The following is a 216200-nucleotide window of genomic DNA, read 5'->3' on the forward strand; positions in this document are numbered from 1 at the left end:
AGAAAAGAGGCGGTGGTCTTATGGCAGCTGGAGGCTCGGTGCTGGCGGGGATTTGTCCCCGCCGTGCTCGTGAAAGAGCCAGGGGAGAAGGATGTGGTTCGCCGAATGGGTGAGGAGAGAGGACGAAGCGGCCTGCTGGGAGGCAGGAGCAGCTAACCTTACAAAGGTATGGCTGCTGGCGCCCCAGGAGCGAGCAGGGGAGCAGGCTGGGTTTGCGAAGGGACCGGGCGCAGCTGTAAGTCAAAGGAGACGCGCCAGTTGTGTGCCCAGCCTGTCCCACACTCGGCCAGCCTATCCTGCTGCACCCCAAAGATATTTAAAGAGCAACGTAGTCTGCATCGCTTGTATCTCGGCCTACGTAGCAGCTACCCAGCGTGGTGAGATCGCTACTCCTTTAAGGAGAAGAGGGGAATGTGCAGCGGGCATGTGGAGCTGGGCGTGAGCACACCAATGTCAGCGGAGCGAGGCGGTGGGAGTCGATTCCCGTAAACAAGCCGGCCAGGGTGGATGCACCAGCGTGCGTCTGGCCAAAGAACTCTTACTCTAGAAACTGTAATACCATAATGGCAAAATGGGCGAAGATCGCAGCATTAGGTATCTAAACGTGACTGAGTGGATTTCTAAAGCAGAGGTGTCTCTTTAAATTTTCAAGACAATGGAAAAAACCTGTGGAAACAATAATAATAAGTCATCTTGCAAATAATGATAGTTCTCCCCAGCTGTGCTCAGTGATTTTTGAGGTACTCTTGTGGAAAGGCAAAAAGCTATTATGTGGTGTAATTACCCTGTTTTCATTATGTCACTCAACACGAATTCGGGAAACGGATTGAATTGGGAAAATGGAGCATTTAGTCTTGGTCTGGGCAGGTAGCCTGGTGGACCCTAACTGTAAAGGGGGAGGAAGCTGCTTTATGCTTTTCCGAGGTAGTTGCTCCGCCAGCCAGCGCAAGGAGGGGTGGTGATTGCTCTTGGGATGAGGGTCAGCCTCTCAAGATAAGAGGAGTTTGTTGTGCTTGAAGGAGACGAGGGCAGACCCGGTTGTGCACAGCAGGTGATTGAGGAAGAACTCAAGGTGAGATGTACCAAGGAACTTTGATATTCATAGTTTCTGTAAGACCTAATTCTTCACTGTGTAGTAATTAAAAATCTTCACTAATGGTGTTTTATTATGACTGGCATGGTACCCGTGGTTGTGGAAACTGGCCTAAGCACTTCCATCCTGCTTTCTGTTTTCAGATACTTAAAATTTCAAAACACCTTTCAGGCTGAAATTTTTCAGGCTTAATCTTTGCCTGAAGGTTCTTCCCTCCACCTCCCCCTTCTTTTAGCTGAGTTTGAGATAAGGTGATTCAGTCAATGGTGGTGGTGGGGGTTTGTGGGTTTTCTGTTGCTGTTTTTAAGAAAAGGCAAACCCCCTGAAGAATGGGGTCATATTATCAAAAAGAAATGCAGTGCTTTAAACAGCATAAATGCAGAATTAGTGTGAGCTGGGATGTTCTGTTTGGTTTGCTCACCTTTTTTTTTTTTTGTATTCAAATGTATCTGGAGTGTTCTGGTGGATGGGGTTTTTCTTTGACGAGCTTTTAGAAATTACTTGGTATATTTTTACATTTTAGCATTCCTCCTGTGAAGGTCTGTGCTTGGCTGCACTGCATGTAGGTTAAAGTAAGCCCTTGCTCCTGCCTGGCTGAAGGGAGAATACTTGCACATGTGATGTTAGTCTTCACAGTGGATTTTTGGTTCGAGTTGTTTGTCTGAGGCTTAATCTGGGTTGTGGTTTAGGCATGTGCAGTTCCTTGCCACAGTTCTATTTTTTCGGTTTTTTCCCCTAATCGTTCTAATAGAGCTTTCTCTAAACTGGGAGGAGGTGTTTGGGTGGTTTTTTTTTTTTTTTTTTTTTTGTGGTATCTTTTTATCTGTGTGACTCACCGTGTAGGCGCCAAGGTGCACGAAGTCGTGACACTGCTAAACGCTAACCCTGGGCATCTCCTGCTGAATTCACGGAGCGTGCCTATTTCACAGCAGCCGCCAGCTCCTTACGCAGTGGGGTGGCAGCCCTGCCTTATCCTCCAAACACAGACATGGCCTAACGGGGCCAGCAAGGACAACATTTTAGGATATGGAGGCCTTGGTGCTTGGTCTGCTCAGCATCATCCTGCGTTGCTGATGAGTAAAGGATTGTGCTTTATGTGCCTTTGTCTGTGAGAAACCGAGGTGGCATCCTGCAGTGCCTGTCCTGCATTTGTGCGCTGCTGGGAAGAGTTGCCTTAAGCCAAAGTTTAGTGTATGTGGATGAAATATATCCAGGTGCTTAGGAGTGGCATAGTCCTGTAACATAAAGCAGAAAACCTCTGTGGAGGAAAATGGAGTGGGGAGGCCTCTGTGTATGAAATAATTCATGGTACTGAGATGGCAGATGCGAAGTTCCATTCTTCTTACCCAAAGCCAAATGTGTATTCAAGGATTAAAGAAGGGGGAAAGGGAAAATTTAAGCTGATTCTCCCCTCCTAACCCATTTCCCTTCTTTTCATACACAAAGTGTTCTACAGAGCAATGAGTAGATGCAGGGAACTAGGCCAAATTGGAAAGCAGGTTGGCTTTGGTTCAGCTGGGAAGAAAATGCAGCTGATATGACATGCTTTTGTACCTGAGGGTCAGATTTTTTAAACGTCTGTCTTCTCCGCTGTCTCTTGCATCTTCCTCTAGAGCATTTGCTGCCAGGAGATGAGGTGTTTTTCAGTTCTAAATTGTGTATCTGAGCTTGTGTGACAGTTAGTCACATTGTGGCCTTTATTGCTTGGGTCCTGCACATGATTGAGTGGCTTTTATGAAAGCTTCCAGATCTGTTTCTCCTAAGGGCAAATCTCAGGGGACTTTTAAAAAGATACCTAAACACTGAAACAAAATGTCTTTAAGTACATCTGACTGTGGTGAAACTAGTGACTGCTGGCTGTGTCATTTTTTTTCCCTTATACTGCTCTGTTTGTTCAGGGATCACTTGCCATTTTTTCACAACACCATAAAAAAACTGCTGCCATTTTTAATGAGGATACATCTTGTAATATCTTTTCCCCTTACCTTCTTCCAACAAGAATCAAGTTATGTAACAGTTGATTGACACTGTCTCTAGAATGAAAATTTGCTTTATCTTTTTTCACCCATTTGTGTAAAGTGAAACAATGTAGGTGGGTTTGGGGTGGGTTTTTTTTTTTTTTTTTGTTTGGTTTGGTGGTGGTGGGGGTTGTTGGTTTTGTTTTTTTCTGGAGGCATTCTGACATTATGGGGTTAAATTTCTTAATTACTTTGTAAATAGAATTCTCATTATAATTGCTAGGAATTTTGACCAAGACAGGAGTAAAAGATTTAGCCTTTGATTAGCTTTTTTAGCAGTATTTGTTGAGGATTATAGCAGTCAGTGGAATTGTTCCAGATTTATTACCACAAATGAGCAAAACTTAAGCAACTGGCCTTAAAACCAGCTTTCAGCTTTACACGTGGATTAGGAGAGATAAGTTTGGTCAAGGAACAGCCAGCTTCAGGATGCACTGATGTTATCTGGGGCAGTTCCCTGCAAAACCTCTTGTCACCTATTGCCTCTTTTATATCCTAGAGATGCCTGTGCTCCCCTGCGAGGGAAGGCATGGCAGGTCTCACCTGGTTTGGCTTTCAGAAGAAAGCATTGAAGTAAGTTATTTTTTCTTTCCAGAATGATTGAAAAGTGACACATTATATTGCCCCATGAGGTTTATGTTTTATCATCCTGTTGAGTCCACATAGATGTTTTGGAAATATAATTAATTGCTTGTTGTGAAATGTGACCAAAGTGATAAAACCATTTGTTATCCTTAAGAAGCGCATGAGGAGATTTGCAACTGCTGCAGGTATCAACAGTCCTTGCCAGTGCTTTAAATGGAAAAGGGAAGGTAAAATATTTCCTAGTGTTACTGGAAACAAAACTTGAATACCAACCTTGCAGCTACCTAATACTCTGGTCCTAACTGTGGAAGAGGAAACAAAGAGATAGCAATGTAACTTACAGGACAGGTTATTTAAAATGTCAGTTTTTAGCTAGTGGTTAAGGTGGTTGTGGCAGACTAGTGTTCAAGACTGTTTTGTTTTTTTTTTTAAGGGAAGCAGAGATCTCTTCCTGACAACCATTTTGCCCAAGAGTGTAAGATCACCTTGCAGGTCAGGTACTCACAGTCTCAGACAAATATAACTAAAGTGAAGCATTAACCCCCTACCCCCCAAAAATTTCCTTTGGGGGTCTATTCAGATCTCTTCTGAAAAACCTAAAGTCACTCCAGTGACAAAACTGAAGCAAAATGGATGAAAGTGTTGCTTTTCTTGTGACCCTGTATTGTCATCTCTGAGTCAGACAAGGCCTTTGCCATGTTTTATAATGCAGCATTTAAAGCCAGGCGATTTCCTACAAATATCAGCATTCTCTTTTTAGCAAGTATAAGGGAAGTCTTGAACCACTCTCTTCATAGCCTCTCTAATTTTGACCCTGAACAGAAGCAAGGCTTTGGCATTGATAGTTTTCTATATTCGTGCCAGACAGGTGTGTTTTTCTGTATTAAATTATTAGGGAGAAAAAAAAAAGGAAAAAAGACAAAACCAACCAACCAAAGAACCCCAGGATGATCTTGCCTCTCCAGTCCTGAAGCAACTATTTTGCAATTTTCAAGTCGTGCCATCATAGAATGGTTTGGGTTGGAAGGGACCTCAAAGATCGACTCATTCCAGGTCCCTGCCATGAGCAGGGGCGCCTTCCACTAGACCAGGTTGCTCCAAATCCCATCCATCCTGGCCTTGGACACTTCCAGGGATAGGGGAGCCACTGCTTCTCTGGGCACCCTGTGCCAGGGCCTCACCACCCTCACAGGGAACAATTTCTTCCTAGTATCTGATATGAACTTACCCTCCTTCACCCCATGTCCTATCACTGTCCAAATGCAAGTAAAGATATATTATCATGCAATTGTAGCAATGATTAAAAAATTACCAAATTGTTATAAATTAAGCTTCTAATTGATAATTTTAAGGGTTGTGCTTCCTGAACTTCCACAGTAACAGTAACAACTACTTGTGTAGGCAAACAATATGAGCAAAGTATCATTCACATTCAGTATCCTCAAAAACCCAGTAACTGTTTCCACTGCAGACCTCCTGCATTCTCTGGTCATTCTGCTTCTGTTTCAGGGCTGATAAAGAGAAAAGACTTTATCACTTCAGTTCCGCCCCACCCCCGTCCCCCCCACCCACACGGTGCCGTGTTGCCTGGCCTTTGTTGATGGCTTGCTTTCTTCCTTGCTCTCCTGCTTACAGGCTCTGAAAGTACCTCGTGTTTTTTCTCCTGCCACTGTTATGTAGCTCCTCTGCTAATGGCTGCAGATGTGCCTGCTGCTTACTTCCAGCTGGTATTGCAGCCCTCCAGGCCATCCTTTGGAACGAAGATCCCAGTCTCTGTCACAACCCCGAAAAACTGGGAGAGGCTTTTTGCAGGCTGCCAACAACTATTTCATGGACCTGCTGATGTGCTGCCCTCTTTGAGTCATGGAGTGACTCCTAATGGCCATGTCCCCCTTCCCCCATGTGCCTCAGAGAAGCGTAGGGGGAGGAGAGTACTCGGATTACCTTCGTTTCAGTGTTGTATTTGTTTTACTATTTCACCGTCTGACCCAACTTTTGTAGAGGGCTTCTGTGGGAGCTGTTCAGGTCTCTTCTGCAACTTTTGAAGCTTCACCTACAACTACAAACAGCTGCACGTGTCTGCTTAGTCACTCCAGGTTGGATGTGTTGCTGTGAGCTTCTCTTGGGGCTGTGCTGTTCAGGCTGCATTAGCAAAACTCTCCCCACCTTCAGCAGAGCTCAGACCAGGCTGTGGCGGAGTGCGGCCTCCGTGAGATCACCCTGTTGGCTTCCAGGTGGGGATTGAGCTCATAGGAGGGAGTGGCAATGTCAGGAACCCAGTAACACTCTTCTTTCCTTTTCTATTTCCTTTAGAAGCCAAGATTCCCTTTCTTTTACTTCCATTTGAGGTCAGGATTTTAGACGTCATTCCCATGCTTCTTGTTCTTCCTTTTCTTGGCTTCTTCCCATCAGTGAGAGGTGTAGAAAACCTGGAGGTGACTTGAATTCAAGTCACCTCCAGTGGCTTAAGGAATTCAAAGGAATGATGGTGAAGGGAAGGTACCTTCCTGCGGGAGACTATAGAGCCTCTGGCTCTGCCTATTCCCATTTTAAGACTGCCCTTGTCTACCCACATCATCTATTCCAACAGCTAAATAAAGCTTTAAAAGCCTTCTACAGGTACTCAAAAAGCACTGTGTACTTAAAAATATGTACTTGTGAGAATGGCTTTACTTTCAGAAAAACTCAACTCACCTTGAAGGAAATTGGTTTGGAGCACCAGAAATTTGTTGCATCTTTTGAGATGATTCAGTTGTGCTGGGGGAGCTGTGCATTGCAGTTGTGTCTGGGGACCAAAGCTTGGGACAGATGTATGTTGGTTTTTTTGTAGGTGAATTTATGAAGTCATAGTGAAGAAGGAGAGACATCTGCCTTGCATAAAACATCTGATGTAGGCAGACAGTATGGAATCAAGGGTTGGAACGTAATACAGTGTGCTGTGAAGGTATTCTGGAAGATAACACGGGGAAAGACCAATTCATCCCTGGTCCAGTTCCCCTGTAATACCACAGACATCTTTGTTACTTCTCTCTCTAGTTACTTCTCCCATTTCACCTGGAATTGTACCATGGTGGGATACCAGTGGATGGGGAAAGAGTGATAGATGCCCTGGTGATGATATATTGAGTACGCATGAAAAATAAACTTAGCTTTGTTATTTTGGTCCTGAATGTCCTTACACTGATAAACAGGAACTTCTCCTTACTCAAGGGAGGCTTATTGGTGAATGAACTGTTAATGAAATTGAGAAAACTCAAATTTTTTAGTACTGACATAAAATAGTAAATATGTGATGCTGCCTGGTCGTTTCAGTTCCGTTTGCTTCTTAGTTTATGTTACAGGCCTTTAGGCAAGCTTTTTATTTTGTAGTGTACTAATATTTTCAAAGCCTTTGGGCTACTTGAATGTAACACCCAATACTGTTACTTCTGATTCTACCTCTGTATTTTTAAATATTAAAAATGGTCAGTTGAAAACATACGGACCTTCTATTAATTAGAAGTATATTAATACTGTTTTGTATCTTTTTCTGTTTCAGAGTTGACATTGTATAAGCACAGAAAGCAGCAATGGGAGTATGCAGTTTGCTACTGAAGAGGTCTCTCAAGAGCTCATGATTTTTTTTCATCTCTCCTCTTAACATTCCTCCTGCTCCACAGACATGGCTCACCATGCGAGGCCTTCCAGATCAGCCAAAAAAGAAGAGTTAGGCAAAAGGAAAACGAACCAGAGCAAGAAGAAATCCAGCCAAGTGAGAAAGAAAACCACAAAGACTTCCACGAAAGCTGTTAGTTCTGGAAAAGGTAAGAAGCCAGTGCAAGAAAAAGATGTTAAGAAAAAACAGCAAGAAAAGAAACCAATCATGAGCTCTTCAGGTAGACTTCTCAGGAGCAGTGTAAGCAGAACCTTGTCTGGAGCGTCCTGGGTGAGTCTGGAGAAAGCTGACAATCTCCTCTTTCACAGCCAGGATTCTTTGGGCATCAATGGCTTTACAATGTCTCTCCGTAACCGATCCTTCTCCCGAAGATTGTCCCAAACTCCAATAATTACAAAACCCAGGAAAGCTGCAGCACAGAAAAAGCTAGAAGCAAAGGAACAACATGAAGAAGCCCTGGCAGTAGTAGATGAGAAAAATGATGGAACAGGTGAAATAGCTTTGAAACAAGATTTAGCTCAAAATGAGTTAGCTGCTCTGCCTGTAGAAGGCTGTCCGTGTCTTGCAGGTGAAGAGCCTGGCAGCACTTGTGCCAGTCGGATCAAGGAGGCAGAAATATCTGAAACAGATGACTCCATTCCAAACAGTCAGGTAACTGATGATGGTACAGAAGCTTTGGAGGTGAAATCCGAGCATGCAGACCTGTCCTGTGAGCAGATACCCAGTGATCTTGATACGGGTAGTTTGGCTGAAGCATTTGTTGAAGATGCTGCACCGGTGCTTCCATCTTCTCCTTTTGACTCTGTAATTGCCTCTGAATTGAACTCAAAGGTGCGTGCAGAGGCTCCCCTCAGTGTGGTACCTAACAGTACAGAACCTGACTCCAGCTCTGTTGATACCTCAGACCTCAGCTCAGCAGTACTGATAGAGTCGGTCACACTTGCCAAATTCCACATTGGAGCAGGGTTGGACATGGTGCTTCCTAGGGAAGAGCAAGACTTGGATTCTGCGTCTCTAGTTACCTCTGAGTTTAACTCACAAGAACATTTATTAGAAGAGGCAAGGTCACTTGCAGATTCCTGCTTGACGGCAGGCTGGGATTTGAAATCTGAGAATAAAGACATTGGTTCAAATTCCACTTCTGTCGCTGCCCCTGAATCAAATTTGCTTTTACATTTTGGAGGTGCAAGCTCACTTGCGGAATACCCCATGAAACTGGTTGTGGATTTCGTACCCATTCACAAAGAACTTGATTCAAATTCAGATTTGAGCTTTACAAGAAGGAATTCAGAATTTGACACAAGAAACATTTTTACAGTATGTGAACCAGTCTCCAGTACATCTTTAAACAATATTGCGGTAGAGGACATTGAACAGCTTGTTAAATGTATTGATGCAGAGGCATTGATTTTGAATTCAGGATATGTCCCCGCTTTATCTTCAGATTTAGAAAATAGCACAGTTGATAAAATCTCTCCTGAAAGCTCTGGACAATTCTCTGCAGGTTTTGTTTCGGAGTTGCCTTCAAGCATGGAAATCTCTGCTCTTGCCTCAGAAAAAGCCATAAATGCAGATTTGCCAGCTGACTCAAGACTGCAGCATAATGATTATTCATCACAGCTGGGAACCGTCGGAGTAAGCTTGAATTTGGTTCAGGACAACGTGAGCAACAGCACTGAAGCAGTTGAGGCCTCAGGGCCATCCTCTCTTAAAAATCCAGCTAGTGATTACCCTGTTCCATATTCATCTCTGCTCCCTATGCTGGAGAAGAAGAAACGAAGGCGTTGTGGAGTCTGTGAGCCCTGTCTGCGGAAAACAAATTGTGAGGAATGCAGCTGTTGCAGGAAGCGCAAAACTAGTCACCGGATATGCAAAAAGAGAAAATGTGAAGAACTGAAAAAGCCACCACCACCAATCACGCTACCTTTTGAGGTAAGACAAAGAAGTTGCAAATTAAATCACTCTTTTGAGGCTTGAGATGCATTCTAAAATTCTGCAAAGGGAAATGCTGGCCACATGACAGCTTTAGAGAGTTCAGCGTTACTGTTGGTGCTAACAGGTTGTACAGTAACTTCCTCTTGTCATCTACAGAAGTGTAGGTTAGAGTGAGCTGGAGTTAGTCCTGTTCCTGTTGTGTAAATCTGTAAAATCAAAGGTAAATGTGGCTTTACTCTGTGTCCCAGATATTGGTATGTTGGCCAAAACAATGGATTAATTGGAGTGCGTGAAGAAATGAGAAAGATTTAAGCACAAAGCGTGGGGAGGAGGGAGATTGAGGGTAGTCTTAGGAGACTGTGAATTACTAGGGAGAGTGTTGGTATTTTAAAATACTGAATGCTAAAAGCAAAGGAAGGCAGGTTGTCTGCTCTTTGGTTCAGTTAAAGTAATTTGCTTGTGATGACAGATTGGGTGGAAATCAGTTTATAAACTTCAGGGCCAAGTTGTAGCTGCATTTTCCCCTTTCGCATCTCTCTTGCCTTTCTAATTGTCTATTCTTCTGTTTCTCTCATTTCACTTCTCTTTCCTCTCTCCCTTTGTCTTTTACCACACTCCCCACACATACTTTCTTTTTCTGTGTTACTCATTTTTCTGACCCATCAGCCTTTTATAACCCAGGTCATAACTTTTGGAACAAAGAGGAGGGGAAAAGACAGTCTGTATGCCCATGTGATAACAGCACTGACCTTCTGAGAGATTTCAGTTTCACGATCAGGCTTTAATTCAGGTAAGTAGGGAGTTGAACATAGATTTCCCACATCCCAACTGAATTCCCTGACCCCTGAACTGCAGTGAGACTGCACTGCCAGGCCCTGCTGGAAGTGTTCTCTTCGTATGATCCAATAGTACCTGAACCACAGAGGGAGAGAGGCTGTCTTGGTAGTTAAATCACTGGGACGTTTGCCTTGGGATGTGGGAAACTGAGGTTCAAGTCTCTGCACCAGTGTGTACTCCGAGTAGAGCAGTTCACACTGGCGAGAATGCACCGGCAAAACCTTTCTCAAGAGCAATTTCATTAAAATGGTGTGTTCTTACAGCAGGTAGAAATTCCTGTCAGCTGCAGAGATCTCAGCACACCTCTTGTTTTCACTACTCTGTCCTTTGCTTACCAGGGTTGGCAGAGAAGTCCATTCTGGTTTTAAGGTAGGCAAGCAGAAAGAAGAGTCCTGTAGCAGTGAGGGGATATGATTTATTCCCCTTTGTGGGGGAAGTGTATTTTAAGGTATGATGTTTAGGGAAGTAAGCTTAAACAGTTTGGCTCAGAATTCATTCAAAAACCTCCTTCTGTCTCAACTGCTTCTTAATGCTCTTAAAAAATAAGTGAGGAGAGGGACAGCTGTAATGTGGCTTAAGATAGATATTAAAACAATAAAGGTGGTAGAGACTTATCCTGACTTTTTACAGCAAAAGAGTCGTGACATTGTCCTTTTGTATATTTAGTCAGTGGGATTGGAGAAAAGTTCATGGGAGAGGATTCATGGAGTTGAGGTAGGAAGTGATTTAAAAGCCATGTTTTAAAAAGGGTTTTGGCAGGGTCAGTGAAAGGAAGCATTCCAACTTTTCTGTCAACCTTTGTTTTCCAGGCTAAACATACTGCTTTTCTTGTTGCTCAGCCTGACCTTCTCCTTGCAGATTAGCTTTGCGCCTTCACCTTTGTCCTCTCTGGGCACTCCTTTTACTTTCTTTGTGAGGGATTCCTTGTTTTTATTCTTTTCTTTGGCAGCTTTTATTTTGGTGTGCTTTTATTTCATTAGACTGGTCACGTTCTGTATGATGCATTCAGAGCTGCGCCAGAGGCCTCCTTCATTTCTTGTTAAATTTTGTATGAAATTTCAAGGTGCTGCATGGAGGAAATGAAGTATTCCTGACATTTAAGAACATGTCAGGTATTTTCTTATAAATTTGTATTTGAATGAAATCTGGTGCCTTTTCAGATATTCTTAGAAAGAGGCCTGGCTTCATTTTCAATCTATAGAAACTGCGCTGAGGAAATGAGAAAGTATTTCTACGACGTTAGACCAGCTCTTTCAAGGTGTTGAGATAGAGGGGAAGGTGTTGGGGGATGGGGAACGCTATCACTCGGTTTAGCAGCAATCCTTTAGGTAAGATTGCAGGGAATTCCATTGTTTTCCCAGACTGGTAGTACTTGGACTTCTGTGACAATAGTGTGTTCCAAATAAAAAGCACCTGAGGAAAACCCAAACCGTAGGTCTCTGTCCATGGTATGGAAAGTGAACGTAAATAATTAAAGGAAACGAGGTTGGCTTCAGTGTGTTCCTTGTTCAGAAGTCATGCTTCTTTCTCTCATGTTGGTGGAATGTAAGCATTTTTTGGAGGTGATTCACTGGGAGGAGGGTGTAGTAGGGGGATAAAGCAGGAGCATAGTTTAAGTGTTGGAGTTTTGCCTTAAAGGAATGATCTCTCCCCGTTCTGACTAAAAAGTGCAAAAGTCCCAGTGAAGTCAGGGAGAGCTGTGTGCGTTCAATGGCTGTGTAGCCACTGTGGGGGTTGGCAGTCCATACCTGCTGCCTATGAAAGAGAAAGTGTTGGTTTTCTTCGAGAACTTATGTGGATTTACAGTTACAGGGAGTGAGGCCTGGCTGGTAGAAGCCATGAATGTAAACTGAAGTGCTTATTCCAACAGCCATGCCCACGTGTGCGCTCAGCCTTTGGAGAATATCAGTTGCATGTTTGGAACAGGCCTTAGTTAGGTTACTGTTATTTCCATTAATTCACACGTAATCCAGATAAAGATTTGAAAGCTATATTGGACTTGAAAAATGCCATTTAAAAACAACAGCCACATAAACCTTCACTGGTGCTGTACTGTCCTGAATGTAATGGGTTTTGCAGGGATGTGACATCATGAAAGTCTGGATAAGGCATTGTGGGCTCTAGTTCCCAGCCTCTGTGTGTAGCAGTGTTGTTGCACATAATGCCCCTCTTCTGAGGAATTCACACTGTGCCTGTTTGGTTTGAAGGTGGTAAAGAAGAATCTTAAAATATAGAACAGAAAACATTTTTTTGCTTATTTATTTTTTTTGAAAGAGGAGCCCAGTAAATGAAATGTGAGGAAGCTTTCTAAAGAAGAGGAAGCAGGCTTTATTTTGACTTGCTGTCCCTCTCAGAATGAATAATGCAGGAATACTTCACAGTGAAGAGTTTGTAAAACTGACCCACGTGGGATTATGATGCTGCCACATTTTTGTCTTGTCTTTAAGGACTGCTGTTTCCTGAAACAGTATTGCAGTTACTGAGGGATATCTCACAGCTATTTTGTTCCAAAAAGCAGGTTTAATTCCAAGAAGTGGTCTGCTTTGCTGCCGTTGCATTGCATACTGTCGGGGCTGTCTTCACGAGTTGCGGTGTGGAGCGAGGATTTTGTAGGCTTCGGAAGTAGCGTGTGGCCAGGAAAGGTGGCCGGTGGTTTCTTTCCTTTTCCCCCTGGCACAGGGATGGCGGCGGGCGCTGCAGCCGCGGCCGGCGCTGTCTGTGCCGGGCTCTGGCGGGGCGGCTCTGGCTCCCGGCGTTCTCCTGGGGGAGCCTGCCAGGCTGAGCTGCTCTGCTTTCCCTGCTCAGCTTGGAGGGCTTCATCACCCCACGGCCCCTCTTGCCCAAAAGGACCATGAAGTGTCAGTGTGGGGAGCCCTCATCTCCAAGGCTGCTTTCTGCAGGGCGTATCAAGGCAAGGTGCCTACATTTTAGGGTTCTGCCTAGGCAGGGAGCCCTCTTGGGTTGAAAGCATTTGCTGGGGCGAGCTCTAATTCCTATTAGACCTAAATGGCTAGATTTAGTGGGACTTGCAGTCAACAAACTGACCAAAAAAATGAGGTCACTGAGTGTTATTTCACTTGGGTTGCCCAAGGTGTCTCCAGACATCTTATTTAATAGCTGTAATCTGAGTAACATGAAATATTAAATAACAATAAGGGCCTGCTTGTCTGTGGGTTTTTAACACGCTGCTGAAAAACCCAGACATATTAAAAAAGGATGCTGCTATTCAAGTTGGTTGGGAACTTTCCAGTAAGCCATTCCTTGAATGGAAAATGCTGAATGAACAGGAATGTTTCACAGCTACTATCTGTCTTAATGCAACTATTTAAGTTTCTCGAGGCTTGAGAAATAAAATTTCTGTTTAAAACTTGAAAAGGGGATGAGAATTATTAGAAGATGTTGGTGGTAAGGGCTTTTTGCCTGATGCAGACCAGGGACTTGAACTTTGGTCTCCCACATCCCATCTATCTCCTCTTGAATTTTTGAAAGTTTTGCTCTGCTTTGGAACAAAATCAAGTGTTGAAATAAAAAAAAAAAAAAAAAAAAGGCAAAATGGAATTCTTGTTTTTCAGCCAGGCCCAGCTATAATCAAGAAATTTAGACTTTGTGGTATTTATTTTACCATAGACTCCAGAAATATTTAAGCCAGTTGATTTTTAGAATGAGTGCACATAAAAACACTCCTGAGTATGCTAGTTGAGAGTTTTGTAAGGGGCTGGCACACAGCTAGAGGAGTTTGGTGACGTGTGTGATGAGCAGAGCTGCATACAGCCTTCCCTACCCCACAGCTCCAGGGCAGGGAGTTGGAGTTGTGCAGTTTACTCTTATTTTGCACAGACACTCATATTCTGTGGGAGCGTTAAATAATTACAACTCACGGTGCTTTGCCATTTCTCTGTGTTCCTGTGTGTGGACTATAATGCAGCCTAAATTACGGTGAGATGCATGACTTTGTGCTCTAGTTCTTGTCAGAGGCTGTATTTAACGAGTTGCCTCTTCACTGCTCCTTATTTTCTGTGTTGGTTCTTAAAGCTTTTACGGGGAAATTATTTGAAGAGGTTTCTTTCCTTCCTTGTGTCTGAGGACCCCTACCATGAGGTTACAAGGAAATCTGAAACTACTGTCCAGTGCATGCACCAGTCTGGGGACCAAATCAGAATACGGGGTCTTAGGTTTCCTAGCAAACAAAACACTGTTCTTTCCTCCCCCCCAGTGTTTTAAAGCATCTTAAGTAGCCAAAACTACAAAGAAGAATCAGATCACTAAGTGTATGTGATTTCCACTCTCATTTTTAATGTGCCAAAGGACCCTTGCAAACTTGGGGTATTTGGGGGGGAAAATATAAATTCGTATTTTAATTTTTACCTTATCCTAAATCCTATTTATTACGTCATCCTGGTGCAACAAATAAAGATCTTAGATACAAGGTAGCATCAGACAGCAAAAAGCGGGCAACAGCTTTCTCTGATTTAATTGCTACGCTGGGGAATGAGTGGTGTGTCCACGTCTGAGCATTTCTGCCATTTAACTGTTTTGCACCAATAAGTGGAGAGTAATTACAGTGTAGCACTAGATAAGGAAACAGGCTGCAGTCTGTAGCTGATGAAAAGGTGCTCTTACTGGCGTTTATCTTTAGTGCATAAATCAGTGGCCAACGTCCTGGTTTAGGTGTCAACTGCGAATTGTTTCAGTGAATGCTTCGGTGTTATTTGTACGCTGTTATTTGTTTGTTGCCTCTCGTTAGCAATGTCTGTGTGATCCATGAGGGCTCGCTGTGACAACTGGCGGAGCCGTGACCCCTCTGTCCTCCCTCCATCCGGATGAACCTTTTCAGCGGGTGGAGTTGTGAGAAAGTGACTGCCCTTGATGTTGATATGGTGGCCAGCTCCCACGGCGGTCGGTTGGCAGTAGATGTGTTCTGCTGGGTGCCGTGGGAGTAGATGAAGACGGAGGAGCATCTCTCACGGGGCCTGCGGTGGGAGGGCAGGGGCCGTCGGCTCCCGAGTCCGGCGGGCACTGGGCTCCTGGCCCCAGGCCGAGGTTTGCGGGGGGGCTGGTGTAGCGTCCCCTCGGCTGGGGAGAGCAGGTGAAGGCAGGCGCCGCGGCCGCGGCCTCCACCGGCCGGCTGAGCGGCGATTTCCGCTCCTCGCAGGACGATCCGGCCGCGGAGCCCCGGCCGGGCGGTGCGTCCATCCCCCGAGCCGCTCCCGGAGAGGCTCGGGGCCGTGCCGCCCGCCGCACGGGCGGTGTGCGCACGCGTGCGGGCGCGCGGGGGCCGTGTCCTCGCCTGACCCCGTTCTCGTCGCGGCCCTCGCCCAGCCGAGCGAGCCCGTCCGCGGCGCCCGGGGCGGGCGGCCCGCACCGCCGGGGCCGTGCCCGGGGCGGCGCCGGCTCCGCGGGCGCGGTGGGTCCGTGCCGGCTCTTGCGGGAGCCCCTTTGTTCGGGCGGGAGGCCGCGGGGGGGCGCTGCGGGGCGCGGCGCGCTCCCGCGGGGCCGCACGCGGCGCGCGCCCGCGCGGCGGCCGCTGCGGCAGGAAGCAAAGATGGCGGGGCAGGGCCGCCGCCGCCGTGAGGGGCAGCGCGGGGCTCCCGCCATGTGAGGGGCGCCGCGGGGGCGGCGGACGGGCCGCCGGGAGCCGCCGCCGGCCCGCGGAAGGGGCCGCGTGCAAAGCGCTCGGGGTATTGCAGAAATATCGCTGTTCCGTAATAAAAAAAAAATCGGAGGTGTCTGCCTGGCTTTTTGACCACAACTTATACTCTGCAATTTGATGTTTTTTTAGGTTCTAACAGAAAACAAAAGGCCCCAGAGGAGGAAGCAAAGAGTTTTAAAGGTAACCGATGATTGCTTTGATATTTCTCCCCTCCCGTTCTGAGCAGCATTTTCTTGTCATACAGCCCAGGAAGGCAAAGGGTTAAAGGCTGGGTAGCGGCGCTTTCCAGCTATTAAGCAGATTAGCTAATTTTAAAAGCACAGAACGTGTCCTTTCTTTCCTCTTTCTCTCCAGCATGTTGTAGACATATTTGAACCTCCCCGCACAAGTCTGCAGACCAAAAGTTTGCTTTCCCTTGTATTGAACGTTCCCTTTATTTCTTCTGTTCCTGGTTTCATACTTCCAAAGGTAACAGCTAAATATTTTTAGCATACAGGTTTTATGGCATCTGTAGTTTCGTGTGAGCAGTCAACGTTAAACTGCAAGCCAAGTTAAAAAGTGGAATTTTTATGCTTACTTTACTGAAGTTTTGATTTCCTCTCTTTCTTTTAACTTTAGAATACCTCAACTGAAACTGAAAATCCTGTAAACTTACAACCACCTTCAGTTTCAGTGGTAACATGCTCCTTCCACACTTTTAAGATGGCCATCTTTCATGCTAACAAAAGATTGCCGAAATACAGACTTGCTACGCTCATGGCTAATGTTTTGAGCTGTTTGGTTTTTTGGGTTTTTTTAAGTAGCAAGTAGTGTATTGATATTGCTTCTCTCAGTTAATCTTTAGAATGTTTTAAATAGAATTCAGTCATTAATTCTGTTGTTGCCAACTAACATGTTGGAGGATGGATGGTATGGGTAAGATGAAGCTAGTGAAAACGCATCCAAAAGTGTGTTGTTAAACTTATTTTGTTGAACTATTCTCTTGTATCAGCTAAATGTATTAGGATAGTTAAGTATTGTTTCAGTACACTGAAATTTCAGAAGTTATTTGGCATACTGGATTTGATAAATGCTGACTGGTCTGTACTGTCATTTTACTTGAAAAGGTGCCGATTTCTTAACATTTACGTTGTCAGTGTTACACATTACAGAAACTTTGGTAAGACAAACCAAAGTTAAGATCAAGTAAGGAGCAAATAACCTGTCCAACCTCGAGGGTGTCTGTCTTTTCATGTGGAGTAGTTGTGCAAACCACTTACCTGTGTGCCAATACTAATTGTGGTTGTACAGTGGTGGCAAATGCTAGTGGTCTTTTTTTGCACTGAAATAAGCCATAAAAATATTGGTATTTTTCTTGTTCTGGGTATGATTTTAATTACTCATTTTAATATTGCTGCTCTTTGTTATATACTACATGGACGTAACTAAACCTTGAAGTGTTTGCTCATTCCATCTTTTATGCTGTTGACAGTAGCATGCAAAATGAGGAGCGTTTGTAAAGGAGTCAGTTTATAAGGTGTAATCGGTGCGATGCCTGTTCTGGCAAGGTGTGGAAAATGTGGATTTTTGGTCACAGAGATACCTGGTGTTGGGTGTCTGTCCGCAGTCATGGCTCATGGTTGGTCCTGAGATTTTCCTCTTGAGTTCTTTTTGCCACTGTTTGTGATCTGATGGCCCAGCAGGTTGCTATGTAATACGAGTCTGTCATTCCTCTCCTTCCCAAAAAGCCTTCTGAAGGGTTTTTTCCACCCTTGGCTCTTGAATGGAAAGGCTTGTCTGGTCGTGTGCGTGTGCGTAGTATCCATGTCAATTGTTGGACCTGAGATGATTTCTGGTTTGACTTTTCCTTCGCTGAGCTGATTCTGTGGTATTTCCTCTTTGGTTTTAGGTGCTGTTCTATGTGTTTTCTCATATTTGTACTTGTTTTGTGGTGCTGAAGTGTATTTCCTAAAAGTTTGTCCAATTGCATCCCCCAAAGAAGGCACGGTACCTCTGAAGGCATCTCATGGGGTGCTGGATTGGGGTTGGCCTTTGGTTTTGGGTGGGAGAAGGGAGGCTGTGCATCTCAAGTTACACTGCAGCTCTGTCAGCTGCAGTAAACTTTAGGAAAGCTGCATAATTTGCAGGCTTCTGTACTATGGCATTTTTTAGAAATGTGGCATTATGTTATATGGCTCTAACCTGGCTTCTGCTGTTGGTGGGACAGCTGTGTGAAGTAGTGTTGTCTTATCTGTTGAATTATGACTTCAGGGTTTGATTTTATGATTGGTGGTGGCTGAGAGCATACGGGTTTTGACATTTGACAAAATTTCAACATGATATGCCCTTTTTTCTTCGTATTTTCTTCAAGTAGTATTCTTAAGTTTCTTAGAGAAGGATTTGTAGTACTTTCTTCCAATAGTACATGGAGTTTTAGGTTTTTTTCCTAGCTCTCCTAAGTTTTGGTAGATGCACATTTATTTACTTAAAGGACTTGTGTTCTAACTGTGCTGCTGAGGATCAAGCCATTCACAAATTCTATGCAGGGGAAAATAAGCAGTGCTTTCCAGTTGCAAATGGCTTGGACAGATATAAACAAGACTAAAAATGATACACACTATTATACTCTACCTTTTGTGTGCTATTTATAGTTTTCCATACTCGTGCCTTAATGCTCCTTCTGGTTATTGGGCAACTCATTTAGGAAATTCATCTGTGCCATCAATACTGTATTAGGTTCTCTGTGTTTATTTTGAAAGAACATCTGAAATATTCATCACTTTTAGCAAGCAAGTGCTCATTAAAGAAAGAGTCTTTGTAATCTCACAGTAATGTATACGAGGGAAGGAATATACTTAGTTTTCCTTAGGGTTTATATTGTGTTCTTTTCCCAGTTAAGCAGACACTTGTTTAATTTTATTCCTCATAATGGAAGATCTATATAGAAGGGATTAATACTTAAAAAATCACTTGCCTTCATTTCAAAAGTCATATTATACACCCAGCTTCACTTAAGCATCATCCTTTTTAGCCACTTACTGGCTCAGCTTGGGCAGCGCAGTGCACCTCTTCCTGAGGATGGGGAAATGCTTGCAGTCACTTCCAAGTTCATTCCCACAGTTGCACGTGGCCTCGTGTTGTCAGGGCAATCTGCAGTGGCACCAGTAAGGAAACGTCCCCCCACAGGTCAGGAGGCAGCCGGTGATTTGGGACGGCTGTGGGCACTTGTTGCCCTGATGGAGGTGAAAGAAACCCAAAACAACAACAAAACGAAAGGAGGAAGGAAAAAAGGGAGAGGGAGACTAGGGAAGAGACCGTGCGAGTCGTCCGGGGTGACGTGCAGTGCTGAGTGAGCCTGCACAGTCTGTGTTCCCTGTTCTGTTTGTGTGTCTCTCCAGAAACGGTGATCGGGGCTCCTGCAGTGTGTGAACACTGCCTGCCCGCACTCTGTAAAACCCCCTCAGCTGAAGGCAAGCCAAAGGCCAGAGATGACTCAGTATCTACAACTTTGGGGTTGTTTATAAACATCATATTAGGAACATGAAAGTTTCATTTCCATCAAGGCTGCAAATAGCTGATTGAGCACCCTCTTAATTTTTCATCTCCACATACACAAAGCATAGTCTTGTAAAAAAAACAACTTTAAAACTTAGAGGTGGCTTGGCAGACCTGCTGTTGCCCTTTTTATGATGCAGTTTTAGTTTTGCAGCTCGAAGAAGCCAAAAACACTTTTTTGATCAAGGTCATACATGTATTAACAAGGTTTAGGAAAGCAAGTGCTAAAGTTCATGATAATGCGTGGAGTGAGCAAGGACTGAACTGATTTGGAACATTTATTCTAAATTATGGTGTATATTTTTAGTGCAGAATATCTGCCAAAATATTTAGCTGAATGAAATTAAATTTTATTACCATTCCCCCTTTCAACTGAGACATGAGCAAGTCAATGAATGGAATTGCATTGCTGTGGAATTTTACAGGGACAGAAGGAAGAATGGTACGATACAAGTTGGAAAGGATGTTGTCCAGAAAGGACTTACCATATTTGTTGTGGGTTTTTTTAAATAGACATTTATCACCTTGGAGCATATTCCTTCAGTAAATACCAATTAAAATTGCTTTGAGTACTGGTTGACATGTTCTGCATGTTTTTTACTCCCTGTCTCTTTGCTCCGTTTTTTGATAGGTAGACCTTACTTGTGGTAACAGAGCATCCTACACAAACCATTTAGCTTGTATTTTTAAAAGTAAGATAATTAACTTGGCTGTTACCTGGATTTTTTTCAACAATTTTTGAAGGAAAGGTTCTCATTTTCACCTTTTTCAAGCTGAATGTGCATCTGTCTAAATGGGATTAAATCTCTAAATTTTTTTGCTTTTTGTAGACTCATGCGTCCATTTGATGTGAGCAGGCATGATTCTGGTTGTGATTTAGCACAGGGCATTTCCCTGTGCAGCTTTCCCAGCACATCCACACAAATGCACTCATGCACATGTGAAGCACTTGCATGTTGTTTGTACAGTTCTGCCAGGACTGCTCACGTGTGTAGATGCTTTTGAATAGAGCTCTAACAAAGAAAGCCTTTGTAAGTGATCTGTAAATTATTAATCTTACTCCAGTTATTTTCTAATCATTAATTTTTCCATTTTCTGGCGGAGCAGAAGCCTGTTCCTTGTGGACTCTTTTCCTGGGATGTGCAGAGATGCTGTGCTGCCCTTGTCCCCTGTTCCTGGAGGGCTCCCGGTTTCTGTGCTGCTCCCTCTCCCATCCCTCCTCTCGTGTCCCTGTGCTTGCTCAGCAGCACACCGTGCCGCTCTTTGCCCTGCAACTCCCCTAAACTTTGAGGGAAGAAAGGCAGACTGTCCTGGAGAGGAGATAGGGAGGAGCAGTGTTTTCTGTTTTAATTGAGTGCTGTGTCCAGTTCTGGCCCCTCAGTTTAGGAAGGACGTTGAGATGCTTGAACACATCCAGAGGAGGCAACAAAGCTGGTGAAGGGCTTGGAAAACAAGCCAAGAACAACTGAGGGAGCTGGGGTTGTTTAGCCTGGAGAAAAGGAGACTCAGAGGTGACGTGATCACTCTAACTTCCTGAAAGGTGGTTGTAGACAGCTGGGGTTGGTCTCTTTCTCCAGGCAGCAACTGACAGAACAAGAGGACACAGTGTTAAGCTGCACCAGGGGAAGTATAGGCTGGATATTAGGAAGAAGTTTTTTACAGAAAGAGTGATTAAGTACTGGAATGGCCTGCCCAGGGAGGTGGTGGAGTCACCATCCCTGCATGTGTTTAAAAGAGACTGGATGTGGCACTTGATACCATGACCTAGTTGAGATGTTAGGGCATGGGTTAGACTCAATGATCTTGAAGGTCTCTTCCAACCTACACATTCTGTGATTCTGTGATTCTGTGATTCTGTGATTCTGTGATTCTGTGATTCTGTGAACTCCTTTGTTGCTGTAGCAGAGCAGTTGTGGCAGTAGTGCCACTCCTCAGGGATTGGTGGGGGCAGAGGCACATGGAGGCTGGGAAGTGTTGAGAAAGGCCAGGCTGAACCTCATGATCACAGTGGTTTTGAAGGAGTTTGCATGTTTTGAATCAGTGTTGATTTGTAGATCTTGACTCTCGTGGTATGTTTTAGTGTAGGGCCTTCCATTTTATTGTATTTAGAACTGGAGCTTCAAAAAAGGTAGAAAATGTGTTTCTGATCAAAAATGTCATAAAATATCCAGTAAAAGCAGCATAGCTTGTGGAAAGGGAGGAAAATGTACACGTGGAGATGAAGGTCAGTTGTGTAGGTATATTGATTGGTATGTTGTTTAGATGTTCTTAATGAAGCATTACAAAATAAACACAGGGTTTCTCTTCGGGGCATGTTGCTTTGTTGATATTGTTTGCATTCACTTCTGCATGATGAGCTTTATTCAATACACTTGTACTTGCTGCATGTAATGCAGGCATTGAAATAACTGAGATAGCTCTGCCAATTCCAGTAATCTGTTCTCAGCGTGCCGCTGGCCATACATTTATTGACAGTAATATCTAAAAAATGCTTTGAAAATGGGTGCTGCCTGTTTAGGATCTGATAACATATTGCTAAGCAAGTTTGTTTATTGCTTTTAGCAATTGATGTGGGAGAAAACCATTGAGAAGCCCTAAATCTACCTGAGTGGCAACAGATTTTTCACATTTGTGATTTTTTTTTTCCTGCCACATAATACCAAGATGTTTGTTTAGTGTTTCTGATTATGGGAAAGTTAATTTAGCTGATACTATGACAGCAAACTTTCCCATTGACATTAGGAGGAGCCTTGCTTTCGTAGAGACCAAGACATCTGATTAATACTAAAATAAATCCCTAATGATAAGATTTCATTGGGGAGGTAAGAAGAATTTATGCTTTCTTTTTAAATGTTAAGTGCATGAAACTTAAATGATGTAAAGGAAAAGGAAAACAGCATTTACATATAAGCAACTAACAATAATCCCTTCTCATCTATTTATGTAAATTAGTACATAGACTGCACACAAGGCTGTCCTTGATGCCCTAACTTTAATCTTAAGCCTTCTAGAATATTAGGATTTTTTGGAGCTGACTTACAATTGAGTGGTTTGTGTCTTGACTGAATTCCTTCCACAGTGTTTTGTTGGTGCTGTCTGTATTACATCATAGTTTGATCAGTGCCCTGTAGTAAAATGGGGCTCCACATTTAATTTTCCTAAAATGAGTGGTTTGCTGGACTTGTGAATAAGAGGAAAAACTGCTCTGTGTGTATAAATGCAAAGCATTCACTTTTGTGACAGATGATCACTGTCTGAGTTCTGCGGTGCACACACCGCTCTTGCAGTGCTGCTTCATAACAGCATCGCTGTTATTCCAGGATGGGGGTGAAAGCTGCAACTCCTGTAAAAGAGCAAGTGCAAGTTACAGTGCAAATTCTGCCTTGAGCTTTTCTTAAAACAGTAGGTGTGGGAGCTCTCAGACAGAAAAGGAAACATAATTTGCGATTTTTTGAGACTTTTTTTCCTCATGAGAGTAAGCAAAACATAGATGAAAAATCCTGAATAGTGCTGCCTCATAGCCAGGTGCCTTAAGAGATCAGCATGACTTTTTTTTAAATTTTTAATCTGAGTTAAGCTGCTCCTGTCACTGAGTTTTCTATTCCTAAAGAGTATTAGTTACTCCTTTTTGTCTTGTAGCCCCTCATCAGCTTTAAAACCAGGCTAGAATGGTGTTGTGTGTCCTTAGCGCTTCTGGTTTGAGTTCTGCTACCAAGGTGTAGTAACTTGTAAATAATGTAACTGGTTGTAGGGCAGGTGGTGAGGCACAGAACCTTGGTCCTGAATTAGGGAGCTGAATATCTTCCTGGTTAGATTACGGGAACTGTGGAAAGTTACGTTGTTGTCTTTGCTGCACTGAACCTGCAGAGAAATTAACTTGTCTCAGTTTGGTTCACATGTAGTAAACCCAGGAAAGATCGTTATGAACACTTGTTCTTGTGCTGGGAGGTTGTAAGACTGCATCCTTTTGTTTATCTTAAACATAATTTAAATAAAAAATAGCTGAAAGAACTTGAATTTGAAAATTCCCATGGATGACAAGTGCATCCCAACACCTAACAAGATGCTTAAAAAAATTCTTTGTTCTCTCTCTGTCTCGCTGCAAAAATGTGCACCATAGTTCAAGGCCAGACTTCTCCAGCCTTAACTTAAAGTCATTGAGTCTTGTTATACTTTTGTCTACTAGAACAAGGAGCCCTCTGTTATCAGCATTCTTTTCCACATAGACTGAGCAGGAGTTTGTGGCTTTTCAATTTTCTTTCTCTTTGGTAAATTGGAGAGAGTAGAGAGTGAACTTGAGGCTTTCACTTCAAGATGTTTCAATCCTTTGTCATTCTTGTGGTCCTTGGAGCCCTCTCCGGCATATCAATGTCTCACTTGAATCAGGGATGCCAGAACAGGATGCTTTATTCTGCTAGCAGGTGCAAAAGTGCCAAGTGCAGAATTGAAAGTAACCAGTCTTTTCCTAATTATATTGTTATTTATGCACCCAAGAATCTAACTAACCCTTTCAGCCATCAAGTTGTACCAGGAGTTTCTATAGTTACTGTGCAGTTGATAATTGGCCGTGTCAATGTCCTCCTGGAAGGCACTGCCTTCCAAGGTAGAAACCTGCCTTTTGTAAATACAGTCCCGTGCCTCTTGCTAAACACAGAATCTCTCTTTAGCTGTGATGAAATAGCTGGCCTGCCAGCCTGATCTACGAGGCATCATGTCTGGTCTTTGAATTATTTGCTGTTTTATATGAGTATTACTTTGCTGCTCTTTCAGATTGTTGCTAAGAAGGTTACACATGGCTGCGATTTGCTCCCTGAAGCCCCTGTTGTGGACACGGTGATGATTCTCCATTTGCAGGGAAGGGCCAGGCAGCCCGTCCTTAACACTGTGCCCATGGTTTCATAAAGGAGTGGATCACAGGAGACATTAGCTAGGGTGGGTAAATTCAGACACTGAATTTCTTTCATCTCCCCTTTTGAGCTAAAGCACATTAGGGGAAAGTTCTGTTAGGGAATACATATTGCTGCTGATGGTATAATTTTTCTTTTCAGGCTTAATTGAGTGCTATATTTTCCAGAGCTGCCAGGGTCTCTTTGAGTGCTTGGTTTCAATGTTGAAGACAAATGATTGAGTAATTCAAAACACCAGTAAAAAACAAACCAAACCGAACCCAAAACCCAAGAAAGCCAAAAATAACCAGGCAGGGATGCTTGTTTGTATTTCCTTCTGTGACAGAAAAAGTACTGTAATGTTTGGGGGTTTTTTCTTTCTTAACAAATCCACTTCTTGGATGCCCGTGAAGGAGAATGGGATGTCCTTCACCCTCTGTTTTTTCTCTTCCTCTTGTTTGTAGCTTTTACAAGATAGAGATAGGAGTTGATGGAAACAATAATTTGAGTTTGTGGCTGAGAGAGCCTATTTCCAAGTAGTAATGCAATAAATACATTTCTATGGGAGCCACCATTTTAAACCTTTATAGTCAGCATTAGTAGCCTGTAGGTTTTAATTTTGTTAGTAACTGTATCCTTTAGGGTCTGATACTAAAGATCTTTATAAGTGGTCTCACTGAAGCTGTTGCACAGGGTGGGTGGGAGGGCTCTGCTCTGGTAGCATTGTAGGAGAGAAAAGGAAGAGAACAAAGGTGTAAGGACTTGGAGGCCATTATGTACTAATTCCTTCTGGAAAGAGACGATAAGGAGCTTTTCTGGTGGCAAGGTTGGCTGGTGTTTGAAGACCACGGCAAAGGGGATATCAATGTAGATTAAATGGAGGTGAAACTGAGAGCTAAGCTGTAGCTTAGAGAATGTTCTTTACTGTTGTAGCTACAAAACCCAACCAGCAACTAGAGCAGACTTTTCAGCTCTAGTAAGATCCAGTGTGAAACGCTACCTGCTGTGATGCTCCAGTTGATGACTTGGGTGATTTGATACTCAGGGAAGTTAGAAGTGAGGGGGATAGTTCAGGAAAGCCTGAATGCTGTGCCCCAGCTCAGGGCAGAATTTGCAGAACTTCTTGTTCCTCTGAGTTTCTGTATAAACCAGCTTCTGTGGTAAATCTTGTCAACATAATTTTGCAAGTCCTGTCCCTCAATGTCGTCTGTGAACGCTGCTCTCTTGAGGAACAGAACACCTTGTGCATTCAGGCTGTGTGACATTAACAAAGGTCCCCAATCTGGTTTTGTGCATTAAGACCTATAAAAAATATGCCTTAGCTGAGCCGCTGTAGGAGTGTGGTACCCTGAGAGGCTCCTTCCTGTCCACAGTTCTGCAGTGTTCTGGTACCTGCTTTATGCCTGTGGTGAGGTTGATGGGGAATATGCCCCAGCTTGCAGCTTGGCCCCTACTCTGCTGTTTGTCTTCTGGGAGCTTGCTTGGACATCCTGCTCAGGCTGCAGCCTTGGGCAGCAACCTATAGCACGCTGCTGCTGTCTGCATTATTGCAGTAGTCAGACACGTCATGTGGTCTGAAATAGAAGTTTATTCTTAGTTGTATTACTGTGTCTGCCTTTAATGAAAAAAAAAAAGAAAAATCCAAGAATAAAACTCAGCTGTATTCAGGAGGTGACCCATAACTTCCACTGTATCCCACCTTGTATCTGCCTCTGTCCTAACCAGTGCATGATTTCCTACATAGCACTCAGCATAAGCAACTTTCTCTCCACACCTGGGCTCTGTCTCCCTGTTGCCCATCCTTTCCATGTCTTATCTCCTTATCCCTGTATGTTGGTCCTGTCCAGTGCAAGCCCTCAATTCTACTGAATTTCTGCTTGTCCTGGGGAGCAGACAGCAGGAAAAAATGATGGAAGAAGAGTAATTTGCTGCTGGTCAGCTGGCTGGTGCTTTCTTGTCTCTTGGTGAGGCAATGATACCTGACAGTGGAGCCATGGAACAAACACCTTGTTTGAATGTTGGATGAAGTACTTTTGGGGTCTTTTCCAAACAGTTTTTCTGAAATAACACTTATGTGTTGTTTAGGATCCCTGAGGGGCTGCCAGCTCTGTCCCAGCTCAGAGGGAGATGTGGGGCTGTCTGTGTGGCTGCAGACACTGCGGCAGGATCCAGGCTTGCCCTCGGCACTGCAGCTCGCAGGTGCTTCTCACCCACTCATCCCTTCGTGCAGATGAATGCTGTGACCCTGGAAGAGCTGTGGGTTTTGGGTCATCCCAGTTTTGGCACAAGCAGGGGGTGCAAGTGTTGTTTGATCTGTTGGGCACTGTATTCATAACGGGACCTGGGCAGAATCGCACAGGGAGGGCTGGTTACAGGGAAACCTTCCAGGGATTTGGCATTAGTTCTTGTGTTACTCATCAAGACTTGCTTGTTTTATCAGCTGGACAGGGCATCATCTGTTATTTCTTGTTTAAGAGAGTAATTGATGCTGGTGGTATCCTTTGGTACAGTGTGTGTTGTTACCACCTGTAGAGGCTTGAAATGAGAGACACGAATTGATGGCCTGCTTGCTACTCAGGTGTGGCAGTATCTTGGGGGTAGCTGAAGCATTACATTTTGATTGGGATTTGGTGACTTCTGCATTACCTCAGGGGTATCATGTGTTAAAGAAGTTAATAGTAAATCTGACTCTTCAGAAAGGCAAATGATTTGCTGTAACTGGCTGTTTGTGTGTGCTGGAAGCATCTGGTCAGAGGGAATTCTTGTGTGTGTGTGTGTATATGAGATAGTATTTGGTTGAAGTTTAAGTAATTCAGCAATGGCCACAGCAGGCTCTGTGGTTCCTGTCCTAATACTGCAGAGCCTAAGCTTGAGCATGATTTGATGGTGGCCCATGCATCCTGGCAGAGTAGAGCTCTCCTTAAGAAGAAAGAGAGGAAATGACTAGTATTGATCTGCTTTATTCTTCAGCTTTTCATTGCATTTGTGTAAAAGCCTCGGAAACTGATCAGATCCGACTTCTGTGCTTAACTCCCGTGAATGTTAACGCTGTTGTGTGGGGTTGTGATACCCTTGTCTGTAGTTTTCACTGGGTTTTTTACATGCAGATTCAGGACTTGAAGATAAATTGTTCTTAGGCTGAGGGGAAGGATCAAACGAGCTCTGCCGCTGGTAGTGTGTCTGCCTTTCTCTGTGTGGTGGGAAACAGTAACTTCCCATGTTAACAGACTATCCAGTGGCCTTTTCTGTTTGTGAGGGAAAAGGTATCTTTTAGGATCCACTGCAGTTCAACAGTAGGAGATAAGGCAGCACAGTGCTTGAAAGAGTTTGATTAAAACAATAACGTCTGATTTTATGACAATATTTTGTCTTCATGTGGAAAAATAGAATATGAGCTAACTCATGCCAGTGATATGATTCATCTGGGGTTTTTTTCCTTCCTCATTGCATGTGGGCTGCTTCTAGTAATGTTAGTGGAAAATATGAAGAATTTTTTTTTTTTTTTTAAGCAATTCCACCTTTCCTGCTGGGATCACTGGAGTTCTGTAGGTACAGAGCACTCTACCTCTGCAGTACTAGCAGATTAGGGAATATCCTGAGTATTTTTGAGCATAGCAGTGCTTTTTGATCAGATAAAGGATTTTATTGAGGAACAGTCTAGTTGGAAGGACTGTGATGACACTTTGGTACTGAGTGCTGTCAGTGGATTCTGTGTCAGATCTTATCACCTCTGCTAATTGTGTATGAAGCCTCTTCCTTCCCTATGCCTGTTATTGCTCCCAAATTAGCAGACTTAAGTTATTCATTTTTTTGTTGTACTGAACAAGCCCTGTAATGATGAATGGAATACAAAATGGGATGCTGTGTTGAAAATGTGCAGTTGATGGGGAATTAGTTTTCATCGATTGGATTTTATGTCCTCAGCCTCCTAGTTGTCTGATTAAATAGTTTTTAATAAAAAATTTACGTGGTTGGGAATCTTTTGGATCGGTAGAGATATTAGATGTACTTTTGCCTAGGAAGGAACAACGATTCTACTTCTTTCTGAAGTTAAGGTAATTGAAATTCAGCTTTTGTGTAGGTATAGAGTTGTGGCATTTTACTCTTTTATGGTGGACCCTTAAAATATTTTCTGGTACAGTTACAGAGACTTGTGTGATTTATTTACCTCTGCTAACAGTAGAATGGTAGAACCTATTCAGCTCCTGTGGGTCCCTTAAAAAGTGCTCAGTGACCCCCTGGGTGTGGGAATCACTCACTGAAAATCACCAGGATCCAGAGGAGCTCCAGCTCACTGACCATTAGTCAGGAGCTGTGTGTAGTGAAAAGACATTAAATAAGGAATCTTTTTGTGTATAATATCTGTAGGCTTGACTTAGCTGCACAGGTGCTGGACGTGTTTTTACATAACATTTCCACGAGAAGTTATGACGCCTCTCAGAACATCTAGGATGTGCCGTGGATTCCTGGGTTTGTGTTTTATCAGTTGCAAGGTGACTACTGAGCTCCAGATGGAGCTGCTTTGTTTTGCCTGGGGGTTTGTGGCAGCTCCATCTCAATGGTTATAATTAATCATAAATCTATTTTGCATTTATTTTCCTGAGTTTTGTCAGAAGTTCGTGCCCTGGGTTGGTACGAGCACCGAACCATCTCTGAGTTAACTGAATGGTTTGTGCTGGGTGGGATTTTCTGGGCACTGCTGCGAGGTACTGTGCCTACACAGGGTTAATTAGCCCCTTGAGCTGCTGATACCTGATTTGAAAAGCAGTCCTGGTTTTCTTTTAACTACAGCTTAAGGTTACAGGGGATTGAAGAACTCTCAAGTGTTGCAGTCAGGTAAAGGAACAGCACTATCTACTATGATTTAAAATTATTTTTTAAAAGGAAATTTAATATAAATAAATTTTGAATAGCATAAGAAAAAATGAATTCCTGCCTTAATTATTGTTTCTGCATACGTTTCTGCCTTAATTAGCTTTATTTTTGCTTTGCATAACTCCTTACTTCACATCCATAATACAGTCTTACGGCCCATATATATATATATATTCTTTCCAGGACACAATATTCTGACTCTATCTAGGTTTTGGCATTGCTTCAAACTCATGAACTGTATAATATCAGTGAAGATGAAGACCATATTTAACAAAATACTAAAGTTTATAATACAACAGTTTTGAATAGCTTACATGAGAGACTGAAGAGAAACCTGGAAATTTCCATCTAAATACAGAATCTGAACAACTGTTTAAAGAGTAACTTCCAAGTGAGCTGATGTAAATTGGCTTTCTATGCATTTCTGCTTAGGGTCTGTAATTATTTAAGGACTTGAAGCGAGGTTTTCAGGATTAACTAGTCTCCAACCAAGTGGTTTACTGGTTAAGCCAGTTTATTGGTCTAGCAAAATGAATGTAATTATGCCAAATTACTGCTGAACTTTGTGGTATAATCCCTTGGATTTCAGTCTTGCTTTTAACATAAGGTTTTTTTACCTTTTTTTAAGCTGCTCATGCAAATTAATTCAAAATTGAATCCTTTCATCTAGTTCTAAATACTAACACCCTTTATCTGACTGTTCATTTCATTAGTCTCCCATCACCACATTTACCCAATTTCTTCCTCTGTCCCTCAACAGTGGGGACAATAGCTATAAATTCTGTCCCTCAGCAGTGGGGAAAATAGCTATAAATATGGATAAGGTCTTCAGCCTTTGGGTTATTGTATAACTTCCTGTTTTATTTTCCAGTGTCTGTGCCTAATTAGGATATTCCTTGTATCTGTCAAAGTCGGGTTTAATTGCTGTAAATATGAAGCTTCTTATTTTTAATGTGCTTTGAACAGCTGTTACAACAAGGGTTTTTATTGTTGTTTTCTAGGCAAATTTAGAAAACAAAGCAGTAAATGGCCGCAGACCAGAACTCATGGAATGCAGTATATGTGGTCATGGTGAAAAATACAGGGTGAAGAGCAACCAAGCAGTACCCATTGGAAATGTGCAGTCTAAGGAGAAAGAGAGAATGACTGGCTTAGAGGCAGAGAATTGGGCACATAACGAGAAGCCATCCTTTGGTGTCCACGTCAACGGTGACATCCATGGAGCTGTGACGGGCACTGAACACTTGAAATACACTGACCATGGGGAAAGAGCAGCCTCTCCCAGTCAGTTCACTGAGCCAAAAAAATCCTTGGTGCACACCATCAAAAATGGCATAAAAACCCTGCATTATTCACCACCAGAAGCGGTTGCTTCACTGGAAAATGTATCTGCAGAGGAAGAGACAGATTTGACAAACACCTCCCACATGCAATGGCCGAAGGGTAGCAATCTGAATGACGTAGTAAGCACTCTGATGAGTGGCACTGGCTGTGTTCACCCAGAAAACCACGGGAATGTTTTAATGAGGAGAGAGGAAAACTGCACCTGCAGCATCTCCAAGTATTCTGATAAGGCGGTTTTGCAGACAGATTCCAGCTTGGATGTGCAAGAAAGCTTGTGTTGTCCTCTGCTGCCTGAAGAGGAGCTGCAGGCAGGGAAGGATGGCTTAAAAGTACCGAATGTGGAGACACAGCCTGAGAATTCTGCACTCCAGCCCACTTTCTTGTCCCTGATTAAAACCAGAAATTTAACTCTGGAGCAGGTTGTAGCTATTGAAGCTTTAACACAGTTGTCTGAAGCTCCTTTAGAAACAGCTTCACCAGCTAAAACTGAAAGTACTGAATGTACAGGAGAAACAACTTCCAACTTGCTCCATAGTTTCAAAAGGGATATCTCATCCTCCTTTACATCCTCTGCATTGCAAGAAATCAAAGACACTTACTTACAGAATGAGCAACAGCTCTTGGCTCAGTGCGCTCACTCGCAGAAGCAGCTCCCTAATAAGGCAGTGTTGTACAATGGCCAAAGTTCAGTGTCTGAATTGTGTGATGAACCTGCCAATCCGGCTGGTGAGATGTATAAATTACAGTTATCCTCAAGAGACGCCAAAACTTTATCTGACTCAACATCTAATGCAGCATCGTTTTCAGGATATGATCCCAACAAAAGCTGTGCTCATGAGCCAGTCATCCTCGCAGGGTATTGCGATGCTTCATGTGATGTCCAGCAAATGAGGAACAACTTGGAAGCTCCTGGCCAGTTAGAGCAAAAGCCAATGTGTAACGATTTGAAATTGGAAGGTAGTTCTTTGATTAAAGAAGGAGGAATTCACAGCCAGGATGAGGAGGATGTAGCTGCGCAGCTAACTCAACTAGCAGCGCTGATTGAATCAAATCAGACGAATCCAGAGCAGAAGAATGATATAAAGGCCTCACTGCTGAATCTAATATCACATGAGAGGCAGCCAAAATACAATCAAGATGTGTTGCAGAAAAAAGAATCTTTATTTTTTAGGCATAATTATGGTTCCTTATTGTTAAAGCAAAAGCAAGCAACAAATAAGAAAGGAAATGCTGTGCCATGGAAACCAAGACACAAAAAGAAGCCTCAAGAAGCACGCTATCAACAAAATAATCAAAACCAGCTAGAGCTGTTGTCATGCCAGCATAGTGAATTGCAGGACATTTGGATATCATCAAAACTGCACAAGCTTGGTCAAACCATGCCACAGGACTCCAGGGTAGCTCCATCCGAAAAGAAATCTCCGAGAACCAAAGTACAGAGAGTGCTCAGTCAAAATGCTTTAGCATCACAAGAAAAAACTAGATTATTTCTCCCACAAGCACAGATAAAATTCCACAGGTGTTTACCTGAGGCACCGCGGGAGAAAAAAAAAGACAGGTTGTTTGGCTGTGAAGTGGGGAATGAGCAAATGAAAACGGCGGGCTCCAGTGACCCACTAGGCACTGATCCACTGAAAAATGAAGTTGTTGCATGTAGCCAACACAGCGACCTGTCCTCCCGTAATCCTCTGGCTGCTTCACAGCTGAAAACGGCATCCTTTTTGAAAAGACCAACTGAAAACCTGCAGGTGTTTACAGAAAAATGTAATTCTCAGGTACAGCAAACAGCAACTGTCAGTCAGGCTCATCCTTTGCCACCAACTTTTAACCAGTCTAACCTGAGAGCTAACGAAACGTGTAGTGAAAACAAAGCCTATGTTCAGCAGGTCAGACAACAGGTAGATCCGAAGTCACAGGTGCTGCCTGTTCCCTGTGGTGGGGCCCAGGTACCAGGTTCTGCTGAGGCTCTCAGGAATATGGAGTGTGTGGGTGAGGTGACCGTTCTGACATCAACCAGTTTGGGTACTGACCACGCCCAGAGCACAGGCGACTCAGGGTGTTCCCCAGCAAAAAACACGCTCAGCAGTTTCCTTGAATCACCTATGAAGTTTCTTGATACCCCTACAAAAAATTTAATAGACACACCTACCAAGAAAGGACAATCTGAATTGCCAACTTGTGACTGTGTTGGTAAGTGTTTTTGCTAACTTTTGCCTGTACGTTTCAAATGGAGGTGTGCTCACGTTGCTTCCTTTTACATGAGGAAGTGTATGTGACAGCTGTTGCACAAGAATCAGTGTTTCACCATTAGAAGATGGGAGGAGATTCTCTTTCCCCTCTTTGAAAGTTTTACTTGGTGTTCTTTGAGCCTGCAGAGCACAGCAGAATTGAGTGGTTTTTGTACTACAGCTGGCAGGTTTAAATCCCTCGCTTAAATTTAAACCTGGAGGAAAGGGAGTTTTTCTGTTCGTTGTTCTGCCATTGCTGACTTGTGCTTTCTGTGCACTTACCTGCATTGTATCGAGTCATGATTTTGATGGTCTTGAACTACTTTGTGCCTGAGTGGGCTGGGCAGCAGTGTCCCAGTGTATTGTTGCCTAAATCTGTTAGACAAGCAGGAGAGCGTAGCTGGGGGTGGCCTTGTTCCTTGTCACTGTTAGTCCTGATGGACACCGTGGGATGGCCTGAGGGAGTCCATGCCCAAGGCTCCTGACACCTCTGGCCACATCAGGAGAGCTCAGGTGGAGTTGAGGTGGGGCCAGTTGCAGAGTGACTCTGTTGCAGTAGGAGAGGTCAGAGCAAGCTCTGCAGGGTTTGGCAGACACAGCTTGGCTGAGGATAAGACGCGCTGTGCCGTCACTGTCGAGGCACCCAGGTGGAAAGAGAGATCAGCCTTCACAGCAAATCGTCTGCAGGCAGATATTTCACCTTGGCTTTTGTGTTCTGAATCAACAGAGTGCTTGTTAAGAGGCCCCGGTTATGTTTTCTGTTCTGTAGGATGTGACTATCAGTTAATTGATTTTATTGCCCTCAATTCCCCTTTGTCTGAAATGAATTGCTGATGTTACCACCAACAAGGACATTGGGAATTTTACATAGTCAATACATGCCAGGTCCTCTAATGAAAAGTTTTAAAGAACGCAAAATATTGCTATTATTAGGGGTTTACTTTATAACATTAAAAAAATGCTAGCAGAATCATCAGAGGAAATAAGTGTAAAAGAAATCTCAAGGTGTCTGAAGAGAAAAGCCTGTCATACTCTTTATTCTGGATATTTCAGTGTCAAACTTTGTGTTCTAATTTGATTTGGAAGGCATTTCCGTAAACTGTTTCTAAGTTTACTTTTTAATGGGGTAAACAAATTTTGGATGTGCCAATGTAGTTTTCTTTACCTGCTTACAGAGCAAATTATAGAAAAAGATGAAGGCCCCTATTACACGCACCTCGGGACAGGACCAAGTGTTGCTGCTGTGAGAGAAATCATGGAGAACAGGTGAGGAAAATTCAGCTCTTAATGCTCATTGTATTTTTGACTGTCTAAACAGGGAAGAAGTAGAGCTCTGACAAACGAGCTGCTGTGTTTAGCTTTGTTTTGCTGAACTTTTGTCAGTACTCATTTGTAACATGTTTTCTTGTTCCGATGTGCATGAGGTGAGCAGGAGCACTTCAGGTCCAAACTCGCGTGTCTTTTCTGAGCCCTTACAACCTCAGGGCTGGAGTTCAAGTGCCCTGTGTTCTGAGATGCCCTTGAAGTCAGTAGGAAGGGCAGAGATCAGCAGCTGGCAGAATAAGGTTTTCTGGTGTCCTACCTGTGAAGAAGCTGTGGCAAACTGGAAAGGAAAAAGGTCATATCAGTGACTGATTGCACTAGGATTTATATGCAGATAACATTTCCTTAGTGGCAGAAGTTTATCAGAAGAGAGATGTAAAAACTCCTCTTGCAAGTAGGATTTTAAATTAAAAGGATTTTTTTTTCTTTCTAAATACTTTGTTTTTCTTCTCAGTAAAACTAAATTTGTTAATCTTTTATCGAAAATGTTTCTTCTTTTAAAATGGCCTACAGTAGTTTGTTTCACTCATGAACTTTTTTAATGCAGGTATGGAGCAAAAGGAAGCGCTGTTAGGATTGAAGTAGTGGTTTATACAGGCAAGGAAGGAAAAAGCTCTCAGGGGTGTCCAATTGCCAAGTGGGTAAGTTTTTGTATTAAATTAATAAAGTTGTTTTGTGTGGTTTCAAATGATGCGCAGTCCTTGACCTCACATCTAATCTGATCTTTAACGAAGATCTGATTTTCAATTGATGGAAAATCGTCATTCTGCCTGAATGACGAAGCTAAGGGAAAAAGAAATTGTTATCTTTTGTGTTTAAATTTAAGGTATAGTGCTGTATGTTATGCATTGTGGTTTGAATGAGTGTGAAAGGGAGAGGCTTAACAGAGCTAGCAGAGATGAACAAGGGTAGAAATACCCTGACAGTGTCTGAAAGTTGGAGTGTTTCTCGAAATATGTCACTGGGAATTGTGAAAGGGAGAAGAGTGGGTGGGTGGGTGGGTTGGTTGGTTGGTTGGTTGGTTGGTTGGTTGGTTGAGGGAATTGGAAAACTATCCAGGAACATTTTTAAAAACCCTTCTCAGTTGCATGACCACTTGAAGAAAAGAGAGAGAAGGAAAGCTTTCAGTCTCATATGCCAAGGTGTTTGTCACTATTTTTGAGGAACTGTACTCCATATTTGAAAATGTAAATGCTTTGATGATAGGTTTCACCAAAGTCTTGTCTCCATTGCTTCATAGGAGCCAGGAAATGAGGTAACAGACACAAGCTCCAGGAGAGAGCTTGGAAAGAATTGATTGTCCTTAATCTTTGCTGAAACCACTGAGGGAGGTAAAAAGTAGACTGGAAATCTTATAACCTGAGTTTTGGAAAATAATAAAAGAACTTGGATGTTAAAAGGAAAAAATGTATTGCTGTATTTAGGAATTTCAGACCTGATTGAAAAACCTGTGAAGGTAACTGTACAGTTGATAGGGTAGTGTTTGTAACTACATGCCAAAAGTAAGGTTATTGCAGATTGTGTGAGGGAATTTGCATGTCAAACATTTACTGCTTGTGCTTGGAACAGTCAAAATGGGGTTTTTATATTCCAATACATAAACTGTTTTTCTGAAGGGAATCACATATGTGCTTGTGCTTCAGATAATATTTAATAACAAATCCAGTATCCAAGAAAAAAAAATTAAAATAATTTCATAAACAACTGACCCAAAAAGAATGGAAAGACTTCTCAGTGTTTCAGCTAAGTAAAACACTTAGTTTTAACAGAGGACAGGAGCTAAATTTTTGCCATAGAAAAAGCTGCCAGCAGCTAGAAGGAAGAAGGCATTTAAAATTAACTCTTAACCTTGGTTTTTCTGTTGCCGGTATCAGTATACTGTGTTTTATGTAAGGCAGAAATGGCAGCGTTTCTGCTCTCTGAGCATGGCTGGAGGTGTCCCAGAGGAGCGTGCAATGTGACAGTCAGAAAGGCCTGGGCTGCCTATGGAGAGGGCTGGTTTAAGGCATGGGCACCTGCCCTCCAGGTAGATTTTCACCTTTCTGTACGTAAAATGTTCGTGAGACGCAGCTTTGATGTGCATTTAACTGAAGTTCTAGGGAGCAGTGACTTTCTTTTGTGTGAGTTCACGCCTGAAGAGGAAGAATCTTTTGGAAGAATTTCCAAGTCTGCTGTTGCTGTGTGACTGTTCAGGACAAGTGAGGGAAGGGAATCCCTGACATCTCCTGTAGAACTCTTTCATCCCGTATAAGATGCATTTTTTGGGTTGATGTTCTCAATGTGTTGCATTAATTTTTCACGGGCAGTGCTACTTTTAATCCTTTCATGGAGCATATTTGGGTTTTGGCTATAACCAAAGAAACTGGATGGTGTGATTTGTTTGAAAGCATCTGGAAAAAGTTTGCTGTGCTCTTTGATACTTGCAGCCATGAGCTCTGTAGCTGCACAGGGACTTTCACTTACTCATTTCCAGTGTCCTTTGGAACAGACTCATTTCTGCTTTGCAGATGGACATGCTCTTGCCCTTAGGGCTCCCCAGGGACTCACTGCTGAGAGCACTGGGTTGGAGCTCTGCTGAAGCAAACAAGGTAGAAGAGTGCAACTTATCTGTTGATCACATTGAACTATTTTTTCCCAATTAATTTTCCCTATTTCCACTAGGTTATTTTATCTTTTTGGTTTATGAGAGACATGTTAAAATTCAAGTAGGCTTTCTGAAATACCTGTGTCCATACATTTTTCTCTTAGTGACTGCATTTCATAATACTGATTATCTCCTAAGTTATTTTCTCTTAAGTGACTCCCAAGATGCACCTGGTGAGCTAAACACCTTCTGGGACAGACTCCTCTCTTAGGTTTCAGGTTTCCATAAACTTGCAGAATTGTTTCTCTTTCATTGTTTTTGTAACGAGCGTCTCTTCTGTATTTTTTTAATGCATTATATTTTTAGGGTGATACTTTGCCCCTCTGGATATGAACAAGAATGCTCCTATGTTTTCAGTAAATACTGCCCAGGATTGGAAGCCCCGTGCCTGTTCTATGTGTAGGTCTCAGTCTGACACCCACATGAACTGGGGAGATGAGCTTGTGATTGTTTTCACTGCACGAGGCAGCAACAACACTGCTTGACCTCTGGGGTTTTGTCTTCTCTCCATCAATTTGTGTTGTCTCATTCATTTGTCTAAACAGAAATAATAGGGTTTTGCCACAGATTGCCGATGTGTGGATATCTGTGTAGATGACAGGTCACCACCCTGGGACACTTGCCGGGGTAAATGTATTCTTCCTTCTTTTCTGTTTGGATTTCTTTTGCTTTGTCCAAGTCATCATGGTGTTTTGTAGTATGTTAAAGAAAAGAAAGCTTTGAAGTTCTGAAATGACTGGCCTGTCACTCCCGTAGCCTGTTGGTGTAATGGAAGGTTTCACGTTCCTGTGCATCCCCAGAACCAGCTAGTGCTGACTGCACTCACTGCTCCCACTGTTTGATCACAGCTTTAGCTGGTAAAAACCACGTGTTGTGGTTTGGTTTTCTCCTGCTCTGGGTGATGGTAAATTACAGTTAGCTCAATTTATGTGAAAGGGTTGATGAATTTGTGAGTGCTTCATGAGTAGCTCACTGTAGGCATGATCCTGAAGCACTGAAGCCAAAGGCATATCAGTGCTGACCTCAGAGGGAGTTGAGATTGGATCTTGTTGCTTTTGGACTAAATCCATTTCCTGTGGCTTTCTTCCCCTGGTTTCAGTGGGTGTTGACTTGGATCACCTAAGGTATCATTGCTATCTTTTGCCTTCATTTGGAGTTACAATGCAAGTTTTAAGACTCCAGCTCTGGGGAAAAAAAAAATAAAAAGAGGGAGAAGAAATGACAAAACCCTCCAGGTCAGGCCAAGGTTCTTTTTGCCAATATTGTGTCTGTGTGGCTGATCAATAGCACTAAGGTGGAAGAGCAGGGCAGTTGCCTCCCAGAAGACTCACTTGGTTTGCAGTAATTCACACCTTTGTGCTTCCCAGACTTGGAGGCAGTGTTTTTGTGTTCAGTTGCCTTTCATAAATGTCATCTTCTTTTCTCTTGCCTTCCTGTTCCCTTATGCTGGAAGTTAAAATGCTGGCAGTAATGATTTCAGCCCTGTGCTCCGTTCCCCGTGATTCCTTGCAGTTGTTTTTGCTTTTTCACTGTTGCAGAGCAGCGATTTGGCATTTCCATAGTGTTTTCAATCATTATGCCAGATTCTCATTCCTGCACGGTAATGCCCAACTCAGAGTCCATCTCTATCCAAGAACAGACCCACAGAAACGCTGAGCTGTGATTTGAGAAGTTTGAACTCTCCCTGTGCATCAGCTTTCCTGGGTGATCCCTGCCTTGCCCACACAGACACCAGGCTGATGTGATCACAGCATCAACCCATTTCTCCCAGGGGCTTTTTACAGAGCTGGCTCCTCTTGGGAGCCCTCTGGCAATAATGTATTAAAAAGACAATGCACATCACATTTAATACTGCAGTTGTTTCTTTTGTGGGTATCATCTGAACTTTGCAAAGTCCTGCTTTTTGGGGGCAGGGAATGGGGGCTTGGGGTTTGTGTTTATTTGTTTGTTTTTTACAATTTTCCTCTCACCACTTCTGTCAGGGCTTTAACTTCAGAAAAAAATTCTTGGGTGTCCACTGTGAAGCTTTTCTGACATGGGAATCTTTCCAAACTTCTGTGAACTTCTGAGCCTTATCTTCTCTGAATACTTCTTGTTGTTGTTTTTTGGTTTGGTTGGGTTTTTTTGGTGGGGTTTTTTTTTTTTTTTTTGGTTAGTTTAGATTTTTGGGGTTTTATTAACAATTGGATAATCTGTTGTCCTTTTAGATTCTGTTATCCTGGTGGTAGCCCTAATTTCTTTGAAAATACAGTGTTATGGTGCTTTTATGCCGTTTGGAAGTTGTTTCTTAGACTCTTTCACCTGTGTACTGTTTGCCTTTTATGAGTTTTTTATTTCTAGCTTGACAGATCCTTATGTTCTTTATGTTGGCTGCTTATTAATAGGCTGTATAATCAATTAAAAAATAGGGTGGAATAAAGGCAAAAAGTCCTCAGTACAGTCCTATACAAACACAAACTTGTTATTATCCACTAAAAATAATGTTTTTGGAGCAATGCTTAGCCCACGGTTATTATCAAGATTTTCTAGATCACTGAACCGGTAGGAATTTGTAACTAAATGCCAGAAACTACGATTTGTGAAGTGCTGAGTGAGCCTTACAACAATAAACTGTTCTATAGATGCAGAGAAGTTTGGGGTTTTTTTTGAATTTGCTAGTTTGGTTTGAGTTGAGAAAGTAATTGAAAGTGAGGAAATGGAGAAGTTACTCCTGGTTTGGCTCGCTCTCTCTCAGTTAGTTGTTAGTATTAGAAGAGATGTGTAATCCATTAAAGGAAAATGGCTCTGTGATGGTTATTTTCTGTTCCTTCTTGGCGGTTCAGAGGCCAGGAGTTCTGGTGCAGCCCTGCTTGGTAGGCGATGGTGAAGCCATCGTGTAATTTGGAACATGAGTGGGGAAGTCTTAATATAGATTTGAAAAAGACTTTAAAGTAAATTCTGCCAGACTGCCTGTCTCTTAGACACAGGTGTAAGTAGGATGGCAGCTCCATTCTGCTTTAAGCAGCCTACTGTACTTTGTGCTTTTATTTCATTTATTGAACTGTCTTTATGATTAAGTGATGTTCTCCATAGGAGAAGTCTTCAAGGAAATTATTTTTAGCAGATAGAGAGGGTGGTGGGTGGGGGTTTTGTTCACTTTTTCCCATAGTGTTTTATTTGAGAATCACTTTCTTGCCGTAGTGTTATACCACACCGTGATAGTGTGTGTAGCTGTGCAGACACTGTTTTCACCGTTGGCTAAATACAGAATTAGAGGGGTTTATTTTGGACAGAAACGTTTGTAACATCATCTAAACTAAAGCTGTTCTTTAAGTAAAAGTAATAAAGTAGAAATGAAGGAGAAAAGCTGTGTTAAGGTAAACAAGTTAAAGCATTATTAACGAGCAAGAATTTTGGTATTATCACTACTTTATTTAAAGCAATGTGACTTCTGAACAAACATCCCTACCAAACCCAAGTGCAGCTTTCCATGGCTGCAGTCTGGCAGAAGGAGAACCTTGAGGGAGTGAGGAGGGGAAGGGCACTGGGAGCTGAGACATGGATTTTGTTCTCATTTCTGCAGTGCTGGTGGTGTGATTGCAGAAGCATCACTTACCCTGTACATGCTGCAATCTGCTTATCTGTAACCACTGCAGCACCGACGTCAGGAGCAACTGCAAAAGAAGTGTTTGCAGATGATGGCAGATACTGCACATCAGTGATACTCCTGCAGAAATGGCTAAGGAACAGGACTGGATTGACAGCAGCTGCTCAGAGCCGACTCCTTTGATGTAGTCTGCTAGCACCGAGAAGAGAGAATTCTGCAAAGTGGGACTTATTTCCATTTTAATATCTCTTAGACATGCTGAGAATAAAAGGGTGTAACACTTTCCAGGTAGAAAATAGTTTTAATGCAATTTAGAGTGTGTCTAAGGGTCAGCTGGGAAAAAGGAGGGCAGACTCCTGCGACACGCTGGGCCGTTTGTCCTGCTGTCTGTCACAGCACCACCTGCCAGAACAGCAGCAGGTTTGCACAGCGGCTTGCACTGGTGGATTATTAAGGAATTGTAACGTAGCAGAGTCTTGTCCTGTGTTGAGGGATCTCCATACATGGACTCTGTACAGAGACAAAATCTGCAGGTTAGAAAACTTGGAGCCACAGTGTTGTAAATGAGTTTCCTATTTCAGGAAATTACAAGGAACAGTTAAGTATGTTCTCACTTTCAAATCAATTACTTATACCCTGAAAAGCAGACATAGTTTATTTTACCGAAGAAATTCAGAATGAGCTGGAGGGAATACTGCAGTGGAACCACATGGAGGTGAAAAAAACCTGAAAAGGACCTTTTTGTTGGTTCTGTGGAGTTTGGGAGTGTTTGGGAGGAGGATTTTATCCAGTAATTTACAGGAGTATATTTTATGCAGTTAAAACTTTGTGCCCCTTGCTAGCGGTGTCTGGTTTCTATCATGTTAAAGTTAACACAGCTCTTCTGGTGATGGTAATTGGAAAGTAATTTCTCATCCATGTGGTAATTCAGCATCTGGTGCCCCTGAGCTTCTGCAGGCTGACTCTTAGCTACTTTCATAAGTCGTGTACGTGCTAATCTAGATAGACTGGCTTATGTCTCGGGACATTTTTATTCACAGTGGACTTATTCCTTGTTCTAGAGCTTCTGCCAGGGGAGTAGAACTTGAGCATTTGGACTGCTGAAGCAGGTTTTATTGATAGTGTAACTTTACTGATGCTGTTCATTGCAAACCATTTAGAAATTGTGTGAAAAAAGTGGCAGACAGGAGCCAAACTGCTGACGATAAAAAGTTGTTTATAATGAAGAGGAGGGACAGGCATCATGAAAAGCAGGAAGGACTTGCAATCAGAACAAATGGCCATTAAAATAATAGCTTAAATTCATTTGATAAATATAAAGTCCCACAAAAGGCAGTGTTGTGGTTTCATATACACAGTGATGGACACTGGGCTGTTCGTGCTCAAAATGATGGTTCATTAGACATCAACTCATTCAGCTGTGATGGAAACAGCAAAAGAAACTGGTGAGAATTATTGGGGAGGAACAAAGAAATCATGGAACATAGTTCTGCCTCTGTGAGAAAGTGTGCTGCCGCTCAGGCTGGCTGGGTCTGGTCCCCCATCTCCAGAAAGCTCAGCAGAACTGGGAAAGGCAGGTGCAGACTGGCCAGCCTGGCAGGGAGGGAAGGGGAGAAGAAAGCAGGGCTCTCTCATGTCTCCAGTGGCATGGAGAGCTGAACAGCAATATCTCACCCAGTCTCATCGTGGCCAAAAACTAGAGGGCGCTGGCGGGGAGTGAGCTCTGCAGGAAGAAAAGGCAATCTTTTTTTTCTTTCACATAAGCTGCAGTTAAGCTTTCCTGGTAATGTGGTGAGTGGTGAATTGCTGCATGGATTTAAAAATGAGTGGAGAAATGCAGAAAAGGCAAATCCTTGAAAAGCTGGGAGAGAGCACATCCCCTGAGCTGCTGGTGGGTGGCTTGGAGGTGCCTGGCTTCCCTGAAAGCCATCTCCACATCCTAGTGCCTTTTTGCTGCTCATCCATAGCCAGCTGCTGTCATCCAGGCTCAGGGTCAGGATAAGGCTGGACAGGACAATCTGCTGCCCTGACCTCTTTCTTGTATTCCTGAATTTTTAGAATCCGTTTCTGTCTCCTGACTATCTGTTGATGCAAAGGTGTGAAAAATCTTAACTTCTCTTGTTTATCCCGTCACTTTTTGCTAAGTTGCTGGAGCAAATTCTGCTGCATAAGCCAACTCTTCAATAAATAGGCTGTAGTTTTTGGCTCATGCTTTCTGGCAAGAAGATTGGGTAAGCCTAGATGCTTGTGGCTGTAGAAACAGGCGTAGCTGTGGTACGTTGCCATAAGAGCTGTTGGTTGTGTTTGTGTCTGAGTTGGCCCTGGCTCACCTTGACGGCTTGCTCGTATTCTCAGGTTCTGCTGTCTGAGACTATCTGGGCTAGCTGATAAAATGAAGCACTTGAGTTGCTGCCTTTCTCTGGATGTACACATCACCAAGGACACCTGGATAGCTGTAGGAATGCAGAACGTGATAGTGGTGGGTGCACAACTACAGCACCAGAGGGATGGACAAAACTGGGGTTAAAAATGGTAAAAATAATGGAGCATCCTGCCCAAATTTGCAACCTGCCAGGATGATACTAATGGTACTGTGTGTCCATATGTGAGTGCTCCAGGGAAGCTCTGTGGCAGGGGCTGTGTCCCATGTCAGTGTTCCCTTTTGTCCCAGGCACGGTCGTGTTTGCACACAGGTGAGTGGAGTGGGTAGCCTGTCACTTCATGCCCTGTTACTGAGTGCAGAGCACGGCCAGTGGGGATCCGTTGAGCTTTGTGGAGAAGTTTGTTAGGTTTTGTTCTTTCCAGAAGTTCTGTGTTGCAGCTGAAACAGATGATTCATTGTTAATGTGGGAGTCTTGATGGATACTTAGCACTGATGACATTGAGAGCTTGCTGAAATGAGCTCAAGGGTGATCTGGCCCTGCGTACTTCCGAGAAACTGACCATGGCATCACAGAATTCTTTAGGCTGGAAGAGCCCTGTAGAATCATTGAGTCCCATCATTAAGCCAGCACTGCCAAGTTCACCATTAAACCACATCCCTAAACATGACGTTTGCGCTGTCTTTGAAATTCCTCCAGGGATGGGGACTCCCCACTGCCCTGGGCAGCCTGTGCCAAGCCTTGACAGTCCCTTCTGTGTAGAAATTCATCCTAATATCCAATCTAAACCTTCCTTGGGGCAGCTTGAGGCTGGTGCTATTGCTTGTTGCATTTAAGTGTTATGTAATGCTTCCCAAACTTGTTACAAGTCTGTTTTGTTGATTATGTTATTTTTTCACTGTGAGTCAGACAGTCAGTCATGGTTAGCTTGTGTGGAAAAGCAATTGCGGGAGAAAGGTTTTTATTTTCCCATTCTAAAAACCTAGCTTTTAAGTTCCCCCGCTTAACAAATGATTATTTTCTCATGCCTTTTAAATGCATTAGGGACCAAAATTAAACAAACTGAAGTATTAAATTATTTACTTAATCACTGTTGCTAACTACATCACAGAAATCATGAGTAATACCAAAAACCTTTGGACACAAGGTTTGCCAGCCGATTTCTGCATTGTTCCTAGCCTGAGGAAACACTCCAGAGTCAGCTGTCGTGCTCAAAACTACTTTTCTGTACCTTGAGTGTGGCATTGCTGCAGATTTATCATTATTACACGAGAGAGACACGCAGTTCATTACTTCTGTGAGCACGTCAGGGGTAGCATGTGGAGGGAATCCTCAGGTCCTCTGGGGAAGCAGCTCGGCTCCAGCTCTGGCTGCACCGCCCCTGGCTGTGGGTCTGCTCTGGGGCAGAGTGGGCTCTTCTGAGCCTGGAGCAGGTGGGAGAAGTGCCTGATCTCCGGGAACAGAGGACAGGATGCTCCTGCTGTGGAGTTGGGTGAGCACACGTGTTGGGGCTTAGGTTTGTTCCTTATTTACTCTAAAGGATTTTTCCCTATAAGTTACTAGGAGATTAAGTGCTGGGTGCTTAAAGGGTGCACGACCAAAACAAAGAGGTGGCCAAAAGTCAGAAGGGGGAGATCAGGGCAAGGCTGGGGGCAGCTTGGCTCTCTCGCTCTCAGCATCACCTCGGAGAGGGCGCGGGCAGGCTGCTGCTTGCTGCGGGAGGAGTTCGCTGTCCCAGCCGGGTCCGGTCCTGAGAAAATCTCCCACCGTCTGTTCGTGGGCCCCGGAACGCCGAGCTCGCCTCCTCCTGCCCTGCTGGGCCGGGCCTGTCCCAACACCGCCGTTCCTTGTTCCTTCGGCACGGCCTTGAGGGGTTTTGCTGCTCTGGGGCCCTGCCCCGGCCACCCGGGACATCCCTGACGTTCCAGCTGTCACCGCGAGCTTCTGATCACCCACCAGCCCGGGATGTTTCTGCCCTTCCAGCTTGGTGCTCTCGGAGTCCCAAGAGATTGGACTGCCCCAGGCTTTGTGAAACAAAGCCCCTCGAGGCTCCTGGTTCTGTTTGTTATTAATGCTGCAGTAGTTGTTGTTTGTTTGCCTTTGTTATCCATACTAGTGAAGAATTGCTATTCCTATTCCCATACCTCTGCCTGAGAGCCCCTTTAATTTTCTAAATCATAATAATTCGAAGGGAGGCCCTGCCCCTCCTTAGCAGATAACTGTCTTTCAAACCGAGACAACATGGTGTAACCTGAGCTGCAGAAATGAAATTCACACAACTCATAAATTCCTTTGCTGCCTTTGTGGCCTCAAAGCTGATGGACTCTAAAATGTTTTGGGGTCCAATAAGTGCATTGGATTTTCTGCTGCATACATAATGGAGCAAATTCCAGCTACACTGAACTCCAGGAAAATGCAGCCTTGGTTTAAAGGAAACGATAAATTTTCTTTGTGTTCACTTGTCATTTTTCCTGGACCTTGTTTCTAGTTTGTAGCTGTAAGAGAACTTAAAAAGGGCAACCTGATGTTGTACAGTACCAGACTGTGCTATTGAAGTTACAGCCTAGAAATAAATTCTTTTTTAAAATTAAAAAGAAAAGTAAAAGCATCATTTCACATGGAGCAACAAAATTAAGTTGTTCTGGCTTGAAGGAACTGTGCTGCCTTAGGACTGTGAAACTCACATTGACGTGAGTAATGTGTGTTTTATATCGGCCGTAACACATTTCTGTAAACCTCACCTAAATGTGAATGAATTAGATTCTTTTTCTTTCCTTATAAAACATACTGAACTGTTGGGGAGTCACAACTAAGACTCCTTTTCAGGAATGGTCTATCAGAGGCATTTACTCATATTCTCAGTAAGCTTAAGGCTGATTGTAAGAGTATATAATTAACTTTAGGAGGGCCATTCTTTATCTCTTGACACAAGTAAACTTTAAGCGTGCTTCTTCCTGCTCAGCCTGCACAGATGCTCTCTGCAACTGTTCATCTGTTGCAAACCTTTTCATTTACAGATGAATTGCACGTGTGCTTTGGTCCCTGGTTTTAATGAGTCCAAATGACTTAGACATTCAGAGGTGATCAGACTAGGGGGTCACATATGAGTGACAGCTGCACATCTGGCAGCAAAGCAGATTTGACATTAGTCCAGTAGGGAATCTGTCCGAATGCTCAGATATTTGGAGGTGTTGAAACAGCACGCGAACTGTTGCTGTCCTGCTTTTCTAGTCCAGTCACCTGTGGGAGCTCTGCTGATGGAGAGGGTGCTGGCTGAAGGCCAGGCTGAGCAGCTGCATGCCCGGAGCAGGTGGATTGCAGCAGAACTGGCAGAGGGGTCCACAGTGCAGGGCTTGGGCACACACAGCAGAGCCCCACGGGTCCCCAACCTGTGTATGACAGGGCTGAGGAGGATGGAGCACCTACTGCCTTAGAGAGGGCCAGGCCTGTGGTGTTTGAAGCTTCACACTGCAAAGCTGGCACCTTTGCTGGAGGCTTTGTGCAGGCTGTGCTGGCTAAAACACCTTGGATGAATAAATAAACCTGGTTTTGAAGACTGTGTTTTAATATTACCCAGCTTTAATGCATCTTTGGTGATCTTAAATGCAACTTTGTCTCAGATTGTGGTAAAAACCTAAATATGTGGGAGTAGGACTAGAATTTTTTTCCCATATTTATTCAGTGGTGTACTGTACTGTTCCATACTGGTTAGTTTGTGTGTGAGGAAGAAGGTTGCTCTGTGTATCATACAGGTTAGTAAAAGCTTCAGTACTCTGAGAACTTTAATATAGGTAGCCTAGGGATGTGTTCTGAAAAATCCCATTCCTTCCCTCACTAAGAGCACAGTCTGTTTCACCGTTTTCTTCTAATTTTTCTTTGCAAGGTGGGAACCATCTTAGATACTGATCCGTAACCCCAATAGCTGCCCTAGCACATGCCTGTGTGTGCTTTTGGAGTGTGTTTTCCCATACCTGCCTTCTGGAGTGTTTGGCACTACGTTTTCTGTCATAGTTTCAAGGTAATGTTAGTTACCTTGTTGTTGTCCTTCTAGAGGTTATTTTCCTTGTAATGCATCTTCTTTATTGTTCGTGCACAGCGCCTAAAATATTACTCCTCCTGTAAAATGTACTGCTATTTCTACCGCAGGGAAAAAAGCCACATGAAGTCATGTTCTACACCAGAGCTGAGTGTGCGATGCTGTCCCAGTCCTGCTTGCGGTGCACACTCTCGGGCAGCGTTTCTTGCTTTTCCAGGCCTCGCTCGTCACAGAGAAGAGCAGCTCCTTAGGTGGTGCCCGTGCTTAGCAAAGAATAATGCAGTGATTGTTGCAGGTGATCCGAAGAAGCAGCGATGAGGAGAAGCTGCTGTGCCTGGTCCGTCAGCGCGCGGGGCACCACTGCCAGACAGCCGTGATCGTGATCCTGATCCTGGCCTGGGAGGGCATCCCGCACCTGCTGGCAGACACGCTGTACAAGGAGCTGACACAGAGCCTGCGCAAGTACGGCTGTCCCACCAGCCGCCGCTGCGCCCTCAACGAAGAGTGAGTGCCTGCCCTCTTCTGAGAGTTCAGGAGTTCAGCTCAAACCACCGGCTGTCACCTCAGCATCACGCCTCCTTCCCGGCTTTTCCTAGAGAAAAGGCGCTGAGCGGGAGTTGCATGTGCCGTGCCGAGGCAAGGGGTGGGGATGAGCTGCTCCTGGCTCTGTGCACCACCGGCGTGCCCTGTGCGCTTACAGCAGCGCTAACGGAGCTGCCAGCAAGGGGGGTTGTGACTTGGTGAAGTAGGCCTGAGGATGAACGCTCCAAACTAGGATCTTCCTCTCTGTGCCTCTGAGAGGAGTTTAGTTTAATTGATCAGAGAATACGTTGCAACTGCAGTGCTGCCTGTGTGCTGATTTCTGTGTAGCCCACATTTAACAGGCTCTGAGAGCTGTATGGGGACCTGAACCTAATGCTTGTGTTCTTAAAAGGTCTATTCAGAAAGTCAAATCGATTTGGAGTTAATGGTTTTGCTGCACGTAACACAAGAACTGTTGGATTTGGGGTACCCTCAAACAGCAGGGCTATTTTCTTGGTTGAAGATATTGTCCAACTGGAGAAGTCAAAATGAATGCATGGGTGTATTATAGCTGTATCTGAGTGTTTATATTTCTGTCCCAAAATTGGGTGTTGGGGAAGTTGAGACTGTCTTCATGGAGAAAAGTCAGCCCTCTACACATGAGTATTTTCTTAATAGAAAATACCTGGTTAAGCCATGCATTTCACATATTCCTTTGTCGTGCTCTATATTATGAAAAAAAAATAGCAAAATAGCACTGACCTAAAAAAAAACCCCAGACCCAAGAGCTGTGTTGCCAGCTGACCTGATGTGTCTTTATTTCCTTTTGTAGTCGTACTTGTGCATGTCAAGGACTTGACCCAGAAACTTGTGGAGCATCATTCTCATTTGGCTGTTCATGGAGTATGTATTTCAATGGCTGCAAGTTTGCCAGGAGCAAAAACCCCAGGAAATTTAGGCTTCTCACTGATGACCCTAAGCAAGTAAGATTTATTTCTCTTTTTTTTTTTCTCAAAATGTCTTTTCTGATGATTTTCAGAACTAGATGTTCTCCACCCCTTCTCTCCCCCATATATATGTGTAACTTGCCACAGACTCACACCCAACAAAGTTTTTGTAACTGTAGTATTTAGAATAAATGACACTGAGGTTTCATTCAGTGAAATAATCACTATGTATTTATATACCATAAAATTATTCTTCATGCTTTTTCTGCATGTATATTTAGCTCACTGTGTAAATCTCTGAAATTTTAATTCTTTGTAAGTAAAGGCCTTTTTCTAAGTGCCAAGCCAGTAGCTCGGGGTTTCAGGCCTTTTGCCTTGGCACAGAAGTTTTGTACCTTGGGGGTTGCACTACTTTTTTACTGCTGTAGGACGAGCTGACAGCCTGGGCTCTCCTCTGTCACCAAGAAGAAACTGTTCTTTTTCTGTGGACCGTGTGTTTTTGAAATAATGAATATACTTTTTGAAGGAATGAATACTCCAAAAAGCAATGCAGTGAAATGATACCATAATTACCGCTTATGAGTGTTAGTGATGCCATGAAGGTGAGGCAGCACAGAAAACGGTGATGGATTATGTGAAGTAACAAAACTCTAAAAAAAAAAGAATCCAACCACATTAGTTACTTGACATTGAAAATATTTTCCTGAAGAAGAAATAGAGGTGGTGTAAGCTGGTAACCACTGCCTGGTGAAAAGAGACTTCTCAGGGTGGCTCCAAAGTGCCTTTTGTTCTGACTGTGGGTGCCTGTAGCCCCACTTCCCTATGGAACTCCTAGGTGAATGTACCACATCTTTCCTGGCATAGCTGATGTGTTTTGAGGCACTATTGGGCACTCAGGACCAGGTTCTCTGTTGGGGTTATGCTGCCAGTAATCTTTCTGTGTATACACAGTGTGAAACATCCCTTCTTTCTCAGGAGATGTCACTTGATTCACTGCAGCTAAATATTCCTCCCAGCTCCTCTTTGTCCTAAAAGAGTTGATGAACTCACAGACCTCATCAGGGCCCAGGGGCTGCCCTTCTGCCCTCCTCACTGAACACCAGCCCGAGGCACTGCAGTCCAGCCCCAGCTCTGCTGGTCTCAAGAGGGAATTTATTTTATAGACTTTCAGTTTACAGGAAAATGTGTTTATTGGGCATTGTTTCATTTTAGGGATCCTGTTCCTTCTCTATCCTTTGCCACTCCCTGTGTGTTTAGGCTCTCCCCCTGTATAGTGCTATGCATGGGGCATTCTGTGCATCCGTTTTCTCTGTAGGTTTCTGATGCTGAGTGAGATGAGGTTAAGGGTGCAATATACTGAAGAAAGAACGGTTCCTAGGACAGATATCCTTCTGGTAGGATGGATAATTAAGGATACATTACCTTCAATGTGGTTCAGAAAACCTTGTGGTAGCCATTGACAGCTGATAAAACTGGGTTTAGTACAAGTTAAAAATACAGTCTGGTTTTATAATGTAAAATCTCTTTGAAAAAAGTGAAGCCTCCTGGTGTTTATGTATGTTGGTGTTTACAGTGTGTGGTGATATGTGGGGTTTTTTAAACAAAATGAAGCAGGCTGCTGGTTTTTTGCCACTATACACTGTGAGAAACTGAAGCTGCAGTTGTTTCTCAAAGCCTGGTCCTTGGAGGAAAAGAAATTAGGGAGTCTGTCACTGCCATTTGCTTTCCCAGTTGGTTGGTGATTTTCCTGGCAAAACAAAAACTTTGGATAAGAATTTAGGGATTGTTTCTACAAATAAGAGCTTAAATATGACACTGCCATAGAAGCCCACCTAGCTGATTCTGTGTTTACGTGGCTTAGACTAAGGAAGGGAATATTATTTCTGAATCTAGTCATTATTTCCATTAAGTCCTGATTTTTGCCCCTCCAAATAACAGGGTAGTTAACAAATGTTCCTGTTAGAAGTTCTGCTGCAATATGAGAAAAATACCTGGGAGACCTGAGAGATGAAGTTAAATGCCGTTAGGAGTTTCTCACATGGTGTGTGAGCACGGGCTAAGGCCCCATAAGCAACACACTAACAGAGGACCTGGCCTTTCATCCCCACTCAGCCTGGGGTATGATTTTTCTCCTCTGGATGTTACTTCTGTGGTTTGGTGTGTAACGTACCTCACTCCTTGCCTGCATATGGAAAATGATGCAGAAATTGGTAGTTCCTGTGTGCTGGGTCCCTTTGACCTAGCAGGTATCCTCTATTGTTATTTGCCTGATTCCTGATTAACAGCTTTGGTGCTTTAGTCATGCAAAAGTAGACATTTCTGGTTAGTGACAAAGGGCAGCAGAACAGAAGTCACTTTAATGAAATATGAGGTACAAGCTGACCCACCGGGCCTCTTTAAACTGGCTGAGATGCTTCTAAAGCAAACCGCAGCACCGAATGTTGTCTTTCCCTGCAGGAGGAACTTCTGGAAAATAATTTGCAAACATTAGCTACTGATGTGGCTCCAGTTTATAAGAAGCTTGCTCCGGAAGCCTTCCAGAACCAGGTGGGTGTGTGACATCCAGCTCTGAACAACAGCACAATTGCAATCCAAGGAGCAGCCCCAGAGCATGTTCCTGGGTGGAGCTGCAGCCCTCGCTGCAGCCATGAATCCCAGTGCATTTGGCAGGTTTCCATACCCTGCACCTCTTCACTTCAGCTGGTGCCTTAAGTAGCACCGTATTTTTATGTGTGAAAAATGCTTTGAGATGACACTGTAAATAAAATGTTTTTACTATCCAAGACGTTTTGATTGTTGCTGACCTGATTATCTCGTTGGCATACAGCCACAAATGTTACATGTTTCATAGGAAAATACAAATCACCGAGTCTGCCTGGCTGCCTTGATTCTGTCACAAAGCTGCTGGTGGGGTTGCAAACCCACGCTTTCAGCGCCCAGTGTCTGTAGTTTGTTTTCCTTCCAGGTGGAAAACGAGCACATGGGCCCTGACTGCCGGCTGGGCTCCAAGGACGGTCGGCCCTTCTCCGGCGTCACGGCGTGCATCGATTTCTGTGCCCACGCCCACAAGGATACACACAACATGCACAACGGGAGCACTGTGGTACGTACGCGTGCTCCTCACTGGGATTACTGCCAGCTGCAAAGTGCTGCATGTGGGTTCATTTGCATCAGGGTTTTGAAGTTGCTTCCAAATTAACTGCATGTTGCCACTTATCGATGCCTGTGTTATTTGCGTATATTTGTTGCTGTCTACAGAGGACATGAGTTCATCTGATTGCAGAACACATCAAAAAGGGGATGGGAGTAATCCTTCCTACAAAATACCTCCATTCTCTAAAGACACCTGGTCCTTTGGAGAGGCCTGGCCAGAGGGCAGATAAGTTATTCCTGGGAGAGGGCTGATGTTAAAGGCAAATAATTGTCTAACCAGGTGTCTAGGTTTAGATAGACAGGTATCTGCCAGGGAAGATTGGAGTCTCCCTTGGAATGTAAGCCCCTTCCCCCCCTTCCAAAATTGTTACAAATTTACAATTAAAAGGCTGTCAGGCAAAGATCTTGGGAACAGGTATGGCAGTTCTTTAGTAGGGATATAAAAAATACAAATGTTGTAGTACAGAAGAATAAGCAAGCAAACAAACAAACCATAAATCCTAGAAAACCCCAACAGAGTCAGAAATACAACCTGAGGCCCTGTTGGTCAGGGTGTTGGAAGCAGTCCAAAGTAAGCGCTCCTGGAGTGGCAGATGTGGTTCTGTTGGAGTAGGGATGGTCCTGTAGAAAAAGGGTCCAGTAATGGTGAGGTGGCTCCGGTCTTCCTCCAGGAATCCAGTGGAAAACTGGATACCTGGTGACACTTGTGGCTCCTTTTTTTCGGGGTGGAAATGTTTTGGCTCCTCCTCCCTGGGTGGAGCATCCCACAATGGGATGATGTAATGTGCCATGTCATTGGTGAGCTTTAATGGACCACTAACAGAAGATATGCCCATGGAGGGAATGGGAGGGTGAGCAGAGATAAGAAACAATGCCCCACCTGGTTTTAACAGCTGGCTTGTTATCAGAGAAGGCAGTTACCCCTTTCCTTCTGGAGTTACAACAGATAAAGAAAAAATCTCCCTAACCGGGTTTCAATAGATGGAATAGAATAACATTTTTTTCCTTTTTTGGTTACAAAACCCAAGACACCAAGGAGCTGTACAGACCTCTGTACACAGCTGTGGAGGAAGAGCTGAAGCAAATTAATTCATTACTAACTTACCTCCCCAGGCTCATCAAATTCACTCTTTCTTGCACTGGGTGCTTTCCAGGCTTCATGTTAATGTTAGAGAGTATGGATCGTGGTGGAGCCAGCTGACTGTTACAGTCTTTAAATCTCAGTGTGAAAGGAAAACCCACAGATCGGTGTGGCTGTTGTATGAAACACCTTGATGGATTGCCAGTGAGAGAATTGGTTAGGAATTACTCAATTAAGTGATCTTCTAGAAATGAGGACCATGGTGTTGAAGAAAGACAAGCTCAAAGCAGAAAAGATAAAACTGGCAGTGTTCTTTGAGCAGTTGGAGCATCACCGTGCTCTGAACAGCAGGGGTGACTTCTTGTACAGCAGCACAGGTAACAAGGGTAACTTTTCTGTCAAAGGATGTATACCTGGAAAAAATCTATCTAAAATCTCTGCTTACTCTAGAATATTATTTTTAATGCAAATTGAATTATTGTGTGGCTGTGATTCAATAAAGTGTTGGATTTACACATATAGTTAACATTGAGCATTTGTATGTGACACCAATGAAGTGGCTGGTACAGTTGTTTAATGTTAATTTTGTGCTTGTAAGGTGAGCAAAGGTCTGTTCCTTTAAAGTATGGAAGCAACCTTGGGAATCCACCAGGAATGCCAGTCCTCAATAGACTGCTCTTTTTGCTTCTTTTTACTTTATTGGAAATATGCATTGCAAAATTGCTTCTAAAGCGTAGGTATTTGATGCCCTTAAAGATTCTAGACTTGAAAATGAGACCTCCATGTCAGACAAACTGCACAATATGCTTTTTGATGAAATTTAGTTTAGATGTTCTGAAAAGAATAGTTTAAGTGCTCCATTACCTCTTGAATTAAAAATGAAATGGCAGCTGAGTCTGCTACTCATTTTGCCATACTGGATCCCTCCAAAAATCGTAAGTTATGGCCAGAAGCACCTGGAGGGGCAATTAAACTTTTTTCAGGAATGTATTGGGGAATAGTTCTACAACTGTATTTATCTGTAAGCACCTGATGTCATTTCATCTTCCCATTATCCTTGCTGGTGTTGATACTTTATGGATTGTATGTGGTGTGTTTTTACAAGTCTAATTCTCAGAAGCATTACAGCTTGTGGAAGGTCACTGTATACCACTGTCACTTTCTGCCATGTTCTGCCAGTTGTCAGTTTTGCAGATCATGACCAAATGATTATAACTGCTGAAAACTCTGCTTCGCAATCTGGTTTTCATGGGTACCTCGCTCACAAATAAATACTGCGTACCTGCGTTCTTTTTGTTTAGATAGAATTTCTCTTTATTTTAGTATATTTGCAGCAAGGGACTATTTGTAAATAGAAGACAGCTGTAAGTGTCAACACTGAAGTTTACCTACTTGAATTGGGACTTTATGAAAGTGGAGTGGGGAGTTATCTCGTGCTCTCTCTGCAGCCTCCCCAGTGAGGAGCTGTGGCTGTGGTCACAGGACACACAGTGCTTGCCTGCTGTTCCCTGTCTGTGCACAGTTACAGTCATAGGAATTGGAAGCCTAAAGCAAAAAATGCTGGTTTGTGCAAAGTGAGTGGCAGGACGTGCAGGGCTTACTTCAGTCCAGATTTTCATGACAATCAAAATTAGGGTTCTTAATGTTGGCTTATACCCGAGTCTGGTAATACCATAGGAAAAGTAGTGGTAAGGACAGAAAAAGAAATTAGTTCACGTGATACCAGCACCTCCTGCATTCCTGTCTAGTTCCAGAAGGTGCTGTATGGCTGCCAACTTAGCTTAAAATACATGATGATTTCTTACAAATCACTTATCATAATGATGGAGGGGTTATTTACATAACTGTTGATGTATTTTGTCTGTAGAATGCACTGAGTGCAAGTACAATTTGAGGTGACAGCTCTCACAGAGATTGCTTTCTGCTAACGTGGTAATGAACAGAATGAGAACAATTTGCACTGCGCTGAAAACCTCCAGCATCCATGACTTTACTGTTTTTCACTTGTTTCTTTTTAACTTGTCATGCCTTACGTTTTAAAATCTGTACACGGTGTACTTGTCATCTTGGCCCTTGTTAGTGTTGTTAAGATTTCTTCCCTTTCTCCTTATGCAAACACAAAATCTTGTTTTAGACAATCTGAAGTTCTTCTAAGCTAAAAAGGTAAAAGTAAATACCTTGTAAGTTGATCACTGCAGATGCTGCTGGCTGTTAGTGGGACGCCTTTTTGTTTTCTCCCTTCATCATTGGTAAATCACTTTTACCGCAAGCATGACAGGAATTCTGCACGGGGCACCCAAAGTAAAGGAAAACCAGAGTCTATCCAAATTGTTTAAACCTGGCACAGACATAAGTTCAGCAAAGGACTTAAATGAGGTTAATAATAAGGAATTAGTTTACTGTACACTTAAAAGAATACATTTTAAAACATTCTTGCATTTTTCTCAGTACGTGTGTTTGATCAGCTGCACTATTTGTTCGTGACTCTGAAAGTAAATCATCCTATAAAGTTTGTGTTAGCAGTGGGAGTGTCTTGGAAGTGCCCTCTGGAGATACAGGAGCAAATAGTGCATGTTAACTTACACAAATTGGGAATTACTATTACATGGTAATTATCACTGGAGATCTGAGTTGCTGAACATTGTTCCTTGAGTCAAGCTCTGAATTTACACTGCTTTTGATAGAAAGCTAAAAGCAAAGACTTGCTGCTTGCTCTGTAGTAGAATGACAGTTCTGCAGAGATGTAAACTAGTGCGTTTGTCTGAAAGAAGCAAAAATAATTTCTGCTACAAATTGAGTTTTTTGAGTTTTAAAAACGTAAGAGTTTTAAGGTCTTGAACCTTTAAGGCGGTAAATACACCATTCATTTTTACTTAGACTCTTTTGTCATCTCTTAATATTCTCCTAAGGGCCACTGATGTATATTACAGCTGCAGTGTTAGGGTGCATGTTCCTTATGGAGATGAAGCTAAATGAGCAACACAGATAAAAGCTTTAGAGTTATTGATGGAGTCTGTGAAATGTAAGTATTTTTATTTCTTTATCGGATTAGCTGTGAAGGGTCACATCCTTTATACCTGTGGGAATCCATTTAAGGCACTGGCAGCGTTCTTTTTGGGGTTTAAAAGTGACTGGGACAAAAAGGCTGTCCCTGCTTCTGCAGCTTGTATTTGGGTGTTCCTCATCCAAGGAGGCATGGGGCCCTTGTTGCTGGGGCTGAGGAAGGAGAGACCAGCTGCAGTTTTGTGTGATCCCTGGTGCCACACAGTCTGCAGCAGACACTGGGAAGAAGGAGAGGAAGATAAATCTATGCTTTGAGGGCAGCTACAATATGTAATTTATTACTGGCAGTAGAACTAAGTAGTGACAATCACCAGCCCATCAACAAACTCCTCCTGGTTCAGATAAAACCCCCAAAGGCTCTGCTTTTGCAGTACCTTGCTGTGTTTCTGCAGGCACAGCCCATCTGGCACACCGCTGGCACAGGGCTCCTGGCCTTTGCGGTAGCTGACAATGTCTGGGCATGGTTACACCATGGTTACACCATGGTTACACATGGTTCTGCACCCCCTGCTCGCTTTGGGAGCTGCAGCACTACCAAGTGCTTGAATGGGTGCTTCAGCTTTTAACAGACAGGAGGAAAGATGAACCCCTGGGCCTGTAAAGGAAGAATTTCTGATAGGTTTTTATATTGTGCAAATGGAGAAACATGAGAGGTTCACTCTGCTAACCTGTGACCTCCCAGAGGTTCCTGTGCCATACCTGTGTCACCTGTCTGATGGCACAGCCTGCAGGGATGAAGTGAGCAAAAAGAAAATATGTTTGGGGTTCCCTTCTATGGTTTTGACCTACACACACTTGTTCGGGTTAGATGAGGCCAACAGAACAACATGGTTTGTCTTGGCTGCAAAGGAGAGGCAAAGATGTTTTATGTGGTGGTGGGCAAGGCTGCAGCAGCACCCACTCTGTCTCCAGCTGCACAGGGAGGGCCGGGCAGGAAACCTGGTTCCATCTCTCAGGTTTAGAAAGGCTGTTTGACTGCTCTGCTGAAACTTGAATGTAAAACATTTGTTATTACAATGCAGTAGAGAAGAGGCTCCATCATTTCTACATGTGAGGTTCAAGAGGACACAGGCAGATCAAAGAGACCCAGAATAACACATTGGAAACTGTGTGGCTACGGACGGATGTCTGGAGGGAATTGCACTGACTTCTTGGTACATTTTACATTTAAAAGAAGGGAATAATAAGGTTTCATAAACATGCCACTTTTACCATGACATCACTAAACCCAGACTAGGTAATGGGTTTGATCACCAAGCACATTGGAAACCTAAACAAACCATTTGGCCAACATTTCTTTGGCCTTTGAGCATCCTGGATGATTTAGCTGCCTGTTCTGGAAAAAGCAGAGTAGCAGGATATGCAGCTTCATGCTGTAAATGGCCTTTAACAGACTTGATGGTTTTCTCATGTTTGTGTTTCATTTTGCTCAGCTTGCAGCCGTGTCAGTACCAATGGAAAATATTGTTTTTCACTTCTCAGCAATAGCTTCTAAGTTCCCTAATGGAATATTTTGCCCAGATTTGAATATTGGAGTATTTTTTAAAGCAGATATTTCTCTTTTGGTGAATTACTACCTTTAGCTGTAAGTTTTTAGCTTATCTGTACAGCCTTAATTTATGTCTGGTGTTCCCATTTCTTTCTTTTCAGTTATCTGTTTGCCATAGCGCCCTCACTTCTATGTTAAAATATATTAAGGGGGCACTGACCGTGAAAGTATACATGTATCAAAATTGGTGTTGTGGTATTTAGGGTGTAGATGTACTGGTCTTCAGATTGGGGTACAGTTTTGGATATGCATCAATTTCCTAATATGTGTTTGAACTCACTGTTTAACACACAGGGTGTGCTGGAGTTGGCGGTGCTTTCACCACAGTGCTGTCAATATACTACAGCCCTCATTTTGTGTAGTTCCTCAAAACAGTTCTTCATCTTTCTTGTCCCAGAGGATGTTGGCTTTTGCATGGGAAATTTCTAATTGTAAATTGGATGAGGGTCTCAATTTGCAAAATAATAAATATTATAGATTGAATCTTCAAGGCCTCTTTCAGACTAGTGAACGGGCCAGACACAGGCTGGACCTGGTATTCTAAAAGACCACTGCCCTGTTTCTGATGAAAACAAATGGGAGCCAGGTGCCCCCATGCTGACTTGCGTACTGCTTTTGTTTATAATTTAGAAGGGGAGAATGCACTGGGCTTTCTGGGAACATCCCTTCTATATAATCGTGCTCCCTATACGTCCAACCCTCTCTCACCTTTCCTGAATAATTTGGCCTCTGCTGGCCAGTTCCAACCAGACGTCACTGAACGTGGCAAAAACTGACTCGTTTTTGGAGACTGTTTTCACCTCCTGTGAGTTGTGAAGTGTCGCTGTGAGTGAGGGGAGCTGGATCCAGGGAGGAGGCAGGCCCGGCTCCGCTGGCTGGTGCCCGGCAGGGCTGGGGCAGGATCACTGCGGGCCTGGGGCTGTGGCACTGCGGGGTGGAGCGGCCCAAGGGAGCGAGGTGCCAGTCACTGCTCACAGAACAACCTGTTGTTTTTTCTAAATCTGCCTCCTCATGCAGAGGCTGCCTGGAGGAGGTGAGTATGCACAGAGCCGCACCTCAGTGAGCGCTACAGAGCAGCTGCAAACTACCTTAGAGCCCCCTCTCCATCCCTTCCGGCTGCCTCCTGAAAAGCTCTTCCTTGTCTCTGCCTCTCAGATTTCCTCCTTTTGCTGCCCTGCAACTGCCAGACTTTGCGTAGAGCTATTGATAAAGCCCAAGCCAGCACTTTTTTGGTTCAGGATATTTTAGTTTGTGGACCTGTAATTTTATTTATCTAGAAATAATTGTGTGACGTATTTATGCAAAAGCTGTGCTATAAAATAAAAAAAAAGTTTTGTTTTCTTTCACCCCTAAATAATAGCATTCTTCTCCCCCGGAGTGTTAGGCATGGTGACAAGATTCTGGGAAATTGGATTGACTGTTTATGATAGGCGTCAGATTCAGTGTACAGAACGATGGAATGGCACACTTCCATTTAGGGAGTGTCATCTCATCCTTGGATGGTGCTCCTGTTCCTTTATGTGTGTAGTCAGTAACTCCCGTGAAACAGCCGCTTTCCTAAGCTGCGATACGGATGTGTGGCTTTCTAGGCATGTAGCAGTCCCTTGGGAATGGAAGTGACAAAACTGCAGAAGGGTGAATGTTTGTCGGTGTGCTCAGGCACATGGGGCTGTTGCCATCCCCTGGGAAGGATGCCAGGGGTCATAGTGCCAGTGTCAGCGCTGCTTTCAAGGGGAAGGGTTGGTGTCAGTAGCGGCTGCAACTCAAGGAGCGCTGGAAATGTTCAGCATTTATATTGACAATAAGAAAATAATTGCAATAAGTCGGAATATTGATTCACATGTCTAATGTGCGCTCATCAAACTGGATATAACCAGCACTCTCCTCTGGGCTCCGGGATCTCACAACACAGAGTAACAGGAAGTAGGGCAGTGGCCTGAGAGAACATTTCCTAGGTCCTGTGAGTTAATTACAGTGGGGTGTTAATTTAAAGAAAGCATTGAGAGAGGGAGTGAGAGCTGAGATTTGCAAAACATATGTAGCAGTATGAGTGACTGTGCTGGGTTGGGCTTTTTTTCATTTACCAGCCAAAACAAAAACCAAAATCCATTCCAAATCTATAGAATAAATTCCAGATCCTAGACACTTCTTGTTTAGTGCAAAAATATTTTTTCATATTTTGTAATCTTTAAAAATGAATCTGAACATCAAATATGTATTTATGTATTTTAAAAAAATAATAGGAATGCTTAGGAACTTTATGGTATATTTACAGCTGAGATTATTTACCACGGTTGGCATATATTTGTGGATACTGTAAGTTGAGACAAAATTCCACTTTCCCATCCAAGACACATGCCTTGATCTTAAAGCACCAATAGTTCTTCTGCGTCATCATAGATCAAGCAATTGTTTGTCAGATGTTTGCATTTGCAAGCCCCATAGAGCGAGCAGTGCAGCCTAGGATGACCGCCTGAGCCTTTCTGTAACTCACATTCTGTGTGTGTGGTTTGTTTGTGACTGATTCTGCTCCTGCCAGGTCTGTACCTTAACGAAGGAGGATAACCGCAGAGTGGGGGTGATTCCAAGCGATGAACAGCTCCATGTGTTGCCTCTTTACAAAATCTCGCAAACAGATGAGTTTGGCACCGAAGAGGGCCTGGAAGCCAAGATAAAAGCCGGAGCCATACAGGTGCTCACAGCGTTCCCCAGAGAAGTGAGAATGTTGGCTGAGCCTCTCAGAGCTACCAAGAAAAAGAAACCAGACACAAGGAGGACCCCGACTGAAAAGCAGCCATTAACAGATAAAAAATATTCAACACCAGTAAAACTGAAAACTGAAGCCTCAGAAAATCTTGGCAACACTTTGCATTGTTTAGGTGAGTGAGACTTATGAAATTGTGCAAGTCAGTTCTAATTCTGTGTTCTCTTACACATCTGATGGGAGGGAAAAGCTCCTTTAAAATAAACCACTCGTATATTCTGCGTTTTAGGGGTTAATGAACACTGTAGCCAGTATTGCCTCATGGGGCAGAAAAAGCCCCAGGTGATCACTCAAAAATAGTTTGTTGGTGGTCTGTGAACACCTATGAAGTATTCCCAAGTTCTTGTATTCTAATAAATAATGGCAGTTTGACCATCTTGAAAGAACATTGTTGGAACGTTTACCTAAATAAGCAACTCGAATTTCTCTCACTTTAAAGTACAAGAACTGTGTTCTCCACTTCCTGTGGCAGATAATGGCCTTCTCGGAATCTGAGCTTTGATAGCTTTCCTATCAATGGCATGAACATTGCCGTGCAGCAAGAGATTTGTAAAATCCCCCAGGTTTTATCAAGTGACAGTGCAAATTGTCCTCTGCAGGACGTTGGCGAGGAGCAGGGCAGCGGAGCCTGTCAGCAGCAGGTGCCAGGGAGGCTGTGCCCGGGCTGAGCTGTGCGCGGGCTGAGCTGTGCGCGGCACTGCTGCTCTGCGTCCTGGTACCTGCTGTCAGAGCTTGGGTCGGGCCTTCACAGGGGAGCACTGTTGGATGGGACTGGGCAGTAATGACAGGCAGAAAAGAAGGAAGTGGTGGAAGAAGCCATGGACTTAAATTCTCTGATTGCAGGTGAAAAAATAAATAAAATTAAAGCACGGCCTGTTAGGAAGAAGAGAGAAAAATTAGCCCATCGGCTGTAATTCTGAATTTTATTTCATGAGAGACATCCAGACCTATGTAGCAGATTTTAGGGGAGGAATAACAGGTAAATGTGTTTCGAAGAATATCTGCGTTTGGGGGGATAACATTTCAAAAACAAGTAACAATCCATTTTCTACACTTATGTAATTGAGTGCTGAGGGTTGTTAAAACTTATCTTCACAGAATACCCTCTCTCTCCTGAGGTGATGGAGATGGAGAACAAATGCTGTGTTTAAAATCTTTAGGGCAAAGGCCTTGCTCTGGGGTGGGGGCTGTTACAGGCATTAAATGCTTTGTGTTTTATTTCACAGAACTTTTAAAAAAGAGTTTCACAGGCTTTTAAAGAGTTGATGTGGCCTCCTCATATCTCCTTTACAGCTTTCGGGTTTTCCATACTAACTGTTGCGCCTGTCATTATCTCACTTTGGCTTTCTTGCATTCCTGTTGGAGGAATGTTCTCAATTCATCCCTAATTTCTAAATCACTAGGAGACAGAATAGAAGAAAGAATAATGCTTCTATACTGTGTAAGACAATTAACCGTTCTGTGTGTTTATATATAAATAAAGAAGCAACACTGACAGCTGTCTGTGAGAGTAAGCAAGAGCTCTCTGTGGGGTGCCAGCATGATGCAAAGCCCATCAAAGTCAATGGAATTCTTTCCCATTACTCCCATGGACTCTGGGCTGAGAATCAGTCATGTGAGGAGCCTGTTCCCCAATCGAGCCCAGCAGCATGGCTGGAAATTGGTTAAGGACCTGACAAAACTGAACAAGGATGTCTGCACAGAGATCTGAAATAATGAGGCAATTAGATGGGAAGATGAAAGACAGCCAAATCACATGACTCCAAATCCATTTTGTGAGGCTGGGTTTACCTGGAGCATGTTCCCAGAGTTTTTTTTTTAAATGGCAATTTCCAAGTCAGTATTGGAATGCATGAATCATTGTAATTCAGTAACTGGTTTTGCTGGGATGGACAAGATCCATAAACATGCCTTTTGCTTTGATCGGAATATGGGGTTAAGGCAGGTCAGAATTTTGACTGGTTCACAGGCTGAATTTCAGACTGAATTTCATCAATTATGTAAAAACTGAAGGCCAGCAGTCAGTCAGCTGCTGGGAAGTTTTTCTGTAGGACTGGGCTGTGTGAATTGAGATTCAGTGCTTATTTCATTTTATCAGTTTATTTTCTTCTTCCCTCTGTGAAATACCTTTCTATTTTACGTACCAGCAGCCTGACTGGAAAAGGTTAAGGCATTAATTGAGCAAGGTTATTATATATATGTATTTTTTTGCCACATGTACAGTCATAGAGGTATTCCGAGAAAGCTAAAAATAATAATTTCAAAAAATCTGTAGTCAATGTACATTTTTCATGTAAGAAAGCAAGTATGAAAATATAAGAGAGGTATTTTATTGATTGAGACGTACTTACACTTTGGTGTGCATTTCTTCTAGGGAACAAAACAGATGCTTTAAAACCTGGAATAAAAATGGAGACTTCCAACCACCTCTATGCCATGAAACATACTTCAAATACTACTAAAAATTGCTCTTTATTAAAGCAGTACACGGCTTCCTCCCCCTTTAAAGTGGATAGTTTACATCCTTATCCATCTCTCGCACATAAGTCTGGCCTAACTGCAGTGACTAACATTCAACAAGATTTTTCAGTTCCCTACGGGTATTTTGAATGCAGTACCAAGCAACCTCACGTGACACCTTATGTTAATTGCAAGAGCTTTGATGTGTCAGTCAAAGATTATACTGGAATTCTGCTGAAGGATAAGGTGAATGGCGTGCCACCGATTCTTCCCGAGGTCACTGCTCCGGGCCCCCCGGCCTACAAAGAGCCCCTGCCCACTCTACTTGAACATCAGCCAGACAAACAGAATTGTCAGCTTCAGTTGGACAATTCTCCCTCCTCAGAGACGATCAGCTCTTGTGACTCATCGGCACCGCTAAGCTCTTCGGCAAAGGATGCTGCGGGAACGGAAGCTGACTGTTCCCAGGGATGCCCTGTGGAAAAGGGCAGCTCCCATCGAGGACAGGCCTGTGACTTTGACTGTGTTGATGAAAAGCAAAACAGCACACTGGGACAACCGGCTGATTCTGAAGAAAAGGCTGAGGAATTGTGGTCAGACAGCGAGCACAATTTTTTGGATGATGACATTGGTGGGGTTGCTGTGGCACCTTCTCATGGTTCTATCTTAATTGAATGTGCAAGACGTGAACTCCACGCTACCACGCCAATTAAAAAACCCAACCGCAATCATCCCACAAGAATTTCTTTAGTTTTTTACCAACACAAAAATTTAAATGAGCCAAAACATGGTTTAGCCATGTGGGAAGCAAAGATGGCCGAGAGGGCGAGAGAAAAAGAAAAAGAAGCGGAACGATTAGGGACGGAGAATCCTGAACTGAACTCTAGCAACAGAAAAGCAAAGCAACCAAGTGAAAACAGAGATATTTTTTATGAAGACAACGAGTTCAACCAAATTCCATCGCGCAGAGCATTAACAGTAACCAAGGATAACGTGATCACAGTATCCTCGTACGCCCTGACACGAGTGGCGGGGCCCTACAACCATTGGGCGTAGGGGCGGTGTGGTGTGCCCCTCCTGGTGCAGTTACACGGTGTTTCTTTAAGGTGCTGTTAAAGAACAAGTCTCGTGTCGTTTACTATTTGCTCATCTCAACCATTTTAAGGCTGAGGTAAAAACAAAAAAAAAAAGGGGGGGGGATTTCTTCTTAAACTGTGACTTTAACATTTGGTGGTGCTCAAGCACATTTTAAGCAAAAAAAAAAAAAGTAATTGTATAGTTTTAATACATTCAAAAAAAAGATTTTGTTTAGGTTATTAACCTTGATTGAATCATTCAGTTTATTACCTTTAGGAATTTATATTTTGGTGCTTTAAATCGTCTGTTTACTACAAAAATCATTTATAGGTATTTTAACAGGTTCACATTTTATGGTGTTAAATCAAGTTATACAGTTATAGCTCTACACAGCTCTTGGTGCTTAACCACATCAAACAGTTAAAAATAAATAAGCTGAATTATTACTTCATGGTGCCATTGCTTTAACAACTTCCAACCATTGCTATATAGTCCAAATTACAGACAAATCTTCTAGAAAACCAATTAATTTTGTTCTTTAGATTCGTCAGTAGAATGAAGTTATTGGTAATGATGGCTGGAAGTTGTTTCTAAGCTGTAAATATATATTTTAAAAGCACTTTCTATTTTTAAAATTAACTTGAAATAGTATAGTATAAGGATCATATTGTCTAAGGTTTGTGCATACTCTACAGAAGAAATGATTTTGTTCTTGCTGTGCAGAGTTCCATGATGTTACAGCTGGAGGATGTATGCTGATAGCATATGTGGTTGTTTTTAACTTGCCCTTTTTCATTGAAGATTTTACGTTGCATATAAGCAGTTAAGAATTATAGAGCCTTTTTATTCTTTTTCAAGGGAGTGTACAAACATGAAATGAGGAGATGTCTGGTCAATACGTATGTTGCTATTGGGAGTTACAAATACTACCTGGTTTTTTTAAAGGCAGCATTTGTTACGGTTTCTTTGAGCAATAGGTGCAGCATTCTTATTTGTTTGCAGTGTTCTAAGTTAACATGGCGACCAAATGTTCCTAATGCCTCAGGGGTAGGATTGTTTTGGGATGAAAAGTACCCCCTAGAGTTGCCTTATTCTATTCTCGTAAAAAAATAATCATTTGGGCAAAACACAAAGGAGGTGTTGGAAAATGATCAAATTTCTAATACTTAGCAGCAAAGTTTTTGTTAAGAATAACCTACCTGTAATATTCACCAACTTTCTGAGTTCAGTTTTTTTACAAAAACGTTCTGTAAATTTTTGAAAAAAATTACGCGTTTCACATGGAATGGGTTTTATCCCTCCTTGAAATTTATGTTCATTTCTGTTGAGAAAGTGACATTTCACAAAACAAGCATTTGCTGAACCAGAGGAAAAGCAGACACTCCATTACTTTTAAACACTGTAGCATCCCACTCTTCTTTCTGATTCTCCTCTCCTATGTATTTCTTGTTTAAACTTATTTATTTAAACAAATTACCAAATGAGAACGTTAGCTAAGGACTGACCTCATCCTGCAACTTCTTCCATGGGAGCTGGCTGGAGGCAGGAGGAGCCCTGACACCGGGACTCCCTGGGGTCCAAGCGCTACAGGATCAGCCCCACAGACAAAGCTGTCCCCCCCTTCTGCCTTGGCACCCTGCCTGGGGAACCTGGAGGTAGAATGGAGTCACCTTTCCAGTGGGAAAGCCTATTAATAATATACTTGATAATATTATACCGTAGTGGTGCTGTATAGAGGAATATGAGCTATCTGGATCTGCTTTATTTAAAGACAAGGTGCTTTTTCCTTGAGAAGCTGAAGTGCAAGAACTCTATTTACAGTTTTGGTACGAAAACTACATCAATGGTGTAACGCATAGTGCCAGTCAGGACCTCGGTGCTACAAATCCTTCGGTGCAGCTGTAGATCCATGAGACTCTTCTCCTGGAGCCATGTGCAGTGTTTGCAGGAGCCAGGTCTGAAGTAGCAATCACTATGTAATGATCCTGGGTTCAGTTCTACAGATTCCTGTTCAAATTAACAAAGCTATTAATGGCAGAGGATGGAGGAATTGAACCAGTTCTTTGTATCTTACCTATTTTAAGTAAAACCTGTAAAAACCGGGAATGCTGCAAATTTTAGTTCAAAGCTTAATATTAGTTCAAATAGAGGATACGAAGGGATTGTAAATAGTGATGAAACAGAACCAATATGATGCCGTTGTTTTGTACCAGCAGTTTTATGCTTATTGACTATGTAATATACAGTATGCATCAAATCATTATGATATTTTGTGTGCCTTAGATTTCCATTTTAAAACTTGTATATTTTTGGTGAGCCGAAGATTAGTAGGAATTGCAGCTGTCCGTACAGTCAGTAGTACTGTACGTTCATTCTGTAGCTGTTCCAGTCATGTATTTGTCCCACCACGCAGAGATTAATTTATGGCGTTCGCTGATAGCCCTGATAGCTTCAGTTTCTGTAGTGCTGTAATTCAGCACTCTCATGTGATAAATTTTCTACACAAAAATTGGTAAGCTACGGAGCCGTCTTTTTACCTTTTCAAGTGTTCATACCATTAAAGTGGATCATTCTTACTTGAATCTTCTCCTACAAATGCCCACATTTAACTTACTGGAAACTTCAGATAAAAATGTTCTATTGAAAAACCAGCAGCTTCCCTCTGAGAAGTGAGGCACTGAAAGGTGGATCTAAAAGGATCCCTTCCAACAGGTAGCCCAGCTCTACCTTTTTTTTGAAATGGCAATTCTAACCAAGAAATGTGTATCTTAACATAATTAACGCTATTAACTGATAGGTGCTAAACTCACAGTTACTACTTCATTAATATTACTTACATGAGAGAAATGTATCATCTGTACAATAAAATATCACCCACGGTGCTCTTTCCTTGGCTGTCTTTCACCTAAACTGCTTTTTCAACACGTCTTACCAGGCAGGTTGGCCACTTCCACTTCCTGCTGGACATGTAGTGGGCTGTGATTTGAGAACCTGATCCTTTCCAGTGCTGTACTGCAGTATAGAAAATGCAACTATTTACTGGTTTTTCAACTCTGTGCTATTTCTTGTAACACTTGAGGATATTTATCAGTCTTGTACACAAATTGCATTGCTTTCAGTGAAGTTATAATTTTATAACAGTGTTTATTTCTTCAGATCTTCAACTCTGTAGGTCTTTCCTTTGCAGCCCACGCCGCTTGTAATTTGCTCTTAGGTTTTAACCCAAGTCCTTCTTGTATAGCCAGACCAGGAGCTGGATTGAAAATTCTGCATGTTTTATTTGGTTTCCCTCAGCTGACACAATGTTCTAGTTGCAAAACCGGCACACGGATTTGGGTGTGGGCTGGCACTGCTTGTCTTTGGATCATTTTTTACAGCATGCCAGGAAAAACTGTCATGATCCAACACAGGACACCTCTGACTTCCCAGAAGGAATGTGTCTCATCCCTTTGTCCGCTGGGTCCGGTACCACGACCCCATCTCTGCTATGGAGGGGAGGAGCAGGGCTTGTTGCAGGACCAGTTCTGCTTGACTCCCTGTGGGAGTCATTGCAGTTGTGTCCAATTAAACAGCGAATTTACTGATTTTTCACATGCTAGTGTATTGCAGGAAATAGAAAGAAGTATTTCTATAAATACTTCAGTCACAAGATCAAGAAGCTTTGTAAGTACTTAAAAATACTTGCAGCTTCTGTAACCTGGAACAGTTGTATTCAGATTTTTTAAGGACTTTCTAAGAATCTTACCTGCTGGTGAATGTCATTGTGTTACCCGTGACAGTGCTCCTCTAGATGCAGCACAGGAAATAACTGTGGTATCTTGAGCAACATTTTATGTTAAGCACGGGTAAATGACAACTTGTCTAATACTTAAGATCCTTTCTAGCAGACAACTGTATGGGTTGTTTTAAAGACCTTTTTAATGTCATTGCAGTATTAGCTAAATATGGTGAATTACATTTGGGTCCTGTTCACACTGCTGCAGCCCTGCTGACTGCAAAGTGCTCATTCATCAAGTTTTCCTGCAATTTCCATATTTCATTGGATGGATATGGACAACAGTTGACCAACATCTGTGCCAGCTCAGAGGTCGATCTTGCTCTTTCACTTCCCGTGCGGCTTCTCTGAAGTTGAAATTAACTCCATTTATCAAGCGTAATCCATTCATGTATATAGTTGTTTCTTTTCCACAGAAATCCTGTAATTTCTAGGCTATCAGAAGGAAATAGCTGTGCGCTCAGATCTGTGAAAAACTCAATTGCATGGCCACTTCCATGCTTTGTGTATGTTAACACCGGTTACATTCGAGCAATGTGGGTCAAACTCTTTCAAGCTTATTGTGGTCACTGAAATTCAGATTAGGGTCTTTGTGACATCTGCACCATAAAGTTGTGTTTTATTTCTTGTGTGAAAGCTGTCTGCCAAGCTGTGACCTGTGACAATCTGCTCTTCAATCTGCTCTCTAGCAATTAGAGATGAAGCACAGTCCAGTCACATTTGGGAATTCCTGCTTTTATCAGGTTTTGATCTGACTTGCAGGAGGAAGTGTGGAGGGACTATCTCTGTCTCTCCACTGATCATTGTGACACCACAGTACTGCACTGCAATGTCTGTATCCCAGCACTGCTCTAACCTGTGAGATGTTCCATTGTGGGTATTATGTACCAATTCACCTCTTTCCACACTTCCTCCACAGGCAGAAACCTCTCCTTTGGTCTCTGCCTGCATGCACTGGTTTAAAAACAATACCAAAGGAGGGAGAGAGTTGGCCCCCGTTCTCGGGATGTGTAGACAAACAAGGTGGCAAGCACTGCTGTCCTCGGCAGCCTGCTGCCCTTTGGCACCATCAAGGCAGAGAACATGGAAAGCTGAAGGGATGCTGGTTGGACTTGATGGCCTTTAAGGTCCTTTCCAACCTTAATGATTCTCTGCACAGCCTAAGTAAGTCACAGGCAAAGTTGTGAAGGTACAATTGGTTTTTGAGTTGACCTTCTATGTACATGTAGTTGCCATGGTACTTCTTTATACTAACACTTCTTTTGGTCCATCTGACTTTTTTATTTAGTCTGTGACACACTTATAATCTAAAACAGAGTGACCAGTGTCAAAAGTCTAAAGGATGTGGCTACTTACTCTTAACAGTTCAGGAAGTGGTTTCAGTCTCTTCTGGGCCTACCTGATGTTTAGTCAGTCTTCACAAGCTGTCTACATGCTGCATTAGGATGTTGCTACAAAATTATAATTACATAAAGGAAAGAGTTTTTCATTTAAGGTTTCCTGAAAGACCAAGGATTTCTAATAGTAGAACCTGGTCAGGCACCAGGATCACTTCCTCTAAGGAGTGGTTGAATATATACTGTGTTTATTACTTCCCTGGTAAAACTTTTTTTGGTTCTTTTAGAGAATAGGCAAAACTTTTTCATACTGTCACATACTTGTCTAAATTCTGAAGACTTAGTTCTGCGTGATGCTGTGTTGTCTCCCTGGAAAACACCTAATATGGCTAGTGTTGATTAGTAGTTACCACTTTCTGCTCTGTACAGGTGACACTGGATACTCCAGCCTCCCTTCTCACTCCATGGTCTCTCTGGATCATCAGCTGGGCTTGGCTATGGTCAGTTAGTGCAGGCTCACTTTGTCACCTGCTGCTGGACGCTTTCAATGCTTGCAGCTACTCCAGGAGTTTTTCCCTTTGCAGATCTGCTTCAGCACTCGGCATTAGCAGCACGGCTGTGAGCCTGCCTGGGAGTGCCCCTGCACGCTGTCCTGCTGTGTGTGGAAATCAGCAATGCCCTGTGAAGCTGTTCTTGGCACACTCCCCCTAAAATCCCTTTCTTTCAGTCACCTGGAACAGGCTGCCCGGAGAGCTTGTGGATGTGCCCCATCCCTGGAAGTGTCCCAGGCCAGGTTCGATGGGGCCTGAAGTAACCTGGTGCAGTGGAAGGGGGGCACAGGGTGTTGGAAGGGGAGGTGAGCTTTAAGGTCCCTTCCAACCCAAACCAGTCTGGTTCCTTGATCAAATATTCTATATGTGACAGTTCTAAGGCTTTTACTTCACGTTTTCTCATACAGACCTAGAATAGTACAGTTGGGATTTTTTTAAAGTCCAATAGAGGGGGACAATTCATAATGTCACAATCACTCTTCTTTTTTAATCAAATAATCAGTTTTCCACTTAATTTTCAGATTATTTTTTTAATGTAGTTGTTACAATCTGTTCTTGTATCTGCAAGTAGCCAAACAAAAGAGACTTTGCAAGACTAGAAAACCATAATCCCCTGAGAAGGAAAAGTCATTCCTTCTCAGAGTACAGGATTTTTTCATGTTGGTAGCATCTCTGTATCCTCTGCCTTTTGGGTCACTTTTAACAGCTCTGCTCAATTCCTGACATCAGACAGCTGCTGCAGCCGCTGCATGATTGCAAGAGCAGGAGTGTTTCTTTACATCTTCTTTAAATCATAGATCAGTCTTTGTGAGATACCCAAGTATTATGTAAGTTAAATGCCTGAACTAAAATAGGACTGCTTGGAAAAAAGATGTTCTTCCCCTGTGGAAAAGAATGAAGTAGCTTGAGAAGAAAATAATTAAGGTGGTCACTGCCTTTTATGAAAGGGTGCTGAGGTGTCGGCATCGCTGGTTTTTTGTCTTTCTCAGAATAAAGACTTTAGGATTCTTTTTCCAATCCAGTTCCCCAGTGCATCATCCCAACAATTGCTCGTGGTGTTCAACCATGTCCTGCTAAGCTTCAGTTTTAAAAGGTGTAAGATACTTCCTGATGCTGTATCCTTAATTCTTCCAGGCAGTGTATTCTCCTTCTTCTGCTGGGCCATTATATATGGGATTTTTCCACACACACTTCTGTTCAAATGCCAGAATCTTCCAACGGCATACTTGCAGTGAGTGCAAGACTGGGGTGCTAAATACAGTGCAGGTGACTTGCTTTGGTGTGACTGATCAATGGTGCTTTTTTTCAACACTTTGCACACCTTAAAGACATTCCTCACAAAGCCACTGAGCGCAGGTTTTGTGCTCCTCAAAAACTGCCCATGTAGGGAGGACAGGTTTGGCACTTCAACTACAGAGTTACCAGTTGCAGCAGATGAACTGTGTTCCGAAGAAGCGCTCTTGCAGCGGAGCAAGGGAACTGCTAGTTTTGATGTTCAGTAGTGCAGTTGTTGCCAGAGAACGTTTTAATGCTGTCGTGGAAAGTTTTGTGACCTGATCAATATTTTACATGTATATCTGTATTTTTATTATATGGTAATGGAAAAAGGGTCTAGGGTTTGGGAGTTGTCTTAAAGTAAGAATGGAGGCCCTGATTCTCATTTGTACTACTGGCCTTTGCATTGCATTGGAAGGGTAAAGGGGCCTTAACTGCATGGCTCGTTAACTTACACCCTTTGGGGAATCCTATCACACCGACCAGAGTATAAAAGGTCAGCAGTATAAATCAAAACAGTTACCAAGTGACTGATTTGTACAATCATCTGAAATCAATTTCGTGGTATCCCTCCTGTGCACATACTGGCCGGTAACATCCAGATTGTGCTTCATTTAGAAATACAGGTTGAAAAGAGACCTGCTTGGGTTTTACCAGGTTTTAAATCTTTGCTTATATTGGCTGTCCTTTGCCCAGCACTGTCTACAAAGACAATGTGGTAAAAGGTTTGTACCTTTAGGTAATGGCCAGCCCAGAAATCTCACAAAATTGTCAAAAATGCTATTTTTACAGCAGTTTTTCCTAAAATACTTGCTACCCTTTATCATAACTTGGATCCCTTTTACTTGATGATATAAACTGGGGTTGTGACAATCTACTGAACTCCCTTCTGACTTGGTGTCCTGACTTTCCCACCAAGCAGAGTGTGCAGTGTTTGTGTGCTGTTGTCACACTGTGAGTGTGACAGTGAGTTTGGGGACACAAAGTTAAAGCCAACACCTTCTGCCTTCCCTGACTGTGGTGCTACTTGCCAGGGAAATCCCTGGCATTGCTCTGCGTGCCTGAGGTCTGCAGAGCTCCCCTTGCTGCCCATGGAAGTTTTATGTGAACAACAGCCCTGCTACATTGCGGTTATGCAATGCAAACTTCTGGCTCAAAAAAAGTTTGAGGATAAGGAAATAGACTTTCCTTCTTAAATTCTTGCAGTGCGGTGATACTGCAGAGCCTAATGAGAACAGATTTTGTACCACCTTTGCGAATGCCTGTCGAATCCATGCAATCAAAAGGCAGCAGCTGAACTTTGTGAAGCTCTTGTCTTCTAAATGTAAAAATAATTGTACTCAAGAACAAATGGGATATCCCAGTATAGTGCTAAAAGAAAGCCAGTTCTAACCAATGCAAACATTCACACATTTCAGTCTTTACCAGTGAATTATTCTAGGAATATTTGCTCAGTTTGGAAGAGACAGCTCTTCATAATGTGACAATATCACGCCAGGTCACAAGTACTGATCAGAATTTACTGTCATTAAGAAAGAACATAAATATGTCAGGACATGCTGTACGGAAATGCTATGGCTAATGAATTCCTTCCTGCTCTGGGAAGATAAAAGATTACCAATATGCCAAAGCAAAAGAATAAAAAAGGCATGGGGGTTTTTTTTCCTTCTCTCTTTCTTCTTTTCAATCTTTCTTTCTTTCTTTCCTTGGGATGCATTTGATATTTATTTTTCAACTTTGAATTTGAGGTTTTATTCCCAGCTACCAATGTACTGTATTGAAATCTGGAACATAAAACTACCATTTTTTAAGCAAAAAATTACGTACAGGGAGAAAAAAATCAGAAAGAAAAAGCACTTCATTATGTCACAGTATTTACAGGAGAAAGTCTAAAAATTACTTCTTTTCTCAAAACATTTGGGGCCTGATTCTTTCCTAGTATAACTGAGCAAAGCTCCCTGAGGCTGGTGGAGCTGGGCAGAGTTATGCTAGCTGAGAAACTGAACCTTAAAATCTTCTTTGCAGACAAGGGAACCCTTACCAGCAGTACTTGAAGACTTGTGAGTTGTGACTGCATGTTACTTGAAAGATCTAATTAAGCTATGTTTTTTGGTGCAAGCAGTTGTTGTACATGATTTCATGTTTATGTAGCAAGATGCATTGAAATGTTGATACTAGTATTGAAACATACATGTAAAAATTGTCGTTGTGGAAATTGTCTGTTCTGTTCTATTTTTCTTGTGTGTCTCATCTGTTTAGAACGTAAACTTTCTTTTTTTTTTTTTTATTGTCCTAACTGAATAAGGCTAAATGAATACTGTAATTGAAAATATATTTTAAATCTTGTCATGAGTTTTTAAAAAGACTATTGCAAATTGTATCATTCCTGATTACACAGAACTTTGTGGGTGGTTTTAAATAAATTTTATACTTCTATTTTGCACTTAGTCGTCTAATTTTTCTTTCCTGCTCTTAGCAATAATAACCACCACGATGTGTAGAAGTGTTTGTGTTAATTATCAATAAGACCTACAGGGGCTTCACCCAAAAAGTCAGCAGGTTTCTGCACTGGAAAGGGATAGGCATTAATCCAGTTCCAGTTCTCAGTCTGCCTCTGCCTCTGGCTGGACTGACCTGTGCCCAGCTCCAGAGAAGCAAGAGAAGCAGCCAGAAAATCAGAACTTCAGTTTCTGACCGAAAAGGACAAACCAGTTCAGGAGCACGTCTGTACAGCGTCTCTCTTTGCTGTCTGTCTGACAGAGCGAGCTTATGGGAATCGTTTACTGTGGCATTTAATTACCAGCCACTGCAAGTATTTCAGGTTTTATTTGCTGCAAATAAGAGGATATAGCTGGGGGTTTTTCAACACAGACATCAGCACTAGCCTGCTTTACTGACACTGTAGTGCACAACAATGCTAAACAGAGTCCCTGTTGTTTAGATCTGAAGGAGGAATACAACTCTGCTCATGCTTGCCTCTTTTCCTTCTTCAGTCCGTGCAGCAGCAAAATAAGAAGCAAAAATAATCTTCCAGGTAACTGGAATCTCCTAGAGAGCAGAAGAATGCTGGTATCCTCTGGCTTCACTAATGCTCTGGAAAGAAACCGCATTGTGTGATACAGTGCATCTAATTCCTGGGGGATGGATGTGATCACCCAACAGGGAGGCCTTGACCCCCCCATGTAAGATGCTCCGTTAGAGGATAATCACTGCTGGGGTTTTGTACCAACATCCCCTGGCTGCCCCAGGCCCTCTCTGAACTGTGCTGTTACGTCTTTGTTCACCATTTGCACGTTCCAGGGTTCAGTATCAGAGTCAGGAACCCCTGGCACAGGTGTCTTCAGAAAGCACCTGGATTTTGAAAGGCACTGCAAGCCTTGGACCAGAGCCAGGAACATGATTCCTGAGGAAGAGCCAGCGATGAGAAGCTTTTTCCAGGTCCCTTTAAGGTAGTGCCAGCCACTTGCCTATTGCGTCTCTCTGGCATTCCCAGTGGGCAGCGTGATCCCAGTCAGAGCTGTATGTCCTCATAGACTATGGACTGGGTTACAGAGAGAGGTGTTAAAACACAGCTTCACCTCCACCTTATGGCAACAAAACTCAACCACATTTACCTGCCCCGGAATCCCTGCAGCCAAAAGTAAGTTTACCACCAAGAGATGGCTTTAGTGTTTTTTTTATATCCTGGATTTCTGGTATACATTATACAAAATAATAGAATATTGATGTAGCACAGCTGGTTGCTTTTAAATTCTTAAGCCTTAAATTGCAATGCCTACTAAAATGATGTTGTTAACAATTAATTAAGTTTCAAAATAAGCTTTTTTGCTGGTGCTACAGTTAAGTTTTCTGCAGTACTCCTACACTGCTGCGTATCATAGAACGCCAGGATTTGCTGTTGCACAATGCTAATGCTGGTTACTGCTGGTGATAGTTAATGTTGAACACCGAGTATTATTTTACATTCAAAAGGGTGTTCATCAAAATATTGGGGTTTCTGTGCACTCTGTATATCAGAACCAACAACATATTCAAATGTTATTTAAACACAAGCAAGGTAATGCTTCAATTAGCATTTTGGTTCAGGACGTGGCCTAGATAGTCTAAAATAAAATACCAGCGATCCCCATCTGTGTTTTTAATCTTAGATGAACTGAAAAGAAGTATTTAAAATGTGGAAATTTAAACCCGGCTCTTCCAATAACCATTGGCTAGAGCACAATTCCCAAGCTGAGCCTCCAATTCCATGTCCAGTCTGTTTACTTCTGGATACTCCTTTGTCATATACACCACGAATATAAAATCCTTACATTGTTAGTGCTTGAATCCTTGACAATGTCCATGTCTTTTTACACTGGGCCAAAAACGACTTGCAATCCTGCTGTAGCATGTGCACATCTCCATTTGTAACATGACTGGGTAATCCTTTCATGCTCTTTGATCCTAAAGGGGTCCTAAATTTCTGCTAGAGGCATGATGTAGCCTTTTTGCCAGCTCAGAACAGCAAAACCTTTGTTTCTTGTGGTGTAAAAAGTCAGCAGTTCAGTTTCTTGTGACCACTTTGTTCTACACATAGACTCTGTTTTTGCACGAGGTTGACTGGCTCCCTTCAGGGAAGTGAAGCAGTAGGCCAGTGCTTCATGAAGCAAACATGGTGCTAGACCCCAACTCACTTCTCCAACAGCAGAAAGCCTTGTAAGGCCTCACCTGGATTATGGCTCCTACACATTTTAAGGGTGCATTTGTTGATTCTTTGTGCTGTGGCAAATGATCTTGTTCTATGAGGGTAAGAGGCCGTAAGTGGTTCAGGTGTGTCACTGCATGACAATCCTCCTCAGGCCGTGGCTCTGCCTAGGGGAGGTACTCACAAAAATGTAAAAAAAAGAAAGGAACCCCAAGGGCGTTGTGTGTAGAGTGCTCTCCAGTAAGCCAGTCAAGTGCCAGAGGCTCTGGAAGAATACGGACAAAGAATACAGGCAAACATTCCCTTCACTGGCAACTGCTATTGCACCTGAGCCAAGAGAGCAGCGATGGGAGTTTCAGTCGTGCTCCTCTGCTGTCTCCCACTGCAGGAGCCCACTCTTACCCGGGCTCCTCTTGCACACCCAAGTCCTCAGGAGGCTCCCTGCTCTTCCTGCACACGGCAGCCTGTGAGTTAAACCTCTGAGTGTGTGCCCTCAGCTGCCCTGCCCAGCAACTGTCTGTCTGTCCTGCGGATCAGGGAGAGGCTGAGCACTGCAGGCAGTGATGGAAGGGAAATGGCTTTGCAGCTTCCCATCTCCTGCACCTCAGGCAACGGAACTGAGATTTTAAAGGGGGTCAGGATTTTTCTTCGCACTCCTTCTCTTTACTGCCTGGCTATAGATGTACCTTTACTCTGGCTTCCATATGGCTGCACTACCCCAAGGCTGTAAGGAGAGAGCTGAGCAATCTTCTGTGCGCAATCAAAGCCAACACACCCAGAAAAACAAGAACAGGGTCTGCCTGAAGGACTTGGATACAAGTCAAACTGGGTAAGAAAAAAGGAATCCTCCAAACTTAGGACTTTCTGAAAAGCCACCATTCTTGCGGTTCCTGGGCAAGGTGATCTCTTTTTTTTTTTTTCCAATGTGATGTTCACAGATCATAGAGCACCCCAGGTTGGTAGGGACCTCAAACCATCACTCAGTCCCACCTTTTGTGGAAAAGAAGGCCTCGGTGGGATTTTCTAGCACCCTGCCCAGCTGTGTCAGGAGAATTTCCAGTGATGGGGACTCTCAATTGCTCCAACTGAAAAACACTTTTTCTCTCTTTTATCCAGATGAAAAATTTACCCTGTGCTTCTGGTGTCTATTACATGCAAAATAATTAAGAATTACTTTATTCATGCTATGACTTTTTTACTCATTTAAAACTTAGTCAGAAGCCTGTTCCCAACACATTTAAATTTTATAGCAATATAGCAGACCACAAAAGCTGTTCTGTCCTTACCCTGGGACATTTTAAAACAAACAAACAATACTTGCAAGCAGCCAAACCTGAGCAGGTTGGTTTAATTCTATTATGTCCTTCCTGTATTCTTGAGTGGTCTGACCAGTTCAGGAACACTTCTGTCAAATACTTTGTACGGCAGTATGTAACAAAGTTCAGTTTATTATATTTATTATTAAATCTCAGTACCGACTGTGTCACACGCTTGGCAAAGTGTGAAGTACATATGGCTACAGTCAAAAAGACTACAAGAGAAATTTTTGTGCACCAAAAAATCCATTATAATTTGCTTAGATGCTTACATGCTGCACTTTATCATAATTTAAGAATCAAAAAAAAGCCATTATCTGGACTGTTGCTACCATTCCTGGCCATCTAGAAAGGTGAAATGTGTTTGATTCTCTCTGACTGATCTCTTCTGGCCTTCTGAAGAGAATAAATAAACAACCCCATGGCGACCTGCAAAAAGCAGGTTCCAGTAGTGACACGTTTGGATCTGCAAATTAATTCAGAAATTGAACAGGACACATGGCAGTGTATTTCCGATAACAATAAGGAAAAAAATAATATAATGGTTTTTCATCATCAAAACTGAGTGAAATAACCATCTCCCTGTAAGTGGCATTCAGCTGGACAGATCCAGCATCTTTATTCACTTCTTGTGGAGTAGCTTCTGTTAGGTATGAAACGCTGATTTCTGTGTCTTACCAATGGTACAGATTGTCACAAGTGTGTTCATTAGAAAATCTCTTCCAATTCTGTCCCCGAAATGCATAATACAAATACAATTAAATGTTTGGGAGGTGGGGTTTTTCTAATGTGTGACCTTTTCCACAATTCCTTCTACATTCTTCTTTCACAGCAGACATCCAAGATACCTGAAGCTGGTTTCATTCTACCTGATGCAGGAAAATATCACGGTAGTTCTGTTGCTGCTGTACAGGGACAACTGTTTGGTGCTTAATTTTTGTGTAAAGGACACTCTCCAACAAGTGTTCAGCCACAATGCATTGATTATGGTATTGAATTCTCTCTACAGGGTCAGTAACGTACAGGGATGAGCTAGAAGTGAAGCACTCAGCTCTTATGGATTCCCTGAGCAAAGGGCAGAGACCCAAAGAACTCACTATTTGCTGGTGCCAAGTTCTCGGCGCTTTACCAGTCGTCTTTGTCAAACGTACTGATTGTGCCAAAACATTTGTGATGTTCTTTGATGATAAACTCTAAAAATTACCATTTCTACCCACAACATCCCCAGCAGATCCCGGGCTCCTGTGGTCGCCCAGAAAGCTGGAAGCAACAATTTTGCCTCACGCCTTTTGCCTTCTAATTTGTATCTTTCTCTTAACCTGCCTCATTATTTTCAGGTAATCTGTAGAAATCTCATGCATTTCAGACTTCTGCCCTCTCATCGATTTTCGACTAAATTGTCCAATGCACTTGAAAGACAGTTTGGGGGCCTAGAATTATTTTGAGAAACAAGACTAGAAGCGCACATATTTTTTTCACTGCCGCTTCCCATTACAGCTGTTTTCCATCACAACAGCGTGGCTTGTCCTGAGCAGACGACGCAGGGACCCAAACAGTCCAAAAGGAATCGTCAGTGCACTGAAAACGGCAGTGGCAAAATCTGCCAGGTAACGGCAGCAGTATGTGTCTGGAAAGGAGAAAGGACACAAAATGTTCTGCTTGAGGAGATCAGAACTGTGGTTCCTGTGAGCTTCTGAGGCTTCCTTTGAGAGCCTTTATCGTCCCATATGAACGACCCCGGGCCAGGAGTGTGCAGAACAGACCTACCTCACAGTACTCCGATATTCACTGACAATTACTTTCTACTTTAATACAGTTTTGCCATTGTCCTTCTCACATACAGGGTGGGAGGAAGTCCTGCAACGTTTTTAACATTTAATCGTATCTCCAAGTTAGAGGGTACAGATTCTGCTTTAGTCAACTGGCTGAGCTAGATGGAGTTATGGCCAGAAGGGATAAGGTTTAAAATGTGTAGACTTAAGAAGAAAGAACTATGTTTCTGAGCGTGAAACGTCTAAACCCTCATCTAATTTGAAATATATTTTCAACAGCAAAGGCAGATCTGTCTGTACATATTCTTAACTACCAAATGCTGGCAGAAATTTACTTGCATGTGATGATCTTTGGCTTCTTTATCTAGCTGCCCTCCTACAATATAATCCACCTCACTGCAAGGGAGTTTGATGTCGCTGCTTCTCAGGATTTTATTCCATCGCCAACTTCTGTTTTTAATGACAATACGACACTTCAGAGTCCTATTTGCATTTACGAGGTGCGTCTTGCTGACTTACTCTCAAATGTAGCTAGGAATTCGTGTGTCTATTTCACTTCAAAAGAAACTCGTGTAAAAAACTATTTATGGGATGGAAAGCTTTTTGTAACACCGCCATGGTCGTGGGTTCGATCAATGCCTACATGAATGGGCGACTCACTTAAAAAGCTGGACTCGACGATCCTTTTAAGTCCTTTCCAACTCAGACTCAGTAAGAAATCACTCTTGCTCAGGACTCCTGCAATAGTTACCGCACCGATCCTGGCCGCAATCTCCGTTTCAAAGCACCTTAAGAGCTTTGATCCGTCTCTGGCGCGTCTGCTCTGCCCTCACCTCGGATGACCCCTCTCCCCCCACAGAATCGCCCCAACGTTAGCGCGCCTACGGTCGGCTCTCCGAGGAGCGGGCGGGGGCCGAGGGCTGCCGCTCCGACAGCGATTCGGCCGCGTGAGGTGCCCGGGCTGTGTCTGAGCGCTGACGAGGCGCCGGCGGGCCGGGGGGGGACCGGAGGAGACCCGTGAGAGGGCCCGGCCCGTCAGGGCCCCGCGGCTCCCTCAGGCCGCTCCCGCCGCAAGATGGCGGCCCCGCGCTCCCGCCCGCCTCGCCCAAGATGGCGGCGGGGCCCCTCCCCCGGGCCGCGCGGGGCCCGCACGCGGCAGGGCCGGGCGCGCGCCGCCTCGCGCGGTCGCAGCCGTGACGTCGCGCGGGGCAGTGGCGCATGCGCGGGGCGGGCGGCCGGGGCGGGCGGCGATGGCGGCGGCGCGGTGCCGCGCAGGTACCGCGGGCGCGGCGCGAGGGGCCGGGGGCGCGCGGGCTGCGGGGCCGGGCCGGGCCGCGCTGCGGACGGGGCGGCGGGAGGAGGAGGGGGAAGGAGGAGGAGGACGACGACGAGGAGGAGGAGGAGGAGGAGGAGGGGGCGGGAAGGCCCCGCTTCCCGCCCGGCCGGCCCGCCGCCGTCGCCTTCTCCCTTCGCCTTTCTTCCGTGCGGCGCTGTCCGCGCGGCGGGGCCCGGGAGCGGCGGCTGCCGAGGCGGTAAAGGAGCGCGCACACGGGCCCGCGGGCGGGCCGAGGCCCGGAGCGCTGGGGCCGGCCTCGCGGGCCGCCGTGCCCTTGTGCCCGGGATCGGGGGAAGGCGTGCGGCGTCCTGCGGCCCGCGCCGCCCCGCGCCGCCCCGCGCAGCCGCGGAACGCCGCTAATACATCCGTGCTCCCGCCGAGTCACCGCTCCCTCAGTCTTCCTGGAAACGGGAATGCGTTTTTGCGTTTTGTATCGCGTTCGTCCCATTGTTAAGGAGTGGGAGATGGAGGTTGTGCCTTGGGGAAATAAAATAACTTGCCTCACAACTTTCTGTGTTTCCCATACGCGACGCGTGTTGCCCACCGGGCTTTAGGAATGTAAAACTAATATTGCGAGACTTTTTTTTTTTTTTTTCCGTTTTTCTGATTTTGAGGTTTTTTGGTTTTTTTGGCTGGGTTCTCTTTTTTTTCTTTTTTTTTTTCCTTTTTTTTTTTTCCCCAGAATTAAAATAGCCTGACGGTATTGGCTTCGAAGATTGCAGCTGCGCTTTATTTTACCAGGTTGCAGTTACGGAAGATAGACACTCAGGAGATTCTACCTTCTGCCATGGCTCAGTTTGGAGGACAGAAAAATCCCCCTTGGGCTACTCAGTTTACAGCCACTGCGGTGTCTCAGCCAGGTCAGTTTACACTCAATGTTTGAACCCTGACATCTTGTAGATTTGGAGATTCCGTACTTGGGTATGCGCTTCAGAGTGGCACGATGCTAACTTTATTTCTGATCTGTTTATGTGGTTTAAGTCGGGAGTTTTTTCCCACAGTAGGGACTTTAAAAGTCGTTGCCTGATACTGCCTGTTGGTTTTGTTTGTTATTTGGTTTTCTTAAAGGGTGGGAATAAAATCCCAGGTGGATTTGTATTGATTGTTTCAGTCAATAAATAACGTATCGAGTTATTAATCTCCAAAGATGTGTAAATCAAATTATCTCTTATTAAATTACATGTTCTTGATTGAATAATACCAGCTCTAGTAAGGCATTACGGATTTTTTAAGTGCTTCCCGGGTTTCATTTCCTGGATAGCCTGAATCAATGTTTAAAAATTATTTTATTTTAGAATATACATAATCCACATAGTGGAAAGTTCTCTGAAGTTTCAAGTTACTTGGGTGAGAAGGGGGTTATTTATTTTTTAATGCTAAATTAGAGTGTAAAGGTCCCCATAACCAGAGGTGTTGCCCTAATACTGGTGGAGAGTTTGATTTAGCTGAGAAGCCTCATAAATTGCAAGCCACTGTTTAAAAACCTAGCTGGCTTCTGTTTCGTGTTGGTTTACAGTACAAAAGGTTTGAGGCTCGATGCGTGGTGAACTTGGTGCTCCCATTTCGGGTTCTGGAGAGCCTTTTGCTCTTCCTGAGTACACACAGTTAGTGAAATGTTGTAGTTAAGTTGTGCACTGTGAGGAGACTTCAGCAGAGCTGTGGCACTCAGAGGGCTCGGGATGCGTGGTCCCTGCAGTTGCTCTGATTTGATCTGAGGTTCAGTGTCACACCTCCCTTGTCAATGGCTTTGTGTGTGGCAGCCTAGCTAAGGTTGGGAATGTGTGACCTCCTCTGGGGGTGCATGTCAGGGGCAGGAGTCTTTCTCCTCTCCTGACTCAGTTTTCTCTCCCAGAGTGAATCCTCTGTCTCCAGTTTTTCCCATGGACACTGGTGCAGTCACACTGTGTATCCTCAGGGAGTGACCACCCACCATGTGCTTCACAGCACTTTGTGCCAGTGTGCCTTTTCCTCTTCCTCCATGCCCATTCTGCTCCATTCCCTACCTAAGCTGTTGCTGTCCCTCTGCAGCTGCCCACAGGCAGTTTTTCACTGTTTCTCTGAATAGCTCACACTTCCCTTACCCAAATGGCACTATCTCCTTCCATAAGAAAATCCTTAACAGCTGGAAAGGGTTGTGAGCGTGGGAAAGACACACTTTGCTTTTGGTTCTCATGTCAGACTCAGGGAGGTGTTGCAGCAGTCAAAGAACGGCGGCACCTGGGCCACACTGTTCTTGATGTGTTGGCTGATGTGACAACTAACGCATCAAAAATGGTGGAGGACCAGCTCCATGTCCTGTTTCAGAGGGAAAGCTGCACAAAACCTCCCAAGGGGAGGAGCTGCCAAGTCATCTTGGAGCTTGCTGAGGTAGGACCAGGAGGGGGCCCTGAAGGAGGGGTGGATGGAGCGTACATCAGCCTCTTACCCGTTTTCTCATGCTCGTGACTCTGCCTGGGCCAGCCTACTTCTGAGCCTCCTTAGATTAAATGAAGTGCAGATGTAACTGGGATAGGACTGGTCAGCATCAGTTGCGGTGAGAGATTGTTCCCCTGCTCCATGAGGACAGGATCTGCAGGGATTTGTAGCTGTTCATCTGACGCGGCAGCACCTGGCTCAAGCATGAGAGCCATTAAAGATGTGACTTTGGTTGCACTTTTACCTTCCTCCCGTGCCAGCTCCACATTCCTTCGTGTTCCTAGCGCCCTCTTCACGTTGTGCTTTCCTTTCCCGTTCCTGCTGCAATACAGTCACCACATCTGCATTCTCTTTCTTCCCTGTGTGCTCTGTCAAATCCAGTCCCTGGAATTCTTCTGCCCAGCTTCTGTTTTAAGACATACTTGTTCCCCTGCTTTTCTAATTGGCGCTTTTGATTTATAATACAGAGCACAGGAGGCATCTTTTGGAAGGCAAGCAGTGCTCTTTGGCACTGCTGGGAGCTGAAGAACAGTGTTTCTGGTTGAACTTGCCTCTTTCTGAAGGTGTGACCTTCCAGAGAGGCTGTTCTCCTAAGGAAGAGGTGCTGTCAGCGCTCAGGTGTGCTGAGCAGCCTCAACTGCTGCTCACCTCACTGCACCCAAGAAATTGGGCCTATTGGCTTACCCTTGTGAACCTCAGTGTTCATAAACCCATTTTAAAAACACACTTTCAGAGAGTTGGCCAAAGCTGTTATATATATTTATGCATGCCAGCTGTTTTTATCCAAGTATCAGGTTTCTTCTCCAAAGCTTTGAGGTGCTTGGGGGTGAGGGAAGGAGATCTTGATCTTTGTAACACAAGCAGCATATAGTTTTTTTCAAGCTGTCAGAAGAAGTGAGTGATAATTTGATAATTGCAAAAAAGGTAAAATAGGTAAAATCATCGTTGGGGGTTTGTGGTTTTGGTTTAGGGATTTTTTGGTGGATTTTTTTTTTGAATTGCTGATGTGGATGCTATCTTGACCTTCCCTGGTGAAGAAGTAACTAAACGAGTTACAGCTCTTAGTTATTAAGGTGTGACACGCTGGTTGTAGGGTGACGTGCTGTGTAAGGAAGGGTTCTGTGATCCCTTTGGGAGGGCTGATGAATTAATCTCTGTGCCTGTGGTATTAGAAGAGAGATGGGCAATTCCAGGTGCCAGCAAAGATCGATGTGTGGAGAGAAACTCCTACGTGTAACACGGTGAATTTCTGTCTACTCCTCATCTCATGCTTTCGTGCATCACAAGACTGAAACCAGAATAAAGCCCCCGCCGTGCTGGTTAAGCATTGTTGAGGCATAAATTAAATCATGCCTACTACAGAAAATTACTTTTAACTTGCATAATGGTGTGCAAACTCCCGAAACGCCTGCGGAGGAGAATTCCCTCTTTGTCACCTCTTTGGTTTGTGTCACGGTGCCTGCCCTGTGCTGTTTTCAGGGTTATGATGAAAGCCTGGTTTTACGGAGCTGTAGTGGTGGGGGTGTCCTGACTCTGCTGTGTTCTGCCTGACGGGTGGCGTTATCTTTGCTGTATCAAGACTTAATTGCATTGGCGTGAAGAACGGTGCAGCTGATGGGAGCTGGAGTGCCCGGAGCTCAGCGTCCTCTTGTTGCCGGTGGCCCCTGTGAGGGTGAGGTGACTAAAGCAGTGTGTGAGAGCAGAGTGAGCACGTGGGGAATCTCAGCTCACTGAGGAGTAGCTGGGGCGCAGTTTGCTGGCTTGCTGTAAACAGATGTCCCGTGACAAATACGCCGAGCCTGGTGTGCCTGTTAAGAGGAGTATTTTTGGAGTAGGCTGTGTGGTGTTTGTGTTACAAGTGTGTGAAGCTTAAAGAAACTTGAAAGCCCAAGGATCCAAATTCGCAGTTTTTGAGAGCTGTGAGAAGTGTCCCAGGCCCTGCACAGGGTCCTCCTTTACTCTCATTCTGATCAGCCTATGTCACTTACCAAGGAGACATATGTAGCTATGTATTTTGAATATGTTTCCCCAACTTTTAGAGATCTTTAGAGTTTAGGAGTAGGAAAAGGGACTACTGAATAGTGTCTTTGTGTTCATTGCAACAGAAACGTCTGTGACCCAGCCCAGAGCTGCAGCCCAGGACCCCAGTTGCTGCCTGAGCCCTTTCAGCTGGCAGTGCCATGCAGTCTTTGGTGCCAGTGGGAGTTGTTTGCACTGCATTTGAAGGAAGGCTTCTCCATCACTGTACTTAGTGAGATCATTACAAATCCTAAGAAGCTATTGTTTGCCACTGCAGATGCTTGTTGCCAGTAATAATAATATGGCAGTCAGATGTCAGTTCCAGACTCAATCTGATTCATTCTCTATCTCTTGTTTTTCCGTGTGATTTTTCCTTTTTGTTCTCGTTCTTTTCTTTTCCTTTTTAACTGGTAATGCAAACTCATTTTGCCTAATTCATTGGAGCCTGTTTGACCAAGATGAGTACACAGATCAAAGTTAGTCAGATGAAAGTCCTGGAATATTTCGGGGCAAATCAGTGGGAACAAGATACAGCTTTGAAAAACTTGTTACTACAGATGTTATCCTTTGAGAGGATCTTGGCTGCCTTTTGTCTTTGCCCTTTCTTAGTAAGTTGATCTGCAGTGCTGTAGACAATAGATACCCAGTTAATATTAAATGCTCAAAAAGGGACAGTACAGATGGGGAAAAAAAAATTCTTGTTTTTCCTTAGTTGACAAACTGAGATAAGCGTCTTAGGATGGGCTGGGAATTGCTCGAGATAATTCTGGGCTATGCTGAAATGGAAATTGTCGTAGTGAAACTGAAGAGCTGAGTAATCCCAAGATCTGGTTTTGGGAGTTAGCATTTTTGTGGGTACCATCGGTACAAAAAGTAGGTGAAAACTTGTGAAATTTACTTTTGGTAATGCTTCCTGACTTCATCCCCCTGTGTTGGAACAACATTAGGATAGAGCTTGGGACTGAATGACAGTAGCTGGCATAGTCACGGATGTTCAAAGGTAACAGCATGGAGCAAATTTCTGCACTGATGGGAATTTCTGCTCATGTGGAAGTGGCATGTGGCAGTAAGAGGAGAAAGATGAATGCATTGGTTATTTGCCTTGACTGAGCCAGCAAAGTATTGCAGCCAAGAAAAATGAGAGTTGTCCCAGGATGCAGCAGCAAAGCTTTTGCATTATATTTAGAGGTCTCTCTAAGGCGTGTTATGTGAGACATCGGTGAGAATCTAGTTGAGGGTTTTCTTCTGGATGGTCCAAGCTGCACTGTCAAATTGAAGCTGGTGATCAAGCAGAAGGCGAGAGGATTAAGACAGTGGAGGGTCTGTCATGAGAGAAGCCTCAAATTTTGTTTGCTGGCTTCTAAAGAAATGCAAATTCTGGAATTTTCCAGAGGGGAAGTTAATTTAACGCTGTACACTGTGGAATGCTTGATTTCACTTTTAAAATGCTGTTACTTCCTGGAATGCTTATTTGACAATATTTGATACAGATCATAGTGATAGCAATTATTTTCTGTGCTGTTTTTGTATTTCTTTCCTGTTTCATTCCAAAATTATAAGATGGTCAGTGCCATCAGCAAAGACTCTGCTGGTAAGGGCAGTGTGGTCGGAAGGATTACATTGTTCAGGACCTGTTGAGCAGGGTGCAGCATTATGGTTACAATCTGCAGCTACAGGCAGTGTTTTACCCCATGCCTGGATCAGGAATGAAATCTTCATTTGGCATCAGTAGGAACAGTAGAGCACAAGCTCTGCAGGAATACTGCAGATCTGTTCCTCATTCTGTTGTGTGTCTTTGATGGCTTTGGAAGAGAGAACAACCATGTTAATCTTGAATGTTGCTCAGTTCTGAAGATGGCTGGCTGACCTGTTTTTGCTGGCAGTGTTTCCCTGCCGAGTTTGTCTCTGGTTTTATTCAAACATGTGAACTAGACTGATAGTTTAATGAAGTGATGTTTGATCATGCAGCTGCCAATAACTTTTTGAAAAAGTCCTGCCATAGAGGGAGCAGGTTTCCAGATACATTTGCAGTTTTTTGCTGAGATATGCATTTTGCAGGGCTCTTTGTCACCCAGAAGATCCATCTGTAAATCTTGAGCATACCTTGTTCAGAGGCATAGCCTGTGCATAGTCGTGCCTCGTGATTTGCTTATGTTCTGTGGTGAATTTAAAGCTGGCATGACAATAAAATAAACTAATCTTCTAGGCAGTTTGAGTCTGTTGAGCACAAACCCTTCCTATTGAGAGCTTGAGTCCCCTTATACATGGGGACTGATTAAACTCTCTGTTGTAACAAGGCTGTTCCTTCTCCAGCAGCCCCCACTTCACAGGGGACAAAGATAGCACTGAGTGAAGGAAAAACTTGTGAGATTTCAGAGGACGTGTTCCATAAGCCTCTGTTTCAGAGATGCTGTTACACAGTAAAGCTTTCTCTTGCCCTCAGATAGAATGAAATGTATTAATCTGCAGAGCAGAGCAGCAGTCTTTATTTGGCTCATGCGGAACCTGGAAAATCTTCAAGAAAGTACACAGGGGGAGTGGGTGCAGCTGGGGATGACAACTACAGAGCTGTAAAATCATGAGCAACTCCAGAGAAGGAGCTGAAATGATCCCTGTTCCTCTGCTGTGGTTTGCTATTGGTAGATGAATTCAGAAGAGAAGCTAGTGGGATATGATCCTTTATCTTGAATTCTGGAACTTTTTTCATCTCCTTGCTGAGCTTGACTCGGGTGTAGAGCGCGGCGCTCGGCGTCCTGCGCGAGCCGGGCTGCCCGAGGCGCTGCCAGCGCTGACCGGCCGCCTTCCCTCCCTCCCTCTCTCCCTCCACAGCTGCCCTGGGCGTGCAGCAGCCCTCTCTGCTGGGAGCCTCCCCGACCATCTACACGCAGCAGACGGCGCTGGCAGCCGCGGGGCTGACCACACAGACCCCCACCAACTACCAGCTGACGCAGACCGCCGCGCTCCAGCAGCAGGCGGCAGCCGCGGCCGCCGCCCTGCAGCAGGTAAAGCACACACAGCGGCCGGCGCTCCCCGAACTTCGTAAAGCTAAAGGACCCAGGAGGAAAGGAGAATGGAAAATGGTGAACATTGCAGCGTGAACCTGTCTTATCGAGGGCGGGGGGGTTGGGTGTGCAGCTGGCTGTAGTGGAATTAGTCCGCCAAGGTGGGATTTCGGGCTGTGGAGGAGCTGATGTTTAGCCACGGAGAATGAGTTTAGCCGCTTTGGGAGAATGAGTTTTAATGCATCTAAACTGAGAATCTCAAGTATCTCCCATCGCTATACATAGCCTTTATGGAATTTTGCATGATTTCATAATGTGGCTTAAATACTGTCTAAGTGTCAGGCTTAACAAACATTGCTGACTTTAGCTAGAAAGGGAACATCGGGGCCCACTCTAAAGGCTCAGAATATTTGTTGTCAGAATAATATATGTTGATATTACTGGTTATTTTTTACTTAAAATTGTTAAGCGTTAAATGTTTTTATCTAGAACTTGCTAAGCAGATAGTTTATATTTGATGTTATTGTGGCAATAATTCTCCTGTTTATGAGATATTTTGCTTTTATCTGTTTCAGCAATACTCACAACCTCAGCAGACTCTCTATAGTGTACAGCAACAGGTTTGTCTGATTCTTACTGTGTACATCACAAATAACTTAAAAAATAATGTCAGTTGTGTGTCTTGTAGGATTTGTCTCCAAAATCATCCTCATGTGGGAAGTTGTTAAAGAAACTTAAGTAATATTTTGTGTAGCAAAAGAGAGCTTGAAGTTCATAAACTTGGAAAAATGCATGCAGAATGGAAACCTGCCTACCTTCATGCCAAAAGAAATTTTAAAAATACATATTGTTCCATGTGTAAATGATTCTCTGCTGAACTTTGCTCCAAACAGGGCCGTGTATTTTAACTGCTGGAAAGATGCTGTCCAAAAACATTCCTTTTTGGATTTTTATTATGACCTTCAAACTCAACAGGATTTTTAAAAAAGAATAAAAGTACAAGGGAATAACATGCTTAAGCTGTTCCAGCTGCCAATTTTTTTTTGTGTGTGTTGCTATTAACTTTCAGTTAAAAAAAGTTTAGCGTTTCTCCTTTCTGAGTAAACCTGGGTTATACAATCTTAAAATTAACCCCACAAGCACAGTGTTACAGATGTGCAAACTGCTGAAGTGACCAAACCCTAAAGGACTATGAACTGACTCAGATTAAGCAAAAACTCTTACTTGTAAAAGAGGACGTAGAATTGTACAATTTCCTTAAGCATATAAAATTAATTTATAACTTTATTTATTTTAAGTTGCAGCAACCTCAGCAGACCCTTTTAACTCAGGTTAGTTTGGTTTTATTGTTTGGTCTTCATCCCCAAACACAGATAATGTAAGAGTGCAAAGTTGTGACATCTCGGTATTTTAATCTGTAAAATGGACTAATATGAATGGACATTTTATTGGTACAGGTTTATTTTATCCAGATGTTAAAATATGCATAGCCTTGGTTTCAAAAATTAATAGCAACCACTTTTCCTTAATCTTGAAGGGAACATGTGTGTTGATAATATTTTAAGTTTTTTGTTGTTTGAACTTCAAGTGTCCAGTTGTTTTGCAGTAAATAACAAATGGGGAAAATCTTTCTCTTCTTTGTGAAGGAATTTAACCTCCTGTATTAACAGGATGTGTACAAAGAGGTTTAAAAAGAATCTTGCTGAGCTGGATGGGTTTAAAACATGCAGCCATTTAAAGCACCGCAAATTGCTCTAGTTCCATTTTCACTTGAACTTTTAAACAGGCTTTAAAAAGGTAAAAATGTTTGACTTGATTTCATTATTTTACTGTGTTCTGCTTTTGTAAGAAGGCAAGTAACTGTTGAGTTAGGGAAGGGTTTGTGTTGGCCTCAGCCTTTACTGACTTCTGACTCTACAGGTGGGATATAAATGCAGAGTGACCTCTTAAGCATTTATTCCTTGCAAAGTTGGGAATTTGTCTCCACTTCAGGCCCACTGAATGGGTTACCTGTAGGCAATAATGAAGTCTTCATGGTTTTTGTCTGGACAAGGTGCATTTTTGGGGGGAGCTGACTCTTGGTAAAAAGGATAAACAAAGCCAGTCTTCATTCAAAGTAAGAAACACGTTATTGTCAAAGAAACCCAACAACCTGACAAAAAGTACAAAAAGCTTCCACCATCTGGAAATGTCTGTTCTGGGTGCTGTAGTCGTTTTCAACTGCCGTCTCCGTGGCTAAAGGACCTGTTCCCTGTCAGTGTGCCGGCTGCTTACAGCACTGAGAGTTGGCTCTGTTTTGCTTGCAGCCCGCAGTCGCGCTCCCGACCAGCCTCAGCCTGTCCACGCCCCAGCCGGCAGCACAGATCACTGTCTCCTACCCGGCGCCCCGCTCCAGCCAGCAGCAAACCCAGCCACAAAAGCAGCGTGTCTTCACTGGGGTGGTCACTAAGCTACATGATACTTTTGGCTTTGTGGATGAAGATGTCTTCTTTCAGCTTAGGTAAGCTGTGAACACTCACCTGCGGATGTACTCTGGGCAGCTCTCGGTCATCAGAGGTTTAGATGATTGCACGCTAATTGTGTGACTCCGCTGATGGGCCCTGCAATAGTGAGGTGTTTTCTTTCAACAGTGAAAGCCAGAGAGGTTGATAGATGCTAAGCCTGAGGTACTTCACGTGAATTTTTGAAATTTTTTTTAACACAAAGCCCAAAACTGGGAGAGCCAGAGGTTATTAGCTCCTTGTAATAGGAAATTGCAGAATTTGTGCGTGATTAAAAGGGCAAAACCTGCTTTCTGCGTGTCTTACCTTGGTACTGTTAAGGGAACTTTTGCCCTGGGGCCAAAGACAGAATTACTCAGTTCCTGTGCGTACCCTGAACTGAAGCAGGTAGTACTAATGCTGAATTTGGGGGTAGATGCTCTTCCTGTAAGTTTTTTTTCATGAACTTCGCCTACTTTCTCCCATCTTTAAATGTAACGTGCAAAAAAGACACTCAGGTGCATTTTCTGTAATGTTTGCAGTGCTGTCAAAGGAAAGACCCCTCAGGTGGGTGACAGAGTTTTGGTGGAAGCTACTTACAACCCTAACATGCCATTCAAGTGGAACGCCCAGAGGATCCAGACCCTCCCGAACCAGGTAGGCGTGGTTCCCCGGTGTCCCTGGCGCGGGCTGGCAGTGGGCGAAGCTCTCTCCCGACTGGCTGTGTTTGCCGTCAGAACCAGAGCCAGGCGCAGCCGCTGCTGAAGACGCCGCCGGCCGTCCTGCAGCCCATCGCTCAGCAGACCTTCGGCGTCCAGGCGCAGCCGCAGCCGCAGTCCCTGCTGCAGGCACAGATCTCGGCGGCTTCCATCACACCTCTGCTCCAGACACAGCCTCAGCCACTGCTGCAGCAGCCACAGCAGAAAGGTGCTCCTTCAGTGCCGCGCCTTCTCGGGGGTCACTCTGGTGCTTAGTGGGTGATGGTTATTTTCTTGTTAATCAGAAGGTTGTAGTAATAGCTGAAATCATATGGAGGGGACTCTGTTGAGTTTTCAGACTGAGTAGGTCTTCCTGCACTAACTCAGAAAACACCTGGTTCGCGAAATCCCCGTGGACTCCTGTTCACGTTAAGATTTTGTAATCTGAAAGCGAATTCAATGTCATTTTGGTTCTTTTGCTGACAAGTTGGGGACTTAAAAGTAGTAATAGCAGTGCAGTCCTTCAGCATCTTCTGCAGTGTTCCGCACAGTCAGGTTTCGCAGTTGTATCGTTAAAGCTGGTATTTCTTTGCATATTCATTTCAGTTAGCCAGGCTGGCATCTGAGAGAAGAAACACTGCCAAACATGGCAAATGTGATGCAAAGGTTGTGAAGCCTCTTGAACTTTGCGTGGCTGAGGAATCAGTGATAGAAGTGACGATAATGGGACTGGTGTTATCACAGTAAAAGCAAGGGTAGAAGAACCGAAGCAGAATTGTTTTGCATAAATGCTTACTACGAGCTAATTAGTCCTAGTCGTTCATTGGTGTTTAGTAACATTTGTTCCACCTGAATCAGTTGGTTGAATATCTTGAGACACAGAAAGTACGTGCTGAGGGATTGATGTAGCAGTATGATTTATTGATTTAGAAATAAGTTTTCAGGGTGCCAGGTATTTTTATGTATGAATGGCCTTAAAGTGGGGATTTCAGTTTCCGTTCAGTCAATGAGTAGGTAGTATATCTGTCTTAAATTAAGTTTTCGAAAACGATTACCTATTTATTCAGACAGACTCGTATGTGCTTAGGTTATATTAGCTTCCATCTCAAGAAGATGCTTTTAAACCAATTTCACTTAACTAGTGTGTCAGTTTTTCTCCCTGAAGAAAAGCTTAGGTCTCCTCAGTTTCTTTAAGTGGGTGTTAATAGTGGATAAATTTGACTGTAGAGTTAGGTTAGAAAATGTACACAAGTGAAGCAGCTGTAAGCAGCGGTGTTTGCCAAGGGTCGATCGCTGCCCCCTATTCTGTATTGATGCTGTTACATTTTGTTCCAGGTGGTTTGTTGCAGCCCCCAGTCCGTCTGGTTTCACAGCCGCAGCCAGCTCGAAGGCTAGACCCACCATCCAGATTTTCTGGGAGGAATGACCGAGGTGGAGACCCTATGCCAAACCGAAAAGATGACAGGAGGTGTGTAGACCAGACCGTGATCCAAGCATTCCATACGGACCTGTTCTCACCCAAGAGCTGAGCTGCTTGCTCCAGAGCGAGTCAGCAAGACCCACTGCTAGCGTTACCCTTATGAATTAGGAAAGAGTTCTTATCTACCTGAGAGTAAGGAGTTGTGTAATCAGTTTCTCTTGTAAAGAGGCTGTACTGAAACTTCTTCCCTTTTTTGAGTTGTCTCTGACAGGTCTGGCTTCTGTTGGCTAGAAGTCATTTTGTGTTCCCAGCCTGCACTAATACTTGTATTTTGTGTGTGTTCTTTAAGTCGTGAAAGAGACCGAGAGAGACGCAGGTCCCGGGAAAGATCTCCGCAGAGGAAACGCTCCCGGGAGAGATCGCCCAGGCGGGAGAGGGAGAGGTCACCGCGGAGACCCCGGCGGGTCGTTCCTCGTTACACGGTTCAGTTCTCCAAGTTTTCATTGGACTGGTATGTTCATAGTGCCAGATGTTTGCCTACAGTTCGCTTAATCGTGGGCACGGCTTGCCGTGAGCCGTGTCAGCCTTTGTGTAAGTGGGTGTTGAAGGATGAGTCTGACTTTAATGAGGGGTCAGATACGTAATGGTTAGGAACCTTGGATGATGAACTTGTTGGAAGTTCTGTGTTACTTTGGAATGCTATTGCAAAATAGCTTTGTAGCATTGTTTAATGAATATTCCCTAACATACAGACACCTGAATTGAAAGTGTGTTTAGTATCTACTTGTTTTTAAACTCCATCCATGACATTCAAATGTAGTGTTCCTGAGATTTTATATATGCAGCATCAACTACACAATGGTTGTATTGCCAATTAATATACCTCTTTAAGATGTACTTTGTTAATAGCTCTTTATTGCTGTATCTTTCAAATAATGCTGTGTCTTTCAGCCGTAGCTGTGATATGATGGAGCTGAGGAGGCGTTACCAGAACTTGTATATCCCGAGCGATTTCTTTGATGCTCAGTTTACATGGGTGGATGCTTTTCCTATGTCTAGACCATTTCAGCTGGGAAACTACTGTAATTTCTATGTAATGCATAGAGAAGTAGATCCTATAGATAAGAACGCTGCTGTCCTTGATCCACCTGATGCTGATCATCTTTACAGTGCTAAGGTTCGTATGCTTTTCCACTGATATCACTATTCATTCGAATTTTTTTAATCAAAAGTGAGTATAACTGAACTGAAAATACTCGGCAGTGATTTGAGGGGAATAAGTTTTAAACTTTTCAGTAAAAAGCTGGGATGTAGAGCTTAAAGAATCACAACTGAAATTCAGTTTGTTTTTCTGTTACTAGAGCTGTGCTCAATCTTGCGTTTACAGAGGGCTGTTCCACTCTCTGCACCCAGTTGCAGTGATGTAATTACAGGAAAGAAAACCAGCTCCTGTAAGGTCTCAAGGAAATTCTTTCTTAGGCAATTCATTTTGAGTAGTTAATGGAGTCCTTTTTATTCCTTCAAGGATACTTTCTGTGCAGGGTGTGTTATTCTATTTAGTGGTAGTTTCTTTCATTCTTTCCTATTCGTCTCAATGTTTATTGTTTTGCTTGAAGTAGATTGAGATCTTTGACATGTAATACTTCTAACATAGATTGCCCTAAAAATCTCAGTCCTGTTCTAATGGCAGACTTCAAATGGAACAGGTTTTAAGAAAACGTTTTGATGCATGAATACAGCCCTTGATGCAGCATATTTTGACATTCTGATAAAGATAGACTTACCTTACTCGCTTTCTGTGTACAAAAACGTAAAGCCTTTGCTCAAGTATCAGACATCCTGGTTTTTCAGTCTTGTTTGTGCAGAGCAAGAGCTGCCATTTTGGAAGGTTGAGCTTCAAAACATAGGAACAGAGAAGGAGCATCCTGTTTTGTCATACTCCTGTTTAGAGTGTAGAGCAGCCTTGTGAAGTTTTGGTGTGTGTTTGCAAGCTGTGGTCATTGTTTATCAGTCGTAGCGAGACCTTCACCAGACTGCTCTGACTTGCACCGCAGGTGATGTTGATGGCTAGTCCTAGCATGGAAGATCTCTACCACAAGTCATGTGCTCTGGCTGAGGACCCCCAAGAACTTCGTGATGGATTTCAGCATCCTGCTAGACTTGTAAAGGTAAATATGCTTCAATGCCAGACACTTTTGGCAGTAAAGGTTGGTTATAGAGCTTTACCGTTTTTGACTTTCTTAGCTGCTCTTTACAACCACGTACTTGTTTTGTAAGGGCTCAGCTGTGAAGAGAGTACGCACGAAGCAGCAGTTTAGCAGCCATTTTTTAAGTGAACCTTAACCATTAAACTGACCAAGCTGTAAGTGCTGTGGTATTTCAGGACAACAGACTTGTTTTCCAGTTAAATTCTAACTTATGGCACATGGGAATACTTCCATTTATAGGTATGGTGCTCTTGTGGGTCTCACCTTTCATAGCTTTTCTTCGTCACTTCTAAGCAGGTGCATCTATAAATGTGTATCAGAGTTAAGACACCATTTAAGTTACCGTCTGTCTTTTGGGTTGGAAGGCTTTTAATTGCAAAGGAACAAGCCTATACCAATAAACAAACCTGATGGAAAATCTTGAAAGCAAGAATGAGTGATGATGTTTTAAACCTATTCCATTGCTGAAATAATCTGTGGAAAAAAATAACTGAACTCTTTCTTGACTGATTTTCATTTTCAGATTTCAAAATAATTTGACGGTTTACTCACGGATTTCAGTGTGTGTGCTATGAAATATTCTTTGCACTTTGGGAAAATGACTTTTTACCCCCAGCAGGGGAACATTCAGAAGACTCTTTTTGTCTAGTTTTTAGTGGGTATGAAAGGCAAAGATGAAGCTATGGCTATTGGAGGACACTGGTCCCCATCACTGGATGGACCTGATCCAGAAAAGGACCCTTCGGTGCTGATAAAGACGGCAATTCGTTGTTGCAAGGCTCTTACAGGGATTGACTTAAGTGTGTGCACGCAATGGTAAGTACTGTGCTGCAAAGCCAAGTGCACTGTAGAAGCAAATACTTGTCTGTTGCCAGGACTTTTTTAAAGAAAAAAAAAAAAAAAAAAAAACTGGAAACCCCTTTTTTCCTTTGTCAACTGCTCTTGGTAGTTCAGGTAATCTACTCAAAGGATGTTCTGTTTGGTAATCAGCTTGATTGGTGCCAACTGTGCTGAATACTGCATTAAGAACTAATTAAAAATTGTGGGTTTATTTTGACATGTTATACTGTAATTTTTTTAATGAATGTGTGTTGAAAATATTTTTCATTTTGTGCATAGCTGGAGAGGATCGTCAAGAGAACTTCATTTCATTGTTCTTTTGTTATAAATAAATAGCCGTTTGTTATACAGCCATATTTTCTCTTGATGAGTTTCTGTCCTGTGTTAACACTCACTTTAGTTGTACTAATACCAGGAAAGCCTATTGTATGCTAAATTTGAAGTTCTTCAGCAACTTCTGTTTGCACATAAAACCTACTTGGGCTGAACAGCAAATTGCGTGAAAAGCGTTCTGTTGGTTTTCCTCCTTTTCAGTTGCGATACCTTTCTACAAGTGTGCCAAAAGAGAAAATATGGCTTCCATAATTTTTTTCTTTAGATAAACCTCAAGGTCTTGCAGCAAAATTTCTTTACTTGATGTGCTACAAGTGATCTAGGCTCTTTAAAATGTATTGTAGAATTTTTTTTCCAACATGCTTCTTCCCTTGCAACAGGTACCGTTTTGCAGAGATTCGCTACCATCGCCCTGAGGAGACCCACAAGGGGCGTACAGTTCCAGCTCATGTGGAGACAGTGGTTTTATTTTTCCCGGATGTTTGGCATTGCCTTCCCACCCGCTCAGAGTGGGAAACCCTCTCCCGAGGATACAAGCAGCAGCTGGTCGAGAAGCTTCAGGGTGAACGCAAGGAGGCTGATGGAGAACAGGCACTGAACGCTAATCCCTTTTTCTATTTCTGCTTCTCACAGGCACAGGAACACAGGCACAAAATGCACACCACATACTACACAACATACATACACAGGAGGAACATAACTGGTAACAATGACTGGTAAACCAGCTTTCAGCAGTGTAGTGGATGTTGCTTTTTTATTTTTATTTCAGCTAGTTCACTAACTTTAAATGTGTTTGCTGATATCACAAACGGAATTAAATTGTGCTTATGATGCGCAGAAAATTTTTTATTGTAGACGTAGTTGCTGGAATCTGGGACCAGTTGTTGAGTGAGATTCAGTTTATGAATAGCTGTCTTCAAACATTTTGCCATTTTCTGAAATTCCTAAATTCTCTCTTGTGGCCAGTTCTAATTGTGATATTTGAAAGTGAACAAACACTAGTCTGAAACATCTGAATTTCAGGCCACGTGGCTGATCAACATCTTGGAATAAGGGAAGGTCTGACTGAACAAAGAGTAATTTGGGGGATTTAAAATGTGGGGGAAGATAACCCAGTGTGTGGTTACCGGAGACCAGCAGTGTCTGTGTAACCCCAATATCCTTTGTGGTGTTGCTTATCACCCTTTTGTGTTCCACAGATCTGGCTTGTATTGGCTGAGTGGCACTGTGATCATTTATAAAGTGGTAGAATGTGTGTGTGAACTTGTCTAAATAACTTTAGGAGAAGACTATCTGAAACAGTTGTGACCTTGCACAGATCAGCAACAGAATTTAAAAAATAACTGAAATGCTTCCAAGCTTTCTGAATGATAATTTCTAAATTTTATTTGTCAGGATGAAGAGGAGAAGGATGATGGGGAAGCTAAAGAGATCTCTACGCCTACACACTGGTCTAAACTGGATCCAAAAACAATGAAGGTAACAAACACTTCTTTAAATCTGATTCCATTGTGCTTTTTCACTTCTAAAGAAATGCCCTGAAATGCAGCTGTTTGTTCCCTTAACTGAGCAAAAAACCTTCAGAAGCGTTTTGCTGAATTTATGGGTACTAGATGTGCTATCACAGTGTGCAGGGACGACTCCTGGTTGTCGTAAGTGAATACAGCCAATAGAATCTGCTCTGAACTTTGTACAATTAAAGGATATCACGTATGATACGTCAACTGGAAAAGGAGAGTTCTGCTTTGTACAGTTTTAGAACTATGTCAGAAGACATAATAAAAAGTTTCCTCAAAAGCAACAGTGATAATAAACCACTCTCCTCTGACAAAATCCTTTCCCTGCCTCTGTGAAAAGTTCCTCCGAAAGGAGTTTTTTGTGGAAAACATCACTTTAAATGTAGTACGTTTTTTGTATCAGCAACTATTAGCGTTTTTCAGCACATGTTTAAAAAATACAGTTGACTTTTCAGTGCTGCTGATTTTTACTTTCCCTGACTAATCAACTGTTTTGTGATGTCACTGCTTGATACCACTCACAAAGCTTTTATTTACCAGGTAAATGACCTTCGCAAAGAATTAGAAAGTCGAACCCTTAGCTCTAAGGGACTGAAATCTCAGCTGATAGCTCGACTGACAAAGCAGCTAAAAGTAGAGGAACAAAAAGAAGAGCAAAAGGAGCTCGAGAAGTCAGAGAAAGAAGAGGAAGAGGAGGAGGATAGGAAATCTGAAGATGATAAAGAGGTTAGGATTCGGACATACGTGGTTTAAGTCCCAAGTGTATATTAAATATATGAAACATTTGTATAAATATGTATAAGCATAAAAAGTAAAGGCATGTGTCTACTTGCGCTGGGATTTTGTTGCTCTCAGGTGACTGTACTGGGAACTCTTGCTGTACCTTGAGCTGCTGAATTGGGAAGAAATCTTGGCCAGTTTGAATTACTTTGTATCACCCAAATCAGCTCAAATGTGCAACTGCACTAAGGGCGTCTGAGTTAGTGTTTGACCTTAAATGTAAGGAAAAATGAATCCCAGCCTCCTGAGAAAGACTATGCCCAAGATGAGTGAACGCACTTAACAATACCAGAACTCCTTAAACCTACATGAAAAGCAGTTGCTTACTTCTGTTGGCCTCTGTGCCTCACAGTCCAGCTTCTTCATGTGGCAGGTGGTTTACTTGGGTTTGTTTTCCCTTATATGAAGCTTTAATTTTTGCTTTTGGATATACTTGCTGTCTGTTGGGGTTTCTCGCAGTTGGTAGTCGCAGTGCTCAGTCTGGTTTGCTATTTCACAAAGATAAACAAAATCCGTGCAGTAAGGCCAAAGCTCAGCCACAGAAAAGGGGCAGAAGTGTCTGGAGTATGGCTTGTGCTTTAATTGCTTTTAAACCTGCCTTTTTGTGTGTTACCTGCTTACCTATATGGGGTGATGGGAAGTTTTATATTTTTATATATTTCTGTAAGCCTTGTTGAGGGAGGAAAGGCCATGTGCTTGCTAATTCTGTCAGCTGCTGCTGAGTTCTCCCACAGCTTGGATGGGGTTCAACTAGCTTGAGTTTCTCGCCCCAGCTTTCTTTAGGATTGCAGGGGAGCTGTGATCGTGCTGGCTTTTTATACAGCACAAGCTCTGCCATGACTTGTTCTGTAGTCAGGAGACTTGAGTGTTTGTCTCTCGGCAATCAGTAAAATGGTGGCATTTTACCTTCTGTAACCCCGCTTCATTTGCTTCAGGTCTAAATATAGAGGTTGCATTTCCCATAATCAAGAGTTAAGTAAACTGTCGTCTGGTTCTTGTTAAAGCTGTGTCGGGTATCTTTGGAGAGATGATGTCTGAAGCCTTTCTCTTCCTTTGTAAGGAGTAAACAGCTCGCTGTACTGCTAACAGCTGTGTGTCGCTTTCTGCAGTTTAGGCTTTTCTTTGCTTTCCTCAGAGCAGTGAGTCCTAAAAACTACTGGAGAGGCTGAAACTTTAGCTTTGGAATATGTATGCTCCATGTTTGTTTTTTGTCCCTTTGCAGGAAGAGGAAAGAAAACGTCAAGAGGAGCTGGAACGTCAGCGGCGGGAGCGACGCTACATCCTGCCGGATGAGCCGGCCATCATCGTGCACCCAAACTGGGCAGCAAAGAGTGGCAAGTTTGACTGCAGCATTATGTCTCTGAGTGTTCTTCTGGACTATAGATTAGAAGATAATAAAGAACATTCCTTTGAGGTAACTCAGTGGTGCCTCTTTCTTGCAGTTAGCTGTTGTTTCTTTTTCCTTTTCATGTGAAAGTTTACCAGTTGCCACTCTCTGGTACATGGCACAACAGCAATATAGTCACCGCACGGTATCCAGAGGAACACACAGGTTTTTGGATATGGAATGGAATCTGTGCAGGTGTTTTAGGATTCCATATTCAAAGCAGATAGTAAGAAATCTTGACGCTCCATAAAATTCTGATATGATGAAAGTTGCTAAGATGGCACCTCATAGTGATTTTATCATAATTATATACATTTTTAATACATAATTTAAAAACCTTTTTACACTTCTTTATGTGCAGGTATCGTTGTTTGCAGAACTCTTCAATGAAATGCTTCAGAGAGATTTTGGTGTCAGAATTTACAAAGCGTTGATTTCTCTCCCGGAGAGAGAGGACAAAAAGGACAAGAAAAGCAAAAAAGATGAGAGAAAAGAAAAAAAAGAAGAAAAAGATGATGAAACGGATGATCCAAAACCTAAGAGAAGAAAATCTGGAGATGATAAAGATAAAAAAGAAGAGAGAGATGAAAAGAAGGTATGCAGTTCTAACCTGTCTGGATCAATACTAAAGTGTTTCTATTTCAATTTTACATTATTGCTTTCAAATACTCAGCTCTTGTAATGTTAGTTAATTGATTTGACTTTTTGATCTCTTTAAATATGCCTCAGTTATATTCAGTAGTTTAAAAATTTTGCAGGTGTATTGGGAATATTTTAACATTCAGCTGTATCACTTTTTTATCTCTGTTCTTAGGTGACTAAGCATAAATGTAGGCAAATTTTGACTGACTAGTAGTAAGGATCTTTTACTGTGCTGGTTTTTGATTCTGACTAGATAAATATTAAGGAACTTTTGTTACAGAGGGAAGATAAAAGGAAAGATGATTCTAAAGATGAAGAAGAAACTGAAGATGACAATAATCAAGAAGAATACGATCCAATGGAGGCGGAAGATGCTGAAGATGAGGATGAAGGTATCTTGAACTATGAATTTTGCGACCTTTCACAAATTTTTTTTTATCATCACTAATTATGTTCTTTCAGGCTGGAGAACACATTGGAACTAGACAATTTAAAATTGCGCTATTAAACTAATTTATTTTAGTAATTCTGACCGGTTCTGCTTAAAATGTAAGTACCTTTAAGCTAGGCATTGTATGGACGTAGTTAACATGAACTAGCTGTGGTGCTCTAAGTAAGGCATGCATATAGAAGTGGTTTTATTTTTTTCAGAATGCAGACCACTCGCAACTCCCATTGAAGTCAGTAGGAGATGTGAGTATTCAGCACCTCTGAAAAACCAAGCCACTTTTACGTGCCTAACTTCCTAATCCTCAGTTCTGGAATGTCATCCTGGTTTTGCTAGGACAGAATCTAGTGTGGGTGCTCTTTAGCCCCTGTTACAAGAAATTGGTTTTTGTTTGGGTGGAGTTGCGTTAGCCTGAAGAAATATGGAAAAGGTCTGGAGGACTTTGCAGGCAACGGCAGCAGCTCTTTTCCTGCTCAGAGATTCGGAAAGGTGTAAAACAATCGTGCCTGCTTTTTGCGTTGTGCTTTGGGGTATTTGTCTTTCTGCCGAGAGGTTTTGCTAGAGATGTGGGTTTGAACTGTGTGGATATTGCAGTCCCAGCATTTTCAGTTGCATTTTTGGCAGAGTACTGCACCAGCCTTAAAAAACCGATGCTAATCTGTGGTTTCCAGAATAACTCCTGTTCGCTTATAATTTGTCTGTAAGGGGAGGCCTGGGCTTGTCTGTTCTGTACAAGTGCTGCTGCTTCCCATAATCTGTCCTTGTGCCATTCCCAGTCAAGAGTTGCTGAGAAAACCCAACAAGCCATGGAGGTGCAGGAGAAAGTGATTGGTTCTCAGAAAAGGGTTGGTCATACTAGCCAAGTGTTGTAATCCATAGTTTTTTCCAAAGTTTGCCTCACAAGGAAGGTGAGCTTAAAGCTGAACTTGGCACGTGGTTCTCTGATCCAAGACTTGCACATGAGGTACAGAGGTGTCTGCCATAATCCGTCCCAGCAGTTGTCTCGTCCCTCTCTTTCAGTCTCGTTTTCCCATACTGCCTACCTTTGACAAAAAACCTGCCATTTGTCACTCACATCTGATAGGTGATGTGATCTGTAACTTCCTGGAGAATCTAAGTCATGGGACGAGTAATCTCTCACTCAACATGAGTATAAACACGTGGTTTTAAATACTTAGTGTATATGGGTTTTATTAGATGAAATATGTGAGAGTAAATAATACTGCATTTGAATAGGAATAACCATAGCCGAGTGGAGAGTCTGCCAAGCCTCATTAGGGAGAATCGTGGTAATTTCCTGCACACCACTTAAATAGATGGAGGTGTTGGCAGAACTCATTTTGGCCTAGTTAGCATTTGTTTCAGCTCTTCTGTCCTACATGTGAAACAAACTCAGGGAAAAAAATTATAAATGGCTTATGTTAAAATAAGACAAGAGAAAAATCAGAATTTAACAGGGCTCACGTCAATGCATTTTTTATTTTCAGGGAAGTATATTGCAGATGTTTGGGGGTTTATGTGGACTTTTCTAGTGGCCACATGTATTCTGGCACTGGTTATATAATGGTTTGCTGTGGATACGTTGAATTATCTTTCTTTTTTGTAGACCGGGATGAGGAGGAAATGAACAAACGGGAAGACAGAAGAGAGGGAAATAAGCATTGTAAAGAGCGGGCGTCTAAAGATAAAGTAATTAACACCTTTCTTAACAACTGCATAGACCTTGTTAGAGATGTCCTTATTACAGCTTAGCTTTATTTTTGATAGAACCTGTTTTCCCTTTGAAAACAGCTGTTAAGTAAGTGATTGAGGGCAGAAGGGATGTTTCCTATTTTAGAATTAGATTAATTCTGACCGTTTTTTACATACTAGCATGAACAAAAGGAAAATATGTCTGCCAGCTATTACTATCCATTTCTTTTAAATATTGAAAGATTACTTGTCTTATATAGCTTAAATTAGTCTTAAATAATGTGATCTAAGTAGGTAAATGCCAGTAATATTAATTACTTGACTGAAAGTAACAATAAAATGAACAGAGAAAAAACTTGCTAAGTGAGAAGTTGGTGTATTTTGGAATGATAATTTAACTCCCTGATGACCCCATAATCAATTTTCTGTAGGAGAAGGACAAGACGCAGATGGTCACTGTTAACAGGGATCTCCTGATGGCTTTTGTTTACTTTGATCAAAGTCATTGTGGATACCTTCTGGAGAAGGACATGGAGGAGATCCTGTACACTCTTGGACTTCACCTGTCACGTGCTCAGGTTTTGTATACTACTAAAACACTTTGAAAATGTTACAGGAATGTTTTTAAGTGGGAGAAATGTAATTTAGCTTCTAAAGGCTTTGCTTACATACCCGATCTCTTATTTTTATGCAGCCACTTCATATCTACAATGAAGTACTAGTTTAATCTTTTGTAAATTGTCGTGGAGTGAAAAGGTGAAGTCTGCAGCTTCTAATATGCCTGTAATCTATATGTAGCTTTTGTCTCAAAATTGTATTTATTTTTTTCCTGGTTTGTTTGCATTTTAAGCCCTAATATGTTAAAGTTCAAAAAGTGATGGAATTTCTTGTAAGTTTTCCAAGCTAAACTATTCTTGTTTAGGTAACAGGATGTCTGGGTATTAAATAAAGCTGTTATTTCTTCCCATGGCTGTGTTGTAGGTCAAGAAGCTGCTTAATAAAGTAGTGCTTCGAGAATCTTGCTTTTACAGAAGACTAACAGATACTTCTAAAGATGAAGAAAACCACGAAGAGTCTGACGAGCTACAGGAAGATATGTTAGGTGGGTTTTTTGTGGGGGTTTTTTTTGCCACAAATTTCCAGAGAGTTATTTCCATGTGAATTATAATGAGAGTTCTGAGGAACTTGATTTCTTGAAGAAACTAATTGAGCTAGTTTGGAAAAGTAAATCTTTGGCAGTTCAAAAGTAACAGGGTTTTATGTGCTTCCAACACATAATCTTGCAACTTTAGGATAAATCTTAGTATCTTGGAACAGGAAAGAGAACAGAGGTTAATGTTCTGTATTGATGAACATAATTTCTCATTATTAGTTTTGAAGTCAGGAGGCTCAGAGCTGCAGGTAGCAGAATAGAGCCTGAGCTTTGAAGACAAATTCCTGCAGGAAAGAGACATAGAATGATGTCTTGAAGGAGAATGCTGCTTTTTGGCGGGGGGGGGGAGAATTGGTGTCAGGGGAAGGAGGGAAATGCGAGGGACAGAGCTGCAAGCTTGGGTCTGTATTTGTTCTCTGAAGACGTTTCTGAGGTTGACAGGGCAATTATTTCCTGTTGCTGCTGCCTCCCATGCAGGAAACCGGCTGCTGCTGCCGTCGCCCGCTGTGAAGCAGGAGTCCAAGGCCGTGGAGGAGAACGTTGGGCTCATTGTGTACAACGGGGCCATGGTGGATGTGGGGAGCCTTCTACAGAAGCTGGAGAAGAGTGAAAGGGTGCGGGCAGAGATAGAGCAAAAGCTGCAGCTACTAGAAGAAAAAACAGGTGGGATGTTACTTTGAAGGCAGTGCTTACAGGGGTGCAAGGCACTGAGACTTTTAAAGTAGATAAATCAATTTGGGTAATATTTGGGATCTAAATTTTATTCGAGTTGAATGCAAGACTTTAAATGTAGTCAGAATTAAGTGTTATTAAATAGTAATTCAATCCAGTTTTTAATGTTCTTTAAAAATTAGTGTTATTATTTATGTTGCATATAAATAGAATATTAAGATGCAAAGTACACAGAGCATTGGAAGTGATTTGACATTTTCGTTTCTTCCCTTCCTAAGATGAGGATGAAAAAACTATACTACAACTGGAGAATTCTAACAAAAGTCTATCTGCGGAGCTAAAAGACGTAAAAAAGGACCTTGGCCAACTGCAAGAAAATCTGAAGACCTCAGATGATAAAAAATTGCAATTTGAGGGTCAGCTGAATAAGACAATCAAAAATTTAGCTACTGTTATGGATGAAATACAGAGTGTTCTCAAACAGGTTAGAATTGTTTAATTCCATTTGTTTATTATTGTAGGCAGACTTCTTTAGACTAATTCTTGGAACAGACACTTCAATATAAAAACAGTTTTGACATGAATTCAGGGCAGCAGTGTCTTCAGAGAGAGAGAGAAGCCTAGTGTTTAATTGATTTTTTTAAAGGTAGCAAGTTAAATGTGGGTTTTTCTTAACCTGCAACATATATTTCTGACTTCAATGTTTTTAAAAAGGTATAAATACTAACGTAGATCTCAAACTGTCTGAATGTTTTCCTGTCCTGATCTTGTCCATCCCCAGCAGTCCAAATCTGCTCCTCTGTTTGACTGGTCAAGAGTACCTTTTCAAGGCAGAATTCAGCCATTTCAGTATGTGGGAGTACCTCAGTAAAATGAGTTTTAAGCAAAAGAGATAAGCTCCAGAGCACTTCCACCCCCCAGTTCTTCATGAAGATACTGGAATTGGTTATGACTAAACTGAGTAGGATACCAGGTCACATAGTATTTTAAAGATACAAACAGTGTCTGTGTCTCATGCTGCTTTACAGTTCATGGGAGAAATACAGCTTCTACGATTCCTCTCATCCTCTCCCTTTTTCCTTTTAAAGGACATTGTGAAGAACGAAGATAAAGATCAGAAATCCAAAGAAAACGGAGCAAACGTATGATAAACTGCTGCTGTCTAGAAGAATGGTGTTACATAATGTAATATAAATCATGATACCAGAATGTATGGGAAGTGATGCATGTTTGATTTTAGTAGTATAAATATCTTAGTTCCAAAAGATGTATAAAGTTTTATGAATGTGAGTGTCTGCTCCAGAAGATTGCTTGTAATTCTTAGCATTCAATTTGAGACACTCCTCGAGTGAAAATAATTTTGCATTGCGAAAAGTTTTAGGATGAACTTTGTTACAGTTTTAACCCTAATAAAGTTCATCAACGTAATGAACAGTAGCAAGTATTTAATTACCAAATGTTTTTCATTGAAGTCTAGTGAAATCAAAATTTTCATTATTTATAGACTTGCCATTTTTAGGGTTTTTTTGTCTTTATTTCGGTCTAATTAGTCTTTTTAAATTCAAATATAAATCACAAAATAGCATGCTGCTTAATTTTACAAGTAAAGGTTTTTTTTTTAAAAAAAAAGCTTCTTGGATTTTTTTTGTTTTGTTTTGTTTTCACTTGTCACAACTTTTTTTCCCTTCCAAATATAATTTTCTTCCCCAAAGCTGCTTGTATTAAAGCCTTGTGATATACAGTAGTTTGGATGAGTTCAGAAAGCAATAGAAACCTGCCAAAATACTGGTAGAGTTGTGAGATTTATGTGAATTTTCATGGGCCTGTTTTAAATGTGTGTCATTTGTGTTCGTTAAATTGTTCTTATCTTTGGATTAATATATCTATTCCTTTTTAATAACAAGTGCAGTATATTAAGACATACGATTGAATACCAGGCCAGGAGATGTCAGAATAATGCCTTACGTGGAGAAAGAGCTGCCAGTGTAAACATCTTGGTTAAATGGGGACTGACAAAGTGTGTGATTACTGCTAAGACTAGTCCAACGAAAAAATGGATCCCCAAGTATCTATACTGCATATTGTAATTACAAAGGAGCGGGACACAACTTGGTTTGTTGAGAATGGGTAAGATGGCCTCTCTTTGAGTTCACAAATCACTAGAGATCAAAAGTCATAAGTTAATGCGACTTCCTTGTCCAAGACAACTTTACTCAAAGAATGTGAGGGATCAACAGTTGTGTTTCGGTGCAACTTTCAGGAAAATTAAAAGGGTTTGAAAGTTGGGACAGAAGTGTTTTCTTACAGAAATGGTTCATTTTAGCAAAGGTTTTCTTTTTTAGCCTAGATGTCCTAGGTAACTAAATACCTGTTAGGAAAGTCCAAGTGCCATAATATGTATGAATAAACTACATGGAAACTCATGTAGCTTTAACGAGAAACACATTAAAATGCCTGAATTTATGTTCAAAAGAGTCTAAGCTGGTGCTTTCATCACTTACCTTTCTTGGCTCTTTTGGAGCTGGACAAGTGAAATATCTTTCATTAAAGTAACATGCATAAGCTTCCCCCTCATTCATCTCATTTGAGTCATTGTATAATACCTGAACTGTTCACAGTCAAGTAGGAAATACTATAAAAAAACTAATTGTATATAAGTACACAGAAAATACATGTTTTAGAAATGGGGAGAGAACATCTCAGAATGATTGAATGAGGTTGGTGATAAATTTATCTTATGAAAAGCATTATCTGTGGTGTACAGATGGTGTTAAATTCTTTTGTAATCAAAATATATTTTTCACCTTTACCTTTGTACAGATTGTTGACAGCATGTTTAATTTTTGATGTTGAGCACCATTTATGTAAATGGACTTGAAAGAAGTGCATCTGAAATACTTGGTTCCCGAATTTCAGCAGTATGCGTGAACCTACAAGAAAATGAGTCTAGAATTTAAGATAACGACATTTTAGGCACACTGAAACGTCTGAAATATTTTGCTTGGGTATTTTTACCTTAAACTGCTGAGCTGAAAGCAGTTGTTAAAACAAGCAGGCCTCCTCATCTCGTTCTTCAGTGAGGGCCCCTGTGAGACAGTTGCTAGAGTGATACAGATTTTTACAATATTTAAGAAAAAAGTATTTGTTAGAATGACTGTAATCTTTCTTTATATTGCTTTGATGTAATAGTGTTTCAGATACTATGTACAGTCTGCATTTATGTTGGAAAGGAAATTAAATGGGTAAAGAATAAAGGGAAAAAAAAAAACACAAGGAAAAGTTTTACAACGTACACAGAGTTTGACCAGTCTCCTGAAGCACAAATAATCTGAGGAAGAACAGGCACCTCCTACAGACTCTGACTCGCTGGACCAAACAGCACAAGGTTCTGTATATGACCCACACTGATGCTGTGGATTAGCTAACACTTCTTAGTATTATTCCTAGAAATGTAACTAATTCTTAGGAAAACTGATTAGAGTATCAGTAATGGAGGTTTGGAGAACCAATCTTTTGTCTGTTTTGATTTATGGACAGTTTTTGTGTCTCATGTCCACATTTCCCACCTTATTATGGTCTTGGCACTTCTGAGTAATTTGTTATGTCCCAGGTACTGGCAAAAGGCTGCTAAAAGTGAGCCTTGGCATACCACTTCTTTGGACTCCTTAAATCATCACAGATGCTCTATAGAAAGTAGTAAATATTGGACTGCTTTGTTCTGTAGAGAAAGCTCTGCTACAGCAGGGCCGTAAATGGAATCTGATCTCAGTTTATAGATTTATTTCCCTCCCCTTTGTTCTTTTGTCTTATGAGGGCAAATTAATAAGTTTGACCCTTACAGAATTATATTTAGCCCCCTGGCTGTCTGTGAATGAGGCTGGGAAGAAAGATCCAAGTGCTACATGCATGCAAACTGACCTAGAATAACACAGGCTCTCTTGAGGTCCCTTTGGTTTTGCTAGGGCATTGAAAAGACCCAAGTCTGTAGTTTAATTGCTGCATGGAAACAGTGGCAAGGGTGAGGTTTTGCCAGCTTTCTGTAGTGTTGAGGATTGCATGCAGAAGATGGGGCTGCTGCCAGCACTGCTGCGTGATGTGCCACAATGAAGACACCCAGGGTTTTCTTGACTCACCCAGTGCTTGATGCCTGTGCCCATAGTGCCCAGGCACTGCTGCAGGACTCCTGGATTCCAGAATGACTTCCCAGTTGTTGCTTTGTCCCATGTCCTCTGCCTCAGTCTGGAATGCCCTGAGTCTACCATGGAGAAATTGGGATTCTGTTTCTGGTGTCTGGGGGTTTCCACAGATCCAGCTTTTACAGTTGAGTTCTTTCAGTATCTAATATTATAATGCCTAGTCCTTTAACGTAACTTCTTTTTCAATGCTTCACTGCTTTGAGGGAGAGGAATGGCCTCCAGTCCATCTTTCTGCCAAGTAATGTGCCGTGTGAATATGTTTGGAATTATGTAACAGTTAACTTTCACTGATAATTTTGTCAGGAATGTGCACAAAATGTGTTTTTTCTCTTGCTTTTCTGTACTGTTCGTGTATCCCGGTCAGGTTCTTACCTTGAATGCATTTGTTCAGTGCAGTTTATATTTTAAAATATAAAAGATGAAATAACTCATTTTGAGTGACTTGAGTCTTGCAGCCTGCAATAGATTGCGAAATGTGTAGGTAGCATACACTTAAACTGGTATCTTCCAGAAAGCAGAAGTGGGTCAAGCAGAAATTCAGCTGGGACTTGCATATTGCCATGGAGCGTGACAGTAAAGGTGCTGTAAATAATGGATACTTTTAGTCAGCAGTGGAAACTGCCAGTGTTTTCCCAATAAGCTTTTGTTTCTGCATACTGGCTTTCATCGATGTATTGCACAAAAGTTGTAGAGTGAAAAGCTCTAATAACAAAATGCATTGCTTTCAAGTAAAACAAATTTCCCTTATTTATTCATCCTCTATATAATCCACAGCATCACAGTACACAGTATAAACCAGGGCCTTGGAACACACCAAATCTCACCTGACACTCTGTGTTTGCTACTGTTATAATTCTGTCTCAGAATGTTGCTTTTGAATTTTTAGGTAGCTAATGCCTGAACTTGTCTTGAAAGTATGATGCGGTTTTTGATTTCTTGTATCCTGCTGGTTTTAAATTGTCTCTAACAAGTGAATTGTAACTGGTTTGAGGATTTGGATCAGGTGCCCCACAGTAAGTGCAAGAATCAGTACCTTTGCAGCTGTGGTTCAATTATGTTGCAAGTTCTGATATCTAGTCAAATATTAGTTCAGCTCTCTTTATTCTCCTCAGGACAGCAGAATAATCCTGCTGGGTAGATTTGTTTGTTGCGTGCTGCAGATTGACATTTTATTTGTAGAAATTTCCTGAGCTGGTTTCCAGCCAAGATGATGGATTCCCAATGCCAGGTGTTCTGATAGGAAATGGACTCCCAGGTTATTTTCTCCTCAGCCTCCTGAGAGACAAGTGCAAGGATGCTGTTGACTGAGCCGCTGTTCACATTTCATCACAAACAGCTGGGCAGAGGAAAAACCACAAGGAATCCCAGTGTGAAATCTCCCCACTCTGCTTTTCAGCAGATATTTTTCAAGTACTAATCTGCTTTATTATTTCGTTGCAACTTTTTTTGGTGATATACAAGATTTGTTTGAGTGTCAGTTGGGGTGTTTTCCCTGTATTGCTTAAATCTTTCTGTTTTCCTGCCACAGGGTCATCCGGTTACGTTCTGGTTTTATCATGCAAGGGGCAGAGACAGCTGAAAAATTGCAGCCTTCGTTCTTGGTCCCTTTTTAGCACGGCTCGCTGGTAGCAGATCAGCATCTAAAAGAGTAGAAATTGCTGCCACATGTGTTGTAGAAATGGGCAGCTGGAGACAGAAATACCTTGCAGTGCTGGTCTCAAAAACACGCTTGTCTCACAGACCAACCTACTTTGCTGTAAAACAGTCAATTGCATGTGTGCAGAGGACAAGTTAAAGGAAAGCAGGCAATTGAGGTAGTCTGCATATCCCATAAAAGCCTTCCCTTTGCAGCTTGTCTCCTCATGCCTTGTTTTATCAAAGTGCTATTCAGGTGAGTTAAGTAGTTCATTACTTACATAACATTAAGTGTAACTATTGAAGCATTCACGTTACAAGTTGTAAAATCTTGAGGAAGGGTTTCCAGAAGCAGCTTCAGGGTATTGGTTAATAGAGAAAATACTGGCTCTGTCAAGTATCCTGTCTGGTGTAAGAAAGCCATGTACAATGTGACTAAACAGATGAAAATACCGATTAGCTGCTTACCAATATTGAACCTGATTTTTCTGCCTAAGTGCTCTTCCTGAAATCAAGCTAAGAGCTACTTTTTTTTCTTCTTTTTTTTTTTTTTTCTTTTTTTTCTTTGAGGGGAGGGGTGATATTTTCATTATAACAAGGAGAGGTAAAAGCAGCGCATCTATAAAGTCTCAGGCTATCTATGGGATCCAGTAATATGCCTGTAAGGAATGTGCAGTCAGCATTTGCAGTCTTGTCATTTGGGCATGTAGTGATGGACAGTACAAAAGGGGACTTGTGAGGATCATACAATGTACAGTACTGGTGATCCATGGACAAAAGTAGAGTTTTAGAGTGTGACTTTTGAGTAGCAGTGGCTCGGAATATGTAGGACTCATCAGAGGTGGCTGTGCAGATGATGTTCTGAGCTGTGAATTAATTTTGTTACTTACTTCACCCTTTAAAGAAAAGGAGGATTGATCCACTTTATGTCTTATTTTCAATGAAGACAGTTGAAAACAAAAAGATTATTCTAAGCAACATGGAATTTAAGAACCTATAAAATTCCGTAAATAGCACACTGAGTTAGACACCAGATCCCTCTGTGAGCACAGGGTTCTAAAGCAAGCTGCTGCCCTTTCCTTGTCTTTTAAGGATTTTGCAGGGTGAACGAGAGGATGCAGAGCTCTGCAGAACAGGAACAATCCGTGCAAGTGACTGTAAGCAGCACGCAGGGCAGGGCTAGAGGGCGGCCTGTGCGTCTGCGCTGGTGCCTCCTTTGCCTGCTCTGCCAGCCCTCGCTTCGTGGAAGTGTAATCTGAGACAGGGCAAGAGCCCTGCCCCTGGGGGAGAAAAGGAGGGACTCTTTCGTCTCTGTGAAATCTTAGTGCACAAGTGAGGCAGGTTCCTCAGACCCAGAGTGGGATTTTCTGGAGGGAGAGTGCCCCGCCCTGGAGCAGCAGGGACAGGGGCGGAGAGCTGGGGCAAGGCTTGACCACAGTGGCAGAGGCACAGAGCCAGTGCTGGAGCCCTCAGAGCAAATGCCACGGAATTCATTTGCTTTCATCCTTAGTCTTTGCTACCTGCGTTGCTGCCTGCGTGTGTGATCCCGATGGTGGCATCCTCTCTTTTGCGGAGCTGCCGGCTGAGCCAAGCAGAGTAGCCTGAGCTGCCATCAGAGGCCTCATCCCCTGAGGTACCAAACCACTCTCTCAGGGCAGCTCAAGTCCTGCCTCTGGCATTTTGTGACTGGCCACGTAAATCCTGGCAGGCAAAAATCCTGTAGCCAGGCTGGCGGAAAAGCGGCGAGCAAGCAGAGCATCGCCAGGACAGCTTTCTCCAAAGGCACAGCCATCGTCAGATATCAGTGGGACACTGGAGCAAACCGGCTTTGCTGGGAGCCTGCTTTGCAGCTGAGTCAGTGGTGACCTGGTGAGTCCACTGCGAGCTGCACTGGGCACTCAGTGTTTAGAAAAAACGTGGTAGGAAGCAGGTGTGCCGGTTGGTTCCCCGTGTTTTGTTCCATGTTTCCTAGAAGAAGTGGCTGGATATAATGTGTCGAGCCTGAGACTGAAATTAACTGTAAGGTGCATTCATGACCAGTGGAAGACTGAATTAGTTTCATTCTTCGCGGATGTTTTAAGCAAAGCATCATGCACTGGAAAAAACGCTGGGGCTGGACGTTATGGGTTGAGTCAGCACAAAGATTCCTCTGAGACAGAGCTACAGACCGTGCTGCTGCTGGAGAAGGTAACGGCGGAGGGTGCACGGCACCGTGGGTGGGGGGACGGCCGCCCGCCGGGGAAGGCACTGTGCTACCTAAAGCCCATGCGATCCTCCGAAATCAGCAGCTGCTTTTAGTCCTAGATCCTCTGGAAATGTTCACACACACAAACGGGGGCAAAAAAAAAAGGCGCGCAGCCCTACGAAGTGATCTTTTAAATCTTTTCTAAAATAAAAGGGAATATGATTAAATAGCTAGGAAGAAATCAGGCTCGGATATATTGAAGTTGCTACCCTAAATATCTAATTATTCACATTAATTTTAACTACATCATCCTGGTGAATATTTATCCATCATTTTCATTTGCTACCTGCAATTAGTACATGTGCAATTGACTTGTCACCTCTGCAGTCTAAAGAGACCGGGCTGCAAAGAAGGGCTTGGTCTACACAGGAAGCACAGCTGGAGATTATCAAATGTTCTTAATGCAAGTTTCCCACGAAAAGTCTTCTGAAATGTGATTGCAGAATACACCCTCCAGCATCACAGTTGTGGGTCATATTAAATTTCTGCTCCTGGTGCTGACTGCTGCCCCACAGCCCTTCAGTTTTCACTCGGGGCATTGGGTTTGGTCAGTAAGCCCCTTCGCTGTTTGCAGTTGCTGCAGAGGGGCAGACTTCGGTCATTAATCCTGGACCCTCTTTTGGTCTTGTCAGGATTGTGTCTGTTTTCCTGCGGAGCATCCCGGAAGGCTGCTCTTGTCTGACCGACCTTTAGCAGAGGGACATAATACTACAGGACCTCTGTAGCTCTTGCAATTTTCCGTGCGGTTTGGGCATGGTTACTGAGGATTTGCCCTCTGTGGAAGGTACTATAGGAGTACCAAGTTCTGATTCTCGAGCCTAATGCAGGTAAGCAATACCTGAGCAGTGCAGTCCTTGCTTTGTGGCAGCTCAGATATCAGATTTAATGCTTTGATGTGAAGCGCTTTGTGTTTTTAACTTTCCCAAGACTAAAGGACAGGAAGCATTAACAATCCAACCAGGAATGCTGTAAACAAAGACCAGAAGATGTTGCAGTGGAGACATTCAGCTGTTCAGCTCCGTAGTAACTGCTAGGTACTTGGTGAGGTGCAAACAAATCTCTTTTCAGTTGGATTTCCAAAGGTCAGTAGGGATTTTCAGAGCTGTCAGTTGGAGATGTTTATTTTTACTTTTCCCTGACTGTAGCTCTGCAATCCTGTCTCTCTAGGGATGAATTATATCTTAATTCGTATTCATTCACATATCTTAATTCAATTATATCTAGAAGTGCATTTTACCTCATTTCAAGCAGGACTGGATATTAGATCACAAAAGCTTTTTGTGGAAGCTAACTAGCAATTCTTCAAGAAAGAATTCAAAACTGCACTTTTTCTTGAAGCAAAAGAAATTCCCAACTTTTGGAAGGCCTGAGGAATTCTTAATTATATGTTTCAAAACTTTTAACAGGAAAATATCTGATGTCAAGGATGCTGTGGTATCCTTGGCCAGCTCAACCTCTTTATTCTTTTCTTAAGATTGTCTTAGCTTAAATCACATAATTCCTTTTTCCTATTTCTGGTATTTCCCCTTCTTTCCCAATAATTTGTATAGAACAGTCACTCCATGACACAGCCCCATTTTCTTACTAGAAAATTTCTTTCTTCATCAGTCTTTTCTTGGGCACTCTGATAACTTTACAGAACTGATAACACCGGGCAACTCCAGCTGGAATTCATCTTCCCTAATCACAAATTAACCTGCTGACCTCTTAACTCAATCCAGGAGAGGTGTTGTAAGGAGCAAGAGTGGTTTAGTGGTCTCCACTTACAAAGCAGTAACATCTATAGGTATGTTGGGAATGGTTATCTCTTACCGTAGTTAAGTTTTATATCACTGATGAAAAAATTATATGTTATTGCTGGTCTCCTGGGAATGATTTAGAGAAACTTGACTCCATTGTTTTTTTACCTCCTTGCTTCCCAGTAACCTCTCTTCTGATGCATAGGATGGCTAGTTGAATAAAAAGGTAAGTTACTTCGGTAAATTAATTAGATTATTTCCCCTATTGTCCTGCCTCTTGCTGCTGTAACAGCCAAAGGGGTTTCTTACAAGTTAGAATTCTCTCACTTGTCTTTGTGAATTTCACTTTTTCAGACAATTAATGCTGAAATGACATTTTCAGGGTTTTACTTGAATTTCTGGAAGCTTAACTGAAAAAAAATATTCTATTTGAGTGTCTGTATTTAGGTAATTTTCTGATTTTAAATTATATATTCTAGTCCTTCTCTTCCAAAAGTCACCACAATGGCTGTTTTCTGCTCTGGATTACTTTTCTCCCATTTCTTGCATACAGTTTGCTCTAGAAAAGCAAGTAGCAAGTTACACAACTAAAATGAAAAGGACGATGTTGTCTTGGGTTTGGAATTTTTTTTTTTTTAAGAAATGACAATATTTAAAAATGAAGTTATTCGTATCAGATTTGCTGTCTGTATTTTACATAGAGAGACTTGACTGCATTTTTTTATCTGCTCTGTTGCAGATAAAACGTAACTGTTTGCAGTAATGAGAAATTCAAGCCACTTGGGTTTTTCATGTTTCCTGACTAAAGGCTGGGATGCTGGGAACCAAGCAATGTGGTTCTTAGGAGACATTTCCTGCTCATGTAGCAATAACAGTATCTGCAAATTCCAGCAGCATTTGGTGAAATGTTACAAATGCCTGGCTATTCCATGTTTCAGACATGTCAGTCACTTAGCCTGCAGTATTTTTATCCTTGGTTGTGGTATACGAAAAGTGTTGGGAATGAGTTTTCAGACTCATGAGAATAGTGAGCCAACGCTTTTGAGGTTTTTCCTTTTGAATCCACGACCAATTTTTTGCTGGGCAATAGACGAGAAGCGAGGGGCATTTGGCACCGCAGCGTTGATTTTGCCAGGTCGCATTTCAGTGAAAAATTATCCAGACCCTGTTGTATGCTGGGTTTAAAGCCCTCGGCACTCAGAACTCCTGCTCACTGCTTATCTCAAGGAGCCTTCCTGGCTATTGTTTGTCACCAGGCAACACTGTGGTCCCACAAATCGCTGTTTCTCTTTATCCCAGCAGTTCAAATGATGTTTGTTCTAGAGAACAACTGAGGCGCTGGTCACCCTGAATTTACAGAACAGGCTACGCCTTGACTGATACAAATAAAGAGAAAATTCAGACCCAAAATCTTGTAACTAACACGAACTGCCCTGCTGTGTTTATTCCCAGATAAAATCCAAAATGTCTCTCTCGTCCCTTCTGATGGGGATCTCATAAGTGGCATGGTAGACACAGGACTGGGTAGAAGCTTTTAAATTCTCCTTGGGAGATGGAGGGGAAGAGAAGGGGAAAATCACGGCAATTAACATTTCCCTCAGAGGCTGAAGCAGGGGCTAATTTAAAAAAAATTTGATCTGATAACTGAGCAAACTCTGTGCAAATGCCGACATCTCTCTGTGGACCACCTCCCGTGCTTAGCTGAATTGTTCAGTCAATTGTTCACCAAACGAGGGTGAACTGCTCCCTCCCACCTTTCCTGTACAGCCTGGGGGGATGCATGCAGGGGTCTCAGCTGAGATTAGCTACAATTACAATACTCGATTTGAGCGCACTGACCTCCTGAGCCTTTGGAGAGAGAAATTGAGGTGACGGTCCAGGAGAATGCATCTCAGTAGCTGCTTGCTTGTTGTCCTTGGTCGTCACCAGCTCGTTTCTGCCATCCCAGCCTGCCTTCTCTCGAGACAGCAGCATTTTCCATGTGCCCGAATGGCCCGACTCCTCCTTTGTGATTCCTATCGAGTAGAAGGGAAAATAACAAAATGAAACATGTTTGCTTAGCCTTTAGAGGCTGAATTTGCTGTCGGTTCAGCATCTCTGTGGCAGAGTTACAGATTATTCACAAGGAAAGCTAAGAAAGCCCAGTCCTTTCCAGTAAGGCTGAAGCTGGGATGGGAATGCAGACTGTGACTTCTCCGGGGACAGGTAATGTGCTGGTCACCTTTCCCAGTGAGGGCCCTGCTGCAGGCTGGAAATTTATATCTCTTGGGAACTATCCTCTTGAAGAGTGACATTGAAAGGACAGTACACTTTTCTGTGAAGTGTCAAGTTTTATACGTTTTTGCTGGAGGTATTGAATGAACTGGAATGAGATCAGACAAGGAATGGTTTTGTGCTCCCGTTTGTGCATTTGTAGAGTAATCTGATCGGTCGAGCTCCTCACTTTTGCTTGTGTGACTCTCCCACAGAACATAAAGAGAAGAGAAGCACTCAGAGAAGCAGCTAAAAAATGGGCATTGTCCCTGAAGCTGCTTTGATACTCAGACAGAATCCCCGTGATAGGAGAGGGATGGAACTGAATCTTCTGAAAATGTTCAGCAACAGCTTAAGGAGTAAGGAGCAAAACTTCTGTTGTACTTGTGGCCTGCAATAACCTTTCAAAGAGCTGGCACAACTTTGGGGAACTATACCAGTTCTTGGGTGATGACTCCCACGTGTAACTTATTTAGTGAGCTCAGCAGGCACCGGCTGCCTGGCTGTGGAGTTCCTCACACTCAGCTTCTCCACATGTTTGTACCATCTTTGAGGAACAGTTTTGAAGTGCCCCAGTGGCACTGCTACACCTGGGGTGCATCTATAGCTGGGTATTTGAGTATTTCCTGCTTATTAGAAATTCTCAATGTTGCTTAAAATGACAGATAAATTCCTGTCCCCCAAGCTACCTGGCAAACTTTTAGGACAGATTTGTTTTCGTTTGAGTAATTTAAATTTGTTCACAGCAATGAATGTCAGGATCAGCACAGTTCTGCTGCGTGTTCATTGGAGCCACAGATCAAACTATGGCCTTGTGAGTAGCTGATTTCTGTGTGGCCTACAAAAAGTCATGACTCTGGAGTGGATGTTGTTTGCCAGGCACTGCACTTACACACAGGAACACACAACCTTGATGAGGATGGCAGAGGCCAGGGATGTGCCCCATGGGATTCCTTTCTTTTGGAGTCCCTTTCTTCCAGTGTCTTTCATCCTGCCCCACAAACAGGGAAGTAGGTTTGCGAGTCAATGGAGAATAATTTTGTACTTCAATGGTGCTGGCTTCTGTGAAATGCAACTCACAGCATGTGGTCATGCTTTGCATTGAACCGGTCAGGATTATTTAGAATTCCTTGTCTTTTTATTTTTTATCGGGCCTGAAATGAGTGGACAGTTAAAATGGTGCTCTGTTTAGCACTGCTGTGGATAGGCTGCCAAACACGAAATACAGTTTGAGTTTCAAACTGTTTTATTGTCAAACACTACCTTTAAAGTTATTTTCAGTAAGGTACTTGATTCAGAACTTACTAACTTGCACATTCTGTGCACTTGAACGTTGTAATTTGGCATTACCTGTTATCACAGTCGTTCCAGTGGTGATTCTGCTGATAGATTTTAAGGAGGAAAAAGGGAAGAAATCATTAGTGGTCTTTGAAGGAGCTTTTAATCTACCTTGCTATTATTTCCTTTTGATCTAATTCTGTGTAATGATTGTGTAAAACTTACATTATTTAACAAAGTTTAGTACCTAGTTTTAGCTGGCATTTAGTCCTTACCACTGACTTCAGATAAGACTCCTGCATGTTTAATGCATTTTCATATAGAATTCTTACTAAGGCGTTAATCCTCTATTATAAAAGCCCTTTCTCAGTAGGGTATGTATTGCACTAACCCTAAATGCTACAACTCAAACTACTGCTAGAACTCCCAGCAGCAAGGTACAAGGGCCTGTGCTGTTCTTCAGAACCCAGATCTGCTCAGATTGAATTACTTGAAAGGTTCTACCTGCAAAAGCGTTTGTGTATTTTTTTTTCACACTATCCCAGCAGTAGGTTTGTTTGGGGTTTTTTTAATAATCTCTAAGTGGATTAGTTGGAAAGAATTTGGTATGTATTGTGTATTTCTCAGTGCTAAAAACTTTCAGCAGCAAAAGCTATTGCTTCTGTCTTTTGGGTGAGAAAAAATTTCAAGAAAATAGGCTGAGCTGTGCCATATCCTCAGTCTTTTGAATTCTTGTACCTTGAATCATGAAAGGCAGATCTTAACTGCTTAAATACCCTTTTAGAATAAGGGTAATTTGAACAGGCCTAATTTTTTCTGTCTTGGTCAGAAAAGACATTCGTTTCAATAGACATGAAGTTAATGAAATAAATTGCATTAATTTGTAGTGCTTCTGCTGTGGTCTTTGATAAAATCAGAGACTTAATTTCAAGGCTGTTTTTAGCTTTTTCTATACTGCCATCTTGCTTGAGCACACATCCACTCCATTGCTGTGGAGAGCACCAGCCGTCTAATAGTGAGCCTGTACATCCGGAGTTCAGTTATGCAAAAAAAGTTATGAACACAGGAGCTATTTACTTGAGAGTTGAAGAGAAAATCTATCGTTTTCTCATGTGGATTCTGTTTGGCATGGCCTCATTACCAGTGTGAGGAAAGCGTAACCTTGTTTCTTTAACTTGATGTTACCCTAGAAAACTTCCCAGCTCCAGGAGGTCAGCAGTGCTCTTGCAGCGGGTGACAGAAGGCAGGGTGGTCGAGGTGGGGGGTGAGGGTGGCTGTGGCAGGTGCAGGTGCTGGCTCTGCTGAACCAGACGACTGCTGCACTTCCTCATTCCTGTCCTCCCTCCTGCCCAAAGCAGGCTCAGCTCTGGGCTCAGGCCAGGTTGCTCTGGGCTTTACTCAGTCACGGCCTGGGAACTGCCCAGGGCCAGAGAGGCTGCACAGGCTCTCTGGGCACACTGCTCCACAGCTGTGCTGTCCTTAAAGCTGAAAAGGTTTTCTGCAGAGCACATCTGAACCCCTGCAGCTGCAGCGGGCGCCTGCTGTGTTTCATTGTCCCGCCATGCTCTGTTGTGCAGAGCCTGGCTCCATCTTCTCAGGGGACTGCTGCCAGGTCCCTCCAAAGCTATTTGTTCCCCAGGTTCTACAAGAGCCATTGTCTTGGCCGAGCCTCCCAGGCCAGGTGTTCCAGGCCTGCCCATCCTGGCATCCCTCTGCTGAATCTGCCCTCATTCCTTGGGTGCTTCATCGACTGCATAATTTATTTTTCTGCCTGAAATTGTTCTACATTTTCAACATCCCACAGACACGTGCACATCTCTATAATTTCCTTTGGAGGCTTCACCCTGGTCAGTGGGATTCAGCAACCCAGTATCTTCACCATAAGTGTTCTGCTAAACTGACTTATTAAAAAAAAAAAAAAAATTACTGAATCTTCTGTAATACAGTAGAGTTGCTTGGTTGCACTGACATCCTTTTGGCTGAAATTTGGATGAACTGAAACATGGAAAGGGTGTTTTATGGCACTAAAGCCTTGGAGACAGTTTGGGAACTGCAGACTAAAGTCATCGAGTTCAGACTAGTGCTGTTTAATCTGCAGTGTCCAAACAACTCCTTTGTGTTGGTAAAGTGGTGGTAAAGATGCTGCTTTTCATTTCTAAACTGGTTTGTTTTGTTTTTCCCTGTGGACCATAAATTCCAGCCTAATGAAAGGGTGCAGAAAGTTATTTTCTAGCAATGGGGACATCCTTAAACTTGGATATCCATTTAGGGAGAGTGGAAGGAAAAGTGGCTGTGCACATACATCAACATCCCAGGCTTCCCAGGCAGGTGTGAAGTTGCCCCTATACCATTAAAGTTTTGTTCTCAGCTGAATGAAAAACCTCCCTGCAATGGGATTTGTCCTAAAACAAGATTGGAGGCCTTCTTGATTCCACTGCTTTGGATGATGGCTCCTGTCCTCACTCCAAGCGAGGACCTGGGTCCATGGGAAGCTCCTACTGCACGGAGCTCTCTGACAGCTTCTGCTGCATGGGGAGGGACTGGGGCAAGGGCTGCCTGGGAGTGAGCTATCATGAGCTCTGCTCCCCTGATCTGTGATTTGCTGGAAAACCTCTGCAGGGAGCCGTGCTCTCTTGAGCAGCTCTGCGGGTGCTGCTCCTCTGAAAGTCTAGAACATGACTTCCCTGGGCTGGGGTATATGAGCTGAAGGCAGAGAATGTGCAAAGTGAATTTCGGCTCATTCTGGGGCAGGGAAACATGACCATAGGGATATCTTACTTCCAAGCATTACATTGTATACTTTTCATGTCTGTCTTTTATGTGACAGCAGCCTTCCAGGCAAAGGAGGCAGTGTAGGATGATCCATGGACAGCAGGGAGAGGGAACTCTGCAGACCTGAGACACTCAAAGAAACACGTGGTTTTATTGCAGGGGTTGTGGGTAAAAGGGCCTTGCCTTCAGCCACCGGCCTTGGCTGAAGGGAAGCCCCAAAGTGAGAGAGCAGGGGGTGGGAGGGTAAAAGCTAAGAGAGTTAAAAGCTAAGAGAGGTAAGAGAGCAAGGGGTAAAAGCAAGACAGCGAGGGTCCTTGTTACAATACATTATATCTCCTTTTGCGTTGAATATTCTACTTTACAGTGACCAACTGGTGGGAGATAGAAATCCTACAGAACTGCTATATTACCATGTCATTCTGTATTCCAAACTCTAAAGGCTACTTTTCTTATCTACCTTTTCCCAGATACCTTGGGGGGCTACTCCTTGGAGCGCCTTTGTTTGCAATCACCCAACCCATCACCAGTGAATCACTTTCTTCCTGCCTGCCATGCCTACATCTCAAAGCTAGCTTTCATTTCTATTTCACTCACAGGTTTTATATTTTTTACTATCTCTTGCCAGACAATCATATTTGTAATCTTTCCTTTCTCACCCTTCCCAACAAGGCAGCAGGAATATCGCAGCAGTGGGAGCTGACCTTTAGCTGTACAGGCACAGGAATGCACGACTTTGCTCCAATGCTTCTATAGTCAATCTTTCACTCTAGAGGTAAGCACCGAGCCAAGCCCCATTACTGCTTGCTGCTTAGAACAAAGGTTTGGACATTAAAGACCTATTTGAATTTCTGAGATTTATTGCAGAAAAGAGGGCACAGCTGGGAGCAGGGAAAAGACAGAGAAGTTTTAGTGGGGAAGTGCCAGGGTTTCGAAGGAGATTTTTTGGACGAGGCCAAGTGGGAAAGCTTGTGCTTGTGTCAAATTCCTGTAGCAGCGAATGGCAGCACCTCAGGACTGTTAAAGGAGTCAGAGATATCGTCAGTTGATTGCTTATTCCTGTTCTGTTGTTTGGCTCCATTTGCAACTTGCTTGGGCCTGTTTAATTTTGTGTTATATTTTATCTCCTTGCAATGAATGTTTTGAAACAATCTGTCTTTTACCACCAAGGCTGATACTAAATGCTGAAGCAGTTAAAGATGACCTTCCTTGCTATCAGCTGTGCTCTCTATGTTCAATGCATATGTGAATTGACTTAAAAGCCAAGTAAGCTACATTATATGAAAAATAATAGTTGATTTTTTCCTGCCAGTTGTACAGTGAATGCCCCAAAGGTGGATGTGCTTATGCAGTTTTGCTTTTCGGCTATTGTGCCAGCTGTGGGTGAAATGCAGATCTCTGGACGCCTTGGGTTGTGTCCTCTTGAACAGCGCATTTGGAACTGTATTCTTGCCAATGTGTACAGGCAGTACCTCTGGAGCTGGAAACCTGCTCCTGAGATGCTCTTGGAGCATCCCAGTGGACACATCAGCGGCCTTGCAAAGAGCTGAAGGGGTTCATCTCTTTGAAGGTCAGAGGTACACATTTCAATGGCAAACCCTTACCCACTGTGCTCAGTTTAAGGAAAACTGTACCAGGCTGAATGTATTGGTGTCTGCTGTGTGACTTGCTCCTATCCGGGCACTCAGGCAGAGGTTGCAGGAGAGAGCTTTTCCTCTTCTTCCTGAATCTTGCTTTGTTTTCAGAACATCTGCTTGTGGGGTTTTTTAATAGCTGGTGAAAGGAATTATGGCCGTGGGCTGCCACTAGCACTAAGATTAAAGTAAGCATTTCATGATGGCTCTTGGGTAGGAACCTCAGACAGCACTTAGAGGTCGTATTCCCAAAAGTTCACAGCACTTGCATTTGGGAATAGGCTTTTATGCCTTGTTGGGAAGGCAGAAAAAGTAGTTGGTTTCTGTTGGTTTTGTTTACTTCTTATCAAGTTGCATGGCATCATCCTTTGAAACTTTTAAGGAATAAAAAATTAATAAGAACTTAGTAAGGATAAATTGATCATAGAAAGTTGAGGACTGTAAAAAACAGAAATTGTGACCAAATGGAGGGCACTCCTTGCTTAAATGTCCTGATTTGGGAGTGTCTGTCCTGGCAGGAATCAGTAGGTACAGAAATCTGATGTTTTCATGTGTTTGTAGCTTCTTTGATGTCAACTGAAGAAGTGTTGGTGACCTTAAACTGACACTTAATTGTTTCCCTGAGAGTTGCACAAAATAATCAAGCAACAGATACTGTCTGATGTTCTGAGAGCTTTAGTTTGTTTCAGCAATAGATTAGACACATTACAAGGTTTGACAGTTTCATTTAATTGAACTATTTACTCTTGGCTTCAGCAAAAGGATGTTTCTGAAAATAGGACCTAGTACAGCACTAGTACAAAATAAAGTTTCTCTACTTGAAATATATATGCTTAAAATTGAAAATGTTGATCTAAACTGCCTTTACAATTCACACAGAATTTTTATTCTTTAATAAGAACAAACCTTGTAAAATCATTAATGTTCAAAAAGGGTTTTGATAGAGCTCCCAACTTTCTATGATGTTCTTATTAACATTTCATTCCTTAAAATTCTTGAATGATAACAAGTGATTTTTGCTATAAAATGTGATCACGATGCACTCTAGTCTATAGAAAAGCAGAAGCCTTGCAGGCGATGGCAGTACTGCTCCTGCTTATGATCTTCCTGGTACAATTCTGCAAAAAGTGAATTACATCAAACAAGCCAAGGCACTCATGCAGAGAGGCACAGGATCTGTGGCATCTTTTGTACAATCCACTCCATGACAGATCCTCCCAACTACAAAACAGAAATATCCGTCTTCTATTTCCACATGCTGTGTCTTCTCTGCCCAACAGATGTTTTGGGGTTTTTTTTCTGGAATGGATTTACTCCTAGCCCTTTATTGTTCTGGAAACAGTTTACCTGAACTTTTAAGAAGTAAATTGAGTGCTGTTTTAACAAATGCCTCTCTGTTCACTTCCCCAGAATTAGGCTGGGTTTCACCCAGATGAACTTGTCTTGTATGTAATTTTTCTGAAGAGTCTGAAGATGCAAAAACTCTGCAACTGTTAAACAACTCAGTGAAAAATGACAATGCTCACATTACAGAGATGAGACAAAAATCACTTTGTGCTAGTCAAGAATACCCAGAGGCTTTTCTGTGTGCTGAGTTTTGTTACCCAATGCTCATATTACAGATGACTCCCCACACTGTGATCAATAAGTGCTCCAAAAAGGGTATTCTTGGGTTTTAGGTGTCCAGGTAATGAGCAGAGTGTGAGCAGACCTGTAAAGCAAAGGAAGGATAAGAATACCTGAGCCCTGGCCAGCTGCCGAGATTGGCTTTAGTTAATGCTGCTCTGCAAAACCTGCAGGGTAGAAGGGAAAGAGGCTGCATTTAAACCTTGCATTTAAGCAAGGGAGAAGCTGAGTTCCTTGACTGCTGTAAGGTTCCTGCACACAGGTGCAAGCAAGTCCTTCCTAAAACTAAGAAGACAGCAGGAAGGTGATTGTCATCAGATCTATGTGGAGTAGGGAAGTGGGCAGGGCATTCTTCAGGAGGCTTTTGAACTGTAAAAGGACAGATACTGAGGAGCTTTAATGAGCATGGTGTTTTGGTGATCTTGCATCAGACCTGTGAGATGCAGCTTGCACAAATTAATAAGTCTTCTCTGTGTGCAAATCTAAGGGATGCAGCTTTTAGTACTTCCAACAAACTTGGGAGACTATTGGAAGTGCAACATCAGTTATTTAGCTACGCAAAGTAAGTCTACAAAGTTTTTAATGAGAACTTGATAGACCCTTGTAGGGTGCTGCCTGCGCCTTTCCCCACATTGCTTATCAATGTTGCCAATGATCTAATTCTTGCTTTCACAATTTCGGATTTTATTTCAAAATCAGAAGGGAATGATATCTAATACTCATGTTGTTAGCATGTGTGCACTATTGACTCTGCAACATTTTAGACTTGTGTTCAAATGTAATTTTAGATTTTTTAAAATTCCTTCAGTATCAAGGTAGCTTTAGCTTAATGCTTTAAGTATTATTCTGAAACGGCCTTCCCTGAATGGAGACACTGGATTAGATGCTGCAGAACAGATACAGACAACAACAGCAAGATAATAATTTTAAAGATAATGAACAAATTTTAATTACACTTGGTATTTTACTCCTTAGCAGTCTGGTGCTCTGCAGGAACAAATGGTGAAACTGGCAGCAGCACGGTGTGCCCACAGCAGAGACTTCAAACAGCAAACTATTCACAAGAGTCATTACTGAATGCTGATGGCCTTTCCCATAGAAAAAGAAAGCTTTGCAATGGTTTCTGCACCTGCAAGGAGTTTCCTAGCAACACCACTGAGGAAACTGTATGCCAGGATTTTCTTTTCAGAGTTCTTTTTGTTGATTATAGCAGCGGTTGTAAAACAAAGGTCAAGAGCAACTCAAGCTCTTCAAAGCAGTGTCGTGTATTTCGTTTACTCGGAGAAGTGTTTGTGTTGTAGTTCTCTGCCCAGAGGATAAATATTGGGTTACAGTGTCATCCAATAGACAACGGTGGTTCAGTGAAACGTGAACATGGCTTAATCTAAAATGTCACTTTTTACTTGCGGGAAAATTCCTGTGAGTGTTGAACACCAGGCTGTGCCTTGTGAAGGAATCGGGAGTCTCTGTTGCCATCTGCCTGCCCTGGCAGCTGGGCACAGCCAGGGGCTTTCAGTGCAGCACGGAACGGGGAGCGCAGAACGGCACCTGGTCGTGGGAACAGACCAACAGCCTAACTAAAGAAAGAAGAAAGGTGGGATTTTCGGTTTTTTCTGTGTTGTCTGAGAAGGTGTATTCGGTCACCGTCTCACAGTGTGCACAGACCTCAGGTGAGTCCCTGCTTCGTGCCTTGTCATCAACAACTTCAGGGAAAATACTTATTTCAGCTACATCATTCACAGGTACCGTATCAGAAGTACTTGCTGGGCTTGTCCTTACTGGATTTACCACCTTGGGAAGGGGAGAGGTCAGAGTTTGTCTGTGTTTTATGGATGGGGGAGTTGACGTGAAGGACTAAGACCCTTTCCAGCTCTCTGGGTTGGGACTGCAGTTACTGGGGAAGATGGGCCACACTCCTGGCCCCTGCAAACTTCTGCTTTTGTCATGCAGAACAAGAATAATGTTTTTGTCTCTTACCAGGACAGAAAGCGAGGTAGCCTAAAAAAGGCATGCAGTTATAGTAAGTTTTTGCTCTCTACCCAGTACACTGAATAATCTCCAGTTCTACAATCCAGTCTAAAAGTGTCATTTTACCATTTCTATTCAATTTTATCTGCTAGACAAGGGACAAAGCCTATCACTTGTATTTTTTTTTCCTTGTGTTTTGACTTGGTGAAGACATTTTGTACTTAGATCATTGGATGTTGACCTTTTTCCCGCTAGCTACTTGGAAAAGTACACGTTCTGCATGGTTTTAACGTGTAAGCAGTCTTCTAAAAAATCAGCAGTCATCAGAAATAATTCTCTCTCTCAGCTCCCTGTTTATTAATATGAATGATGGCTTTGGCTGGAATTTTATACCAAACAAACTAACGTGCTTAAGGCAACTTTCTGTTTCCTTCATTACAAAAGCTCTTGACAAGTGATAGCACCGCTTCCCTCCTCTCAGAAATATTTCCGAGCAACTTGCCAAAGAAAATTAGCTGAGAATAAGGGAAATTTTCAGTGGAAATCTTTCCACAGCGAAGAGAAAGAAATGAAGCACTATTCCATTCAAGCAATTGTCTTTTCTTTCAGGTGACGTGACCCCTGCTGTCATGAACCGCCTCTCGCAGTCATGCTCTGGTCCTTTGGCAGCAGGAATATGCCGGACCATATCGGACATGAACGCAGATCGTGTGACGGTCACGCAGGAAACTTTAATGGAGCAGTTAGTGAAAAATTATCCAGGTAACTTGTTCGTTTCTCCCCCCTTTAAAAACGGCTGTATCATCAGGCTTGGATTTCTCATATTGGACAAGGGATTAGGGAATGTTTACAAGCTGGCAAGGCGAAGGAGTACAAGTTAACAGGCAACTGGTAGAATACGTGACTCTGCATACTTCTCATCAATCTGTGTGTGTCACTACATTGACTGGAATGCAACCCTTTCCACAGATTCTGATAAATCTTTGAGAATAAGAGGGAACTGACTGTAGTTGCATGTTGAGAGTATGCCCTTTCTAGAGGGTGGGAAAGCACAGAAGTGGTATGGAGGTGCTAGACATGGAACAGCATAGAACAGACTGTTAGATCACAGAGACTCTAAGTCCTCCTTAAAGAGACAGGAACACAGCTGCAAAGGGACTACTAGGTAGGAGTCTACATCTGGTATTTGCTATTTAAAAATATAACTGGCCTCAAATTCAGCTTTGTTGGTCATATTCTAGCCCTTTCCTTCCTGAAAGCAAATTACTTACACTAAGTGATTTTTAGTTCTTCACTTCTAGCCCAGTTGGTTGGAGTATGGTGCAAATAATACCAAGGTTATGCATTTGCTTCCCATATGGGCCATCCCCACGGTCCCTTCCAACCCAGGAGATTCTGTGATTCTGATGGGGTGGCAGCCACTTCCCTTAAATGTTTTCTATACATCTGAAAAATATCCCCTTTCCCTTAGAACTGCAACATCAAAGTGTTATTGTGTTTGAGACTTTGTACAGGCTCATTCTGGCCCTCTCAGGAGGCTGCTTGATTTGAGACTGAGCTGCTTCTTTTGAGTCCTCTTAACCTGACAGCTCTGCAAATGTTACAGGCTGATCTGGTGGACATTTTACCAGAGGGAAAAATACCAATGCAACCCCACAAACTGGCACAGAACCATGCCAGGCATGTGTTGCAGTCAATAAACGCACTGAGATAACCACAAGGTAGAATTTGTAGGTCAGCCATAAGTAGTATTCTCAAAGTTTGTAGGGCCTTGAAGGTATTTCCTGCTGTGTTTTCACCTTGCTTGAAGTTCTTAATTTTGTGGGCAGGAGGCCAGATGTCACTAGGCTAAGGACTCTGTGAAACCTGATTGAAAACAGTAGCTGAGACCAGTCTCAGTGAGGTAATAAAATTGCCATCTGACCAAACTACACCAGAAGCTTCAGAGAGTGATGAAAGCCCCCATTAAATAAGATGCCAGGAGGGAAACGCTTTGAACAAGACCTTGTTTGGTTTCTACCTGGCAAAAGGTCTCTCTCAGAATTATCATATCCTGACAGACACAAAGACAACATCCCTGCTCCCTCACAGTGCTGCTGCAGGGACAACCAGAGACACAGCTGGCCTTCACCTAAATGCTTTGGTCATTTCATTTTCAGTTGATTTCAGGGCTGTTGTATGAGAGAGATCTTTTGGCCAACAATCATTTTATTTGAAAACTTATTTCCGATTTAAGTCTTTCTCTTTGTTGTAGGCATTGCAGTGCCCTCCCACGATATATTATATAACATCCTTGGCACTCTAATTAAGGAAAGACAAATCTATCATACAGGAGAAGGATATTTCATTGTGACTCCCAACACATACCTTATCACAAATGACGCCATAGGAGACAACAGAAGGATCCTGCTGGAGGACAGTTGTTGCTGTTCATCACCTTCCATCGCTTATCTGGTAAACATTAACCCCTGTGCAGACCTAGTGAAAGAAAGCATTCCTACAGCATCCCATTACAGATCCTGCCGTTGTTTCCCTGCCCAAAACATGCTCTGTGAACAAAGACGTGGGCAGGTAACGAGCCAGGAATCTAACGGAGAGGGAAAGAGAGGCTGCAGTAAATTGAAGCCTTCAGTTCGAACTCAAGGCATCTCTGCCTCTGCTGAGAACCATTCCTGGGACACCATCAAGTCCCTGACATCGGTGAAAGCAAAGCTGAAAAGCAAAATGTTTGGCCTCAGCCTTTTCTGGAGAAGTGGTTCTACAAAAGAGAAACTCATGAAGGAGTACTCCACTTTTTCAGCCCAGTTTCCTCCCCAGGAGTGGCCAGTCAGGGATGAAGATGACTTAGACAATATTCCACGTCATATTGAACACGAAATCATCAAGCGTATTAACCCAACTCTTACAGTTGATAATTTGATTAAACACACAATATTAATGCAGAAGTCTGAGGAGCAGAATAAATGTATCAGCAAAGAGAAAAAACACATCAGTAATGGCACCTTGGCTGAAGTGCCAGTAGTCAGGCAAAACCATCTTTCAAAGGATTGTGTCCAAAAGGCACCAAGTACAACAGCAAAACACACCAGGAAAACCAAATCAAAGAAAGAAAAGCAGATCAGCAGGAGCAGCAGGAAATCTCACATACGGAGGATAACATCCCAAAATGTGAAACTGGAAGAGAACTTTCCACTGCCCATCAAAAACCAAGAGGCACCTGATGTAGCAGTGGAATCCCATGTGATATATAAGAAGCAGATCAAGAATCCTTTCCAGGGCCTGCCATGGAGACCTGGCAGCTTTCATGCCAGAGGGCACCAAGGTGCTATTAACAGTCAGCCCAAGGGCCCGACTCAAAAGCGAGGAAGGACTTCCCAAAGGCCACAGCCCTTGGCCTCCTCAGGACACTTTGGCTGGAAAACTGAACGGCTGGATGCAGAAAGTGAGGCTGACAAAGCTCAGCAGAACAACCTGCTTCATGCTGATGGGTCTGGCCTTCAGTTAAAGAAAGACAGTTTAAGTGAAAACGGTAGTTATCCACAAGGCAGTAATCTGCAAATAGATAACAGAAGTAAATACTTCCTGGAGAGTAGTATTTCTGAGGAAAATGTCTACAAAAGAACAGTTAAAAAAAAATCCCCTTGCTCCTACATTGAAGATAATGGTGTGTGCAAAGAAGATGCAAAATTTCCATTCCATCTGAAAGATGAGCATTGCAGAAGCAAAGCTGACGCTGTATTTGAGCTGTTAGATCGTGCAGCCAGTGAATTCCAAAGTGTCCATCTTTCAAATTACACAGCCAGTGTTAATCTGGCCCCCAAAACTGGTGTGAAACACAGACCAAAGGCTGATAAAAAGAATGAACTTACATTTAATTACGACTGTGCCAACCATCCTGGATCAATGGAGCTGGAAAGTGAAGGATTTACTGACAACTTCCATCTTCTGAACCAAAACAGACACGATGGTGACACCTGTAACTGGTCACATGCGGATGAGCACTCTGAACACCTGCCCCCTGGCCCTGCCTTTCCAGACACACCAGACTGGAGCACAGCTGTGCCCCTAGACCACACAACTGTAAATAAACGCAACTCTGGAGAGCACGGATGTAAGGGAAGTGCCAGCTTTGCAGAAACAACAGAGGGCTCCAAGGAGCATCCAGAACCAGAGTGCACAGAAGAAGGCCGGGTGTGCAGTCAGGTCCTTCTGAAAGGTCACAGAGAGGATGAAGAAACCGGCCTCACTGAAGGCGGGAGGGGCTCAGCTGTGGCAGGTTTCTGCCACGCTGACTCTGACGCCGGCACTTTTCAGAACCTCACCCAGGAGGAGGGTGAAGGAGCAGCACACTGTGCTTTGGGCTCAGGGATCAAAGAAGTGAGGAACCCTCCAGGAAAAAAAGAGCTGTTCTTAAAGAATACATCTCCTGTGATGCCAGAACAGAAACTCTCAGAAGGCACAGAAAACCACAGCATTACAGGAGACAGTGGGATTGACTCCCCAAGGTGAGAAAACACGTGACACTGAATTAGATGCTTTATCTTCAAACTGACCACCAGATTTAGGCAGAAAAGTTGCAGTAAATCACAAATCCCTTCCCCAACAACAAAATGCTTATTTTTTTAAACTTCGATGTTATGATCCAGAAATACTCATACTATACAGTTCTGCTAAGTCTTTTTACATTCTCCCTAAACTGCTGCTGTCTGTATTTTGTATTTGTTTTCATGAGACAAGAAAACAGCATGAGCTTTGTCTTGCGGGTAGAGAAGACCGAGGACAGAAATGTTAAGAAACATGGTGTTTGATAAACTCAGTGCTGAACACGGTGTTTGATAAGCTCCTGTCAGCAGGCAGGTTCAGCTCACATAGATCTCCCCACGTGGCATTAGATATTGTCATAGATTCTCCAGTTGTACATAAATAGAGATCCAGGAGAAATTTAAGGCAGAAACTGCCATTTGACTAGCCCACAAGAGGCAGAATGTGTGTATCACTTGAGTTTTCACAGCGCACGTTTGGCCTGTAATTACACCCGAAAATCCCTTAATGGAAAATAAATTGGTGTGAAACAATCTTTTATACAGTTCTACGTGGAGACCTCCAAAACTGAACTAAGTGGGCAAGAACCTATGTTAAAAATCACCCCCCTCTTTTTTTTTTTTTTTTACAGCAACACCTAGCCTTAATACCTTAAATGAGTGGTATTTAACTGTAATTAAACCACTGGAGTCCTCATTAGACTTGTACTGTCACCTTGAGAAGCCAGTATAGGAAGGAACACACCACAAACTAGTTTCTAAGGGAATCCTGCTAATTGTTAATCTTTCCCTCAGGCAGCTCTTGGCTGTCACCCTTCCAAGCATACTTCCTGTGTATTACCTGGACATGAAGACTTGAAATCTTTAGCACAATGTAGCTCAGAGGGTCATTTTGACTGTTTGTACTGATGCCACCCGCGGCACTAAAAGCTAAGCCAACTCAGTTCATTTTTGGATTGTGAAGTCTGACTTCTGATAATTATATTATTTTAGGTGGACAGAGAAGAAGATGAAGCTTCCTGCCAAATTCTAAAGGTATAAATAACAATGCAAAAAGGAGGATAAGTGATGAAAGGACAATTGCAATTTGATTATTTTTTAATGAGGTTGGTAAACTCTCCCCTTGTACCAAGGTCACCATACTGTAAATGCAGCTGGCCACATCAGTGAGGCAGTCTCTAAATCAATGCTGTTACTTAAAACTTTTGACAGCAGTGTTTGGAGAAATAACAATGTGTATTTTGTTTGCACTCATCTTTAATTATTTTTGTGTGTCTCCGTGATAATAAAAGTGAGAACTGGCCTTCATCATTCAGACCACAGCACTGGCCTGGAGAGGGTTTGAGCTGCTCTAACATGAACTGCAGTCGGACAGGGCTGTTTTACACTCCAACTCTGGAAAGGGTCTCCTACTTGTGCCACAGAATTCAGCACGTGCTTCACCTTCCATGCTAGAAAACAGATCAGATGAACCAGACACGCACCTGGTTACTACAAAAATTCCTTCAATCCCAAGGTTTCTCTGACTGTGTCCTGCTGCACTCTCAGCGATGCTCTGCCTGCTTGGTGTGTCCGTATCTGCCAAGCAGGGTTTAGTCTTTGCAAATGAAAACCACCCGGTGCTGGTGGCAGGAGACAACACGTGAGGCCAGTGCCATTGCTTTGGGAGAGGCCCGGCTCTGATCCCGACCTTCCCATTGCATAAGGAATCCACAACCCGGCAGCTGCCAGGACTGCTTCACAGATTTTACTTCCCAAGGCTAATTTTGACTTCTTCCTCTCGATTTATCCCTGTAGCTACAAGCGAGACTGTTCTGAGCTCTCATACTGCAAATCACCACAGGCTTGCGGTTTTTAACTCTTAAGTCATTTGGTCACACTGACCTTTCCTACTTTAGACTTTTTATTACTGAACACTTCTCTGCGGTAGTTATTGAGGCTAAAGTCATGAGCTTGTGAAGCTGCGGGAGATTTGCTCCGGGCAGGGCCCCGGCAGGGGCGGCGGGAGGAACCCAGCCCTCATGGCGGACCCATCATGGCGGCCGCCCCCTCACGGCGTGCGGCGCGCGCGGGGTGCGCCGGGACTTGCAGTCCTCGCGTTGCCCCCCGGGGCACGCCGGGAGTCGTGGTCCCGAGCCGACGGCCGCAGGCGATTGGCTGTTGGGCATCGCGGCCCCGCCCCCGGAGTGCCGGATGCGCCGCCCATTGGCTGCCGGGAGCCTCGGCCGCTGGGAGCGTGACGCGCGGTGGGCGCGCGGCGGGTGCGGAGCGCGGCGTGGCGGAGCGGCGGCGGCGGCGGCGAGCGGAGATGCCCGAGGCCACCCGGTGCAGCGCCAGCAGCGGGGCCGAGTCGGGCTCTGACTGCTCCATGGATACCGAGGCGGGCCCGGAGAGCGGCCGCCGGCGGCACAAGGTACCGGGGAAGGGCTCCGGGTACGGCCTGGCCGCGCCCGCGCTCTGGGGCTGGCGCCCGGCGAGCCTGGCCTCGGATGGCGGCCGCCCGCACGGCCGGTGGCGCGGGCCGGGCTCGGTGTGCGCGGCGCGGCCGCGGGGCGGCCCGGGCCGGGCGGCCACGTGCGCGGGCAGGCCGGGCCGCCGCCTCGCCGCGTGTCGGGGCGGCCCCGCCGGACGTGCTGGGCCTGCCGGAGCCGCCGGGAGCCCGGGAAGCGCTGTCCTCGGCACCCGGAGCGGGGGAGAGCCCCGAAAACGGAGGCCCGGTTGTCTCGTGGTCGGTAACGTGTCTCCTGAGCGGCGGCGGCCGGCAGGGATCTGTTGCCTTGTGTCAGCCGCCGCCCCCGTCAGTAACTAGAACGTGCGCTTCAAGCTTTAACTGTTCTCCGCCCTCTTCTTCTCTGTTCCGTGTCGCTTGGATCCACGAGCGTGTGTTTTCATTTGCTCTGTGCCTTGCCAGAAGGAGAAAAAGGAGAAGAAATCTAAACGCCGGGACAAGTTTCAGAGGGGAAAAACTCAGACAGATGAAAGCGAGGAATCGGATGAAGAGCGTTATGCCCCGAAAGCCAAGAAATCAAAGAGTGTCAGTAAACAGAACGGTCACACGAAAGAGGAAAGCCTGGAGAAATCGAGATTGTCCTCCTTTAGCAGCAAATCCTCCCGCAGAAGCCGGCAGAGCAGTTCTAGTGAAACGTCAAGTGAGAGCGAAAGTGAGAGCGAGCAGGATCAGGTAAAGCCAATGACTGGTTATAGTTACAGTGATGTGTTCCAGCTTTTAACTCCTGCTTTGTAACACGGCCAAATTTAGAAGGGGTTGTATTCCCCTTTCACCCCCTCCTAATCATTCGAAAATGCTGGAGATTTTCACAGTCTAAGGTTCTTGAATTGTTCAGTCTGCCTAGAATTTGCAGCAATTTTGAATTATCAAAGTCCTGAAGTGCTAGATCAGTGCATCATGGTTCCTTCACTTCAGCGGTCTGGTGCTGTGCTAGCTGTTGCTGGACAGACAAGTTGTACTGAGATGGAGCTTTAATGCAATTCAGCATCATGAGGTGTATGTGATTCTTGGAGTTGTCCTGTACAGCGCCGGGAGTTGGTCTTGGTGATCCTTGTGGGTCCCCTCCAGCTCATGGTATTCTACGATTCTAATTAAGAGTTTTCAGTTTTGGTTTGAGTGTTTTGCATTTACTTTGCTGTTAGATATGAAACAGCCTTAACCTACTGATGACTTTTGCTGACTTTGTCCAAGTTTGAAACATGATGGTAAAACAAAGAAGGCTCTTAAACTGCAGCTGTGACAATCACTGGAGGATATGACACCAGTGTCTGTGCTGAATTTACTTCAATTAACTTGAATTTACTGACAGTCGTGTGATAGTCACATGGAATCTTACCTGAGTTATTGTTTACCTAACAGGAGTTGACTGGAGAACAGAAAGAGGGCGCTTTCTCCAATTTCTCTATTTCCAAAGAAACTGTCCAGCTTCTTCAAGGTAAGTTTCTTGGCAGGTAGTGACCACGGAATGTCAGTGGTCTCTGTCGTGTTTTTATGCTCAACACCCTGGACCAATAAGCTTTGGGATGTGTTCTGCTGTGCAGAAGACATTGATTGCCTGCTTTAAATACACCTTTGAACTCAGACTTTCCTGTTTCCAGTGTTGTCTAGCTCAACCTTTGCAGCAAAATTCTAAATAACATGAGCTAAGGAAAAAAAAAAATGATGTGTGAAATTTTCAATTAAAGGTTATCTTGGTGTGAGTAAAGGAAAACAAATTATATTTAGTATCTTTGGCGTTTGTTTGTACATGGGTTAGTACAAATTAAAAGAAAAACATAATTTTGAGATATATGTATTATTTGAAAGGAAGAGATTTTCACGGATAGATGAGGAGTATTGCATAAATAAAGGCACAGTGCTGACAGTCCTTCATAAAGGCTAAGAACTTCTTCTGTCCTGGCTACCACTGTGTCTGCTGCTGTGAAGTGGGAGAGTATAATGGACAGTTCCAGGGCACTCTTTGCAGATCACTCATCTGATCAAATAAATCAGTGGAGGTGATGATACAGTGCTGACTGACTTTAGAGTTGATTGAAGTTCTTCTTGGAATAATTGCCACTGAAGAGTATGAAGGAACACTTGTAAAATGACCGTATTAAGGAAATTCCTTGAAATTGTCACAGCTCGAGGAGTGACGTACCTGTTCCCTGTGCAAGTGAAGACCTTCAACCCAGTGTTTTCTGGCAAAGATGTCATTGCTCAAGCACGAACTGGAACAGGGAAAACATTCTCTTTTGCTATTCCCTTAATTGAGAAGCTTCAGGGGGAGTCACAGGAAAGAAGAAGAGGCCGTCCACCAAAGGTAACTTTGCCTGACTAGAGTGGTGATTTTGCTTTGTCTTGCATCTAAATGGTTAAGGTTTCTCAGCTGCTGGAGAAGCTGTTGGGGTCTGTGCAGGGGTAAGCTAACCCACTTCAAAGGTGATTTGAAAGCTGTGTTCTCTGGGCTTTGCCTGCATCCCGTGCTGCCTCCCAGCCTCTGATGGAGAATGAAGAGCACAACAGCTCTGTCCACTTGTCAGTTCCTTTTTCTGCCACAGGGAGACCAAAACTACAGGTGGTCAGCTTGTTCTTATTTCATTTTACTCACTCACGTTACCAGTTCAGGGCCAGTGGCTATTGGATGCTTGTTTTTCTCCTAAATTGCTAACAGATTAGTTACTAATTGTAACTTGACAGCTTGATAAAACCTGTCTACTCAAACACGTTTCTTTCTAAAACATGTAAATAGTGGGAGGTTTTAAAATTAGACTTAGTTTTCATTAGGAACACCACCAAATGTTGAAACTTCTGCTCCAGAGAATGCAGATACATTGTGAGGCCGTGTTCATTCTGCTAAGGAATACCACGTGTGGTTTTTCACTGACTTCTTACGATGCTTCCAAAAAAAAGTTAGGCCAAAGCTAAACGTGTCCTCATTAATAATTTTTGTCAGTTTGTTTCATCTTGTCAGCCATCTCACAGATTACCTGAAGTGCCTCCCAAAGCTAGTACGAGCAGTTTTGAATGCATGTGCCCATCACATTGCTTGGCTGACTGAGAATGCTGTCTCTAGATTTGGCAGAGTCTTTTGGAGAAGGAAGAGCTTTCTTCAAGGGTGTTGTAAGCCTTTTAAAAGATTCCAGACCTCACTCTTCCATAACACGCTACTGCTTGCTTTTTTGGTAATAGGTTTTAATGTTGAAAGAGGTGACAGGATAAGGATGTTAAGGTTCCTTTTGTGAAGTGACTGATAGCAGCTTGGAGGGCAGTGCTTCAATCACGTTTTAAATGCAATTAGTTACCTGCCTGCAGGGAGGGCTGCATATTGGAAGAGAGCATGGTTCCTTGGTTGCCCCTGCAGGATATGGATTAGCACAGCAGCCCTGCACACTGCACATATGTTTCCCTGAGCCACAGGGAAGCCGAGAGACAGCTGATAGCTCTTCCTGTCACCTTCTCACAGGACTGTGAAGCAGTCCTGAGCTGGTGCAAAAACCTTTTGTTACCCACATCCTTCAGTCTTGTATTCAAATGACATATGCACACGTAGAAGAAAATTTGTAGCTGGTCCGTTCAGGAGATGAAGATAAATAACGTTTAAGTCTCTCCTATCCTGTTTAAAAATAAGTTAGCCTGTCCTAAATGATTATATGCTGGAAGGAGTTTAATGATGTAACAAGAGACTTGAGCAGTGTGTTTCTCCAGCCTTTGCTTAGATAATTATTTAAAACAGATTTTTTTTTCTTTTTAATTTTAAAAAGGGTCAGATCTAAATTAATGATCAGAAGTCTAGTGGTTTCTTGGCAGAAGCCATGCTGAGAAAACATCTGTTTTGTCTTTTTTCTGTGCAGGTTCTAGTTCTTTGTCCAACAAGAGAACTGGCAAATCAGGTTGCCAAAGATTTCAAGGACATCACAAGGAAACTGACAGTAGCTTGTTTTTATGGAGGAACTCCATATAATGGACAAAGTAAGTGACTCCTCGGACTAAGAATTGAAATACTGATTGACTGCCATACTTAAGAAATGCAATTGGGTCTTTACAAACACACACTTAGAGCTCAAGAGCTGGAGACTATTAATGGAAAATTCAGCGGTTCAAACTGTATCTCCTTATGGAGATAAATAGCTGTGGCTCTCAGTTCTATTCATGGTGTTACTTAATCTACTCATGTACCTTAAATTAAAGTGAAACCGAGTATATTGTGTGTCTAACCTGTGTCTGGGTTTAGGTTCTTGTAAACCTATTTTCTTTAAAAAAAAGTCTTTAGTCTTACAGCTGTGACTGAGTTTTTTCATGTGATAAGGGATATGTAGAGGATTTGTAAAGTGGAGAAGAAATTGTTGTGACAGCATAATTTACTGTCTCAGTGGTTGTAAACAAGGATGAGCTCTTTTGTTGTGATACATCTTGAGACGTTAGGGATGTGCTTTTGACTGCAGAAGCTCAGAAAGGAGTCGATTTCAGTAAATTGGATAGTTAAATAAATAAGTATTTTCTAGTTAAAGTAGATAATTTGGGAAGAGCGGTAACTATTTTTAAAGAATATTCAAAGAAGCTCATCCTTGCTATTTTAAATCAGGGAGAGGGAAGGGAGGTAAGTTCTGGGGTTTTTTTTTCCCCCTTCAGGGAGAGCAGTAGATTTTCTGCCTTACCTTTTTATCCCAGGTTTTCTCTTCCGGTTCATCGCCTGCTCTCACTTTCCTAAGTAGAGTACTTAGGAATGCTTTTGGAAGCTGTTTTGTTACTACCACGTGTTAGTGGTGTGGAGAGTACTCCCTAGTTCACCGCTCTCTCTTGTGTCTCCCTGTCTACCAGTTGACCTCATGAGAAGTGGCATTGACATTTTGGTTGGGACACCCGGTCGAATCAAAGACCACCTGCAGAACGGCAAGCTGGACCTTACCAAGGTGAAGCACGTCGTACTTGACGAAGTTGACCAGATGCTGGACATGGGATTCGCTGAGCAAGTGGAAGACATTTTACGAGTTGCATACAAGAAGGGTAATCTCAATATTTAAACAAATAGTAGGAAATTTTAGTAATAATTTAATTTGCTGAAATTCAGGTATAAAGTTGCTTTGTTTAGAAATGACTGAATATTATATATTGTGAATATGTGGGAATCATTCACAGAACCTTTGCAAAGCTTGGAGTTCAGTACCTAGGGATGTGTAAGTAACTGTCTTTGGTACCTGTCTTTAAACTGTGCTTGGACTTCTTCAAATTAAAAGAAATTAGCTTTTTACCTTTTTCAATGCTTGAAAACAGACTGGATTTTTTGGCCATAGTAACTTCTTCATAATCTTGAAATTATTTACACTTCCTAGAATGTTTTCTACTCCAGGTGTCGGTAATGCATGAATTTAAAAAGCTCAATGGGCTTCTTTAAGTCAGCTACTGATATCTAACCTCACTTTTAATCTCCCATCTCATCAACTTGCCTACATCTGTTAGGTGAAAAGTATGAAGTCTATGAAGCATTGTTCTGTTTTTTTGTTAAGATTCTGAAGACAATCCCCAGACCCTGCTGTTTTCTGCAACTTGCCCACACTGGGTGTACGATGTGGCTAAGAAATACATGAAGTCTAGATACGAACAGGTTGACCTTATTGGGAAAAGAACTCAGAAGGCTGCTACAACAGTAGAAGTGAGTAATCTCATGCGAAACGTTTTCAGGCTTTTCCCCTTTTTTTTAGTGTTACAAAAGGTCATCTCTTCTTAAGGTGCATTATCACAGTGGTGTTGGAAGTTGTTTTGGGATTTTTTTTCTAAGTAATAAGGCATGCTACAGCTAGTCAAGCTGGTTTTGGGTTTAGGTATCTCTGCTCACATCACAGGAAGGGAGAGGATTTTGTTGTTAGTTTTGTGGGTTTTCAGAGAAAAGCACTACCTGAATTTATCCAAGTTGTAAGCAAAAGGCACACATTAACATCAGCCTGCTGCTTTTAATTCTCCATGGACAGACCCAGCTGCCTTCTGGTGTTGTAGATGCAAGATACTTTTTTCCAAGCTTCCTGTAGTATCTCACCTCAGTAGGCCTTTGCTTGCTGTGCAGTGAATTCCATACATATATGCTAGAGGCCTGATTTTTCTCTTAGTGTAATTATTTTGCTGAACATTAGACTGATTGTGGTGGGAATAAATAAGAGCCTTATTGTATGTTCCAGGGTCGTGAGTTAGCACATTTTCCCTATCAGGGAACTGTATAACTCTTGACTATTTCTGCACTTAATAGTTCCAAATGTATTTTAAAAGACTCTTAACTTTACATAAGCCAATCACTGGAATTTTTTTTCACAGCATTTGGCAATAGAGTGTCACTGGTCTCAGAGAGCTGCAGTTATTGGAGATGTCATTCAGGTCTACAGCGGCAGCCACGGCAGGACCATTGTCTTCTGTGAGACCAAGAAGGAGGCAAATGAACTGGCTCTGAATGCTTCAATCAAACAGGTATTTTATCAGGTGTACTAACTAACAAAACCTGCCAGATATGTATCAGCCCTATGTTGATACCACGCCTCTGCTGAGTAAGTTTTAAAGAGAGTCTTTTGAAGTGCATAGGGCAGGCTTTTGTGTGTGGTCAGACAGGATTTTTACTTTCTCATGGCCATGAAACAAAAATTGTAGATTGCTGTTTTGAAACAGCCAAGCGTTGCATAGATGGTGTGGATGGCAAATTAGGGCAGAGCTTTCGTATGTCACAGTAATTAGATATAGAGCTGATACACACATGGCAGTTCTGTTCTCCTGCCATTGTTAAAGGCCTTTGGGGTCTATGAATAAGAATTACTGAGTACATATTGTAAGACACTTAAAATACAAACCGGGGTAATTCCGTTCTTCCGTATCTTGCCACGCACCGCCTGTCAAATACCAAGATGTTGTACCCAAAACTGACCATAACATGGAGCACTTGGACTTTGGTACGGTTCTAAAATAATTCTGTTTTTCAGGATTGCCAGTCATTGCATGGTGACATTCCTCAGAAGCAAAGAGAGATCACGCTGAAGGGTTTTAGAAACGGTTCATTTAAAGTTCTGGTTGCAACCAATGTAGCTGCCCGTGGTTTAGATATCCCAGAAGTTGACCTGGTTGTGCAAAGCTCACCACCAAAGGTAGGAAGGAGACTGTTATGTTGGATGTCTTGTAATAATTTGTAGTCTTGTAGCGTACGCTATCAGCTGATGGTATTGATCACACAGAGTTCATCAGCATTGTGCTTAAGCGAGAGAAGTAGTTTCTTGGAGGATTTTTTGGGAGCGTGTCAGTCCCTAGTACGTTGAAAGATTATTTCCTTAAAATGTCTTCTTACGAGGCTGCTCAAAGCCCTCCCTTGAAAGCTGGGTATGGTGATGGCATGACTGGGAGCAGCGGGAAGAATGATTCTCTTGAATGGGGGTGAACCTGAGGTATGGACCACAACCCTGAGAACATTGGCTGAAATAAGAGGGTATAAAAGAAACAAGGTAATGTTTCCATGAATACTCTATTAATTCTGCAGTCACCATCCTCAAGTCGACGTGCAGGAGGGTGAATGGGATTGTTGTAGAGGTACACACACTCCAAATGCGTGGTGATGCATAAAAAAAAAGTCGATTGATGCTCATGGCTCTGGTTTTCCAGCCGTGGTTTTTAGATGGTGTTGGAAAAGCATATTGGGTCGAAATTAGTGACACAATGTTTTCTAATTGAATTCTGTGATGCAGTTACTTTGCACTGTTCAGCCTTAACTGTAATGGCTCCTGCAAGTTCCGTGGATGCAATGACTTTATTAAATGACAAGAATTAGGTAACTCACAAGGCCCTCTGTTTCTGAAGGATGTGGAGTCCTATATCCATCGTTCTGGGCGCACGGGTCGAGCCGGGCGGACTGGGATCTGTATCTGCTTCTATCAGCGAAAGGAAGAATATCAGTTAAGACACGTGGAACAAAAAGCGGTAAAGTACAGTTTTCTTCTAATTGCAAGACTCTAATTTGTCTAAAGCGCCCAGAGGAGGTTTGGGTACCTTGAGGAAGGTGGGTGCAGTGCCAGTTACTGTGGAGGAAGGAGAGCACTGCAGATTCTAACACTCCCACTTTCTCAGCAAATGCCAGTAAGGTTGTCCTTGTGAAAATGAGAAAAACTATCGCAGTATTTCAGTGTAGTGTTCGCCTGGTTATCGTGTGATCAGTGATGTGCATATGTGCAGCTTTCCTGAGAACTGTTACTTGCATTTTTGCACTTTGTGCAGTGTGCCATGCGGTAGTTTTCTCGACAGTTAAGTTACGTGGTTGTGATGAGATGGTTTATTCCTGGCAAATAAAGCAGTGTTACGTTTACACTAAGGCTCTGTAATTTGTACTTAAATCCAAATCTATCAGACTACAAGTAGTAATTTAGAATTTGTTGGACTCTGTTTTCCCCAGAAATGTACCAAAATGGTTTCTGTTTTCAGTCTAAGGTCACTGAAGCATTTAAACTGAACTGGTACATAAAAGCCTTCTAAAAGCATTACCCATTTTCCTGTAAACTTAACCTTACAATTTTCACTAGGAAAAAAATGCATTTAAAAGGTGAAAATAAGAAAAAAAAATTACAGACCTAAATGCTTATTGTGTTGGAGTTCAATACTGCTTCTTTAGAACTGAATTATTTATGGTCTGCAATTTTTATTTGTCTTTTGGCTTTTAAATTTTAGGGCATTACATTCAAGCGCGTTGGTGTTCCTACTGCAACAGACATAATAAAGGCTTCCAGCAAAGATGCCATGAGGTGTGTTTGGGGACTCAAGCCCCGTTCTATCTTCCTGCCTTCCTAGTTCTGAGGGGCTGCTTGAATTATTCTTTACTGTCTCTTTGAACTTTCTGAGCGCTGTTGAAATCTTGGACTGCTGGGTTATTTTTCTATTCCAGAGTCTACTGGTGTGTAAATTGTTAATTTTTTTGGCTTTAACTACTTAGGTGCCTGGATTCTGTTCCTCAGACTGCTATTGAGTATTTCAGAGAATCTGCTCAGTTGCTAATAAAAGAAAAGGGACCAGTTAATGCTCTGGCTGCAGCTCTGGCCCATATTTCGGGTGCTACTTCCATTGAACAGCGCTCACTGCTGAACTCGGATGCGGTAAGGAAGGGGCGTATGGCTTAATGCTTGTCTTGAAACTGGGAAGAAACCACACGCCTCTGTGTTGTCTGAATAGAGAATTATTTGTCTCCTGACCATTTTGTTGGAGAACTATACTTAAGCCACTTAAAAACTACTGATTTTGTTAAAAGCAGCAATACAGTGGATATAAAGATACTTGATGCCCTGTAAGAGTACCTGCTTGAAGATTTAATTGATAAACTGTAAATTGGCAGGTTTCTCCTGCTGAAGCTTATTCCTCTGCCCCAGTGGAACATGCCCCATTTCTTTTTAGGGATTTGTTACAATGATACTACGCTGCTCCGAAGAAATAAACAACATGAGCTATGCCTGGCGAAGACTGCGAGAAGTGTTTGGTGATGATGTTGATCGGAAGGTGAACAGAATGTGTTTCCTCAAGGGAAAAATGGTAAGTTTTTGTTTTGTTTCTCTGATACTGCGGCTCTTCTGATTGCAGCCTTTTCTTAGCAATAGTCAGGGGAGCTATTTGGTGTTTTTCTCTATTCCAGGCACTGTTGATGATGGGCCTCAGTTTGTTTTCTTAGTGCTTAGGGCTCTGCTGACATGCTCAGGAGGTAGGATAATGCATGGCTATGGGGATAGCAGAGTAGGTCAAACGTATGAAGCCTGTTAACTCTGCCTTAACAACAAAACAGAATTTCTTAGGACTGTCAGTTCTGATAGTGCCTGCCCGTCAGGTGTAGATTTGTGGGCTCTGTTGTTTTTAGTTGCAGTCATTTAAGACGCTTACCATGTATGCATTACAATTATTTGTTCTTTTTAGGGTGTGTGCTTTGACGTTCCTGTGGCAGACCAAAAAGAAATAGAGGTATGTTCATTGCAAATTCTGGGTACAGCAGGCTGAAAGTGAAACTGGCTGGACTGGGTTGGACTGAAAACATCACGTAGCCTTTATCCTGCCTTTCCTAGTGGCAAAAGGGAGGGCTTGGAAGGAATTTGAGAACAGAACAAGCTTACAGTGTTTCTTTCCTAAGGCATTTGCCTGTGACCAAAAGTCTATAACTTGAAACTTGGACTGAGAAAAGTGGTGCTGGATTCATCATTGTAGGCAGCAAGTTTTCTTCGCCTGTTCTCTATTCCCCGCCTCCCGTTTTTACCAAGAATTCTCTCCATAGTAAAGTGAATTCAGATTCTTGCTTGGTAGCCATTGGTATTACCATGCCAAAATTATTGATCCCTTCAGTTAGAAGCTTGAGTCCCAAATATCAGCTCACAGTTCTACAATTTCAGTTGAGCAAATTTAATAATTATTACATACCCTGTATTTGTATTCCTAGAATTTAACTTGCTACGTCTGATTTCATTCCGATAGGCAAAGTGGGAAGATTCCAAACATTGGCGTCTGTGTGTGGCGACTGAATTACCAGAGTTGGTAGAATCCATACGAGGAGGAGGAGGAGGAGGGAGTGGTGGAGGCAACGGCCGAAGCTTCTCAAGCTCCAGGAACGGTCGGCGTGGTGGCTCTGGTCGAAACAGATTCAGGAGCAGAGGCCAGAAACGAAGTTTCAGCAGAGCGTTTGAACATTAACTTCAACAATCCAGAAGTGAGAGAAAAATGGGACTGAAGTATTTTATATTCCATTACACTAGGCTGTTTCTGTGTGTTTGTACCATTGGGGAAAATACTTCATTAAGACTTTTATTTTTTTTGTCAGTACTACTTTGCTCATAAACAAGGTTCTATTCATTAAAAAAAAAAGTGCAAAGAAAGAAAAACCCAAAAAACTTGCAAGAAAAAAATGAACTGTTTCTTTTGTTTCTCATACTGCTCTTTGAATCTTTCCATATGTCTGTTGCATTCAAAACTGTAGCCTGGTTCACTGTATAATATATAGATCTGAATTGCTGCTCAAACCTGTAAATTTTCTGATAAAACTAAATATTGTTTTACAACTTCATATTTTGTTGTCACGTATTTGAAGCGGTATTTTGCAGGTGGAGATTGGGAAGGTGCCATATTGGGGAGTGTGGCAGCAGGAGCCCTTTAAAGAAAAATAAATCTGTTTGGTTTTTAGTTTATGGATTTGTAATGAAGCTCTTCTTTCCCTAGAACTTACTAGTGTTTAGTTTCTGTCCCAAATCGTGACTTCTTATAAAATGGGGGTAGGAAAGACAGGTTCCCAGAGCATGAGGGTGGAAGCCCCCTGAGGAGGAATGAGAACTGTGAAGGGAGACCCGTAATGCCAGGAGGGTGTAGTATGTCCAGATTATCATAGGTAAGATCTTCAAAATAAGATCTTTGTGTATTTTCAAGCCTAATCGGTGGAACGGATAGCAGCAGCCCTTACTCAAGGACATCCTGGAGCTAACAAGCTTTAAGGATGAAGTAAATCAGTGTGTCGCTGTATGTCTATGTGTACATTGTTGGGTTGGCAAAATACTCGAGGTCCGTGTGTCCTGTGGGTGAACTATGTTTTAATATAACTAAAAATCACAGCTATGGGGCAGAGAGACGCCCACCTAGGGGGTCAAGACCCTTCTGAGCATGTGGAGAATTCAGCTGGGATTTCTGAAACTATGGAAAGTAGTGAGCAATCCTTACGGAGGGGCAGTGCTGGGCACGTTCCTAACCCCGAATTCCCGCGTACGGACGATGGCGCCAGGAGCCCCACGGAGCTGCTGCACTTGTGCAACGCCCCGGAGCACCGGGGCCTGCGCAGCTCTGCGATCACTGAGGTCTCTGTCGAGCGCGTCACGATCGGCTTGCTGCGCAGCGGGGCACGAGCCCGGTTTTGCGGGAACGAGGGGGGGCCGTGGAAGGAGCTCCGTCGAGCGGGCCGTGAGGAGGGGCCCGTGCGGGAGGCGCCGGTGGCGGAGGCGCTGGCGGAAGCGGGCGGTGCGGCGGAAGGGGCGGGCCGGGCCGGGCCGGGCCGGGGCGGCCGCATGGGAGCCGTGTGGGGTCGGGCGGCGCGGCTCGGGCTCCCCGCGGCGCGGGCGGCGGCGGCCCCGGGCGGCGGGCGGCTGCTGCGCTGGCTGTGCGGCGCCGGGGCGGGCCCGCCGCTGCCGCTGGCGGCGGCGCTGCCCCGGGGGCCGGCTCGCCCGCCTCACTTCCTGCGCGCCGGGGCGGGGCGCTCGTCTTGGAGCCGCCGCGCCGAGTCCGGCCCCGGCAGCGGGAGTAACGCGGCCGCCGCGCACCTCGCCGGGGAGCAGCCGGCAGCCATGCCCACCGCCGAGCCCGAGCACAGCCCCGCCGAGCCCCAGGCGCCGGCCGCCGCGGAGTCGCTGCGCCGCGGCCGCCGGAGGAAGGTCAAGGTGGGAGCGCCACGTGCGGCCGCGGGGGCGGCCATTTTGTACGGGCTTGGGGGGCTTGAAGTCGGCTGGGGGGGGCGGGCGGGGGGATAAAGGGCTTCCCTCCGTGTGACCGCGGCTTTCCCGCAGCAGGAGGAGACGCCGGAGAAGACGGTGAAGCGAGAGGTGAAGGCGAAGCGGCGCGGTAAGGCTGAGGCCGAGAAGGCGCAGCCCGAGGAGAGCGGGCTGGAGGACGGCGACTTCGAGCCCCCCGTGCCCAAGAAGACGAAAAATGTCAAGGAGAAGAGCAATGGTTTGGTAGGAGAGAGCGACGCGTCCCAGAGCGCGGTGAAATCTTCCTCCGCTGTCAGCGGCAGCGTGACATCCCCGGCGGCCCAGAGCGTGGCTGCCGGGGAGCAGGACAGCGACGCCGAGGTAGGGATACTCCGCCGGCAAAGCCTTTCTCTTGGTTAATTAACACTCTGCTAGTAATTAGTGGGCCTAATAACACGTACTGCACGCTGTGTGGAGACTTGAGCTGCGAGATAGTGTGGGAGCACGAGGCCTCTGCCGTACGCGCGTTTTGCCGCTGTCCGCCTTGGGTGCGCGGCGCTTGGTCCTGGGCATCGGGAATGCCGGCCGTGCCGCCCCTCGATCTCCCCGGCATCCTGCTCGTTCCCGCCCGGGCTGGGCCGCGGGGAGGCTGGGCAGCCCGTGCACAGACACGTGGGAGCTGCTCTCCACGTGCTTTGCCCCTCCCGGTAAATGCCAAGCGTTTGGTGCGGCGGGTTCTGCGGGGAAGCTGGCTGGCTAGGGGAGCAGTTTCCACGTGTGCTACTCTTCGTGTCCCAGTTTGTTTGTGTCCCATAGCACAAAAGGTTTGTCCGTGCAGCCACCATCCCAGAAACGTGCCTTGCTTTGTGCTGTGATGGCAGCACCTTTGAAGAAGCGTTGGCGAAGTGTTCTGTAATGGAAAGCCACAGTTATGCTCATTAATCCCCACTTCTCACACAAACGTGCAGGGGGGCCCTGCGTAGGGCCTTCCTCTGAGCAGTTTTGTGTCTAAGGTGGGAGCATGAATCAAGAGTGCTTTTTGTACCTCGGGTGTAACGATGCAGATCTCTGAAGTAAAAGCCAAATTCTGTGTTTTAAGTATTTACTCGTGTGTAAAGTTCAAAGCTCTTTGCATGGTGTACCACATAGGTGTGTTCTAGAGGGAAAATCCTGCTTTGCACCAGGAATTGTGTCACCAGATACATTTTGTTGTGAAAAACAGTTTTCTCGTGGTTTCAGTGGACTCTAATTAAGATTGTTAACAAATAGTTTCCATTTCCTGATTTGCCAAACGTGTATGTACGAGTGCCTGTGTCAAAAGGGTTTTCTTTTCCATTGAGTAGAAAGAAGGTACCTGGTTAAACTGTGGTTGTATTCAGTTTTTATTGAGTGACTGTGTATTTTTATTGAGTGACTGTGTAGGATATGTCCTATGCTCATCCTGGAGGCTTCTAAATCTTTTTCCTGTTTGTTTTTTAATCCATTAGGAACTGACAGAAGAAGCAAAAGAAGGCGCTTTCTCTAATTTTCCTCTCTCACAAAACACTATCAAACTTCTCACAGGTTAGTTCACGTGGTAAAAGACATTTCTGTAAACATCTGGTCAGAATTGTGCTCTGTCACCTGTGTAAGCCAAGGGTAGATACTCCTAAATTGTGTTATGTTTGTTTGGTAAGAATGATATGAGCGGTCCCTGTGGATTCAGAGAAGCTCGTGTTGCTAATAGAAAAAAGTTTTCTGGTTTGTTCAATTTCAGATGCCTTAAGATGGGATTATTCTTCATGGAGTGGTTATTCCTAGATGCACATTCTAGAGACACATTTCTCGTCAGCGTCATTCTCTATATCTTTGCTTCTGCTCCTGTGTCTGCTGTCTACCATATTGCTTCTTAGGCAAGCCTAATGGAGTTTTGTATAGGAAGACTTTGCCTTGTGTGAACAGATTGTCTAGGGTTATTCTCATAGTTTGGGGCATTTTCACATCTCTTTGTGATTAGTTTTGTTGAGGAAGTAATTACTGTGGGGTTCTTGTCCCCTCTGTTGGGTAGATGTGCAATTCTTGTTGGTTGGAAAAAATTCTCCTTATTGCTTTATGTTTTCCTTGCTCTGAAGTTTCTTTCGGATGGGTTGTTTCACTTCAACTATGCAAAATCTCTTTGAAGTTTTAGAATGCTTTGAAACGAACTCCATCACCTTCTTGCCTTCAAAACCCAGCTACCACAAAATCCTGAGCTGTATCAGAAATAAACATGTTGAGTTTTTTTCTTCCTCTCCTGTTGTCTTAAACTGTACGTCACAAAGAAGTCTGTATTTCCTCGTGGATACTCAACACTCACCGTGTGGGTGGGATATCTTTTGATTTAGAGTAGGAATAAAAGATACATCATTTTCTTCTAAGTTGCAATTTCTGTTGTGTACACAATATGAGGTGACGTGCCCTTCATTTTTGGGCAACTTATATATAAGGTAATTGTTAGTTCACCTTCTAGTGAAACCTCTTTCAATTGTCTTACAGCTCGAGGTGTAAAATACCTGTTCCCTGTGCAAGTGAAGACTTTCCAGCCCGTGTACGATGGCAAAGATGTCATCGCTCAAGCACGAACAGGAACTGGGAAAACCCTTTCCTTTGCTCTTCCACTGATTGAAAAACTTCAGAGCGTCTCACAGGATGGGAGAAGAGGCCGTGCACCAAAAGTAACTTACACTTAAGGGTTTACACCAAAACCTTAGAGCATGGCAGATTTTGAAAGTGATTTACTGTTGCTTTGGGGTTTTTTGTTGGGGACTTCTTTGTCCTTTACTGGTTTTTGTAATACTGAATACTTTGCTCAGATCAGGAGATCGTGTGACAGAGTTTTGCAGCATCACAGTAATGACACGTTTTATGTTTGGGGTCCCCTGTGACTGTGTTTGGGCAAACAGTCAGGGCATTGCAGCAGTGTCTGAGGAGCTTCCAGGCTGCTGTCCTTGGGCACGTAGCATGCAGCTTTGGGGTTCGGTCCCCTGCCTCTTCTGAGGTGATGTTTGAGTCACCTGCACTTGACTCTGTTTGCTGAGGTTGTTTTTCACTGTAAATTCCATGGTGATAACTGGAGGCTTCTGGGGTTTGTTTTTCCCCCTCTCATGTCTGCATACTCAAGAGATGCAAGTGGGTTTACCAGAGATGGAATTGGTGACCAGATGCCAGTGATCAGATACTTGTTCCCATGCATTGCAGTGTATATATTTATCATTACACTGCAGAACTATATATAGTCTGCAGATTCGTTGCCTACTTTATCCTTTTGTTTTATTAACAGGTGATGTAAACTTTAAAATCTTACTGGCTGAAAGATTTTAAGAGATGAATTCAGCTCTTGGTTTTATGCATTCATTCTTAAATGTTGGGGGGAAGGGTACCTGCTGGAGGAAGGCAGGTTGGTGAAGAAAAGGGATGTGTATGGCTGGAGTGCATCCATCACACTATGTATATTTTAAAATCTTACTACACTAAATTTAGTGACTGTCCTACACTTCAGTGCTGAGCTGCACCTTCATTGCCCTTGGTAATGTCACTGAAGTGGCTTTTATCTGGCCCTAACATAAGAAAGTTGTTCTTGTCTCTGTTGTCGTGTAGCACTTCCCCTTGTTCCCTGTTGCTGGCTCTGAAGCTCCTTGTGCAGGCTCTAGGTGGCAGGGAATGTTAATATTGCTGAGATGGTGGGAAGCTGTGGGCACCTCTGCAGCAAGTGTAGAATAAAGGGGGGAGTGGAAGCTGTTTGACCAGAAGTAAACTCTTTTCTTCTGCACCTTCTCCCGAGCACAGCTGTATTTTTGTCTGTTTTTCTCTCCTTTCAGGTGCTGGTTCTTGTTCCAACCAGGGAACTGGCCACTCAGGTAGCCAAGGACTTCAAGAATCTCACAAAGAAACTGTCAGTGGCTTGTTTTTATGGAGGAACTCCATATAAAGAACAGCGTAAGTAGCTGCTGAGGAATTGCTAATGGGTTGGAGCTGATTTTGTCTAAATGCACTCCATAAGTAAAAATGGGCTTTGTGCCCCCTCAGACTTTGAGCTCAGTCACGAACTCAACTGGCGTGTCTTTCAAAGGAAGCACACAAGCTGGGTTGAATTATTTTCGTTCCAATAAATCTTTGTGGGAAAGAATGGTTGTAGTTCTGTGAAGTGTCCTGTTCATTTCTTCTTTGTTGTGTTTTTGAGTGGACACAGACCGGGACTAGGTGACAGTCCACGGAAAGGGGAGAACTGTGTATGTGCCTGTGGCTCTGTATGTCTCCAGAGGTAGCTGTGACAAAGTTTAGCTGGAAAACCGAAGTGTGTCCAGGTAGTAAGGCTCTGAAGGTTTCTAATGTCAGCTGATTGCTGCTTGGAAATCGGTGTATTTCTCTGTAACTTCAGTGAGGTTTGGGTGGTACTCCTGACAGAGCAGCTAGGACTGCAGTTAACTTCTGTGCCTGTTACCTTTGGCTGTTGTGCTTTATTCTGAGGGTAAAGGGCAGCAGCTTTTTTTTTGCTTCTAAATTGAGAAACGTTGCTGTATACTGCTATCTTTTTATCATGCTATCTTGTAGCAGTCAGACACTATCCTTGTTTCTCTGTCTTCCAGTTGATCTCCTTAAAAGTGGCATCGATATTCTAGTGGGAACTCCTGGCCGTATCAAAGACCACATTCAGAATAGCAAGCTGGAGCTGTCCAGTGTGAAGCACGTTGTTCTGGATGAAGTGGATCATATGTTAGACATGGGCTTTGCTGAACAAGTGGAAGAAATCTTGGGATCGTCCTATAAAAAAGGTGAACTTGGCCGTTGGGAGGGGAGTAGGGGACAATGCAGAAAACACACGTACACTACTTTAAAAACAACTGGTGCACCTCTAAGTTAAATTAATTGTATGATGCTAGAAAAGGGCAAGGTAGAATTGGAAAAGGTTCAAAGAGAGGTGACAGAAGGCTGAAGTGCTGAAGTGGCATCTCTGAAAGGAGTGCAGTTAAAAAAAAAGGAAAAAGCAGGAAACCCAACTCCCTAAGCCTTAGTGTTCCTCGTCCTGAGAGAGGTGACTTGAGCAGAGGGTTAGAATTATGGTCTGTCTGTACACTTGTCACCACACAAAGCTGACAGCTAGGGAGTGTTTGCTCTTTTCTGAGGTAGTGGGTGTTCAGGAAAGCTGTGAGGTACCAGGTATGGAGCAGAAGGAGGTTATTTCAATGTGTGAAGTTCATTGCTGCATTTCACTAATGCCAGAATTTTTGAAAAGGCTTGAGTTACTGGAAATAGAAATCTTAACACTTACTAAGAGCAAGACTTACCACTGTGGCTTTGAAAGGCATGGAAAGCTGATTGCTGACAGCGTTTCTTCATATCTAGTACAGACTTAGTGCACGTAGAAACCTGTCAGTGTGAGAGCAGCTCTTGCTTTTATATCAGTTCTCAAGTGTCATGGTCTGTTGAGATGTCTGAAGTCGATGGCCTTTTCCTTCCAGGCTCCGAGAACAACCCACAGACACTGCTGTTTTCTGCAACTTGTCCACGATGGGTTTATGATGTAGCAAAAAAATACATGAGAGATGAGTATGAACAGATTGACCTGATTGGAAAGAAGACTCAAAGGACAGCCACAACTGTGGAAGTGAGTTGTTCTGCTGCAGAGCAGTGCAGGTCCTGAGAGCACGTGGCCTTGATAAAATGGGTTGTGCATTGACTTTATAAATGGGCACATGGAATGACTTTTCAGATAGGTGACTCACGGATTTTGTAAGCAAAGCTTTCATGTGGGGGCTGTCATTTGCAAGCTTAAAAAAAAAAAAATTTAAAAGTTTTTTTGTTCATTCTGTCAGTCCTGCGCGCAGTTTGGATTTCACTTAGGTCTCTTGTTTCTTTCCCGAACAGCACTTGGCGATACAGTGTCGCTCATCTCAGAGAGCAGGAGTTCTTGGGGACATCATTCAGGTCTACAGTGGCAGCCGTGGGCGGACCATTGTCTTCTGTGAGACCAAAAAGGAAGCAAATGAGTTGGCTATGAATGCTTCGCTCAAACAGGTATTATTGGGGTTGATCAGAGAGCAGCGGTTGGGATAGTCAGGGGTTAAATGCCCTGAAATAAATAGGAGGTTGCAACTGCGTGGAGAAAATTGTTCCTCTGGGTTATTTTAAGGCTTGTGAAAGCTGTTTCTAAGAATTGAACTTTGAAATTAAAATATCTTCTTGACAGAGATTATGAATTTATTCCTTTGGCTTTAAAATAGTGCAGGACACGGATCAATAGGAAATACATAGCCTATGCTCAATAACCAGGAGACAGTAATAATTGTAAGAAACAGGAGCTAGTGTAATGGACATGTCCCATCTTATACTGGTGTGCTTTTTGGATTCCCATCTCTTAATGGCGTTTGATCTTTGAACAGTCATTCAGGAAAATCCAGCTAAGATGGTAGAATGAAATGTCTTGTTGCCCTTGGAAGGTTTGCTAAGAGTTGGTTTGGAACACAGGTGATCTCCTGAGCAGGTCTTCTGTGTTTGCTTGAATTACTGCCCTTTCTCTGAAGGTGAGGAAAAGTGCTGCGAATTTTTCAGAGAAAATCCTGTTTGATAATAAATGCTGATTTATGGAGAGTGAGCAGTGGTGGGAATACATGTTTTGCTTAGTATTAGAGAAATCTCATATACCATCCAACTTTAGAACTTGCAGCAATAATTTCTGCCTGTTGGCCATGCTGTTTTCACAGTAAATCCCACAGAAGGATCAAAGAAAGTAGGATGCTTTATATTCCTTTGGTATCAGCTGTGTAATTATTTTCTGTTGGTCTGCACATTGTTTTGGGGTTTGCAGTTAATCTTTAGATGCTGCGGCCTGGACTCTCATTAAATGTCACGTTAATGGCTTGTTGCACTGACAGGATGCCCAGTCCTTGCACGGTGACATTCCACAGAAACAGAGAGAAATTACCTTAAAAGGCTTCAGAAACGGTGTGTTTGAAGTGCTGATTGCAACAAATGTAGCTGCCCGTGGTCTGGATATTCCTGAGGTTGACCTTGTTATACAGTGCTCACCACCAAAAGTAAGTTATGAGAGGAAACTAAAATTGTATTAACTTCCTTTTCTTTTGGTGTCAAAATGGTGGGTTATTTCTCTGTTTCATCAGAATTATGTTCTGTTCCAATTCACAAATTAGATGATTTTTTTTTTTAATGGCCAGGCATAAAATTTTGTAGTTCCAGTTTTACAGTTTGAGTTTTGAATAAAGTCTCGGGTTTTGTTTACTCAGGAAACTAACAAGATAGGTTTTGACATTTTGCAGCTTTTCTGCATTCTTTCTGAACGTTGCTGAGTTTCATAAAAATTCTGAAATATTTCTGTTGCCTTTTTCATCTTTTGAAACTCCGGTGAAAGTTTTTCTTTTAAAAAATGCCTGTCGGCAGTGTTTGTTAAAGCTGAGCAGCATACTCAGTATGGGGGAGCACATTCAAATTTGAGTGGTTTATGTGTAGTCACAAGTTTGGGTATAAAGGCATAATGTGTCACTTCTTAAGCTTCTGACTTTGAATTTAGCTTGTGTTCAATATGAAATGTCAGCAGTTTAAATGACCTACGGTTTTCTTGTGCTGATCTGAATTTGTGAAGGACGTTGATTCCTACATCCATCGTTCGGGGCGCACGGGTCGAGCTGGCCGCACCGGCATCTGCATTTGTTTGTTTCAGAGAAGAGAAGAAGATCTTCTGAAACAAGTTGAGCACAAGGCGGTGAGTTGTACCTCAGACTTCTGCTTAAGGAAATTAATTAATCAGTTCCTGAAAGGACCCTGCCACTCTTAGACTTTGTAATTGTGGGTTGTTGAGTCCAGTCCCATAGACCAGTAGGCCTAAAGTGCTGATAGTTGGTGTTTGTGAATGCTTCTGTATCGGCCTGTTCTGGCATTGCCTGAGTTTCCCCATGCTGGCAGTCCTCTGTGGATGTCAGCAGGCTGGCAGGGATGGGAATGTGTGAGGCAGACCATGCCTCGCATCACAGTCTGCGTGGAGTCAAGTATAAAGTAGCTCCAGATTAGCAATGCTGGGAACTTAAAAGCTTTATTTTAGCTTTATAAATGACTTAATAAAGAGTGTGTTGATCTTGCAAACAGTAAGTAGAGATCTCAGTAATGTGATTTAGACAGGATTGAATTGTAGACTGCTGAAAATACCTTTAATTTGTTTCCTTGATTTCAGGGTATTACCTTTAAGCGTGTAGGCGTTCCCTCTGCTACAGATGTAATTAAAGCTTCAAGTAGTGATGCCAAAAAGTAAGTCTATTTGCCTGCTCTTGAAAAAGGTTTAGAGATGTTGTTGCTCTAGATGCTTAGATCTTAATGCAAAGTTTTAAGAGCTTAATGCAAAGTTTTAAGGGTTAAGGCCTGTATGTGAGGATGACTTTGCCTGTGTTGTGGAAGTCAGCTGCTTCATGTACAGACAACACGAGATGGTATCAGTAAATCTCTGTGTGCTGAACATAGACCTTTTCATAGAACATAACGTTCTCTTAAGTTTTTGCAAGAAATTAACCTTTGTTTATAAAATCAGAAATCAGTGACAGCAGAGGGATTTACTGTCATGAGGGGAAAGTGATTTTGTCTTCTCAGATGAGGTAGTGGAAGCAGTGTGCAAAAAGCAGTACTTGGTATAATGAGGAGTTACTCTGCAGTTGTGTGAGGGTGTTTTAGCCCTGGCTTGTGTTTCTTTGTATTATTTCTGAGGGTTGTGGCTTTTATTCCATGCAGCTCTGTTTACGTTTGCTGCACCTGTGGTGGAAATAGCCTTGAAGCAGATTATTATAATTAGAAAGGATTTGACCAGTATAAAGCAGATGAGGGGGCATGGTGTTGGGTTCACTGTGTGCTGTAGAACGATGCGGGGGGGAGCTGTTGTACCAAAAGTAACATTGTAGAAGTAGCTGTTCTTAGTTTCCTGGCTTTTTTCCACCCCCCCCAACCTTTTTTCAAAAATAACCAGTTTAGGGTATGTCTTGAACATGGCTGCACTTCCCGATGGCCTTTTCTTATCTCTTCAAACCATCTCGTAACTGTGTAGGTTGCTGGAGGCCGTTCCTCCCTCTGCAGTAGACTACTTCAGAAAATCAGCTGAAGAGCTGATAGATGAGAAGGGGGCGGTGGCTGCCCTGGCTGCAGCCCTGGCGCACATTTCTGGGGCAGCTCACATCCAGCAGCGCTCCCTGCTGAACTCAACAGCTGTAAGTAATGATGCACCTGTGGTAACAAGGATGGATGTGTGAATTCCTTGTGTCCAGGCTGTGTGTGGCATCTCCTTCCCAGGCTTTTTCAGATGGATTTCTGAGACGCTGTTACCCCCAGGCTCCTGTTGTGTTGCTTGTTCCTTAGCTGAAATCGGCTCTTCCCAGGAGAAACTTGAAATCAGTTAATTTTCTTGTGATAAAAATTGAAATAATTTCTCCAGAGACTGAAGGGACAGAAGACCTTGATGATCTAAGAGAGTTTAACTAATGACATTTTACAAGCAAATAGGTTGGTTCATGCTATTGTAGTTCCTCCTTACCAGTAACCTTCTACATTTGTCATATTGCAGGTATAGCATGCGATTGCCTGATCTCAGAGAGATCTTGACTGAGGAAAAGTGCAGCACTTCCTTTTTCTAATGCATTTAGGGAGAATTTGGCCTAGGTCACTGTGTGGTAACACAGTTTTGGACATACCGTGTGATTGAACTGTGGTTCTTGGATCAGTTTGGGGTTTTTTCTCTCTTTTCTAGCAGTAGGTTTGACCAAGTTGAGCCTTGTTAAGCATTTTTCTCTGTTTCCTGTAGGGCTTTGTGACCATGGTGTTGAAGTGTTCAATAGAGATGCATACCATGGGCTATGCCTGGCGGGGGCTGAAGGAACAGCTTGGGGAGGAAGTCGACAACAAAGTGTCTGCAATGCGTTTCCTCAAGGGGAAGATGGTAAGATGGGCCAGCCTTGGGAATGAAGGGATTTAGGGCTTTGTGTGTGTTCACACGTAACCGGTTTGTGCAGGGGTTGAGGCTGGATTTCTGTAGTACTGGTACAGAATGTTGGTACTGCACTGTCCCTACTCAGTCTCATTTCTCAGGAAATGGTAACCTACCACGAGCATGCTGTTTATGCATACGCCATGGGAAAAAAAGAAAGGCATTGATATTAGTTGAGTGCTTTAAAAGACTTACTAGTGACATTACTCCTGAATGATACTGCAGGAATTGCCTCCTAAAAAAATAAGCATCATTAATATATGTGTAGTGGGATTGGTTATTGAGGCTTTCATTCTTTCATTGTAAATTTGTGCTTCTTCTTTTTGTTTGTTTTGTTAGGGCGTGTGCTTTGATATCCCTGTTGATGAACTGAGTAATATACAGGTATGTTTGTGTAGCCAGAGCTGGCTGTAAAACCTTGTGATTTGAAAGTTGGCAATTGCCACGTAAGATTGAGTATGGGCTGGTTTTGGAGGTTTGTCGTTTAATAAGGATTTTGCATGGGCAACAGAGTGATCAGAAAGAGCACAGCATAGTCATTAGAAAATACCCTGCCATGCTGCTTCTCATTTCCATTCCCATGATATTACCTGATTTCATTAAACACAATTCTATGGTCTTCGGCTAGTCAGTGTTTTGGCCTCTCCAGTGTATTTGAGAGTTCACCAGTTTTCTGTCGATTTTGTTCCCTCTTGTCCCTCGTGACTGTTTATCCTTTGTCCCAGGACTGAGTGTCTCCCAAGGGGGATCTAATCGCCCGTTTTGGCAGGGGTGGGATTTGTCTGGAAATGCCTTTGCATTCGGTGTTGCTTCTGATGCTGCAGATACCTCGGACACCCCTGCAGGCACATAAAGTCTGGTTCCATTGGTCTTGTTTCAGGAGCAGTGGAGGGACACGCGGCGCTGGCAGCTGTCCGTGGCAAGTGAGTTGCCTGAGCTGGAAGAGTATCCCCAGGAGACGGGACGAGGGTTCTCCAGGTTCGGAAACAGCAGGCAAGGAGACCTCAAGAGAAACAGCTGGTTCAAGAGTGGAAATCGGGGACTTTAATAGAGCACTTGGTGAACCTCCGCTACAGATAATGGGACTGAGCTGAATTTTATGAGGCAGTAAAAGCCTGTTAGATACTCCTCTTTGTCTTTATTCCTTGATAAAGCAGCCTGTCCTTGAGGATGGCGAAAAATCATGTTTGCTGAAATGACTGGGTGTTTTGGGAGATTTTTTTTCTGGCCAGCAAAGTGGCTGCTGCCTGTAAGGGCGTCTGTGACCAAGTGCGTGCGCCTGGAAAATCAGCGCTGCGAGGGAACAAAATTCATCCGAACGCAGGCAATGACCACGCCTTGCCTCTTCAGCAGCGTTAAAAAATAGGGTTCTAAAATAATTTATTTTTTTTTTTTTTTTAGAAAAATCGGACATCCACCCTTGAGCGCCCTCCCCCGAACGCTTCCCGCGGGGATGCGGGATCGGGCGGGGCCTCCCGAGGGGCGGGGCCTCCCGAGGGGCGGGGCCTCCTGAGGGGCGGGGCCTCCCGAGGGGCGGGGCCGGCGCCGGGCGCGCGCGCGCGTCAGGCGGCGCGGGGCGGGGCGGGCGCGCGGGAAGATGGCGGCGGCGGCGGGCGGAGGCTGGCCCGCGGTGTGCGGGAAGTTCCGCGCCGCCCGCACTCTCTCGGCCGTGGAGTCCCTCAAGGACCCCGAGACGGAGCCGTACCGCTCCAAGTACAGCGCCCGGGCGCTGCTGCAGGAGGTGAAGCAGCTGCTGAGCGCCGCCGAGGAGGGCGGCGAGGCTGTGCTGGCCGTGCGGCGGGCCGTGCTGGAGTACGAGCTGGGCGTCAACCACACCGACACCGAGGAGCTGTCGGCCGGCGAGGAGCACCTGCAGCGCTGCACGCAGCTCCTGGAGCCGCACCGCCTCTCCCCGGACTGCGTGTCCCTCTACATCCAGGCCCAGGTGGGCTGCGGAGGCCGCGGGGTGCCCGTGGGCTCAGGCGGAGCGGGGCCTTGTGCCGGGGGGTCTCCGGGCTGCCAGGGGATCCAGGGCGCTGCCGTGTCCTGGCAGGTGCTGCTCGGTTAACCCTAACAAATAGAGCAGCTCTGGCGTTCGGTCCTTGCTGGAAGGAATCGTTCACAGGTGGTGGCTGTTGGAGGGGTGCTTTTCTGCTTTTGAGCCTCCTGCTGAGGCTTCTGGGCGTGCAGAGCATCTAAAACATGTTCTCATTGAAACTGGGTGTTGACAGAGCAGCGTGCTCTCCTGGACAGACTGAGACAAAACTTGTAAGAACTGTGCGGGAATAAATTCGAAAAAGACGTTGCTACGTCCAGAATTGATTTGCCGTTCCTTAACTCACTGGTTGTCAAACTCACGTTGGGAGATGCTTTTATTGATGCATTGTCCTGGAATGATAAATTGTTTGCTTTTCAGCATTGCCTGTTGTATTTCAAGCTGCTACGTTTTGTCCCAGATGGGTAAATACAGTTTTGTTGGTGCTTGAAGTAATAATATTTTCTCTTTATTCTGAAGAAGGGTACACTGTTGTCAGAATTAGGTCTTGCTACGTGAAGATTCACAGAAGGGCCTTTGCTCCATCGCTCTGTCATGGTAGCTGGTGTACAGTTAAGTATCTGACTCTAGACCCTACATGAAACAGAGCAGTTATTTCGATATCTCTGTCAAAAGGGGTTGCCCTAATTAGAGAAGGCTCTGTAGTGCTTCCTCATCAAACTGTCCAGGAATTGTGGGCTGGTGTGGAAAGGTGCAGGTGAAAGGATGACTTGTCTTAACTCTGCTTGAATCAGCTGAGTTGTCTGGAGCAGTGAGGTTACATCTGCTCCTTGTCCTTCAGTGTGAGGGTTTGCATGCACTGCCACGGATCTGTTACCCTCTGTAAGGGAAGGCGATTGCTCCAGCTGAAGTAAGTAACATCTTCCCACATGTTCCTGGGGAGATGTGGCTCTTGTGGCTCAGGAGCAGAGATTCCACTGCACCTCTGAACTGGTGTTCTGGAGAGCAGCTCTTCTCTCTGTTAGCCCAAAGTCTGCATGGACGTGGCTGTTTCGGGGCCGTCAGGAAGCAGCAGGATGAAGTTTGTTATGGTGTGAAGTGCTGTGGCCCAACAGCGAGGGGTCTGCAGCTCCCTGGCACTGTCCTGAGGTGTGAGGCTGAACACAGTGCTGGGAAATGAACCCTCAGCCCTCGGTCCCAAGGGCTGGAACTGCCTTGAGTACTTAGTTTAATTTATTTCTGATTGAAAAGCTGTGATTGTCATCAGTGGCAGTACTTCACCTTCTGGGATGTCTGGAGTGTGTTGCCACGGCACTGACTGCTGTTTTGTAGGAAGAAGCATCCCTTTTTCCTGCTGGGCCTCCTTCTTTAGCCCCACTTCTGGTTTCTGAGCTTTTGTATAAGATTGTGTTTCCCAGTTTCTGTCTAATGGAATCTCATCCGTTCCACTGCTTGGCCTTTGGCAAAGTGTTTCAGTTCGTAAACAACATGTGATGTGCTTTCTTATAAAAATAGTAGAATGGAACTGAAAGGGACACAGGGCTGGCATACACATCTAATTATTTTGAAGGTTTGGGGGGTTTTCTTTTAGCCCTCTTGAGTTTTGTAACAGCACTGCCTAGGGTTTAAATTAGCGCATCAGATGTAGATTAACACCTTCATCTTCTAAATAAAATTAGAGGCACTTTTTGTCAAAGTTGGGTTCACAGATGGAGGAAGTTGCTACTTACATTGATTTAACTTAAATTTGAAGGCAGTAGTCTATAACGTGGATCTCAGAGGTGCTTTTCATCTCTTTCCATTGTTGAAAATACACAAGAATTCATTCCTAGCATATTTTTTTCTTAATTTTTCTGCGGAGTCATGTTAACAGATTTCTGATTTCTTGTCTCTTTTTGTGGTACTTGTATGTGATGTAAAAGCTGCATGAATTGAATGCAGAACATACTCTGTGGAAAAAAAATCATTATTTGAACACACTAGTCCTCATCTAGCAGAGTAAACAGGGAAGGACTGTGAGGTGAATTTTTCATGTGAAATTTGCTGTGTGAAAACCCCTTCTCTTTTGAGCAACACGCAGTGAAATGTCTGGGCACGAGTTCTGTTTTTTGAAATCCATTGTACTGGAACGCACACATATATAGGGATGAAGAATGATCAGTTGTTTGGAAAAAATGTGTAATGTAAATGGAGTGTGACTGGTTTGTTTTTTTTTTCTTTTACCTTTAGAACAATCTGGGGATCCTGTGGTCTCAAAGGGATGAAATTGAAACGGCGCAGACTTATTTGGAATCTGCAGAAGCCTTGTATAATCAATACATGAAAGAGGTACTGTGTTAATATTATGGCAGGTCTTACTTTCATGTGCCACTTGAAGGTTAACTGATCTTTGAAATAAGCATGCAATGGAATTTTGAGTTTCTGTGCTTTTACTGGCTGCTGTGATACTTTTGGCAAGTGATACGAGTTGTACTGCAGTATAGGACAAGGCAAATTAGGGCATTGCTTGCTAATTTGAAAATAGAAAATTGCGCAAAAATAATGGTCCCTTTTGAAAGCCCTTGATGTAGCAATGCATCTGAACAACTTAGGCCGTTCCCTGTAGCAGCCAAACTGTAGATAGGAAGACACCTGCAGTCTTGTTTGTCAGAATTCTCAAGGATTCGTCAAGGCCACGGGAACAACAACAGGTCTAAAAATAATGAGCAGGAGCCTTGGAAAGTGTCTGCAAGAAATACAGAACTCAGATAGAAGGCACACAGCGTGGTGATGGACACTTGGCCAGTTAGGTGCCCTGAAGGACGTGTGCCTGTCTGATGGACAAATGGCTTAGCCCAGGGAGACACTCCTGCAGGCCTGAACATTAGTGCTAGAAGCTGGAACTGTGGCTGAATGTAAACAATAAATGGCTTCTGTTGGAATCATACTGATTCGTGTATTTCAAGAGGCCGTTTCCCCCTGCACCTTTAATAATCCAAAGTTGATGCCTGGTGGAATTTGGGTTTTAATGAGGACTATTGCTAAATCTTATCTTGGAAATGCAATAAAAATGTCTACTGTTTTCAGTGGGAAAAGGAAACAAAACTAATATTTGCCCGGCTTGCTCTGACTGTGCAGCGTTTTGCAGGGACAAGTAGTTTAGATCCATATCCAAGAGGACAATCTCACAGACAGCTAGCCCTCTCATGCATATTAAACAACCTTTTGAGCTGTGGATTCTGCTGTGTATCCTACAAAGGCTCCCTTGTGCTATTTTTAAGCTCTTCGCAAGGCTGTTCATACACTGACTTGCCTCGGGGACAGTTCTGGAGTGAACTAAAAAACATTTGTGGCCTTCAGGAAGCAGTAGCCGTATCTCAGGACAGCTGAGTATGTTGGACAGACCTTAGTTTCATGAAGTTATGGGTTCAGCTCAGGTTTTATCATGTAGTTGGCGTAGAGTACCGATTCTACCTGTGGAGGTTTTTAGAACGGTTGAGTCTTTATTGGTTGGTTACTGCCCTCTCTCCACCTTTGCAGCCAGGCTGGCCTGCAGTGATAGCAGAGGTAATGGATCAAGAAGAAAGCCCTCTTCGTGCTGAAAAGCTTGGCAGCTTATTTCCTGCCCCCTGGATCGGTTGGGCTAACCAGAGAGAGTGCATCTCTCTACAAACTCTCTCTCTCTGAATAATTCCTGATGTCCAACTTTGATATTTATACCCAGCCCCAGCTGTCACGTGGCTTCCAAAAGCTTCTGGCACTTGCTCCAGTGATCATGAAATGAAACTGGTACTATGGTCTAGTGGATTAAAGTGCTGCCAGGTTCTTTACATTTGCGTTGCAGACTTTTCTGAAACTTTAAATTCTTGTTAGTAGCGGTTACTGAAAATTTCTTCTGGGGCTTTGCTGCCTGACTAGGGTTATACGTGTGTGATGATTGCTTGCCACAGTTTTCCCCCCAACCTTATTTGCTGCTTACAGTTCAAGGCATTATACAGTCAAACATAACTGTGCTTTAAGTCTTTCTTTTAGAAGAAAATACGGATTTATACAATGATGTCAACATTTGTCTTTCACAAGTCATAAATATGTGAATATGCTTTTCTTAACATTCCCCATTTTTTGCCTCTCAGGAAGCCTTCCTGTCAGGGAGTCTTTGGTGAACTGCTGATGATGGAGACATTTTCCTGAGCTGGTGCATTTAGTTGTTTACTGACTGGGTCTAATTAACTTACAAATTGGATAGGGTGGTTTTTCCCCTAAAGCAAAACCAAGGCAAGGAGCTTGGGCTGATGAAGTCCCCTTAGAAAGGAGAGTTGGAGAGCTCTTTCTGAGGATACGAGGTACAAGGCTTGATATCAAAGATAGATTCGTAGATACAGGAAGGAGGCAAGAGTTCTGCTTACCTGTGTCATTTCAGTTCTTTTCTTTGCAGGAATAGCTCTAGTCTTGCCAGAATACACTCCAAATCTTGTTAGAATGTTTGTATCTAAAGAAAACAAGAGGAAGAGATATAAATTCACCTCTTAAAAACTAATGAGGTATAAACAGTATAAACAGAAACCTACAGATTAAAAGATCACATACAAAAATCTACATGCCTCTGGTAGGTTAAACATGCTTTAGTTTATTTGTCACTATCTGTTTCAGGTACGTTTGTTCATTTTTTAAGAGGAGTAAAACACTTCTGTTTTTAATAGAAAAGTAAACAAGTCCGTTCAGGGATTTTTAATGAGAAGCAGTACAGTTCTTCCCTATAAAGTGAGTGTATTCTCTGCCCTTTTTCCTGTTCCTGCCTAAGTCTGTATTAATTCATGAGCAGTATTTCATTGAAGCTGATTTTCTTTTGTTGCCTTACTTTCTCTTAGGCTAAGAAAGAAATGGCGTTAGGAAGGGGCTGGACAAGCTGCATACTAACCTGGGCTTTGTTGCTGGCAGACACACTGGACCCCCTCCAGGATGCGCTGTGTAATGGGAGAAAAGCTCTCCTTAAAAGATGGTTTCATTTGAAGTGTTTTAGAATCGGCACCTGAAGTTATTCACAATTGCAAAGGAAATAGGATAAGCAGAGGCTGATAAAGCTCTGCCATAAGCAATGTTAATCTGTTGGGCTTGCTTGTGAGCTGTCTGGTAACATTATTGACAGTTCTCTTAAGGCAGATTTGGATACAGCAACGCCAAAAGGTGTGTAGTTGTCCACGGAAGGATTCTTTAAACCACAGAGCTCGTGGTTTAAAGAAAAGAAAGTGCTTCTAATTGTGGGAACTAGCACATTTAATGACTTGCACGTAGGTTATGCCTGATAGGAAGGTTGAGCAGCTTCATCCTCCAAAGACATTGTGTGTTGTCTCCTTTTTCTGTCTGAGTAAGTGCTCCTGCCAGCTGGTGGGTACTGGGAGTCCCTTTACAGCAGTTTGTCTCCACAGCAGCTCTGCTGAGCCCCCTGCACTTCATGTTCTCTGCAGTACTTCCTGCAGGATGTTTTCTTGCTGCTGATCAGTGCAGCTGGGCAAACGAATATTTCACACTTGAAGGCATGCATGCTTGGTGTTAAATTGATGCCTCAAAGCTCAGTATGTTACTGTACAAAATAAAGGCTCCCAGTGGAGTCCTGGCTGAGTATCTCAGTGCAGGCAGCATGCACTGCTTTAAAGTACATAAGCAAAAGCCTCCTACAAGCTGTCAACCTTGTCATTCTGCATGGAATTGTGACTTTAATCCTCTCAATCTCCTGAGTGTTGTGGAATTGCTGCTGAGGTGTGGCACTGAGATGGCTTATACGAAGCTTTGTTGAATTTGGGATTGGCAAATGGTAAAAGATGTGCAGCCAGGAGAGGGAGCACTGTGCCACAGAGAAAGAAATGTGGTTTGCTGAATGTGTCATGTACCCTTGCAGGATGGAAATCCTCCCCTGGATCCCAGTGAGCATTTCATGGCAGAAGAAGAAAAACTCACAGACCAAGAAAGATCCAAAAGGTGTGTGTTAAGCAGCATACTTACATTATTATTACTTTTTTTTTTTTTAATTCTGACGGTGTATTTAGGGAGGAAAAAAAAATAAATCTAAAGGGCCTGTTGTATTTTTTTCCAGATTTGAAAAAGCCTACACACATACTCTGTATTACCTGGCACAAGTCTACCAGCACCTGGACATGATTGAGAAGGCTGCTCAGTATTGCCATACCACTCTGAAACGACAGCTCGAGTACTGTGGCTACTACCCGGTAGAATGGGCACGCAATGCTGCCACCTTGTCACAGTACTACCTCTCCAAGGTAACACATCCAGCGCTGTTCTGCTACAGTTGTACCATCAGTGTAACTGTCAACTAAACCAGTTGTTTGAACGGCCCTTTGAGACTGGGCTCCAAGATGAATTGAAAATGTGCACCTCTAAAACCACAAGTTGTCTTCTGACATGAGGCATCTGTCAGTTTTTTTTCTGAAGAGGACACGGTGGCTTTCCTGTGGTGTTGCGATGGCAGTGGGGAAGATGAACAGTGGTGCAGACATGAGAAAACCTTTGTAGTTAATGAAATATTAGCAATGATGTGATGTCATGTTCCTAAGTAAACTTTGGGGTTATAATAATTTAATTCAAAATCCTTTCTTATATTGTTCTCTTACAATAAAGTTTGAAAACAAGGGCCAAGGTATGGCTTATTGTTTACTATGAATTACTGTCCTTTGTACCTTAGCATGTGCTCATGTTTTTGAACCTGTGTGAACATGAAAGTGAACGTGTGAGTTGATAGCTGCTTGCCACGTGTTGACTCTAAACAATCTGCTGTTAGGAAGTGCTTCAGCTTTATTTAGGAATTTCTACATTCCAGGCTATTTAGATGCTCTTTTCTGATGCTTAAAAAGATTCCTGCCCTACCTGAGCCAGCTAATGCTAATAAATTTATATATATTTTTATATATATATTTTTGATGCATTGACAGCAGTAATTATTTAACAGTGCACTGCCAAATATGGCTAAAAACTCAGTGTTGACTCATATGTCCAGCTTGTTCCCACCAACACCCCATGATAGTGTTTGCCACAAGGCATCATCACTTCCTTCACCTCAGGGCAGCCGGAGAGCAGAACAGTCAGAACATTCAGAGTGCAGAGCCAATATTAAAGGAAAGGCTTGGTGTCATGGCTGTGGTACAGAAAAAACAACTGGAAAATATTGTATTCAGTGATAGGTGTGGAAAAATTGAGTTTTCTTCCAGTTCCTGGGAATATACTCCAGAGCCTGTCAGTTCTGTCGTTTCTCTTGTGGTCATGTATGCTCACTCTCTGGGGTGAGGGGTTTGTTTGGCCAAGTGGCAGCAGTGCTTGAGCTGCTCACACCAGTGCTAAATGTTGCTCTGTTTGTCCCAGGAATGCTTCATGGAGGCTCGACACTGTCTTGCAGCAGCCAGTGTCATCTTTAGCCAAGCGGGACAGGTGCCATCTGCTGAAGATGGTGAGTTTATAAAAAAGTTTGAATAAAATTATTGTGAATTAAGCGTCATTATGTGTTAATGTTTAAAACTGAGGTTTCGCAACATGTACAAAACTTACGCCAGTGTTAATTTTCTAAAATACTTTTCAATACAGTTGAGTGTTTCTAAAAAGCAGCTGCTACTACAGCTCAAGATGGGCTGTGTGTAGACCCTGTGAGAAAAAGTCAAGCGCTTGTTTCTGGTGTTTCAGAAAGCATACCAGAGTATAAGTGAAATTTAAAACAATATCCATTTCAACAGTGGCAATGTCTCTGTTTGTCCATTTGGCCTTGTACACGTGTTAAAAATGCAGTTTGCCTCAGTGATCAGAGGGCAGTCATTCAGTCAACCAAACCAGATGCTTCCTGGGAATGGCTTTAAAAGAGGGTGCAAAACCGCAGCTTTTAAAACCCCAAATCCAGAAGGTGCTTGCATTGTCTTCTGTTGCTAGATGCTGCAGCATCATCAGTGGCTGGTTTTGGAGTTGTAGCTGCCCTCCTTGTTCTTTGGGCGTTGATGCAAAGGAACAACTTGGCAGTCCAAGTGTGAATAGCAGTAGAAGAAACTTTTAGAGAGCTGACCCTAGTTTTAAGGACCTGTGGTTCCACGATAGTGTCAGTGCTCTGTTTCAGGCCTAGTCTTTGCTCATCTACAGCACACCCTTTTATGTCTGTATTGGGCAAGTAGAAGCTTCGTTTTGTAGAGCTTTAATTTGTGGAGAGGGAGCAAGTACGAGTCAACTAAGTTCTGTCTTGACTTCTTCCTACACCACATTGGAGTGGTGATAATCCTGTTCGTTTTGGTGAATAATTGCTTATTGCCCTTCCCTTCCCTTTCATGGGACAGAGAGGTGGGCTGTGGACTTGCAGAAGGTTCTGTCTTACAGAAAGACCTGTATACAGTCAGCATTGGCCATTCTCAAGCACATTCATTTTATCATGTTAGTTGGAATATAGATTAACATAGCCATAATTAATAAATGTGCTTTTTGTTAGATTAGCAATGATTCTTAATTCCGTAATAAGAAATGGATTTGCTCTAATGACAGAATCATGATTGCAGTGGGTCTGAGCCTGAAGTTGGCTTTTTATTTGGTGAACAGAAGTGCTGCTGGCCCGTAGGAATGTCCTCTCATTGTTCAACTAACTCACTGCCACAGAGACTGGGAAATGAGTTTTTGTTGAAATCTGTTTGGTTTATGAAAATGTTATCTTGAGACAGCAGTGCTGCTATTTATGGTAGTGGGGAGACCTCAGGGAGAAAAATACAGAAGTTGTAGAGCTAATAAGTTTTATGTTTTTACCAGGTAGCCTAACCAAAGGCAGTTTCCCCTGTTTTGTTCCCTTTTCTGGTAGCAAGTCTGGGGCCCATTCCAGTACAAATGCCCTCATCTTCAGAAACAACTACTGGGCAGACAGCTGAAGCTCAGAAAATGAATTATCCTGATTTTTTTCTCTTACTACAAAGAGACCTGGAAACTTTTTCCAGTAAAATACCTTGAAGATGAAAGGTCTTTTTAAAGATACATTAGGATCTATTTATTTTCAGAATTCATACATGACAAATCCATGTTAGTCTTTACGGGTTTCTACCAGAAATGACAGTTTACAGAACTGTGACATCAACGAAGATGGAGAGCGTGTTTCTGTCTAACCATGAGGAAAATTAAGTACAAGCACATTCTTTGCATGTAACATTTGAGGGTCTTGCCGGAGTGTTGGGCTTCTCTTAAAGTTTTTATGTGTTTATGTCCATTTAGCAGAAGAAACAGAGCCGGACCAACATGACCTTCCAGAGAGGAAAGCTGAAATTGCAAGGTGTTGGATTAAGTATTGCCTGAATCTTCTGCAAAGTGCTCGAAAATTGCTTGAGGTAACAAAAAAATCTGTTCTGTAGGTGTCATTGTCTAACAGCAAGCTAAGTCTGCTTTGATGTTCACAAGAGGAATCAATTTGCACTTGGTAACAAGGAATAAGCGATTGCCCAGTGAACAAAACAAATGCTTGCAGTGTAGCAGGTGTTTCGTGGTGTGCTTTGACTTAAATGCAGCACTGAAGAGTAAGCACAGATAGGGGATCAACTCTGTAGAGTGATCAGTGCATTGCTTTTACAGCAACTTCAAAAACTTTCCTCCTCTCTGCTGCATTTTCTTGCAGCTTGATTTGACAAGATTCCTTCTTATTTAACTGCTAGTAAGGACATTGTCTTAATATGCAACAATTTTCCGTGCTGATGTTCTCATTCATTCAAGCATTTGATTAATTCAGATTTGATTCAGTTCACTTAATTCATTCAAGTATTTCTTCAGATGTTTAAACTAGCATTTGCTGAAACGCTTTGTGAAGCAGAGCCTTTGGTCTTAACATTTATTCCTTTGGCTATTTTGTCACACAGCATGGGGAGACTAAACCACCTTAATTTTATGTTTTTCAGAATTGATAATGTAATTTACATGATTTGTTTGTTAATATAAGGCCTCATATATCAATGATTTTTCTTTAGTCTTGTTGCTCACTAGTTTATATTGCAAAGGTGACCCAGAATGATTCAGTGTAAGTCTCTCTTCATAAGCCAGATTAATTTTTAATTAGCATGCTTTCTCATTTCAGGATAACATAGGAGAGCTGGATCCAGACAGGCAATTGGAACTTAAAGCCCAAAGGAAAAAAGAAGAGGATGAAAAAGAGAAGGGCAGGAAAAAAGCTGTCCTTTTTGGGACAAGTGATATATGTGACTCTGTCTTAGCCATGGAGGAGAAAGTGAGCAGCGTATATCCTTTAGATTTTCAAGAAGCCAGAGAAATCTTCCTGGTTGGTCAGAACTATGTTCAGGAAGCAAAAGAGTTCTTTCAGGTTGATGGTTATGTTACTGACCATATTGAAATTGTTCAGGATCACAGTGCTTTGTTTAAGGTACTTGCTTTCTTTGAAGAAGACTATGAGAGGCGCTGCAAAATGCACAAGCGTAGAATAGACATGCTGGAGCCAATCTATGCAGACCTGAACCCCCAGTATTACCTGTTGATCTGTAGGCAGCTTCAGTGTGAACTAGCTGACACCTATTATGAGATGATGGATTTAAAGGTAGCTATTGGTAGCAGGTTAGAGAAACTAGACTCGCACACGGTTAAAAAAATTAATTCTCTGGCTCAGTTCGCAATCAAATATTATGAACTCTTCTTGGATTCTTTGAGGAACCCTGATAAGGTGTTTCCTGAAAAACTCGAGGAAGATGTTCTTCGCCCTGCAATGGTGGCTAAATTCCATATTGCACGACTCTATGGTAAACTTATTACTTCAGATAGCAAAAAGCAACTGGAAAATATGCAGACATCATTGGAATATTACACATTTCTGGTAGACTATTGTGAGAAGTATCCAGATGCTGTCCCTGCCATTGAAACTGAACTAGAACTCAGTAAGGAGATGGTGAATCTTCTTCCAGCAAGCATGGAGAGGCTAAGAACCAAGCTGTCTTCATTTGTATAAATACTTGCCTTGGAGGCAGTGGGCACCATCAGAACAGTTATCTGTCCAGTCCAGGTCTGTGGCACAGCTTCCCTACTGATTGATAGAAGTAAGGTGTCTGCAGGGACATCCACCTAGAGCCTGCACTAGTGTAACCTTGTGAAGAGCTCAGAGCTCTCCTGGTCCGTAGCTCACCCTCACTAATGGTGTAAACTCTAAATGTAAAGTATAAGTCCAGCTAATGCTTTGTACTGTGTGTCCTATATGTAAATATAAACCTTTTCTCCCTCACAGCTTTTTCTTTGGTGTATGATTCAGTTCTTAAGTGTAGTGCTGTACGAAAATAGTTTCTTTTAAGGGAATCTTCTTCTCTAAGAATTTTTTTCTAATAAACCTGAGGCACGTTCTTCCACCTAGAATGCATTTTATCTCTTCTAATGTTTGTCCCTAGAAAACTTTATCAATGTGAAGGGAACTTGTTTTCAGTATTTATTTTGTATGTTGCTTGTTGTTCTTTTCCCTTGTTAATCAAAACCTAGTCGACAGAGGCTCAATAAATGGACTAGCTTGGCTAAATCTTTCTTTAGAGTCCTTGGAATTCCATTTCCTGTGTCTTACTAAGATACCACATACGTTTTCACTATGGCCAAAATAAATAGTTGTGAAAGTGTTTCCATATGAGTGTCTTCAGTTAAAATACATGAGCAATTGCAGTGCCAGAAGCCAGAGCAAGAAAGCAGCAAACTTTCCTCGTGGTGGGAGGAGATACCCTGCTCCTAATACAGCAGAGTATTCACAGGTTACAGGTCCTGTGCTCTAGTGCTCCAGACATTTACCTAACGCAGCTTGATGCCATGGATGGCTTCTTCGTGCTGCCCAGGGAGGGAGCCCAGGTGTTGTTTTAGCAGGAGCTGGAATTGGGATCTCTCTGAAGCTGTTGTAGATGAAATACAGGCAGAGCACATGGTCCAGCTGCATAGTAGGAGATGATGGCCAGAGATGCCAGAGGACGTGGGGCAAGTGAAGGGACAGTGTGACTTCGTGCAGTCTTACCACTGGCATGGTGACGGGGTGGGAAGGTGTTCACAACACTAGAGGGCATTGAAGGAGAACAGTCAAAACAACTGGATTCTTCTGGCAATTGAGGAGGAGGAAACACCACATTTGCTTAAAGGGTGTGAGGGGAAAGCATGTGCATCTCAAATGTGTGGTGAAAAATCTCTTCTGCAAAGAATTCTGCAAGCTAGACTGCTAACCACAAACAAATAGGCCAACAAGTGGGTGCTGGAAATGAGCAGCAGCAAGACTCAAAACCAGACCAGCTCCTTGTGTGCCTGTAGAATCAGGGAGAGAGTGAGTGCACGTGCCTGTGTATGTTCTTTTTGTTTTACTAAAGAATTGTCTAGTCAGCCTCTTGGAGTTTCGTTTCTGCAGTCAGATCTTTAATTCAGATTTTCCTGTGGCCTGAAAGTCAGACAGCCCTAGTTTCTCAGTGAAAACATTTCTGAGCAGGCTGTATTGCACACTGTTTTTGTCTGATTTCAGTTACAGCTGGTGTGCACTATTACCATAAACTAAAAGGTTTAAATTTTTTCTGCTAACTTTTAGTTTCGTATTCAAGTAAAAGGCAGCAATACATGTTCCAAGTAGTTGTTTGGGGTTTTTTCCTTCTGTATTTTTGCCTTTAAGCAAATTTTGTAGAGCATGGATTGCCTGCCTCATCGTTAGTTTTCTTGTAATTTCGAGGAGGATAATTTTTGGGTTATCCTAGCACAAAAAATCTTTTTTCCCTTCAAATTCAAATACCAGTCTGAAGGGTGAAAAGTTAGCTGCAGCTAACTGCAAAGCTGAATGAAGTGCTGGGTGGTGTATCCTTTTTAACCATCAGATATATCCCTTTTCATCATTTGGTGTATCCATTTTAACCATCAGGTGTGCAGAGAAACACCCTGAATCCACTGAAACCACAGTGAGAGCAGACAGGTGGGAGTAGGTCCATAGTTAAGAAGGTCTGATATAAGAAGGATCAGAGCTTTTTCAGCACAATCAGTGTGACTGCCACTGTGGCTTGGAGAGCTCTCTCCTCTGAAGATACCCAGACCACTTTGGCTTTCCAGCTTTTAAAAAAATATGTATTTCATATAAATGCATATCGAGTTACAGAAACCAATCGTGCCAGTTCATCTCCCAGACTAAATGTTCAAGGATTCTGCCAGCTAATTATGTTTTATTACTGGAGACTGCGTCGTGCCAGATGCTCGGCACAAAGTACTATGCCGTGCTTCTTTTAAGGCATGTCTTTTTAAGCAAACCCTTTGAATAATTCCTGTTTGTTCAATGATTTGAGAGAATGAACTTATGTAAGATTGTGTATTTAGTTTAAAAAAAAAAAAAAAAAGGAGGTGGGGGGTTTGTTGGATTAGGCAGCAAAGCTCCCTTCAGGAATGTTGAGTTTTAACTGTAAAGTATGTGTGAGGTCAGGCATTTATTTCAAAGATTAATTGAAGATTAGGTTCCTGTGAACTCTGTTTAACCTGCATTTCTATTCCTTTCTGTACAGCAAAAGTCTTCCAACTGAAACCTCCTTCTCGTTGTTCTAGTTCTTTCTCCTTAGCCAGCATAAAGCAGCGAGATTTACAAGAAGTCCTAATTTGTGCAGCATTTCTGTGAAGTGTGAGATCAGAGCTATAACCTCAGTGTACTTCTTCAAATAGCGTGCGACACTCATGAGAAGTGATTTGGTTTGTTTGAAGCCAGTTTTGGTTTAATTGAAGTTCTTAATTCTTACGCAGGCTAGAGCTATGGTAGGTGTTGCAAAATGGAGCGATGACGATGGTTGTGCTGTGCTTCAGTATTTCGTGAGAGAAAGAAACCAGTGCCTTGCTCTGTCTACCTACAAGGCTGTCAGAGCAGGCTCTTGGTGTTTTTTTTCTCTCGAGGGGCTTGGACTGGAGGAGAGCAGCAGGAAGTGACTGCTGTGACCTCTGTTGCTCTTAAGACATCTGAAGCACCGGGGCAGCGGGCAGAAGCGAGCCCTCATTTCCCCTCAGCAGCAGGACAGCAGGTCCCCTGTGTTGGAGGTGCTGGTTGCTGCCTCCGTGTGGCAAGATCTCCCCGGGCTGGTTGGCTTCATTTGTGCTCCTGAGAGCTCCTAGGTGGGCTGGTTTGGTCCTGCCTCCAGCACAGGCTCGCTGTGGATGGTTTCCTTCTCTGTGTGCACATGGAGATGTGTCAGTGTAATGGAGTGATTACTGCTGTGCTTCCACCGTCCAGAAATACTGTGGGAGACAGATTGGCCTTGACACCAGACAATGAGAAACACCAGTGACTTCATTAACACATGACTTTACCCATCTCACTTTTGTTTGGGGTTTCCTTTCCGCTCAGCACTGAGAGAGCAAAGATGACCTTTACTTGTGTGTTTCTATAAGAAGACTGAGATGGTTGGTGTTACCTGGATGTTTTCTGTGGAACTTTTCATTATGAGATGCCCAGATGTAGTCCTGCAAAGGAGGACATAGCTAGTCCGGCAGCTGGCAAAGGAAACCCTTCTGTAGTCTTGAAATTACAGAACTAAAGACTGTTATGATAAAGCCAAGTGCATAAAGTTGTGGCAAGAAGCATTTGCCAAATTTCCTCTTGTATTGCAACATCTACGGCTACTTTAGAGCTTGCTACAAATGATTAATCTTTCGTTTGAAAAGTGCTTTTACATACTTCCCGGGAACTCTCTCCAAAGTGCCTCCTAGTGCTTTTTCATTTTGCAGTTTGGGGGTTTCTAACTCTTCCTTGTCACGGGTAGGTGCAAACCAGCAGTTTCCTGACAAGGACTATTTGCCTGGCTGCCTTTTTTCCAAAACCATTGTTTGGCTGTGCCTGTGAAGAGCCAGGCAGACAGCTGGGATATGAAACACAGCACCTTTAGAAAATGTGTTGCTTCCATTCAGAACAGAAAATGTCTCTGTTACTGACTGTTTGTTTAGGGAGAAGTGAGGGATAAAGTGGTGCCTTAACACCAAAGGTTTTAATAATTTGGGTGTTTATAGCAATGTTTTAAATATCTAGTGCTTGAATTTGTGGCATCAGGTGTGCACAAAACACAGCAAAGTCTTTTTACACGCTCATTGTTGCTTTGAAAGAGATTTACTATTTGGCATTGGACAAGGGTACACGGATCTCTCTATCTGAGTTTTTTAATGCAATTTTCTGCAGAAACAAAGAGGAATTGGATGAGTAATCAGTGAAAGACTGGGATAGGCCTGTGATGAGTGAGTTGGTCTTAGTCTCTGAATACTGTAAGAGGAGTACAAAGTGCTTGTGTCAGAGAGTTTCTCTGAGATCTGTGGGTGAAATGCATGGGGCAAACAAAAAAAAAAAAGAATGAACAAGATGATTTTCTGCATACTTAAGCGTCTTGGAGTGAAGCAAGAGCAAGAAGTTCTCAGGCAGGGTCTCAAACTACTCTGAGGCCATCTTTGGATTGCCAGTGGGTTCAGCAAACACCAGGGAAGTTTCACAGCAGCCCATGAGAAAATGCAGTCAGGTGGGCCCAGAGCCTTGCTCCACCAGAACGCCAGGACTTTTTAAATAATAGAGGCAGCGATGCCCTAGAAGTGATTTCTAGTGCAGACAAGGAGACAGAAATTGAGATACTGAATCTGGTTGCCAGTAGTGGTCTGCAGACAAGGAGGAGACCAAAAAAACCCCAACATAAGCCCCTGCTAGCAAAGTTTATTTTGAAATCAAATACTTGCCAATGGCTTGTGCATGACACTTGATAAGTATCAGACACTGCTATCCATCTTGCCTGCCCACATCTGCAACTGCTGGCAAATAGGTGTCAGATACTTTTTAATGTCTCCACGTGCTCTGCCTTAATGTTTTCTTATGTTACTGGGCTGCCAAGTTACAGTGGGGCTCATGGAAAGACATATTTTGCTTCTCTCTGTGAAGACACAAGGTATTGCAAGTGCAAGGGTCTTGAGGCCCTCACCTCCCTGGCCAGCCTGTCATGGCCTCCCTGCTGTGCCCTTTGCTGGAAATGTTGGGTGAGGTGAATCTTGCCCCAGGCTTCAGCTTTCCCTGCTGACTGACCCCTGAGTCCTTGAAGCAAGAAAAGACCAAAAAAAAAAAAAAAAAAAAAAAAAAAAAATCCTTTTTCTAGTTAATGCAAATTATGTTTTCAAAATGGATGTGCTCATCTTGAAAGGGGGCAGAGCAGCTTTGTCAGCACTGTAGTTTCTGAACCTGAGGAACAGCATTTTGGAGCCTGTTGCTTCGTGCTGCAGCAGCATCCACCCGGAGAGCACAGAGGAGATCCTTCAAAAAGAGCTTGGAGGCCTGTGGAGTGCCAGTCCTGCTGGGGAGAGGCTGCTGTGGCAGCTCTGATTTTCCTGCTTTTCCTCATTTTTCTCTTCTGTCACATTTTGAAACAAAAGGATGCTTCTACTAAATCAAATGTGCTTAAAACTAGCTAAGAAATGCCCAGCTCCTTTGGTTGATAGGAAAAAAAAAAAATCCTGTTCTCTTTTAATGTAAACATAAATTCACCTCTTTCCCCAACAATTCAGTGAAGATCACAAAACGGTGACTCTGGGCTGGTTAACTGGAGCCTGAACATCAGCTCTGCTCCACTTCACACACAGGACGGGAGAAGCAGGTCCAGTTCATGGGAAGACCCCCACAGAGAATCACTGCTTTCCATTCCTCTTCATCTTCCCAAATATACTGACCTCCTTTCTCCCCACACATGGTGTGAAGTTTGTCTGTGTCACCAGTGGTGCTGGTACACAGAAATAAGTTGGCACTTGCACAGGCAGTGAAGGCAAGGTGAGCTGCTTGTGGTGGATCTATGGGCAAGAGCCTAGGCCTGAAAAAAAGCATCTAAAAGCTGCTGAGAAACTCACTCATGTGAAGTTGTTCTGTGCTGGAGAAACCATCTGGTGGAAAAATAGCTGTGTCTAATTCCTGGGTAGCTGAGCTTAAACCAGTAACATATGCAGCAATGCCAACTGGTTTGCAGTGAAAACACATTCCCTGAGCAGCAGTGGAGGAACAGGGCACCAGGCTTTGCTTTGAAAACATCTTTGTCTTACCACCCTTCTCTCCCTTGTTACTTCCATCTGGATTTAGGGGCATTTTCCCAACAAATCCTGTGTGACCCCTTGCTCCACTGTGCAGGTCCTGCTTGCACTGCGGGGCTGGTGCTGCTCTGGATGGAGTTTTAAAGGACAGTCAGCTGCTGAAATTGCCTCTCTAATCAGGAACCAGAGTTCGGCTGCTGTGTCACGTCTTAACAAGCTGTTGCTTTTAAACTGTAGCCCTGAAATTGCCAGCCAAAACCTCCTGCTGCACCGTGCTTCAGCGGGTGGAAGCAGAAAGCATCAGCACTCCCAGCAGCAAGGAAAGCTGCTCCTTCCAACTGAAGGACAGACCTGTTGCTTGATTAACGTTTCTGGGAGAGAGAGGGGAGATTGCTGATGGGGAAAGGTCGTTGGCAGCTTCCTGTCTGTCAGAAGCTGTGCTCAGTCTGGATGCAGTTGTGGCTTTCCAGCAAAGATCTCCCCTCGCACTTGTTGATCTTCACCGTGGGAAGAAAGGAGTTGCTGTTCTTCTGTGAGATCTAGATGGCAGTGAGTGCCTGATTTCTGCATGATTAATGTCAGTGCTTTCTTACAAGATCTGAATCTTATCTGCATGGACCAGGCCCTGACACTGCCCTCAGAGGACAGAGGTGGTGGCACGAGAGACTGAGGGATGCCAGGTGCTGCCTGGGCCATGATGCTCTGGGAGCAGGGGCAGACACGGATCAGGTGCTGAGCTCAGATGTGACCCAGGTTAAGAATTAATTTTTACTCAGGGCTGGATTTAGAAATCCCCTCAGCTGAACCCAAACCTCTCTCTCTGGGCTGCCAGATCTTCGCTATTTTGAAGCAGGAGAGGTTTTGCTTTCAGTCCTCAAAGGCTGATAGGTTGAACATGAGCTGGTGGCAAAAGGCATCCTTAAATTTAGCTGGACTGCCTGCCTAGAGGGAAGCTCACTTCTGAAGGGCATCAAGGGTGACTTTGGGCATTTAACAGGGCAGCTCATGGGTACTCCCTGAGATGGACCAATGTGCTGGATGTCCAGGTCTCATGAATCTCATCCCACTTCAGCAGGAGTGTCAGGGAAGAAAACTGTTCTGCCTTCCCAAAAGCAAGTTGGGCAAAGCAAACATTCCTTGTGTGAACCTAGCCGCCATTCAGACACTCTCCTCTGTGCTCTGTCTGTCCCCTATTTTTTTTTCGCTTGCCATCATTCTCCCTTCACTCTCTTTCCCAGCTCTGCTTGTAACAGATGTAGCCTTTTCTGTATCGGTTGCTCCCTAGAGCAGTGACCTGTACAAAACATGTATTCCTACTTTCTCAGCAGAGCAAATAAAGAGCTGAGCACCACAGGCAGTGCCCAGCGCTTCAGGACCCCCCCAGCTGCTCCAGCTGTCTGCTGGCTTTGCTGCTCCATGGGGATGAGCGTCTGAGGGGTTCAGGGGTCAGCTTGGATTCATTCCCATGGAAGCCAGGGCTCAGCTCCCATCAGCTAAGGCAAGGGAAAACCTGACCATGAGTGCAAGAGCAACCCCACAGCAGTTAGGCTTTATCTGATTTCTGAGCAATTGTCAATGAGAAACTTCTTTATCAGGACCCTGCCTGGACAGATAGTGCCTTGCCTTCGAGCCTTGCTGATAAGCACCGGGCCTGCGGGTGCCCCTGCACCCGTGGGAGTCTATCTGTCCATCTGGCTGCCTGTCAGGAATACAGGCTGTAAAGTAAACCTGTGCTGCCTGCTGAGGAGAAGCAGCAGAGGGAGTGGCCTGACACTGCTGTGCCAGACCACTCCTCTGGACCAATCTGCTCCATCAGCATTTACCTGGGCTAGAGCAGAGCAGGGGTTGATGTCCAAAGAATTGGCTGAGACACCCCCGTGATGCCCCTCTGGGTTACTGCTGGGATTTTATTTTGCCCTATATTCTGCCCTCATCAGCAGAGTGGATGTCCTCCTGCCAGGGGCTCCTCCACATTTAGTGATGTTACTAAATCAGTGATTACTCCTGAGGCCAGCTGGGAGATACAACAGCCCTGAAAGTTATGACTAAGGAGCAGTGCAACGCTTTAGATTTTGAAGTGTTTATTACAGTTTAAGACTACTCCCAGATTTTTCAGGCATGTAATTGAAAGTCTTGGGTGTCTGCTCAGGGGTCTGGGTGCACAGTGTTGAGGCAGCCTTCTCCCTCCACCTGCTCCCTGCTCCCCAGATTAATGCCTTAAAAAATGCAAAGCGAGAGCTTTGCAGGTTAGCAAATCTGCTTTGCGTGTGACTTGAAAATAACGGCAGCACTTCAGTGCAGGAGCTGTAAGCAAGGCTCCAGGAGCAAACTGTGCTCTCAAATGCCTGCTCCTCATTTATTTGCTTCTTTTTGTAGGCCTGTCCTGTTGGGATATTTAATCTTTCAGTTCACATACACAGGGCCTATGCAGGAAGAATATTATCCTATGAATCTTCCTCACAGATTATGGAAGGCAAATTTGAGGTAGCTGACCTGGGTATGGTGACTGTGTTCTCCTCTGCTGATTTAAAATATTTAACTTAAAATCCTGTTTCCCTTAAACTCTCATAGTCATGGCATGGCATGGCACGTTTCAAGGTTAGTGTTCCAATATAGTTTAGCTCATGTGCTGTTCTCTGTTTAAAAAAAGAAAGTTTGTCAGCTTTCAGCAGTTTGTGGCCTCTAGCCCAAGGTGAGTTGTTTTTTTTTTGTTTTTTTTTTTTTAAATTAGAGCTGATTATTTTCATTGCATGTCTTGAGTGGTTTTTACAGACAGCGTTCCTTGGGCATCCCACGACATTCCATAAAGGGCATGCTTTACTTTTAACACCTGCACATCCCAGACTGTTTCAGATCCAGGTCTCCAATCGCTTCCATGTTCATAGGAAGGTGAAAAACTCTTTACTTGCCAAGCACAGCAGGGTGTGGGCACCAGCAGAGTGCAGCAGGGCAGGAGATGGGCACAGGCTGAGCCTCCCTGCAGGCTTCAGGGCTCTGTTAGACAGACATACGTGAGATAGGGGTGAAACATTTGGTTTGGACTTCCCACAGCTACCAATTGTAAAGTGATCTCATTTCCTGAGGCGTGCTGTAGACACAGAAAAAAAATAACAAAACTATGTGGCAAAACTGCCAATGCTACAAGTTCCCCCACCAGCTGATGGTACAAGACAGATAACTCGGCTCTGCAAGATCCCCCTCCAGATACAGGGAATGTGCAGCTCCCCTAACCACAGCAGCTCCCCTGGCTCCTGCAGAATCCCCAGTTGCCCGTGACCGTGCCCACTGGCAGGCATTGCTCTGGCTGCATCCCGTGGGGCTTCTAGTGGTGGAAAATACCCATGGCTGGTAGGAAGGGCAAGAATAGCCAGTGGAGATTTGTTTTCTCACACCGGGGTTGTTTGTGCACAGCGGAGGGGTGTGGAAGGGGTGAGCGTGTACCCATGATCAGTGGAAAGTGAGAGGTGCTGTTGCAGGGAGGGTTTCCGCAGCCTTCAGCAAGTGCAGGCTGAGCATCTCCCTCACGCGTTTGCCCAGCTTCCTATTGATGCTGAGCACTGCCTTAAACAAAAAGAAAAGAAAAGAGCTTATGCTAAAAAAAGTGAAGTAGAAATGAGGGGGGTAAGAATAACCACTGCACACGAGTCCTTCCACACCTGCTTGGTTCGAGTCTCCTGTTTTCCCGGTGCCAAAGAAAAAACCCGTGGGCAGAGGCTCCTAAGGTTGAACGTGTACTCGATCCCTCAGTCCGGTGGTAAATCCCAGCCCGGAGAGGGGAGGGAGCTGCTGGTGTCTTCTCTGCTGCTTCATGGGGTTTTGGTGGAACACCATGCCCTGGGGAAAGTCACCGCTCAGCCCAGATCCCCACTGGGGGCCTCTGTGGACTTTCCACCACATAAAAATAGATTCACCACAGACAACTTGCACTATCAGCCCCAGTACCAACAAGGTGCTGCGCAACGTCAGGCCCAGACGTCAGTGCCCCAGTTAATCCAGCAGCACTCCATACGACTGAGAAAAACCTCCACTGCTTTGATAACCTTGTTGTTTCTAATTTCTTCTTAAGTGAACTCAAGCCTGGGTTAATCACAGCCAAAAGGCAAGCAAAAGGTCTGAGCCAGCTGAAAGGCAGCTTCTATTTATCTGTCTATATAAGAGCTTTCATGGCTTTTCAGATGTGTTCCGTGTGGAGCCACATGTGATCCAAACCCTTTACCACATTCCCTGGGGCATTTGCACCACACAGTGATGATCTGGCCAAACAAATTGCCTATGCCCTTCCAGAAAGGAGTTGATACATTTCTACCAGAATATATTATCTAACTTAATACTTTTTTTCCACTTCTACTGCAAATATCTATGATTCTGCTTTCAAAAAAAGCCCCCAAGCCTGGCATGAGATTCCAGAGATAATTTACTTCTGTGGAACAAGATGATTTCCCAGTCGGCAAAACATGTACTGACTGTGAGTAGCTGTCTTCTAGCCCATTTGCTGAACTGGTGTGGGCTTGAGGCAGGGAAAAGCAGTGCCAGTGCCAAAGCAAAAATGCAGCTGACCGAAAATTAGGGAATATTAGGCACTGCTTTTTCACTCTGGAGGCCTCTCAGCACTGGGCGGAGGCTGGGTGGGATGCGTGCCTTGACCACAAGCTGCCTGCAGCATCACCTTCAGTCCAGCTCACGGGTCCTGGCCTTTCCTCCTCGGGCAAAACAGGAGATGAAGGCAGAGGGACTTTCAATTTGGATTGATGGAGGCAGGAAGGCCACAATGCTGGGCTTTTCTGTTCATGTCTCACTCCCGTCAATCAGGAAGTGGTGACGCAGGTTATGGGCTGGGTTTGGGGTTTTGGAAACTTTTTCTAAAAGTCGATCTCCTCGCTCCGTCTTATTTCTGAAGTGTGAAGCTGTGGTGAAGGCTGGTTGCGAGCAGAGGGATGCCAGCCAAAATGCAGCTCCTCATCAGATGTAACGGGAGGATTTTCCTGGCTATTTGTTTAATCCTCTTTGTGGGATACACAGCACAAGGTAAAACGGGGCGGTTGTTCTCTCGGTAATCCTCTTTCTGGGCTATGCAGTGGAGGCTAAGTAAGCAGCCTCCGAATTTTACAAACTGGCCTTCTCTTGGGGGTAATGAGATCTACTCAGTCTGTTTTTGCTAACATTTCCTTTTCTGGAGGGGGAATGGCAAGAAAATGTGCTTTTTGCACTTGGAGCATTTCAATTTTTGAGAATAGACTTCATAAAATATGTTATTGCATATGTGTATGTTTTCAGTCTACATATCTCAATATGCATTTTTCTAAATATCCCTTTCATAGTGATCTGGTTACTGCTGTTACCTAGTTATGGAGTTACAGACATAGTATGTAACAGTTCCCATGTCATAACTCCTACGGTCTGCTTTCTGGGGGGAGCAGGAAAGGAAATTAGTTGTAAGTATGAGGAAACTAAACGGTTTATTCCGTAAAATATTGCAACATACACCACTAAATGACAAAAGGGAAATATTGATTCATGATGCCGTGCCCCGTGGATTTGTTTCTTGTGGGAGAAAAACTGCTCTTCAAGCACGCAGAGTGTAATTTGTCCACAAGCCAAAGCTATGATAGTGATATGCTCTCATTATGCATTACCATTCTGAGGCTGATCTTTGCTTGTTCCATGCAGCTTATTTGCAAATTTTTCAGCCGCGGCTGTTTATTTTGTTGCCGCTGTTATTATTAAAAACCTTCTTAATAATAGGCGAGGAGAAGAAGATAAGTATGAAAAAGGAATGTAGTGTAGAAGCAGCAGGAAATTACACCCATGAGATCTTTTTTCTTTTACAGAAGACTGTAGGAGGTAGCTGAAAGTCATCCAGTACATTATGGAAATATACAGGGCAATAGAGAAGTGTAATTGCAGAAAGATATTCCCAAGAAACTGAGAAAAAAAAAGTAGATAAAATGCCAACAGGTTGAGAATGCACCAGGAGGTTTCTGAAAAAATTAATTACGTGAGACCAAGAGGAAGGATGAAATGTCACTGCTTTTGTCTTTATTATGTGATCCTTATTTTTTCACTTCGGTATTTTTTGAAGACCCACATTTTCAGTGACAGCCCCAGTCAGGCACCTGGGGAGAACCAGAACTGAAAACCTGGGTTTACAAAATCCTGTTGTGTCTAGGAGACACCTGAACTGTCTGTCCCCTGGTGAGCGGTCCCAGAGCCTCCATAAACCCCAAACCTGCTCCTGTGGCACACCTCGAGTTTCCCACCTCCCCACCAAAACTCAGCCTACTGAACCTGAAGGGGCAGAGCCAGAGCCAACACAGGAAGGAGAGCACAGGAGCCAGCTCTCTGCTGGGTGCCTTGTCCCCAGAGGTTTTCACATTATTTTCACATACCTCCACCTTCAAGGAAAGCTGCAGGAGGCTGAGCCCCCAGGTCCCCCATGGTCGTGCCAAGCTGTGAGCTGGAGATGAGCCTTGCTGTGATGGCAGTGGTTTCCCCTGGACTTCCTGGTGCTGTGTGTGAGGAGATTCCCTGGGATTTGTCATGGACTTCCTGGTGCCGCGTGCGAGATGTGCCTGATGTCTCCGATGACAAAAATGTCACTTTGGATGTCAGTAGCCATTTTAAAAAAAGTCTTCAGGGTTACTTGACTTTTCCGGAGGTTGAGCAATCAGGGCCACACAAATTTCTTTCATCCGCTCCTTTAAGCCCTTATTAGGTGCTCATAAAGTTCATAGGACCTGGTGAATAATGTCCTGGTCCTCATGGACGACGTGTGGCTGATTCCATCAGGTGCTCCGCTGCAGAGGGCGAGGTACAAGAGGGTGAGGTGCCGGCCCGACGCCTGGTCTGCTAACTGCATCGAAGAGAAGGGGCCCTGGTTCTACATGCCCACTGGTGGGGCCAACAGGATCCTTCCTCCCATGGCAGACCCGTCCTTGTAAGTTCATTTGCCACGTGGTTTTCATTAATGCTAGCACCCCCAAAACGTATTATTCTTGCCTTGACACTGCTGTCGCAGCGTGGCTCACCCACGGTAACGTGAAGGCTTCGCTGTGTTCATCTGAGAGAAAATTGCCACTGCATTTCAGGATGAAGAGATACCAGGAGCTGGGCGACATATTCCCTCTCTCGGATGAGGATTCCGGCTCTGGGTCCAATACCATGGTGGAAGCAGAGCCAGCCTCTGGGTCGGGGCTCGGTGACAACGACAGCTTCTCTGAGGCAAAGCTACCGGACCTCCTGGAGAGCCTGCGAGGCACCGAGCTGAAGGAAAAGCTGTCGGAGGAGGATTTGCTCCTGTAGGGCTGGAGACGTCCTCACGTGCCGCTCCCTCGCCTCTTCCCCAGAGCCTGACCCGACAGCCATGAAGCGATTTTAAGCCAGCATCAATAAAAACTTTGCCTTAAGATCTTTGCTGCTTTCACTTACTAAAAGTGTTGTTGTTCAGTCTGAACTGCCTTTTCACGTGTATGCGTGCAGCAGCCATCACAGTGGGGGAACAACAGCGACGGGCGCACGGCCGGCTCTGTGGGAAAGTCATCGCGCTCGGAGGGGATAAATTCCAGCCCTTCGTGCGCTGGGAGCCGTCTGCACTTTACAGCAGTCAGGCAATCGCGTATCCCGAAAAAGAGCGCTAAATCCTGCCAGGGGAAAAGGTTTATTACTACGTTTATTTCCTGAGGGGACACCCCCCCCAGCGCTGCCGCCTCCCGGCCGCCAGGCGGCGCCCTCCCGGGGCGGGCACGGAGCTGGAGGGGGCGGTCACGTGTGGCGGGGCGTGGTCGCGGCGCGGGGGTGGGCGTGGCCTGGGCCCCGCGGGGTCACATGACCAGGGGCGCGCGGCGGGGGGCGGCTGGTGCTGGTGCGCGGGGCCGGTGTCGGGCCGCGGAGGGGGCGCGTACCATGGTGAGTGCGGGGAGGGCGGCGGCGGCCGCTGTGAGCGCTGCGCTCTGGGGCGCCTACCACGGCGAGTGCGGGGCGGGGGAGGGCAGCGCCGAGCCGCCATCGCCTGAGGCGTCGGCGGCGGCCTGGGCAGGGCGGTGCCTCCTCTCCTCCTCCTCCTCTTTCCTTCCAAAACGAAGGGTTTCGGGGGTTATGGATTTTATTTGCGGATTAAAAGCGCCCGCATGACCTGGGTAGGGCGGGGTTTGGGGGGTGAAACTCGTGTTCCGTGTGCCCCGCACGGCTGCCGTCGGGGAGAGCGCACGGACCGACCTGGGTTATCGGTGGATCTTCCGGCAGTGCCGTGAGGCAGCGCTGGCAGCTCTGGGCTGCGATCCTTGAGGAGCACACCCTCCAGGAAACGGCGGCTGCCTTGTGCCTGCCAGGCTGCGCCAAGCGCTCGCTGTGCTCTGTCTGATGAAGAGGTTGAAACCGTAGGTGCTGTAAAGAGTCATCTGGGTCGATGGCTTTGTGGTTCTGGGGTGTTCGGGCTCCCTAACACGTGTCTCTCTGTTGCGCGAGCAGAAGCCGCGCAGGGCTCCGTGTGAGGCTGGGGGTTCTGTTCCCTCTGTCAGCCGCTGGCATTCCTACAAGTCCTTCGGTGCAGCTCGTACACTACAGGGCTGAACGCAGCTTGATTTTGGTCCTGATGTGGCAGAACCTCCAGCATCTCTCTTCTGCACGAAACCAAGAGCGTAGCCTGGCATTTGGCCAGTTTCTGAAAACCCCAGTTCTCTGCCCGCATTCTCTTAAACTGTAACATAATAAGCCCTACGATAGCTATCTAAAATACTTCTTGTTTTGCATAGTGTCCCCACAGCAGTATCTTCAATAGCAGCTGGAGGAGATGCCAGCTGTTGACTTCTTTATTTCGTATGTTCTTGTTCTCTTCGGAGGAGCTAATCTCGAAGGAGCGCAGTTGAAATACTTACATGCAGTCTCCTGAGAAGTGATATATTTCCCATGTTTGGTCTGGTTGACCGTTTAAATGGTCAGCTTGTAATTCAGAAGCTACTGTGAGTGCATCTTATATAGTCTGCTTAAAGGTAATATGCTTGCTTGTTTAGTTAGAGGGGAATATAAGACTAATCTGGAGATAAGGTACAGCTTCAAGGAAAAAATGTGGCCATGCTTAAAAGTATTTTGCATTTAAAATAGTCTACAATTTGGAATTCTTGTTGAAACTTCGTTCTTTTTCTCTTGCCCTTCCCCAGAAGCCATGAATCAGTAATGGTTCTACTGTGCGCTGTTTAAAAAACAAAAATATTTTTTCCGCAGTCCATACAAATCTGTGCTTGGCAGAGACTTGGAAGACATTTTGGTCTTCTGTCTGGTGGCCTTGTTGGTCATCTGCTGCTGCTTTCCCCTCAGAATGTGTAGTAGGTGTAACAGGGTTTCAGTTAGAGTCATGTACCTCTTTGTGGATTGAAGTGGGGCCGATTGCTGAACACATCCAAAGTCAGTTTAGTCTCGTGGGAGTCGCTGTTCTATAGCTCCAGCTTGCTCTGTGTCCCCTCTTCTCTAGGAGGGGTGAACACGAAGTCACTCTGTTCCTACTGCTGAGCAATAGCATTCAGATCAAATCTTCCCCTAGGCTCTTTGGTTTTTTATGCTGCATTTCAGACTTCATGTCCCCAGAATGTCTTGGAAAGAGTTTACTCTTTTTTTTAATGTTATATTGGTGAAGTGACAGTGATTGTGTCGTTTAACCCCAGCTGGCAAGAAAGCGCCACCACAGCTGCTCACTTATCTCCCCACCCTGGTGGGATGGGGAGGAGAAGCAAAAGTAAAGCTTGAACATTGAGGTAACAGTTCAATAATTGAAGCAAAGTGAAATATAGCAATAATGGTAAATAACAACAACAACAATAATAATAAAATGGAAACAAACAAGTGATGCACAGTATAGTTGCTCACTGATGTCAGCCCCTTCTGGGTGACTGCCCCAGTTTATACGCTGGGCAGGATATTCTAATGGAATATCCCTTTGGCTGGTTTGGGTCACCGGTCCTGGCCACGCTCCCTCCCAGCTCTTTGGTGTACCTCCTCACTGGCAGAACATGAAAAAGTCCTTGAATGAATGCACAAAAAAGTCCTTGAATGAACCCAGCTCAGCAACAACTAAAACATAACAGCATGTTATCAATGTTATTCTCAGACTGAGTCAAAAAAACAACACTGTATCAGCTACTGAGAAGAAATTAATGCTAGAAGAACTTATATCTAGAAGTAGTTAACTCTAGCCAAAACCAGGACAGACTGTTCCATGTGTATCAAATTTATCTGGTTGAAGCAGACGTTCTTATGGAGAACATAGTGTAATTCCTCAAAAAACCCCACCAAAATCACTAAATTAGTGAAGTGTCGTCTGTGTTAGTACATCAAAGCAGATTAGTGCCTAAATCTTTGGAGGAAAATCCTGGCTTTTGTACTAACCTTGTTGAGCTTCCCGTACAGCCACTAACATGTTTTGCAGCTTCTTGTAAGAAGTGTTTGTGTAAGGTCAAAGGATGTTCTCTTGGGTTGTTGTGCTTTGTGCCCTGAGCATAGGGAATGCTGAGGAAAGGTGAGGACAAACCTTGTGCCTGAAGCAGTGTTGCAGGTAAACTTGTGACACTCACTCTCTGGTGGCAGCCTTGTGCAGCTGAGGTGGGCTGTGTGAAGAAGTGCTGCCTCTCAAAGCTGCTGGTGCTTGTCTGCTAAGACAACTGTGGTGTGTAGGCAGAGGCAGCAAATAAAATCCCTATTCTCCTTCTCCAGCCAGGGGGATGCTTTGGACTTTGCATTATGTCCCCTGTTATTGTTTCTTTCCGTTCTGCTTTGATCTAGTGTTTGGGTTTTTGTCTTGGCTCAGGAAGACAGGTGTCTGCCCAGGAAAGCCGGAGCCTCCCTTGGAAAGGACAATATAAACCCCCTCCCTCTGAATTATTATAATTTTGAAATTAAGGGGCTTTCAGGCAAAAATATGGTAATAACAGTTCTTATCTAGGAATATTAAAAAATAAAAATGTAGTAGTATAAAAAACAAACAGAACAAAAGAAACAAAACACTGACAGAGCCAGAATACAGCCTGACACCACCCTGTTGGTCAGGGTGTTGGTAGCAGTCCAGTTAAGTCCTCCTGAAGTGGCAGATGTGGTTCTGTTGGAGCAGAGATGATCCTGTAGAAGGGTGTAGTTTCCTTCTGAAGGTCCAGTGGTGATGAGATGGGTCCAGTCTTCCTCTGGGAAATCCACTGGGAAACAGGCTATCCTGCTGTGAATCTCAGGTTTTATCCAGGTAGGAAGGCTTGGCTCCTCCCACTGGGTGGAGCATCTCACGATGGGAGGATGTAATGTTATCAGTCATGTTGTGAGCCTTAATGGCCCATTAATAGCAGGTATCTCACTGGAGGGAGGATGGGTCCTGGAAGAGATAACACAAAGAACACTGCCCCACCTGGTTTTAACAGCTGTCTCATTAACAGAAGACAACCTGCCCCTTCCACCCTGGAGTTGTGAGGAATGGGTCACAGAAGAGATAAAGAAAAACACCTCCCCAAACAGTTTCAGCAGATGGGAAATAGAACCCGAGGCAGTTTCTTTAGTAGTAGTATGGTAATGACGCTGTGTACCTTTTATAAACATGGTGTTTTGTAAGAGCTGTCACTGCTTGTTACTGACCTGATTTCACTTATTTGCTGGATGAACAGCTGTCCTTTGTCATGGCTCTTTCTTGGGTCTCTGATACATAATGGCTTTGTAACTTTGTGTGGAAGCACAAATGTTTTTTCCCCAGTGTATAGTGAGTGTACAGCTGCAAGTAAACACCACATTTAAAATGGAGTGTCCACTGTGTAGTAATTTATTCAGTTCTTGTTCTTCCAGAGTTTTCTTGGAAACCTTTTCGTTCCTGTTTGTGAGATTGATGTTGTACTTAATGATGCTGAAACACGAAAACCTGCAGAAATCAAAACAGAAGATGGTAAAGTAGAAAAGCATTTTCTCTTCTACGATGGAGAATCTGTTTCAGGAAAGGTAAATTTTTATTTAGAAGTGACTATTTAAAAGTGACTATTACTGTTTTGATTCTGGCAAGCAAATACATATTTGCATTATACATATTTGCATATTATTCAAAGAGGAAACTATTTTGCTATGTATGTTTTTTTAACCAGAGTCATTGAGGCAGCTGATAGAACGCAACATTTTTGAATAGTAACTATTTATTTCCAGTCATCTGAGACTTATGAATGAGCTTTTTGTGCAATGATGTGCAATCCTATCGTTGCTTCTGATGAGAAGACTGTCCCAGACTGGATCCCCCTGCTTCCCCTTCCCTTTGAATTCCAAAATCCACAATCCAGTACAGGTAACAGCAATTTTTGGCTGGTGCAGTCAAAAATTTGCATACCCTGAAGATAAGCCTTGCGTTCCATGCCCTGGAGTGATTTCTGGATTGCATCAGAGGAGCAACAGAAGAGCAACATATGAAATTCAGCTGACTGCTGAGTCAACAAGAGTTTTTCTTGCTGGGAAAAAAGACAGTGAAGTTGAGATTGCCAAAGGGATTTCTCTCCATTCAGTATTGCACCTAGGAACTCCTTGCCATCACTCTGTTTTACCGGAGCCATTCCCACTCTCTGAATATTTGTTACGATTCACTTTTCCTTCAAAAGACTTGAGCTGGGTATTGTTGGGTTCTGCGATTGACTTCTGAATGCCCACCTTGATCTCGGCTGACTGATATCACTGGGCATCTTCCTGCTCTGGCAATACATTTCCCTACAAAGATCCTGCTTGTCTAGAAAGATCCTTCCAGGGATGTGAAGGGCCGCAAGGTGAGCCTCAAACCCAGGGAACTGAGGGAGAAGCTTACCATCCGTGGCTGGAGCACTGCTTGCACCTGAGAGGTGCCTGATGGGGTTTGACTAACACGAGCACAGTGGCACGAGGAGGTCTGGGAGACCAGAAATTTTTTGGACAGCTTCCCTTTACCCCATTCATTTTTTTCACCACCAATCAAGATGGATTGTTCCAGTGGTTTACTTCCTACTCAGACAGTGACAGTGTGCTGGAGTGTGAAGTACAGGAATTTCTCTGGTCATCACTGCCTGAAAAGAAAACATTCTATATGCTGAAATATTTACACATTTCAGTAGAAAGTAACCTTGTGGAATTCTTTCTTGTCTATTTTTGAGAATCAGAGCCGCAAATGAAAGCCTTCATAGTAGGTTTTATTATCTGTTCTTTTTCATTGACTTAGATAACACCAATATTTAGCTGTCTGCCAGAGGAAGGGACTGAAGCTCACTTGGGTTGAAAGGAATCAATCTCATGGCATTTCGTTTTTGAACTTGCAGAATGTGACTGTCAGAAGATACTTTGAAGCATCACGACTGGCTCTGCTTGAGCTCTGGCTTGGATACTTAATTTTAGGACTTGAAAGTTTTAATTTTAGTTGAAAAATTCAGTCTCGTGGATGATTAGATTTTTCTTGGATGTTTTAGTGGTGCCTTGGAAATGCTTAATTTCATGGTCAGCTGTTTGATTTGGCTGCCTTCAAGCTCAGGTAGGGCCATAGAGAAGAGATCTTGATTGTCATAGGCATGTACTAAAATGCTTTTCTTTTTACTGAGATCGTGTTAGAGTGAAAATCTTGAAAAAAATTAACTTGTGTTTGATTGTTTTTTTTTTTTTACTTTGGTAGGTGAACGTCTCCCTTAAACATGGGAAGAGGCTAGAGCACCAAGGAATTAGAATTGAATTTGTAGGACAAATTGGTGAGTTGAAGCTATTAAGGGGCTTTTAGGTACTCGTGCTTTATGGAACTTGGCACTTGTGACTGTCAGCAGTTCGGCTCAAACAGTGCAACCTGTTCTGATCAGTGGATGATAAGGGCCAGAGTAAAGTTGTATCTTCCTTACTTTAAAGCAAGTGATGTACTAATTTGTGCTACTCAGAAAGTCATTGGGAGAAAGATACATACATGTGAGGGATTGTGAGTATTCAGTCTATCTCAGACTAGCTAAAAGTTTGATTAATAACCACTCGAGACTAAACTTGTGGTCTTCTCTGAAAGAGAAGAGGCACAGAAAAGAAATTAAGAGGCAGCCTGTAGCGAAATTCTTCTAAAAATTCTATGGCAGTTGGTTTTATAAAACCTATTAGAAATGTAAATTTCGTATTACTACCTAAGTCTGCTTAGAGTTGAACTATGAGGAATCTTTATTATATCTAACTTCTTACCAGTCCAGGTAATCTCTCTGCACCCTTAGGCCGATGCTAAAATTCCTTCCCTCTCAGAGAGCTCTTCACATTATTGTCCCCCTTGGAAGTAATTGCTCAAGTTTCAGCCTCGTACAATTGACTTTAAATGGAATTTCACAAATTCCCTATTTCTCATCAGTCAGTAGGCTCCAGTAGTCTGTGTCTGAAGTGTTGTGTAGCAGATATGACTGAGACCTGGTACCTGCTGCCTTTATGCATTGACGTTTTGATCAGTAAGGCTGTAAAATTAAACTTTGAGAGTAAAGCAGCACTGTGATGGGGGTGAGGCATATAGACGGAGGAAGAAAAGAGCTCAGGTATGTCAGCTTTGTTTAGTCTGTTTTCTTCTAATAGCTGTACAGATTGTTTTTCATCTAGTCTTGACTTACACGTTTTATTCTCTAGATGACTTTGATTTGATGTAGTCTTTCTTGAAATTCATACGTTTCTGGGATTCTCTGTTATGCTACATTTGGAAGTCCACAGAGTTATGCAGACGTGGTTTAAACTGCTGCTCCTTGTACTTGTCCATGTTTTCTTGCATCCTTCCAAGTTTTAGTATGGAAATGCAGAAAGCATTCCAGTAGTGTGATCTCTCTGCACTATTTGCAGACTAACTCCATATGAAAGCTGTATTTTAAACCAGCTCCTCAGAGTACAGCTTTTCTGACTCACTGGCACAAGAAGTATTTGATATGCAGGATTAGATGAACTATGCATTAGATGAACGCTTGTCCCAGCAGACTAGGTATATTTTTTGATAATTCGTGGTCATATTAGAAAATAGGAGTTACTAGTTAGTCTCAGTTTCTGCCATATTGGCAGTGATAAACTGTGGAGTTAGTTTGTTAAGTTCATTCATTGTTTTCTAAAAAACTTCAGTCTGTGTAACACCAACTAGCAGTGCTGATGTTCAGTTTTGAATGGTAGAGAAGCTTAGTTTTAGATACTGAAACGTTTGGGTTTTCATTTTTAGGGTAATTTGTGGTGAGAATTGCATGGCAAAGATCTAGGAATGAATAACTGATACTGCTCTGGGGACAGGAGGTGCTGTTGCTGTCGAACTGCCTTTGTTTTCAAATGACTGACTTCGACCAGGGGTCATAATAAGCCATTTGACCGTGGACTAGTAGTAATAATAAATTATTTGCTAGGTGTTGTTAATCTGCGGACCAGATTAAGATCACTGGCCTGTCCTAAATAAGGCAATCCTGATGTTGCTTGCATTTTGTCCCTGCAGCAATAAATGCTGGAAGCCAAAACCAGGCAATGCTAATTAGAGAGCATGCAAAGCAAGAAGTACTTATTAAAGCTAGCTAAACTGTCATTAAAAAACAATGCCATGCTAGTGAAGCTCACAATGTGTTCTCTTCATTCCAGTTAGTTCTTTAGGGATGCTAACTGTAGGTTGCTAGAACTGAAGTTAATTAAAAAACCTGAATAAAACATTTGGTCAAATATGTGTAATTTAAGTTAATTGCTTCAGTTATACTCTCCCACCTGCTCCTGCCAAATTAGAGACAATTTTGTTCACTAAAAATAAACGCTGAAACATGTTTTCCTTTAACTTTCTAACTTTAGAACTCTTCAATGACAAAAGCAATACCCATGAATTTGTAAACTTAGTGAAAGAACTGGCCTTACCTGGAGAACTGACCCAAAGCAGAAACTATGACTTTGAATTCATGCAGGTTGAAAAGCCATATGAATCTTACATTGGTGCCAACGTCAGACTGAGGTTTGTAACTGTTAAACCTTTTTTTTTTCCTCTCCTCCCCTGCAGAAAATTCATAATTTAGCAATTATGCTGCCCCCTCTTCCTCCTTTTAGTTATTACATAGAACATGTAAAAGCCAGTAGCTAGTGTTCCTTGATTGGAGTTGTGGAGATTGTAATACAATGTGATCTTTTCTACTTAATTTGGAATCGTTCAATGCTGTTTGTATAAATAAAATTCCTTCAGTTCAATCAAGTGAAGGCAATCCGTGTCTCTCCTTTAAAAAAAAAAACAAAACATATCCACAATTGAAGAAAACACTCCTACATGTAAGTGTTTTGTCTTGTGTCTTGGTGTCTTACTCTTTTCTACTTAGTCTTATGAGATTGTAAACTGTCTTTTCAAGAATATCTGTACTTCACAACATGAGAGCTCTTAGTAGATCTGAATAATCCTGGCTAATTCAGTGGCTTTCTTCCTAGGTATTTTCTAAAAGTGACAGTCGTGAGACGGCTGTCAGACTTGGTGAAAGAATATGATCTGATTGTTCACCAGCTTGCTACGTACCCAGATGTAAACAACTCCATCAAAATGGAAGTAGGCATTGAAGACTGTCTCCATATAGAGTTTGAATACAATAAGTCAAAGTAAGTGTCAGAGCAAAATGCATTCATGTAAATAACTTGGTATAAAAGGCTACAGTATGTAATAGATGGTGACCAGCTTCACCTTCTGGAGATTTAAAATGTGAAGTTCTAATTACACAAAGGCCCTTTTGAGATATAGTTGGCTGTTCTGTCTTCAGTACTAACAGGAAGGTCATGAGCGAGTATTTGAGACTTAATTTTTGCATTTACACCTTTTCAGTATGACTAATAGCACTTCCTTTCCCAAAACTGATGGGATGATGGAAATACTGTAGTTGCTCTGGTCTGGCTGAGGTGCTTAGTTCAGTGGGGAAATAAGCTCCAAGTAGTTTCCAGGCAGATAAGATAACTGCCTGTGTGACTTGTGTTCAAGAAGGTGTAAAACTTGTGTTTATTCTTTAACAAAAACTCTCGTTTTGTTCTTTTAAAGGTATCACTTAAAGGATGTGATTGTTGGAAAAATTTATTTCCTCTTAGTGAGAATAAAAATTCAGCACATGGAGTTGCAGCTGATCAAAAAGGAGATTACTGGAATTGGTAAGAGGAGCAAAGTGCAAGTGAAATGGCAGCTTGGGTGCCAGCTGATCCTTATGCACACCTGGAGAGTGAAGTCAGTAGTTGCAGCTCTGGCTAAACCAGTGCTGCACCAGCTTTGACTACCATTTGCGTTTTGTGCTTTGGCAATAACACTTTGCAGTCAACACCGACCGTCTGTTTAATTGTTCTGGGGTTGTGACTCTTGTGACTCTTCACAAATGTGAACCCTTGTAAATGGAACTTGGGCATAAATATTCAGTAGTGCAATCAGCCTTAATAGATAATGAAAAAGAGAAGAGGTATAGAATGCATCCTGAAGACCCCCTTGTCTCTACAGGGATTAACTAGTTTAAGGTGGCTTGGTAAACATTAGCATGAATCAGTCATGTTCCAGAAGTGTGTCATTTTCTGTCATCCTAAAAAATGGGTATGATGGAAGTATCAAGCAGCTTCAAAGCACAAACAGCTTGATAATTGCAGATCAGGCTTGTGCTCGCCAGAGCAAGGCTGGAAGAGGCTGTTGCTCATGACGCTTCATTCCCCAGTAGCTGCGGTTCTTGGGAGCTTCTTGTATGGAAAATGAGAAAGCTTCCAGTAGAGGAAGGGCAGAAAGCTCTGCTTTATTCCTGGCTCTTGAGCTGGCTGATAACCCTTCAGTTTCTGGTCTGAGCACGGCCTGTCGGTCTCAGTTGCTAGCACTGCTCACCAAGCAGAGCAGTTTCAAGATTCCAGACCCTCTTGCTTGTCTCATATTTAAAGCTTGCATATCCAGGGCTCCTTTGAAGCTCTGGTGCCTGCCTCTTCTGTGTCAGCGTGGTGGGGGGAAGAGTATGAAAGAGATGTCCTGCCAGGGAGAGGGTTTTGCTTGCTTTAGCCATGTCTGACTTACATGCGAGGCAAAGGCAAAAAATGCGGTGCTGTGTTAATTTAAATGCTGCAGAATTTAAGCTGCAGCAGGAAGAAGCTGTTGTGATAAAACTTTGTGGATGTTTAAAACTGAAGTGTCTGTTCTCACAGTGAAAACTTGTTTCACCAGGACCCAGTACCACAACAGAGACCGAAACCATTGCAAAGTATGAAATAATGGATGGTGCACCAGTTAAAGGTAAATAACCATGGTTGTTTCAAAGGGTGAGCATTTAGTGTTAAAATCCTATTTAAAAGATTTACACAGTTTCTTTTAACTGAAGAAACCACACTTCTTAGGTTGCTGAAATGATGATGCATTTTCTATTTGGAGAAGACATTTTTATGGACTTAGGGTATTTCCTTGGGATCCTAGTAACTTTTACCATTATTTACCATTGGAAATTCTGTGACTGATTCTTTCATCAAACCTGACTCCATGGTGTGGAGACCACCTTTAGAGAGTTCAAAATACTGATCCCTCTGGCTTTCCTGGCTACCATGCTTGCACTGAGAAAGGGTTCTCACTTTTCATTTCATACTTGCTTCTGTGCCCATTGTTATGTTTCTGATTTTTGGTAGATTTTTTTTTTTTGTCTTGTGCACATTTGTTTGCTTGGGTTTTGTTTTTTTTTTAACCAAGGAACAGTCACAGACAGTGCTTGGGAAACTGCTTTTATTTTGCATGTTCTCTGAAACTGTATTAATTATTCCAGTTGTAAGGAACTAATTTAAGCTTTCTGTTTTTTGCAGGTGAATCAATTCCTATAAGACTGTTCTTAGCAGGCTACGACCCAACTCCAACAATGAGGGATGTGAACAAAAAATTTTCAGTGAGGTACTTCTTAAATCTGGTGCTTGTGGATGAAGAAGACAGACGATACTTCAAACAGCAGGTATGGTCTATGGCAGTCCTGTTGCAGAATTTTCTAGGCCGTTTTACATGCTGCTTTGAACCTTGAGCAGGTTAGAAGCCACCTGTGCTTCATGTGTGGCAAAAGCATTTCTGCTGGCAAGTGTGTTGACAGCTCTGTAGATGATGTTACCTTGCAGGAAAGGAGTCAAGGGGGATGCTGGATGCTATTGCAGCAAGGATAGGATGCTCAGTACCATAGAACTTGCATTGAGAATACCCAGACAAAACACTGGGTGGGTAAAATGAGCTACTGGTGCGTTTGTCTGCTTCCTTAAACTCCTGGAGAGAGCTCTCCCCTCCTGCATTAGCCTGGGTTCAAAACTGCAAAGTCTTAATAAGGACTAAGGCATTGGACTGAAAATGTTAGAGAAAGGTGTAGCCAAATGGGCCACTGAAAGAAGCTGTGTGGAGTAGATCAGAATCTTCCTACTACAAAGCAGACAAGATAGTATAATTAAACATGGAAAACAAGAGGGAGCTGGAGCATACAGTGGCTACGGTAGGCTTTGGATTTTGAGAAAAGGAGAAAGAAAAATTTCTTGAACTCTTTAATACTACTAAAATTGAGTGTAGGATGGTCAAGGAAGGGGTGACTGCTCAAGATTGCAAGTATTCAAGCAGGAACTGAATATGTAAACTTAATGGGGGTGTCTTTCTGTTGCTTTTATATGAACGGCACTGGTAGGTGGTGGGGATGCATTTTTTTATGGGCTCTTGTGTTTGGTTATCTTTTTTATTTTCCCGAAAGTTTTAATTTATCAGGAACTTACGATACTTAGTTCTGTTGTCTTAATGGTAACGTAACTGTTGGTTTCAAGGGTGTTTTCTTCCTCAAATAGGAAATAATTTTGTGGAGAAAAGCTCCTGAGAAGCTGAGGAAACAACGGACAAACTTCCACCAGCGATTTGAATCTCCAGAGTCACAAGCATCTGCTGAGCAACCTGAAATGTGAACTGGTCGAAGGTGAAAAACTTTGCAGTGCTTCAGCAGGTTAAAGATGGCAGCAGCCTGTGGGAAAAGAAGGCCAGAATTCCCATTACATCTGTCTTCCTTCATCTCGCAGTGCTGCGTTTACCATACTACTAAAGCGTTCTTCAGTTAAAATTTCAAGTATGTATATACATTTAAAATAAAGTGCTTTCTCAAACACTGGAACTTTCTTAAGCTACTATTTTATACTGCACATTTACTTTTATTTGATAATGTTATATGCACTTGGGTATGCAGAAGCTTAAGTCTAGTTATTTCCATGCATGGTAGGCTGGTATATTTGATTTTTGCTGCTCACCTCTACAGCGTAGACTAAAGCGTTTCCTGTCTCTCATGTTGTTTATTGCATGTTTGTTTCCAATGTTGCTTATTTGCTTTGTTTTGTTTTGAAAGTGCATTAAGACACAATTGACTAAATCACACTAAAAATCAAGGTTTATGGTGCATTTGTCCTAAAATCTCCTAATGACTACGTTAGACAGGGTTTAACTGGAGCTGCATGTACACGCACTATGGTTGGAGCCTTCAGACACCTCACCTGCGGTTCTAAGAGGCTTTGCATCTGTCAGGAACAAAGAATATTGGGGAGCATCTTCGCCCTCTCCCCCCCAGTTTTCTGTCAAACTTCTCTAAGCCTTTCACGAGTCGCTCCTAACTTTTGGGGGCTCGTTACCCAGTAATTAGTGACTGTAGGGATGTCAAGAGTTCACCTTCAGGTGGTGAGCAGGTAAAGTATTTGAACATAGCTATCTTATTGGTGAAGTAAATGCTGGTAACATCGATTTTTATTTTTTTTTTTGCAAATATGTGAAACTGTGTTTCCTCCTGGCTTCATGATTCCACTGTCTTCAGAGTCAGTCTCTGTAACTGTCCTGATAGGAGAGGCAAAATGTCCTCAAGGGACATCCTTCTGGGCCTGTTAAAGGGCAAACAAGCTTTTTGTGGTCGTCTGCAAAGGTATTTGAAGCCAGGCAAGCCTTAAAACTTAGAAGCTTGTCTGGCACGGCAGATTGTTTGTCTTTATCATCATCTCATCGGCATTTAGTGTTTGAAGAAGTAGCTGAAAGGAGTTAGTGTTCATCTGTTCACCATCGAGTGTGGGGTCTGTTACCAGACCTGCGGCTCGGGCACAAATCAAAGCCTGCTGTGAGGAAGGCAACTTGCACTTGTAGTTCCCTTGGCCTTTAAACCAAGGCTTCTCAACTCCGGTGCAAGTGTCATTGGTAACCTTACTTTCTGAGTAAGTAAATAATCGAATTACATTTCTGTAAGAACTGTTTTATTACTGCGGCACTTTGATAAAGCAAAGACTCTGTGTACTTTATGCTAGGATACTCCTAACGCGGATACCTTCGGCTGAGAGCAAATCCAACTCCCTCATGTAAGTGCCTGTTCAGAAACTTAAAAGAATAAAGTTTAAAAAAAAGCCAAATATTTTCACGGTCACTTGCATGTCGTAAACCTGGGAACGATGATTTTGGAAAACTTGATTGTACTTAACCAGCCTCAGATTGTGCAACCATGTATAACGAGCGGGGGGAGGGGGAAAACATCCTAAGCTGCTATTTGAATTATTAAACCAGCTGTATTCTCACTAAACCCGGCTCGTCTGTGTGTGAGGGGCGCTGCCCTCCCTGAGGGCACGCGGCGGGGGCGGCGCCGCGCACGCGCGGGCGGGCGGGGCGGGCGCGGGGCGATGACGCGTTGGCCGCGCGCCGCCGCCCTTGTCCGCGGATGAGTCGCTGCGCGTGGCCGCTGCTGCGGCGGCTCCCGGCGCGCGCGGGGCTCGCGCTCCGACATGGCGGCGTCGCTGCTCCCCGCGCGCGCCCCGTGGCGTCCTCAGCGCCGTCCTCGTCGTCGGCCTCCTCCGGGGACGGCGGCGCCTCCCGCGCCCCCGACACCTCGCTCTTCGTGCCCGTGCCGCTGAAGCCCGGCCTCGGCGCCGCGGCCGAAGAAGACGTGGGCGCCGAGCTCACGCGGCCCCTCAACAAGGGTGAGTGCGGACGGGAGCGTGAGGGGACGGGGGGCGGCCCTCGGGCAGCCCCGTGAGGCCTCGCCCGCCCTCTGCCCGCCGGCGCCGCACCCCGAGCGCTGTGTGCGGTTCTGTCTGGGCCGCTCAGTTCGGGAAGGACGTTAAGGAGCTCGAGCGAGTCCGGAGAAGGACAGCGGAGCCGGGGGAGGGGCTGGAGCCAAAATCTGATGGGGAGCTGATGGGGCTCGGGCCGGAGGAGGACTGGGGGCTCAGGGAACACCTTCTCGTTCTCTGCAGCTCTCTGTTGTCACAGCATCTCAGCCACAGATGGAGGTCGGGCTCTGCTGCTAGGGAACAGCAGCGGGACACGAGGAAACGGCCTCAAGCTGAGCCAGGGGAGGTTTAGGTTGGACATTGGGAGGAATTTCTTCACAGGACAAGTGATTAAACATTGGAAGGGGCTGCTCAGCGAGGTGGTGGAGTCACTATCTCTGGAGGTGTTTAAGGACAGGTTGCATGTGGCGCTCAGGGCTCTGCTCCGGTGCACAAGGTGTTGTTCGGTCATGGGTTGGACTCGATGGTCGTAGAGGTCTTTTTTCCAGCTTAATTGACTTTATGAGCCTCCTGAGGGCTGAGGGAACTGGCCCCTGCTGCTCTCGGGTCCTTTCCTGGGGTCAGAAAGACCCTCCCCCTTAGGAGCAGGGGCTCCTTCCCTGCAGGTTGTCTGGCCAGGGTAGCTAATTGTGCCCGTGACGGTGCAGTGGGATAAAGGCTGTTGGGTGAGATGACACCTGCATGTGACGGGATTCGTGGGGCTGTGCTGTGCAGGGCATGATCCGTGTGGGTGTCTTCCGGCTCAGAATATTCTGATTGACTAGGGCCAGTCGGCGTGCCCCGTGTGGAGGGAAGGCTCTGCTGGATTGCTTCCTCCCTTCTTTGCTTTGGCTCGGTCGGGGTAAAGGCGCTCGGCTTGGGCCGGGTCCCGCAGCCAAACTGCAATCTTGTGAGCTCCAAAACTGTAACTGTATCTGAGCTTAAAAGGCTTAATCTGAACTGAACTTCCCTCAGATATTGGTGTTACAGAACGAAGAGATTGTCTGTGTGTGAATGTGCCTAGATCAAAAGTAGGTGATGGCTTCAAACGGACAGAGGGTAGGTTTAGATTGGGTGTTAGGAAAAATTCTTCCCTGTGAGGTTAGTGAGGCAGCGGCACAGGTTGCTCAGAAAAGCTGTGGCTGCCCCATCCCTGGAAGTGTCCAAGGCCAGGTTGGTTGTGGTTTGGAGCAGCGTGAGGTAGTGAAAAGTGTCCCTGCCCAAGGAGTGAGATGGTCTTTAAGGTCACTTCCAACCCAGACAGTTCCGTGTTCTTATGACGCCATGATCTTTAAAGATTTGGTAAATAAGAGACAAGTTCTCAATTCTTTTGATGTTTGCTGACCTGAAAGCATTAAGGGTGTGAACAAAAATGTTTTTCATACCTTCTCCTAATTAAGTGTTCTGATGATGTATTATTTGTCTTAACTCCAGGGTATAGGAGCGTGGGCAAATGATCTTAATTGTTCACAACTGTAGAGAAAAGAATATCTGGCCTTGAAAACTAAAAAAAAAAAGTCAGGATGAAGAATACTGAACAGCTGTAATGCAAAAATCAGTGTCATAAGACTCGTCTTTTATAGGAGTAGTGCATTCCTCAGGTGCCAATAAAGATGAATGATGGCTTCTTACTTGCACATTGCCTGTTGTCTCAGTTATTAGAGGAGCAGTTTTGTTGGATTTTTTCAAAACTACAGCTAAAACGCTCTGGGAAAATAAGGATAGATTCTGTTTGGTCTTTGCTGACTTGTTGAGAAAGAGCAGATTGGCTGAAATCGTGTGCTTGCACGGTGAACATTAACTGCTTCAGACAGCCTGATGTTCTCCCATGTGAGACTGTCAAGGAATAGCAGCCAGGTGACCTGTGTGGTGCTCATCTGGATTGCCCTCTAGTGCTCTCTTTGTTGCTGTCAACAATATTTTGAAAAGACAATAACGTATTTTAAAAGTATTGGTATTTTGAAACTCAATAGTGTTAGAGAAGACTGGGCAAGACCTTCCTTAACATGTAGCCATTTTTAAAAAACTGAAATAAATAGTCTTCCTCCGCTTCCCCCTTCGGGTTCTAACCACACGCAGTATTATGCATCTTTTTTTTTTTATATTTTAAATTAAGATACTTTGTCAGATTCTGCTGCCAGGTACTGAACTAGATTCAGTAAAGAAAGATGTATATTTATGAGCTTTCTGGTTACACCTTGTGAAGAAACTTTGTTAGTAATTCCTGTGTGAATCATCTTTTTAGCTTGTTACTTGCTGGAGTGAGAGTGATTATAGTTTTGGAGCTTATTTTTGTAAAGCCAGTTTTGTAAAAACTTCTTAACATGCCCCAGTGATAGCACACAGCCTGACTGCAGTGGATTGTTGTGATCAGAGCTACAGGGAAATGTCTTGAAACTCTTCCTGCAAGCAAGGTTGAAACATTTAAATGAATCTGATACGTTGGAGACTAACTGTATAGTTTCTGAACTTTACTGCAGTTGGGCTGTCTTTTTGCAGAGAACCTTAAAAATGCTGCTGAGGAGTCAGAGCAATTGAGGAGTAAGAGCTTAAACACAGTTCTAGAGTGATAGCATGGTAAATAAGGGGAAATCTCAAAACAGGTGTGAGTAGTGGAAAGGGTGGTGATTGAGACAGGACACAGCCGTCCCGTGTGTATGTGCAGTTGAATAAGCTCGCATGGGCTGCAGTGCCAGCTTTGTTTTGTTTAGATTTTCCATATTGTTGGGACAAGTGTTTGTGCTGAGGAAGGATCGTGACCTTGGTTGTAGGGCGGCACGGTCCCAATGTCATGTTGCCTTGGATAGAAGCATGTTTTGGCATTGACCTTTCAGTCTTGTAGGAAGGCCAGCGGGCTGTGAATTTCCCTGTGTGGCTGCTGTTGTGTTCATTGCTAGAGCTTCATAGGGAACCTCTGAAGAGCATTGGGCCTGTGGTTGCTTATGCTGCTGTTTTCCAGTCTGTCCTTGATTTCGGGGCCCTTACACAGGAGTGTGGATGCTTTCCTAGGAAACGTAATCCTGCTGCTGCCCTCGCTTCTTTGTTGCCTTTGGGAACATTTCAGAACCTGAGCTAATCCATTAAGAGACTCCTGTAGCTGTGCACGAGGTATGGGATGTGCATTTAAATCTGCCCTATTCTTGTCAGCTGGTGATTTTCATTGTGCCAAGTGGACTGTCTCTGGTAGAGAGGCTGTCTTTCAGTGATTTAAGGTTGATCTCGTGGGAAGCTTTCCACGTCATGTCAGACAGTTACAGAGTGAGTCGCGGAGAGCAGAGCTTGACAGTGTTGTGTCAAGTGACTTGTGCTGCCATCCGGGGTGTGCTACGTTTATCACTCCCAGCATTTTATAATGCAGGGTTCATGGACTTGAGTTTTAAGAATGATGTAAACTCATGAATAGGTATTCATGAAATTTGCTAGATTTTTTTGTGAATTTCTGATCTGTCGTCCATGGAAAGGGGACACATCTTTTTGCACTGTCATCTAACTAACTAAATTTAATGAACTAAAATCAGCATGAACTTGAGTAAATGCAATTTTGTTGCAACACTGAACTTGCCTTTTAGGGGAGGGAAAGAGTTTATGAATAAGTTTGTAAGATTTTATTCAAAGAAAGCTCAGTAATTTGTAATATATATGAAGAAACTGTTTTTGGTTCTTCCTTCCTTTTATTTAGCCTGAGAAAAGAAAGAATACTGTGTCTGGTTTACCTGATCTTTCTGAAGAGTCTGTCTTGGAAGCAGGATGGAGGGAAGGACGTACCTCAGGATGTTGATTAAAAGCTGTCACCAAGCAGTTCAAGCAGATTTGCTTTTCATATTAAAACCTCCTGACTGATAAAAAGCAGTGCTGATAAAAAGCAAACAAAACCCCACCCCAAAACATTAATTAGTTTGTTCCATGACTTGTTAGCTGCATGTTTCCATCTTTATGATTTCATATCAAGTACCAGGGGAGATGGCTGGCACCATCTTCAAGGCAGTTCTTACTCTGTTGCAGTTGAAGGTTTTCCTTTTCCACGAGAGTCCCAGTCTCACTCACTGATTGTATTTGATTTAGGGAGTGTTCCTTTGAGTCTGTTCAGCATGGAAAGATTCCCTCTCGCCAGCATAGGGAGAGTACAAGCCAGGATCTTTGGACCAGGAGAATGTGATTTAATTTTGAGGAAGCTGAAAAAGTTATTCTTTTTCTACAGGTGAAGTTCTGAAAAACTTAAACAAGTTCTACAAAAGAAAAGAAATTCAAAGACTAGGAGCAGAAAATGGACTAGATGGTAAGAAGATGTTTTAAGTTTATAATATTTTAATGTGAAATTCGTTTTAATTCAAATGTGATATTAGATGTGATCTTTTTATCACAACACTGCTTCTTTACGTTGTCTCTGTCACTTAGTTCAAATAACCTTTATATTTACTTTTATAGCTTATATTAAGGTATAGGTTTTTAATGAACTGCTTCAGTGTTTTATTGGGGGTTTACAAATAGTTGTTTCTCATCCTGGCCACATTAATTCTGTTCCTTTTGTTGTTGTTGGTTTTTTTTTGCAGCTCGCCTCTTTCACCAAGCATTTATAAGCTTTAGGAAGTATATCATGGAATCCAGTTCTGTGAGTGCTGATTTGCATATTATTCTCAATGATATATGCTGTGATGCAGGCAAGTATCTGGAATGCTTGTAAAATAAAATGTGCGTTTTTACTTGTTTTTGCCCTGTATACTTATGTACATACCTGTGGACCCCTACTATGCTGTCAGAGAGATTAAAAATCCCTGCTTCCCTATCAGAAACATTTGTGTTCATCCTAGGGAATGTTCAGTTCTTAAATCTTCTGAAGTGAAAATGAAAGATGTGGAGGTGTTAGCAGGAAGCAGCCTGTTGTTTTACAGTGTCTGTTCAGGGCTGAAATGGAAAACAGTGCTGTTCTATTTGTCCCTCTCTTGAAAATCCAGTAGTCACTAGGGGGCACTTGCAGAGCTTTCTCCTGGCTGGTGGCTTTAGGGGCAGCTTAGTGACAGTGCTCTGTTTCCCTGTGGCACTCAGTGGTGTGCTTGCCTGCTTAGTGCATCCTGTGTTGTGATTAACAGCATTCAACTGAGAGATGATGCCAGCTGGGAATAGCAGGATCAGCTTTCTCCAGGGTTTGAGCTGTACAGTGTGTGTTCTAATGATGGGATTTTAAAGGTTGCAGTGGTTGTTCATTTTGTCTTAAAATGTAAATGTGTAGATTTTAAATGTTGGCCATCTTAGGAAATTGTCTCATTATATTTCTTGTGCATAAAATGTTCCACAGGATTTTCTTGTTTCCACTTCCTATTTGGTTATATATGAGCATTATGCCTTATAACTCATGTAGAGAAATACTGAAATTTTTTTAATCTGAGTTTTGCTTGTCCAAAGCTGATCATTAAATATATAGTTTAAAAAAAATTTCAACAATCATTTTTAGTCATTGAATAATAATTCTCAATTTAACCTCCCCCAAAATAGAACGTCTCCCCTCCCCAACAAAACAAAAACTCTCCAACAAACTCCAGACCACTGCTTTTTCTTTTTGTGTGTGTATATTTGATAATAACAGTTTTTTATATCAAGATTGTTCTTTGAAATTCTATGAGAGCTGGACAGTAGGAGTATGACCTGAAATGAGACCTTTAAGGCCCACACGTCTACTCTGCAGACGTTCAGAAGAATGAACCTGGATTTTTCTTCTGAGTTGATTTTAGTATTTGTATTTTCTCTCCTAGGGATTGGAAACTTAGAAATTGGAACCAGCATCCTAAGCCTCAGTAGCTTAAAGATGCTGCAAATCTGTTTTTCTATGTTTGTTCATAAAAGCACTTTAAAATCTCTCCCTTGTCCTCTCCCTCTTCTCCAGCTTTTCCAGTTTCTCATTTTTACTTAGAAGTTTCTGTAGGCCAGTAGGCTGAGCAGAGTGAATATACTGAAACGAGATGCATTTTTTTCATATTCTTGTGCTCGTATTCCATTGCTAAATGAGTCCATGTACTTGTGTTAGTTTCCCTTTCTTTAGTTTCCCTTTCTGCCACTGAGATAATTGTTGAACTTCATAGAGAGCCAGAAGTTGAAAGGATTACGTAAGTGCGGGGTGGAAGTAGTAGAAAATTTTTTTTCAAAGTTTATTATGAAGGTGGATGCTCAGACAAGCACACAAAGTTTCTGAAAAGGATTTGTTCTTCTAGGTCACGTGGATGATCTATTTCCATTTTTCCTGAGGCATGCAAAGCAGATCTTTCCAATGCTGGACTGCATGGATGATCTGCGCAAGATCAGCGATCTGAGGCTGCCACCCAACTGGTCAGTGTGGTGAAGTGACTGCATTGTTTTCTTTTCTTAGTGTCATAGAATTTCGTACTCTGTGGACTTATATGTAATTATGCTGCATTTTCAGTTATTTTCTCTGTTTTTACAAAAATTTGTGTCAGGAACTCTTGTATTTTTTAAAGCTATGTCACAACGAATTAAAAAGAAAATAAGATTATATCAGCTATGAAAGTCGCTGAGTTGGTGTGGCTTTTCCAGGAAGATGTTTTCTGACAATGTGTTTGGGAGATAGCACATCAAAACATTAAAATATTGATAAGCTCAAGGAGAGAGAATTGCAGCAATAACGAGAATTATTTTGAACACAATGTGTGAATTTCTCTCTGGATCTTTGAAAGCATTGCATGACTTAGGAGATCAACGCGTAAGATACAGTAACCTCTTTATACTGTCTCTGAGAACTTGATATTCCTGCTTAAACTCACATTAAAATTATTAGTAAATAAATGCTTAAGCTAATTTCCAGTTTCTCCTCAATCAGTATCCAGGTAACTGTTCAACAGATCTGCTTTATTTTGTCTTTGATTTAGGTATCCAGATGCCAGGGCTATTCAGAGAAAGATAATATTCCATGCCGGTCCTACAAACAGTGGAAAAACTTATCATGCTATCCAGAGATTTTTGTCAGCCAAATCTGGAATATACTGTGGTCCACTAAAACTTCTGGCTCATGAGATCTTCCAAAAGAGTAATGATGCTGTCAGTATGTCATATTACTTACCAACATCCTTAGTACTGGAACAGTCTCATGAATGCATATCTGTAAAGTCCTGTAGTGGCCCCAGCTGGGCCCTGTGCTTGAGCAGTGCAGTGCAAAGCCCTTTGCTTTGCAGTGGTGTCAGCTCATGTAAAATCAGTTGTGCATTCCTGCTTTAGGCGCAGAATTCAACATCATTTCCCCAAGTGGAACAATGCTGTCCCCAGAGCACGTGCTCTGCAATCATCCCTGTAACCTGCCTCTGTTCTTCTGGAATTTGTTGCTCCCTGGGTTATCCAGGTTCTACTGTTAGGTTTTTCAGCATAGGGACCATGCCCTCTTTTGCCCATGACCTTTATTATAGCTTGTACACAAAAATATTACCCTTGCTTAACTCCCCTCAACCTTCTGCTTCAATGTAGAAATATACTTCACTTCACTGTCCTTGAAAAATTCTGCAGATTCAGATGTGTTGAATTGAAGAGCAGTGCTGTATATTGAGGCCCTAGAGGAAATTCTCATTAGTGTTTTATATTGCTTCTGGCATATTTTTGGAGGCTCCTCACCAGTGTGTTTCCAGCTGCAGAGAACCAGACCAGTTCTGAAGCACTACAACCACATATCACATGTTAACATAGCACAGTGTGTGTGTACAGTAGTGATGTTGTGATTTCTCTTTTTTTGATGTAGAATTTGTAACTCCTGTTGTCAGTCTGAGCAACACATCAGGAAGATTGGGGCAGGGTGGTGGCCTCAGCTGTCTTTCACAGCTGATCCTCATCTTACTGATCCTCTGAGCTCTTGCTGTGCCAGTACAAGGCAGCAGGGCAATTGCCAAAGGAGCTGGAGCGGGCTGGAACTTGCAATGCTCCCTTGCTGCTGGGCCCTGCTTTATGAGCCCCTTGTATTCTTCTAACAGTTCTTTTGGGGCAGATGTGGCAGCTCTGAAACGCTCAGGGGAAGATGTAACCTCCTGCAGGAGTAGGGGAAGATGTCTAATTACAGATACCACCTCTTCATTAAGCCTCCGCTCTGATAGGACTTAAACACAAGGCACAAGTCTCTCAAGGCTGAGTAGTTATTTCCTGGATAGCTTCTGTTACACTGTCCTAGAAACTACTGTAAGAAACTGTTCTTGGCCTCTTTGGAAAGGGGATTCTTTTATGTTTAAGAAGCTTAACCTGAGATTTCTGCATGCCTTCAGAATGTGCCATGTGACCTGGTGACAGGAGAAGAGCGTGTGTTTGCCAGTGAAGATGCCAGACAGGCTCCCCACGTTGCTTGTACCATTGAAATGTGCAGCACTAATACACCTTGTAAGTACACATAATTGTTGCTGTCCCATCTGTGGTATCCTTGTGTGTGTTATTGCTTGGACTTAAAAGTAGCCGAGCTCTTCTTTTTCACTCTTATTTGAACAATTCCTGAACTATGATAGGGCAGTTCAAGAATCCTGGATCATCTCGGAGTAGCTTTTTGGTGATAAGAATATTAGCTTTGTTTGAGCAGCCTTTTTTAGGAAACCTGTGAGTTCCCTCAGTGCCTTTGTGTCTTGTACTGCTGTTCTAGATGCTCTTCCTTGGTGCATCATATTTTTCTTTTTTTGTTTTAAGATGAAGTTGCTGTGATTGATGAAATTCAGATGATCAGAGATCCTGCCAGAGGCTGGGCTTGGACAAGAGCCCTTCTAGGTAAGCTTATTTGTGTTGGCAATGAATTGGCTTAATGGCACATGAAATTGAAGGTTAGCAGTCAGTGTAGTCATTAGTGGTTATAATATGGGATGCAAAACAAAAGTATTTCTTCTTCATGTCTTCTCACAGCAAGTTAGAGAGATACTCTGCCTCAAAGGATTTGTCTGCATGCTACCTGTCATGTTTTACTTAATGAATAGGTTTTTAAGATTTTATTCAGGTGCCTCTTTTATTTTTCCTTCCTTGGATAATGGGGAGTCTTTACTGCTTTGTGCTGTCCTTTTACATTGAGTGTTTCCAAGAAGTATGCTTTTCTGTTCAATTAAAGCACCAGTTTTCAAGAGACTACCTTTGTAGACATTTTGCTAAATAATGGTAACTAAATATTTTATAGTGTTAATTTCAAATGGCTCATTTACAGAGCTGCATTAATCTTTTATGTTCTTAGAAGAATGCTTATTTTGATAATTTTAGAATTTTTCTAGAGGAGTTTTTGAAACATTTTCCTTGTATTTGGAACAGAAGTTTGGAATCTGATTCCCTCTTGACCCTTCCTTTTCTTGCTTTTGATTCTGAGTTCAGCAGATTTGTCACAGTTCCTTTACTTCCTGTTTTTCCCTTTCCTGTTCTGGCTGAATTAGAGGTGAATTCATGCAGAAAACAAAACTCCTCAGTTCTGCTATGGTTTAGGGGTTAGTAAAACATGAGTAGTAAATAAAACATACTCAAAGCTTTGCTCCATTTGTTCAGTGGCTGAGGGTACCTCTTGTTTTGGCCAAGAGGGTGCAGTGAGGTATTGGCTGCTCTGATTATCACACTAAGAATTTGTCAATATCACCTGCTGCTAAGAGATCAAGAGCCACTCTAGGGAAATAGTGAATTTTGGAAGAGGCTTTAGGTGGAGGTTTGGGTCCTTGAAGGAGGTGAAATACGGTCTTCATTGTGTTTAGCAACCAAAATACAATTTTTTGTTCCCTTAAGAACCACCCAAAGCTACTGTTGTATATAAACAAGTAACATTTTGCTTTTTATTTCACTGGACCTTGTTCAGGCCTCTGTGCAGAAGAAATCCACGTTTGTGGAGAACCTGCTGCTATTGACTTGGTGACAGAGCTCATGTACACTACAGGAGAGGAAATTGAAGTAAGTAATTCTGAGAAGCTATGAACAGAACATCAGATTCTCTTTGCTGTAAAAAAGGGGAAAATTGTAGGGTCTTTCTGGGGGTATCCCTGCTCAAAGTTGTCCTGCAGGATGTCTTGTTAAAATGTTTGTCAGTTTCTGTAAAGCAAAGATGTTGCAAAGTTCTTTCTTTCCCTTTTTAAATAGTGATACTGTTTTTCTGAAAGAAGATAAGTGGTTTGATGGGTTCCCTTCAGGGGATGCTGCAGCTGGTACAGCTGTTTATGTTTATTTACAGTTCTGATCTTCCAGGAGGGCATGGTGCTTTCGAGTTTGCTGACTTTACAGGATGTGTTGATAGTTAGTCTCGGTATGATGGAATTTGGGTTCCAAAAGATGCCATCTTTGACACCTTTAATTCTAGGTCCGAAACTACAAGAGACTGACTCCTCTGACTGTGCTGGATTATGCCTTAGAGTCCTTAGATAACCTTCGTCCTGGGGACTGCATTGTCTGTTTCAGTAAGAACGACATTTACTCTGTCAGCCGACAGATCGAAGCCAGAGGATTAGAATGTGCTGTCATATATGGCAGTCTGCCACCAGGTAAAGCACTTTTGCTTTTATTGTTTAGGAAGTGCTCTGTTTCTTGCTACTTTTCTTAGGAGAAAACCCCCTTGTACTGCTTTCTTTATTTTAAAATAAAGCAGTGCAAGTTTCCTAGTTTTCCTTCTCTGTATATCTAGAGAAAGTAATCAGCTTTCGTTGACTGGTGTTTTAATCTTGGGATTAGACCTTTATTATGTACTTAATTTTGATCTTCACAGATAGCTATAATTAAACGAGGTCTGTCCACAACTCTGGGAATGATTTAAATCCCTCCTGCCCTTCCCCCCATCTGCGGCCAAATACCAATCAAATACCAATTTTTTTTTTTTTCCTCAGCCTGTTATAATGATTTTGGACTCAGTGAGGCATTGCCTTTATTTTGTGTGAAGTTTGCTATGTGACGTGTTCTGTCATTCTGTTTTAGGAACAAAGCTTGAACAGGCAAAGAAATTCAATGATCCTGATGATCCGTGCAAAATTTTAGTTGCTACAGATGCAATTGGAATGGGGCTCAATTTGTAAGTACTTGCAGCAGGTTTTGGTACTTCTATTTTCCGTCGGGTTTGATGGCCACAAGAATTTCCTTGCTTTTTATCTCCCTAGTCTGACTAACTCATCTAAATATCTTCTGTGTCTAGATAACACAGTACATACATTTCAATTTTGAAGTAGCAATTAATTTGGTTAGGTAGAGCTAAGCTCTAATTTTAAAACTGATTCCAAGAATTAAATGACTCCCTTGGCCTATTCACACAATTCGGTGTGATATCTGGCCGTGGCTGGCAGGGCCTACTGGATCAACTGGAGTCAAATGTTCTAGGTTGTCAGAGTTGTCATTCTCTTGCATTTCTGAAATAGAGAGCGAGTTCAGGCCAGCGTCAGATGTATTTCCTTAGTGAAGGACATGCAGTCACATTGCTGCAAACTACTGAGGCAGGTGGTGGTGAATGGACTGGGAGGTGATTAGGGTGTGAGTGATGTGTGCGGGGATAGTGATTCTCCTGCAACTAGCCAGTAGGCTTCTCCTGCCCTTTAGAATATGCTGTGTCCGTAAGTAGTATCTGTGATACCCTAATTTATAGAGGAGAAAAAAGCAAATAAAAAAAGCAAAAGCTTTAATTCTTCGTATTGGAAGGAATTCGCAAAAAAGGATTTGCCTTTGTTTTCGTTTAAATGTTTCAGGTGTATAAGAAGAATAATTTTTAACTCCATAGTAAAGCCAACTGTCAATGAGAAGGGAGAGAAGGAAATAGACTCCATTACCACCTCCCAGGCTCTGCAGATTGCAGGCAGGGCCGGGCGTTTCGGCTCCTCCTTCAAAGAGGGAGAAGTCACTACAATGCATCGCGATGACCTCGCGCAGCTGAAGGAAATTCTGAGCGAGGCTGTGCCCTCTGTCAAGGTGAGAACCTCAGCACCCAGCTTATACAGATGTACTCTGGGACTGGCTTATGATATTCTGATCCCAAATTATTTTTCCTTCTGTCTGTTTGCAATTTAGTAATAAAAATGGGTTGTGTTGTGCCAGAATGACTTTGGATGTATGTCCCATTTGGAGACTTGCAGTGTTGCTTTTTTTTTGTTGAATCAGCTCTTTTAAGAATTTAAAGCTCAAGCACAGAAATTCTCAAGTTTCAGCTATGTGTGCTAAATAAACTGGAGTCTGCAGGGTGCTTTGGTTTCTTCCATTTTGTCTTTCAGTATGTTGTTTTTGTTGCGTTAACTTTAAAACAATATTGAGAATTAACAGAGGGGTTTTTTTCTTTCCATTTAGGCAGCTGGCCTACATCCTACTCCTGAGCAGATAGAAATGTTTGCTTATCATCTTCCTGATGCCACTCTATCCAACTTAATTGTAAGAATGATCAAAATATTAGCTTCTGCTTTAAAAATGAAGTATCACTAATAGCTTTGTACTTTGTACAAACCTGCCCTTGGGAGACCTGACAGACAGCCTCATGTGTGTTTTTTTAATTGATTGGATTCTTCTCTCCACCACACAAGTGACTGCATATAGGTTTAGGATGTTTAACTTTTCTATGCTACTATAAACCTGAAAGCTGTTGAAACGTGTCAGTCATTTTTACATGTGTTTAAACTGTGCAGCAGCTTTTTCATTCCAGCTTTTCTGAATTTTAAATGCAGACATTTCAGTCTGAGGCTGAAGATTACAGATCTAAAATTAGATAAATTATTTGAAAATTCCTGGGAAACTTGTCATGTCAGATTTTCACATATCTGAAAGCTATCTGATTTTTTTTTCCTGTTTCTGTGGATTTTGTGGTAAAGCATGTGTTTGTAACTTTTTGAAAACTGTTTTTGTGGGATCGATTTGAGCTCTTCTTTAGACAGATACTAGTTCCTCTTGGATGTACTTAAACATTATAAAGTAGAAATTAAGATTCCAATACTGTATTGAAAAAAGTTGTCACAGCTTTAAGTAAACTGAGAAATCCTTGGCAGCTTTCATGGTTTTAAAGTGCATTATTGTTCCTGCTTGATCTGCTGTTATGTAGCAAAATGTATATTTCTAACTTCGAAATAAAAGATTATACCTGGAGACCTCCTGGAAGACTTAGCTTGGTACGGTAACAACACATCCTTAAAATTTTTAAATTAGCAATTTCTGGGCTAGCATAGTGGTATTAAGATAAAAACCTTGTGTTGTTTTTGATCTCTTAAATATTCAGTCACATATTTAATTAAAAAGCTCAGCTTTTCTTTAAAGATGTTCTTTAAAAAAATCTTTCAAAGATTTACATTACAGAAATAATTTTGGGGGCCCGTAAAATTCCCCCTACAGAGTGCACTGCATCTTCCGTTTCTCCAAACCTTGAGTGCGTCTCATGTTTTCTTTGAACTCCTCTATTGGATTACTGTATTTAGCTTGTGTTTTCTTTCTTCCTAAAATAGATCTGATCCTGACATTGAGCTAAAAATACCTCAATTATTGAATTGTATGGTGTAAAGTTAGCTTTTTGGGTCATGCTAAGTGACAAACCTGGAGAAATTTCTAAACATAGTGGTAACTGGTTCCTGTGATGGTGTTCTTTGTAACTAAAATGTACCCTTCCAAAACTTAGTGAATTGGGAAACTGACTGAAAGTGTTTGAATAAGGTGTAGTGTGTTACGTCTCCTCCTCTGATCCTGCGTTGGAGAATTTAATGCAAATTCTGCTAAAAGAGCAGTGGAAACTCCCCTACCCACATTTTTATTAACTGTGGTCAAATTTGATGGTTTTTAATTATTCTTTCAGTATAACTAGTCTTTCAAACTCTAAATAATTTTTTGGTTTGGTAAGACAAAGTTTAACAACCCTCTCCTGTAATAGCATTCTTACATTTGGTTTTATTTTCACAGGATATTTTTGTGAGCCTCTCACAGGTCGATGGGATGTACTTTGTCTGCAATATTGATGACTTTAAATTTCTAGCAGATATGATTCAGCACATTCCACTAAATCTGCGATCACGATACGTCTTCTGCACTGCACCCTTGAACAGAAAAGAGCCTTTTGTGTGTACCACTTTGTTGAAGGTCAGCTATTTTTTTTTCCCCTCAAAAAATACGGTGTTTCTATTGGACCAAGAGGGTTTTGGTGCACTGGGATGATATCTAGCTGCTATATTTATTGTGGGCTTTGCCTTCAGATCATTTGAGAGCCTTCATAAAGTGCTCACAGGTAGAATAAGAGATGTAAGATATCTGGACATGTATTGAATTCTTCACTATTTTTATTGACCAGAGTTCTGAGACCTAGTTCTCATGATGTCAATTAAAGTTTGGATAGCTTCCCTGCTGTTTGCCTCTGAAAATCCTACTGCTTTTCTATGTATGCTCACTCTGAACTGGGAGAGATAAGAGCTGTGTTCCCTACTCACTTGTGTATTGTTAAGCTTTGCACTACAGTGTTTCTAAAAGCAGTCATTAAAAACCAAGTTGCTGCTCCTTCGAGCTCTTAGCTTGTCAACAAAAGAAGAGAATGTGGCATTAAGGGTGATTGCTGATGCTGTATTACAGTTACATAGAATTTAAACTTCAGAAAACACAGAGCTGTTAAGTTGCTCTCAGAATTATGTCACTTTACTTTTCAGGCCTGGATGAATTCGTTTTTCCTGTGCCCCTGGAGTGATTATTTTGAGGAATTTGTAGTCAGCTGATTTTTCAGTTTTTCAGCTTTAATAATGATGTCACTTGGGACTATTGCTTTGTTAGATGGTATTGCCATTGTTCCCTTTTTGAAGACTGCATCAAACTTTTAAAATGAAATAGCATAAAAATGAAACTGATGTGGTGCCCTCATGTCACAAATATTAGAACACTGCTTTTCAAAAATGGCTAATGGTCTTTAAAAGAATGAGTGCTTGATTAAAGAGTTGAAACAAGTGCCTCATCAGGAAAATGCTGAGCTTTTGGAGTCCAAGTAGTGAAGGTGCAGAGGGGCATAATGTGGTGTTAGAGGGACGTAGGCTGTTGTGAATGCTTGTGTGAATTTAATCCCCCTTCCCTGGCCAAGAAAACCCACTTGAGTGTCAGCCAGATAGGAAGCAGTTCTTCCAAAGCATAAGTACTCTTTGAAAATTTTAGATTTAAATCTCACTTGACTTGTTTTTCTGTTAGTTGAAGAGCTGATGTGTCTGGGTTTCAGAAGAGCAGATTTCTAGTGCAGATTAATCTGTTTGGTTTGTGGGTAGTGTGTTTCCTAAACCAGGAAATACATTTCATATTCTAAACCCTGGCAAGCCCAAAACAAGATAATTAACTGAATAGGAGGAGGAGGATTAAAAAAGACACAAAGTCCATCTGCTTTGCTAGATGAAATCAAATGCCTTCAGTGTTACGCTTTTCTGGATAGCTCTGTGCTTTTGTTGCTTAACTCTGTGCATGGCCCGTGAACAAATTGTGTTAATGAGGCCCTGGAAAGGAGAGGTGACTCCTGTGTTGAGTAATTAAGTAAAAGAATGTGTGGCATTTGGGTTGTGTAAAACAAAGCAGGTATTTTTATGGAGTATTCTATGTATACAGACTCCGGGGAATTTAACTCTTTGGGGATTTCTTTCCTGACGAACTGAGGATTTGACTGAATCTGCTTGTTTTTCAGTTTGCACGACAGTTCAGTAGAAACGAGCCTCTGACGTTTGACTGGCTCTGCAGGCACACCAAGTGGCCCTTGGCTGCTCCGAAAAACATCAAGGAACTTGTACACCTTGAAGCTGTGCATGATGTTTTTGACCTCTATCTGTGGTTAAGGTATCGTCTTTGTGCTTGAAAACCTTTTTTTTTAGTTTTTTCTCCTATTATTTATGATTTACAATCCTAAAAGTGCAGTGTCTTCAAGCCCATATGTACATGGTGCAGGATGGGCTCCTTTGGCCTTTTAGAGGATCTTGACGAATGCAATATTGAGGGAGTGAGTTCTGCAGACAGAAGTTTATGACTGACAGAAAGAGGAAGGTTAGAAACAAGGTGATCCTGGGCTGGAGCAGCTGAAATGCAAATTAAAATACTGTTACCTTTCCCAAGCAACATGCAATAAATATTCTTTTTACTTAGTATATATCCCATTTTTGTCCCATTGAGAAGGTTTGATTGTGTGTTCTTTTGGCTCTCTTCAGTTACCGCTTCATGGATATGTTCCCTGACGCTGTCCTTGTAAGGGATATCCAGAAAAAACTAGACGACATTATACAAATTGGTGTCTGCAACATCACGAAGCTGATCCGAGCATCCCAGGCTGCAGCTGCTCCTGGCACAGCTGAAGTTGTGTCAGAAGACTTTCCTCTCTCAGCGACTCAGAAGGATGCCAGGGTGGTTTCAGACCGTCACGGTGCAGCCTCCACGGAGGCACTGTCCATTGCAGTGGAGGCTGCAGCACTGAGAAGAGCAAAGAACTTGAGACCCTCTCGGCTCGGGAGCAGGCAGGAGGATCTGAAAAGCTACGGACGTGGATCTCTTGCCAACAGATTGGTGCGGGAGGGACTTCTGACACAGGAAATGCTGAGACAGCTGGAGAGTGAGTGGCAGGATCAGCACAGGAATGGTAGATACGGCTTGGGTTCAAAAAGAGATGATCAGCATAGTTCAAAGGAAACGAGGAAAAAGAGAAAATAGAACCATGTCCTAATTCTGTTTAGTTTTTATTCATACAATAAAATACTATTTTAATAACTTCTTTGGCATTTCATGTTTACATTGCTGCAGCTCCTTGATGTTTTTCCTTCTCCCATGACCAGTAATGTGAAGCACTCAGAGAGATGGACTCTTAAAAGCTCAGAGGCCATAAGTTTGTTTTTACCACTCAGCTGTACACTCTTTCAATCATGGTGTTCAGCATAAATGTATGATCTGCTGCTATGTGAAAATTTGAACTTGGTGTCTTCTTGCAAGATATCTTCTCATCATCAATAAATGTCAGATATTTCACTAGCAATGAATTAGCTACTCATTCCACCCCTTCCCAAAGGGCAGAGTTTAACAGACTGCAAACACGTAATGAACTGCGTGGAACAAAATCGGCTCAGAATGGCGATAAGGAATCATGTGCCTCTAACCATTGTGTCCTGTGAAAACGTGGAAGGAGGTGAAAAGCATTTGTGGTAATGTGTCGGGAGTGATGGAATTCTGGCCACAAGAATTTTGGAGTGAGCTTCAGTTCTGTAATCTGATGGTTAATTATGATGCTGTGCGATTTGGTTTTCGTGCGAGCAGCTTTAAGGTGTGCTTTTGAGCTCCCAGTATGAGTACTGGAGAGTGGAAAGAATCAGATGCTGAAACTGCTGTGTTTACAGAAATGGGGTTTAGCACTTGTACATGTTGCTGGGCTCCCTGAGGAGCACAATGCTACGCTGGCTGTGTATCTGGGGTTGGCTGTGTACAGGTCCACAGGTCCTGCTTGTGTTAATGTTGGGAAACCTTTAGGATCCAGGTTGAGTTTCACGATCAGATACCTCACTTTCTGAAGTGATCAACTGTGTTTCTCTGCAGGCTGAAAGTTTGCTCTGAATCCCCTTTTCTTTCTCCTAGTATCAATCCTTTATGCTGCTGTTCAGAGGGAAATCTGCAGCAGTTTGAAAAAATGTTTTTACAGCTGTTTTCAGTGTAGTTCACATACTCTGTCCTCATTGTTTACTAAAAGGCAAGCAGTGCGTAAATGTTTCTAGTCCACATGATCTCCTGCTGGTTTCAGTACAGTACTAGTGGGAAGAGAAAGTTTTAGGTCCTTGCCCTGCAAAGCCACGTCTTTGTTTTCCTCCCCCAAGAAAAAACCAAGCAGCTCTGTGTGTGGCAATGGCCACATGAGTGTTGTGGATTTTCTGTTTTGCAGATGAGTAGTTCAGCTTTGCTTTCCAGAGTACTGCTGAAGGCCACCGCTTGCACAGACTGCAAGTGTGCATTAACCCTTACAAACGTGTTGGCCTTTGCTGCTATCACACAGCCTGTGTGGTGGAGGGCTATCAGGTGCCTCCTTGTTCCTTGGCACTCACTGGAAGGGAAGCGGTAGTTGCTCAAGCCTGCAGGCACATTTTGACCACCTGCATTGTCCCACTTACCCCTGGGAATGCACTTCCCCCAGATCCAGGGTGGATCTGCAGACCACTGTTTGAAACCACCTTGGCTGTCCACCACGGACAACGCTTGTTTTCTCTGCCCAGCGTGTGTGAGGTTGGCAGAAGACCCACACTGATGTGCTTTGCTTCTGTTAGATTGAATTTATCCTTTGATCATACAGTAAGCTGAGTACTAGTGTATATTTTTGAGCAAGGAAAGAGTGTCTGCGACTTGAGGATATAAGCTAGCCTTGTGTTTCAGCACCAAGCCTTGCAATAAAGAAGCTAAATGACTATAAGCATTCTATTTTGTATTTTGCTGAGATTAGCACTTTGCTTAACTGGCTGCTTGTTTCCATAGTGACTCCATAGTAACTGTTTTAGAAGCTCTGAAGTTTATTCAGGCGTTTCCAGGCTGACTTTATGAAAGTTTTCTTTTCTTCTGAGCTAATGGTGTGGCTGTCATTGACTCCCACTAGAATGGCTGCCAGATTGGTCCCGTGTGGTACAATCTGGACTGGTGTGGTGCAGGGTTACCCCAACTGCCCATTTTTAACCTGCCTTGTGGGGCTGTGCTGAAGCTTTATTTTTAAGCAGCAGCAGTGCTGTTCTCTTGATCTGGGAATCACATTTGCAAAATAGTTTCAGGTGTTCAGATTTCCAGATTAATATCAGGCATTGAAATTAGAGATGTTTAGAAGTTTATTCTTTAGTTGTTTATTTGCTGTCCTTCAAATGTAAAATGCTGATTGTAACAGCACTTCTTGGTAAAATCCTCCTGGCTTTTAAGCCCAGTATGCTCTGTTCTGCCCGTGCTGTTTCATTCCCCTCAGGTGTTCTGCCTTACCTTAAATCTTGATGTTGCACTAGGAGTGGCATATGCAGGAAGAGTGAATGCAGGGATCCCTTTCTCTCCTGAGTTTTGATGAATTTATGGGAATATAGTGGGGAATGAAGCTGCTGCCACTGCAGGGAAAGGGTAATGTGTTCTAGGGGTTGGTCTTGGAATCGTAAACTATGAAAAGAAGGATTTCCCCTGATGACCTGCTATAGTAGCCTTGTCCACTATCTCCTTGTTAACCTGGGTACCAAATTTAGCAGCCGGTGTTGCTACTGCCTTTGATACCTCACCAAAGATAAATGAGTTTGTCTCACAATGAAATGCTTATTGATACAGTATCTCTTTCTGGAGGTAACAGGGGCACGTTTAGCTGATGTACTCAAGACTTTTTTGTGACTTTCCCCATTGTAGCTATGAGCTCCTTTTCTCTGCAGGCCTTTGGCTGCAAGGCTGTGGGAGGCAGATGAGCACCAGACTCTAGGATTCTCCGTTGTGCTGTGAGATGGGGTTTGGAAGCAGAACAGCAGAAGAAAGGAGAGAGAGGGGCATTACAATTTTAAAGTCTTGTTGGCCCTTGCAAAGTGGGCAGGGAAGGTTTGTGAATAATTTTTATCAGGTGCAGCTGTAACAAAAGGGAAAAACAACATCACCTCAGGCTTCCAAGCTGCATGGAGCTGGAGCTGGTCTGTTCACTTGGGCCTGGGTTGGTTCCCCTGTCCTGGCCTGGATATGTACAAAATGGCTGTAACACTTTCGGGTGTTAGACCCTTGGTTCACTGAACTGCTGTCTGTGTGGAAATGAGATAATGTCTTGTCTTTTCTTGCACAACAGCCTGCTGGAAGCTGGGATGCACCAAGGGTGAGTGAACAAGTTATGCAGTGATTCTGACATGTCAGGTATTTCACAGAGCCCGCTGCCAGTTCAGGAACATTTAGATCTTTGAGACCCTTTTCCAGTGGCGTCTGTCAGAGAAAGAAAGAAAAGAGGGAATGAAAAATAAATCTACTGCATTACAGACACAATGAGCTCTGGATCAAAGTGGGATGGAGCTTGAAAGGTGATGTTTTCAATTTTGCTGGCCAGAGGGGTTGTGACTCGGATGGCGTGGGTAAACAATGAGGAGAGAGACAGTCCCTTTGGGAGTCAGTGTCTGACTTAACGAGCCAGCAGTTATTAAAAGATGAATAGGGGAGAAGTGAACCGTGCTTTCTGGCTGGTAGTGTGGCTTATTTTCTTCTTTCTTTTCTCTCTTTTCTCTCGAAGATCAAAGGCCTAATTTTAGAACAAGCCCTATTTATGGACTGCTCAGCCACTCTGTCTGCTGTACTCTTGTTCTAGAATAATGGAAAATAAATAGAGCTGGCAGGATCTCCCGGTGTCCAGAGCTCATCCCTGATGCAAGGCAGGAGGAAAAAAAAGAAAAAGACCTTTCTTAGCAGAGGTTTGTCTCTACAGAGGGAATTCCCCTCCCTTAGCTCTTGCAATCTTTCCTCGTGATCACAAGCTGAAAAAATGTGACCTGTGACTGCTCCCCATGTTCAGCAGTGCTAACTCCTGATCCCTGCCTTCTTGACGTGCCATAGCTGACAGGACTGGGCAGAGTCCTCTTTCCAAGACTGGTGCTGAGTATGGAGTTGAGTGTTGGTTTGTGTGCCTGTGGACTATACTCGTGTGTATGCAACCCACCATGATCAATTGTACTTTTTTCTTTTTATAATGGCATGAGATTGTTGGGTCCATTCCAGGCTATGAACAGATGTAGCCAGACATCCTTGCTGCCTCTGCCCTTCTCTGGATCTCTAGACGGTTTTCTACCATTCAGTAGTTCTTTGTGTTTCCTCACATTACTTGGCACTCCCCTCCCCCTTTCCTCTTCTCCCCTTGCTGTTTTTCTAATCTATCAAAATAATTTTTAATTGTCACCTTGTTCTGTAAAATTTAGGGTGACAATTGTCTGCAGTAACTGTGCTCAGTTCAGCTGAACAGTAACTGGGGGGGAAACACATTGCATGTAGGTGTAGTTTGAGAGTGAGCCTCTAATTACCCCATGCAAATGCCTTTTTCTTTTTTCCCCTCTCCTTTGTGTCAGCATTTCGCCGAGTTTTCTTGGGATGGTGTTTCCATAGTCCGTATCACTTGATACAGTGACAAAGGCTGTGTCAAAATCTGCTGGTGTAAGGAAGCTGCTCTTGCTGTAGGTGCTCTGTGCTGCCAGTTAAAGGCATCCTTCCAGTGGGGCAGTCTGATACCCACACTGCTGCCTGCCAGGTAAATCTGTCCTCTCCCCAGGTTTTGCAGTACTGAGGATCTTCACTGGTCTGAAGCTTTGGGTGAAGGGAGAAGAATCAGTCCAAAACCTCTCTGCTGGGAATTGCAGAAGAGGCATTCCAGCTGGGGGCAGGGATCTGTGTCTGCTCTTTTACACAGCTGAAGCTTAATTGGTACAAAGCTGCAGATAAGGGTGCACTGTGCAGAACCAGAGTGAAGTTAACTCATGCAGAAGTGCTTGTCTCACAAGTGGGAGCGCTGAGCAGAGGGAAGAAGTCTGCTTAAACCATTTAACTTCGCAGATTCCTGGCAGCACTCCGCTGCAGGCAGCAGTGGTGG

General features: G+C 43.4%; 10 protein-coding genes and 1 non-coding gene across 27 annotated transcripts; 10 read left to right on the forward strand and 1 right to left on the reverse strand.

Moving 5' to 3' along the window:
* Positions 1–280: 280 nt before the first annotated feature.
* TET1 (tet methylcytosine dioxygenase 1) lies at positions 281–72078 on the forward strand. Of its 3 annotated transcripts, XM_066191850.1 has the most exons (12): positions 281–1072; positions 7356–9283; positions 15903–15953; positions 30070–32602; positions 33816–33906; positions 34511–34604; positions 46906–47114; positions 47965–48115; positions 50537–50626; positions 51045–51182; positions 59465–59804; positions 62064–72078. In XM_066191850.1, the coding sequence occupies exons 2-12, from the start codon at positions 7358–7360 to the stop codon at positions 63203–63205; spliced, it is 6765 nt and encodes a 2254-aa protein (XP_066047947.1). In that variant the 5' UTR covers positions 281–1072; positions 7356–7357; the 3' UTR covers positions 63206–72078. The 3 variants fall into 3 exon arrangements, with proteins under 3 accessions (XP_066047947.1, XP_066047949.1, XP_066047948.1); XM_066191852.1 differs by lacking the exons at positions 281–1072; positions 7356–9283 and adding an exon at positions 10049–10076; XM_066191851.1 differs by lacking the exons at positions 281–1072; positions 7356–9283 and adding an exon at positions 15667–15801.
* A 6739-nt stretch (positions 72079–78817) lies between these two features.
* On the reverse strand, positions 78818–79720 carry LOC136294286 (serine/arginine repetitive matrix protein 3-like). Its single transcript, XM_066191923.1, has one exon. The coding sequence runs from the start codon at positions 79718–79720 to the stop codon at positions 78818–78820; it is 903 nt and encodes a 300-aa protein (XP_066048020.1).
* A 300-nt stretch (positions 79721–80020) lies between these two features.
* Positions 80021–107558, forward strand: CCAR1 (cell division cycle and apoptosis regulator 1). 8 transcript variants are annotated; one of them, XM_066191853.1, is made up of 25 exons: positions 80021–80132; positions 86536–86786; positions 87284–87328; positions 88007–88039; positions 89015–89208; positions 89731–89845; positions 89926–90115; positions 91222–91354; positions 91656–91817; positions 92258–92483; positions 93361–93474; positions 94163–94329; positions 95067–95277; positions 96082–96165; positions 96744–96929; positions 98206–98397; positions 98732–98965; positions 99293–99404; positions 99664–99705; positions 101067–101149; positions 101584–101730; positions 102134–102254; positions 102783–102968; positions 103256–103461; positions 104066–107558. In XM_066191853.1, exons 1-25 carry the CDS (start codon positions 80060–80062, stop codon positions 104123–104125), a joined length of 3567 nt encoding a protein of 1188 aa, XP_066047950.1. In that variant the 5' UTR covers positions 80021–80059; the 3' UTR covers positions 104126–107558. The 8 variants fall into 8 exon arrangements, with proteins under 8 accessions (XP_066047950.1, XP_066047952.1, XP_066047953.1 ...); XM_066191855.1 differs by having other exon boundaries at positions 80023–80132; positions 86536–86708; XM_066191856.1 differs by having other exon boundaries at positions 80023–80132; positions 86536–86708; positions 88013–88039.
* LOC136294294 (small nucleolar RNA SNORD98) lies at positions 93948–94011 on the forward strand. The gene has a single exon (XR_010722357.1). It is a non-coding gene; the product is annotated as a small nucleolar RNA SNORD98 (small nucleolar RNA).
* Positions 107559–112766: 5208 nt separating the features above from the next.
* On the forward strand, positions 112767–130824 carry STOX1 (storkhead box 1). 6 transcript variants are annotated; one of them, XM_066191861.1, is made up of 5 exons: positions 112767–112839; positions 112976–113018; positions 124930–125082; positions 126575–128825; positions 129855–130824. In XM_066191861.1, exons 3-5 carry the CDS (start codon positions 124950–124952, stop codon positions 129892–129894), a joined length of 2424 nt encoding a protein of 807 aa, XP_066047958.1. In that variant the 5' UTR covers positions 112767–112839; positions 112976–113018; positions 124930–124949; the 3' UTR covers positions 129895–130824. The 6 variants fall into 6 exon arrangements, with proteins under 6 accessions (XP_066047958.1, XP_066047960.1, XP_066047959.1 ...); XM_066191863.1 differs by lacking the exon at positions 112976–113018 and having other exon boundaries at positions 112786–112839; XM_066191862.1 differs by lacking the exon at positions 112767–112839 and having other exon boundaries at positions 112887–113018.
* Positions 130825–130881: 57 nt separating this feature from the next.
* On the forward strand, positions 130882–142517 carry LOC136294244 (nucleolar RNA helicase 2-like). Its single transcript, XM_066191867.1, has 15 exons — positions 130882–131274; positions 131773–132042; positions 132730–132805; positions 133494–133672; positions 135204–135321; positions 136171–136356; positions 136857–137002; positions 137656–137805; positions 138309–138470; positions 139174–139293; positions 140035–140108; positions 140297–140456; positions 140752–140886; positions 141262–141306; positions 141811–142517. The coding sequence occupies exons 1-15, from the start codon at positions 130897–130899 to the stop codon at positions 142024–142026; spliced, it is 2415 nt and encodes an 804-aa protein (XP_066047964.1). The 5' UTR covers positions 130882–130896; the 3' UTR covers positions 142027–142517.
* An 849-nt stretch (positions 142518–143366) lies between these two features.
* LOC136294246 (nucleolar RNA helicase 2-like) lies at positions 143367–154897 on the forward strand. Of its 2 annotated transcripts, none has more exons than XM_066191868.1 (15): positions 143367–143750; positions 143877–144161; positions 145268–145343; positions 146295–146473; positions 147617–147734; positions 148385–148570; positions 149258–149403; positions 149664–149813; positions 150671–150832; positions 151396–151515; positions 151981–152054; positions 152839–152998; positions 153589–153723; positions 154111–154155; positions 154652–154897. In XM_066191868.1, the coding sequence occupies exons 1-15, from the start codon at positions 143382–143384 to the stop codon at positions 154817–154819; spliced, it is 2373 nt and encodes a 790-aa protein (XP_066047965.1). In that variant the 5' UTR covers positions 143367–143381; the 3' UTR covers positions 154820–154897. The 2 variants fall into 2 exon arrangements, with proteins under 2 accessions (XP_066047965.1, XP_066047966.1); XM_066191869.1 differs by having other exon boundaries at positions 143880–144161.
* A 452-nt stretch (positions 154898–155349) lies between these two features.
* On the forward strand, positions 155350–167269 carry KIFBP (kinesin family binding protein). The gene is made up of 7 exons (XM_066191870.1): positions 155350–155716; positions 157997–158095; positions 161643–161722; positions 161838–162021; positions 163118–163202; positions 164981–165093; positions 165831–167269. The coding sequence occupies exons 1-7, from the start codon at positions 155369–155371 to the stop codon at positions 166707–166709; spliced, it is 1788 nt and encodes a 595-aa protein (XP_066047967.1). The 5' UTR covers positions 155350–155368; the 3' UTR covers positions 166710–167269.
* A 10372-nt stretch (positions 167270–177641) lies between these two features.
* SRGN (serglycin) lies at positions 177642–180174 on the forward strand. Its single transcript, XM_066190654.1, has 3 exons — positions 177642–177796; positions 179558–179705; positions 179857–180174. The coding sequence occupies exons 1-3, from the start codon at positions 177706–177708 to the stop codon at positions 180068–180070; spliced, it is 453 nt and encodes a 150-aa protein (XP_066046751.1). The 5' UTR covers positions 177642–177705; the 3' UTR covers positions 180071–180174.
* A 415-nt stretch (positions 180175–180589) lies between these two features.
* Positions 180590–192837, forward strand: VPS26A (VPS26 retromer complex component A). Its single transcript, XM_066191872.1, has 9 exons — positions 180590–180673; positions 184577–184726; positions 186399–186471; positions 188540–188696; positions 189158–189322; positions 189753–189859; positions 190896–190964; positions 191519–191661; positions 192521–192837. Exons 1-9 carry the CDS (start codon positions 180593–180595, stop codon positions 192632–192634), a joined length of 1059 nt encoding a protein of 352 aa, XP_066047969.1. The 5' UTR covers positions 180590–180592; the 3' UTR covers positions 192635–192837.
* A 1598-nt stretch (positions 192838–194435) lies between these two features.
* SUPV3L1 (Suv3 like RNA helicase) lies at positions 194436–211700 on the forward strand. Of its 2 annotated transcripts, XM_066191873.1 has the most exons (15): positions 194436–194665; positions 198936–199013; positions 199288–199395; positions 200941–201055; positions 201613–201781; positions 202984–203095; positions 203393–203470; positions 204525–204616; positions 205020–205200; positions 205628–205721; positions 206386–206605; positions 206978–207058; positions 208565–208741; positions 210306–210454; positions 210820–211700. In XM_066191873.1, the coding sequence occupies exons 3-15, from the start codon at positions 199332–199334 to the stop codon at positions 211313–211315; spliced, it is 2028 nt and encodes a 675-aa protein (XP_066047970.1). In that variant the 5' UTR covers positions 194436–194665; positions 198936–199013; positions 199288–199331; the 3' UTR covers positions 211316–211700. The 2 variants fall into 2 exon arrangements, with proteins under 2 accessions (XP_066047970.1, XP_066047971.1); XM_066191874.1 differs by lacking the exons at positions 194436–194665; positions 198936–199013; positions 199288–199395; positions 200941–201055 and having other exon boundaries at positions 201658–201770; positions 210820–211682.
* Positions 211701–216200: the final 4500 nt, after the last annotated feature.

The sequence above is a fragment of the Chamaea fasciata genome, unplaced genomic scaffold (assembly GCF_029207755.1).
Source record: "Chamaea fasciata isolate MVZ Bird 193981 ecotype frontalis unplaced genomic scaffold, bChaFas1.0.hap1 SCAF_9, whole genome shotgun sequence".
Taxonomy (NCBI): Eukaryota; Metazoa; Chordata; class Aves; order Passeriformes; family Sylviidae; genus Chamaea; species Chamaea fasciata.

What these genes read in the sequence shown, in the direction of transcription:
- CCAR1 (XM_066191853.1), top strand. Translation starts at nt 80,060, where the DNA reads ATGGCTCAGTTTGGAGGACAGAAAAATCCCCCTTGGGCTACTCAGTTT. An exon ending in ATCCTGCTAGACTTGTAAAG is followed by an intron (nt 93,475 to 94,162) that starts GTAAATATGCTT and finishes CTTTTTGTCTAG; the next exon opens with TTTTTAGTGGGTATGAAAGG. An exon ending in AATCTGAAGATGATAAAGAG is followed by an intron (nt 96,930 to 98,205) that starts GTTAGGATTCGG and finishes GTCCCTTTGCAG; the next exon opens with GAAGAGGAAAGAAAACGTCA.
- STOX1 (XM_066191861.1), top strand. Translation starts at nt 124,950, where the DNA reads ATGAACCGCCTCTCGCAGTCATGCTCTGGTCCTTTGGCAGCAGGAATA. An exon ending in GTTAGTGAAAAATTATCCAG is followed by an intron (nt 125,083 to 126,574) that starts GTAACTTGTTCG and finishes TCTTTGTTGTAG; the next exon opens with GCATTGCAGTGCCCTCCCAC. An exon ending in AGTGGGATTGACTCCCCAAG is followed by an intron (nt 128,826 to 129,854) that starts GTGAGAAAACAC and finishes ATATTATTTTAG; the next exon opens with GTGGACAGAGAAGAAGATGA.
- KIFBP (XM_066191870.1), top strand. Translation starts at nt 155,369, where the DNA reads ATGGCGGCGGCGGCGGGCGGAGGCTGGCCCGCGGTGTGCGGGAAGTTC. An exon ending in CCCTCTACATCCAGGCCCAG is followed by an intron (nt 155,717 to 157,996) that starts GTGGGCTGCGGA and finishes TTTTACCTTTAG; the next exon opens with AACAATCTGGGGATCCTGTG. An exon ending in CACAGTACTACCTCTCCAAG is followed by an intron (nt 162,022 to 163,117) that starts GTAACACATCCA and finishes TGTTTGTCCCAG; the next exon opens with GAATGCTTCATGGAGGCTCG.
- SRGN (XM_066190654.1), top strand. Translation starts at nt 177,706, where the DNA reads ATGCCAGCCAAAATGCAGCTCCTCATCAGATGTAACGGGAGGATTTTC. An exon ending in TGTGGGATACACAGCACAAG is followed by an intron (nt 177,797 to 179,557) that starts GTAAAACGGGGC and finishes TGATTCCATCAG; the next exon opens with GTGCTCCGCTGCAGAGGGCG. An exon ending in CCCATGGCAGACCCGTCCTT is followed by an intron (nt 179,706 to 179,856) that starts GTAAGTTCATTT and finishes ACTGCATTTCAG; the next exon opens with GATGAAGAGATACCAGGAGC.
- VPS26A (XM_066191872.1), top strand. Translation starts at nt 180,593, where the DNA reads ATGACCAGGGGCGCGCGGCGGGGGGCGGCTGGTGCTGGTGCGCGGGGC. An exon ending in TTTGAATACAATAAGTCAAA is followed by an intron (nt 189,323 to 189,752) that starts GTAAGTGTCAGA and finishes GTTCTTTTAAAG; the next exon opens with GTATCACTTAAAGGATGTGA. An exon ending in GGATGGTGCACCAGTTAAAG is followed by an intron (nt 190,965 to 191,518) that starts GTAAATAACCAT and finishes TGTTTTTTGCAG; the next exon opens with GTGAATCAATTCCTATAAGA.
- TET1 (XM_066191850.1), top strand. Translation starts at nt 7,358, where the DNA reads ATGGCTCACCATGCGAGGCCTTCCAGATCAGCCAAAAAAGAAGAGTTA. An exon ending in GGTGTCCAATTGCCAAGTGG is followed by an intron (nt 34,605 to 46,905) that starts GTAAGTTTTTGT and finishes TGATTGTTGCAG; the next exon opens with GTGATCCGAAGAAGCAGCGA. An exon ending in CAACACTTTGCATTGTTTAG is followed by an intron (nt 59,805 to 62,063) that starts GTGAGTGAGACT and finishes CATTTCTTCTAG; the next exon opens with GGAACAAAACAGATGCTTTA.
- SUPV3L1 (XM_066191873.1), top strand. Translation starts at nt 199,332, where the DNA reads ATGGAATCCAGTTCTGTGAGTGCTGATTTGCATATTATTCTCAATGAT. An exon ending in ATTGGAATGGGGCTCAATTT is followed by an intron (nt 205,722 to 206,385) that starts GTAAGTACTTGC and finishes TAAATGTTTCAG; the next exon opens with GTGTATAAGAAGAATAATTT. An exon ending in GACCTCTATCTGTGGTTAAG is followed by an intron (nt 210,455 to 210,819) that starts GTATCGTCTTTG and finishes GGCTCTCTTCAG; the next exon opens with TTACCGCTTCATGGATATGT.
- LOC136294286 (XM_066191923.1), bottom strand. Translation starts at nt 79,720, where the DNA reads ATGGGACGAACGCGATACAAAACGCAAAAACGCATTCCCGTTTCCAGG.
- LOC136294246 (XM_066191868.1), top strand. Translation starts at nt 143,382, where the DNA reads ATGGGAGCCGTGTGGGGTCGGGCGGCGCGGCTCGGGCTCCCCGCGGCG. An exon ending in GGACAGCCACAACTGTGGAA is followed by an intron (nt 149,404 to 149,663) that starts GTGAGTTGTTCT and finishes TTTCCCGAACAG; the next exon opens with CACTTGGCGATACAGTGTCG. An exon ending in ATGAACTGAGTAATATACAG is followed by an intron (nt 154,156 to 154,651) that starts GTATGTTTGTGT and finishes GTCTTGTTTCAG; the next exon opens with GAGCAGTGGAGGGACACGCG.
- LOC136294244 (XM_066191867.1), top strand. Translation starts at nt 130,897, where the DNA reads ATGGCGGCCGCCCCCTCACGGCGTGCGGCGCGCGCGGGGTGCGCCGGG. An exon ending in GACACGTGGAACAAAAAGCG is followed by an intron (nt 139,294 to 140,034) that starts GTAAAGTACAGT and finishes TTTAAATTTTAG; the next exon opens with GGCATTACATTCAAGCGCGT. An exon ending in GTTTCCTCAAGGGAAAAATG is followed by an intron (nt 140,887 to 141,261) that starts GTAAGTTTTTGT and finishes TGTTCTTTTTAG; the next exon opens with GGTGTGTGCTTTGACGTTCC.